This window comes from Penicillium coprophilum, assembly GCF_028826855.1.
Source record: "Penicillium coprophilum strain IBT 35676 chromosome Unknown utg000001l_segment0_segment0, whole genome shotgun sequence".
Classification (NCBI taxonomy): domain Eukaryota; kingdom Fungi; phylum Ascomycota; class Eurotiomycetes; order Eurotiales; family Aspergillaceae; genus Penicillium; species Penicillium coprophilum.
In genome coordinates this window covers 3,255,798-3,522,307 of record NW_026622720.1, presented here as the reverse complement: position 1 = coordinate 3,522,307, position 266,510 = coordinate 3,255,798, and the positions used below count along the sequence as shown (strand labels likewise).

General features: G+C 49.0%; 109 protein-coding genes across 109 annotated transcripts in view; 53 read left to right on the top strand and 56 right to left on the bottom strand.

Annotated features, from left to right (window-relative positions):
* N7500_001353 (TOM complex receptor protein TOM20) overlaps window positions 1-124 on the bottom strand; it is a gene marked incomplete at its 3' end in the record, with an annotated part of 757 nt that extends 633 nt beyond the window's left edge. Inside the window, exons 1-2 of the mRNA XM_056672499.1 lie at window positions 61-124; window positions 1-8 (exon numbers count right to left, since the gene is read on the bottom strand). The exon at window positions 1-8 is cut by the window's left edge and continues 244 nt beyond it. Of these exons, the coding sequence (XP_056538072.1) occupies window positions 1-8; window positions 61-115 (63 nt within the window). The 5' untranslated portion in view covers window positions 116-124. The remainder of the gene's footprint in view (window positions 9-60) is intronic.
* A 103-nt stretch (window positions 125-227) lies between these two features.
* Window positions 228-2,529, top strand: N7500_001352 (exocyst subunit EXO84; the record flags this gene model as incomplete). Its single annotated transcript, XM_056672498.1, has 3 exons — window positions 228-747; window positions 809-2,081; window positions 2,139-2,529. The coding sequence occupies 3 exons, from the start codon at window positions 228-230 to the stop codon at window positions 2,527-2,529; spliced, it is 2,184 nt and encodes a 727-aa protein (XP_056538071.1).
* Window positions 2,530-3,092: 563 nt separating this feature from the next.
* On the top strand, window positions 3,093-6,932 carry N7500_001351 (uncharacterized protein; the record flags this gene model as incomplete). Its single annotated transcript, XM_056672497.1, has 8 exons — window positions 3,093-3,366; window positions 3,436-4,580; window positions 4,622-4,753; window positions 5,222-5,462; window positions 5,517-5,587; window positions 5,640-5,906; window positions 5,967-6,026; window positions 6,081-6,932. The coding sequence occupies 8 exons, from the start codon at window positions 3,093-3,095 to the stop codon at window positions 6,930-6,932; spliced, it is 3,042 nt and encodes a 1,013-aa protein (XP_056538070.1).
* Window positions 6,933-7,446: 514 nt separating this feature from the next.
* N7500_001350 (bifunctional carbamoylphosphate synthetase/aspartate transcarbamylase) lies at window positions 7,447-14,334 on the bottom strand (the record flags this gene model as incomplete). The annotated part of the gene is made up of 3 exons (XM_056672496.1): window positions 7,447-7,503; window positions 7,559-13,551; window positions 13,632-14,334. The coding sequence occupies 3 exons, from the start codon at window positions 14,332-14,334 to the stop codon at window positions 7,447-7,449; spliced, it is 6,753 nt and encodes a 2,250-aa protein (XP_056538069.1).
* A 1,363-nt stretch (window positions 14,335-15,697) lies between these two features.
* N7500_001349 (ion transporter) lies at window positions 15,698-19,085 on the top strand (the record flags this gene model as incomplete). The annotated part of the gene is made up of 3 exons (XM_056672495.1): window positions 15,698-15,947; window positions 16,004-17,004; window positions 17,064-19,085. The coding sequence occupies 3 exons, from the start codon at window positions 15,698-15,700 to the stop codon at window positions 19,083-19,085; spliced, it is 3,273 nt and encodes a 1,090-aa protein (XP_056538068.1).
* A 530-nt stretch (window positions 19,086-19,615) lies between these two features.
* Window positions 19,616-19,933, bottom strand: N7500_001348 (uncharacterized protein; the record flags this gene model as incomplete). Its single annotated transcript, XM_056672494.1, has 2 exons — window positions 19,616-19,832; window positions 19,887-19,933. The coding sequence occupies 2 exons, from the start codon at window positions 19,931-19,933 to the stop codon at window positions 19,616-19,618; spliced, it is 264 nt and encodes an 87-aa protein (XP_056538067.1).
* Window positions 19,934-20,551: 618 nt separating this feature from the next.
* Window positions 20,552-20,854, top strand: N7500_001347 (uncharacterized protein; the record flags this gene model as incomplete). Its single annotated transcript, XM_056672493.1, has 1 exon — window positions 20,552-20,854. One exon carries the CDS (start codon window positions 20,552-20,554, stop codon window positions 20,852-20,854), a length of 303 nt encoding a protein of 100 aa, XP_056538066.1.
* Window positions 20,855-21,766: 912 nt separating this feature from the next.
* Window positions 21,767-24,325, top strand: N7500_001346 (uncharacterized protein; the record flags this gene model as incomplete). Its single annotated transcript, XM_056672492.1, has 1 exon — window positions 21,767-24,325. One exon carries the CDS (start codon window positions 21,767-21,769, stop codon window positions 24,323-24,325), a length of 2,559 nt encoding a protein of 852 aa, XP_056538065.1.
* A 353-nt stretch (window positions 24,326-24,678) lies between these two features.
* N7500_001345 (synaptobrevin family protein) lies at window positions 24,679-25,498 on the top strand (the record flags this gene model as incomplete). The annotated part of the gene is made up of 2 exons (XM_056672491.1): window positions 24,679-24,713; window positions 24,778-25,498. 2 exons carry the CDS (start codon window positions 24,679-24,681, stop codon window positions 25,496-25,498), a joined length of 756 nt encoding a protein of 251 aa, XP_056538064.1.
* A 1,414-nt stretch (window positions 25,499-26,912) lies between these two features.
* N7500_001344 (60S ribosomal protein uL24) lies at window positions 26,913-27,681 on the bottom strand (the record flags this gene model as incomplete). Its single annotated transcript, XM_056672490.1, has 5 exons — window positions 26,913-27,065; window positions 27,121-27,203; window positions 27,269-27,305; window positions 27,437-27,549; window positions 27,663-27,681. The coding sequence occupies 5 exons, from the start codon at window positions 27,679-27,681 to the stop codon at window positions 26,913-26,915; spliced, it is 405 nt and encodes a 134-aa protein (XP_056538063.1).
* A 499-nt stretch (window positions 27,682-28,180) lies between these two features.
* Window positions 28,181-31,477, top strand: N7500_001343 (putative C2H2 finger domain protein; the record flags this gene model as incomplete). The annotated part of the gene is made up of 3 exons (XM_056672489.1): window positions 28,181-30,487; window positions 30,591-31,098; window positions 31,203-31,477. The coding sequence occupies 3 exons, from the start codon at window positions 28,181-28,183 to the stop codon at window positions 31,475-31,477; spliced, it is 3,090 nt and encodes a 1,029-aa protein (XP_056538062.1).
* Window positions 31,478-31,835: 358 nt separating this feature from the next.
* On the bottom strand, window positions 31,836-32,042 carry N7500_001342 (dolichyl-diphosphooligosaccharide--protein glycosyltransferase subunit 4; the record flags this gene model as incomplete). The annotated part of the gene is made up of 1 exon (XM_056672488.1): window positions 31,836-32,042. The coding sequence occupies one exon, from the start codon at window positions 32,040-32,042 to the stop codon at window positions 31,836-31,838; it is 207 nt and encodes a 68-aa protein (XP_056538061.1).
* Window positions 32,043-32,690: 648 nt separating this feature from the next.
* Window positions 32,691-34,382, top strand: N7500_001341 (Zn(II)2Cys6 transcription factor; the record flags this gene model as incomplete). Its single annotated transcript, XM_056672487.1, has 1 exon — window positions 32,691-34,382. One exon carries the CDS (start codon window positions 32,691-32,693, stop codon window positions 34,380-34,382), a length of 1,692 nt encoding a protein of 563 aa, XP_056538060.1.
* Window positions 34,383-35,034: 652 nt separating this feature from the next.
* On the bottom strand, window positions 35,035-35,513 carry N7500_001340 (uncharacterized protein; the record flags this gene model as incomplete). The annotated part of the gene is made up of 3 exons (XM_056672486.1): window positions 35,035-35,222; window positions 35,277-35,399; window positions 35,450-35,513. The coding sequence occupies 3 exons, from the start codon at window positions 35,511-35,513 to the stop codon at window positions 35,035-35,037; spliced, it is 375 nt and encodes a 124-aa protein (XP_056538059.1).
* A 432-nt stretch (window positions 35,514-35,945) lies between these two features.
* Window positions 35,946-36,570, top strand: N7500_001339 (uncharacterized protein; the record flags this gene model as incomplete). The annotated part of the gene is made up of 3 exons (XM_056672485.1): window positions 35,946-36,042; window positions 36,095-36,211; window positions 36,266-36,570. 3 exons carry the CDS (start codon window positions 35,946-35,948, stop codon window positions 36,568-36,570), a joined length of 519 nt encoding a protein of 172 aa, XP_056538058.1.
* Window positions 36,571-37,221: 651 nt separating this feature from the next.
* On the bottom strand, window positions 37,222-40,462 carry N7500_001338 (TBC domain-containing protein; the record flags this gene model as incomplete). Its single annotated transcript, XM_056672484.1, has 2 exons — window positions 37,222-40,243; window positions 40,317-40,462. 2 exons carry the CDS (start codon window positions 40,460-40,462, stop codon window positions 37,222-37,224), a joined length of 3,168 nt encoding a protein of 1,055 aa, XP_056538057.1.
* Window positions 40,463-41,065: 603 nt separating this feature from the next.
* Window positions 41,066-42,240, top strand: N7500_001337 (SDR family NAD(P)-dependent oxidoreductase; the record flags this gene model as incomplete). Its single annotated transcript, XM_056672483.1, has 4 exons — window positions 41,066-41,190; window positions 41,289-41,320; window positions 41,375-41,705; window positions 41,784-42,240. 4 exons carry the CDS (start codon window positions 41,066-41,068, stop codon window positions 42,238-42,240), a joined length of 945 nt encoding a protein of 314 aa, XP_056538056.1.
* Window positions 42,241-42,934: 694 nt separating this feature from the next.
* On the bottom strand, window positions 42,935-45,748 carry N7500_001336 (DENN (AEX-3) domain protein; the record flags this gene model as incomplete). The annotated part of the gene is made up of 2 exons (XM_056672482.1): window positions 42,935-44,284; window positions 44,348-45,748. The coding sequence occupies 2 exons, from the start codon at window positions 45,746-45,748 to the stop codon at window positions 42,935-42,937; spliced, it is 2,751 nt and encodes a 916-aa protein (XP_056538055.1).
* A 1,983-nt stretch (window positions 45,749-47,731) lies between these two features.
* N7500_001335 (ubiquitin-binding serine/threonine protein kinase VPS15) lies at window positions 47,732-52,640 on the bottom strand (the record flags this gene model as incomplete). The annotated part of the gene is made up of 3 exons (XM_056672481.1): window positions 47,732-52,205; window positions 52,257-52,377; window positions 52,427-52,640. 3 exons carry the CDS (start codon window positions 52,638-52,640, stop codon window positions 47,732-47,734), a joined length of 4,809 nt encoding a protein of 1,602 aa, XP_056538054.1.
* A 473-nt stretch (window positions 52,641-53,113) lies between these two features.
* N7500_001334 (uncharacterized protein) lies at window positions 53,114-56,191 on the top strand (the record flags this gene model as incomplete). The annotated part of the gene is made up of 12 exons (XM_056672480.1): window positions 53,114-53,256; window positions 53,309-53,446; window positions 53,510-54,058; window positions 54,114-54,394; window positions 54,483-54,570; window positions 54,627-54,669; window positions 54,831-54,854; window positions 55,268-55,296; window positions 55,479-55,554; window positions 55,616-55,650; window positions 55,723-55,786; window positions 55,850-56,191. The coding sequence occupies 12 exons, from the start codon at window positions 53,114-53,116 to the stop codon at window positions 56,189-56,191; spliced, it is 1,812 nt and encodes a 603-aa protein (XP_056538053.1).
* A 1,259-nt stretch (window positions 56,192-57,450) lies between these two features.
* On the top strand, window positions 57,451-58,651 carry N7500_001333 (uncharacterized protein; the record flags this gene model as incomplete). Its single annotated transcript, XM_056672479.1, has 3 exons — window positions 57,451-58,347; window positions 58,402-58,475; window positions 58,537-58,651. The coding sequence occupies 3 exons, from the start codon at window positions 57,451-57,453 to the stop codon at window positions 58,649-58,651; spliced, it is 1,086 nt and encodes a 361-aa protein (XP_056538052.1).
* A 5,186-nt stretch (window positions 58,652-63,837) lies between these two features.
* On the bottom strand, window positions 63,838-65,542 carry N7500_001332 (putative FAD dependent oxidoreductase; the record flags this gene model as incomplete). Its single annotated transcript, XM_056672478.1, has 5 exons — window positions 63,838-64,638; window positions 64,697-64,843; window positions 64,910-65,174; window positions 65,236-65,361; window positions 65,415-65,542. 5 exons carry the CDS (start codon window positions 65,540-65,542, stop codon window positions 63,838-63,840), a joined length of 1,467 nt encoding a protein of 488 aa, XP_056538051.1.
* A 397-nt stretch (window positions 65,543-65,939) lies between these two features.
* N7500_001331 (TauD/TfdA dioxygenase family protein) lies at window positions 65,940-67,237 on the top strand (the record flags this gene model as incomplete). Its single annotated transcript, XM_056672477.1, has 3 exons — window positions 65,940-66,383; window positions 66,452-66,993; window positions 67,048-67,237. The coding sequence occupies 3 exons, from the start codon at window positions 65,940-65,942 to the stop codon at window positions 67,235-67,237; spliced, it is 1,176 nt and encodes a 391-aa protein (XP_056538050.1).
* A 447-nt stretch (window positions 67,238-67,684) lies between these two features.
* On the top strand, window positions 67,685-68,658 carry idi1 (isopentenyl-diphosphate delta-isomerase IDI1; the record flags this gene model as incomplete). Its single annotated transcript, XM_056672476.1, has 3 exons — window positions 67,685-67,922; window positions 68,022-68,360; window positions 68,423-68,658. 3 exons carry the CDS (start codon window positions 67,685-67,687, stop codon window positions 68,656-68,658), a joined length of 813 nt encoding a protein of 270 aa, XP_056538049.1.
* A 383-nt stretch (window positions 68,659-69,041) lies between these two features.
* Window positions 69,042-69,827, bottom strand: N7500_001329 (DUF202 domain-containing protein; the record flags this gene model as incomplete). The annotated part of the gene is made up of 2 exons (XM_056672475.1): window positions 69,042-69,465; window positions 69,649-69,827. 2 exons carry the CDS (start codon window positions 69,825-69,827, stop codon window positions 69,042-69,044), a joined length of 603 nt encoding a protein of 200 aa, XP_056538048.1.
* A 975-nt stretch (window positions 69,828-70,802) lies between these two features.
* On the top strand, window positions 70,803-72,824 carry N7500_001328 (MATE family efflux transporter; the record flags this gene model as incomplete). Its single annotated transcript, XM_056672474.1, has 2 exons — window positions 70,803-71,966; window positions 72,018-72,824. 2 exons carry the CDS (start codon window positions 70,803-70,805, stop codon window positions 72,822-72,824), a joined length of 1,971 nt encoding a protein of 656 aa, XP_056538047.1.
* Window positions 72,825-73,140: 316 nt separating this feature from the next.
* N7500_001327 (uncharacterized protein) lies at window positions 73,141-74,094 on the bottom strand (the record flags this gene model as incomplete). Its single annotated transcript, XM_056672473.1, has 3 exons — window positions 73,141-73,887; window positions 73,945-74,030; window positions 74,091-74,094. The coding sequence occupies 3 exons, from the start codon at window positions 74,092-74,094 to the stop codon at window positions 73,141-73,143; spliced, it is 837 nt and encodes a 278-aa protein (XP_056538046.1).
* A 744-nt stretch (window positions 74,095-74,838) lies between these two features.
* On the top strand, window positions 74,839-77,574 carry N7500_001326 (ATP-dependent RNA helicase DBP10; the record flags this gene model as incomplete). The annotated part of the gene is made up of 1 exon (XM_056672472.1): window positions 74,839-77,574. The coding sequence occupies one exon, from the start codon at window positions 74,839-74,841 to the stop codon at window positions 77,572-77,574; it is 2,736 nt and encodes a 911-aa protein (XP_056538045.1).
* Window positions 77,575-80,708: 3,134 nt separating this feature from the next.
* On the top strand, window positions 80,709-81,811 carry sclB (uncharacterized protein; the record flags this gene model as incomplete). The annotated part of the gene is made up of 2 exons (XM_056672471.1): window positions 80,709-80,739; window positions 80,787-81,811. The coding sequence occupies 2 exons, from the start codon at window positions 80,709-80,711 to the stop codon at window positions 81,809-81,811; spliced, it is 1,056 nt and encodes a 351-aa protein (XP_056538044.1).
* Window positions 81,812-83,562: 1,751 nt separating this feature from the next.
* N7500_001324 (uncharacterized protein) lies at window positions 83,563-84,324 on the bottom strand (the record flags this gene model as incomplete). Its single annotated transcript, XM_056672470.1, has 1 exon — window positions 83,563-84,324. The coding sequence occupies one exon, from the start codon at window positions 84,322-84,324 to the stop codon at window positions 83,563-83,565; it is 762 nt and encodes a 253-aa protein (XP_056538043.1).
* Window positions 84,325-84,814: 490 nt separating this feature from the next.
* On the bottom strand, window positions 84,815-86,929 carry N7500_001323 (uncharacterized protein; the record flags this gene model as incomplete). The annotated part of the gene is made up of 5 exons (XM_056672469.1): window positions 84,815-85,707; window positions 85,773-86,217; window positions 86,274-86,396; window positions 86,448-86,691; window positions 86,748-86,929. 5 exons carry the CDS (start codon window positions 86,927-86,929, stop codon window positions 84,815-84,817), a joined length of 1,887 nt encoding a protein of 628 aa, XP_056538042.1.
* Window positions 86,930-87,419: 490 nt separating this feature from the next.
* Window positions 87,420-90,737, top strand: N7500_001322 (ATP-binding protein; the record flags this gene model as incomplete). The annotated part of the gene is made up of 8 exons (XM_056672468.1): window positions 87,420-87,516; window positions 87,577-87,863; window positions 87,916-89,163; window positions 89,238-89,547; window positions 89,601-89,825; window positions 89,891-90,094; window positions 90,153-90,437; window positions 90,493-90,737. The coding sequence occupies 8 exons, from the start codon at window positions 87,420-87,422 to the stop codon at window positions 90,735-90,737; spliced, it is 2,901 nt and encodes a 966-aa protein (XP_056538041.1).
* A 296-nt stretch (window positions 90,738-91,033) lies between these two features.
* N7500_001321 (uncharacterized protein) lies at window positions 91,034-91,990 on the top strand (the record flags this gene model as incomplete). Its single annotated transcript, XM_056672467.1, has 1 exon — window positions 91,034-91,990. One exon carries the CDS (start codon window positions 91,034-91,036, stop codon window positions 91,988-91,990), a length of 957 nt encoding a protein of 318 aa, XP_056538040.1.
* Window positions 91,991-92,321: 331 nt separating this feature from the next.
* On the bottom strand, window positions 92,322-93,190 carry N7500_001320 (uncharacterized protein; the record flags this gene model as incomplete). Its single annotated transcript, XM_056672466.1, has 2 exons — window positions 92,322-92,994; window positions 93,030-93,190. The coding sequence occupies 2 exons, from the start codon at window positions 93,188-93,190 to the stop codon at window positions 92,322-92,324; spliced, it is 834 nt and encodes a 277-aa protein (XP_056538039.1).
* A 464-nt stretch (window positions 93,191-93,654) lies between these two features.
* On the bottom strand, window positions 93,655-94,932 carry N7500_001319 (putative extracellular sialidase/neuraminidase; the record flags this gene model as incomplete). The annotated part of the gene is made up of 1 exon (XM_056672465.1): window positions 93,655-94,932. The coding sequence occupies one exon, from the start codon at window positions 94,930-94,932 to the stop codon at window positions 93,655-93,657; it is 1,278 nt and encodes a 425-aa protein (XP_056538038.1).
* Window positions 94,933-96,404: 1,472 nt separating this feature from the next.
* Window positions 96,405-98,110, top strand: N7500_001318 (uncharacterized protein; the record flags this gene model as incomplete). The annotated part of the gene is made up of 4 exons (XM_056672464.1): window positions 96,405-96,488; window positions 96,553-96,621; window positions 96,682-97,118; window positions 97,180-98,110. The coding sequence occupies 4 exons, from the start codon at window positions 96,405-96,407 to the stop codon at window positions 98,108-98,110; spliced, it is 1,521 nt and encodes a 506-aa protein (XP_056538037.1).
* Window positions 98,111-99,376: 1,266 nt separating this feature from the next.
* N7500_001317 (uncharacterized protein) lies at window positions 99,377-99,559 on the bottom strand (the record flags this gene model as incomplete). The annotated part of the gene is made up of 1 exon (XM_056672463.1): window positions 99,377-99,559. The coding sequence occupies one exon, from the start codon at window positions 99,557-99,559 to the stop codon at window positions 99,377-99,379; it is 183 nt and encodes a 60-aa protein (XP_056538036.1).
* An 861-nt stretch (window positions 99,560-100,420) lies between these two features.
* N7500_001316 (DUF4334 domain-containing protein) lies at window positions 100,421-101,001 on the top strand (the record flags this gene model as incomplete). The annotated part of the gene is made up of 3 exons (XM_056672462.1): window positions 100,421-100,428; window positions 100,480-100,753; window positions 100,837-101,001. 3 exons carry the CDS (start codon window positions 100,421-100,423, stop codon window positions 100,999-101,001), a joined length of 447 nt encoding a protein of 148 aa, XP_056538035.1.
* A 205-nt stretch (window positions 101,002-101,206) lies between these two features.
* N7500_001315 (uncharacterized protein) lies at window positions 101,207-101,566 on the bottom strand (the record flags this gene model as incomplete). Its single annotated transcript, XM_056672461.1, has 2 exons — window positions 101,207-101,483; window positions 101,526-101,566. 2 exons carry the CDS (start codon window positions 101,564-101,566, stop codon window positions 101,207-101,209), a joined length of 318 nt encoding a protein of 105 aa, XP_056538034.1.
* A 2,305-nt stretch (window positions 101,567-103,871) lies between these two features.
* Window positions 103,872-104,596, top strand: N7500_001314 (uncharacterized protein; the record flags this gene model as incomplete). The annotated part of the gene is made up of 3 exons (XM_056672460.1): window positions 103,872-104,048; window positions 104,125-104,427; window positions 104,477-104,596. 3 exons carry the CDS (start codon window positions 103,872-103,874, stop codon window positions 104,594-104,596), a joined length of 600 nt encoding a protein of 199 aa, XP_056538033.1.
* Window positions 104,597-105,009: 413 nt separating this feature from the next.
* N7500_001313 (amino acid permease) lies at window positions 105,010-106,839 on the bottom strand (the record flags this gene model as incomplete). The annotated part of the gene is made up of 5 exons (XM_056672459.1): window positions 105,010-105,904; window positions 105,966-106,114; window positions 106,170-106,211; window positions 106,268-106,469; window positions 106,520-106,839. The coding sequence occupies 5 exons, from the start codon at window positions 106,837-106,839 to the stop codon at window positions 105,010-105,012; spliced, it is 1,608 nt and encodes a 535-aa protein (XP_056538032.1).
* Window positions 106,840-107,373: 534 nt separating this feature from the next.
* Window positions 107,374-109,794, bottom strand: dbp4 (RNA-dependent ATPase HCA4; the record flags this gene model as incomplete). Its single annotated transcript, XM_056672458.1, has 1 exon — window positions 107,374-109,794. One exon carries the CDS (start codon window positions 109,792-109,794, stop codon window positions 107,374-107,376), a length of 2,421 nt encoding a protein of 806 aa, XP_056538031.1.
* Window positions 109,795-110,212: 418 nt separating this feature from the next.
* On the top strand, window positions 110,213-110,984 carry N7500_001311 (uncharacterized protein; the record flags this gene model as incomplete). Its single annotated transcript, XM_056672457.1, has 3 exons — window positions 110,213-110,275; window positions 110,330-110,373; window positions 110,450-110,984. The coding sequence occupies 3 exons, from the start codon at window positions 110,213-110,215 to the stop codon at window positions 110,982-110,984; spliced, it is 642 nt and encodes a 213-aa protein (XP_056538030.1).
* A 404-nt stretch (window positions 110,985-111,388) lies between these two features.
* On the top strand, window positions 111,389-112,180 carry N7500_001310 (uncharacterized protein; the record flags this gene model as incomplete). Its single annotated transcript, XM_056672456.1, has 1 exon — window positions 111,389-112,180. One exon carries the CDS (start codon window positions 111,389-111,391, stop codon window positions 112,178-112,180), a length of 792 nt encoding a protein of 263 aa, XP_056538029.1.
* Window positions 112,181-113,018: 838 nt separating this feature from the next.
* Window positions 113,019-115,048, bottom strand: N7500_001309 (uncharacterized protein; the record flags this gene model as incomplete). The annotated part of the gene is made up of 5 exons (XM_056672455.1): window positions 113,019-113,292; window positions 113,350-113,655; window positions 113,720-113,814; window positions 113,873-114,053; window positions 114,105-115,048. 5 exons carry the CDS (start codon window positions 115,046-115,048, stop codon window positions 113,019-113,021), a joined length of 1,800 nt encoding a protein of 599 aa, XP_056538028.1.
* Window positions 115,049-115,895: 847 nt separating this feature from the next.
* N7500_001308 (uncharacterized protein) lies at window positions 115,896-117,155 on the bottom strand (the record flags this gene model as incomplete). The annotated part of the gene is made up of 3 exons (XM_056672454.1): window positions 115,896-116,630; window positions 116,703-116,893; window positions 116,999-117,155. The coding sequence occupies 3 exons, from the start codon at window positions 117,153-117,155 to the stop codon at window positions 115,896-115,898; spliced, it is 1,083 nt and encodes a 360-aa protein (XP_056538027.1).
* Window positions 117,156-117,888: 733 nt separating this feature from the next.
* On the bottom strand, window positions 117,889-126,955 carry N7500_001307 (putative cell morphogenesis protein (PAG1); the record flags this gene model as incomplete). Its single annotated transcript, XM_056672453.1, has 2 exons — window positions 117,889-125,603; window positions 126,919-126,955. 2 exons carry the CDS (start codon window positions 126,953-126,955, stop codon window positions 117,889-117,891), a joined length of 7,752 nt encoding a protein of 2,583 aa, XP_056538026.1.
* A 446-nt stretch (window positions 126,956-127,401) lies between these two features.
* On the top strand, window positions 127,402-129,547 carry cprA (NADPH--hemoprotein reductase cprA; the record flags this gene model as incomplete). The annotated part of the gene is made up of 2 exons (XM_056672452.1): window positions 127,402-129,189; window positions 129,251-129,547. 2 exons carry the CDS (start codon window positions 127,402-127,404, stop codon window positions 129,545-129,547), a joined length of 2,085 nt encoding a protein of 694 aa, XP_056538025.1.
* A 563-nt stretch (window positions 129,548-130,110) lies between these two features.
* On the top strand, window positions 130,111-133,755 carry N7500_001305 (DDB1/RSE1 family protein; the record flags this gene model as incomplete). Its single annotated transcript, XM_056672451.1, has 4 exons — window positions 130,111-130,205; window positions 130,301-132,887; window positions 132,937-133,383; window positions 133,453-133,755. The coding sequence occupies 4 exons, from the start codon at window positions 130,111-130,113 to the stop codon at window positions 133,753-133,755; spliced, it is 3,432 nt and encodes a 1,143-aa protein (XP_056538024.1).
* Window positions 133,756-134,100: 345 nt separating this feature from the next.
* Window positions 134,101-134,673, bottom strand: N7500_001304 (uncharacterized protein; the record flags this gene model as incomplete). The annotated part of the gene is made up of 1 exon (XM_056672450.1): window positions 134,101-134,673. One exon carries the CDS (start codon window positions 134,671-134,673, stop codon window positions 134,101-134,103), a length of 573 nt encoding a protein of 190 aa, XP_056538023.1.
* Window positions 134,674-135,024: 351 nt separating this feature from the next.
* N7500_001303 (CENP-S family protein) lies at window positions 135,025-135,554 on the top strand (the record flags this gene model as incomplete). Its single annotated transcript, XM_056672449.1, has 4 exons — window positions 135,025-135,057; window positions 135,108-135,231; window positions 135,293-135,326; window positions 135,431-135,554. 4 exons carry the CDS (start codon window positions 135,025-135,027, stop codon window positions 135,552-135,554), a joined length of 315 nt encoding a protein of 104 aa, XP_056538022.1.
* Window positions 135,555-136,995: 1,441 nt separating this feature from the next.
* Window positions 136,996-137,848, top strand: N7500_001302 (uncharacterized protein; the record flags this gene model as incomplete). The annotated part of the gene is made up of 2 exons (XM_056672448.1): window positions 136,996-137,441; window positions 137,509-137,848. 2 exons carry the CDS (start codon window positions 136,996-136,998, stop codon window positions 137,846-137,848), a joined length of 786 nt encoding a protein of 261 aa, XP_056538021.1.
* An 836-nt stretch (window positions 137,849-138,684) lies between these two features.
* N7500_001301 (Major facilitator superfamily domain general substrate transporter) lies at window positions 138,685-140,260 on the bottom strand (the record flags this gene model as incomplete). The annotated part of the gene is made up of 4 exons (XM_056672447.1): window positions 138,685-138,776; window positions 138,823-138,996; window positions 139,062-140,117; window positions 140,173-140,260. The coding sequence occupies 4 exons, from the start codon at window positions 140,258-140,260 to the stop codon at window positions 138,685-138,687; spliced, it is 1,410 nt and encodes a 469-aa protein (XP_056538020.1).
* Window positions 140,261-141,639: 1,379 nt separating this feature from the next.
* N7500_001300 (putative extracellular protein) lies at window positions 141,640-142,803 on the bottom strand (the record flags this gene model as incomplete). The annotated part of the gene is made up of 1 exon (XM_056672446.1): window positions 141,640-142,803. The coding sequence occupies one exon, from the start codon at window positions 142,801-142,803 to the stop codon at window positions 141,640-141,642; it is 1,164 nt and encodes a 387-aa protein (XP_056538019.1).
* A 1,146-nt stretch (window positions 142,804-143,949) lies between these two features.
* N7500_001299 (TatD family hydrolase) lies at window positions 143,950-144,914 on the bottom strand (the record flags this gene model as incomplete). The annotated part of the gene is made up of 2 exons (XM_056672445.1): window positions 143,950-144,849; window positions 144,900-144,914. The coding sequence occupies 2 exons, from the start codon at window positions 144,912-144,914 to the stop codon at window positions 143,950-143,952; spliced, it is 915 nt and encodes a 304-aa protein (XP_056538018.1).
* Window positions 144,915-145,248: 334 nt separating this feature from the next.
* On the bottom strand, window positions 145,249-146,950 carry N7500_001298 (hexokinase family protein; the record flags this gene model as incomplete). Its single annotated transcript, XM_056672444.1, has 2 exons — window positions 145,249-146,428; window positions 146,484-146,950. The coding sequence occupies 2 exons, from the start codon at window positions 146,948-146,950 to the stop codon at window positions 145,249-145,251; spliced, it is 1,647 nt and encodes a 548-aa protein (XP_056538017.1).
* A 707-nt stretch (window positions 146,951-147,657) lies between these two features.
* N7500_001297 (MFS transporter) lies at window positions 147,658-149,135 on the top strand (the record flags this gene model as incomplete). The annotated part of the gene is made up of 3 exons (XM_056672443.1): window positions 147,658-147,897; window positions 147,963-148,364; window positions 148,431-149,135. The coding sequence occupies 3 exons, from the start codon at window positions 147,658-147,660 to the stop codon at window positions 149,133-149,135; spliced, it is 1,347 nt and encodes a 448-aa protein (XP_056538016.1).
* Window positions 149,136-149,303: 168 nt separating this feature from the next.
* N7500_001296 (reducing polyketide synthase sphB) lies at window positions 149,304-156,876 on the bottom strand (the record flags this gene model as incomplete). The annotated part of the gene is made up of 5 exons (XM_056672442.1): window positions 149,304-150,675; window positions 150,741-151,156; window positions 151,211-151,495; window positions 151,551-156,279; window positions 156,344-156,876. 5 exons carry the CDS (start codon window positions 156,874-156,876, stop codon window positions 149,304-149,306), a joined length of 7,335 nt encoding a protein of 2,444 aa, XP_056538015.1.
* A 2,158-nt stretch (window positions 156,877-159,034) lies between these two features.
* Window positions 159,035-161,163, top strand: N7500_001295 (UV-endonuclease UVE-1; the record flags this gene model as incomplete). Its single annotated transcript, XM_056672441.1, has 2 exons — window positions 159,035-159,544; window positions 159,610-161,163. 2 exons carry the CDS (start codon window positions 159,035-159,037, stop codon window positions 161,161-161,163), a joined length of 2,064 nt encoding a protein of 687 aa, XP_056538014.1.
* An 864-nt stretch (window positions 161,164-162,027) lies between these two features.
* N7500_001294 (phosphatidate phosphatase App1 family protein) lies at window positions 162,028-164,499 on the top strand (the record flags this gene model as incomplete). Its single annotated transcript, XM_056672440.1, has 1 exon — window positions 162,028-164,499. The coding sequence occupies one exon, from the start codon at window positions 162,028-162,030 to the stop codon at window positions 164,497-164,499; it is 2,472 nt and encodes an 823-aa protein (XP_056538013.1).
* A 575-nt stretch (window positions 164,500-165,074) lies between these two features.
* Window positions 165,075-166,728, top strand: N7500_001293 (acyl-CoA dehydrogenase family protein; the record flags this gene model as incomplete). The annotated part of the gene is made up of 3 exons (XM_056672439.1): window positions 165,075-165,907; window positions 165,964-166,332; window positions 166,392-166,728. The coding sequence occupies 3 exons, from the start codon at window positions 165,075-165,077 to the stop codon at window positions 166,726-166,728; spliced, it is 1,539 nt and encodes a 512-aa protein (XP_056538012.1).
* A 291-nt stretch (window positions 166,729-167,019) lies between these two features.
* N7500_001292 (proteasome inhibitor PI31 family protein) lies at window positions 167,020-168,155 on the top strand (the record flags this gene model as incomplete). The annotated part of the gene is made up of 2 exons (XM_056672438.1): window positions 167,020-167,203; window positions 167,254-168,155. 2 exons carry the CDS (start codon window positions 167,020-167,022, stop codon window positions 168,153-168,155), a joined length of 1,086 nt encoding a protein of 361 aa, XP_056538011.1.
* A 573-nt stretch (window positions 168,156-168,728) lies between these two features.
* N7500_001291 (serine/threonine-protein phosphatase) lies at window positions 168,729-170,014 on the top strand (the record flags this gene model as incomplete). Its single annotated transcript, XM_056672437.1, has 6 exons — window positions 168,729-168,890; window positions 168,956-168,997; window positions 169,060-169,165; window positions 169,230-169,763; window positions 169,816-169,888; window positions 169,942-170,014. The coding sequence occupies 6 exons, from the start codon at window positions 168,729-168,731 to the stop codon at window positions 170,012-170,014; spliced, it is 990 nt and encodes a 329-aa protein (XP_056538010.1).
* Window positions 170,015-170,652: 638 nt separating this feature from the next.
* N7500_001290 (uncharacterized protein) lies at window positions 170,653-171,630 on the bottom strand (the record flags this gene model as incomplete). The annotated part of the gene is made up of 1 exon (XM_056672436.1): window positions 170,653-171,630. The coding sequence occupies one exon, from the start codon at window positions 171,628-171,630 to the stop codon at window positions 170,653-170,655; it is 978 nt and encodes a 325-aa protein (XP_056538009.1).
* A 2,883-nt stretch (window positions 171,631-174,513) lies between these two features.
* Window positions 174,514-176,001, bottom strand: N7500_001289 (MFS transporter; the record flags this gene model as incomplete). The annotated part of the gene is made up of 1 exon (XM_056672435.1): window positions 174,514-176,001. One exon carries the CDS (start codon window positions 175,999-176,001, stop codon window positions 174,514-174,516), a length of 1,488 nt encoding a protein of 495 aa, XP_056538008.1.
* A 475-nt stretch (window positions 176,002-176,476) lies between these two features.
* N7500_001288 (acyl--CoA ligase) lies at window positions 176,477-178,171 on the bottom strand (the record flags this gene model as incomplete). The annotated part of the gene is made up of 1 exon (XM_056672434.1): window positions 176,477-178,171. One exon carries the CDS (start codon window positions 178,169-178,171, stop codon window positions 176,477-176,479), a length of 1,695 nt encoding a protein of 564 aa, XP_056538007.1.
* A 348-nt stretch (window positions 178,172-178,519) lies between these two features.
* Window positions 178,520-179,032, top strand: N7500_001287 (putative dUTP diphosphatase Dut; the record flags this gene model as incomplete). The annotated part of the gene is made up of 1 exon (XM_056672433.1): window positions 178,520-179,032. One exon carries the CDS (start codon window positions 178,520-178,522, stop codon window positions 179,030-179,032), a length of 513 nt encoding a protein of 170 aa, XP_056538006.1.
* Window positions 179,033-179,109: 77 nt separating this feature from the next.
* On the bottom strand, window positions 179,110-179,541 carry N7500_001286 (uncharacterized protein; the record flags this gene model as incomplete). The annotated part of the gene is made up of 1 exon (XM_056672432.1): window positions 179,110-179,541. One exon carries the CDS (start codon window positions 179,539-179,541, stop codon window positions 179,110-179,112), a length of 432 nt encoding a protein of 143 aa, XP_056538005.1.
* Window positions 179,542-180,154: 613 nt separating this feature from the next.
* Window positions 180,155-180,547, bottom strand: N7500_001285 (uncharacterized protein; the record flags this gene model as incomplete). Its single annotated transcript, XM_056672431.1, has 1 exon — window positions 180,155-180,547. One exon carries the CDS (start codon window positions 180,545-180,547, stop codon window positions 180,155-180,157), a length of 393 nt encoding a protein of 130 aa, XP_056538004.1.
* Window positions 180,548-181,155: 608 nt separating this feature from the next.
* N7500_001284 (uncharacterized protein) lies at window positions 181,156-182,133 on the bottom strand (the record flags this gene model as incomplete). The annotated part of the gene is made up of 3 exons (XM_056672430.1): window positions 181,156-181,257; window positions 181,320-181,949; window positions 182,017-182,133. The coding sequence occupies 3 exons, from the start codon at window positions 182,131-182,133 to the stop codon at window positions 181,156-181,158; spliced, it is 849 nt and encodes a 282-aa protein (XP_056538003.1).
* Window positions 182,134-182,270: 137 nt separating this feature from the next.
* Window positions 182,271-183,260, top strand: N7500_001283 (haloacid dehalogenase superfamily protein; the record flags this gene model as incomplete). The annotated part of the gene is made up of 3 exons (XM_056672429.1): window positions 182,271-182,287; window positions 182,349-182,508; window positions 182,562-183,260. 3 exons carry the CDS (start codon window positions 182,271-182,273, stop codon window positions 183,258-183,260), a joined length of 876 nt encoding a protein of 291 aa, XP_056538002.1.
* Window positions 183,261-183,714: 454 nt separating this feature from the next.
* Window positions 183,715-185,188, bottom strand: N7500_001282 (uncharacterized protein; the record flags this gene model as incomplete). Its single annotated transcript, XM_056672428.1, has 4 exons — window positions 183,715-183,920; window positions 183,969-184,834; window positions 184,882-184,944; window positions 185,001-185,188. The coding sequence occupies 4 exons, from the start codon at window positions 185,186-185,188 to the stop codon at window positions 183,715-183,717; spliced, it is 1,323 nt and encodes a 440-aa protein (XP_056538001.1).
* A 448-nt stretch (window positions 185,189-185,636) lies between these two features.
* Window positions 185,637-187,300, top strand: N7500_001281 (nucleoporin FG repeat-containing protein; the record flags this gene model as incomplete). Its single annotated transcript, XM_056672427.1, has 3 exons — window positions 185,637-185,710; window positions 185,895-186,311; window positions 186,367-187,300. The coding sequence occupies 3 exons, from the start codon at window positions 185,637-185,639 to the stop codon at window positions 187,298-187,300; spliced, it is 1,425 nt and encodes a 474-aa protein (XP_056538000.1).
* Window positions 187,301-188,722: 1,422 nt separating this feature from the next.
* Window positions 188,723-189,985, top strand: N7500_001280 (TauD/TfdA dioxygenase family protein; the record flags this gene model as incomplete). Its single annotated transcript, XM_056672426.1, has 2 exons — window positions 188,723-189,184; window positions 189,245-189,985. The coding sequence occupies 2 exons, from the start codon at window positions 188,723-188,725 to the stop codon at window positions 189,983-189,985; spliced, it is 1,203 nt and encodes a 400-aa protein (XP_056537999.1).
* Window positions 189,986-190,282: 297 nt separating this feature from the next.
* Window positions 190,283-192,849, top strand: N7500_001279 (uncharacterized protein; the record flags this gene model as incomplete). The annotated part of the gene is made up of 4 exons (XM_056672425.1): window positions 190,283-191,020; window positions 191,073-191,142; window positions 191,204-191,990; window positions 192,048-192,849. The coding sequence occupies 4 exons, from the start codon at window positions 190,283-190,285 to the stop codon at window positions 192,847-192,849; spliced, it is 2,397 nt and encodes a 798-aa protein (XP_056537998.1).
* A 674-nt stretch (window positions 192,850-193,523) lies between these two features.
* On the bottom strand, window positions 193,524-194,175 carry N7500_001278 (co-chaperone GroES family protein; the record flags this gene model as incomplete). The annotated part of the gene is made up of 4 exons (XM_056672424.1): window positions 193,524-193,548; window positions 193,603-193,661; window positions 193,743-193,967; window positions 194,173-194,175. The coding sequence occupies 4 exons, from the start codon at window positions 194,173-194,175 to the stop codon at window positions 193,524-193,526; spliced, it is 312 nt and encodes a 103-aa protein (XP_056537997.1).
* A 443-nt stretch (window positions 194,176-194,618) lies between these two features.
* Window positions 194,619-195,726, bottom strand: fip1 (cleavage polyadenylation factor subunit FIP1; the record flags this gene model as incomplete). Its single annotated transcript, XM_056672423.1, has 3 exons — window positions 194,619-195,414; window positions 195,463-195,515; window positions 195,574-195,726. 3 exons carry the CDS (start codon window positions 195,724-195,726, stop codon window positions 194,619-194,621), a joined length of 1,002 nt encoding a protein of 333 aa, XP_056537996.1.
* A 366-nt stretch (window positions 195,727-196,092) lies between these two features.
* N7500_001276 (FAM50/XAP5 family protein) lies at window positions 196,093-197,309 on the top strand (the record flags this gene model as incomplete). Its single annotated transcript, XM_056672422.1, has 3 exons — window positions 196,093-196,328; window positions 196,387-196,936; window positions 196,995-197,309. 3 exons carry the CDS (start codon window positions 196,093-196,095, stop codon window positions 197,307-197,309), a joined length of 1,101 nt encoding a protein of 366 aa, XP_056537995.1.
* Window positions 197,310-197,480: 171 nt separating this feature from the next.
* N7500_001275 (uncharacterized protein) lies at window positions 197,481-198,662 on the top strand (the record flags this gene model as incomplete). The annotated part of the gene is made up of 5 exons (XM_056672421.1): window positions 197,481-197,557; window positions 197,608-197,844; window positions 197,906-198,027; window positions 198,079-198,489; window positions 198,544-198,662. 5 exons carry the CDS (start codon window positions 197,481-197,483, stop codon window positions 198,660-198,662), a joined length of 966 nt encoding a protein of 321 aa, XP_056537994.1.
* Window positions 198,663-199,217: 555 nt separating this feature from the next.
* On the top strand, window positions 199,218-200,278 carry N7500_001274 (SET domain-containing protein; the record flags this gene model as incomplete). The annotated part of the gene is made up of 2 exons (XM_056672420.1): window positions 199,218-199,233; window positions 199,290-200,278. 2 exons carry the CDS (start codon window positions 199,218-199,220, stop codon window positions 200,276-200,278), a joined length of 1,005 nt encoding a protein of 334 aa, XP_056537993.1.
* A 1,182-nt stretch (window positions 200,279-201,460) lies between these two features.
* Window positions 201,461-202,763, bottom strand: N7500_001273 (wax synthase family protein; the record flags this gene model as incomplete). The annotated part of the gene is made up of 3 exons (XM_056672419.1): window positions 201,461-201,962; window positions 202,016-202,232; window positions 202,280-202,763. 3 exons carry the CDS (start codon window positions 202,761-202,763, stop codon window positions 201,461-201,463), a joined length of 1,203 nt encoding a protein of 400 aa, XP_056537992.1.
* Window positions 202,764-204,619: 1,856 nt separating this feature from the next.
* Window positions 204,620-206,150, bottom strand: aclA (putative ATP citrate lyase subunit (Acl); the record flags this gene model as incomplete). Its single annotated transcript, XM_056672418.1, has 2 exons — window positions 205,701-206,150; window positions 204,620-205,636 (listed from the first exon to the last, which is right to left on the bottom strand). Exons 1-2 carry the CDS (start codon window positions 206,139-206,141, stop codon window positions 204,620-204,622), a joined length of 1,458 nt encoding a protein of 485 aa, XP_056537991.1. The 5' UTR covers window positions 206,142-206,150.
* Window positions 206,151-207,101: 951 nt separating this feature from the next.
* On the top strand, window positions 207,102-209,176 carry N7500_001271 (uncharacterized protein; the record flags this gene model as incomplete). Its single annotated transcript, XM_056672417.1, has 3 exons — window positions 207,102-207,235; window positions 207,291-207,597; window positions 207,653-209,176. 3 exons carry the CDS (start codon window positions 207,102-207,104, stop codon window positions 209,174-209,176), a joined length of 1,965 nt encoding a protein of 654 aa, XP_056537990.1.
* A 587-nt stretch (window positions 209,177-209,763) lies between these two features.
* On the top strand, window positions 209,764-210,430 carry N7500_001270 (Rpp14/Pop5 family protein; the record flags this gene model as incomplete). Its single annotated transcript, XM_056672416.1, has 2 exons — window positions 209,764-209,998; window positions 210,072-210,430. 2 exons carry the CDS (start codon window positions 209,764-209,766, stop codon window positions 210,428-210,430), a joined length of 594 nt encoding a protein of 197 aa, XP_056537989.1.
* A 165-nt stretch (window positions 210,431-210,595) lies between these two features.
* Window positions 210,596-211,809, bottom strand: N7500_001269 (GTPase GPN2; the record flags this gene model as incomplete). The annotated part of the gene is made up of 3 exons (XM_056672415.1): window positions 210,596-211,294; window positions 211,363-211,463; window positions 211,521-211,809. 3 exons carry the CDS (start codon window positions 211,807-211,809, stop codon window positions 210,596-210,598), a joined length of 1,089 nt encoding a protein of 362 aa, XP_056537988.1.
* Window positions 211,810-212,001: 192 nt separating this feature from the next.
* Window positions 212,002-213,220, top strand: N7500_001268 (WD40 repeat domain-containing protein; the record flags this gene model as incomplete). Its single annotated transcript, XM_056672414.1, has 3 exons — window positions 212,002-212,011; window positions 212,074-212,329; window positions 212,404-213,220. 3 exons carry the CDS (start codon window positions 212,002-212,004, stop codon window positions 213,218-213,220), a joined length of 1,083 nt encoding a protein of 360 aa, XP_056537987.1.
* A 219-nt stretch (window positions 213,221-213,439) lies between these two features.
* N7500_001267 (ribose-5-phosphate isomerase RKI1) lies at window positions 213,440-214,421 on the bottom strand (the record flags this gene model as incomplete). Its single annotated transcript, XM_056672413.1, has 2 exons — window positions 213,440-213,879; window positions 214,046-214,421. 2 exons carry the CDS (start codon window positions 214,419-214,421, stop codon window positions 213,440-213,442), a joined length of 816 nt encoding a protein of 271 aa, XP_056537986.1.
* Window positions 214,422-216,133: 1,712 nt separating this feature from the next.
* On the bottom strand, window positions 216,134-216,391 carry N7500_001266 (uncharacterized protein; the record flags this gene model as incomplete). Its single annotated transcript, XM_056672412.1, has 1 exon — window positions 216,134-216,391. The coding sequence occupies one exon, from the start codon at window positions 216,389-216,391 to the stop codon at window positions 216,134-216,136; it is 258 nt and encodes an 85-aa protein (XP_056537985.1).
* Window positions 216,392-217,014: 623 nt separating this feature from the next.
* N7500_001265 (NEDD8-activating enzyme E1 regulatory subunit) lies at window positions 217,015-218,754 on the top strand (the record flags this gene model as incomplete). Its single annotated transcript, XM_056672411.1, has 2 exons — window positions 217,015-217,389; window positions 217,447-218,754. The coding sequence occupies 2 exons, from the start codon at window positions 217,015-217,017 to the stop codon at window positions 218,752-218,754; spliced, it is 1,683 nt and encodes a 560-aa protein (XP_056537984.1).
* Window positions 218,755-219,327: 573 nt separating this feature from the next.
* Window positions 219,328-220,841, bottom strand: N7500_001264 (tRNA-splicing endonuclease subunit SEN54 family protein; the record flags this gene model as incomplete). Its single annotated transcript, XM_056672410.1, has 3 exons — window positions 219,328-219,779; window positions 219,842-220,683; window positions 220,729-220,841. The coding sequence occupies 3 exons, from the start codon at window positions 220,839-220,841 to the stop codon at window positions 219,328-219,330; spliced, it is 1,407 nt and encodes a 468-aa protein (XP_056537983.1).
* Window positions 220,842-221,101: 260 nt separating this feature from the next.
* N7500_001263 (tryptophan synthase subunit beta) lies at window positions 221,102-222,352 on the bottom strand (the record flags this gene model as incomplete). Its single annotated transcript, XM_056672409.1, has 1 exon — window positions 221,102-222,352. The coding sequence occupies one exon, from the start codon at window positions 222,350-222,352 to the stop codon at window positions 221,102-221,104; it is 1,251 nt and encodes a 416-aa protein (XP_056537982.1).
* Window positions 222,353-222,958: 606 nt separating this feature from the next.
* On the bottom strand, window positions 222,959-225,190 carry N7500_001262 (alpha-galactosidase; the record flags this gene model as incomplete). Its single annotated transcript, XM_056672408.1, has 2 exons — window positions 222,959-225,096; window positions 225,166-225,190. The coding sequence occupies 2 exons, from the start codon at window positions 225,188-225,190 to the stop codon at window positions 222,959-222,961; spliced, it is 2,163 nt and encodes a 720-aa protein (XP_056537981.1).
* A 1,312-nt stretch (window positions 225,191-226,502) lies between these two features.
* On the top strand, window positions 226,503-227,315 carry N7500_001261 (putative C6 transcription factor; the record flags this gene model as incomplete). The annotated part of the gene is made up of 1 exon (XM_056672407.1): window positions 226,503-227,315. One exon carries the CDS (start codon window positions 226,503-226,505, stop codon window positions 227,313-227,315), a length of 813 nt encoding a protein of 270 aa, XP_056537980.1.
* Window positions 227,316-227,534: 219 nt separating this feature from the next.
* On the bottom strand, window positions 227,535-228,269 carry N7500_001260 (uncharacterized protein; the record flags this gene model as incomplete). The annotated part of the gene is made up of 2 exons (XM_056672406.1): window positions 227,535-227,959; window positions 228,056-228,269. The coding sequence occupies 2 exons, from the start codon at window positions 228,267-228,269 to the stop codon at window positions 227,535-227,537; spliced, it is 639 nt and encodes a 212-aa protein (XP_056537979.1).
* Window positions 228,270-230,843: 2,574 nt separating this feature from the next.
* On the bottom strand, window positions 230,844-232,178 carry N7500_001259 (arrestin C-terminal domain-containing protein; the record flags this gene model as incomplete). The annotated part of the gene is made up of 3 exons (XM_056672405.1): window positions 230,844-231,086; window positions 231,140-232,024; window positions 232,101-232,178. 3 exons carry the CDS (start codon window positions 232,176-232,178, stop codon window positions 230,844-230,846), a joined length of 1,206 nt encoding a protein of 401 aa, XP_056537978.1.
* A 690-nt stretch (window positions 232,179-232,868) lies between these two features.
* Window positions 232,869-233,548, top strand: N7500_001258 (putative DNA polymerase delta subunit 4; the record flags this gene model as incomplete). The annotated part of the gene is made up of 3 exons (XM_056672404.1): window positions 232,869-233,208; window positions 233,268-233,335; window positions 233,408-233,548. The coding sequence occupies 3 exons, from the start codon at window positions 232,869-232,871 to the stop codon at window positions 233,546-233,548; spliced, it is 549 nt and encodes a 182-aa protein (XP_056537977.1).
* A 2,363-nt stretch (window positions 233,549-235,911) lies between these two features.
* On the top strand, window positions 235,912-236,640 carry N7500_001257 (CFEM domain-containing protein; the record flags this gene model as incomplete). The annotated part of the gene is made up of 3 exons (XM_056672403.1): window positions 235,912-235,992; window positions 236,055-236,193; window positions 236,252-236,640. The coding sequence occupies 3 exons, from the start codon at window positions 235,912-235,914 to the stop codon at window positions 236,638-236,640; spliced, it is 609 nt and encodes a 202-aa protein (XP_056537976.1).
* Window positions 236,641-237,635: 995 nt separating this feature from the next.
* N7500_001256 (uncharacterized protein) lies at window positions 237,636-238,295 on the bottom strand (the record flags this gene model as incomplete). Its single annotated transcript, XM_056672402.1, has 1 exon — window positions 237,636-238,295. One exon carries the CDS (start codon window positions 238,293-238,295, stop codon window positions 237,636-237,638), a length of 660 nt encoding a protein of 219 aa, XP_056537975.1.
* Window positions 238,296-239,807: 1,512 nt separating this feature from the next.
* On the top strand, window positions 239,808-241,918 carry N7500_001255 (Malic enzyme NAD-binding; the record flags this gene model as incomplete). The annotated part of the gene is made up of 7 exons (XM_056672401.1): window positions 239,808-239,870; window positions 239,920-240,141; window positions 240,200-240,433; window positions 240,479-240,600; window positions 240,687-240,785; window positions 240,838-241,529; window positions 241,587-241,918. 7 exons carry the CDS (start codon window positions 239,808-239,810, stop codon window positions 241,916-241,918), a joined length of 1,764 nt encoding a protein of 587 aa, XP_056537974.1.
* Window positions 241,919-242,649: 731 nt separating this feature from the next.
* N7500_001254 (MFS transporter) lies at window positions 242,650-244,336 on the bottom strand (the record flags this gene model as incomplete). The annotated part of the gene is made up of 3 exons (XM_056672400.1): window positions 242,650-243,207; window positions 243,259-244,193; window positions 244,261-244,336. 3 exons carry the CDS (start codon window positions 244,334-244,336, stop codon window positions 242,650-242,652), a joined length of 1,569 nt encoding a protein of 522 aa, XP_056537973.1.
* Window positions 244,337-245,112: 776 nt separating this feature from the next.
* N7500_001253 (putative ubiquitin-protein ligase (Asi3)) lies at window positions 245,113-248,046 on the bottom strand (the record flags this gene model as incomplete). The annotated part of the gene is made up of 2 exons (XM_056672399.1): window positions 245,113-247,572; window positions 247,621-248,046. The coding sequence occupies 2 exons, from the start codon at window positions 248,044-248,046 to the stop codon at window positions 245,113-245,115; spliced, it is 2,886 nt and encodes a 961-aa protein (XP_056537972.1).
* An 824-nt stretch (window positions 248,047-248,870) lies between these two features.
* N7500_001252 (elongin C) lies at window positions 248,871-249,292 on the bottom strand (the record flags this gene model as incomplete). Its single annotated transcript, XM_056672398.1, has 3 exons — window positions 248,871-249,009; window positions 249,072-249,120; window positions 249,172-249,292. The coding sequence occupies 3 exons, from the start codon at window positions 249,290-249,292 to the stop codon at window positions 248,871-248,873; spliced, it is 309 nt and encodes a 102-aa protein (XP_056537971.1).
* A 1-nt stretch (window position 249,293) lies between these two features.
* Window positions 249,294-250,615, top strand: N7500_001251 (SDR family NAD(P)-dependent oxidoreductase; the record flags this gene model as incomplete). Its single annotated transcript, XM_056672397.1, has 2 exons — window positions 249,294-250,401; window positions 250,458-250,615. The coding sequence occupies 2 exons, from the start codon at window positions 249,294-249,296 to the stop codon at window positions 250,613-250,615; spliced, it is 1,266 nt and encodes a 421-aa protein (XP_056537970.1).
* Window positions 250,616-250,779: 164 nt separating this feature from the next.
* On the bottom strand, window positions 250,780-252,800 carry N7500_001250 (uncharacterized protein; the record flags this gene model as incomplete). Its single annotated transcript, XM_056672396.1, has 2 exons — window positions 250,780-251,831; window positions 251,885-252,800. The coding sequence occupies 2 exons, from the start codon at window positions 252,798-252,800 to the stop codon at window positions 250,780-250,782; spliced, it is 1,968 nt and encodes a 655-aa protein (XP_056537969.1).
* Window positions 252,801-253,403: 603 nt separating this feature from the next.
* Window positions 253,404-255,857, bottom strand: N7500_001249 (E1 ubiquitin-activating protein ubaB; the record flags this gene model as incomplete). The annotated part of the gene is made up of 9 exons (XM_056672395.1): window positions 253,404-254,072; window positions 254,134-254,246; window positions 254,308-254,486; window positions 254,540-254,819; window positions 254,870-254,934; window positions 254,985-255,109; window positions 255,173-255,409; window positions 255,539-255,709; window positions 255,798-255,857. The coding sequence occupies 9 exons, from the start codon at window positions 255,855-255,857 to the stop codon at window positions 253,404-253,406; spliced, it is 1,899 nt and encodes a 632-aa protein (XP_056537968.1).
* Window positions 255,858-256,810: 953 nt separating this feature from the next.
* Window positions 256,811-258,255, top strand: N7500_001248 (queuosine 5'-phosphate N-glycosylase/hydrolase; the record flags this gene model as incomplete). Its single annotated transcript, XM_056672394.1, has 4 exons — window positions 256,811-257,279; window positions 257,343-257,497; window positions 257,548-257,779; window positions 257,837-258,255. 4 exons carry the CDS (start codon window positions 256,811-256,813, stop codon window positions 258,253-258,255), a joined length of 1,275 nt encoding a protein of 424 aa, XP_056537967.1.
* A 244-nt stretch (window positions 258,256-258,499) lies between these two features.
* Window positions 258,500-259,939, bottom strand: N7500_001247 (uncharacterized protein; the record flags this gene model as incomplete). Its single annotated transcript, XM_056672393.1, has 2 exons — window positions 258,500-259,673; window positions 259,755-259,939. The coding sequence occupies 2 exons, from the start codon at window positions 259,937-259,939 to the stop codon at window positions 258,500-258,502; spliced, it is 1,359 nt and encodes a 452-aa protein (XP_056537966.1).
* A 326-nt stretch (window positions 259,940-260,265) lies between these two features.
* Window positions 260,266-260,974, top strand: cyp5 (uncharacterized protein; the record flags this gene model as incomplete). Its single annotated transcript, XM_056672392.1, has 2 exons — window positions 260,266-260,277; window positions 260,360-260,974. The coding sequence occupies 2 exons, from the start codon at window positions 260,266-260,268 to the stop codon at window positions 260,972-260,974; spliced, it is 627 nt and encodes a 208-aa protein (XP_056537965.1).
* Window positions 260,975-261,451: 477 nt separating this feature from the next.
* N7500_001245 (Glycosyl transferase family 1) lies at window positions 261,452-265,351 on the bottom strand (the record flags this gene model as incomplete). The annotated part of the gene is made up of 1 exon (XM_056672391.1): window positions 261,452-265,351. The coding sequence occupies one exon, from the start codon at window positions 265,349-265,351 to the stop codon at window positions 261,452-261,454; it is 3,900 nt and encodes a 1,299-aa protein (XP_056537964.1).
* Window positions 265,352-266,510: the final 1,159 nt, after the last annotated feature.

Below are 266,510 nucleotides of genomic sequence, written 5' to 3'. Positions count from 1 at the left end.
GGCGTAGGCTGGTACGAAGGGTCAGAAATTGAAGAACGCGGCGAGACGAATGTTACATACCGAGAACTCCCGTCAGAATTGTGCCGGCGACGATGGCAGTGTTTCGGAAAGCCATGGTGAGAGTACGAGATATGATGGGATTGAATATATCGAATGTATCCCAACCTAACAGTGTATGGGAACTTGGAGAGGCAATAGTGGTTGAGTGGTGGTTGGGGGTGATAAAAATGTTTCAAAAGGATGTCCAGATGTCCGGAGCCTATGGATTATATAAGCATGGCAGCCCGAGCGTCATCCCCTTGACCTCCCGCGACCATTTCCATTCCTTGATTATTGCTGCGTTGCCAAGTGATATCATTATGGAAGGCCGAGGATTAACTCTGAGAAGCAAGTCTCGTCGGCAGCGCCCTCAGATTAGCGCCCCCAAACCCATCTCTGGTCCTCTACCTCCCAATACCAGGTCTCCCGAATCAGGCCCATCCGCAATCCCCACACGTGAGCGGGCACCACAGAACGATGCGACCTCCGATTTAGTGAAACGACGATACTCGACTCGATTCAATAGCGCACCTGAATTTGATGGTAATGCGCCTCCTGTTCCGGCACTTCCAACTCAGGTGCCTGGGGCACGCGGCGGATTAGCACCAGCAGCTCTCCCGAGGCAACCGTCGCCAGCGGACCCAAACTCACCAGCACCGAAAGTCGACCTCAATGCCCTACGAGATCCCAGTCTTCCAGTTGATCGATGTTCGAGCTCCGTAACCTGCCAATTTGTGTTAATAGCTAACTAGGAGTTTCCGATAATTAGATGTAGCCAGTCTTCTCGCCAACGCGTCCGAGGAAGATATCCAAAAGTACCAAGAAAGTCTACGAAAAGTCAAGAACCGAACTTCGACCGATCTGCAGCAAAATGTCTATCAGAACCGCACTCAATTCATCAAGATCAGCAAAGAGGCCGAGAAGCTCAAGGATGAAATGCGGACCCTCCGTACCCTCATGGCGGAGCTGACAACGGCACTCGGACAAACAAGCGTAGGAAATTCGCCCAATCCCATGTCGCCGATGGAGGACTCTTTCCCCAAACGCAATGCCAATCGTAGCTCGGTCGCCAACCTCGAGAGTATGTGGAGCGTACAGCTACAAACGTTGTGGAAAACAGTGGAAGGGTCACAAAAGTGGCTTCCAGCTGCACCAGGACGGCACATTGTCCTAGAGACTGGTAATTGGGTTGAGCTGGACTCAGCCACCTGGAAACCCAGAAGACCCGTTCACATTGTGCTGTTGAACGATTACTTGCTCGTGGCTGCGAAGAAGCGTAAGCGGGTCGACCAAAGTTACCCCAACCACCGAGGACCTGTTCCAACGAGGCTAGTGGCGGAAGACTGTTGGCTTCTCAACGATATTGATATGATTGATCTTGGAGCTAATTTGGGAACGGGGCAAGCTCGCGAAGAGGCCTTGGATCGTGGCATCGGGAGATCGATCAGCATCCGTGTGGGATCGAAGCCCTTTACATATCGCCATGATGACGTGTCAGCGAAACAGGAACTTCTGGCAACTTTTCGCAAAACAGTCGAGGACCTGCGTCGAACCATGCGCTCGGAGACCGAAGCGGCCAGCAAGCCCCTGGAAGCATATGGATATCTGGCTGGTCGGCAACTTTCCCATTCGAAAAAGTCAGAGGCTTTCGATCTCTCCGATGCCCCAAGGGACAAATCGGATCTCCGCATTGATGTGGATGGAAAACAACAGAACCTCCGTTGGGTTGAAGGGCAGGTGGACGAGCTTGATATCGATATTGCACTTCAGCGATTCGAAGCATCTGTGTTTAGTATTGAGCGACTACGCAAATTGGCCAAGGGTCTCAAGGGTAACACCATTGCACAAGACGTCATCAACTTCAAGGTCGACGGGCGAGCGACTCGGCTTGCTGGCATTCTCTCGCGAGCACTAGTCGACAAACACTCGTTCCCTGCGGCTACCAAGACTCACGTTTCCTGGTTGACTCGGTTAGGGTTTGAGGATCAGGCACGCGAAACATACCTGAAGGCACGTTCGGACGTCATCGGCCAACGCATTCGGTATGTTCTTCATCTTTTCATACAAGCCTATTTTTTCATGCTGACTTTCTTTCCAAGGGCCTGTATCTTTGAAGGTGATCTGCCTCTTTACATCTTCCAGATCTCCTATGTCTATTTTACCCTGATCAAGAACACCGTCGGTATCTATCAACAATGTTTCCCCAGCGTAATGAGCAGCTCTTGCATTCGCTGGGCTAAACATCACCTCGACGGGTTCAATGCTCTACTCGGTCGCCAGCTTAGCAGCGTACAGCGTGGCACATCGGTTTGGCAGAAATGCCTCGACATTGTGCATGATCATGCATCTCTCTTGGTGGAAGTGGGTGTGGATTTCACAGACTTGGTGGCTCGTGGACTGGACGAGAATGGCGAAGGATCATTTGATGGTCCACGCACCGTTCAACCGGGTGAGCTGGCACAAGCACCATCCCCAGGAGTCATACTTTAGTTGATTTATAGTGCAATATTGAATGGTTGAATTAGCGACTTGGATTTGAACTTTACGTGATCGTTCTGATTGTTCCACACCTGAGACGGAGATAAAAAAGATGTTATCCCCGGCTCCCGTATACCTCTTGACTTGACTTTCTCAGGATCTTCATGTTATTCTCATTATTTTGGATCGTCCTACGGAGTACCTCCTAGGTAGATACACTTCAAGGATGCCAGGCTGTAAGGGTTACATAGAAGTCAATGGTTAGAATCGATGTTGGATGCCTTGTTTGTCAGGCCTCAACCGTTTGTTTAGTATTATGCATTCATTTTCTCTTATGATAAATTATCATTTCCACTTGACGATTTAATCTTTACTATATCAATCTTTAATATATGGACGGTCTTGAATCTTTCTTGTGCATAAGTCGAGGGTGTTTTCTCCGCAATCGGCTAAATACCGGGGGAACAGCCCATTCCTGGAATTCCTCACCTCGAACTCCCCCGCGACCTTCAGCCTCTTATGCCTATTGATATTCTGGAGGAAAAAAAAAAAAACAGATTCAAGTCAGATTAAATATGCCGATTCCTTCCCTGCCTCTCTTTGCTGCCGCGGAGCAGCATGCACAGAATCCTGAGAAGATCGCCGTCATCGATACCACCAAACAACAATCCTTCACATTCGTTCAATTATTGGCCGATGCAGCAGCATTAAGGAAGCGCATAATTGAACAGTTAGGACTAACAGGGGATCTAGAAGAACGACGCATTGCCTTCTTAGTCCCAAATGGATATGACTACGTCGCTACGCAATGGGCTGTGTGGGCAGCTGGAGGTGTCTGCGTTCCACTTTGTAGGTGAAAGCGATGCGCAGTAATGTGCAATGTGTAATCTCATATATCTCCATACTAACATTTACTAGGTACAAGTCACCCAGTGAAAGAACTGCTATACACTATTGGAGATTCGGATCCCTCATTGATTATTGTGCATCCACAGTTCGAGAAGATCGCACCCTCGCTGCGCGAAGGATGTGCCGACGATATACCATTGATGGGACTGGAGCCCTTCTCTCGAAACGAGACCCCGACCTTACCTTCTTTCTCCCCACCTTTTGCGCTCACTCGACGAGCCCTGATGATCTATACCTCTGGAACCACATCAAACCCCAAGGGCTGCGTGACAACCCACGAGAATATCACTTTCCAAGCGAGCAGTCTGGTCAAGGCCTGGAAATACTCCCCCTCAGACTGTCTGATTCATGTGCTGCCGCTCCATCACGTCCACGGTATCATCAACGGTCTGGCTGCCAGTTTCCTGAGTGGTACCACGGTGGAGATGCATCCGAAATTTGATCCAAAGGCGATCTGGGAGCGGTGGCAGGACTTCGGCTCTTCGACCTTGTTCATGGCTGTTCCGACCATTTACTCCCGTCTGAATGACTACTTCGATGCTCATATCCGTGGTACGGAACAAGAAGCTGCCGCGCGGGCTGGAGCTCGTGCTTTACGGCTGATCGTCAGTGGATCTGCGGCTCTTCCGACCCCGATCAAAGAAAAGTTCGCCGAAATCACCGGTCAGGTTCTATTAGAGCGGTATGGAATGACCGAGATCGGCATGGCGATCAGTTGTGGGCTGGAGATTGAAAAGCGTATCGATGGCAGTGTGGGGTGGCCGTTGCCCGGTGTCGAGGTCCGACTGACCGAAAAAGAAACCGGTCGGATCGTGGGGGAAGTGGAGGAGGATGGCATGATTGAAGTCAAGGGCGGTAATGTCTTCTGCGAGTACTGGCGGAAACCGGAAGCGACGGCGTCGGAGTTCACAGCCGATGGATGGTTCAAGACCGGCGATGTTGCCAAACGCGATTCAAGCGGTGCCTACTTCATCCAAGGCCGTGCTTCTGTCGACCTGATCAAATCGGGTGGATATAAAATTTCGGCTTTGGAAGTTGAACGCAAAATGCTGGCCATTGATGCGATTCAAGAAGTTGCAGTAGTTGGACTGGCGGACCCAGAATGGGGCCAGCGAGTCGCTGCGGTTGTCAAGTTCCGGGCGGTACGTTTGCATGTTTTCTGAGGAAACGGTCTATCACTAACATCGATCTCTAGACTACACTTGACCTTCCTACTCTACGCGCTGAGCTCAAGAACGAGATGGCATCTTATAAGATTCCAACCGTGATGAAGGTTGTGGATGGGATTGAGCGTAATGCCATGGGTAAAATCAATAAGAAGGTCATTGTACAAAAGTACTGGCCGGATAAGGCATGAAGGGTAAGAGAGTAAATAATAGATTATCGAATATACAGTAGAATTGAATCTCGAACTACTTTCTCTGGAGTGCCTATGAATGTATTTCTAGGTCGGTATCAAGTTATATATAGACAGTCAACCCCTAGATATATTTGCGCATAGACAGTAGAATGGAATATCGAACTAATTAATATCTATGAAGTGCCTATTAATATATGCCTAGATAGGTATCAAGTCAGATACAGTACAAAGCAATATCGAACTAATTAATATCCATGGAGTGCCTATTAATATATGCCTAGAGAGGTATCAGGTCAGATATACAGTCCAGCCCTAAGTCCCTTGCCGATCTTCACGTGTGATCTCGTCATTTCAACCCCAATATTGCTCATTTTCAACGAGTTTCCCTGATATAAAGATCTTCGTAGGAAATATGTTATGTGCTAGATGTACTAGATTTCTTTTCCCCCTTCTCTCCCTTCTATACCATTCAGTATGACTTCGGAAAAGTACAATGCACCCACTGGTACCGAGAGCGATACCAGTTCGAGTAATGGCATCAACGAAAAGGCTTTGTTACGAAAATTGGATTATCGTCTGTTACCACCCCTCACATTACTCTATTTACTCTCCTTTTTGGATCGTAGCAATGTGGGAAATGCCCGCTTAGAAGGAATGACAACCGACATCAACATGTGTATGTTTTGTGTACTTTCATATCGACCGAAACGCTAATTGGGAGATCATCTAGCAGGAGACCAGTATCTGACAGGTCTGACTCTCTACTTTATCGGTTATGTTATTTTTGAGATTCCTTGCAATGTGAGCGATGCCGGTTAATATAGATCATTATATACTGATCAGCTGCATCCAGATCGTCTTGAAGAAAACCACCCCGAGAATATGGCTTCCGACTCTCACTCTTGTCTGGGGAGTAGTGGCTACACTCCTGGGGGTGGTACAGAATTACTCGGGATATCTGTCTTCACGATTCTTTCTGGGTGTTGCAGAGAGTGGATTGTTCCCCGGTGTGGTATTTTACCTGTCCATGTGGTATAAGCGGAACGAGCAACATTATCGTGTGGCTTTGTTTTTCAGTGCTGCCTCCCTGGCAGGTGCCTTTGGTGGTGTACTGGCTTGGGTTGGTGCTTTTTTTTTCTCTCTCTCTTCTGATAAATATCCACAGCTGACAGGATTCTAGGCCATTTCTCACATGAAGGGTGTGGGAAACTTGAATGGTTGGAGGTGGATCTTCATTCTGGTGCGTCCCGATGTCAACTTGATATACACCGACATAAGCTTATAATCAATCTAGGAAGGGCTGTTGACCGTTGTTGCTTCGATCATCGCCTATTTTTGGGTGTATAACTACCCATCAACAGCCGAGTTCCTATCCAAGGAAGAACGGGAGTTCGTGCAATTGCGTCTGAAGAATGACAGCGATGCCACTCGGGATGAAGAATTCACCTGGTCGGCAGTTCTGGATGCATTCAAAGACCCCAAGGTCTGGCTATATGGGCTTGGATTCCACACAATGTCCTTACCACTGTATACATTATCGCTCTTCCTTCCCACAATCATCAAGGAACTTGGATACTCAGCCGCAAAGGCGCAGCTTCTTTCTGTGCCGCCGTACGCGGTGGCGTTCTTCATGACCATTGGGGTTGCGATTGCTTCCGAGAAGACGCGCAGACGCGCCCCATTTATCATGGGATCATCCGCCATTGGATGTATCGGATACATTCTCCTACTATCACAACACCGTGCCGGGGTATCTTATGTCGGAACCATCTTCGCTGCGGCAGGCATTTACCCAGCTGTGGCCATTGTACTGTCTTGGCCCGCCAATAACGTCTCTGGCCAGACGAAACGTTGCATTGCCAACGCCATGCAGATTTCAATTGGCAATCTGGGGGCGGTCCTTGGAACACAACTATACCGCACCGAGAGTAGCCCACGATATTTCCTGGGTCATGGGTTTGCCTTGGGGTATCTGGTTGCCAACATTGTGGTCGTTGGGGTCCTTTGGGAGGTGCTCCGACGGGAAAATGCCGACAAGGAGCGTGTTCGACAAGTGCAGGGACTGAGCCCGTTGATGGGAGATGTGGGTGATGCAGAGGGAGAATTCCAAGGAGACAAAGATCCTCGTTGGGTGTTCCAAACTTGAGCAGTTCGGGCTCAAATGAATTAGTGAATTAGATTGTCAAGAGTATATATAAAGATGCCCAAAGCCGCCAATTCCAATCCCAATCCCAATCCCAATCCCAATTCCAGTTCCAATTCCAATCCCAATCCCAATCCCAATCCCAATCCAAGTCCAAGTCCCAGATGATGCCAAGAAACAAAGAAGAAAAAAAAAAATTCGCCCAAAATGTCCGTAAACTCAAAAATGACCCCAAATGACCCCAAATGACCCCAAAACACGCAAAACACGCAAAACACATAACACGCACATCACACATAACACACACATCACACATAACACATAATATACATAGAACATAAGAGTTATACACACTGAACGGGACCGTCAAATGAAACGGAAATTCATCTAATCTATACAGTTGACTGAGTCGCACTGCTTACGGAGTATCAAAAACAGAACTTTTCAAACAGGAAAACAAAAAGTCTTGAATCCAGGACGATTTCCCTTTCCCACATCATTAGGAAGAGTTTTATATTCATGGCGCCAAGACGAGAGCAAGGAGAGCCATGCGGCAGTAAAGGCCGTAGCGCATCTGGGTCGTGGATTAGTAAATTGGTCACAAAAAGCAGGGGAGGTTCGAAACATACCTGGCGGAAGTAAGCAGCCCGCTGGTCGAAGTCAACTTCCTCGGAGACCTCGGCGTTGCGAGGAAGAGGGTGCATGACCACCATGTGTTCCTTGGCGTGCTTGAGCACGGCGTTGTCGATGATAAAGGTGTTCTTGAGACGCTCATACTCGGAGAGGTCGACAAAGCGCTCCTTTTGCACACGGGTGCAGTAGAGGATGTCAGAGTTGGCCACAATCTCAGGAGTCAGTTCCTCAGACTCAAGAACCAGCTGGCCAGAAGCAACGATCAGCTGGCGAACTTCCTCGGGGAGAGCGAGGGCCTTGGGGGCAACGAGCTGGATGCGGACATCGTAGAACTGGAGCAGCTTGATGAGAGAGTGCACGGGGCGACCGTACTTGAGGTCACCAGTGAAGGTGATGGTCAAGCCAGTGACAGTGCCCAGCTCCTCGCGGATGGTGAACAAGTCCAGGAAAGCCTGGGTGGGGTGCTCAAGGGCGCCATTGCCACCGTTGATGACGGGAACCTGGGAGTATTTGGCCGCGACCTCGGTGCTGCTGGCTTCGGGGTGACGCAGGACAACAGCATCACTGTAGCAGCCGAGGGTACGGATGGTATCCTGGAGGGACTCACCCTTCTGGGTAGAAGAGTGTTCAGTGGCGATCGCGATGGTACGTCCACCGAGGCGCTGCATGGCGGCGTCGAACGAGGCCGAGGTACGGGTGGAGGGCTCGTAGAAGAGGGTGGTCAGAACACGGCCCTTCAGGAGATCAAGCACACCGTGACGCTGAACACCAAGACGCATCTCCTGAGCAACGGTGAAGAGCAGGTGCAGGTCCGCGCGAGAGAACTGGTTCACAGACAAGATGTGCTTTCCACGGAAGGGAGAGCGGGAAAGCATGTCGGCCAGCGAGGGGGAGAGCTGCGAAGAGGCGACGTAAAGGGGAGGACCAAGTTCTCCGATGGTCGAGACCGCGTTGTCCAGGCCCCGCGATCGGCGGCCAGGAGTGCCGGAGATAGACAAGTGTCTATCAAGGGAGCTTTCCGGGCGGGCCATGGGGGTCATGGGCTTCTGCACAGGCGAGGTGGGAGTGATGCGGTGACTGGACATGTCGGCACCCTTGACAGCATCCTTGGTGATCTCGCCATCGAGGCAAGAGGTCTTGCCCTGGAACACAACACGCTGGACGGAGCCACGCATGGTCTTGCCATTGAACGGAGACCAGGCCTGGGGGTTCTGGAAAACGTAAGGGCGGTCAACCTCAACCTCAAGCGAGCTGTCCACCTGGTCGTGCAGCTCGAAGATCTTCTTGGGGTTGTCACAGAGACGAGCAGTGATGTCCTCAACGGTCAGGCGGCCTTCCGAGACAGCGGTGAACAGCAGAGGAATAGACTCAGCGATACCGGACTCGGGAGTGGCCTCCTTGCCAGCAAGCTGGAAGGGAATGCTGCCAATGGAGAAGACATCGATGGTGCTCATGTGCTCCCACAGAGCCTTCTGGTCCTCAGCGGTAGGCAGGGAGCTGCAGGTCGGGAATTCCTCGCGGGAGAGGAAGAGGGAGTAGATGGAAACATCGCAGGTCACCTTCAGGCCCTTCTCCTTGCTCAGAGCAATAAGGCTGATATCCTCCTTGGAGGTAACACTCATGACGTGAATGTTACGGCTGTGAAGACTGGCCAACAACAGAATCGAGGCAAGATCAGTGCTCTTGGCATCAGTGATCAGAGGCTTGCTCGAGGGCCAGGAACTGAAGTGGTTGGTGACAGTAGCTACCTTATTGATGTTGCCCGACAGGTGATTGAAGGGGACGAAGAGAGAGCCAACCTCACTAGCCATCTGGATGATCTGATCCGAGTTGGTGGCAGTGGCAGCAACAGAGATGTTGAAGTCGCAAAGCGACTTGCCCTGGGCGTTCTGCTGGACAATCTTCAGGTCGCGGGACTCGGTGACCGAGCTATCAACACCGACCGGCATCACACGAATCATGCTGAAACCGGCTGCAATCGAAGCCTTTGAAACGGTTTCGAAATCTTTCGAACCAGCAGAAACAAGATTGGGGACGAATGCAGCAATGTTGACCAGACCGGGAAGGACCACAGTGCGGTGGCTGGTCTGGAAATCGGCAGGGATGATGTTGAGAGGGAAGTGGCGAGCAATGGCCTCGATCAGGATCTTCGCGTTCTTGACGTTGGTGACCAGGGGAGTCTGGTAGTCAACAGCCATACGACGAGTACGGTAGCCCTTGGACATGTAGTTGGCTGGGCGACGGAAGCGGTTGTTGGACGGCAAGTTGATGTACAAATCGATAAGGTTGTTAGACAAGTGCTGAGTGAGAGAGTACTCAGACTTCATGTCCTCCTCCTCGTGATCCGGAAGATGCTCAAGGTACTTGACAGGCACTCCGTTCTCCTTGAGGAAATCAGCGGTACCAGCAGTGGCGAAGAGGTTGTAATCGAGATCGTGGAGCTTCTTGATGGAGGGCAGCATCTCAAGCTTCTCCTTGTAGGCACCGATGGAGAACAGGATGTTGCGGCGAGGAAGACGGAACCCAGTGGACAAGAGAGCCTTGAGGTAAGCCTCATACTTGTCACGACCGAACGAAGCAACCTCACCAGTAGAGGCCATCTCGACACCCAAAACAGGGTCGGCACCAGACAGACGTGAGAAAGAGAACTGGGGAACCTTGACACCGACATAATCCTTGGGAACGGACACAGGGGGGTACTCCTGGAATGGAATTCCAATCATGGCCTTAGTGGCCATCTCGATCAGGTCAACACCCATGACCTTGGACACGAATGGGAAGGACCGAGAGGCACGAACGTTGCACTCAATGACCTTGATGTCGTTATCCTTGGCAATAAACTGAATGTTGTAGGGGCCAGTAACGTTCAGGGCATTACCGATCTTCCGGGTAGCCTCCTCAATCCGACGGACGGTTTCCTGGCTCAGATCCTGAGGGGGCAAGATCAGAGTAGCGTCACCAGAGTGAACACCAGCGTTTTCAACGTGCTCGGAGATGAAGTGGCCAACCATAACACCGTTGCGAGCAACAGCGTCCATCTCGATCTCCTTGGCGTTCTCAATGTACTTGGTGATAACAACGGGGTGCTCACGCGAGACATCAACAGCCTGGTTCAAGTAGCTGGCTAGGTCGTGCTCGGAATAGACTGTATTCATAGCAGCACCAGAGAGCACGTATGAGGGGCGGACCAGCACAGGGTAGCCGACCTTCTCACAGAAACCGCGGGCTTCGTCAATGCTAGTCAGCTCCTTCCAGGCGGGCTGATCAACATCGATACGATCCAACATGCGAGAGAACTTGTAACGGTTCTCGGCACCATCGATCATCTCGGGAGAGGTACCAAGGATGTTGACATTGAGGCGGTGAAGAGGCAGAGCGATATTGTTTGGGGTCTGACCACCCATAGACATGATCACACCGCTGGAAGTCTCCAGCTGATAGATATCCAGAACAGTCTCTAGGTTGATGTTCTCGAAATAAAGGCGGTCAGCCTCATCGTAATCGGTACTGACAGTCTCCGGGTTGTAGTTGACCATGATAGTCTTGTGGCCCTGCTCGCGGAGCGTACGGATAGTACGCACGGAGCACCAATCGAACTCGACCGAGGAACCGATACGGTAGACACCAGAGCCTAGAACCATGATACCATGATCGTCGAAAGACAGATCGTGCTGGGAAGCATTGTAGGTAAGGTAAAGGTAGTTGGTGAATGCTGGGAACTCGGCGGCGACGGTATCGATCTGCTTGACAATAGGAGTGATGCCAGCTTCAACACGCATGCGGCGCACGGCAAGCTCGTTGGAGTCCAAGAAGTTGGCGAGCTGACGATCGCAGAAACCGAGCTGTTTGGCTTGGCGAATCATGGACATGGGGACGGAGGTAGCATTGAAGGTGGAGATAGACTTGCCGAAGTCGCTGAGGCCCTTGAGACGGGTGAGGAACCACTTGTCAATGTTGGTGAGCTTCCAGATGTCATCAACCGTGTAACCGGCGGCCATGGCATTGGCAATGGCAAACAGACGCTGGTCAGAGGGGGTCTGGAGCTCGCCCTTGATAGACATCAGGGCATCGGACTCGTTGAATCCAAGATTGTGGAAATCAACCATGCGAATAGCCTTCTGGATAGCTTCCTCGAAGGTCCGGCCAATGCTCATGACTTCACCAACACTCTTCATGGAAGAACCAAGCTGAGTAGACACGCGAGTGAATTTCTTCAGATCCCAACGAGGGATCTTGACCACGCAGTAATCAAGCGAGGGTTCGAAGCAGGCGCAAGTGGACTGGGTGACCGAGTTCTTAATCTCATTCAGGGGGATACCAAGACCCAACTTCGCAGCAATGAAGGCAAGAGGGTATCCGGTGGCCTTGGAGGCTAGAGCAGAGGATCGAGACAGACGAGCGTTGACCTCAATGATACAGTACTCCTTGGAGAAGGGGTTGAGGGCATACTGGATGTTACATTCACCGACAACGCCGAGGTGACGAATGACGTTGACTGCGGTGGTTCGTAGCATGTTGTAGTCCTCATCGGAGAGGGTCTGGGAAGGAGCCACGACAATGGAGTCACCAGTGTGAATACCGAGGGGATCGAAATTCTCCATGTTGCAAACAGTGATGCAGTTGTCCTGGGCATCACGAACAACTTCGTACTCAATCTCCTTCCAGCCCTTCATACTGCGCTCAATCAGAACCTGGGGGCTGACAGCCAAAGCCTTGGTGCACAGCTCCTTCAGCTGATCCATGTTCTCTGCGAAGCCACTGCCTAGACCACCAAGAGCGTACGCGGCACGAACAATGACAGGGAAACCGATGTCCTCAACGACACGCAGAGACTCCTCGATGGTGGATGCAGAAGCAGACTTGGCGCACTTCTCGTTGATGGAATCCATGCTGCGAGCGAACAGCTCACGATCCTCGGTAGTAATGATGGTATCAATAGGGGTACCGAGGACCTTGACGCCAAGCGCTTCGAACTCATCCTTGAGCTGGATGCCCACCGAAAGGGCAGTTTGGCCACCGAAAGTGACGTAGATGGCATCGGGGCGCTCATGCTTGATGACCTTGCGGACAAAGTCGGCGTTGACAGGCAGGAAGTAAACCTTGTCAGCCAGACCCTTGGAGGTCTGAATAGTAGCAATATTAGGGTTGATCAAAATGGTGTAGATACCCTCTTGCTTCAAAGCCTTGATAGCTTGACTGCCAGAGTAGTCGAACTCTCCAGCCTGACCAATGCTGAGACCACCGGAACCAAGAACCAACACCTTCTTGACCGAGACTCTGGGGGCAGCCTGGATGTTTTCGGCCTTGGTGCCACCGGGGAAAGAGACGGGCAGTTTAAGAGCCTCGGGGGAGGCAATGGTAGACTGGATGGTGTTGATGAACACATCGAACAGGTACTCGGTATCCCGTGGGCCGGGTGTGCTCTCGGGGTGGAATTGAACACTGAAGAAGGGGCGGCTGGTGTGACGAATACCTTCGTTACTGCCGTCATTGGCGTTGACAAACAGCTCCTCCCATCCGTTCTGGAGGCTGGAGGAATCCACGGCATAACCATGGTTCTGAGAAGTGATGTGGCACTTGCCAGAAAGCATACTTGTGCAGGGGATGTTGTGACCGCGATTACCGAACTTCATCTTGGTGGTCTGAGCACCGACAGCGCGAGCAATCAACTGATGACCCAGACAGATACCAAAGACGGGAGTACAGGCATCTTCGAACATCTTGGCCAGGTTCTTGGTGGTAACGGTCAGGGTCGCGGGATCACCAGGACCGTTCGACACGAACAGACCGTCGAAATCCTTTCCGGCAAGGGTAGGGAAATCATAGTCCCATGGCACAACCAGAACCTCCACACCGCGGGCAAGCAGGCAACGCAGCTGGTTGTACTTCATACCAACATCAAGACAGAGGACACGGACTCCACGCCCCGATGGGTGTTTCAGGGCGACATCGGCGGGGGGTGTAAAGAGGCGAGGTTCGCGAATTGAGACTGTAAGGAGAAAAAAAAATCAATGTTAGCAAATCAAATCCGTTTGTTTTTCCATTGCATCAGCTTGGTAGATCACTCACCCTCAGCGACAAGGTTCTTTTTGTTTGGGTCTACCCATTCGGTCTCCTCAAAATATGACTTCCAGTCGGCACCGGCAGCACCGGCGACCTCGGGGTTGGCACCAGCCTTTTGCAGCAGCAGCATACGACCCAGCATACTACCGGTCTGACGAAGGTGCTTGGTCAAAGCACGAGTGTCGACACCGTGCATCGCTGGAATGCCCTCGGACTTGAGCCAATCTCCCAAGGAGGACTTGGCCAAGAAGTGCGAGAAGTCCTCACCGGCGTAGGATGCCACCACCAGGGCCGAAATGTGAATTTGACTGGACTCGAAGTGCTTAGGCAAGTCCTTCAGGAGCTCACACATCTCATCGTGTGAAGGGACACCGTAGTTGCCCACGAGTGGGAAAGTGACGACCAGAATCTGGCCGCGGTATGAGGGATCGGTGATGGACTCGGGGTAACCGACCATACCAGTCTGGAAGACCAATTCACCCGAAACACTCTTCTCCGCACCAAAGTTGTAACCCTGGTAGACAGTGCCATCTGCAAGTTCGAGAGTAGCCAACCGGTCTGAGCCACCCCGAACTGGGATGCAGGCTGGCTTAATCACTCCATTGGCAGAAGCCATGTTGGGCAGAGTCTCTGGGTAACCAACTGCACCACCTAGGTGTGGACTGGTGGGCAGGACTGGCTCCTCAAGGAGATTGGCACGCTGAGACATCGGGAATTGGAGATGTGAGGGAACAAGTCCTCTCGAGGGACGATCTAATGCGAGCAGATAACTCTAGTTCATCTGCGAAATGGATTTTTGGGGGGTCAAAGAGAGAGAGAAAAGAAAGACAGGGGAGTATATAATAAAACAGACAGGAAAAGTAAAGTGTTGCTGCAACCAGCTGTGGAGGAGGAAGAGAGGAAAGAGAAGTTCGGCAGAAAATATTTTCATGCCAAAAAGCTTTTTCGGGGTCCCCACTTTTCTTCTGTTTTCGGTCAATCGGTTTCACCGCAGAGATTTTTCCGATCCCCCACTATATCAGATTATTATGCTATTGTATTATTCAATTTTTTTTGATATGTCGAATAGATCATGAAGATCGAAAGGTCAATTGATTGGATTCTCGATTGTTCAAATATTCGCTATAAGAAAACACTCCCATGCTCTATCGACCATGCAGGTCTTACTGCATATGACGCAACGCACGGGCAGTGGGCCGATAACGGTATCTGATATATTGCTGTGGTCCCCGGGGATGTAGATGTATCCAGAGAGAGAAAGAGAGAGCTATACGGAGTATATATAGTTGGATATATATACATACCTCTCTAGTTATTAATACAGATTCCCTCTCAGTACAATTGCCTCTACAGTGGTTTAAACGTGTCTATAACTACATAAACCATCACCATACCCAGACAACAATCGAAATAATATATATTAGATGGGAGGCGAGCAGATATAGCTCGCTGAAAGATCAAGGCAGTTTCTATACTCCTTCATACATACCAACTCAGACATCTCAAATTGTATCTATATCAGATTTCTATACCAAAAAAGGTGTACTGTATCGATACAAGGGTTCATGTCACACATGTGGCAAATATTTCTGACCTGTTGAGTGTTAAATGTACGGAGTATGCACTCCGTTTCGCTGCATATTGTTGAGGATTCGAGAATAACATCCCGTTGAAGTTGGATGAATATAAGAGCATTTCTAAGATATTTAATAGCATGATTAGAACTTTCCCGGCTTTAAAGCAAGAGAAGATACGGGGGTAAATAAATAACCTTATATAACCAACCTCCAGGGGTGAAAAGTACAATGACGTGGTTGTGGGAGCTTAGATTTTCCGAGATCTTTGGACTAAATTAATCGCGCTTGGACATTTTTGCTTGCTTTTTGTTCCTGTGATTTTCTGCTATTGTCTGCTATTTTCTGCCATTTGCCATTTGCTATTTTCGATCTTCGATTTTCTGTTCTGCTCTTGCGCTTTCGTCCCTTCATTTTCTCGCCTTTGCGGACGCAATGCTCCAACATCCAACCTCCCAACCTCAATTATGCCGAATTAGATACTGAACTTTCCTCACCATGTTCCCCTCGTTGCTTCGTCCAAAACTTCAACGTGGGCAGACCGAACAGTCCCCGTTCTCAACTTCCTCCCCGAGGTTTCGCCCACATAACCCGCGACGCGTCCTCCGAGCCAATGAAAGCAGTGATAACGACCCAGAGCTTCGAGAAATCGACGATGAGAATCTGGACCAGGTCTGGGAGGAAGAGGAAGAGGATGGACCGCTTGAATCCACACCTCTACTACCTATGTTCTCTGCTACGCATTTGGGTACGAAGAGATCTCTAGGGTACGATGTATACGGACAATTGACCAACGGTGATTAGATGCGCTGCCTGTCTACAACATAACTCACGCCATTCGTCCCTTGATTGCCTCCCGCTGCGAAACCACCCTAACATGGGACCAATTACGCTCACCGCAAGTCTCCCAATTCCTGATCAAGCCGATCCTGCAGAAGATCATGTCGGCCCACTTTTCGCGCGCGACCCTCTATGCATTGATGGCCAATTGTCTGCAATTTGAGAGAGAAATACATCTAAGTCCCGGGAACAGCGGGGCAAATCAAACGCGCGCGATGGTCAGTGAATTGTTAGCAATAAAATTATTGCGGGAATACTCGACCCGAGAATTGATCGACGCGCTGTCCTACGAGTTCTATCCACTCCAGGGCCAGGATCAATCTACAATACTAGTCACGACCCCTCAGCGAAAACGGGTGGTTGCTGCCCGTGTTTCATGCTTGGAGGTCGCTATTCGCTCACAGGCCAAGCGATTCTTGGCTCATCCGGTCGTGGTGCAACAATTGGAGGCCATCTGGGCGGGGACGGTTGTCTTCCACTCTGCCGCCGACAGTCTCCATCGTCCTGTGAATATGAGTCAACGTAGCAATATGGATTACGGAGCGGCAGTGGATTCCAATGGGGACATTGCGACCGAGTCGCATAACAAGACTCTTCGGCGCTCAGTGACAATCTACAACCCCCGGGACGCATCTCTATTCAAATTATCCCGGCTGAGGGTGCCGCGCTATCGACAATTTCTTTCCACTTTATCATTTGCGGTACTCTTGGGACTGTTCCTGGCTGTACTAGAACAACGTAGCCGCAGGATCACATCCCTTGAAATAGTGTTCTGGTTTTGGAGTGCCGGATTCATGCTTGATGAAGTTGTAGGGTTCAATGAACAAGGCTTTAGTCTTTATCTGATGAGCTTTTGGAATCTCTTCGACGTTGGGATTCTGCTATTGCTTTTCGCCTACTATTGCTTGAGGATATACGGCACATTTCTGACCTACCCGAGAAGTCAATTCATCACCGACCAAGCAGTGAGTCTTGCTATCTTTACGAAGGTAACTTAAGTGCACTATATGCTAATGCAATTCAGTTCGACGTTCTCGCCGCCACAGCTCCTTTGCTATTTCCGAGGTTGTTTTCCATATTGGATCACTATCGCTACTTCTCCCAACTCCTCATTGCTTTTCGGATCATGGCATCGGATCTAATTGCCGTCTTCGTCCTCATTGTAATTTCTTGCTCTGGATTTTTCGTCGCTTTCTTGAACTTTGGAGACAACAAATCCCCCAAAGTGGTGGCTTATGGTTTGTTCCAGATGCTGATGGGATTCACGCCAACAGCATGGGCAATGTGGGATGAATACAACTTTTTAGGGAAGACGATTTTGACTGTCTTCCTGTTCATCTGTCATTTTGTCGTCGTCACTATTTTGATCACGGTTTTGACTAATTCGTTTATGAGGATTGTCCAGAACGCAAACCAAGAACATCAGTTCTTGTTCGCTGTCAATACCATCTCAATGGTCAAGTCTGATGCCCTATTCTCCTATGTGGCACCTACAAACGTCATTGCCTGGCTAGTCACCCCATTCCGATACCTGATGCCGTTCCGTGAATTCATTCGGCTCAACCGGACCATTATAAAGATAACTCACTTACCCATACTGTTCACAATTTGCCTTTATGAGAAGACGATCCTCAGTTCTCGAGTCGTCCAACCGATGGATCTAATTGAACATACCTCGCCGAATGAAAGTCCAGCTCAGCCCAGTCGATTCCGTGGCTTCAGCACTAGGGCATCGGTTTTTAGGCGAGAGCCCTCTGTGGCAACATACCAGAAGGATCGAGCATTAGAGGAAGTGTTTCGACGCCCATACAGTGACGATCGAAACCGAGGGCCACCGAGCACTGTGCATGAACGCCAGACCAATAACGTCATCAAAAACTGGATGCAGGATATTGGCTCTGGACCAGCCAATGGACCCGATGATGGGGATTCTCTAGATGTGGTCCAACATGGGATGCATCCGAAAAGACCGAAGTTTCCATTCCGGGCTAGGTTGGCCAACCAAACTCGAGATTTCACGGAAACGACTCGATCAGTTGCTTCAAATCCCGAGGACCGAACAAGCTGCGCTGCAAGCCCAGTCATTCGGCCTCGGCGCACACGACCCTCCTTCTCGCCGACCCAGAAACGTCAACTTTCCCATCATACAGACATGGAGGGCGACGATGAACTTACCAGCAACGATGGTGACTCAAATGATGACAAATACTTGGCCCAGGGGTCCACGGGCAAAACATCATCTAACTCGGTTGGAGGCGCAGAGAAGCCCTCACCCAAGTTCTATAGCTCTCGCCCATCTACGGCAAGAATGATCTCACGTCGCAACAGCCCTACACGTCGTGTCAGGCATACGCGGAATGCTTCTGGGGTCACCATGTTGTACAATCCCGTTGGATCTCCGAATGAAGAGACGGAAGGCCGGACCACACCTCCACGGCCAGATGCCGACTCGTCGGATGGAGAATCACGCCCTGGCATATCTACCTCAATAGACCAGGGTACCATAAAGCGTCACATTCTAGACATATCTCGTCCTCGGAATCCTCCGATAGGACTGAATCATATGTCTGTTCCAGAGGTGAACAGTATCTACCTATCTGATCGGCCCACAGGGACACGGCCTAGATCATCGCATCTTTTCGACCTGGGATCTGATCTAGGCGATAACAGGGCCGTGGCGGGTGGCTTCGCCGGTGCCATTCCATCCAGTTTCCAGACCCAACTAGGGTTTGCCGCACCTGTCCTTCATCGTGCAGTCCCAGCTCAAACCCAAGACATGCTCAGCAAATTGGTTCTAGCTCGCATGAATAACATCGAAGAAGGATTCCGTGAGGTGATAAAGGAAGTCAAAGATCTCCGCCGCAGCGAGTCTAGTCGCAGTCCAAGCCGACCCGATGAGTCCCGGGGGGCTACACGTGAGAAGAAGAAGCGTGAAAAGAAAGACTCGAAGAAGAAAAGTACCAATTCGCCCGGAAGCCGGGCTGGCAGTGGTGGAAACCCTAGCAAAGGAGATGGGCCCGGTGGAGATACCCTGCCATCTACCTAACTGTTCATTGCATCTGCAGTTTAGTGGTAGTACCATGTAAAAAATCCCTGTAAATTGATTGGGTGGTTCTTTTGCTTTGCGGATATCTATTTTTGATCTGGTGCGTTAGCCTTTTGTTTTGCGGATATCAGATACCATCTCGTTTGGGGTACATAACGGCTTCGAGGTTCAATGTTCATCAGTCCACACATGATTGACATTTTCATATCCGAGCTTCCTATTCAATTCATTGCCGAAATCCAGCTCAGACGAGTGGGATCGTAAAATAGCTGTCTAATTTAGATACGCTATGCTATATACTGTCGACTATCTGTTGTGGTCTTCGCCATCCCAGAGAGATCCATGGTTTTAATGAATGACCTTCGGCGTCCATCTGTCATTTTATTGAATGATAAACGATGAAAAAGTGAACATGACAAGAGCAACGTGGAGGACCGCCCATTGATGATACCAAACGAGTTACCCTTGTCCAGTATCATTTCACTGCTATGTTTCTTGGTATGCTTCATGCTCTCGGGCAGTCATCCCTCTCACACGCTTCCTCTGGGAACTTGATATCCCTTTCGTGGAGGCCGGGCAGTGTGTCCATATGCCTCACCTTGGTCTGTTTGATCTGTGTCGCCACCCCGGTACGCTGCTACCTCCTCCTTGGTGATGATTTTGCCTCGCTGGGGAGCTAGGAAGCGAAACATCAGTAATGTACCACCGATGACCCCAAAGACGCTTAGTAGGGCGATGTAGCGAGATCTAATTTTCACTTGTCAGTATAGACGGACCTCTACCCAGGGGGCAAATACTGACTTCATCGGTTTCCGACTTTGGTGAACGGCTTCTGCCATGCTAGCCATGATGGGTTTATGGATTGGTTTATAGGAGAGACTTTTTGTGATAGCACGACTTTCGTGATTTCAGTTGTTCGGCAGTGAAATAAACTTGCATACTGGATATCTTTAGAGAAAAAAAAAGAATGACATGGATATGAGCACATGGTGAGGTATCCCGCCACTTAGCTCTCTCCCGTCAGTTATGCTTTGGATAGTTACTAAGTCCTGTCCTAGAAGCAAGATGAATTGCCAAAACGGAGGTTTACATTTATGACTCTACTATCTACGAATTCTTTGAGGCTCTTAATCTATGCTGGTTGCATATTTTGATAGATGATACATTATCAAGTGCGGCTGAAGATGAGATTCCTCATTGGACGGGAAGTGACCTAAAGCCTGGACAATGTGATCCTTGATACAACACAAGAGGAATCTACTCTGGTATCGTATCTAGGTACTTCCGGCTAAGATCAAACGACGCAGCGCACCTGAAACCATAGGTATATAGCCATGGTGATTCGTCAGCACGCTTGGCCCCCGGGGCCAAAATAGTCCAGTGCCCGGAAACATCTCTACCGTTTCACAGAATACTTCATATACTCTGCCCCTCTTGGTCTACTCCGCTCAAATGCTCCAATGGAAATGAAGATATCTCTACCCATAGGTCTCACAACTTTCCCCTCGGCCAATGCACCCGCCGAGCAAGTCCGCACCTACATCACCCAACTCCTTGTCAACAAACATGACGTGCCCATCGATGTCGCCGAGAAACATGCCAGTAAATGGGAGATTGGCCGGTTCTCTCAGCTCATGCCAGCCTCTCAAGAGACGTTACAGCGTATCTTCGGGGACAATGTCGGGTGGTGTATTTTTAGTGCGATCCGGGAGGATCGAATCGAGCTCATCAATAAAAAACCATCGGCAATTCTCAGCGGGTGTAGATGACAATCCTCTTATTCTGTTTCAAGGTTTGAGCTGACCATATCTACTCGCAGATGCCGCCGCTGCCTCTTCTTTGGCTCTAGCCTCCGTTTTATTGCTGTTTTTCTTACCGGAGTTAGGATTGCAGGCTATGCATGGTAATATTATCTTCCTCCATTGCTCCCGGGATAACTAGATAACTAGACACCTAGGTGGTTCGGAAAATGACTAATTTCTCTCTATAACAGATCGGATCATGTGGGCTGCATCCCCAGTCTGGTGGTTCTCGTTTGCTGCTTCTTGGGGGTTTTATGCCACTAAACACCCATTCAACGAGGTCACAATGATATTGTCTTTAGTTGGAGGGTTGATTACGATCACGATGGGAATTGCACTCCTTGCATAGAAAATAGGCACATGTCCAGGTCGAAATTAAGCCAATTTGCATTCTAAAGTAGATGAACCCGATGACAAAGATTAAGGCACCCGTGGACCTTGGAAGAGATGACCAATCACTGCCTCAAGCCCTTTTTCATCAAGCATGGCCAATTTCCAAGTGTTGATTATATCTATGAACCCCGGCCTCAATGATCAAGCTGGTAGAGATAATATGATTAGAGAGAATTTGACATGATTGAAATAATACATTGCTATCTCAAGAGAAGACTTGGAAACAACCGGTTTGTTATCAGAGTGTGGACAGATATGTACGGAATACTCCGTACCCGTACGGACCTCCTACATGTGTACTTAGGCAGCAGAGCCTCATTCACTTGCCCCACTCTAGACCAGTACGCTTCCTTCTCGACTTATATTACTCGGGTTGTCTGCATTATCTTTCTCTCAACCTCTTATACTCTTTTTGACTTGAATCTTACTATACATCTACATTCTCATCTCACCTTTTCTTGGTGACATCTTAAAGCTCTACCCAAAATGGAGGTGTCTCCTTCAGGTTGCACACGAGCAATCGAAACCCTTCCGTCCTTCCAGCAAAATAAGCAACAGGAACCGCATATTGACACTGCGAGCGAAACTGACACTACAAACTCTACACACGCCCCAAATACTCCCGCAGTGCTTCTGGCAAGCCCTCCGAATTCTCAATCACGTTCCAACCTTACACCATTGCCACTTCTGCTTCTTCTCCACGGCGCAGATACCCTAGTGTTCATTGACCCTTCTCCGGAGACAATCCGATCAAAGGTGTCTATTTCCGCACAGACAGTTCCCCATCGCATCCACAGTGAGAAGCTATTGGCTACAGGCTCGGCCTACTTCAAACGTCTTTTCAATCCACAAACCCAGATCCGCGTCCGAAAGCGACGCGGCTTGACTGGCAAGCTGCCAGAGGGAATTCAATACGTCCTGGATCTTACACCTCCAACAACGGACGAAGATGCAATTATCTTCTTGACCGAGTTGTCATGCCCGATGAGTATCAGAACGTGGGCCTCGAAACAGGAAATATGGAGCCTGCCATGGCAGTGCGTTGGGGGACAAGATGAATTGGAACCCTTCGAGCAACTTGCGCAATCCCATACATCCCCCGAGCCCCCAGCCGATATCGATGTCGGCCATCTTGAACATCTGAAAAACGAGCAGATGAAACTATCCCCGGAATTACAGGGCAGATCTTTAGCATACCAACCTGAGATAGTGGAAAAGAAGGGCCTGCCGGTGGAATACTCCCCCTCACGCCATCGTGAAGGCATTGAGCACATTCTCCACGCTCTGGAAGGACTAAATCCCAGAATAGACACCCCTTGCAAGTTGTGGACTTTTTTTGCCCTCGCCAAAATATTTGACGTGGCTACGGTGCCAGCCATTTGCGACCCCATCATCTCGTGGTTCTATCAGCTCAACAACACTCGGTTCATTGAACTTCATCCCGAGATAACATATCGAGTGGCGTGTGGTATCAGATCTGCCTGCCTCTATCGAGATGCTTTTGCTGGAATGGTTGGAGACGAAGCCCTGCTGTACCTGATCCGAGCCACACGTTTCAAACCAATCGGATTCATGGAAAGCTTGGTGCGGAGCCAAATTTCCGATGCTCTAGACGACGCGGAGGTGCAGCGTATTGAATACGCTAGCAAGAGTTTTGGTGACTACGTTGTTCGGTGTTTCTTACACTTGACCGGGAGTGAAATGCCCTGGTTGGCACACATTGTTGAGTTCCAGAAGCTTACCCGCCATATTCAACTTTATCCCGCAGATCAGGAAATCGTACATCAACTAGTCATGACGCTAAAGGAACTCGTCCGTGACCGTGTTTACGACGTTTTGGTCAAGACAAGAGACACAAATCGATCATTCCATGTGGCTCCAAACTTGGCAAGATCCGAAAACCCATACCACCGATCGCGCAAAGACAAAGAATTTATCCTTCAGCGATTAATTGGGAAAACATTCTGGAGTGCGCTGGTGTGGTTGGACCTCAGTCCAGGTGAGGTGCTTCGTAAGCAGTCTCATTCTTCGATAGCAGAGATCGGCGATGGCTCGCTGGCCTTTAGTGGTGAAACCGCAGCAAGGATTCGCCATGTTTCGCTTAGGGAAGTCCGCCAGTTGACCCATGCGTTTAACCAAGCGGTTAGAACCAGGTATCAGGCACACCAGGAGGAAGAGGCTCTAGCTGCGGGACATGCGGGGGGTCGCGTTGTGATGGAGATGACCTTTAACGCCCGGCAGTCACAATCGGGCAATGAGGTTGAGAGCGCCTCCGAAAACGGCCCTTTCTTCGATCCCATTCCTGCTCCCACCCCTAACCCATGTCTTCCGCCTGTGTCTCCACCGCCATCAACGACGGACATTTCAGCAGACATCTTCCAAGAAAAGACATTCAAAAATGAGGTTCAAGCTTTCCTGAAGAAGTACGCACTAGAGATGTTACGGGAGCCTGGCCCAACCACAATGCGGCACGAAATCATAGATACCCTAACCTGCCTCAAATACAATGAATTCCAATACCTACCTCTGTGGGCGGGTGGCAATGACGATGAAACTGGCGGTGTTTTCACCGACTTGATCATTCCTGCCACAGACCTCGGTGGGTTCTCAGGTCCTGGGCCCGCCGTGCACACTGGCAGTATCGCCTCAAGCCATGATTCTCTCAGTGTGATCGAGCCTGGTGACACCCAGAGCACAGTTTACGGCGCATCTCACAATGCGACTTACAGTCACGCTTCGGATATCATTTCCGTGGACTCTACCGACTATTCCCAGTTTGAAATCAAGCATGAGAATACCAAGAGCCACGATGAAGCGCAGCGGGATGCTTACATGGAGGTAACCGAGTATGACGATGAGACATCATCCCTGGATTTTGGCCTGACTTCCGACGAGGAATACGAAACACATAGCAACGGCACCGTTACCATGGAAATGGAATCAATGGAGCCTTATTTTGCTAGTAGCTCCGAGGATATCGACATGGACAAGGTGGAGGAAGAAGGTAATGATACTGAGTTCGAATTAGTTGGTGATTCTAAGTAATTTTGAAATACCTCGCATTGAATTTGTTTGTTTTGCTTCGCTTGAAATCGGGCAAGCAGAGTGTTTGCCTAGCAAAAGCATCGCTTAAAATGGAATCCCAAGTTACTTCTGCATCTCCTCGAACTGTCCCCCGGGCCTGGGGGGCGTTGAGGCTGACTCAGCGGCTTTGCGCGAACACCAGTGCAAGGTGCTCCAGATCTCAAAATTTCAAGAGCTTTCAAAATACGTAGTTCCTTTATCTGAGTACTACAAGTGCTTGAAACTCACTGGACCTTCTATCACTTTGACCCTCTCCTGTCTTCTGCTACGGTCTCTTCATTTTGAGGTCCCGCCCACTGACATCACATCACACTATGGCTTCATCTTCCAAGACGAGCTCTTTGCTCTAGTAAGTCTTGACATTTGAGCGACTGAAGAAATTATTCCCAGACTGACAATATACTCGACTTCAGCTCTTGCATCGCCTATCGCACTACTATTCTGGCCGAACACTCCTCGCCAGGCAGTTCATCGACCGCCGCCTCGTCACTAGCCTCCATTATCCTCCCAAAGATCACACATGACAAGCCACAAAAACTCACATTCACCCATGAACGGCTTTTTGTCCACTACATCGCCGACTCGCCAACAGGCAACCAATCCGACGATGGCAACATTGCAGAGCCCAACTCACACGCTCCCCTGAGTTTCGTGGTAGTTGCCTCAGCAGAGCAGGGGCGCCGCATCCCATTTGCCTACTTGTTAGAAATGAAGCGCAAGTTCTTGACCACCTACGAACCATCCACAACCGAGTTCGCCTCACTGCCCGCCTACGGGTGCGCTGCCTTCAACAATGAGCTGCGCTCTCTCCTACAGGCCTACAACACCGCCCCACCAGCCGATTCTCTCGCGTCAGCCCGGCGTGAGATTGACAGCGTCCGCGATATAATGACCGAGAACATTGAGCGGGTCCTGGAGCGTGGTGAGCGCATCGATCTATTGGTTGACAAGACAGATCGGCTTGGCGGGAGTGCGCATGATTTCCGGATTCGTAGCCGTGGACTGCGGAGGCGAATGTGGTGGAAGAATACCAAGTTGATGATCATGGTGGTGGTTGTCGTTATCTTCTTGCTATATCTGTTCATTGGTATGGGGTGTGGACTACCTGCATGGGGGAAGTGTGTTGGGCACTAGCGCAGTTTCGTGGCTATTCGAACATTTCAGCGAGCGTGCTATCTTTCTTCTCAAATATCCAGTTCCTGAGGTTGCGTCGATTTCCGGTTTTCCGATGAGACACGATACGATGTTATTTGCTTTCCTATCTACTTTTTTCTTTCTGAGTTTGGTACGCGCGGTTGTAACTCTTTGGATCACCTTCTTGCTTATGTTGTATATTAAAGCATTTGATTCATTGTTTCCATGTGTATCAAAGTTGGCATACGTTTAAGATCGGGGTGGTGGAGGTGACTTGGTCTTGGAGCTGGTACTGGGTTTGATATGTCTCCAAGTCTCCTTCTGTCGAGACTTTAGCGTAAATAATGAAAATCTTGTTGCTTAGTACGTGCCTGACAGTTTGCTCAATAGGCACTAAATGTTTCAAGGGTTGTCTAGTTGGATTTACTACTGACTCCACTGAAATGACGACGAATATATGTCGCAGCCAGCCCTTGATACACATGCATCTATGAACCAAGTAAGACAAATTTCTACCGGTGGGCAAGGACTATGATCCTGTTGCAGCGCACATGTGGCTAGACAGCAAAGCTGCAAGTGTTAGCGTATTTTGATGGCGACTGTTGGAATCTGCTGGGCTAGATGATATACAGCCAGCCGAGGCGTAAATATATGTACAACACTAATGGGCACTACGCAAGGCATCAGGAGAGATGAGAGGAAATATTGATGGAAAGGATATCAATCAATTGGTGGAAACCATTGGTTACTTCCAACATTGAATATATGTAATCGATTCCTACAGTCTACGGTCTTTATCTATAATCCAACTTGGAGTAAGATATGTCCCTCACCATCAAACCCACTGCGTCCTTGCCCGAAAGCATCAGAGTGAGTCTGCAGGTAAGACAGAAACCACCAGCTTCCCAGTAGCCCTGTACATTGTCTACGCCAAGTGTTTACCTCTTCAACCATAGATTCCGTCCTAAAAGGCGCGGGGTTGACGAGGAGATATATCAGGCGACACTTCTGCTTTCCAACAATGAGGAATTGGATATGGAAGCGAATGGAGAGAGGTCGCTACGAGCTGAGCAAGCGAAGGGAGAAAAGTGCTATACCGGATGAGCTGCAAATCGGACACCGAACGAAATGGGCTGAAGATTGAGCTGTAGCATTCGACGGACGTTCCTATGTGCGCGGGAGACGTAAAAAAAAGCGTCGGCTGCGCAAAGCGAATTGCACTGCGAGCACCGACTCCAGAGTAGAAGAAAAAGGAAATTTTGTTCATTTTTCATTCATCGCAATGCACCTGGTTTCAGAAACTTTACCCTGATCATAGCAGGCTGGAAACTCCGTTTCTCAGAGTCCTTCAATTGAACCCGCGCCGTCAACCACCATTGCAACATGAACCTATACCCCACACGTAAGAAATCCCTTAAGTCGACTTGCTCTTGACAGCCTCACGACCCTTAGCGATGCGCTCAATGATCTGCTCACGATCCTTGTCGAGGTGCAGCTTGGTGATGACGACCTTGGAAGGGTGGAGGGGAATGGGAACGCTCTGGCCGTTGCTCTTGTCGCGGACGATCTAAAACCGCAGTAAGTATCCACCGCAGTAATTGTAATGTGAATTCGAATCGTACCTTCTCGACGAAGATGGAGAACTTGAGACGGTAGACGTTGGTGATCTTGCCCTCGCGGCCCTTCTGCGAGCCTCTGGTAACAACTGCACATAACAGTCAGTTTCAAGATCTCGAAGTTATTCATGTGTTGTTTCAAGAATAAACTCACCGACTTCGTCGTCCTTGCGGATGGGAATGGAGCGGATCTGTCACGGAGTTCTGGTTAGAATTGTCGTTTATTGTTTGATTCTGTTGTCTGTATCGTCCACAGCTTCCAATCGTGAAAACTCTACTCGAACAGACCCAGATTCGATATGGAGGTGAATGTGGTACATACTCCGTACTTCTCCTTGAGTTCCTTGGAGACGGGAGCGCTGAGGATGACACGGCGCTCGCTGGAGGGGGCCTGGAAGTGTGCCTTGCGAGACTTGCTCCGCGAAGAGGCGATACCTGGAGACACTATCAGTATTGAAAGTTGAAGATTGGCGAAAATTCGTATCGATAGGGGTTTCGGGCAGTGGTAAATCAATTCGGCGCAAGGCGATATGCGAGAGAGTACGCACCGTGGGTTCGGACAGCCATCTTAAAGGTCGTGGGGTGTGAAGTGAACGGGTGTCGTTGGCGTTGGTCGAAGAGAGGATCTTTTCTGGTGTAGCCGAATATTCCAAGTTGGATCCGGATTGTGTGCTTACTAATTTCCCGCTAAGCCGTCTCAGGGCTTGCAACTAGACACCCGATCTGTAAGGCATGAACAGCCCTTGGTGTGATTGGCTGCTCGCAGGACCCACCTCCGACGCGCTTCTCAATGCGCCTCGACAACATCTGCCCTAGGCCAGCTTTTTGGCCGCGTTTTTGATTAAGGACAGTGAGAAGTCCCTTTTCTTGACTATCGACTTCCGGTCCCATACTGTGTCCGTGGTTCTCCTCGAGTCTATCTGGTAAACCGGACTTTTCCTGTTTGACCGCAATTCAATCCCCTCCATGCGCAACGCATTGCGCTCAAGTCTTTTTTCTTCGCTCGGCCCTACAGCATCCTCAGCTATGAGATCATAGCAGCCAAATAGCTTCAGCACAATTTGAAATGTCTAACGGAGGCATGGATGGATTCGACTGGCTCCAGAGCTTTCTTCCAGCTGATAGTCACCCCGACTACGACCCCAATTCCAACAATGAAGCTTATCAGGCACATCCGGCATTTCACGATGCGGAGGAGGTAGCTAGAGCGGCCCTTACGCATCAGCAGACACAGTGGTCATATCCATATATCAGGTCAATCAATCCTGGGACGAATCATACCTTGGATCCCCTTCAGGTGTACTCGCAAGCCTCGGTTGGACAGCATCGAGGAAACCAACATCAGGAAAGCAGCAACATTCAATTCAACAATCCTCCTTCTGGACCCGCTACATATGCAACACACCAGTCTCACACCATAAGTCAGCGGCCAGATCCCTCTGTTCCGCCCCAACATCATTTGGCTGCTCAGGTAGATCAGGATGCATATCGCCATGGCCAAACTCGTATGGCTCCCGCTGGTCCCTCGCAGAGACCTCCGAAGTTTATGTCAAACTCCGTAGGGGCTGGAAAAAGTACTCACAGGGCCCGAGAAACTACAAGATCGACACCACCTACAATGAGAACGAACCAACACATGGCAGGAGCTTTGTCCACACCACAAAACCCGTACCAAGGCTTCTCGGTAACCCTTGGTAAGCATTCCCAGATGTTAGGCCAATCGCATATGGGACAGGGAATAACAGTACAAGGTCAGGAAACACACACACCGGCTGCATCGCAGAGCCCATACCAAAGCCACTCTACGACCCCGGTCCAAAGAACCCACCAACTATCTGTTTCAAGTGCCGCGCAAAGACCATGGCCCGTGCTCGCCGTTCAAAATACGCATGGACTGGTGGCAAGGCCTCAAGCATCACAAAGCCCACATCAAAGCCATTCCACAATCTCAACCCAGAATGTTCAAAGATCATCGCACCCCCATGCACCGCTGAAGGAATTCAAAACTTCTGCAGCACACAGCACACTTGACCCACGCCAGTCGATCACACCAACCACAAGCACTCGAGAGAGTTCCAGTCCACAAACACAAAATCCAGTTACCAACTCTGCTAGATCAACCCCAATACCACCTAGGCCTTCATCTCGAAATCATGATCATGTGCAGCCAGCCTTGCCAACTGCGCCTGATAGCGTCCGCAAGCCTGCCACATCCCAGCCTATCAAGTCGCGCAGCCCTTCTGTCTCTATTGTTGCTTCTACTCCCGAGTCTGCATCTGCCCCTATGGCGCCCCCTGTACAGACGACTGCTGTTCCACATCTTTTGGACAAGGGCTGGACTCAGGAGAATGGAGGGACTCAGGATAAAGCAGCACCTACTTCATCATACCAGGCACCAAATCAGACAAGCCAGCACCCTACGATCTCCCAAGCAAATGAGCAGAGTACCCCAACGGTATCCTCAGCCTTTGCATCATCTACTCTTCCTGCAGGCTCCCACCCGGAGCCTTCTTACACATCTCTGTATACTTGGGGACCTCGACGAGGTACCTTCTCTGAGTCAACTCCGGCACAACAGCCTGCGGTGGGGAATCCGCAGTCGCAGAGTTACCCACTGCCAGGACCACTGCAGCATCAAAAAAAGCGGTGGATTCCAACCCAAGGCCATCCGAGTGAACCTATGCCACCCGCAAAGATGCGACGTTTAGGCCATGAGGAAATCCCAATTACCACCAAAAATGCCACGTCAACAGGTAACTCAGTACAAGGGCCCCAAGCTTCCATGGAATATGCTCGGCCTCGAGGCTCTGGTAAAATTCTTAAGAATCGTGACGACCTGGTTCAGCCGATAAGACCGAACGATGCACTACCCAAGAAAACTTATGATCCCACGACTATTGCGCGGGATGTACTAATTGCTGCGGGAAAACACCCGACGGAGAAGGTTCTAAATCATCATCTTGAAGGACTACGCCGTAAATTTACTAAAATCGATTACCTTGCCGACTTGGCAACTTTTCGTTGGGATCTGGTTGATGTGAAGCAGCCTGAGACTAATATTTATCGCATTCCTCCGTTTGCTGCACCCCATATACCCCTACGGCCACCACCTCACCCTCAACCACCACAGGCAGCTTGGCACTCACTTCCACGTGACCCAGATATCATACATGGCCACGTGACTACACGTGACTACGCTCCAACGCCGTCGCGTGACACACCGCCAAACCGCCAAACCGCGATGCCAACACGAATTGACGCGCGTGCCCCTCCTGGTGGTTTGAGCGCTTGGGGTACTTTACCTTTCAAGCCACCGACTTATCACACTCCTCAATCAATTCCTTCTTCAAAGTTGCCTTCTGGACTTCCTAGGGTGAATTCTGTGCCTGAATCCCCGCAGCGCTCATCCCAATCCGTCCCATTCCCGACTCCCCCCACTGCCGCAAGCTCCACCCCAACCCCCACAGCGAAGACAGTCCACAAAAAGCTCAGGTCGCCCCAAAACTGTGCATGCCGTTAAACAATCGACGCTTCAGCCTATATCAAAGCCTAAACCCACAGGGCAGACGGCCAGCGACCGACCTGACTCTGATCCGACCGTGAAATCCCCAGAGGCAAGGCGTCTACCCCAACCACAAGTCGTTATCCCACCTTCACCGCGCAGAATGTCCCAGAAGAGAAGGCCAGGTCGACCTTCTAAGAGTGGAGCGAACCATATTGAAGTTGCGATCCACCGTGAACAGCCTGTGAATTATCAAATTTACCCATGCAAGTGGGAGGGGTGTGCTGGCGAACTCCATAACATTGACTCAGTCCGAGCCCACGTTATCAAAGTTCACATCCCACACTCTCTTGTTTGTAAATGGAAAGATTGTGGCAATAAGACGCCAATGGCTGCAGCAGATATGTTTACGCATATATCGAACGAGCATATTTCTCAAATGGCCTGGCGGCTTGGAGATGGACCAACGGTGCCAGTAACTGGTGAGAATCATAACTAGCTTGCGCTTGATGCTTCTTCAAGAGGCTGATTCACACAATCTTTGTTCTTGATCTGAAGAAACTGTCTAATCGGATGAATGTTCTAGCGGAAAATAACCCACCCTACCCTTCCGTTCTGGGTGATCGAAGTGCCCGCAAAGGGACCATGGTTCTGCCCGTGGATGAACACCAAGTCAAGGCGTTCAGCAAGGCCCATGGGAAATCGACAGAGAAGACGAAAGCCCAAGCACTGCTCGAAGCGGGACGACACTGGAAGCAACAGGTCGGACCCGAGATGGATTGGAGTGACCGCCGTCTGTCAACGCCGACTCGCCAGAGCAGAGTCCATTGCGGAGAATTGGCATTTATTGGGGAGGATTGATACATCAGATCGACTTTTGTGATACCCTTGTTTTTTTCCCCTTTTGATTGGCGTTGAATATCATGATCTGCCATCTTTCCATGACAGATAGTGCTCATCTGGATGATACGTCATGAGGTCCTCCCTTTATCTATTTTGAGATCTATACGGTCCCCGGAACCGCACAATTTCAAATCAAAGAGCATTGATGAATAAAGTCACGACATTGGCAATGACTGCCTTTCTCTCCAACTGATTGGACTGTAGTGTACAATTGGCTTGTGGCTGACCCGCTGGTAAAAGTAAAATCAAATGCTGTAGGCACTGGTATCTTGGTTCCGCTGTTGGATTCTTGTCCTTCCTTCTCTCCCCCGACAACTCAAATTCTATTCCCTTTCTCCGAGATCAACACCCCTCCTGTGGACATCACTGGGACAGTCTCCTCCTTGATTTGGCTTGCTGATTCGACAGACTCGGGTTCCTCCTCGCTGGAATTGACGTCGAGGAAGTGGTATAGTACAATCATCATCATGGCACATGAGCCCAGGAAGATGGCGAGGCGGTAGAGGTCGTCGTCAGAGATCATTGTGAAAGGAAGAAAGGATGTGAACGTTCACACGAGATACAGCGTTAAGGGATGAGTGATATAGTCGGAGAAGACACGTCGGCTGGTATTTCGAGAGATGGTGATTGTGTAATGGTATCCCCAGAGACAAATTAATCTTAAGTGGAGAGGATCAAGAGGTAGATGATGGGGATACACAGGTAGACAGATAGGTAGACAAGTAGACAAGTAGAGAGTAAAGAGGTAGCGATAGAGATGATCAAGTAGAGAAAGCGGTAGGGTCAAGGTGGGAAGCTATGTAATGTAAATGTGGAGTACGATATTACGGTGTAATGTACTCCTTACATACTAAACCATTTGCATGGTGACATTGTCATCTGTGTAATATTGTTTTGTGTTTTCTCTCCTTTTCTTACTTCTCTCTCCCTCTCCCTCTCTCTAGTTATCCCTTTGACCCTCTCACAGACCTCTGAAACTATATATACATACATATATATATATATACAGGTTTCCAGGCTTCCCTCAGAGAGAGAATCCTGATTCAACCCCTTAGTGCGTAACGCGAATTACACCTTGGAACATCTTCAATCCCCTCTTCCGCCCCCCAATTCATCTTATTCTCTACTTTATCGCTTTAGCCCCCATTCCCTATATGCGTCATTTTTCACCATGACCGAATTCCAGACTACTTCTGGATCTAAACCGGGTCCTGCATTACTGGCCTGTCTTCAGTGCCGACACAAACACCTCAAATGCGATGGCAGGACTCCCGTCTGCGGCCGCTGTGAACACGCCCGATCCCCTTGCGAATATACCAAGTCTCGGAGAGGCTACAAGGGCCCCTCGAAAAAGCGTCGCGCCCACTCACCGGATTACTTGCCCATGGATCCCAACCCGGTAGGCATGCTCGATGTTCCCGTGGATTGGGCGTTGCAGACTGGCTTCACTTATTCGCCAACCGTACCATTGCCCTCGTCCGCCTCGACTAGTCCCGGACTACACGGTCTTTCGACACCAATCGTTTCATCCGCTCGCCAAATCAGCGGACCGTTGACCCCGGATTCATCCACTGCTGTGGGCGGGGATGGCTACCTGCTCGATATCTACTATAACTATTTCCACGCCGCTCATCCAATCCTACCACCTCACCGGCTCCTCAGTCGCTACATCTTCCCCGCATACCTGGAGCAGGTGATGAAGTTCATCGGTGCCCATTTCACCCCGGCCGCCTCGAGTGACACGTACCGCCCTACCATCATCGCAATGGTCAAAGAACAAAATCTGTCGGTGGAAAAGGTGCAAGCGCTGCTTCTGCTCGCCATTGTGCTTCACTCGGACAATGAGCGCGCCGAAGCCGGTGCCTGTTTGGCTGCTGCAGTAGATTCGGCCTTTGAGCTCGGCATGCATCAAGGGACGTTTGCGATCCTTGCAAGCCACGGGGATCCAATCCGCGCAGAGACTCTGCGGCGTACCTGGTGGGAACTCTTCGTAATTGAAGGTCTCATGACTGCTCTCGGTGTTCAGCGCGAGTACCGGACCAACCAAGTACCGCTCGAGGTTTCACTTCCATGTGAGGAGCGGATCTATCAGGATGCCCTACCGCCGCCACCGCCCCCGACAATTGCGCAGTTTGACGGACGTGTGTTCGCGGATGAAGATCGCGACTTCTCCTCATACTGCTATCGCATTGAAGCCATACGAATTCTCGGCCGTGTGGTGGCGATGCAGAATATGACCCAAGGCCAGCAGGACCAAGTGGAAGCTCTTGATGCGCGGATTGGTAGTTGGGGCCATCACTTGCCAGAGTCCAAGGAAGAGCTCTTGCGTCCCGACGGGAGCGTGGATGAGATCATGTTCCAGGCGACCATGATGTTGAACGGTGCAGCCATCTACCTCAACTTCCCGCGGTCCGATCTTCTTTCGTCTCCTGCCGTTGCCGCGGAAGTCATCTGTGGCCACCATGGTCCGATCAGTGTGCCTGCATTCTCCCACAACGAGCATGCCATGAAGGCCGCCAAGGCCGCCCGAGAGTTGTCCCGCCTTGCTGCCTTCCGTCTACCCGTGATCAAGCATACTCCATTTTTCATCTGCGCGCTCACTTTAAGCTCCATCGTCCAGCTGGCCACCTGCTCTGTCAAAGCCGGTCAAATGCCAGACCCTAGCCGGGACCGTCTCGCGTTGACGATCGGTGTCTTCAAGTCCCTGGCCCGTACATGGGCTATTTCCCAGTCGATCATGCGGCAGATCAAAGCCGTTGCACGCGATGTGATGGATCTTGGATTGCGTCCGACAATGGACTCACTGGATCTGACGACGGTCTTAGATAACAGTCAATTCTGGGTGGATCAGAGCCCGAGCTGAGACAAGAAGATATCACCTACCTCTTCCCGACCTTTCTAACGTTTCACACCGTCCATATTCGCGACTTCTCCACGATCGTTGAACCAAGTCAAGAGTGAGCTCATCAGCCTTGACAGGGTTTTGCTCACAACCAAACCCGCCAACCCCACCAACCCCACCACATCCCCCTTGTAGGGTTCTGGCCCCTTTTGGGGGGTCTTACAGACCCAAATCCGGTGTATAAAGCTGTACCCGGGGTATCCGGAGGGATTTGGGACGGTTTTCCACGGCTTTGTGTATATCAGATTCGATTTGTACCTTTCTAACTCGTAAAGGTAGTCCCAGATTGAGACTACAAGGCTTTATCTTTATGGATCTACAATATTCACTAGTATTCTGATCGTTGCCCTCACCTTATCCAGTGCACTCGTGTTCATCATTAGGCTATTCTAGGTGGCACTGACAGATGTGTAAGCCACTTCTGTATGAAGACCCCAGTAGAACTCCGATTTCCTGCTCGTACTCTTTCTTGCCTCTACTTCATGTAACCTTATAACACTAAGGAAATTGTCCAGCTTGGGGTCATCGACCCGGAGATAGACGAGGCCAAACACTCACGCCCGAATTCACCCCCTTATCCATGAATCTACCCCAGACCGAGTACCCAAACAGACTATTTGTACTCGCGGAGGTACTTCAGTCGCTTAATAGCCAGAGAAAAGTCCTCATCGGTAGTGACTGTAGTTGCCCGTCTGCCACCAGGGATGGAAGCCATCATCTCCTTGGCTTGTTTCAACTCTGAATTCAGAACTTCTTTGAGATTGAAATGCTCATGATCAATCGTACGCGATTGCAGCGTACCTAAATCAGAGAACTTGATCAGCAACAGTTACAAGATCGAGCGTATAGTCTTACGATCAACTTTAGCAAGGTGCTTGTTGGCCTGGACAATTGCACCCCAGAGAGCGCAGACTTCTGCCACCTTCCCAAAGGTATCGTTACGGATCCAGCCTAGAAGGCCGTTGAGAAGGTCGGCCTCTGATTTATTTTGTTAGACTTGTGGGCTAGAAGAGAAATAGAGCCATTACCTTTGGATTCCCTCGATAGCCTATAGAGAGCAGGTATCTCAGCTGCCAGGCGCTCGTAATTCATTTTCAACCGATAGATCAAAGACAGTATAGAAAGATGAGATGAGGTATCAAAGGGAATCGGGAGGACTTTATAGGTCAAGCAGCATAAAAATGTCAGTAGGGCAACGTGCTTTCGAATTCCAGAGAGGGTTGAATATCTTCAATTCTGAGAAACGTCTTGGAACAAAGCCAAGTCGAAGTATACCTATTTCAAGAACAAAGAATTTGGCCACGCATTCCATATCCCATCGACTTTCTTACGCGTTATGTGACTTTTCAGAGCCTTGAGAGAATACAAAACAAAGAAATTTCTTTCCGGTCTGAATGGTTGAGATAGACCGCGGAAGAACAAAGAGAATGCTAACCCGGCTTGAATCCGACCATCGTAGAAAAAGAGAGAGAAATCTCTTGAATACTCAATATCCTCTGGATCATTATCCTAGATCGACTTGAAATGGCCTCTCAAGATATGCCTCCCCCGGATTTCGTGAATCGCATGGAAAAGATTCCAGCGCCATATCTGAGTGAACAATATAGCTACAGCAAAGATGGTAAGCGGAACATCCTCCTAATCAAAGACAACATGTTGACATTGATTGGCAGGACTGTCCTGTGCAATGATTTCCTGGATGCTGGACCTTGATGTCAGGGCAACAATCAAGAAACGCGAGTTCCAACGCACATATCAGAGACTGTGCCTTTACATCAAGCATATGGAGCGTACGTTTGCGAGAATCTTGGAAGAGCCAGAGAATCGAGACTGATATATAGTAGGCCTCATGGATCAAGCCAACATCAACTACGACCCCTACACTGGCACGGAAGACGGTCGAAGAATGAAAATAGCCAGAGAGTCCTTCAAGCCTCAGTTGAAGGCTAGGTTCATGCCTACAGCACCGTATCCAGTCACGGCTCCTATCAGCACCGATGGAGAGCTCTGCAGAAGTGTCTCGGATGCGCAGACATTTGAATACAAGCTTCACCAGTTGGAAATTATTCGCTATATGGAGAGGGTTGATGGACCGGCATTGGCTGATTTCGAGTCGAGTACAAGACAGCCAAGACCCGAGACAGGGTAAACCGAGTAGCTGTGATATCTGCACATGTTTGATGATCTTTGGTTCGAATAGTTGAGGATATATGGTCAATGCTTCCCTTCGTGGTACTTTTTTGTGGACATATGGGTTTGTTGTTCCACTGCGGAGTACAATACCACCTGTTCTGCTTTTGAATTGTCCCATAGGATTAGTAGTCTTTTTGCGAGAACGAAAGGACTCAAACCAGCTTGCTGTCCCTTGGATAATATTGATCCCGGGTGTAATTTCTGAATTTGTAAGAGAAATTGAGAGTCCTCCAGGATTATAGGAGAGGTGCCCGTGTCCTTCCATTGACTATAATCAGCAAGGTCACAATGATCCGGATAAGAGAATTAACGACAAGAAAAATTGATCTCATTCAAACAAGTCTAACAGTGCTGCCACCCAAGTGTAAAATCCAGGGGTATCTCAAATGCTGGGTTGGTGTATGAGACGAGCAACGAGAACATCGGCTATGTCAACATGCGCTTTCGCAAAACAGAATAATAATGAGGGAAATAGCGCCAGGCAATGAGAAAAATAGAACAGAAAACTCAAAACTCCTTGCCTTATGCTCAGGTCGTATCGGCATTGCGTGAAAAATGTAGGGGGAAATGAATGGAAGATGATGACGAGGAATTCCGTGTCAAACATCTAGATGCCTGCACCGCTGCTCAATTCGCGCATTTCTTGCAGAGCATCAGCACGACGAGTAACAACATCCTCACGGCGGACCACATTACGCAGTGCTTCACTGGCTTGGATCAGCCCGTCGATACTGATGGCGTGGTTGGTCATTTGGTGGTTGATGTATGTATAGAGCGCGGCCGGCGTCAAGCAGGTCGTCAATAACTGCTGCTCGTTGAGCTTGAGAAGTGCGAGAGCAACTTGGAACAGAAATGTACTTCCGCCTCCGCTGCCAGAAGTATGGTTCTCGGCAACCTTGGTAGTCTTGTCATTGCTCTCCTTAGTACCAGAGGCATTTGACCCGGAGCCGTTGACTGCGCTGGTCACATTGAGACATAGAACCACGTCCCATACGCGATACAGTGCCTCCGCAGAGAGACAGTCTGTAAAGACAGAGAGGAACCATTGAAAGGTGAGTGCTTCTAGCTCAATACCTAGTTCCTCCAAGTGGGCTGAGAGTTTGGGGAGCAGCTCTGAGATATACTGGCGCAAGACTACCTGATCGGCACGAGAGGCAAGCAAGCCATGGTCGTAGTAGTGCTGGGGCAAGATAATCTCGATCATCGAGGTCAAAATCCAAAACGCATCCTCGGCAGTGGGCATGATGAGCAGCAAAGAACCTGCAATGAGGTTCATGCCCTGGCAGTAGCCTACTTCTGGGTTACGGCGCGAGTAAGCAAGCAGAACCTCTTTCAGTTTACTGACTCCAGGCCCTTTGCGGAAAAAGACATTATCGGTAAGAGTGCGGCGTATATCCATATCGATTTGTGCGACGACAGAGGGATCGGGGTCCGATCCGCCAACACCATGGACGAGATCATCATAGTAGCCAGGAATTCGCATTGCCGAAGCCCCACTGCATTCAGACCAAATTTTGGCGCGAAGAGCAACTGGGATGCCGCCGAGTACGAGCATCCGGAATTCGCGCCATTTCGCTCGGCCAACTTTGCCTTTGTTGCCTAGACCTGCGATGCCTACAACTTCGCCGTCGGCGAGCGAGACTTCCGGGGTGTCAACAGCAGCGAGAGATCGATCAGAAGTTGCTGCAGCGGCTGCCGCTTCGCCCTCTTTTCGGCGTTCAGCACGCACTTTGCGTAGGAACTCGTTCCATCTCACGGTCCGATCGCGTTGCAAAGTGTCATGGAGATCAGTCAACTGTTCCAATAACATTTTTACGGGCTCCATATCTGCGACAGTGAACCTGGATGCTGTGTCTTTGAGTTGGTCTGATGACAAACCGGCGAATTCGGGGCGGTCGGCTGTGATAGCCGAGGTAGATGCAGATGGTTGTGCGCTGGAGCCAATGGCCAGCGCCCCGTCTTTGTCATATGAAACAGAAGAGCTATGGGAGCGATTTTCTCCTGCCGTTGTTAAAGAGACAATCGGGCCTGCGGAGGGCGTGTGGGACAATAGCTCCGTGGGGCGGGACGGGATCCTCAGGTAGTCCTGCCAGCGACGGATGGCAACAGCTCCACTATCAGGGTCATCTGGCGAGTCAGGCAGGGAACGTGAGCCATCAGAAGGTCCATGCCGAAGTTTTGTGATTTCGGGGTCATCCTCATGATCTGACGCATCACTTCGAAGAGTACCGAGAGTTTCGGTTATACTCAGACGGTGAATGCTGCTCTTGGTAGTGTTGGCTTCTCTCTGACGCTTCTTCCTGTGTTGATCATAAATGAAACCGAATCGGTCAGTGAGAAACTCGCCCGCTTGGGAATTGTTATAGATAGGCGTGAGCGTCGGAGGCTTGGATTCCATGGGCAAAATGGCGTCCATCTCGACAGGTCCAAGATTTGTGGAGCCTCTATCCATAGACTCCGACGCCACGCCTTGAGACACACTACCAGCTGCAGTCCGTCGAGGGGCAGGAGAGTTTATTTTGCTCTGGACGCTTGATCCACTGGCAGATCGTCCAGTAGTAGGCATGCTGGCATTGCTGTTGATCCTCTTCAGTGCGGCCATTGCCGACATTGAACTCTTGGAGTTGCCAGATAGTGTAGACGAAGCACTCTTATCTCCTTCTGGCATTCTGTGTTGGGGTTTATTGTGGGCAGACTCAATATCACTTGCTTCTTTGCTCGACTGGGGATTGCCAGCAAATAACTTAACAGTCCAAGAGCCGAGAGATCGTGAAGATTTGCGAGAATGAATGCTTGCATCATCACAATTTGTGGACGTGCCAGCAACGCGCTTCGCCGGTGTGTTTTGTGCTGGGCCATCTGGGGGCTGGAATAGCTGCTCATCAATCGCTTTGCGTCGCATTGCAGGATTGCTAGGCACTCGGAGACGCTCCGTTTCTTCTTCTCCGAGTTCACCAACACCACTCATGATGCTACTGGCGCGGCTAGTTTTCCGGCTTGTGTTAGCCGATCCAAAAAAGTATTCCTGCCAGCCCCGAATCGAGCTTTGACGCTTCCGGCTGTCAGTGGTCCCGCTGCCTCGGAGATCATTGTCTAAACGCTGGGCTCGAATGGTGGCCTGGGCTTCTGCAGAGTCGCTAGAAGGCCGAGAGCCCACAGTGTCTTCCATAGCTTGAGACATCAATCCGTTTAGGCCAGAGTAGGTTTGACCAGCATGATCGCTGCTATGAGTGCTTTCTGCATCCGAGACACGATCGTTCGGCGGATTCTCCAACTGATATAGACGTCGTTCAATGTCTTGGTTGGACACAGACACGTCTCGTAACATTCTTTTCAGTTCTCGCTCCCTTGCATCGGCGCGTTGGCGGAGGGCCGAGATCTCAGCATCCCGTTGGGCCAGATCGCGGGCGAACTGCCTCACCATCTTCACGGCTCCTGTTCCAGCAACCAGTCGCTCAATGTGCGCATCATCGGCCAAATGTAGGGCACCTGGAATATCATGTGTCGGGACGGAATCGGCGAAGAGGGCAGCTCGGCCTGATTTGTGCGACGGCCCGGTTGTCAAATTTGCGAGCGTAGCCTTCCGCCCCCGGCCAGTGCTACCTCCATTCGATTCCGCTCCATCTTCGCTGGCAAACAATGTGTTTGTCAGTCCACAGGCGAGGGTCGAAGATTTGTCTGGGGGGTGAAAGCGAGGGGAACGAGGTCAAATCGGTTGTTGTGTGGGAGGAGCCTGAGTGCCGTTTCTGCATTTTGGCGCGAGTGATTTTAGCATTTCGACTTCTGCTCGAGGCGCTTGACGCTTGGGAGGAAGAACGCCGCTGGGAATGGACTTCGGAATCTGCCATGACTCAACAACCGGGCAATGGCGTGGACGGTAGAATCGTTGATTAACGGCTTCATGAAGGCTTTTCTGGAAGCTGTCGGATCTGGGTAAATTGGAAATGACGTCCGGGCTAGCAAGCGAAAGAATCAAGTAGTTTATGTAGCTTTCTGATACTTGGCTTGTCTTGTCGGGCGTGCTTGGCGATCCTTGCTGTAGCGATCCGTGGGTGGAATGAAGGGAGATCGACCGTGATTTTCAGGGGCACCCGAATTTTAACCCTAGATAACCTATTTTAGGACCAACAAAGGCATGCGAAAACAAAGACCACAGATTTTGGAGTTATCCTGAAACCCACAAAAGACATCTTTGATACCCTGAGGCACATGACGTGACCGTGCGGCTGTCATGTGACTCGATTGCTTATCTATCGCACGTGATTTCTCTACTATGTTGGCTCCTATGCCCTAGCGTAGCCTTGGAGCCTCGGCTCTCCGCATAACCGACATAGTGGGGAAAGCTGAACTGTTATAACTACGAAGCTACCTCAGCTCAAGCTGTTCCTCTAGTGCGTTCAATTCGTTCTCGTACTATCAGCCCTCTTCAGCCTACTCAGCGATTAACAAATATGTCTGCTGTAGCTAAGCAACGTCTACAGGCTTTGAGCAAGCAGCTCGTTGAGGGCATTCGCTCCGAGGGCAAGTTTGAGGATATCCCCAAGATCCGTCATGTTGCCCCTGATTCAGCAGGACCGTAAGTAGTCTGGAAGCTTATAGCTCTATGCTATTTTATTCAGCTTCTTGCATTGCGTCAGTATCAAGCTAAGGCATAGCTAACAACCGAATCTATAGCCGGGTCAAGGACAAGGTAGTAATCGTGACCGGTATGCACTATTTCTCAACCCCATATCAAAACCTCCGTACCAATTGAAATCCAGGTGCAAACTCTCCTAATGGCATCGGCCGGGCTAGCGCGCACCAATTCGCCAACAATGGCGCCAAAGCAGTCTACATCTGCGACTTCAGTGACACCCATCTGGCAACTCACAAGCGGGAGCTGGAGTCCCTCTACCCAGGCGTAGACATCCACGTGCGGTCATTTGACGCGGCCGATGAAAAAGCTCTGAGTGAAGTAATTGACGAAGCGATCAGCAAATACGGCCGACTAGACGTCTTTTTTGCAAACGCAGGCGTGGTAGGCCAGCCAAAGGTATTCACCGAGATCGACAGTGAGGGATTCCTCAACACAATGCGGGTAAATGCTCTCGGGTACGTACATTTTTCCAGAAATAAAGCAAACATAATTCCCAGAGAATCAAACCAACCTAATCAACCCGGGACAAACAGCGTCTTTCTAGCAGCCAAATACGCGGCACCAGCAATGAAGATAACTTCAGCGTCGAAGCCATATCCAAGCGGTTCGATCATCGGCACAGCGTCGGTAGCAGGCCTCCGCTCTAACGCGGGCTCAACTGACTACTCTGCATCAAAAGCAGCAGTCGTATCGATAGCGCAGACGGTCTCGTACCAGCTCGCTGGGACGGGTATCCGCATGAACGCAATCTGCCCCGGACTGATTGAGACGGGAATGACGCAGACGGTGTTTGACCGGGCGCGGGAGCGCGGCACGGAGCGCAAGGTCGGACAGTTGAACCCATTGCAACGAGGAGCTGTTGCTGATGAGGTTGCGCGCGTTGCACTGTTCCTTGGTAGCGATGAGAGTAGCTACGTTAATGGGCAGGCTTGGGCAGTTTGTGGTGGTTTGAGTGCTGGACATCCTTTTGTGCCGGGGAAGTTGGCTTAAAATGTGATCTAGGCATTGAGTTGCAATTTGAGTGAAGTACATAGTTCATGATTAGCATACGAATCAGACAAGGATGACTCGAATTCTTCCATAAGCCTTCGAAGTTGCTTCGGCTACGACGGGCGTATCACTGGAAAAATTTTCAAATTCACAGAATCCATTTTAAACAGGGAGCTATATATAGACCCTGACAGACGAGACCAATCCAGATCAAGGACTAGGTAATAGGAAATATCCGCAGACAGTGCGGATGGTGGTGGTGCAAAGTGGAGGGCTCTTTGAGATGAGCGTAAATCAAAGCCGTTCCATCCCAGACGGCACGACATAGTAGAAAAACGATTTCCTCAGGAACAACAGGGCAAAAATAAGGAGCAAAAAGAGTAAGGAAAAAGATAACAAGACCCAGGATGGCAAAAATGGCCATAAATTATTGGACAAGAAAACACGACACATGTGTGGTCGGGATATAATGAAGATCAAGAAGAATCGACACGACGAAGAGGAACAGGAGAAATGACAAGTGCGCCAGACAACCAAAGCGTCTGTGTGTATTCAGAATACTACACAGATGAAATAGAGAAGGAAAATGTGCCTCGCCAGACAGAAGGAATGGACAGAGAAGGGGAGAAAAAAAAAGCAGAAGCAGGTTCGTCTCAGTCAAGCGTTGCGTCATCTAACCTGGAGAGCTGATGATCTAAATCACCCGTGCGGTCGAAGGCCGCATGAGATCCTCGCTATTTTGCTTGGACAGAGTACCACGCTCAGTCTGCTGGTCATCAACGTTCTCAGTCTCGTGAGCGTGCTCGTCATCGTCCTCAACAATCCGGGTCGGGATATCGCCGGGGCCATACTGCTGACTTGACCGCTCGGGGAAAGTCGAGCTGCTGACCATGGACATGGACGTACTGGAGCGGTTGTGGACCAGATCCGGGGTCGGGGGGATGCTAGAATGGCGGTTGTCCGGGTGGAGAGAGTTGTTGTCAGCGTCGCTGATCTCGCTAGGAGCGCGGCTGGAACTACCTTCGTAGTCGGAGCCGAGACGGTCGTTCTGGTGGAGCTTGGAAGAGATTGCGGGCTCTTCCTCGTCCTCGGCGTCCTGGGCCAGGTGCAAGCCTTCGACAGCGGCGGCACACTGATCGCTGATGCTGCGGATGATATCTGCGATGGCATCGGTCTTGTCGCGCAGGTAGCGGTCTGCGACATCTGTGATGCTGAGACGAGCAAGGGTCTTGTGATCCTTGCCGAGGTTCAGCAAATGCTGCTCCAACTCGGGCTTCATGTGATTTACCAGAGTATTGTCACCATTGACCTCCTTAGCCGTCTTAACGGACTCCTTCGACCCAGCGACCGACGCATCCTCCTTGAGCTCCTCGGGAGCGTCTTCGTAGCCCTGCTCGACCATTTCAGTAATCTCCGATCTGCTACCGATAGAGCGGACAATGTGCTCCATGTGGTGGCTCTGGCCATTGATGAGGCTGCGCAGGTGCATGACAACACGCTGGGCATCTTCGCGCTCGCGAGCGAGAGTCGCGTTAGTATGTGAAAGAGCGGAAATCTCCTTTTGGTTACGCTTGCGCTCACGCTCGAGCTCTTCGGCAATCTCCTGCTGAAGGACCAGTGCCTCGAGAGCATCGTCGCGCTGCTTCTCAGTACCAGACAAGCGCAGAGTTAGACGAACCACATCGTCCTTCTGTTGATCAATAAGACTAGTGAGACGACGGCTCTCGCGCTTGTGGTTTTCAATCTTGACCTTGAGCTCTGAGGTCTCCTTCGTGAGCTGCTCGGCAAAGGCCTGGAACTTGAGGAACTGTTGCTTCCAGGTCTCGAGTTCCTCAACCAAGAAGTTGTTGCGCTTGGTGACCTTGCTGAGCTCGGTGTCCATTCTGCCCTTGAGGTTGATGAAGTCTTGCCAAGCTTCCATAGCATCCCGAGAGTACTGGTTGCGCTCACGGACAATCTCGTTGAGATGACGCATGGAAACCTTGGTCATAAGGGGCTTTTTGACGGAGCCACCGAAAATGGCTTTCATACCGGTGTTGCGGCCCTAAAAGATGGAATGTTAATTTAAATTACGGTTAGTGACAACTTGAGAGGCGAGCAAACATACCAACTTCTCACACACATGGTCCATGACGCCCATGACAGCATCCTGGTTCCACCATTGGGGCTCTTCGATGCTTTCGACCTCCCCTCTCATAACGATGATCTGGCCAGCCGGGATGAGCTTGCCACCAGCGTAGGCAGTGCGCAGGTGTGGGGGCACACCGGAAGGCGACACATCCCCATTCAGGGACTGGGTCATGCGGTTGATGAACTTGGTGCGCTGCCCCTGGTTCAACACATTAGGCGGGCTGGAGGTAAGGACAAAGTTCCGATCGAGATCGACCACGAGGGCATCAGATGGGGCGTTGAACAGAGTCCGGCATTCGGCAGTGATACCCAGAATGTAGGGACCGGGCTCCTGGACCAGCTCCTTCACGTGGCGGGCGTGAACCACGGGCACGTACAGACCACTCCACTCGTAGACGCGAACGCAGTAACGAATGGTTTCCGCAGCAACAGTCAGCATCGCCGGGTAGTGGCTGACGAAAATGATACGGCGGGTAGGCGAGACAGCAGCCTCAATCACGCCAACGATGTTGGGGATCGACAGACAAGTGAACAATGGCCACATGGCAAAGTTCTGGAACCCGGTGGGCGACGAGGGGAACTGATAGCACAGTGCATAATCCTTCATATCAATCCGGACCAAGTCGTTGAGACGCGGGGCCGGGAAGCTAAGGATGCGGGAGACCTCTTCGGCGTGGAACAGGTTGGTGGCCTTGTTCCAGTGGATCCACATGCCACGGAGGTAGTCACCTAGCAGATCGTAGAGCGGATACCGGGAAAGGAAGCTGAGGCAGTAAGGAATCCAGTAGGTCTCATCGGGATTATCGTAGAAGTCCGGCTCCGTCTTCTTGCGTAGCTCGCGGATGGTCTCGGCGCGCTTCTCATCGGCACGGGACCAAACGCGCAGCGCGATCCCGTACAGAGTGTGAGAAGAGTCCTGCTGCAAGACGAACGCGTGGTGTGCACAGTGAGGCTGGCTTTTGCCGGTGCAGATCTCCACGTCGTGAGGGAAGCATGCTCGCATGGCCGCGTGTAACGCTCGTGCAATCTCGTTATCTTGCTCTAGTCTAGGGCTGCTTCCCAGGATCTCGGGAAGCCAAAATTGACCGACGGCTCCCTTCATGTGGCCAATCTTACCCTGGGCGGGGGCAGGGGCCTTGACCCATTGTGAAGGTTCCCGTCCGACACCACATACCATGTAAGCATGGGTGAGTGTTTTCGGTGTCCGCTGAGCGGGCTTGATGCTAAGTGTTGACGGAATAGGTTGAGTGATGCGCGAGTGCAACGACGACGTACGGCTAGGGACGACCAGCGAATTTTCCCCTTCACCGCGTGTCGTAGGCCGATCCCGGGTGGATGGCCGCACAAAAGACCCATGATCTCGCAGAGAATGGACCATTGCGTTGCAGATTTATATATCGAGTTTGGAGTCAAGTTAGGAGTCAAGTTGGGCGAGTACGGAGTCGCAAATCCGTGATATAGGAAAGCAGAGCAGTTCGAAACGAGTGTTTTTTTTACCGGGGATAGAGAGCGTGTGAGAGAAGTCCGGGTGAAACTTCAATGATCAAGACTCGAGATCACACCCGCCCGTACAGGAAAAAAAAGAAACAGAACCCAAGAATGAGGGTTTAGGGGGAGGGGAGGACAAATAGGAGAAGATTCGAGGGCAAGTAAACTAAGGCCAAAGAGGAGTTCTCTCCACTTTAATTAGCTGTATTTTGTTTACCGGGTATCTTCTGTATTGTTTCATCTTTTTATCTTTTGCAGGTCTTTTTCATCTTTTGCACGTCTTTTTCAAGTCCTACTGTCTTTTATGTTTTCTACAGAATCATCTGTTGTAGTATATCCACTTGATCCAACATCATGAACGTTCGTCGCCTGTTATGATCTCTTCTACTTACAACAGTACTCTGTACTCCATACTCTAGTTTCCCAGTCCTTTCCCGTGATATCTGCAGTACAACATATATTCATACATATGCAAGCTCCTGTGTTTGGCCTGCAGGCAGTTAGGAGCCTTCAACACTTCACATATCCCTCGAACCGTGTCGATCAAAGATCGCGGACCATATCCCGTCTGGTTACCCGTCTCAACAAGGTAAATGATTGACATGATTGGCTCCCCTGGCCCCATGGGTTCGCTTCAACCTTGGTACAAATGTTGCCAATCGGACCTTAGATCTCAAGGATATCAAACATAGATCAGAGGCAAGATGTGTATGTCTCGCCATTTCATGTTTCTTCCGTTTGGTCAAACTCTAGACGGTTGACTCAAGCCGGCAAACTAAGCTAATCCTACCGAGCCACTCAGTCTGGTAGTTTCAGCGGAGATCTCATTTCCCGGACCCCCTCACGACTTTGCAAGGTTCCGGTTCCATGTGGCAAGGATCTCTTTACTACTCCGTACGAAGTACGGAGTATTATATGTATCGACATAGTAGAGATCCCGATCGCATATGGACCGCATGGACCAAGGATATGGTCATGAACACCCTTCATCCTATACGTACCCAGTACGTGGTAACCAAGTGTATGTTATAACTGTTGGGGCTCTTATGTCCGACTCGGAGATTATAGTGCGAATCCATTCGTTCCAAGCTTGTAAGTTTATAATCATATTTTGAAAATCCCTCGTTTTAACCCTTTCCATCGATATAAATAGCTAGGTGCCTGGTACATCAAAAACGAAAAAATGTCATACTGAATTTCACGACTCCTTACGCTCTGGATTCCGTGTACAATATAGTCTGCCCATCCGAAGTCTTTCCAGAGCCTTTCTTGCTCTAGGCCCCATTGGGGTCTCTGGCCTGTCGATCCACTGACCTGATCCACCAGTGTTTCGTCCAAGGACCCACACCACAGCTCTCCCCAGTAAAGTTTTAGTACCAATAGGCGTCGTACCCGGTACCTTAGTTCGTGCAACTGGAACCCGCGTGCGCCGAAGTATCCGGTACACTGTTCCCGGGTACCCAGGCAATCTAGTGGCAGGAGTTAATATCAAATGCACAATATAGCATTGAGTACGGAGTACTCCGTACATAAATGTAGATGTTCGACTATTTTGTTCCTTCGGTGGGCATGGGTATATTGCACAATATATTTTGAGTCATGTGGGGGATCAATAGCTTCGCTGGTGTGACATTTTTGTACGGTTATCCGTGATAGGGGTAGAAGGTATATACGAAGCCATTATGCATTCCGCTACTCCGTACGGAGTACTCCGTATTCCATTTCAAATCAGGGATTGTGCAGAATATCTATAAAAAGACACTGAGGATATTTTTTTTTATTGCACGGGGTATTCCGTAGACAGAGCAGAATTCCAGATCTTGAAGTTTTGTCATAATACCTATCATACAAGGCTTAGAAAGCCTAAGAAATTCTAAGAAAAGATGTATACCATACCAGCACGGTCAACGCTCACAATCATACCATACGGCACACGCAAGACCGCCACGTCTTGAATAATATCCAGATGGCTCTTCAAGAGCATCTGTTGCTGCAGGCTGATGACGGTACTACGCGGTGGCCTGGGGCTGGCTCCCTTCCTTGTCTCTCGAGAAGTGCCAGTGCTGGACGAACTGGGGAGGTGCTCAGTGGTAACCAAGAGACTGGGGCCGGGCTGAGTCTGCTCGTAGTGTGGCTTGCCACTGGCACTACCATCTGAGACGACGTCTAGCCCACTGACTATCGAAGAGAGATCCGGTCGAGCCAGATCCCAGAAGCGGATCTTCCGGTCGCATCCTGCGGAAATGATGTACCCACACTTCGTGTTGGAATCCTTGTCTTCCCCGGGGGCATTGAGGCCGACCGCAAACGCCCAGATGCCGAGTCGATCGCCGGCTGGATGATTGGAAGATGAGGTACCCGACTCAGGGCCATTTGTTGCAAAACGACTCAGCATCCCTTCTGGCCGATCGCCATCGACCCGCCATGCTTCGTAATCACTCGGCACAATAGGTGTCGGGTAGGGGTGAGGGGCGCGGGAAGGGTGATGGGCGCCATTCGGGCCATTGGGGCCGACGCCCAGTGGGGTCGCTCGGTAAATCTCGCGACAGCGAAACTTCTCGATATCCCACACTGTGATTTCATTGCCGTGGCTGCCGCTACTGGATACGCAGACCCAGCGTCCGCGGGCCTTGACGGGATGCAGTTGGATCCGGTTGATAGCACCCCAGCCTGGAAGACCCCATGCCTTCAATCGCACGCGGAAGCGGAGATCCCAGAGGTCGAGGATTCCATGAGTTGTGCCGACCAGTAGCCAGTGGTGCCTGCGGTCGCAACAGAATGTAGTTGGAGTTCCATGGTGAACTGGGTTTTCCAGTGTGTAGATTGGCAGCATAGTTTTCATGTCCAACGCAATGATTCGACAAGTGTTGGTCGCAATGATCAAGGTAGACTGCCCTTCGTCACGGAAATGCTCCATCCAGACTGCGTATTCGGGTGATCCGTCTTTGGCTATGGGAAGCTGATATTCGCGAACAATTTGAAGCTTGCCGTATCGGACTGCCGTCTGACTGACTTTCTGATAGTCGACCCGAACGGCATGAACGCTGCCATCAGTGGCCGCACTGATAAAGGTGTACGTATTCTCAACAAAGGTCAAGGCCTTCACACGCGAGCCTGTTGCATGACGGTGGGTTTGCCGAGATCGAGGGGTCAAATTCCTTTCAAGACGAGTTGTATCCCAGATCTTGACCGTGCTATCATCGGACGCGGTGGCAAAGAATGAGTGATCTGGTGCTACAGCGACACGATTGATTGGCGCACTGTGCTCGCCAAAAGTCGCGACCAGATTCCCCTCCGGCTTCCAAATCTTACTTGGCTCTTGTTCTGTGGCGCTGCGTATCGGTTGGCGAGTATCAACTTCTTTGACATATGGCCCTAGGTCAAATAGGTCTGTCGGATAGTTTTCGTCAAAGACGTTTTCTAGCAGTCGCAGAACGGCAGGGTCGTTGCCCCCATACGAATGGTGAGCACGGTATCTCTGCGACACTATTTGGGTCGCTTTGTGCTCGGTTGAAAGCAAGGGTGTCAATGGTCGCGGTGTACCGCCTCTTTGGACCGGTGCGTCTACCTTTCCAAAGGCGTTTGCGGAGCTTGTACCCGTTTCAGCGTAGGCTTTCGCATTCTCTTTGCGACTCAATAAGCTCATCGCGCTAGACTTTTTATGTACACGATCGGATAAACTTCTGGTGTCTGCGTTAGTTGGTGTTAATGAGCCATCTTCTCCGGGGCTTGCCCGCCGACTAGAAAGCCTTCGATCATTATCAAAGCTCGGAGGAGACAATGGACGAGACGCAGGTCCTCCCGCAGGCGATGAGGCCACTGGAGACGATGATAATGAAGAAGTACCATTTCCGTCCAAGGTAGGAACACCTGAGGCCCGTCTTGTTCCTTTCGAAACTTGACTTTTCGATCGCAAGTGCTTGCGATGGGCACTGGGCATTCGCTCAATGGTTGTAGAGGCGTCAAGCAGGGCATCTGCGATTGTTCTCGGCCTTGTATCCTCGACGTTACCATCGCTTACGTCTGAGGAGATTGCTCGCGACTGATCCTTAATTTCCTTATCAAAGAACACCGTTTGGGGCTTAACGCCATGTTGTGTCAGACTGACAATATCGCTCAATGGTGCGGTTGAATTGACATCGGTTTCTCTCGATTGCCGCAATGAGACCCTCCAAATGTAGTCTTTGAGGGCAAGAAGCTTGGCTTCATCCTCGGGCCCCATCCCGAGGTTTCGTAACCGACTCAGCCATTGTTCGTCCTCGTCGTTTCTTGACTGGGTGGCCATATGAAAGGAAGGATTCCGTTGACCCACACGGGGACTGAAGGATCCAGGCTCAGACAAGCTGAACATGCCATCGCGACTTGGTGACTTCCAGAAAACACCCTTGTCTGATTTGGAAGCCCATAGGAAGGCCATCTCGTATACGCCTCTCGATATTGGCCGTTTGAGTGCGTCGAGCATTTGGGTATCCGAAAACACAACTATTTTGATCTTGAGGAAAGGCTGGATAATGGGTGTCAGGATGGAATGAATGTCCGCTACCGATAGAAACTTGGCGGAATTGACCACGAACTTGACGGCTGCTTCTCGGATCCAGATGTTCGGGTGTCCCAAAAATCCGGCAGTCGTGTTTAGGAGATCCCACGTTGTTGATCGCTGGAATAAGCCCAAGTCAGCCATAGCCGCTAGGGATCGAATCACCCTTTCAACGACAAATTCCTCAGGCTCTGTCATGGACTGAACCATGAGAGGCAATATGTATAGCTCTAGATTTAGGCTTCCCACGTAGGCAGCAACACCGATGACAGCCTCGAAAAAGGCGCATTTCAAAATCCAGTCTGGATCATTCAGGTATGTATTCAAATGACTAAGAACAACCTCGTTTGTTCTGAGATTGCCGAAGAAGACACAGAGGCTGGATACAGAACCCAGAAAGGCCCGCCGAACCGATGCATCTGGGTCTGTAAGCAGCGCTTTTGTATGAACCTCGAAGTATTCTAAAAGGTCAACCCGAGCCACATCATAGAGATTGTGATACGTCGCATCTTCGGTCCACCGAGGCTCAAAGCCGACCGGGATTAATGCAGCCAAACGAGTATCGGAACGCAATGCTTGGATCATGTCCAAAAATCTCAAGGACGACTGGGCCAAAGACGCAATGCATGAGGCATATGCAGCACGTACCATGGCACTTGACTTGCTGTTCGAGGTAGCAACAAATGGCTGGAGCCTTGGGAAGATGTATTCAGAAAACAAGTAGGCATTGACTGGGGAAACCACCTGGACCATTTTCAGTAATTGGGTTAAAGTGCGGATCGCAGCGACCTTGACGGTATCAGTCCGATCAGTCAATAAGATCATGATATACGGAAGAATGCGATCTAATTTAGCTTCATCTGACAACCTTTCTGCAAATGCAAGAAGGATGTCGCAGGCCTTGATTCGAGCCGATGCCTTGGCTGTATTTCGCAAGCTGGATACCACAAGTGTCAGGAAAATCAATACACCGTCGTCTGGCTGTGACTGGGATGCCAAAGTCTTGGCTTCACCATTTGGCAGATCGAGCCTCACAGGAAGAGTGTTGCCTGTCAATTTGGGGGTTGGGACTTTAAATAGAGCCCCAACGCCGCGGGTGCTAGAACCGAGGAAGTAAGATACTTTATCGAAGTCTAGGTAGATTCGCTCGATTCGTTCGTCTGCCTCCCCTCGGTTGGTTGATTCTGCATCCACGTCTGGTCGCCCAGAAGAAGGATCGGTCATGAGGGACATATATTGGTGAAGAAAGCTGTAGAAATATTCCGGAAAGGCCTTACCCTTCCAGAAATTCAGATATTCATCCGCCGAGTACCGAGACTCGGGTTCGAGTTGGATCATATGCAGAATCAACTCCCGAATTTCCGGATCTTCGATTTTTGCTAGTTGACTGTGCTCTGGGCTGTATTCCCCTTTGCGATACTTGTACATTTGGCTCAGGTTGAAAATCGGCGATTCAAGAAAGAGTTCGGCAATAACACAGCCAGCACTGAAGATATCCATTGCCCAGTTGACGCGGTTTTCACTGGGCTCTTCGCCGGCAACACAGAATCGTTCGGGGGCTAAGTAACAGGTTCGCCTCCCGGAAATGTCAAAGAAGAAGGAAAAATCAGCCGGATTATCCTCGGGGAGAAAAGTTGGTTTGAAAGATGACGAGAAGTCAGAAAGATACAGCCAGTTCCAAGCTGTGACCAAAACGTTTTCAGTTTTGATGTCACCATGGTAAATATCCAGTGAGTGGCAATCTCGAAGAGCACACAACAGCTGAAACGCAATCCACTTCTTCTCAATATGCTCTAGAAAAGGCCGCGTGCTATGTTTATGTAAGGCTTTTTCTCACTGGCAACGACTGCAATGGACATACCTCATTCGATCGTAAAGAGAGCTGTGGATGTACTGACGGACAAGGTATCCACTCGTGGCAGTCTCAAGTATCATCTGGTAGCTTAGCGCATTTGGCACATCCGACAACAACTTTCGTTCCCCTGAAGTGGACATTAGAAGCTTGAAATAGGGGAAGGGATCCAAACATACTCGTTATGTTTTTGATATATGGCTCCAGCTCCATGGTTGGGAATGGCTTCATGATAACCTTGACAAACACCAGACCATTTAGTTGTTTTGCACGAATGCTTTTCATAAATCTGCCACCCCCCATCGACTTCTCATAGATCAGATCGGACAGTTCAGGCACATCAATACCCGCCGACCCCGCGGACAGGGTTGTGAGGGAATAGCCTTGTCCCATGGTGTCGACTGCCCCTCATCTCCCTGCTACAGATTCGATGGTTGATCAAAGTCACAGACTGAGTAAATGCGATGGAGATCACAGGTGGAAGCTATGCGATAAGGGACCTTGGAAATTTGACGATGAAGTCACTGGACGCGTCGACACGTGCACAAGGCGGTCAGCAACATATCGACAACTTTCAGCTCACCTTTTTCCCTTGCTATTCTTCTTCTTTCATATTAAATATTGTGGGACTGTTTATCTTCAATATTGACAAAAGATCATTGTTATGGTGTGATTTGTGGCCAACTAAAACCTCCACATTGATCAAACGACATGGACCTTTCATCGATATCTCGTTCTTGATACTTGCAGTTCTGCCCTATCCCCAAGGAGGGATATACTACATAGTAGGGATAAAAAGAATAAACAGCCAAATTTGTTGAAAAAAAAATCTTGGATTCAACGTTAAATATTCAATCAACGTCGGTATGTCTGGTTCCGGCGGGAAACACAGGGGAGACCTGCTAATCAAAGTAGAGCTTCTCCAGATGGATTCACACATGGATCATACAGAAATTCCGGTGATCGAAACCGACGAGCCTCTATTTGATGTTCTTCCCAAGCTATTCAAGTAAGTTTTGTCTGTCTTATTGATTAAACGGAATTAATGAAGCCCCTTCTAGCTTCATTAGCATGGCGGTAGGTGAAATGGCCTACACATTCGAGCAAATGCTGTACGGATCCCAAGGACACCGTCTTAGACAGTTGGTCCACGCTTTAGCAGAGGATACTCATAATCCCTACATCATTGTTGCACTGATGTAAGCTCGCCATAAAGACGACCCTGGAACTATCGAGGTCGGGTAGTTAATTAACAAATACAGGATTTTGAAATGGGACTTCACCACTGCCACCGAAGATGACTGGGGACTCAATGAGAGCCGTGGTGCAGCATGCGAGTTTGTTGCCTGGCAGTTCCTGTGTCATCTGAACCAGCGCGAGACCATTGAGTTTCTATTGGAAGAGCTACCATCACCGCGACGCGGGTCGGCAAATACAGTTGAATTTGAAGGAGGGAACCCTGGCCTGGCATCCATCCAAAGTGACGCAAGCCAGGTGGTAAGTGAGACTACTCCTCTCTTGTCAAATTCCTCTTCTTTCTATCGTCTTTTTGGCGGCAAGAGGGCCGTGGAGACTCAGTTACCTGGAACCTCACAAGATACACACCGACACGAGGAGATCTATGCTGCCCAGCGATACTCCCAATTTTTTGGATTGAATGCACTGGAGATTGCAACAATTGCCCATGCAAAGAGATTTCTGAGCCAACGAGTTGTTCAAAGAGTGGTCGATGGTATTTGGAAGGGCGAAATCGTTTTCTGGGATTCTCTGACAGTCAACTCAACAAAAAAGCCTCATATTTTCAACAATAGGTTAGACACGATGAGCTATAGTCCCACAGGGTTGCTGACTGTCTTCTTTCATTAGAACGGCTGATCCATATTCGCGCCTGAGAGTACCTCTGTACCGGAAGATCTTTGAAGCAGCATTTTTCATGTCTTTCCTCTTTCTCTACTACGCAGTCCTGGTAGAGAGGAGACAAGATGCCATTGGCCTCTTTGAAGCGGTGATGTATGTATGGATCGTCGCTTTTGCGTACGATGAATTGAGTGGAATCATTGATGCGGGGGTCGTTTTCTACCAAATGGGGTTCTGGAGTCTCTGGAACCTGAGCATAATTGGTGTTGGAATGGCATTTGTCATAACAAGTGAGTCACTCGGGTACTCTCAATCTGCCTTGCGGCTCGTTACTTCGCAGTTTATCTGTGGATTTTGCAGTTAATGAGAACGCCACAGGGGTAATCGGGCTGGCGAAGGGCGACAAACCCATTATTGAGCTCTCATTCGACATTCTGTCCCTTGAGGCTCTATTTCTTGTTCCAAGGTATGATCATTCGTGGAATTAATATCCTGGTGACAGGGCTGACACGAGATGATTAGGATCTGTTCTCTTGTGAGCTTGAATTCCTACTTCGGCAGTTTAGTAAGTGGATGCTGCATGTAACGTTCTAGAAAAGGATTGACCGATGACTATGAATAGATCCCGGTATTAAAAGAGATGGTACGATTTGCCCCGAATCCCCTCAAATGACTTTACGACCCAAGGCTGATTGAGTTTTTGTTTCAGACAAAAGCATTCTTCAGGTTTCTTCCGGTGGTGGTAGTATTGTATATTGGTAAGTGTGGCTAAGCAATTCAGCCCTAGGCGAATAGAATCCCTAAATCCCTGCAGGTTTCTTGACAACATTTACCATGCTGGCCCGTGACCGCTTGTCACTTAGTACAATGTCACATCTGCTAGTGAAGGTGTTCTTTGGGTATGGCGGTCAAATAATCCCTGATGTGACCGCTCTTTTTTTTTGACCATTTTACAGATCGAGTGTTCTTGGATTAGTGGGTTTCATAACCCTTTGACCTTTTGAACATTGTGCACTGACCGCTGAATCGATTGGATGATAGGACACCGCGTCTGAAGTAAGTCTGCGCACTAGGCGGCTGTTCTGCAGTTCCAATCGCAATCCCGAAGGATTGGCGAAATGGTTGGCTATCACGTTAAGTTAACTGACACGCTAATTTTTTAGATCTCCCCAATCTTCGGCTATGGCTTGATGTGAGTTCTCTTTTCTTTTCTTTTACACTTAGAAAGTCGCATGCGCCTCTGATCACGTTTCAATATGTGACCGGCTGTTGCTTTAGGACGCTATTAACATACGTTTACAACTTCCACGTTTTCTGATGCAAAATTAAAAAAAAAGAAAATACTAATAATAGGAAACTGACACAAATTTATAGGCTTACGTTCGCCCTGATGACCAATACTCTCATTCTTTCATCCTTGATCAGTTTGATGAGTATGAGCCTTGAAGGGGTAAATGAATACGATCTACTATACGCCGTAGTTGGCAGTTGATTAATTCCACTTCTGATAGGTGATGCGCCATGCCAGAGAAGAATATCTTTTTCAGTAAGTATACATCATGTCTGGCCAAGAAGTTGGCACTGCCCCATAGGAAAAGTCCATTATTAACCCAATCAGGTTGGCCATTTATGTTCTAGAAAGCAGCAATTCTCGACGACTAACATACTTCATGCCACCCCTGGTCCGTTAGAATTTGATTGGATTTGAATATCTTCTGGAATATTTCCAAGCTGACCTTCGGTAGAATCTTATTCCCCTCCTTTGTATCCGCCCCATGCGGCTTTTCCTCTCTGCTGGAACAGTTCGCCGCGTGCGCATTATCTTACTCCGAGCCACTCACCTCCCATTTGTTGCAATGATATGGGCATATGAGTCTAAATGGCAATCAAAACACAGTCAAAGTCCGGCACACAGTCAAGGCCCTGACCGTGTCCGGTGCCAGGACCCACATATAATTGGAACAAATGGGCTCTCTAGAAAAGCCAGTACGGATCAAGCCGCGCGTGAGCTAGTCGGAGTACAACTGGCGGATCTGATCAACACGGTAGAACGACTACGAGCTCAAGTGGAGGCAATTTCCAAGTGACGGCACAAAGTTCAAAGAGGGGGGTTCTCCTGGCGCTTAGGGCCACGCACGCCCCTGCAGGACCAAAGGCGCTAGTCGGTTGGCAGAGAGCCCTGACAACTCCAAACCGTTCGAGATGCTTGTGAACAACCATATCGATGAGCAGCCTAATCGAAACGGGCTTGGTGTGGTTTTTTTTTTTTTTTGATTCGGCGTTCGCCTTTTTTTTAGTTCTCCTATTTTCTTTTCTTTTCCTTTTTTTTAATTTTTTGGGCTTCCCACACCCCCTGTCCATGGCGTTTCAAGAGTACTCCTTTCCACCTTTCCAATCTCATTTATAGGGGAAATAGAGTAATTATAGATGAAGTGAATGAAAGGAATGAACTGAATTTAGATATCTACGGTTTGTCCAGGGACATATACCTGTGGAGTCAATGTGGAGTTTATGGTATGGTATACATGAAGCCAAAAGGGATCTGTTCTCGGAAGGGCCCGCATACTGCTCAAGTCACGATTGTTCGAAATCAATTTTACATACGCCGTATGGTCTCTCGAGATACATGCTTGAGGGCTGTGCTGGTCATCTCGACACCAATGCATCCTCGCCAAGCCGAGATCCAGAGACTCGGGCCCTGCTAATGTTTTTGTATGGCTACTGCCTGCATGGGACACGTCTCGGTTGGGCAGACCAGGCCCAACGGTAGTGAAATAGATTAGCCTTTACCAGACAAACCCAACAGCCGCCGTTATGCATCGTCATGTATATCTTGTATGTACTATGTGTACCATATGTACCACATGTACCCCATGTACTATGTATCAAATGAACTTCAAGGTACAGTCTCCTTAGACTAGGCTGTAAATACAACTGCCCTAAATCTATGCCTATGACATATATGATCCCGGAGCTAAAACCCTGACTTGTATCCATCAGACCTAGACTTACCCGGCCCTTAATGCCCCCCCACCCGATTTTCTCTTCCACCGCAATTACAGACCCTTCCCTCTCCAAATCTGCCTTGTCTGTTACGGCGTCAAGTTGTTGAATCTTCAACAGTTGTCGGTGTCGAATGCGGCACAAGCTCTTCTCCAATGAATTCATACCCTATCCACACTCTTCTCAGCCACCGATGTATGCTGCCGTCAATCACCAACAGCGAAGCTGTTGACTCAAAAGTCTTAGCTATATATACTTGGACTTGTCGCCCTTAATTCACTCCGATATAGACTAGCCTTTGGTTGGTTCGAGACTTCTGACTCTCGGTGCATTCTTCTACAACATGAATCCGACCCAGGATTTACTTCATCGCTCAATCACATCCCCGCGAAGAGAGGACAGACGGTCTCGCGAGACATCGACCTACTCATCTCCTGTGTCTACCTCGTCCCAAGGAGGGGTTTCCCCTATTGGTCTGGGGATCTCCCACTGCGAAATCGAAAATGCCTTTGGACAACTGAAAGTCTTCCCTCCCCCATCTACACTGCCATCACAACTGGTTCCTGGAGCACCAACCACCTTCGCATATGATGACTATACCAGCGGAACATGTTATCCACCAGTTTACAATGGACTCGCCAACAGTGCTTCGGAGACCTCACTAGGGTTCTACAGCCCCACGATGAGCGCCTCCCCCAGTTACAATCCTACTATGGAGGTTGTTCAAAGCCAGCATGTCTACCCCAGTCAACTGACCGACCTTTGGATGCACACACCTTGCTCGGGACCGGCAAAGCCATCGGATGTTACTCTAGGCACTGTAGCGAACGGATCAGGACAATGGGGCCAGAACGTGTTTCCGGATGCGTGTGTTCCCTCCACGATGCCCCTGTTGCCAGTCAACAACGTTCCCTACCTTGGAGCTATGGAGATGGGATACGACAGATCCTCCGGGCAGCACATCAACACAGGACTAGTCGTACCTCCACCACAAGCATCTGCCGATAGGATCGCCGATGGGGCCACAATCTCGAGCAATAGTGAGCGCGGCTCACCAAATGACAGGCTAGTGTCTGCCAGCGGCCTGGAATGCCCGATCTGTGGAGCCAAATTCACCCGACGCTCCAACTGTAAGGAGCACCAAAAGATGCACAACCCCGAATGGAAGAACAACCACCCGTGCAATGACTGTCACAAGACTTTTGGGCGAAGCTCAGATCTCAAAAGACATATGAGCACCGTGAGTGGAGAGACCAAAATGAATCAAGAATAGAGAGACTAATGAGGCTTCCAGGTTCATCTCGGGCTTCGGAGGTACAGCTGTGAGCTTTGCGACCGGCGTTTCAGTCGCCAGGACAGTCTCGCTAGGTAAGATTCCAGAATCTTGGTTGTTGTTGACTGTGTACGTGTGTACTGATGTAAATCATAGACATGATTGTGTTGACAAGCACCGCAACACTGGGAAGTCTACCGGCCACGCTGAGCCGTCTTCGCTTGTGCCCAGTCCGCGGCAACGATCGTCGAACCGACGCTCAGCTAGCTAACCCTAGAGGCTGATCCCACGTCTGCATGTTTGCATGTTTGCATGTTTAAATGAATATCGGAGGGAGGTATCATTCACATTCGCTCTGAGTCTTATGAATTGCATAGTTTTGCTAGTATGGGATCTGCTGGCCAGAGCCTTGCTTTGATTTGTCTCCGCTTTTGTTTTGGTTTTACTCTTGTTTGCTTGGCTTTATGAGATGATTCCTATTTGGATTGACTTATCTCATATGGCATGAAGTCCTATTTGGCATTGCCTGGTTGTTATATGATGCATTTTGGTTGGAATACGTGAATTACGGTGGTCTTTTTTGTTTTAACGTTTCAATGCATTCGCTATATCTTGATATATTACCCTGTACGCCGTACATATAACCCACTTCAAATGTGATATCATTTGCATGAGCTGGCGCGCGGGTAAGAGGAAATACCGTATATTGTACTTCGTCCCCTTTGTACTCTTCATACTCCCCTACTAACATCCAATATCACCTTAACACGTTCACGAGAAGACCAGGATCTCAACTTTAATTTCACGCAAAGGACGTGGAAACTATAGATATCTCTTATTTCCACGAGAAATAGGAACTCCCCAAGGCCCGTTGGACCTCGACTCCACCTAACGCCGAATCACACGCTAACAATCATGAGGGATCTTCAACATTCAATCTTCGAAAAAAGAGAAAAAAAATATCACCCTATTATTCTTGAGCGATACTATGGATCTGCTCACTAAATTTCGAAATTTCTATCTATTTTTAAAAAAAAATAAAGAGACAGAACTTCCAAAGCTCAATGCGAAGGTATCACTAGGTCATGTCTCACTTCCCCAGCCCTGACCTCTTCCTGCAATCCATTAATCCTTGCTCAATCACACGCTATCACATATATAAATATACGGAGTATAACGAATTCATTGTCAGGTTCCTTTCAACGGTCCCATTTTTTGCCCAAAGCTCTTCTCCTCCACTGAAGCTCGTCCCAAGTGGAGACCTAAGGATACTTGGCCATTTGGAAGTCTGCCTCTGCAGCCGCGGAGACATCGCGTCTGTTCGCCTATCTAGAAAATGGGTCCATAAACTATGCCTCTGTATGGGCCGATTCAATAGCCCCTGAGATTTTCTTCTAAGTGGGCCCGAGTCCAGTTCACTTACAGAGTACACTCTTTCCTGTCTGACCTCAAAAGACGTGATAGTCTCAACCGAAAAAATCAGAATACATTCATTATTGAAGGAATTCTTTCGGTTGTACTTCATATTTGCAGATCCCCATGATTCTCATGGAGCTATGGCCCCAAGCTAAAAAAAAAAAAAAAAAAAAAAAAACGTAAAAAAAAGGGAACTGTCCAAGCTCGATAATATTACCTAAAAAGGGTGAATGCCGATCTCTATACTCCGTCCTCCGTCCTCTGTCCTCCGTATCCGCAATAAACTAGGGGGAACAAAGAAATACTTGTCCCACTGTCTTATTGTGTGATGGGCCCAATTTCAAAACGGCCATCACAATCCTGCAACTTGTCACTCTTTCAGATGGGGAATGTGCCCTCTGCACTAGCACCAGCGCCACAAACACGCTGCACTACCAAGACCTTACAGTTGACACGGGTGCCTAGCCTGAGCTATCGTAATATCTATCTGAGCATCTACCCCTGAATCTAGGGATCTGAGAAAACCCTGAGGGTTGCTGCTCCTACTATATATGCTTGCATCGGCCAGACTGAGACAGTCATGATTGTCAGTATCAGTCAACGTCATCCGAAGTCTACTCATCAGGTAGATTTAGTGGGCTTTCGCATCAAGATCCCAAGAGAACTGGAAATTTGATTGGATGATCTTGTGTCATGGATACTGACATGGGTATCGCTCGATCAGCCCATCATACCTACCTACCTACGAGCTACCATGACTCATCACACTAAACAGTTCGTTCACTGGAACAGTTGACTTGTATACAGTAGGCGGGCTATATAAGACTTCTTTTAGAAAAAGTAAATGCTTTAGAGACATGCCCGATGCACCTGTGAAAAGCGGTTGGGAGATTAAAGAACTAATTAATGCTAGGTTTATTAAACTCGCCATCATATGCAGAGTATTGTATACTAACACTATCATCGTACATGGGCTGATCTATCTCAGGGCTTGGTAAACTTTGGTCTCAATTGGATCAATATGGGTCATTGCCAGCAGTTCCGAGGAGCTATATCCCGCCTTCTCTGTCTCGTGAATCTGGCTCCTGATATACTACAACGTAAGTTGGCAGTAGGCACAATCTAAAGGCACGATACACTTCCAAACTACTCACCATTTTCTCGAGTTCTCTCTTTTATGAAAGAAAAAAACACCAACATGAGTACTAGTAATCAAGAGAACGGATAGAATGGTAACGGTAATCAAGCCCTTGCGGTATTCCGGCGCATGGGCCCTGTTGCCCACGACAAGTGACAACCAGGCTTGGAGAACATGAGCCATTATGAAGATGTATGTAAATCGGGCAAACAATAATGACACATGAAGGTAGATTTATAGTCATACATCGACACAAGATCTGCGATGCATCGGGCCAGACCGATGCCAGATCCCGTTAGCCTTCTTTGAAGCTTGATCCCAGCTGCAAATATTTCCTCTTTCGATCTGAATATGTACGAGGTAGGGGATCCGCAATGAAGACAGTTAGGGCCATATTCGAAGCCTTGGAAGAGATCTAGCGAATCTGGCGAGAGTATCTCAGGTTGCAGATGTTCGCAAAGCTCATTATAGCTTTTGAAGCTCTTCCCACAATATTCTTTTTTCGGACAAAGGTAGGATGCCACTTGTGCTTGGATATTAAAGCTTTCGCCTATGGGGGATTAGCGATTTTCACATCATATATCATCTTGGATAAGCCAAAACAAACCTCGCTTATCTGCCCTGCTCTCACACATCCCCCGTCAGAGCACCGTGCTTGTGCGGAGTTTGATAATTTTTCCTGTCGTCGGGTCCTGCAGAACTACTCAGTCAAAATTCATAGCCACTGATTGAATATTTACCGTGGTCTAAATTGCGCATCCTCAAAAAAAGAGGACGAAGCCCATAGAGGCAATGGGGTCTGAAGTTTTACCGCATCATCCTCGGGTATATTTGAGAGCATATCGGAAATAGGGCCATTTGTGACACGACGACCAGCAAATACAGACATGCCAAGTTGCAAACCGGGATAAACACTTAATTGCCAATCCTCGGCTGTAATGAGGATCCAATTCTTTGGCTGGCCTAACACAGGGGTAAATAGCCATATCGATTGCTGCTGGACAGCATTCAAAATCGGGCTGTCTTTGAATGCGTGCTGTAGAAAATCTATAAATCCCTGTCTCACGTTGAAATTTAAGCTTCATCAACTTGACTAGCATAGAGCTATCTGAGATATCAGATTGACTGAAATCTTACCTCGAACATCCCACATACTTCCAACGGCACAGGGTACCTTCTCCCAGTCGCATCTTGGAATCGAATCGGCTTCTGGTCCCAAGGATTCTGAAATACATTGTCTATGTGTAGTTTGAGCTGCTCTGTGCCAGCCTGTAATTGGAGATTCAGGCTTTGCGTTCCATCTCTCATCTGCTGTTGAAGGTGTTGCATATTCTGACTATAATGAGCGACATCAATCAGCAAACCGAATAACACAAATCCTGGCTGAGCGGAATTTGCAAACTAACCTATGTATAGATTGCATAATAAATGTTAAAACTGCCGTGTAGTCTCGAATAGCCTTCCTAAACTGCAGAATCGGCCTCTTGCCGAAGAAGCTCCATGCAACCCGCTGTCTCATACTGACGATTTTCCTCGTTCCATCTTTGTTTGGGGAACTAGTATTATCCATAAATCTCTCCATGTGCCGGTTGAAGTCGTTTATCAGTCGCTCTATCTGAGAGAGCACATCTCTCGTTCTGACGACTTGATCATGAGAAAGTATTGCCCCGTTCGCCGTGGCATGTTGAAATTGAACAACTACACCCGGAAAGGCGTATAATTCAAGTTGACACTCTCAGTATAGCCTCGAGTCCTCTGACGTCTCGCTTAAGGCCTGGGAAAGCTTCCACACCAACGTAGCGACCGCCACAAAGTCGCCAACTCCGAAACCAAAGGCGGGGACCATGATAGCGTAGTATCTTCAGATAGATGGGGAGATCAGACTAGATATTTATTCTTGACGTCGGTTCATCTGGCAGGTTAAGGAGCATCAAGATGTGTCGGGAGTGTTGACCGTTTCTATGACACAGGCTCAAACTCCAGTGATAAGGCACATGTTTGTAAACATATTCTGCTTACATGTATGGGCGCTAAGGCCCGACTTACATCTCTCTTATTGGTTATTTCTATGAGGTAAGGCTGTGCTTTCTATGTAGGTGTTTGCTATTGGTTCTCGGGGATATGACACTGCAGATGACAGCGCGCATAGATAGGAGTAATCCATGAACAATGATACCTCATAGCCTGAAACACCTCGAGCTGCTCTCATTCTTAATCAAGTAGAAGAGCGTTGAATTTCTAACTTCCTAATACATTAGTTCCCTAGCTAAGACCTAGTTGTGACAATAAACACTGATCTGTTAGTATGTTGTATCAGATAGTTCGGAGATTTGTCTCCTTTCCCATACAACTCTCTTCTCCCTGCCGACTTCCAGGGCCTACGTAGTATTTATTACAGGTTACGAGCCCTTGGTTTCCCTTACTATTATTGAAATCATCTAATACTCGGGGGCTTATCTAAAATCTGATGAGTGCTATTGTCATACCACATTGGAAACCTCACCATCCATACTACTCGTTATATACATGGGTTATGGTATGACCACTTGAAATAACGCTATCTATAGGTATATATCCATATTTCAGAAAGACTGAAAGGTGTTCTCTTTTCATTCTCTCTTTATCGAATGCTTTTGGTTCTATCTGTGAGGCAAAAAGAGGAAGAGAGAGAATGTGGACAGGAGTTACTATCTGCCTGGGAGCTTCCAGGGATAGAGCTTAGAATTTTGGACTTTTCGCTTCATCAGAACAAGACTAGTCGCATATGGGGCATATATGCTTGACAATGTAACACTTGGATAATCTGATGTTGGATCGAGATAATGGTAGAGACATTATAAGGAAGATACTCTTCCGATGTCATTTTAAAAATTCTTCTTCCAATATATCTTCCTTCACGTACCTCATGCGGTCACTTCCACCTCCAATGGAGGTTTGAGCGTATCTTCCCGAGAGAGCTGACCTGCCAGAAGTAACTTGAGTCTCTCGCTCAGAGCCGCTCTCTCTTTAATCCAGGTCTCAGTATGACCTTCAATCAAAGGCAAACCACGCTCGATTCTTCCAGTATTAACCCATCCAATCAATTCATCGACATAAACTTGCTCTTGGTCCTTGAGTGAATGGAAACTTCGTCCAAGCCCCTTCTTCTCAACACGATTCTCATATTCCGTCCGGAGACTCGTAGTAGATGGAAGCTGTGCAATACCAGACAAGAAAGCTGTCACGGCAATAGCTTGGAACTCGAATAAAGAGAATGTTGCAGTGTAAAAAGGAATTCCAACAAATGCGAGCGTGGGATCTGGGATGTAGAAGATATCCTGATGTAAGTTGTGGACTTGGGTGCCATCTGTGACAAGCACTCTGTCATTTGCCTCGATGGCAGACATGCTGTAGTCGTTGTAATCGTCGAGGAATGGAAGTGCCATTTGGTATCCTGTGCAAAAAATAATTGTATCTATCTCATGCAGGGACTCCCCGGTTTTAAGATGTACGGTCAAGGGCAAGTGCTCGGTATCTGACGATGTTGTTGATGTTGAACATTCGAATGCTTCGACCTCGGCAATTCTTGACGAGTTTTCTGGAAGTGCACTCTCGGGGAGATCAAAGGCACCATTTCGGGTGCTTTGATACACATGATTTGCGGTTCCACTGATTTCCTTTGCTATATCGAGTGAAGAGACACCGCCACCCAGCAACAGTACATTCTGTAGTTTAGTTAGTCAAAGGCTACTCTTAGAATACTGGGATTGGTTTCACTCCTACCCTCCCTTCAAATCCTTTTGATCTTCGAAAAGACTTTGAATGGAAGATCCTCTCGGGCCATCGAGCTTTTGCTTTGGGTAGACCCCGTATATTTGGGACCAGAGGCGTATGGTAGTGACCTGAGGCAACAATGACCGAGTGAAATGTCTATAACCTAGTCAACACTCACATCTGAAAATGAAAATGTCTGGTATTATAGAGCTTAGCACTTACTGCAGACTCCTCCTTGTCAACGGAATCGTGACCTTCGCTCAAAGTACACCAGTGAACTGTCCATGTTGGCCCGTCCTTATAAACTCGGGTGACTCGGGCGCCATACTTGGTTATATCATCAACACCGGCCTTGTTCGACGTATCTTGGATATAATCCTTGAGCACATGATGTTTCACAAAATGAGCAGTCCCCTCTGGCCATGCATTGAGTTTCGTCTGTAGTAAGGGAGTCGAGACATTATTTGTGAGGCTTTCATAACAAGGGCTGGGAAATAGTGAGCACGACTGCTATATGAGAATGGAAAGATTGCAAAGTTGAAACTCACCCCGGAGGTGCATGAAGTAAGATCTTTCTCTCGTTTCCGGTCCTCTCATCTTTCACGTATTCCTGTGAAGCAGACGGTCTGGGTGATGGATACTGGGCTTCAATCGGAGTACGCTTGTCATAAAGCCTGCAATGTTTCAGTTCATTGTTTCCAGGTGAATGATAGGCGAAACAGATTACCAAACTCCGCCGGCTGCATTGTTTCTCTCAAAAACCGTCACCTGAATCCCAGCAGCCAGAAGATGGCCAGCAGTGACCACTCCACTGATACCAGCTCCAATAACAGCAACTCGAACCGCCTCACTCATGACTTTCACAGAAGTTCAAGAAGAAGAAAGAAGAAAGAAGAAAATAGGTTTATCCGCGTATACGTGGATTGTTCCTGCACTTATGGGATTTTCTGAACGACAACATGGGCTGATATTTCGCAATTGGGTCAAAGTAACTCGGAACAAACGGCATTGGATAGTGATCGTGATTTACATCGTGGATTGTGACATCGCCCTTATGGATTGGACAATATGGAATCAACCTTGAAAGAGGGGTAACATGGTAAGATGGTGATATGGCCGAGTACAAACTTATAGAGAGCGATTGACATTGGCTAAAAGGCGTAATGGATGATGACGATGATGTGCTCAAACCCTAGACCATTTATAAGATATGATGCAACCTTGATAAGAATACATTCCATTATCAATCACCATGGCACCCGCTCCTATTGATTCACGCATCGTCGACGTCGCAGTGCCCAGGAAAGACACCCTCGATCTTCCTGGGCCTGCGCGAGAGCGCTTAGAAAAAGCCGGGGTTGACCTCAGTGACGGCTACCCATACCGACCATCTCGTCCTCTCTATATTGATGATGTTTACAACGTGCGAAACTATGATCGCGTCCATGTAGACCCTGGCAGCCGAGCCGATCCCGAGAAGAAAGCACTTCTGTCCGCAGCCAAGGAAGTAATTTCGTTGACTAGGCATATTGGGACTGAAATCGTCGGGTTGCAACTGAAGGATTTGACGGACCAGCAGAAGGATGAGCTAGGCTTATTGATTGCGGAACGAAGCGTTGTCTTCTTCCGTGATCAGGATATCACCCCTCAGCAACAGAAGGAACTAGGGGAGTGGTTCGGGGAGATTGAGGTTCATGTATGTCCTGTCCAATCCAGCGAAAGTATGTACCAGTCACCAACTCTGTTTCTCTTTTTTTTTCTTAGCCCCAAGTGCCTCATGTTCCTGGCATCCCCGGCGTCAGTGTGATATGGCCAGCATTGCAGGAAACAGAGAGACCAGCGAGTTTCCGTCGACCGGGAGGGGCTTCTCGGTGGCATAGCGACCTCGTACACGAGAGACAGCCCGCCGGAGTGACCCATCTCCACAACGATACTGTACCCACAGTAGGAGGTGATACCCTCTGGGCGAGTGGATATGCAGCATATGAGAAGCTGTCACCATTATTCCGCAAGTTGATCGACGGAAGGACTGCCATCTACCGCTCGGCTCACCCATACCTCGACCGCAAGAACCCAGACGCGGGACCTCAATATGTGGAGCGCGAGCATCCGATTGTCCGTGTTCACCCTGCTACAGGCTGGAAGGCACTGTGGGTGAATCGGGCGATGACAGACCGAATCGTTGGGCTTGATAAGGCCGAAAGTGATGTGATTCTGGGATACCTATACGACGTTTATGAAAAGAATCCTGATATCCAGGTTCGATTTAAGTGGAGCCCACGCACGAGTGCCTTGTGGGATAACCGGTCAGTCAATACTCTGGGGGGATTTCTTGAAATTGAAGCTCATTTTTTCAATAGCATCACGATCCACAATGCAAGCTGGGATTATGAGGGATCCCAGCCTAGACACGGGACACGAGTGACTTCGCTCGCTGAGAAGCCTGTATTCGATCCAACTGCACCAACTCGGCGGGAACAGTTGGGCCTTTTGGGGCCAGAGGAAGTTGTAGAATTGGAGAAGTTGACTAGTCTCCTCGAACTGAAGTGATCAAGGTGCCACCTTGGTGTCCATAATAGGTCGGTAATGTGAATTGGTGCGGTTCCCGATATTCGCACACAGATAGGCTTAGTTGAATGCGATTTTTGATCATTATATAGTCACTTTGTGTAATCTATTGATCCAGCTGAGAATGTCAAGCGCCCAGCACACCCTAAATAATTTTGGGATATTGCATCTGATATTGAATCTAGTGAGGGAAAAAAAAATGTATCCCCCGGGGCGCATCAATACACCGGAGGTGTGTTGGGCGCTTGGCATTCTCAGCTGGACCTTCGGAGCACCTGATTTCCCCCAAGGCAAGGGGGGTACGGGGCCAATTCTGCCGGTCATTGCCGCCTTGAACCCAACGCATATCCTTTTCTGATTTATCTCTGTTAGGATTCATTGCTTTCTTTCATACCATTACTTTATTTTCAACTTTAATATTCAGCCAAAATGAGTGCCACCACAACAATTACCAGTCCGCCTGAGATCACGGTAGACAACGTCGCCACCCTCTTTCCTGAGGTCGATACATCACTTGCCCGTGAAATCCTCCCCACAAGCCAAACAAAGACTGCGCACAGCAGCGAGCTTGAGGGCTACGATGAGGAGCAGGTTCGCCTGATGGATGAAGTTTGCATTGTTTTGGATAACAATGACCGGCCCATCGGAAGTGCCAGCAAGAAGATCTGTATGTTTTGTACCCCATAATCACCTACAGATGTACAGAATGGCGGGGTAGTGACAGGCACAAATTCGAGATAAAATACTGACAGTTGCATCCACATAGGTCATCTGATGAGTAACATCGACAGGGGTCTCCTTCATCGCGCCTTCTCGGTTTTCCTTTTCGATTCCAAGAAGCGTCTTCTGCTCCAACAGCGCGCCACCGAGAAGATTACCTTCCCCGACATGTGGACCAACACCTGTTGCTCTCACCCCCTTGGTATTCCTGGTGAGACTGGAGCTGAGCTGGATGCTGCCATCATGGGCGTGAAGCGTGCTGCACAGCGCAAGCTAGACCATGAACTGGGGATTAAGGCAGAGCAGGTACCCCTGGATAAGTTTGACTTCCTCACAAGAATTCACTACAAGGCCCCCAGTGATGGAAAGTGGGGTGAACATGAAGGTATGCTACATGATACAGTGTATAATTGATTTCTTGAATGAAAACACTGACATTTTTGGTAGTGGACTATATCCTCTTCATCCAGGCTGATGTCGATCTGGAGCCCAGCCCCAACGAGGTCCGAGACACCACCTACGTCTCAGCTGATGAGCTTAAGGCGATGTTCGAGCAGCCTGAACTGAAGTTTACCCCTTGGTTTAAGCTCATCTGCAACTCTGTGCTGTTCGAGTGGTGGGGCCACCTTGATACTCCGGCCTTGGATAAATACAAGAATGAGCAGGAGATCCGTCGCATGTAAAGATTCCGGTGCATAATCTATTGCATATTTCGGTTTCATTTCGGTTTATGTTCTTTTTGCCATTTCTTGCATTCCTCGGAGCAAGCCCTCCTTTACGCGACTCATGGAAATATACCTCTGCACACCAGACGATTCTCACGACATCAATTCAGACATTTCATCCTTTCGGTTTACTTTTTAGGAAATCAAAAACACAATGCTTAGTCAACCGTTCATCCTTTGTTTGGGGAGTATTCCCACAGTACAGCATAGTCCTAGTGAGACCTGGTCGAGACAATAAGTACATGGATGCAATGGATATGACAAGCAGCTAAAATGCCCCAAAGTAATGTCAACGCCAGCGCTAATAAAATGACTTCAAAAATCCAACTGCACCCCGACCATTACTGCGCTGGATCTGTCGACAAAAACAAAATACAACTACCCAAAATCACCGTCCCAACGACCGTAAAGACAACCTGCGTTTTCCAACCACTCTGCACCAAAGCCGCCTTGCGCGCGTACTTCTTGACCGTGCGCGAGTAATTCGCAAACCCATTAGCCAGACAAGTCAAACTGAGAACCCAGAAAATGATCCCGACGGGTAACGCCATGCGTCTCTCTAGGCCGGTGGGTTGATCACGGAAATGAAAGGAGATGATGATGGCCAGCGACACGACGGCTAGATACATGGACAGACGGAGCCATGAAAGAAAGGTGCGCTCGTTGGCGCAATGGTCGCGGGCGTCGGAGGAGGTATTTTCGAAGAGGAGCGCGCCGAAGTAAGGGCGTGAAAGGAAGATGTGCCCATGTTGGGACTCGATATGTCTTCAAAAAATGTCAACCGGGCCGTCACTGTTGGGCAGGAATGTGGGGGTATGTCATGTGGCAAACTATCATCATAGAGCATGCCAGACTTGAATTTGAGGTACGGCATCATGTAAGGGATGAAGGCATCGGACAACGTGTTTTGCTCTCCCGCCAATTCTGCGGAGCCGGTTTGTGACTTACTCTTCCACGAGGACCGGCTTGGCATTTACCGGGTTGATCAAAGGGTTGAAGGGGGAACGAACACCCCCAACTTGTGTCACCGTTTGGGACATGATAAATGGGTTGACGTTCGAAACTCGATTATCCCCAAAATCTGGAGAAAAGCTGGGGACAGCCCTGGAGGGTCTGGGATCAGTCATGTGATGGTCTATACTGTTTTCGGAATGATGTCACGGTCATTTTGTGTTATCATTTCGAATGATCTGATGATCGACAGCCCCAGCGTTCATATGTTGCAGATCGGGATATTGTATGTATGCAGATCTACTCTTTTCATGGGCGGTATCGGGGTTTGATTTTATGTATATATATAGAGATATATATATATAATCGACATGATTGTTGAATATGATATTTTATGAATATATGAAAGTCATACTTGCCAATGAAAAGATCAGTAGAGTTGTAACTAGAAACAAAAATAGATTTACAATTGTAGAATAGGAGGAGGAGAAGAAGAAGAAGAAGAAGATAAAGAAGAAGAAAAAGGAAGACGGCTATACCAAAAAAGAAATACAGAAAAGAAATGCTCACACTCGGAATCGAACCGAGGATCTCATCATTACTAGTGATGCGCTTTACCGCTAAGCCATGCGAGCTGATTGATGCAACTACCCATTAGGTTTGTCTTTATCAAGTAAAAACTTTTGTAAAACTAAGACTGCCCGCATCGAGCTTCCTTCCCGGGCCTTAGTGGGCCGTTGAAAGTAGTGACTAGTGTCTTGGTACACCCCAGAGCTGCATTGAGAAAGGACCTCCCGATGTCGTATGGCAAATCATACACAATAACTTTGAAATACATGACTCACATCCCTTACCGCCCCATGAAGTGTTATCTACATTATCATCTTATGGAAGCTTATTTCTGTACGGAGTACATTACAGAAGATCCTGAATGCCTGAACCCGGTCCAGACGTATTTTTTGGTATTGTTGGTATTACGAATACATCTCCGCATCCAGCTTTAAGCCGTCTTTTTCTTTCCAAGCTTTTCACCTTCTTTAATATCTCGAGAGCTTCAAATACCCGGGGTCTCAACTTGAGATAGCTCAATTTATCTTGCTGTAAATAATGCGGCCGTAAAACACCCATAGCCTCATCTCTCACATCTTATCATGGGCCCCCGAAACATCCGCTCGGTGGATTCCGCCGAGCATCAAAGCTCATTTAGCCGATCCTTTACATCCAGCTCGCCCATCGCCGCTTTCGCAATTGCACGGGATCTTGCAGACTACAGCGATGAGGATCAAACACCTACCGATGAAGCTTCTGACACCTCAACGGCCCGTCCACCCGCCAGCTATACCAACACCAACCCCCACTCTTTAGCTGGTTCATACCGCCGCCCCGGTCACTTCACATCTGTCAGTCATGCGACTATAATTCCGTGGACCGGGGAACAGCAAGCTCTATCTCAAAGTGAGCGTGAGCAAGTCATTGAAGAAGAACGGAATCTACTCAGTGATAATCATGTTATCGCACCCGAGCATGCGTATGGCAAGTCCAACGGGCTACAGCACAAGATGAGCGGCCTGCTATCCGCTGCTGTCAGCCAAGGATCCTCGTCTCGACGACCAAGTGCATCTTCTCGACGTTCTAGAAGCAGGGATCCTGAGACAGACGCGGCAAGCGAAGTCACTGCTCTGCTAGGAGAGAGGCCTGCTGATGCAGAGGGCAGTGAATTGGGCTTGGAAGAGATTGATCGGAGGTGGGAAGAAGCTGTCGCAGCTGGTCTGATCCAGACGACGTGGCAGCGCGAAGCAAAGGTCATTATGAAATATTCTCTGCCGCTTATGGTCACTTTCTTGCTGCAGTATTCCCTGACCGTGGCTAGTATCTTTACTATTGGCCATCTAGGAAAGGAGGAGCTTGGAGCTGTCAGTCTTGCGAGTATGACTGTGACAATTACCGGGAATGCAGTGTACTCGGGTCTGGCGACGAGTCTGGATACGCTTTGCGCGCAGGCCTATGGCTCTGGGAAGAGAAAGCTGGTGGGCCTGCAAATGTTGCGTATGGTGTACTTCCTTTGGCTTATCACCATTCCAATTATGTTTCTCTGGTATTTCTCCGAGCATATCCTTGTCAAGATTATACCAGAGAAAGAGGTCGCTGAGATGGCGGGTCTGTATTTGAAGATTGCTCTCTTGGGAACCCCAGGATTTGCTCTCTTCGAAAGTGGTAAGCGATATCTCCAGGCCCAGGGTGTTTTTTCTGCCTCCCTGTATGTCCTCATTGTCTGCGCGCCACTGAATGCTTTCATGAATTGGTTCTTCGTCTGGGTAAGTACTTTCTAGCCTTTTGATGAAGACAATACTAATTTTGGATATCAGAAACTTCAATGGGGCTTCATTGGTGCTCCGATAGCCGTCGTAATCACAGAAAATCTCCTTCCACTCTGCCTGTTCATCTATGTTTATTTCTTTGTGGGATCCGAGTGTTGGTGCGGATTTAACAAACGAGCATTCCAGAACTGGGGCCCAATGATCCGTCTCGCACTCCCAGGGCTGATCATGGTCGAGGCAGAGTGTCTGGCATTCGAAATTTTGACGTTGGGTTCAAGCTACCTCGGCACGTCCGCACTCGCAGCGCAATCAATTCTCGCAACAATCGCCAGCATTACGTGGCAGATCCCGTTTCCCCTTTCTATTGCAGGCAGCACGCGGATAGCAAATCTGATCGGAGCTACCTTGGTCGACGCCGCGAAGATCTCCGCGAAAGTGAGTTTATGCGGAGCAGCCATCGTTGGCGTGTTCAACATGGTTCTTCTCTCATCTTTGCGTTCGTATATCCCCAGATTATTCAGCTCCGATCCCGAGGTTGTCGAAATTGTAGCGCAGGTGCTTCCGCTCTGCGCAGCTTTCCAGCTCTTCGATGCTGTCGCGGCAAACTGCAACGGTATTCTCCGTGGTCTGGGCCGCCAGGAAGTAGGCGGCTACATCCAACTATTTTGCTACTATGCGATTGCCATGCCTCTTAGTATGGGAACGACGTTTGCTTTAGATTGGGGTGTCATGGGCTTATGGACTGGGGTTGCTCTTGCACTTGGCCTTGTTTCCCTTATCGAGGGCATCTTTATCAGTCGGGCCAATTGGAATCGTTCTGTCCAGGACGCTATAGCAAGGAATGAGCAGACTTGAGATGACCCCTAGTACATAACAAGAGAAGCGTCAACATGCCTCAATTCCCATATGATATAAAATGGTCAAATTGTTCCAACACGTGACTCTTGTGGTGCGTTCTGCATGGGCGGTGGCTTCAGCTGATTTTTGATTCAGGCTGGTTCTCATTTCCAGACCTGTTGTCGATTATGTCTACATCTCTCCCCCCTTTTTTTTCCCCCAAAAGAGCCATTAGGACTCTTATCAGATGTTATACAAGAAAACAAATCATGATATCATTGGAGTCTCAATGCGGCTTTTAACGAACAACACAGAGATGACCACTCACATCTCTCTAGTACTCCAGGATAGCCCATGTCTGCTCATCCATGGTGGAGAAGATCACACCAGCACTGAGAAGTTCCTCACCAGCCCTGGCCACTTCAGTCGCAGGGATGTTCAATTTAGAAGCGATGACCTGCATGTGTAGGCCGGTATCATCCTGAGGCTCAGTCTTGAGTAGGCTATAAATCTTCTTCGCAACAAGCGACATTGAGGCAAGAGCCTTGCTCTGCCCAGCACTGTAGTCATCCGCACCACCCATAACAGCATCAGCACCACCCGAAGCAGCATTTCCGCCAGCAGGAGCGGCACCAGGTGGACCGCGAGTGAAGAACAAATGCACAGCAGTGGCCTCGAGCAGATGAGTATGCAGCTCATTTATATTCGACAAAGGACGGACAGAATGAGCACCAATGTACCGCTTGTTACCAAAGGACTTGATGGAACCAAAGACCCGGGCGTAACCGTTGAGCACGAGCTCAGTTTTCCCATCGCCGGGCGCCTTGCCATCGTCGGTGTCCATGTTGTCAGCAGTGGTCGAGTCAACCCATTTCTTGACTTCGATCTCGCCAGTGCCGTCATCAATCTTGTATGTCACATTGGTGCTTTGAGAGCTGATGTTGCGTACTTGGCCCATAAAGAGGACATTGGCGACGTCGGCACCGTCGATTTGAAATGGGGCTTCGGGGAAAGGCTGCGAGGCGTCGAGCACTTGCTTCACTGTCACGGGACGAAGGGTCTTGTTGTCCCGATCATTGGTCTGTGTTGAGTATTAGCTGCTATTGCTTTGTATAGAAATCTGTAATCATGTCCAGACCTTGCCTCCGGCGGGACTGCTCGCCTCGCCCGGCATGAATCCTCCGCCGCCGCCGCCAAATGAGTTATAATTGTTGTAATTGCCGTCTAACAACATTGTTAAATCATAAATAAATATATATATATTAGACTGGCAGTGATACATACCCATGGTGTGTGTTGTGTTGTAAAGGGAAAAAGTCAATGAACCGTCTCTTCAACACCATTTTACTCAATTGGGAGCGTGTTGCACGCGTCGCGGGGATCGTGTTTTGCCTTTGTGGACCGCCTTCCAAATTGGACTACGCCATCTACCCTCAGTCGCCTGCGTTTTCAACTTGAGCTTCGATACATGGTATATCCTTATTTTATGTAAAGCAATTGCTCCCAAAAACAATTATTTCCTTTTGATAAAGTGTTTCTTGCCTCCAGATTTGCGAAATGGCATGCCCAAAGTGTCTTAATCGAAATGAGCTATGGATTTAGTAGTTGCTGGAAACTTCGACCACAAGTTGCGTACATACTGAGTCTACGTTGAATCCATATCATCTTTTCTCCGTGACTAGTCGAAATTTGAAACATATCAATGTTTCTATGAAGGTGTTTCTACATTTAGCGCAGATTGTATAAATTCTGTTTGTTTGGTTTGCATGCGGGAGATGGTTGATCCGGAGTTCACCGCCCGCGATTCTCTCAACTTTTTTTTTTGCGACAGAAAGACGGCGAGATAAGTGACTCGACTTTTCTTCAGGTGTCTGAAGTTTAAGCAGTCGAGGGTTCGGTTGCGTGATACGATATTTAGTCACTGCAGATCCATTTTTGTTTTGAAATTCCCCCCGGCCATTGAGGAGCCGAACGATATAACGCTTATCACTGTATTTTCATATCAGTCGAGGCTTCACAGCATACCGCAACAATGCCTCGCCGTGCTGCCTCTCCCGCAGAGTCAGAGGTCGAGTTCGACATCACGAAATCCCTTTTTGAAAATGATAGCGATTCCGATGCCGGCCCAAAGCCACCCAAGAAAAAGAACCAGAAGCCGGATACCAACGAAGATCTCGACTTTCTAAACGAAGATGATGGCGATGCGGCCTTCATTGCAAACTCGCAGGCATCCGCCAACCGAAAGGGTGCCAATCTCAAGGGCCGTACTGTGAAGAAGGGAGGTGGTTTCCAGGCAATGGGTCTCAGCATGACTCTGCTGAAAGCCATTACTCGCAAAGGATTTTCCGTTCCTACCCCGATTCAGCGAAAGACTATTCCCGTCATCATGGACGACAAGGATGTGGTTGGTATGGCCCGAACTGGTTCCGGAAAGACTGCCTCATTCGTTATTCCTATGATCGAGAAGTTGAAGAGCCACAGCACCACGTTCGGTGCACGTGCTCTCATCATGTCTCCATCCCGTGAATTGGCTCTGCAAACCATGAAGGTCGTTAAAGAGATGGGCAAGGGAACGAATTTGACATCAGTGCTTCTCATTGGTGGTGACAGTCTGGAAGATCAGTTCGGCATGATGGCCAACAATCCCGATATCATCATTGCGACACCAGGTCGATTCCTGCATTTAAAGGTTGAAATGGATATGGATCTCTCAAGCATCAAGTATGTTGTCTTCGATGAAGCCGACAGACTTTTCGAGATGGGTTTCGCCGCACAGTTGACCGAGATTTTGCACGGCCTGCCCACGAACCGCCAGACTCTTCTCTTCTCTGCTACATTGCCCAAGTCACTTGTTGAATTTGCACGCGCTGGTCTCCAGGAGCCAAGTCTGATTCGTCTGGACACTGAAAACAAAGTTTCTCCTGATCTACAAAATGCCTTCTTTGCTGTCAAGTCATCAGACAAAGAAGGTGCTCTACTACACATTTTGCACGATATTATCAAGATGCCTACCGGTGAGACACATATTGGCGTAAAATTACGCCAAGAGGCCGAGAATCCTACAAGGAAGCGTAAGAGATCGGATGTTCGTCTTCCGAGCGGCTTCAAGGAATCGCCTACCGAGCACTCCACCATCGTGTTCGCTGCAACCAAGCACCATGTCGACTACCTCTACGCCCTTCTCGTTGAGGCAGGGTTTGCCACCTCTTATGCTTACGGCTCCCTGGATCAGACTGCTCGTAATCACCATGTTCAAAACTTCCGATCCGGTATCTCAAACATTTTAGTCGTCACCGACGTGGCCGCCAGAGGTATTGATATTCCTGTTCTTGCCAACGTCATCAACTACGATTTCCCTTCGCAGCCCAAGATCTTCATTCACCGTGTTGGTCGTACTGCACGTGCTGGCCAAAAGGGTTGGAGTTACAGTCTTGTTCGAGACAAAGATGCCCCGTATCTTCTGGATCTTCAGCTGTTCTTAGGACGTAGGCTGGTTCTCGGTCGCCAGTACGGCACTGAACTCAACTTTGCGGAGGATGTTGTCGTTGGAACGCTGCCGAGAGAGCCAGTATCTCGCACTTGCGAATGGGTACAGAAGGTGCTCGACGATGACATAGATATTTACGGACAAAAGCAAGTGGCTCAAAAGGGAGAGAAGCTGTATCTACGCACCCGCAATTCGGCCTCTGCCGAGAGTGCGAAGCGGTCGAAGGAGGTCGTTTCTTCGGATCATTGGGCCGAGATTCACCCGCTCTTCAACGATGCAACCAGTGAAAGGGAAGTTGAGCGAGAGAGTATGCTAGCCCGAATTGGTGGTTACCGGCCCCATGAAACGATTTTCGAGGCGAACAACCGACGAGGCGGCAAAGTGGAAACCAATGAGGCTGTTGACACCATTCGAAGACTTCGCACTAGTGTCGAGAACAAGAGGAAGCGCGCCGATGCTAAAGCAGAGGCCGAGTTGCAAGCACTTGGAATGCCCACTCCCGGCGAGGATGGTGAAGTGGACGAGGATATCCCCGAACAAGCCGGCGAGAACATGTCAGAGGCGTCTGACGATGAACTTGAGGTCACTTTCTCCGCTTACAACTCCAAGCCCAAGCAAGGAGAGAAGAAAGATGAAGCGGCAGCATTCCAGAACCCCGATTATTTCATGGGCTACACACCTCAACACAACGACATGGCTGAAGACAAGGCTTACGGTGTGCACTCCGGTACAAACTCGAACTTTGCCAGCGAGTCTCGCAACGCGACGATGGATCTCAATGGCGACGAAGGTAAGCGCGGTTTCGGTGAAGCGCGCTCCATCATGCGTTGGGACAAGCGACACAAGAAGTACGTTGCCCGCCAAAACGACGAGGACGGCTCCAAGGGCAGTCGACTTGTGCGCGGTGAGAGTGGTGCCAAGATCGCAGCCAGTTTCCGCAGCGGTCGCTACCAAGCCTGGAAGAAGGGTAAGCGTGTGGATCGGATGCCTCGTGTTGGTGAGGCCGAGACGCCTACTATGAACAACATCGACTCCCGCATGAGCAGTGGCCGATTCCGACACAACCAGGACCGGGCGCCTAAGCGTGCTGATCCTCTGCGTCGTGACTACGACCGGATGAAGAAGAAGAACGATGCGGCCCGTGAACGCCAGCACGAGAAGTTGGGAGGTGCGGCATATGGTGGAAAGAGCGAACTTCGGTCTACGGAGGATATTCGCAAGGCACGGAAGCAGGTCCAACAGCGTCGCGATAAGAATGCTCGGCCATCGAAGAGACGTTGAAGTGATTAGGGAAAAGTTTTACTGTAGAATAGATGTCTATATTGCAGAGATACCATTTGTGTTCGGAGAATTTTTTTTTCTTACGCCGTGTTTGAATCCGGGATTGAGGAATTGCCTAGGACACCACATGGGAGAAAAGAAATTGGGTAGCGTAGAGTTTTCCCTCGATCTTACGGAGTAAACGAAGACAGATTGGAAAGTTGACTACCATGAGATTGAAACTTGGCCATGCAGGCCATCACGTTTAAACCCTTATGATTCAGGGCAGAGTGATCACGATGTGATCTCAGCCTAATCACACTAGAGTACGCTAGAGGACCCTAGAGGCCTCGGGCCCCTTACCCGTCAGAGTACATCCTGTCTGACATGAATTGCGAAAGGGTTCAAGACGAGATAGACATTGTAACCGTTGAGACTAGGAGAATTCCGAATAATCTCCGGAACTATTTGACGCTAAAAGACCGGCGAATTTTGATCTGATCGAATAGTCTCCACTTGACAAATTAATAGGGCGACAACATATAGTTTTCGGTACAAAATTGGGTATCGCCAGTGAAGATTTATGATTGGCAGATTCCCAAACCAACTATATAATTGTACAGACTATTTAATCCTGCATGAACGGGGTGACAGACCCCTTGCTGCTCCGCGTGCCGCATGTTCCACACCCCTTTTCCCTAGATGCCGAGTATATCTACAGGTTATCCACGTTATAATGTGCGGTAGCGTATACCGAATGAGTATGATTTGACATACCAGATCATTCCTCTTCGATACCCATGACGTGAGATCGGGGAATCCCTGCCGTTCTTCTCAGCCAGGGATGATCGACAATGCGCACGCGCAGAGGCGAAGGGCAATGTGATCGCCCTCGGCGCCAGAAGGCTGCAGCCACATCTCTATTGGGGTCCCCGGAAAATAAAGTAGACCCCGATCCATTTTTCAGAGCTCTGCTTGAATTGAAATCCATGGCGACCCTTTTCGGCTTGACTCTCATTAGATATCCATCGAAACTAATCAAATCCAAAAAGGTCCGAGTCCGACAGTGCCACATAATCAGAGAACCGCTCCCCCCTTCTGCTCCCTTCTGCTCCCCAAGGGTATTACAAGACTGTGGTTGCGAAACTCAGTATCACATCAATTCCAGAAAATCCTCCAGAAAAAAAGGAGCGAAGGGAAAGGGGACAATTGCGGTGCCTGCAGTTGTCCGACTCAACTGTGAGACTTTTACATCTCTGATCGACTGTAACCGTAACCCCCTAGACGGAGCATAAAAAAGGAACTTGGTCTTACAGATGATCTGCCCGGGTGGGTCGGAGAATAAGGGGATTTTGTAAATGCTTAAAAGGGTTCAAGGGTTTAGGGAGATTGAATGGGAGATTTGGAGATCGGATTGGAAGAGTGTCCTGCTTCAAGGGTCCCGACTGTAACCCTAAAAAATCCAACATAGGTGACTATACGGAGTACTCCATCCCATTTCATGATACTGATTATCGATCTGGTCCCGTATTGTGTATCTAGATAATCATTGTAAATGTACACGCAATAATCCACGCCGAGGTTGACTATTGGCAATGGCTGCGGGCGACGTCGATCAATCTTCCTTGCTTAGGTCCTGATTCGGTATACACTGCCCCTCTCCGGGAAAAATGGAAAAATGGAAAAAAAAAGAGAAAAAAAGAAAGAAAGGGAAAAAAGAAGTGCTCACTGGAATCCAATCCCTTCCTTTTATTTTTCGCCCTCGGAGGGGTCTAACAGGGCTCTGTTGAAATGGAAGTTCCCCCAGTTCCTGAATAGGGGGGGGGTTTCAACAGGGGAGAGAATGAAAACAGATTCTCCTTTTTTTCTCAGTAATAGTATATACTCCATATCAATTAATTAAAAAAAACAAAAAAACAAGAAAACAAAAAAGAAAGGAGTCTAAGGAGGGGCACCGTTAATATCCATTTATTCTCCAATGATCTACCATGACGAAGATCAAGTCTATCATTTACTAGCGCCTGCATGGACCAGATTTGTATTGATATGTGATCAACTGGCTTGGAACTATCGAACGCCGTAGGAACATTCAAGTGGAGTGGTACTTGGAGTTGTTCCATTTGGGCGACATCTTACTACTTTGGGGTATAGTTCACCGTTTCCTCCCCTTAAACAAGTTACCTGGAACGTGGGACGTGTGATCAAGAGGTAAGGCGTGGGGTGCTTTGACATTTTGCTGCACCTTGATCCTAGCTCAATGATCGCCTGCAATAAGTCGCCCTGGGAAGACATGCGTATGAGTAACCCTGTGTCCTGCTGTCATCTAGAAATCTTTCGATGCAGTCTATTTTCTGACTCCTCCAATAGCGGATCTCTCCGTATTGATTATAAGCTTGAGTTCTGGGTATTGGAAGACCTTGATGGACCTTCTTCTCTATCTTCTACACCGCTGCGCTTTCTTTCCTTCGACCTCCATCTACTCAGACATGCTGCACCAAAGTACCGCCAATGCCAGCGGTCTCTGCTTGTGAATTTCAAAGATCGACCTAACAACCAACCGAAAGAAAACCAGGTGGAAAAAAAAAGAAAGAAAAAAAAAAACTAAACTAAAGAAGCAATTGCCCTGTGGGCCTATTCCCTTCTTCGCCCGAGACCCCGATGCAATCACTCGTGCTTCACCCTCCGAGCCTCACTATCTCTCAGTTCGGACAGCCCCGATTCAACCAGGGCCCAGAGCGGCTACCGTTGAATCGATCTTGGTCCCCCAATGCTCGAGGGTGTAGCCCCCGGGCTCCTATACCCTGTCAATCTATGTCTGGATCCCCTCCAGCAAAACCCTCGGAGCCATCCGCAGAGATTAAGCCTCGGGGACATCCTTCTTCGCCCATCCCGGCGGAGCGATCTGTATCTGCATTGGAGCTATCGCAAAGATCGGTTAATGAACCATTGCCACGGGTGGGATATAACGAACAGGGACCGGTATATGCTGGATCTCGACGACCGGGAGCACCGCCATGTCCACCCCAAGCACTGGATCCAACGCAGTCCACAGGTCGCTCACTAGCACAAAAATCAACGAGACGCACAAAAGCTCATGTAGCATCGGCTTGTGTCAATTGCAAAAAAAAACACTTGGGATGTGACCCGGCTCGTCCATGTCGAAGATGTGTACTTGCTGGAAAGGCCGTGAGTTTTCAATCCCCGTGGACTGTGGAATCGCAACTGACAAGCAGGCGGAAAGTCAACATGTGTGGATGTCACACACAAAAAGCGAGGACGACCCCCGTTAAAGGCAGAGGATTCGTCTCTCAGGTCCTATACCACTCATTTGGATAACCCGACAATCCCAGCGGAGGCTCACCCAGCCATGCCCCCGCGGCGGACCACTATGCATCGGGCGACATCTTCACGCGAATTACGGCCCATGACGGATCTACAGGGATTTGCAGATACAAGCTCGGCAAGCGTACGGACACCACATCGGTGGTCTGCTTCGGTCTTTCCTCTGACGCGGCCTATGGACCCTTCCCCTACTGTCCCAGGGGGTATGATTCGACGCCCATTCTCTTCATCTGGACCACCATCTCATTCAGTACCAACACATTCACACGTACCTTCACCATACATGCCGATGACAGGTGGGTTCAATCCAGCCCTAAAAGTCAACACCATGTCTGGCATGGAGCGGCGATTCCCAACGTACGGTATGCCAGCATTACCACCACCAACATCACCTCCCCAACATCAGCCGCCACCAGTTAGTATACCATTTCTACCGTATAATGAGACGCCTGGAAATTCTGTTCGCTCCACAAATGATCCACGAGTGTCGCTATCCCCTCGGGATCCGTATAACATCGAATCACCAGTCCGGCTCCCTCCAATCCATCAAGCTACAGCCGGGCCACCACCTCCCCACCATGTCCATCGCCTGAGCGACCCATACCCAATGAACTGGACTTTTCCAGGTCGAGAAGAAACCCTTCCGGACCCTCGCGCTGTACCTCTCCACAGGTCTGCGGGCCCAGCCTTCAACTACTCCATTCCCCACCAACGCTCCTCCTCCATAACAAGCGCAACCATGGACCCCATACCCCGCCACTTGGGGCCAGTGGAATTGCCATCCCCGATCCAGATAACATCCAGCAGCTCGCCCTCAATGACGAGAACTGCGCCACCCACCACCGAGGCCGAAGGTCATGACAACAGACCTATCAAACGGCGCAGGATGGCTTTGGATGACATGGTCAACGGCTGATTTCGACACCCTGCTCTCACCCCCATCTACAATCCTGATACTGATACCAATCGGAGGCTGGCGTTCCTCCTTGTACTGTATAATCATACTCTTGAAACCCCTGTAGCAGGGTCTACGGGGACTAATCATCGCGTCGTTTGGGGGTTCATTGCCGGTGCAAGCACCGAGGAAATGATTCGATAGACAATCTTGGTTTCGTTTCGTCGGCTTAATCTCGTTTCCCCTGCTCGGTTTGTTTTCTTTTTTGCTTGAAAGTGCAGGACATCAGAAAGTTATGTTCTCATTGCCCGGTGTTTTTCTTTCATTTTTCCCTATGTCTTTTCTGTTAGGATATCCCATCCGCATTGTTACCAGTTTGTGCTTTTTGCTTTTTAACATATCCCATCTCACGACAGGTTTCGGATTTTCTGATCTCTACTCTGCTGGACACAATGGAAGGTGGCTAGTTGGGGGTCTCATTTGTCATCTCCTTTGTCATTGCTATCTTGTCGTATTCTTGCATCTCATTTGTCTATCTTCGGCTGATTCCCCTTCTCGCGAGTACCCCCTATAGTTGATGCGCGATTTTTTGTCCCTAGGACACATGGCCCGGCGTTTGCGCGGCGAACATGGGGGTCGTCTTGCTTTGGTTTTTGCTCTATCTTTTTTCCTGGGTATGAATGTCATTGTCAACTTGGGTTGGCTGTTTACCTTGATATTGTGTCTGTACATGTATACGTATCTATATACTCATAGTAAGAACCAAAAGACCCCCATTGACTTTGGATTTTGTCTTCATACAACGAGTAGAATTGCATTCACTACAAAATCAATAATAATATTAGTGAAGAATGAGAATCAAAAATAGAAAAAAATGCACTAAGAGGGAATCGAACCCCCGGCACAACATAACTTAGTAGTCAGGTGACTACTTGGAAGTGTTATATGTTACCACTACACCATTAGTGCTTGTTATGGAAGACTGACGTATGTTTTATCCTATATTCACCAAATCTCGAATTCTGTAGTGCTAGTTTCTGATAGCATGAGAACACTTGTTAAGTATCTAAAAGAATTGCAATTGCTAGTATCTAAGTTATGGGGCGAGCGACCGTGAACAACACTAATCAGTAGTATTTATGACAAATAGTGGTTGTAAAAGAAAATATATAATTGTCGTTGTTAGGTACTGGGGTTGACGATATATATCACTGACATTGTTACCCTATTGTGACAATTTTTTGCTGAAAAATCCCAAATAAATGCCATTCATAGGAGTGAGCTTCTAGGTAGATACCCAAATATAGGTAAGTAAGCAAAAAAAAAAAAAAAAAAAAAAAACAGTCAATTGTATCCATCGACGCGTTTGAGGTACCGACTTTACGCGACTCTCTTACCGGGGATGTTGAACTACATGCGTTAACTACAATTATTTTGGACATACGGAGTAGATATATACATACGTAATCCCTCAATCTGTGGGTGCTGTCATATGAAATACTTGATTTACCAAAGCCAGGGAAGACTTTAAAACATATAGAACGGGCCTAGGACATGGTGGAGAGTTTTCGGTATCTGATGAATCAGAAAGCTGTTCGATACAATGACTACTGGAGTCGAAAGCAAACACGAGTCAAAAATTAAACGGTAGTACCTCCATTTGACCAACCGACAACGGAATAGCGTAGCAGAGGAGCTTTTATTTGGCTGATTAGCATGTTTTTGCGCAACTCGCTCAAGTAGTGCTCACCGTTCCATCACCCACACCAATTTCACCGAGTGAAACCCGCACCACGTCCCGTGTCCTCTACCAATCGATCACACAGACTGTCCATCTCAGCTTGCATATATGCAGTAGCGCTATCACGAAATTGACTATTCTCAAAATCAATCAGTCGCACGGTATCATCTTGCACAATGAAATTGTATCTATTAACATCGCCATGGAGGATGCCAATATCATGTAACCGCTGAAGAGCAGATTGACAAGACGAGAGATCCTTGATGTTTGCTTCCCGCCCCTGGAGCTTTTCCAGTATGAAGCCGATCACACGACCATGCTCGTGGACATGACCAATGAAACGTGGGGCTAGACCTGTGTTTTCTAAGCTTCTGTAGACAAGGGTCTCCGCTGATAGACGAGGTAGCTCCCACTCAAACCGTGCAACTTTTGCAATAACAAGTGGCGATCTCGTAGCACTTGATGATTCGTCACAAGTGTATATTGCTTCGTACGCGGTAGCAGTTAACTGCCTGACCCTTTTTAACTCAAGACAGTCAATCAACACAGGATGCCACAGATCAGTAATACCGATGAAGGCTTTGTGCTGAAGATCCATGATGATCTCACCGCTCGACGGATCTCGACTGACATACGCCATATTCCAGGTGTCATCTTCAGGAAATTCGGGCAACGAGCTCAGGGGCATAGAAAGTGTGGATCGTTCGAATGTGCCGACGCTGATTGTTAAATATCTGACCTGACTTCCCACCAGAATTCTGTAGTCGCTGTCATCCCTGCTCGAAACATCCATCGAAAGGACCCTAGGAGGTGATAGTATGTGGCTCATCTGGATGGTAGATAGGGGTAAAAAGGCAGTCGGTAAGACACAATTATGTACGGAGTAGGAAGTGTGTATTTTTAAGAGCCAGCCACAACGCCAACGAAACGACGGAAAAGTCGGAATAGCTTGAATCACAAGGGAGGAAAGCGTGGAAAAGCGGGGGAAAAACGTCAAAAGGCAGACGAATTTACCAATAGCTGTGTGTATTGATGTGATAGATTTGATAGATGTGATAGATGTGCTATGGATATGCACAAACATCAGCCAATTACCGATTGGCCTTGCAACAGAGCAATTTAATGGACATCCTGGTCAAGTGCACATAAATAGAAGCCCGCAAGGCCCCACATCGAGCGTAACATAGCTTGTTTCACGCCGTAATCATGGCAGGTTTAACATGATAGCTATCCCAAACCTCTCTCCGGTAGCATGATGTGCAATTCTTGTACATCCTGCGCTGCTACTCAGACATTTGAATATCTCGATACACCAGTCTTCCCTTCATCTGTCGAAACGTGCTGTGAGACATGAGTTTGATTTGCTCATCCACAGTACCATCAAGCACTCTTGACTGCCCCGACGTAGTAAAAAGAATTCGGAAGGGCCAATCGGCATTCCTGGCAAGTGAAAAGAGCAAGTCCACAAACTCCCGACACATTTCCCGTGCGCCTCCTTCGAGAAGGTTGATCCCGGAGATGATGCAGTAGCGCAGGGTAGGCGTATTTTCCAGCAGGTGTTTAAGTAGCATTAAACCCGTTGTCCAGCGCTCCCCTGGCTGCGTGAGTCGATCGAGCATCTCCGGCTGTAGGCATACCCTGTCATCAGGCGGTTGGAATTGCAGAAGCTGACAGATCAAACTATAAACCATCGCCATCATGCCAGCTTTGTCTTCGACGTTGTGCATCTCAGGGATAGTGCCGTACTGGGGTCGTTGACAGATGTACGAGAGAAACTGAGCTCGGGCTCGGATTGCCGTCCAAATAACCCCGAGAGCGGCGAGCTGGGCGCTAGTTCGTGGGCCTGTTTCGAAAGGGCTGACAATCCAAAGTTTGAGAGCATTGCCCGACGTAGCCTGTGCCCAGTTTCCGAGGGGCTGCACAATAGTAGGCTCAGCGACAAGCCGTCCCGTTTGAAGGGCGAGTCTGATTCCATCAGAGCCTCCTATGCGATCAATGTGTGGTTGAAGACGTTGGCAGACCCAGTTGGCCTCGGATCTGCTGAGGCCCCGAGGAATATCAACAATTTCTGCAACCTCTCTTTCGTCTATTGAATTAATCCCTCCTTCTATTGTTCCCCCGGTCTCGTGCTGAGCTTGTAGCTGCATAAATTCGAACCGTTCTTCCCACAGATTCACTAGAAATATTCCTCTGTCAGCGAGGCATTGAGATGGCGCTCAAGCATAGAGAGACGCCACATACTGCGTTCAGTCATCTGTAGCATCAAGGCTGTCATTGTTCCCCCGGCCTCATTTTTCTCTTTTCGAATTTCCTTCACCCATGCAAAGAGCCTCTTTTCAAAGGAGGTGAATGACTGATCAAGCCTATTTAGCTGCCATGCATTCTCGACCAAGGCCTGCTCACGGATGAGTTGAATGGACCGTTTGATCGTTTCTGTCGTGTCCTCGTAGTCCGTCGTAAAATTTGAGTTGAACGAATCGAGCCATTTTGCAGGTTTGGGCTTCAAATACCAAGTGGCTACCTTGATGAAAAATTGGAAGTACTGCGTATAGATATCGGACAGTCGTGCTTGCATGGCCGGGTTGGAATAAAGGTCGAGCCACTGTGTACAAAGAGCGATGCTTTCTGACAGCTCCGCTACGTAGCCCGACAGCCGTTCCGCAATAGTCGAGTAATTGACCGAAGCCTGTTCAATTACCGGTGAGATCAAAAGTCTTGTCAATGACCCGCTGAGAGTCTCACCTGGATGACCATCGTGATGGCACCACACAGAGCGGATGTGTAGGAGGTTTGACTTGGGAAGCACTGAAAGATTTGTTTATGTGCGTCGAACCTTTGGCATATCTTCACGAAGTTCGTCGCCGCCTAATACATTTCAGCTGATTGAGACATTTGCCATCGCCGTACCATATTGACCTTGCTGTTTGACTCTGTCCATTGAGCCTCCACCTCATTGATGATAGAAGTGACTTGGTTCACCGTGAGTTCTCCGCGTTGGCGGATATGATGAGCCAGTTTCTGCTCGGTCGCGTTTCGATGCAACAGTCGGGAGAGTCCTGATTTGCTCTTGTCGGCCTCTGCCTTTGCATCCACAGACTTGAAGAATTCATCGCATTTGGATTGAAGCGTTTGACGCGCTAGTTCAAGCCCTTTCAAAGAACTGGGTATGATGAGCCCTTTGTACTCCAATTCAATATTTCTTCACGGTGCAATTACCTCTCTACTGGCAGTTGACCATGATAAATGCGATCCATCCGCAGTTTCTCTTGCGCATTAATCTCTGTGTCCAAATCCTCTTGGTATAACTTGACCTGAGAGGCTAAATCTGAATCGTCTTTGAGCTCAGAAGTGAACCGACGCACCAAGTCAGGCCGTGAGAATTCTTGTGTTGTACTCATAGCGCTTATCTGTGCCAACGACAGAAACCCAGTGCCAGCTTCTGCCTCCATAGGCCTGAGAATCGGGAAAAGCTTCGGCAGCCTCTAACTATTTATTGCACTAGGTCAGGTATATTTCTCCGAAAGTGGCTCCAGCTGATATACAATTCGACCTAGTTTGGCTAGTATGACATCTGATTCGACATTGGGGTTGGGCTGACGTGCATCTGCAGTAAGCAAAAAGGGGGCCAATAATGTGTTTCTCTGCTGGTTTGGACATATATTAAAACTATCCGCGATACGAAGTTATCCACCTCGAGCGGCATTCTATGCCTGAACGGGGTTTGGCCCCCGGACGTGCGCCTTGTGTCGTCGGCTTAAATACTCCGATACAAGCCATGCCTGCAGAGAAGGCATGGAAAAAGATCTTGAAAATTTTGATCTTTAAGCCCTCAGCACCTGTTTCTGTGTCTGTTTTTGTTATCCCATTCTCCGGCAATTTGTGTGCGCAATGGAAGTCCTCACAGAGCCGAAAACTCACCCTTCTGAACTCAACGCTGAAGTGCAGTCTACAATAGCAGACCGTACACTTGCCAATCTAGAGAAGAGTAAGATTGAGTATAGTAGAGCACTGCTGAGCTTTATTGGCTAACTAGACAACTTGGAAGTAACCCAGAGCGTTACAGATGCAGATAATGCACCGGAAACTTCGAGTGAGACAGTGACTCCCGACGCAAGAGAGACCCCAAGCCTCAAAGGTACCACTGAAACCAAGGCAGAAGTGACTGGGGCTGATGAGAGTGGGAAAAACGAGGCCTGCCGCAGAAACACTGAAGTCGATGGAAGTATTGCCATAGCGACCCCGGAAAGCACGAAGGACCAAGGGAACATTGTTTTCGTTGATCCTTTTGGCACACGCTGGACCTTTCCATACGAGGATTCAAAAACTTGGGAGGTGGGAAATGCTGGATTTCGCTCTTCCGTTCATCTCCGCTGAATCTTTGCAGGGGACCAAGAAACTGGTCAAAGCAGTCTTTGACACATATTCCACTGAATGGCTCGCAGACTATCTCGATGAAGATGACGGTCTTGGTGGAACATTATCCATCACCAAAATCAAACCTGAACATTCAAATGTCCTGCCCAGTCACTGGGAAAGCTTGGTCTCACATGGATGGGAATTCAAGCTTGAATTCAGATTTGATGTGCTCTCCTTGATCCGCAAAGAGAAGAAGCTCACCGAGGAAGAAGCTGCCGAAAAGGCCAATAAAGAGGCCAAAGAGACAGACGCGGAAGTCGAAGAATTGAGTCAGGTGGCGTATGTTGCAACTTATTTGGCCCCGGACAGCGATGGTGATTACCAGCGTCGTAATACTAAGCGACTTAACGACAAGACAATTTTCACCAAGGTTTCCGACGTCCAAATTCCCAAATCGGTGCTCGAGGAGCATAGGGAAGTCTACTGTAGCAATAAATATGCCACTGACCCTGAAGACAACATGTTCGATACAATCAGCAGTCCAGTACTCTATATTCACTCGCCAATCCTTCTCAATGCTCTCAATGCTATCATTGACTGCCAATCACGTCCAGACAGGATTCCTCGGGTTGAATATCGTGTCGAAGGAATTGAAAGTGATCTTGGACAGGGGCGGCTAGTGTACCCTTTCACTGATCTTCATCATTATCGAGGGAGATTGCTCCAGTATCGGGAGGAAGTGGGCGACACTCATGACAGCGAGTACAGCACAACGTGTCAAGAGCATATTGACATTCTGGTTGAATATCTGGATGGTCTCACGTCGATTGGACTGAGAAATGCCGAGCTTCTCTGGAACAGCGAAATTCCAAAGACGACTTTCTCCTCTCTCTGGCTCCTACTAAAACCTGGGACAGACGTTTTTGTTCAGGAGCAAGGTAAGCTGAATGCGTATGTCATCGAATCATTTTCGGGAGGTGTTCCATGGGGTTTCCCGAATGCTCGGTCACGGCCATATGTGGTGAATGTTTGGAATCTCGACTATGATGGGCAAGTGCTGAGCCGTTCCGCTAAGGAAGTCAATATTTCTGTTTTTGACGGCCAGCGTGAGATTACCTCGCTACCTCTGTTTCCAATCAAATTTTATGTGGATGAGGATCCCCAGAATCCTCTACGGCAGCAGTTGGTGGACCGAGGGAAAAGGTTCGTGAAAATGGTGAAGACACCTACGTTTCAGGAATACAGCGGCCCAAGTAGACTGCAAGGTAACCGCACGGTGAGTTAAGCATTCGATAGATTGGTCCTTATAATTTGGTTCCCAGGTGTTCTGCGAATCTCACACACACATAGTTTAACCGAACGCGAGTCGTCGTGGACCACACAAGTCAACCATGGAAACTGGACGAAATTGCCAGTGAAAAGCACGCGCATTGTCCTATTGCAGAGCTATACAATGTCGAGTTAGGCCAGCGGACGAGGGAGCCAAGATGTGTATGCAAAACATGCGAAGCCAACAGTCTGCGCCAACACGGCACCCAACGCCGCATTTTCGATGACTACGACAATATTGATCTGAGTTCAGTTCTTACCCTGACTGACCACCAATATCTACTATGTTGGTCGCATGTATATGCATACGTGTTAAAAGACCGCGTTTGGGGTATGGACCTACACGCTTCTTTTGGTTGGAGCGCCGCTGATTACGAGAAATAGATGTGCTAGAGGTATCCAATCTGAGGGAGCCAACAATCCATAAAGATATCATCGACACGCTTGTACTAAAGCCAGAGAGCAACAAGCAAATGATCAAGGCTGTCTGCGAGATATTTGGTGGAACGTACAAACAGGCTTTCTCTTCGGACTTCATTCAAGGCAAAGGAGAAGGGCAGATCTTGCTACTTCATGGTCCTCCGGGAACAGGAAAGACTCTCACAGCTGGTAAAAAACAGCCCCACACAACGCGGAATCCTGAAATGACCGGTTACTAATTATTATAATACCAGAGTCTGTGGCAGAGTATACCGGTCGACCTCTTCTGAGCATCACTGCGGCTGATTTAGGCCATGAACCAGTGCCACTCGAAAAGAATCTGCTGCGCTTTTTCAGAGACGCAAGACATTGGAACGCAATCGTTCTTCTCGATGAAGCGGATGTTTATCTCGAAACTCGGTCTGCCCAGGATCTTCGACGGAATAGCATTGTTTCTAGTAAGTATCCATGGTACACTAGTCTGGACAGCAGCTAAGCAAGAGTAACTTCTTTCAGTTTTCCTGCGAGCGCTAGACTACTTTCAAGGTATTCTTTTCCTGACTACCAATCGTGTGGGAAGTTTCGATGAAGCAGTCATGTCACGAATTCACGTACAAATCGGATATGACCCACTTGACGAGGACTCAAGAAGACAAATCTGGGACGGTTACTTCAAGAAGCTCTCCAAAAATCACAAAAATGATGGCCAGGAGATCCGTTGCTCATACGACGCCAAAGAATTTATCCGGAAATCGGACGATCTCCGGGCCCTCAAATGGAACGGCCGTGAGATACGAAACGGTAAGTTGTACACACTCATCTCATATTTTGACTTTTGATTCTTACACTCTCCAAGCATTCCAAACTGCTGTGGCTCTTGCATGCTTTCAGGCAAAGCAGGAAGGGAGCGCCATTCCTGAGTTGACAGATGACCATCTTCGTCAAGTCGTGAACATGTCCCAGAATTTCAAGAGCTACGTGAGAGCAGTTCGTGGGAAGGAGGAGGATTACGCTTATGCTGCAGGAGTCAGAAACGACACCACAAGGTCTTCTGGGAGGAGTGATGAACGACTGAAAGGCGTGGATATTCCTAACTTCTGATTCACACTTAGGGGGACTTGATTAAGCAACGGCGCGAGCATCCATGTACTGTCTGTCTACCAAGGTCATTTATGGGAGACTCCGAGATATTAGAAGGCGGAACGTCTCGTAAATATGTATTTCTCCCATTGTCGCCATGAGGAAAAAAACGAGTGCCAAGGTTGCTTAGCCCAGCCTTTCTCGTTTACTGAGTCATTGATGCTTTAGCGTGGGGGCTAATTAAGACCTTTTGAAAAAGACCTAGGACGCAGATCATGGAACTTCTAGACCAAAATCTCTCAGAAAGGAATTTGGACATGGCATCTTTCTTGGATTTACCCACCGAGCTGCGGCAGATAATTATCCGACACGCTCTCTCCAGTCGACGAAAAGCACCAACTCCCTCAAAATCAAAAGGGGCTCCAGTCGAAGATTTCGAACCCGTAGCTGAGAGATGGCAGTTAGGGGGATGTCGTGTCTATTATGAACAAGACGAACAGGTTCCAACTTGTCTACCACTCCTCTTGGTAAATCGGCAAATCTCCACCGAAACCAAAGGTGTTCTCAATTCGATGAAGATCGATTATGCTGTCGAACTATCCATTCTGAACGATTTGGATATCTTCCCAACTTGGATCTCAATTCCCTGCCTCACACAAAATATCAATCATTTGCGCGCAGAGGTCCGCCTTTTTGGACATGTCCTCCCTACGACAGTAGGCCGTCAACAAGGAGGAGATGGCGGGCGCTTGGGAATTCACTTTGCTTTTCACCAAGTCTTACAAAGATTCCTAATGTACGGTCCCGTTGGCGAAAGAAAGGAAAAGGGACAAATTAACGGATATGAAAACAAAAAGATCTCAGTCCGGGTGCTCGACTTGGATGTCACCTCTGCCGAGAACGAACTTCCATTCCCACCGGATGAATTTCAATGGAGCGACTATCTTCACCAGCTTCGTGGCCACGGCAAACTTGAAGATTGTGAGTCTAGGAGAGTGGACGACCATACGTGGGCCAAGTGGAATTTTCAGCCGAAATACAAAACCCGGCCCGAGTGGATGTCTCGTTGGATTCGTGATTGGATTGAACGGATTCTAGGGAGAGATTCTTATGGAAAAGTTTACGGAAAGATGATATATGAGAATGTGGGAACACTGAGGGTCTTGGCTGATGGAAAGCTACTGAAGGAATTTGACCTTTCAGACTGTCCTGAAGACGCGGTAGCTAGGAGAGAAGAGTTGGGATTTCCATTGAGATTCCCAAAGAGCAATTAATCAGAATCGGAGTAGCAATGTGAATGTACTAGAGCCATAGCACATTTAACGATTGGAAATCCCACTATCCATCCTGTTTAGCGCTCCGCAAAGCCCACAAAGCCGACGAATGGGCTGTGGGTTGGGTTTGACTTTGGGTCTGGGGTCCGGGTTTATTCGTGGGCTTTGCGGAGCGCTAGAGGATTGCAGGGTTTTTGTTGGATAGTTTTAAGATGGTTTTAGATATGCTTGACCTACAAACATCATGATAGCAAAGGGACAATTCTTGCGTTCACTGCTAGGAAACAGACACCGGATAATTTTGATATCGGATAATTTCACTCAATCAAAATTACAGCTCTTGCATCTCCCAGACTCCAGCTCCAATTTTCGCAAGCTCCGATTTTTGTAATCGGATATCAATCTCTCGAGGAATGGAAGGAGGTCGTCGGAAGAGCAGATTGAATGGGATGACCAGGGCTTGCTTTGAAACGGTGATATTGTCGCCAGTTTTCTCGATTACACAGGATTGTGTGACATGCGGCCGTTGGGAATTGGAATCCCATTCCCACGTCTGGATTGTGATCATGGGCTTCCGGCGGTTGATTTTGATGGTGATGGCCATGTTTGCTTCCCCCCTGGTAGGATCTACCCACATCCTTGCGTCATTGCGCAATTTCGTTTCAGGTTCTGAAAGACCAGCTTCCAGGACTACCGAGGGCCGGTTCGTGACACCAGGACGTCGCGCAGGACCCCAGCCCCAATCCGGCTGTTTTGTGTTTCCGCCGCCAACATTGATGTCTGCTCCTCCATACCTGAAGATTGCTGTCGTTTCGAAGCCCATGGACTTCAAAGCTCGCATTACTGCATCGTGAAAGTGCCCAGTAATCTCAGAATGCTCGGGCAAAGTCATTCTCAAAATCAAAATGTGAAGCGTCGGGTTATAGAACTGACGGACGCCAACGTTTAGCTTGAGAGAGAAGTCTTTCCTGAACGAGGGGGATCGATGTTTATAACAAAGTATTCTGATATGTCAAGAGATTTATCCAATGGTTCAGACTGGAGATGGCGTAACGATTGTTCTAGGCGGCGATGTTCAAGTCTTGCAATTTCTTCAAACTGCTTCTTCCCTTCGTAGGTATATGTTTTTGTGGACAGAGGTAGGCCACCCAGGAAGTCTTCCACGTCCCTTCCATCATTGACGAGCTTGGACCCAGTCATTGCTTCGAGGTATCCTTGCTTTCCTACTATGATAAGAGTCTCCAGGAAGGAACAGACGACGGTAGATGTGAAAAAGAGCTCGGGGGCCTATGAAGGGAGCTACTCAGAAAATAGCGCAAGTGGTTGTTACCTCATAATGTGTAAATGATGTATGTATACGCACCGGACTTTCCCGCCTTCCTATTCGGGCTAACGCTTTTTAACGATGCTCAGGTTCAAACAGACCACAACGTAAGAGCATTGACCTGAAATTATAATGTTTACGTAGGCTCGGTATCTGATTAATTGGAAGAAAGAGATGAAGTGGGATATACATTGAAGATATGTTCAATTGCCAGTACGCAAGGACTTGGTAGAATACTATATTAAATAGTTCAAGCAACGAAGGTAAACCCATCTGATGGGCACAGCCTAGCAGAACAGAGACATGTAAGATCAGACATGTAAGGGGCAATGGGCACAACTTAGCAAGAAATGCCAATCCAATCTTTGGTCAGAGCAACGAACTGCAGATCGTTGTTCGCAGCCTCGAAGAACAGTCCAAATTTACCATCACCGATAGCAGTGATTGTGGAGTACGACGTGGCAGCGGATCTGAATACTTTGCCAGACGACCAAGTATTTCCATCATCACAAGAGTAACGAATGGTTCCATTCACGCGAGAGGTCTTGCTGTTGGCGTTGGTGAAAAGCAGGACCTTAGCCTCGGCAGAGCCCTCGGCAGCATCGGGATAGACCCGAGTAATAGCACCATTATTCGCAGGATCTGGGAGCTGAGTCTCGCTGCGGGGGGTCCCGTAAGTCTCGCCACCATCATTAGAGAGCGCAATGATTCGGTGTTGACTTCCATCACCGGGGCGCGAGTTCAGCAGCAAGGTACCGTTCGACAGCTCAACAACCTTATTTTCATCCATGCCATTACCAATAGGCTTACCCATCTGCCACGTATCACCTCCATTATCGCTGTAGACGCTGTAGGCTTGGTTGACAATCGAACCATCGGATTGAACGACACTTCCTGTAAATTGCTGTACCAGGCGCCCAGCCTTAGATCCATACCGGAGCTGGATCCCTTCCCCAGATGCGGCAAACATAGCTTTAACACCGCCCACATTGGCGACTCCATTCACGGTACTACCGATAGGCTTAACTGCCTTGGTGAGGAGTGGTGGGGCACCAACGGTGCTAGCGGCAACCGGGGGAAGATTAGGCTGATTTGAAGGATCCGTAGACCAGCTAAGTCCCTTATCGGTTGAGACCGAGACCTCAGAACTGATAACATTGCGATTGGTGTCATCATTGCCAAGGACCCCACCGCGGAAGCCCTGGTCTTTTGAAAACACGTGGAAGTTGAACACCTTTCCAGTCTTCTGGTCGTAGACATAGCTCGGGTCGCTAAAGCCGTACTGGAGAGCCGTGGAACTCTTGATTTGGCCTTGGGCAATGTAGGTGGGCTCGCTCCAGGTCGCGCCATTGTCTGTACTGCGGCGCTGCAGGATTGAGTTTGGAGATGGGGAGTCTCCACCATCGGGGCGGCCATCGTAGGCTGCGAGAATGACGTTGTCGCCTAGATAGGTCAAGGCAACAATTCGATACTGGGCAAAAGGTCCCACGCCCTTGGTGGCGAGGTTAACCTCCGGCACTGCTGCTCTCGCTTGCAATTCCACCGGGCTTGCGACAGACAGAACCGTACACAGGCCAAGAGCCCCCAAGAAGGAGGCGTGCTTCATTTTGTTGAACATGTGAGACTGCTGCAACTGCAAATGTAGACAGGTGGGGAATCAGAGTGGAGGTTTGAAGATACGTCCTGAAGATCAAGATCGCGATGAAGAATGATTTTTCTCTCTTGATAGGAACTACACACAGACTTATATACATCACAAGGTTACATGGAACTTTCGTGCAAGTAGCAAGCATAGGAATCACACAGTATCTGAGCTAATTGGATATACATCATGTCATTCCAAAAACAGAGAAGCTGCATCTCGATCGAGCAGAGTCTATTGAGATGTTCCGCGAAACAGAGAGGTCGAAGACTCCCTAGCATGATAAGCGCATTGATTTGATAGGGCCCATTTCGTATCTCGTGCAGAGGCCATATGAAGCTTGGAAATTCAATCAGATTAGCTTTACCCCGGAATCCTGAACGTTCGCTTATCCCCATATCCACAGATAATCAAAGCAGCCTCTGGTCTCCATTGACGAATACGTCGGATCGAGGCATGCACCCCTTGGTTTCCCGAGCCGATCGCCTCGGCAGAGTAGATCCGATCGGCTGAGGACCAGTGGCAATGGGTTTACAGCCTTTCACACAAGTTAATCAGCAGATGTTTTGAATTAGCGAAAGCTTCACGAACTCAATTTATGGCTGGAGGTTTACGGTTTGTCTTGACGTCTGTCAGGAGCGTTTTTGGACGTCTCTGTCTTTCCCACATTGGCTATGACTTTTTCTGAACATGAAGAGTTACGTACAATTTACTCCCCTGGGGGATATGTAGACATGAGGACTTGTAAAATACCACATACTCCCAGTATCTGCCCCTGGTGGGTGGTATGAGGTTCGACCTGTCTCGCGATTAGATACACCTGAAAATGGCTTGGCCCTATAGCTTAAAGAGACAAATCAACGTAACACAGCCTGGTTGCACTTACAGGCCTGATCTTGAATGCTAATCTTTTGTATCTCCGCACGGAAATAGTGAAACTGATTGGTTGCGTGGATACTAATCGTGTTGATCTTCCAACCGTAAGTAGCATTCTCCTAACCGATAGGCTATACCAAAGCGTGGGAATTAATTGAAATCAAAAAAGAACTCTACGGTCCAATGAAACAGGTCTGTACTCTATCAGGCAACGGTCCAAAGGAAGTTCCGATGCTCGCTTCACGGGACCCCGGACCAGCTTGGATGGAGAACTAGCGCTATGTCCCAATCCGGGGAGTTTAAACTTGGCTAAGCGGCCTACGCGGAAATCAAGGCAACAGATTGGCCGTTTAATTAAATGGACCCAAATATTATCGAGATGTTATCAGGGGCGCTGTGTTATCGGGAGAGGAGTAATTTGTGGGAATATAAGATCCGGGGCATTTCCTTGACAGAGCATCCAACCATCCTACCATACCTCTCTCTTCCAACGTTCTTGCATTCGCAACCAAGTCGCAGGGGGGCGATAGACACTTGATATGGCCGACCAGAATATCAAACCCTTTGGCGAAATGGATTCTCCCAAGGTAGAGATTGATGCATCATCGGCAAAGGAGGTCGTGGAAGGTGTGGTGATCACGGTCACCCAAGAAGAGGTACATTCCACCTGAACACTTCCTAACAGAAGAACATCGCTCATCATGAGACCATGGTTTATAGAATGATCGAATCAAGAAAAAGACTGATCGAGTCATCCTCCTCATCCTCATCTGGGTGTACTTCCTACAGGTAAGACACACCCAGTGATACCCAAGATGTCACAGTTGATTCTCATTGACTGTCTATTAGATTTTGGACAAAGGTGTTTTGGGAACGGCGGCACTGTTCAACCTTCAGTCTGATATGGGTCTCGTGGGGAACCAGTATTCCCTCATTGGAACGATTGCTCCCGCCGCGCAACTAGCGTGGCAGCCATTTTCCGCGTGGATCCTGGTTAATGTCCCCCCCCGTATTCTTATGCCAACTATGATTCTCGGATGGGGTATCGCGGTGGCATGTATGGCTGCTTGCAATACTTTCTCAACCTTCATCGCCGCTCGCTTTTTCATGGGTCTATTCGAGGCCGGATGTATGCCTCTCTTCACCATTCTCACCGGTAGATGGTATCGCCGGATTGAACAGCCAATTCGTATCGCTCTTTGGTACTCTGGCAATGGCACAGGTACTATGGTGGCTGCTTCGTTGGCTTATGGCCTTGGCCATATTAAGTCTGATGTGTTGAAGCCGTGGCAGATGCAAGTTACCCAAGATCGTTTTACTGATAAAACACCACTAACTATTTTATAGTATCTTCCTGTTTGTTGGTCTTATCACTATCGTCACCGCGCCATTCATCTACTGGAAGCTTGACAATGATGTTACTACGGCCCGTTTCCTTACCGAAAACGAGCGACACCAGGCCGTGGAGCGCCTCCGTGCCAACCAGAATAGTTCAACATCCTACGAGTTCAAGTGGAAGCAGGCTCTTGAGGTCTTCTTGGAACCCAAGAGCTGGCTTTTCGTTACGATGGCCCTGCTCCCAAACATGGGTTCGGCCTTGCCTAGTCTCTTTGGTCCTCTTATCGTGACTGGTTTCGGATTCGACAAGTTCCAAGCTGCTCTATTAAACATTCCTTATGGAGCTATTACCACAATTGTGATTATCCTGAGCTGCTGGGCTTCTCACAAAGCGAAGCTCAAGTCTGCCGTTTTGGCTGCTTTCATGCTTCCTGTGGTGGTGGGAATCGCCCTTCTTTACGCACTTCCCCATGGCGTGAAGAAAAACCAGGGACCGCTACTCTTTGCCTACTACTTGACTTCTTTTATCTATGCCGCCAATCCCATTCTTCTGTCTTGGGTGGTTGGAAACACGGCCGGTGCTGCCAAGGTGTCCAGCATGGTTGCACTTTACCAGGCTGGTACTTCCGCGGGTGCCCTCTCGGGTCCCCTCCTGTTCACCGCTGATCAGGCTCCCAATTATCTTCCCGGTACGCGTGCTGTGCTCGGCCTCTTCGTTGCCTTGCTTGGCTGCGTGGGTATTCAATTCCTGAACCTTTGGTTCTTGAACAAGCAGCACAAGAAGCACAGAATCGCCAATGGTAAAGCTGGTGATATCAAGGATACCTCTATGACCGCCGAGGTTGGAGTCGATAGTAATGTTCAGGGGGCACAAGTTGAAGACATGCCCTTTAAGGATATCACGGACAAGGAAAACGATGAGTTTGTGTATATTTATTGATTGGAAGAGTTCTGGAACTCCCAATTTGGGAAGTGAGCCATTGGCGTATCTGAGATAGCCCAATTTCTTCTATAATTGCTATTATATTTCGAGATAAAGAAATTTGGATCATTGATCTGGCAAATGTACTTTCTATATTCCTCGAGCACCAGTCAGGCCTTATCACTCCAACCAACTAGAACCAGTTTCCTGATTTTCAACGTCAGCACTACGTATATCAAGGGCAACACTTCTACCACAGGCTTTATTCTTAGGATGTCTAGAGTCTGAGTATTCGAAACATCACTCTGTCGGTATATTCGTTATAATACAAGTCTTACTGTTTTCTGTCCGACCACCACTAGTCCTAAGCCTCAAGGACCAGAAAGTATCATGACTAAGCCTACAGGCTGGAGGCCGCCATATCCCTGCGTACCTCGTCTACACACCCTGTATACACCCTACGCGTGGTAAGAAATCAAATCGCTTCACAACAACCTTGTACTCTTGGCTCTTGGTTTGAGTATGGACTACGATGACCCCTTTCCTCGGCCATTTCGGTCGGTGATAGTCAAAAAAGTCAAAAAAGCACGAGACAGTGACCAGCAAAGACAAAGGTATGTGTGTATCTGCTACTCATTTCAGTGTGTACGCACTTGAGATTACTGATTAAATCATTTACGTTGAAAGTGTGCTATGGCCTCAGAATGAAACCTTGTCCCCGGAACGCGCAACTCCAGGGGATCAAAATGCATCGTCCTCTCACACACATGGGTCTGCTACCACTTGGCCAAATTTTATGAGCCTCTCCTCAGTGGGGTCGGAATCAAATCAAGGTCAGTTCGACTTGAGCGATTCTTCATTGTTGAAACAAATTGCTGCAATCTCGTCGACAATGATTAACTGACAAAGATACCAGAACTCTCTGTGATCGCCCAGGTCGGCGAAGAGGACAAAATCCCTATGCCGATCCCAGCACTTGGCATGATCTCACAGACAGCAGGGCTGCCTTCGGATACATCGCCTGGAAACATAAGCAACCTCGGCCATTACCAACAGAGTTCTATTGCACCTGGAACTAGTACGCTTGATGCCTCTATCTTTACGGAAAATTCTACTATATTAACTCAAAATTTTGAAGGGCAAGCAGAATCTACAAATGATACCAGCCCTACTTGTGCACAGATATCAAGTAACGAGCACCCCGGCGACAAAAAACGGATTTTCTGTTGCACATTTTGCTCTCACAAGTTTAAAAACAAATATGATTGGGCCCGTCATGAGAAATCACTCCATCTCGACCTCGAGGCTTGGACTTGTGCTCCCCAAAGTGGCATCATGAATGACCCGGTCACGGGGCATGAGATTTGCGCGTATTGCCTCAACCCAGAACCCACGCCAGGACATCTTGAGGTGCACAACCACAGTGCCTGCGTCGGGGTGATGCGTACATTTAATCGCAAGGACCATCTAGTACAACACCTTCGGCTGATTCATCATTTGACAAAAGTTCCATCTCTTCATAGCTGGCGAGGCCAAGCTCCTCCTTTCGTATGCCGTTGTGGCTTTTGTGATCAGCGACTGACTAGTTGGGCAGAGCGGACTGATCATCTGGCAGGGCATTTTCGTAAAGGTACCACAATGCGTGACTGGCAGGGTGAGCATGGATTCACCGCAGAAATCACGGCGCAGGTCAGAAACTCAATCCCACCATACTTGATTGTAGATCAACCGTGATGGCCGCTCTAGCTTTGATGGGCTTTGGGTGAACAAGGGAAAAATACAGCGATCGAAACTGCTTTTGTTTCTCTCATAGTAAGTGGAGCGGCCACATATACACTTCACACCAGAATAAGTAATGGCAGAGAAGATTGCTATGGACTATGAAGACCAAGCCGATATCCAAATTGACTAGAAGCTTTTAATCACACGAAGCAGTATTATAAAGCAGAAAGATCTCATCAATATAGATAGCTAGGGCAACTCTTCAGGGCGCATCGGCAATGTGGGTCTCCAACTACCATAAGCTTCCAGTTGACCCGACTCCGACGTCCCTCGTTGCCAATCTTAAATCCCGATCCGGGATTTGGTTTCGTTCGGAGAAATTTTCTTCTAGAGCATTTTACTTCACTGCCCATGCTTGATGATTAGGAAAGTGTGAACCCCACATGGATTTCCAATGGGAGGGTGATGGCAAATGAAAGCCTCGGAGACTTTCTGTTCGATTAATACTTGTCATTCGTCTTTCCAACTATATATAACATTGAAATGCATCTATCCTCATGAGATATCTTACTTTCTAAACTCCACTACAATACCTTTTTTTCAACAATGTCTAGGTAGGTGCTACACTTTTGAATCGAGTTATATGGAGGTATTGACCTTCACAGTCCCCAAGAAAGATACCTTGCCGCTATTGAGGCCAACCGGAAAGTTAATCCGCAGACGATGGACGATCTCTTCAAACAACTCCCTCCGGCTAAGCCCGAGCAGCTGCTTGGTGACTGGAACGGGGGGTATTTTGATACAGGACATCCAGTTGCCACGCAGTTAGCGGATATCAAATGGGTCGGAAAGTCATTCAGGACCCTTGAAGATGTCGATCCTGTGATTATCGACCAGGGAGGAAAGCGAGTTAGCTGGGGGCAATGGGGATTTGCCAGTGTAGGTCTCCCTTGATGCCACACCTTTTTGTTTTCTTTTGTTTCTGTTTTCGGTTTTAGCTCAAACTAAGTGATCTCGTATAGGTGCGTGAAATGGTGTACGGCGGAACAGCTTCTGCAGCGATGATCTATGACGACCGACCTATCTTTGACCATTTCCGTTATGTCAATGACAACCTTCTCGCCGGCGTGATGGAGGGTAAAGGCTTGGGGCATGATGGCCCATTCTGCTTTTATTTAAAGAGATAGAGTTCTTAAATTCAATGGTTACCTATAATCCAACTTCACATTCTCAGTTGCAAGTAAATTTCAGTAGGCAATTGTACTCGAAACGGAAGATGGCTTATATGTAAAGGCGAAGGTAAAATTGTATTGATGCGACTTGAGATCGGCTCGGCAGGTAGATTCATGCGTGAGATTTAACGTATTCTAGAACTTCACGAATGCCATGAATCTAGGGCAGACCCCGAATTAGCACTCGTGCAGCTTTGAAAACCATAGAACTAATCCCAGCCATCCAAAGCTGCCTTCTGATTGTTCGAAATGCTCGAAACTCGCCGCTGTGGGTCAGGTCAACGCCGACATTCAGGCCGTGTGGGAAGATGACCTTGGCAGCGATGATGTAGGTCAAATCCTCGAGCAGCCAGATGCTGGACACAGGATGGAAGTAGAGTTGTTCACGCGTCTGGGAGAACGAGTGGCCTAGACAGACAAACCAGGCCACCAACGGTCTGGATCAAATACATCGCACTAGAATCCTATCTAACAATCACAGTATAGTACCGATTTGATTCTCCATTGTCGTAAGCGCCATGTTTTGCTATATATCTTCATCGCAATACTCTATTGCCCCTTAAAATAGAATCGAGTACCCGATATCTCGAGTTTGCATCCATGTAGCCGAGCGGCAACGCGGGTCTTATTACTATCAAAAATTTCCTGAACCTGTCTCGGTAACAAGACACCTTTGGTGACAGGGGTCAGCACTACATAGATCGAGGCGGATTACCGCACAAAAAGCTGGCGAAGATCGAATAAATAGATGTTGCGCGCGATCAACGAAGTCTCCTGGCAGCTTTCCAGATCCGGGGACCGGTCAGTGACATAGTCCTCGTGGAATCTTGCAGACATCACAAAAGAAAGAGAGAAAGTGCCGGTTCAAAGGGTATCTTCCTTTCCGGCTTGATTACCGAGTTGCCATATCTATATGGTCGCGGCTTGTTTGCGAATTGAAGAATGAGTGAACTGGTCATCGGCGGTGTGGATCGAAATATTTCCATCTATAGCCGATCTCAGGGGATCAGGCTTTGTGGTGATGATAGCCAAATCGATAGCCGGAGAGGCATTGGTATCTCCGCGACTGCTCCCTTCACTCGGTACAAGATCATGAAGGACACAACAACGGCATCGACGCATTCGCCAATTTGTAAGAACAATGGTGGTAGAATAGACAATAGCTGTAGCTATAACACCGAGACCATAGTATAGAAAAGGGAGGTACTTGTCTTCCATTTTGATGTCAGATTCTGGAGATGGGAGAAAGCTGTTGTTAAATTCTCTGCCCGTCAATATATAGTCATACACCCAATGACGATTTATAGACGTAAGATGACAAGTGTAGACGACTGCTTCTGCGGCCCTATGATGTCTTTCTTCTAGGGCTTTTTAGTGGTTTTTTTAGTGGTCTTTTCAGCAGTCTTTTCAATAGCTTTTTCGGTGGGCTTCCCGGGGTTTCTTGATATCTTTACGGTAGTTTTCCCCTTTCCAGTGTATTCTAGACGGCGGAAAAAGGCGGAAAAAGCAGACTCTGTGCAAGCGACTTTTCTATGTATAACTTCTGATGACTGATGATGTTAGTCAACAACCCTGAATCAAAATTATCCGTAGAAAAGGTTACGCTCTTGGTGTTTTAAAAATGGGTAAAGAAGATACCTTGGTAAGATGCTGTGTTGACAGAGATATATCCCGGCTTCTCCGGTTCTTACTCTCTTGGTTGTCCCGGCTCTCTTCTTCTATAGCTCTCTGCACTCCGCATATCTTAATGTATTGATATTTTATGATACATTTCGATACCTCCTAAATATTTGTGTATATTATATATTCAAAAAGCGCCTTGTTTATCACATCCGTCCGATATGGTGTAGTGGCTAACATCGCCGTCTCTCACACGGCAGCCGGGGGTTCGATTCCCCCTATCGGAGTTTCTTTTTTCTTTTTGTTTCATTTCACATGAAATATTCTTATAAGTTCCAATAGATTCAGTCTACTTGCGGAGTGGATGTTGATGCGTAGATTGGGGCCAAAAGTTAGTTGAACCGTATAGCATTTCTGTTTACTTGAATATTATGTAGTAATAATGTCATTCATCATACTCGAAGTGGCCGCGGCACGTCAATCCTGGAAGGATCCATAGATTGACATAAGCTGCAGCAGGACGTGGGGTTGCTTTCAAGGTTGCCGTTGCGACACAAAGGAAATAATACAAAGGTAAGACTTATAGGAACCATCTTGACGATGACGTCCATTCTAGTGTCGGTGAAGCTTGCGGGATGGGATTACCGGAAGATAAATATAAAGTAATAGTATCGGAGGAATACCAAAGACATGAACACCTGTAGTCCCGAGTCCTACGTTACAGATAGAGGCGAATATATTTTTATTGGACAGACCGGCTCTGGGTGTGCAACTCCCGTGGAAGCTCTAATCTGCTTGACAAGACCCGAGGATTCAAATTGTTGTTTTGAATGGAAGAATTCACACTATATAAACCCTGACATTGAAATAAAAACAGGGATAGTCGTTTCCTCGGCTTGAATTTGACATCAGGATCAACCGTGGAGCATCAACGGTCAGATCAATAGGGATGAAGACTTCGGAATACTATTCAGATATTTGCTTCATACGTACGAGATGGATCTGGATAAGGACCAAAGCACAGCCATGGAAGTGCATTCGTACTGAAGCAAGGGAAAGCCCGCTGTATCAACATAGCCACTTCCCTGTGTCGAGGAATGGCTTGTTATATAAAGCTGCAGTGCGGACCATTTCCTTACTCAACTCTCATCTCATCTGACAAACAACAACTATAGCTTGATCTTTGACCGATTATCCAAACAACCATGAAGGCTTTTGTAGCAATCTCGAGCATTTTGGTCTTCGTCGGCCTTGCAATTTGCCAGACCCAGACCACATGCACTGCAGATGATGTTCTCAACTCGATCACTGCAGTTCAGCATTACGCGGAGAAGATGCAGTCTGTAACCGATTCTTCAAATGAGAACATCGATACTACCGGGGTGAGCCTGAACCTATGCATTAACTCCATGTATCCTACGGAAGGGCTCTGGGAAACTAATTATGCCTCTGGTCCAGGCCATCTACAAAAACTTCGAAGGTCAAACCAGACATTTCAATGAAGATCTGCAGTGTACTTTCAATACGACGGCGGAGGAACAGACGGCTATTTGCAGTGCTTATGAAAAAGTCAGTTCAACCCCGACCTTCTGTGGGGACCAAATGCCTAACATGGGTTCTCTTCTACCCAAACAGTTTGCAACGGCACAGCTAGGCTACCTCCATGTGGCCGATGGACGCGAGTTCTACGAGAAAAATGGACACGGAGAGAACGCTGTGAAAATGCATGGATATATCCTGCAAGCGCAATATGGCTTAGAGGTCATTTAAAACCACATCTTTTTCAGTCATGATCTAACAAGAGACACAGAACTATACAGCCGAAGTCAAAGAAGCGGCTTCATCGTGTGCGAACCGCATTGATACAGCTTACACACCGCTAGGTACACAGCTTCAGGCTCTGCTCGAGGCTTACCCTGGCACGGCTTAGCCGAATAGAAGAGCTGCCATATTTAGGCTGAGGGCTGTGATATCTTGCCCAAGAGGGGGAAGAAGTGGAAGAAACGTCTGATTTTTGATCAATCACTGTTCCGGAATGTCTTCGCTTGTGTCAATTGTTGAAGTTTCCGCTGATCTAGTCATATTATTTGGAGCCGATAATCTCGCAAATTAGCAATCGACTGAACCTTTTACTTGATTATGGTCGTACTGTCAATACAACAGCCTGGAGGTGTAGTCTAATGCTACTTCGAGCTCTGTAAATCAGTGCAGTGCTAAGAACACAGAATAAGAGAATCAAAATGTATAGAAGATAAACATTAAACCATGTTTCACGTATATATAGGGTATGGTACAGCAGGAATAACACATAAGGTATCATAAGGAAATTAACAAAATGCAGGACTAAAAGAACAACCACTGCCCAAACCGCTGAGCTTTACCCCAAACACCTGTCTTCTTCTCGGTCACCAGACCCTCAGCTCCATCCTCCTGAGAAGGATCATAGCGATCCGTTCTCAAATCCATATTAGACTTCCTCACAAATTTAGTTCTCTTGATTAGCTTCCAAGCCAAGAACATGAATATCATGATCGGAATCTCAATGTAGTACGAGACGAAATCGACCCTCTTGAAATGCGGACTGAAGCACTTCCATCCCTGAACAAGGACAAGAACAATATTAAGCCCAACAGCAAAGATCGGGCCATACGGATAAGTCCAATTCTTGAAAGGAAGAAGATGCTCAATACCCTGAGCCCGGATTGCCGAGCGGAATCGCAGAGAAGCAAGACAGATACAAATCCATGAGAGCTGGTTCGAGACGCCGACGATGTTCTGCAGCCAGGACCACAACTTTCCAGCGCCGATATAGCTGGCGCCGAAACAGAGACCGCTGATCACGGATGTTGCAAGGACAGCCACCCACGGCACGCGGAAACGGTTAAGATGGCCGAAGAATTTGGGCGCATACCCATCGACAGCGAGAGTAAACAGAAGGCGAGATCCGGCGAAGAGGGCATGGTTGGCAGCGGAGATGACAGAAGTCATGATAACGGCGTTGATAAAGCTGCCAGCAACTGCGGAACCGGCTTGCTGGAAGACGATTGTGAAAGGACTGGTCTTCGTATCGCCGTTTGAGAGGTCGGGGTAGTCATATGGTACATTCAGGCCGATAAGAAGGATTGAGAGGAGGTAGAAGAGAACAATACGCCAAAAGACATTGCGAACAACTTTCGGCATTGTTTTCGCGGGACTCTGGGTTTCGCCGGCTGTGATGGCGATGGATTCGGTGCCGCCGCTGTTTGATTGTTAGAACCAAGCTCAATTAATTGAAGCATTGATGAGATGGGTTAACATACTATGCGAAGGAGGCTGTGACGAAGACCGATGCAAAGCCGCCGATTCCACCGACGAAGGGTGCCTCGCCTTTGTTCCAATTTGTGCCGCCGATGTATTTGTGGTCGGTATTTCCGCCACAGTTGACAGCGATTCCGAGGATGATGAAGATCTGGAGAGGAAGTTAGCTGGGTGTGCGGGTGGTTTGATAAGCGGATCGCACTTACAATGATGGTGATGACTTTGAGTAAACTCAACCAGTATTCAATCTATAGATCAAAACGGTCAGATCAAGGGCAATCAAGTGGAAATCATCTACACATACCTCGCCATAAACTCTCACAGACATGACGTTTAAGGCAATGACAACAACCAAGAAGATGAGACTGATTGCCCAACCTGGAAAATTGTCTGTCCAATATTGCAACAAGAGCTGTAAAGCAATGATATCTGACGCCGTAGAGACGGCATCATTGAACCAATAATTCCATGTCAATGCGAATCCAAGCGCATCATCCACAAAGCGACTGTAAAATAAGTCAGTAACCATGTCAAACCAAAGTCAGGCCATACTCACCCAGCATAAGTACAGAAAGAACCGGCAACAGGCATAAAGGCAGCCATTTCACCGAGACACAGCATAGTGATAAAGACAATAGCACCACAGATCGCGTATGCAATCAGCATCGAAGCAGGCCCACCCTTGGAGAGGGACGATCCCGTTCCGAGGAACAGACCAGTACCGATGGTACCGCCAATGGCGATCATCTGGACCTGCCGCCCCGACAAGCGACGCGCTAGCTTGTCTGCGTTGACAATGGGGTTTGTTTGGAACTCATAGTCTGTAGTTGGAACCTTAGATGGCTCTGCTGCCGGGTATTTCTCGATGTCGGCCATTGTGTGGAGAGATATAATACAGAGGTATCCTTGACATTATATTAGAGCACTGTAACATGAATACATATCAAAAAAGGGTCTTGTCCCTTACCTGATGTTTCAGCCCTAAGTTGACCCACAACGTTGATAGCCTATCGGATACATCGACTGTTCACAGTCGAGATCAAGATGCCCAGGAATATGAAGGAAATGGAAAAAAAAGGGAAAAACGCGACATGTTGATGAACTGCCCCGATGGCGTGATTGAGGCCATCGATGAGTGGAGGCTGGACCGTCGAAAATGCGTGGGTGTGTCAAGGAAATCGTTGTCTCCACCACGTGCTGATTGGCCTCGGGGCAATTTGATAGGGGTTTAGCCTCTTGAATAGTCGATAGCTCATTTATAGGCACAAGGGCACGTTAACTAGCGGACTTGGAAGAGTTTATTTAGACGATATGATACGGCAATTATTCGCTGATGCTTTTTAAACCCTCCAGAGATTCTGGAGGTACATACGCCAAAGACCTTAACCCATAAAAACATGAAAATGTACATTAACCAAGCAATCCACTGGCCAAAGCCTCCAAATCTCCCAGAGTTTCGATAGACTTGGAAGCCTGGCTCTGCCTGCTCTTGGGCTCGTCGCTGTCCGGCTCGGCGAAAGAAACACGCTGCTTCTTGCTAGGCCGAGGTTCCTCGCGCTCCGAGACGTCTGAATCGGAGCCGGGAATCTCGAAAGGCACATGGGGGAGATGCGAGAAACCACCTTCTTCCTCCGACATCGCGGCCTCGGCCTCGGCACGCTCGCGCGCCTTGCGCTTCTCCTTCTTCTCGCGTCGCTTCTCGCGCATAACCTCCTTGTCCTCGATATCGGCTTGCTGTGTACGGGCAGTCTCGCTCTCGAGGAACTTCTCGCGCTGGGCATTGGCATCGCCGCGGGCGTTGAACATAGCTTCGTCTTCCATTTCGTACACCTCGTGGGCAACACCCTCCTCGTCGTAGACCAATTTCGTACCCTTGCCCTTGAATTTGAGCAGCTTCTTCTTCGACTTGAGCAGCTTCTCGCGTCGCTTCGAGTCGATGATGAGAGGGTCCTGACCGTCCAAGTGCACCATCTTGACACCTCGGGCATCTGTGGTCTTTGGCTCGGCATCGGACTCCTCCGAGTCGGAGGAATCGCTCTTCTCGCCGAGGTCTGCATCGCCGGCGGCGAATCGGCGCTTGACTGAGAGGAAGTCGGCATCCTCGTCGGCCTCGTCGTCGATCTCTGCGCCAGCGTCCTTGGGGGCATCGATAGCCACCATCGTGCCGTCGTCGTTGATAAGCTTTGAGTAGTGCTCCGCCAGCACGCCCTGATTGCGTCGCTCAAACATACGGTCGTACCGGGTCCGCACCTCCTTCTCGTCCTTCTTGTCCTTCTTCTCGGTGTCCGAGTCATCATCACTGGACATATGCGCCATTCTCCAGGATTCGTTCTTGCGCTCCTTCGCGTCGTCACCCTTGATGAACTTGATACGTGGAGCACCGGGAAGACCCAGACTAGCTGCATACTCTTCCAACGGAAGTTCCTTGATCTTAAAGGTCTCCTTGTCCTTTTGCACGTAAATCGACTTGACGTAGGAGATGAAAGCTTTCTGGCCCAGGTACTTCAGCTCGGGGTCCTTGAAACACATGTTCTGAAGCTGGTTCTTGACACTCTGCTGTTTGTTCGATTTGATGTTGATCTTCTCAATGGGTACCTTCTTTTGCTCTAGCTGCTTGAGGAATCCCTTCTCCTCGCTAGGATCTAGGAAGAGCACCGCACGGCCCACACGCTCGTAACGCGCTGTCCGTCCAACACGATGAATGTAGGTGTCGGCATCTTCGGGGCAGTCCATCTGGATAACCCAATCGACAGCGGGGAAGTCCAGACCACGAGCAACAACATCGGTAGCGAAAAGAACGGCGTGTTGAGCTTGAGAGAACTTTGTGGTGATATCAAGTCGTCCTCCCTGCTTCTGCCGTCCGTGCAAGTGGAGCAAAGAAATACCAGGCTGCAATTGTCTTAGTGATTCGTATACGTATCGGACTTGCTTGCCCGATGACAAGAAGACCACCGTTTTAGATTTGAGGTTGCTGCGAATGAAACTCCAAAGGGTATCGAGCTTCTGCGGTAGTGGAGTGACGGTATAGTGTTGTTGGAGAGTGGAGGGAGTGGCGGAGGCGGCTGCTTCGTGGACCGAGACATATTCGGGTTCTTGCAGACTCAAACGAGCCAAATCACCGACCTTCTTGGTCTGTGTGGCACTGAACAGCATAGTCTGGCGCTGTTTGGGGAGATGGTCAAGGATAGCATCCACGGTCTTCTGGAAACCCATATCCATGATGCGATCGGCTTCGTCCAGCACCAGCATCTGCAGATTATTCGTCTCGAACATAGCCGTCTGATCCAAATGTTGCAGCATACGACCGGGTGTGCAAACCAGGATGTTCATACGTCCCAGGCGATCTTGTTCCTCGCGCAGACTCTTTCCACCAATAACCAATCCAGCAGAGAAATTGTGGTATCTTCCGATCTTGCGAAGCACCTCAAAGATCTGAATCGCTAGTTCACGCGTAGGCGAAAGAACGAGTGCGCCAAGACCATCCAACTCTGTCCATTTCTTGCGATAGAGATTCTCGAGAATGGGTATTAGAAAGGCGAGGGTTTTTCCGCTACCGGTTTTCGCGGCACCGAGGATGTCGCGCCCCTTGAATGCATGATTGATAGCACGCGATTGAATATCGGTAAGAGTTTTGAAATGAGAGGCTGCGAGACCTTTGGCTGTTGGTTCGGAGAGTGGGAGATCGGAGAAGTTTTTGATGGGAGCTTTGAGATCGAGGTCCTCCACCTGTTTGATGAGGGTGGCTAAGTTATCCTCACCACGCTTTCGCTTCAAGACCCTCCCTGTGTCCTGGTGAGTCTTTGACTTCCCTTTAACTGCTCGGGGCGCCATGATGTGGTTTGAGTTGAATCTTGAAAGTTAGCGGGCGGTGAAAACATCTTTTTTTTCTTCTTGGGAGCGAAAAATAAAGGCGGTAGGGGAGGCGGTGAGTGACTCGCCAGGTGCATATCGCTAGAGTAAATGTTTTGATGCCTTGAAAAAAGGGATTTCTGTTTTGTTTTATATAAAGAGTGTCTAACATCAATCTGGAGGCCACTAGATGTGATCCATCGAATTTTCAGTTAAGAGAGAGGTATAAGTGAACAATAGTTCTTTGGTGTCGCTGCCACCTGAACCCCCACGAGGTCCTGGCGATTCTGTGATGACTCAGCAGCTGATAAGCCCGCGGCGCTGTCTTATCATACTTGACCAGGTGAATCTTAAGGGCGACAGAAACATGTCTACCTCAAAAGAACCCACAAAAGCCAATATGTCAGACGATGATCAGGATTTCCTCGAATCCCTTGAGAAAGAGGCCACCGAATACAACAAGGTAATTGCCTCTCTGCACAGTGCATATCTATACTCGGACTGACACGCGACACAGGATGTTGAGATCGATCGCATTCGCAAGGCATTTAGCCTCGATTCGTAAGTTCAATCCCCTCTAAGCTCTGAAAACAACGACTGTCCCTCTATATATTCTACAAATATTAACCTACTGCAGCTACGCCGTTCTGGACCTGCAACCCGGAGTGACAGAAAAAGACATTAAAGTCCAATACCGCAAGATTTCACTTCTGATCCATCCCGACAAGACCAAGAACCCCGCTGCTCCAGATGCCTTCGATCGAATTAAAAAAGCACAAACAGCTCTTCTAGATGAGAAGCAGCGCGAATACTTGGATGAATGTATATCCGACGCGCGCCGCCTGTTGATCCGCGAACACAAGTACACACTCGATTCCCCCGAGTTGAAAACCGAAGAGTTCAAGGTCGAGTGGCGGAAGAAGACAGTCCAAGTGCTATTGGAAGAAGAAGCGCGACGCCGGCGACAACTCAAAGCGCGCTTACAGGAGGAAGGTCGTGAGCAACGCAAGGAAGAGGAAGAGCTTGAGGCGCGCAAGCGGAAGCGCGACAATGACAAGAAATGGGAGGATACGCGGGAAGAACGAATTGGCAGCTGGCGCGATTTCCAGAAGGGGCGCAAATCCGGCGGTGATGAGAAGAAGAAAAAGAAGAAGATGAAGGTGTTGGGCTGATTTCGGCTTCCTTTTTCTTTTCCCTTAGCGTTACGGGAGTTTGGGGATCTACCTACATGACTTGTCACCGGCCACGGCCTCAATTAAGCATTTCCTTTTTTCCCTTCCAACGATGTATTCAGTAAATTGTAAGATCGTACATGTCCAGGTTCTCGATACTCCAGATCCATGAGAATCTACCGAATTCCACCGAGAATCCGAGAAATTGCGGGGAGACGGGGGAATTCGAGAAGTTTCCAATCTCTGCACATCTTGCAGAGCCTACGTACACATGTGTATACATGTAGAATACTATCCCGAGGTCTATACATGACAGTTAGATCCCCACAGTGGATTAAGTTGTGTCTCCCCGAGAAACCCACACCCCGCCCCGAACCTCGTCCTGTCAACCTCTCACCAACAAAATGACTGAACCGATTGCGAAGCCCGCGCCGTTCCGGCCGCAAGATCACCTCAAACCATTCCCACCACTATCATCAACATCCCAATTGAAACAAACCTCGAATCAAGAACCCGAGCCGAATGGAACAGCCCACACCAACAAAGACACCGATGAAACCAACGATGAAACCGTCCCTCCTCTCCCCGTCGTGATCGCACGCATCCATGCCCGCGTGCAATCCTTTTTAAACGAATCTCACGCTCCGGACACGCTGCTAGCCTCGGTGCAACGGCAAACGCGGATCTCGCTAGAAGTAGTCAGCACCGCACTCCAGCGATACAAGCTCTCGGAACTATCCGTCTCCTACAACGGCGGCAAAGACTGCTTAGTCCTGTTAATTCTGTTTCTGGCCGGGTTGCATCCAACGCGCGCCCGCAATGAATCTCATCCCTCCGATGCCGAGGCAAATGTAAATGCAAACGACACAAGCCCCTCCGCAGACCTCGACACTGAGGCCCAAATAGCCGCTGCGACGGTTATTCCGGCGATATACGCACTCCCGCCTGATCCCTTCGATGAAGTCGAAGACTTCGTCATCTCATCGGCGGAAGCCTATCACCTCGCTATTACAAAGTATACGACTGCGCCGCCGGCTTCGACGCTCCGCTCTAGCTTTGAGGATTATCTGGCGCGGCACCCTGGGATTCGGGCGATATTTGTTGGTACGCGGCGAACGGATCCGCATGGAGCGCAGCTGACGCACTTCGATCGGACGGATGGGGGTGGCCGGATTTTGTGCGCGTGCATCCCGTGATTGATTGGCATTATGCGGAGATTTGGGCGTTCATCCGGCATCTGGATTTGAGATATTGTTCGCTCTATGATGAGGGATATACCAGTCTTGGCGGCACCTCTGATACTCATCCTAATCCGAGATTGCGGGTTGGCGTGGAGGCGGATGGACAGTATCTGCCTGCTTACCAGCTCACTGAGGATCTGGAGGAGAGACTTGGGCGCAATTGACTTGAATAGTGTGGATTTTCTTGTGTATAGATTGAGATTCATATCTCATGGGCCTTTTCGGATAGATTGCTTTGCACATTACAGCTGTGCTCATGCGCCTTGGATCTTGAATATGGACACTTCCGTGAAGTAGTTTTGGCCTTGAAATAATATCATATTAGACTGCGCAACCCAATAAGGTGCGATAGCGTTCTTTGAACGAAGTCTTTGAAACATGCATCTTGTCTGTCACATATTGCTGAAATCATGCGAAGTCCGTATAACTGCGAAAAGAAAAGAAAAAGAAAAAAGCAGGCCCCATCCTCCCATCAAACTCCATAAAAATGCAAAGTGAACTCCGTAATGATACCGTGTTGGGTTGTATAACAATACTGCAATGAGTCGGAAACAGAAAAACAACCGAATATCATGTCGTGAATCATGAGTCTTGAGTCGTGGGACAATTCTAAAAGAATGCAAGGCGAAGGCATACATCATCGATACATTCTGCGAATGGTAACAAATGCTGCGCATTTAAACACTAAGGAGCACCGTAGACAGGTGCTGGCCAATCTTACTGCGGATGATAAGATGGCGTAAAGCATCCCATGCAAATACAGACATGCATGAGGACATATTGCACAGCAGGCTTAAGTGCACGAGCGAGCCGGAGAGAGAATGATCATGTGAGAAGAAGAAGCAGGGGATACAGATCCCGCTCTGATATTCTCCTTGCGAGAGTCCATGGTCGGCGAGTCCGGCATGACGGTCTTTGAAGAACCACCAGATAGATCAGTGTAAGAGCGACGGCTCAGGGAGAAGGCTCGACTGCGATAGGCGGGCGTGTGATCAAGAGCATTCAGGCTCCGAGACGACAAGGAGCTGCTCCGTGCACTGCTGGATGGGTTTTTCATACGTGGGTGGCTATGAGCTCAATTAGAGTGGGTTGGATTGCAATACAATGTAGATTTTCGGACATACCAAGGAGAAATTGAGGTTGCTGGGGTCCAGTTAGAGCCCACTCCAGCTGGAGATGTATAGCTGACTTGAGAGTTTGGAGTAAGATGAGAGCCGCGTTTCATCCCGGGGGATGGGGTTGATCCCTGCACCACTTCAACCGAGTAGTTGTACTCTCCGGCGCGGTAAGCGCGACGTTCATTGCTCTGTTGCTTTAAAATCTTTTGCGCCTTGGTATCAGCAAAGCGCAGGAGTAGCTTCACCCCATCGTCCTTGGTAACGTTGTGGAATTCCGTCAAGATCTTTTCGGCAACATCACGATTTTCGAAGCTGCGAATTGAGATTTAGTCTTCCGTCTAACAGCTTCTGAGAGTCAGGCAATTGGCTTTGTTACCGTGCAAAGCCCACTTCCTTGCTCACGCCTGTTTTCTCATCGCGACTGATCTTCTCCGAAACAACACGCCATGGCTCGAAATGACGGCGCAGATCCTGACAACCTGATTAGGATTGACTGGAGAAGGAGAAGGGTGGAGTTGATATAACTCACAGCTTCTGTCCAATCGATTGGAATGTTTGTGCAGTATATATTGGTAGAAGACTTGTCCTCCAGATCCTTCAAGCGAGAGTTGCGAGACTTCTGGGCGAAGCTAGCTTGGTAGCCAAGGTAAAAGAAACCACGAATGCAATTCTCGCAGGATTCGAAGCTGTAATACTGAACAAACCCGAACCTACAAAGAATTAGAATAAGACGTGAGAAAAATCGTTCGCAAAGTAGGTACCCTTTGCAAAGACTAGTGTCCAGGTCCACGATGGCCTTGCAACGCTCAATCTTTCCGAAGCGGGCTGCATAAGCATGCAACATCTCATCGCTGGTCTCAGGCAGGAACCCTCGGATGTAGACATTGGTTATACCCTCGCGGTTCTCCAGACATTTGGCGAGTGTCAGCTCAGATGGGTTTGTCCACATGGCAGGCACCGCGCGTGGGATGGCAGGCTCCTGTTGAGTCAGAGCCTCCAGGTCTTGAACGACGTACCCGTTTGGAGTCTTCATCATCTGAAGGGGAAGCGAGAGCGACCCAAGCTGGGATGGAACCATACCCCCATAAGCGTAACCAGCCATGGAACCGCCATCCATTCCAGGAACAAGGGCCGATGAATAGTAATGGACTTGACCAGTGTTATCTCCTTGAGCTCCTTTCTGGGCTTCGGACATATTCCATGCAGCTTGCTTGTTGGTTGTGCCATCCTGCATGTCGTAGTTCATCATGTAGGGCCACGACGAATATCCGCCAGCTACAACAGGGTTGACATTTGAATAAACCCCCGTTGGGAGATAAGAGAATTGACCCATCTGATCAGTCTGACCAGAGATGCCGTTGGGAACAAAGGAAGAGACGGTCGGGACGCCATTGAAAACGGTGGAATTAGGAACCAGGATAAATGGGCTATTGTACGCACGGTTGGTGTTCGACCAGTCCATGTTTGTGTTCACCTGAACGGACGCGTTGCCCTTTGGGCCGTTGAACTTGGGTCGTGAATTTTGCAAATTCAATCCTCTGAAGAGATTGGTCAGGCCTGCAACGCTGCTGTCACGAGAACTCGGATTGGTGGATTGCTGGTACCTGGGACCATAGGGTGTACGAGGCTCGTTTTGGAAGTGTCCAGACTGGGAGCTTGATGTCTGACCAGAGCCAGAGGAACTCGTATGCTGGGAGCTGTGCATAATGGAGGGCGTACACTGGCAGATAGTAGCTATGTCAGCTGGTTCTCCTGGGTTCACAAGCATGCGAAGGAAGAGGCCTTGGTGAACAACTCCTCCGGCCCTAAGTTGACAAAATGTCTAATAGGGTGGGTTCAACTGCACGAAACCTCACCTGGTTTCCTGCACCAAATTATATAGACACTCCTGACAAGAAATGCCGGCTGCTATTCAAGCATGCCAGGGTCAGCCAAAACAAAGACTGGAAGGATCGTCGAGAATGACCAAAAGTGAGTAAAAGGCCTACCTATGGTCAAGGATGTAACCGGTTGTCTGTTCTCTCAGGCTGCAAGGCGTCTGATGATAGCTCGAGGCAACGAGGAGGTAATTGGGAATGAGGTATACGGCAACGAAAGTCTGGATGGTCTTGGAATGGGAAATTGGATAAATGGGTCAGGGCGAGACCTATGACAAAGTAACTTGGGATGGGGATGACAGAATGGAGATGGGATGGGATGAAGATGGGAGGATGAGATGGAGGAAACCTCCCAAGCAGAAAGAATGGCAGACTTGGATAAGGAAAGAGCGTAACAATACGAGAAAGAGCTATGGGGAAGTTTGGATGTTGGGGAAAAAGGAAAGGGAAGTCACATGGGAGACAACTATATGTGTGTACCTCTGATATTGGAATATTGTATATGTTCAGAAGACATAGACATGGAAAATCCCTAGACTCAATTTGAGAAGAATGCTAAATTGCGACATTTTATATCCCAAACATCTATGAAAAAGAGCAGCAGCAACTGAATTGGGGAATCGAGATATCCAAAAGGGAAAATACTCATAAGGAAACTTCACAGATGAAAAGAACCTATTGAGACTTCTCTTGCAACCACTTGTAAACCACCGAGAAATCCTTACCACGGTGCTTCTCTTCAACAGCCTTATACACCTCACGAGCCTGAGCGCCCAGGGCGAGTGGAGTATGAGACTGTTCTGCAGCCGCAAGAGCTAAGCGAAGGTCCTTGTGCATGAGACTCACCCCGAATCCGCCCTCGTATCCACGCGACGCAGGGGCTGTTTCAACGACACCAGGAGCAGGATTGTTAATCTCAGAAGGCCAGCAACGACCAGTCGAGGAATTGATCATATCCGCCAAAGCCTTGGGGTCGAGTCCCCAGCGAACGCCGAGGTTCATAGCCTCAGCAGTGGCGATATTATTTAGAGCCAAAATGTAGTTGTTGGCGAGCTTGCCGGACACCCCAGCACCGGGCTCACCAAGATGCCAGGCTTTCTTGCCCATCAAAGCGAGGACATCGCGAATGCGCTCAAGCTGCTCGTCTGTCTGTAAAGAAGCGCCGAACATGAATGACAACGTTCCCGCGCGAGCACCGACCACACCTCCTGATACGGGGGCATCCACGAAGCGGCCGGTTTGCGTGGTGTGGATGGCGTTTGCAATATCTTTGGATGTGACGGGGTCAATGGTAGATGCGTCAATAAACAGCCGCTCTTGCTCGAGTGGTGGCAGCGCTCCATGTTTAAGGATGGAGTGGAACACTTCAATCACATGCTGAGACTCTGGGAGACTGGTAACCATGACTATCTAAGTAGCAAGACAGAGATAAGCCAAGCTATCGGAAGCCAGGCTGAGCCCACACGGTAGGTAACCACTTACTGATTTCTCGGCGACCTCTCGCGCACTCTGAGCGATCTCAACTTGGCCTTCATTGGCGCCTGCGCCATTGCTTTGTGCAGTCTCTCGGGCCTCCGCCACAAATCGTTTCATGGCATCTTCGTTAACGTCGCGAATAATCAATGTATCGGATGCGGGAATCTTGGCGCGCAGGTTTTTGGCCATATGATAGCCTGGGACAGTCAGCCAATGCGAACGCAATACAAACAGCCTATAGTCCATTGCATAGCCGAATTTCCTCGGGTCCTCGGGTCCCGGCCGCAGATCTCACAACGTACCCATTTGCCCCAATCCGACAAAGCCCCACGTCGCATCACGGTGCATGGTTGTGGAGAAAGCTCGGGCCTTGCTGGACGGCCAGCGTCGGGGATCCACTGCGGACGCATGGAAGCAAGTCGCCCTCCGTGGCAGGGACATAGCTGTTCGGAGACTCATTTTTCGATAAATGTGATGCGTCGGCTAACGCCCAAGAGAGATGGTAAGTGCTAAATAATAAGTATGAATGTAGCCAGTGACGATTGACGGGCAACAATGCCGAGCACAGGGGGAAGAGCAATGGATTGTTTGAATTATGGAAAGATGAAATGGGGAGAGGGAGTATTTAAACCAAGAACTCCCACCTCCCCGCAGGTTTCACCGTGGTTTTCCGAGATGCGAGGGAGTCAGGATGGATTATGTACTCCGTCCAGTAAAGTATGCGGGGAAGACCGGATTAGGAAAGCCGTGGGGAAGCGCATCACGTGCTGTGGGGTATACTTATTTGGTCTGATCTATATAGATGTTGGACCCTGGATGAAGGGCAATCTCTAGAGAAGGATACAGAAATAACTCCCAAGTCAGATTGCAACAATGGTAGGGGTAAGCTTGAACTTTGACACAGGTACAAATATGTAGACTTTGATATTGGAATGCAAAACACCTAGTATGTAAGCCTATCCATCAACTCCAAGGATATGACTACATGGACTGTACAGGGTGTGGAGGTGTGGATCAACGCTAGAAAGACAAAATCAATCGTGAAATAGATGGACGAGTAAAGGGTATGTATGTAAAGTGATCCAAACTCCCGAGAAATGCCCCAGGCAGCCTGGAAAATGGTTGACAACATCAAAGAAAAAGCAAGACCATAAAGCAAAGATATGATGGAGGGAGAAAGATGCAGGCAGCTTCACCTCGGCGATGTCGGATGACTGTTAGATGCTGAGAGATATTCCTCAGGCACCTTTGGAACACGGGGTGAGTTAGCAGTCTGCACCATGGCACGGTGTTGTGCACGGAGGAGGTCTCGCTGGCGTTCCTTTTCTCTGCTGGCTGCGCCACCAGTCAGCCTCCGCATGCCGCTGCGAATCATCGACTCCAGGGAGTGTGGCCCGTCAGTTACACTCCGGGTCATAGGTGTAGGTGGATGCATCATCTTCTTTGTCACAGGGCGTTCCTCTAGATCCGAATGCACCTCGTCAGGATCCTCATCGGAGAAAAAAGCGGAATCACCAAATCCAACAGGTTGTGTGGAATTAGGTGTATGAGAAGCGGTGTGGACATAGAGATTATTGGCAGGGGAGGTGACAGAGCGGGTATGAGAGCCAGACCGTAGTAGTGAGGTGTTTGGAGGCATCGCCGTTACCGGCGAGTAAACACCAGGACCATCGAAGCGGAAATTGGGAGGGCGAGACTCGGCGAGACCGTTATGGAAAGATGATGTAGAGCCTGTACGAGCGAGGGATTTCCGCAAAATTGGCGCGGTCTGCTGGTCGTACAGATGTGCGTTTGTATCCACGTAGTTACCAGTAAATCCCCGCATCATCGGAGCTACAGGGTTCAGCACAGGAGTGATTGTATCAGTCTCCTCAAAGAAGTCATCTAGGCTGTCCAGCTTCTGTACGATATCTCCCATATTACCATCGATTTGCGTATCGACTGATTTCATAGTATCAGCTCTTATTGGGAAGAATGAGTCGCTGTAGTCGTCCGCGTGGAAGGCCACACTGGGTGTCATGACATCTTCCTCTCGCCGGTCTTCGGCCTCAACACATGTGTAGAATACAGCGTGAACGTTGTGACGGGTCATGCTAGACTGGGTTGCAGGCATAGGAACTGACCATCCCGTCGGTTCGGGAATTCCGTACAGACTCTGGATTCGTTCGTACTCTTTGCGGATGGCGCGAGAGGAGGCTGCTGATGCCATACTCATCCGAAGGTGTTGACGCTCCATTGGGTTCCCCGAGACCGTAATAATATGGTCCAGGACCTCCAGAGCCTGAGGGCAGAGATCAGTTTGCAGAAGCCGGAGCAGTGGGGAGATTAGATCTGGGCCATGGCAGGTGACCTCATTGCGCCTCATGTCCACCTCGGGAATCAAAACACAGAGGATCCTCATTGTTTTGATGCGGAACCAATCCGTGGTGTTAGTGAGAAGGCCCATGAGAAAGATGAGACACTGGAAGTCTAGTTGGGGGAAGTAGTAAGACTTGATCTCAGTGATGATATGATCGAGGAAGACCCCCGCGGTTTTGTACTGCTGGTTGGCAAACCCAAACAATGATGCTGCAAGACGAGGGCATCTTTCGTTCTCAGCCACGCGCGCAAGTATACTGGCACGAGCGATGGGTTTAGGATCACTAAACCCTTGCTCGAAGCATTGAAGGAAATGGGGTAAGTTAGCCAACACGGTGAACAGATGTCGTGTTCCATCTCCAATGAGATCGTTGTTTGGAAGACCACTGAGAATGTGAAGTAGATCGAGTGTACGATCAAAAGACTCGGACGATTTCATTCCCTTGAAGACAAGGTCTTGGATACCATCGAAGCCGCCTTCCCAGTTTGGTGGTTGGCCCTCGATAAGGTTGGCCACCACAACCGGATCACTGAGATCGACCCGGTGGAGGAATTTCTCAAGCATGCCAATACTTTCGATAAATTCGGTCTCGTGGATTGTATTGAGACAAGCACATGTCGTCCAAAATAGCTGAGGATAATCCAAAAGGTCGGACGGCGCTAAAGAGCTAATGATGATCTTCAACGTAGTAAGGATCTCCATCGAGAAAGTCTGGTAATCTGTTTCCTCGTCTGCAATGGTGTTTGAAAGCCGGGCAAGCATGTCAGCTAGCATTCTCGAGTCTAGCGCAGTCGAGATACAGCGGAAGATCTGGAACGAGCGGCATGCTAGATGTCGCACTGGACATGAGGTCGCCCAGTTTAACGCCTCCTTGGCCCACAAGTCGCCAATGCCCTCGTAAGCAAAGCTAAAAAATTTGACGACGTCACGAGTGACAGAAGCCATAGATTCAGGCACACGGCGATCATCGTTCTCTTCATCTTTACCGTGATTCTCTTCGTATTCCCAAACGACCGCGGGGTTGCTCCTGCGTATTGATTCCACAAAGTCTTCGACAGATTGACGGGTGCCCGCCACGTCATCGTCCTCAAGCTTGGCAGCTATCAATTCATGGATAAGATGTACCAGCATCTCGCGAGCTTGCTCTTGCACGGTGATTGTATAATGGTCCCAGAGAATGAGAACGGTGTGGATCAGCTTGACAACGTCACTCGGGGCGAGGGTCACTGGGGCGACCATCAGATCAACGAGGAATATCAGGGCAACCTGTCCAAGGGATAGACCAGCCTGTTTGTTTCCGACAGGGAGCACTGTCCCAAGGTCTGCAACGTATGGTAGGTTTTTGGTGTCAGGGGGAGGTGGAGTGAGTTCTTTGCGCTCTTGTACCATGTTCTTTGGCACAATCTGCAACAAGAAAAATTCAATGACCTTGGATCCTGCTGGAGTCCCAGACAAAAACACGACCATTTGCTTAGCATACTCCACAAAATTTTGTTCTTTGCGTTCCAAACAGATGCTGATGACAAAGTCGAGGACCAACTGGACATTACCCCCGTGAGGGCCTGTTGCCAAGGCCTGCCACAGTGCTTGCACTTGATTAGGCAGGATTGTACTCCCACGAATCGTTATCTCAAAGAGGTTTGCGAGCAACATGTATGACTTGGCCGTAGGGCCGCCATTTGGGTCAACCTGTAGCTCCATCGTCTGAACCCATGGCAAAATGGCAGCAACCATGTTTCGCTGGCTATCGGCTTGAAGATTGCGGAAATGCAAAGAGAACTCCGAAAAGATAGTGAATGCCAGGTTAGAGTGTTGACTAGCTAATCTTTTGGAGATTTCGAACTGGGCAAGCTTGTACACCGCAGTAGTTTTGTCCGAGATACTAATGTCAAAGTCTTGGATCCTGGAATTCTTCTGCTGGCGTTCCTCAAGTTTCCGAAGAAGTTTAGCTGACTTCATTCGGATCTCGCGCTTTTCGTTGCCCAGTGTCACCAAGACTGCCCCTAGTACTCGCCAGAATTCGAGCGGATAGTCTGGATATTCGAAAAGCACCTGCGTCACTACCTCGAAGTAGCTCTCAATGGTCTTGAGATGCTTAGTAATGTAGCACATCTCAATTGAGCGCTCCATCAGGTAGGAATGTTCTTGGTTATGAATGATGAGGTTTTTAAGAGCTCGGCGACCGATGGCATGCCATTTATCACTGACAGTGTTGAAGATCGTTGCAATCCATGAAAGCATGCGAGTGACATCGAATTGGAGGACAGAACCGCTTTCAGTGGTGATGCTGATGGGACCAGCACAAAGGAAAGCCATTGCACTCAAGGCTGCCGCGTGTAGATTCTTCTTTTCAATCTCCATAGCAGCAGCGGTGTTTCTCATTTCACCGATCTCGTGTGGCCGGGTCATGTAAAATTTGCGCATATTCTCCTCCCGCTCAGAGATTTGAGATTGGTTTGGGGAGTTACCACACCAGTCCTCCATCAGAGAGAAAGCAGATTTTCGCGACTCAAAGGGCATCCAGCGGGAAGGATCCTTGGTCCGATTGATTCCTTCAAAGATCTCCTCCATCAGTCCGCAGAAATGGAATCGTAAGCGTTGGAATTCCCAGTCGTTCTGAACTTCGGCATCACTAAGGAAAATTCGAATATCTTTTGCGTATGTGACGAGGTTATTGACGATCCAATCGTCATTGTAAACCTCGGGTTCTTGAAGGAAGTGAGACGTGAGTTTGTAAACGTTCGTGACCTCGGTGCGCAAGCGATCGGTCTTCCTGTTCCGACGGGGACTGCTGGGACTGCGGTAGTGGTTGCCAATTCTCATCTTCGCCTCCTCGTTGCAGGTAGTGACGGCGTACTGCAAAGACTCCAGAAGTGTGCGGTAGAGATTTTTATGGATAGATCCCAAGGCAACAACAATAGCACTGCGAATGGAATCCCGTTCAGCAGAAAGAAGAGGAATGACAAATGCAAACAGGCTTCGAGCGGAGCTGATTTTGTCTTGAGACTGATGGGCTCCCTTAGAAGCTTTGCGCGCATGCTGGGCATTTGCCAGCTGGCTTTGCGATTGTGCCCCAACACTCGTGACGGTGGTACAGGCCATGACCAAGTAAAGCTTCCATTGCTCGACTAGGATCTCAGACGTCAGATTGTTTCGTCCAATGGGCCGACTCTGGTACGCATCCATGGGGGCATATTGTGGGAATCTTGTACTCTCAGCGAGGGATGTGATGATCTTGTGCATCTGAACAAGACGTGCACATACGATCTCCCTTCCTAGGGTTACGGCGAACGGGCAAGTCTCAAAGCTGACGCGGATGATGTTGGGAAAGACCTTAGCCCACAATGTTGAATCATATGAGACTTCACTGCTACACAGTTCGATAAGAGTATTTTGGGAGGCGCTTCTTCTTTTACCCTTTTGTATTCGGCTCCGCTCTGCCACAGTCAGATGCTCATCATTCACATCTAGAATTTGCTGAGAATCAGCCTCAAGAATCCGGATTATTCTTGTGTTTTCCTTTCCAAGCGCGCTGTCGAATTCGGTGATCAAGCGCAAGACAGTGATGGCAAAGGCTCGGACACGTCGTGATTGAGAACACATGAAAAAGAGGCCATGGGACTCAATCTCTTCCACATGGGCGAGGATACTTGATAAATCGAGGTGCAAGGCTCGGCTACCAGAAATGGATCTCTCCAGCTGATTTATCGCTGCCGCGCCTTTCGTTTTTTGTTTAATCTCGGCAATCCAGATCTGCAGTAACTCGACATAGAGTCTCAAAGTGGACTCGATATGGCCTGGTCCAAGCATTCCTTCGTCTGACATGGTGGAATAGCGCTCGTCAAAATTGAAGATGAACCTAGCAAAGCCAATTGTAACTTGTTGGGCGTGTGATTGACGCGCGATTGCCTTCAATGACTGGGCAGAGGAAGTGGCGATATTTGACTGGACGTGGGCAGTTCCCGTGCAAAGAAGATTGATGAGCGAGTTGAATGGGATGTGGTCGGAGAGACAGCGAGGGAGTGCTTGGACTGCCACATGGAGCAGATCGTAGAATCCTTGCTTCTGGTCTAGCGTTGTGACATGGTCATCACCACGACGACCGAAGCTGAAAGCTTCTGATATTGGAGTTTTGGGAGTTGTTCCACCGAACTTCTCGTCCAGAACTGCCTGCCCGCCGAATGTATTATCACAGAGCAAAGTGATCTTGCCTAAGACTTCACAAAAGCAGAAATAGTATTCCTTCACATTCTCACTCAGTCTCGCGGTATTGACAGGTTGCCATGAAGCTGGGTCTTGCTTCTCAGAAGGAATAGGTACTTTGTACTCTCTAAGCAGCTGTGGTCGATGGGAATACACGGGAGTTGAGACGTCGGTAAAAGGATTTGGGAGCGAGCCAGTCGGAATCGGAGGGCACAGTTGGTCACTTGTCTCCAGATCAGACATTGTAGCCAAGAAAGCGCGAATTCCGATGACCATTTTCTCCGGCTCCATCTGTTCTATCTTCAACTCTCTGCCAGATAGGAACAGATCTGAGTTGATCAAAGGAAAAATAATGCTACGGAAACAGACATCGGGATGCTTGAAGCCGATGATTTGAATTAGCTGGATCAACGGATCGGCAAAGACCGGCTCTGCGCTCATGTACGTTCTCCTGCCGGTCGGCAGGGCAATCTTTGCCACTTCTTCAACCTTGCGAAGGGTGGTTGTGGGGGAGTCGGAGAAGCGGAAGAAATAGGTCCAGACCAGACGGCAGATGGCGTGCAGGGCGGGTGCACGAGTCGGGCGGTCCTTCAGACGTGCCGGCAGGCTTGAGATCATTGAGAGCCATTGCGATGAGAAAGTCTCTTTGCTGGAAATGCAAAGCAGCAACACATTCAGCGAGAAGGAAGACGTCCAATGACGAGGTTTGATAAGAAGCTGTGTCAAGCGCGGCTGGATCAGGTCCACAAACTCCTTCCACCGCGGTAGTGAAAGATCACAGCTCGGGTTGGCAGCGACAGGGAGAAGAAGTTTTTCAATCACATAACAGTATGCTTGTTTGATACGCTGCCCGTGTGCATTGACAAATAATCGTGCCAACGATCGCATAAAATCGCAAGACTTGGGCCATCCTTCTGAAGTCATAGGTAAACGCAGATATCGCATGCAGAGGATCAACAATTCTGACTTCGAGTCGCCCTCGCGGGATGGCCCCCGGGCAACTTCCTCTTTCTGATAACGCTCCAGTTCCGTCAAGTAACGACCAGCGACGCCGGAGAAATTAGTTTCACTCATAATACCGAGCAACTGGCCATAGATCCTCCAATTAGCCATCCGCAGAGGGGAGGCCGAGATCTGATCCGGGTCAGAGGTCTTTACCTGGCCAAACACGATGTCTTCTAGGCGATCGGCCATGTCGAAAGTGATTGAAGCCAGGGTACTCTGGTTGAAGATCTCAATCAAAACTCTACAGACTAAGTATACTGAAACGGTTGCTCGTCGCTCTATTAGAGCGACGTCATCCGGACGACTGATGAAGGGCTCAGCAGGCTGGGTCGGCTCGGTATTGCGGCGCAAGAGGGGTGCACCATTCTCTGTGGCGGCGGGCGAGGGTCTTTGCTCATTCAACATTTGTCTCGCTGTGATAGCGGCATCTCCTTTAGCCTTGCGCCAGAACATGATTGTATCAATCAGAGGTTTGGGTTTCTGCCGAGCGATGTGTCCCAAAGCCGATATCAATTGATCAAACGTCGGATCTGCTCCTGGACCGCAAACCTCCTCCACGGGGGCATCGGATTCCCCCAATTTCATGATGGCCTGATTGATTTTGTTGTCTGCCTGTCCAACAAAGGAGTTGAATAGATGATGCAGCGCATATTCCCCGACAGTCTTTGATTCCGAGTGATGTTTGGACTGTGAACGACTATCTGACCGCTCGCGTCTTGGTTTTGATCCCGAGTTCATTCTACCGTGCAGTCGAGCGGCCGGGCTGACATCCCTCAGTGCTGTGTCATTGTCTTGTATCGTACTTAATGTTGGCGGCAACCCATGACTAACGGATATCCCGGATGGTGTCGAATAACCCGAGTGTGTGTCGACAGGGTCGAATTTTGCAGGAAGGGTCGCCTCGTCAAACGCACCGCGACCGAGGGAGGCAATGAGCTCCGGACTTAAAGGGCTAGTAGAAGCGGCTGATCCGGCCATGCTCGTATTTCGCGAATGCTGCATCCCGTGAACGATGGAGGTCTGCCGGTGGTGACCATACGAGTTGGAGGGCCTTCTTTCTAATCCCACGTCATATCCTGGAGGGCGTCCGCCCGATACGTCGGGACTTTTGGAACCGGAGTGACCGCGCCTGGGTTGGATAGGGGCGAGAGTGGAGGGATCAACTGGTCTTCCTCGGACGGTAGAGGATTCGCGACTGTGCAAAGGAGTTGACTGAGCGGTCCTGGTCCCTCGGCGGTCCGATGGAGATGCGAGGTTATGGTGTGATGGAGACTTCAAGTCGTCAGGAATGAGGGGCAGGATGGTATGGCCTGAGCCAGCTTTGGCAGGGTGTGAAGCCACTGGAGATTCAAATGTCAATGTCAGACCCTAGTCCGTTTGCTCCGATAGCGATGTTTGCACGTACTTTTGGATATTATAAGAACCTCATTGCTCAAAGCTGTAAGAGGCCGTGTCAAGAATTAAAGGCACATTGCACATAGCCAATTCAAGAAGCCAAGGGGTGTGAAGACTGCTGAGAGCTTGATGTTTTTATCGGGCGCACGGGTACATCTGGGGATTATTATTATTAAGCCTCATCTTTTATGATTATGTCTTGATATTTATGTCTATGTATTCAAATCAGTTTAAATCTGAAGATCTCTACGAAGTATAGGGTATTCTAGTTTTATAGCTGGATGTTCTCCTCTTATTTATGTATTTCCTCTGCTTCCCTCAAGATCCCGTCGGGCACCGCCAGCGTCTTGGCTTTGACATTTCCCCAGAGCCTCACTGTCTATTACCTGGCCTATTTTTTTTTTACGCCGTTTTTGCTCTCTGGAGATTCGAATCGAGAAAATTATTTTTATTGTATATCTTTTGTAGACATCATATATCACATGTTTCTCGAGAGCTACAAATGACGTAAGACTCAGGGGAGGGTCTGATTGAATCAAGTGCCGGTTTAGATATTTGAAACATCTACGGAGTACGGAGTACTCCTTGGAGAACGCGTGGAGAGAAGCTAAAAGACGTAAATGTGTAGTGGACTAGTCTCCGGGGCTGGCCGCCTTGATGATATATATCCGTATCTATGCATCACGTCTTTCGATGCCAAGTATCCAATTCTGAGCCTGCTATTTGCCAAATCGCCTCGTACTAAGTCCATACAATTATTGTATTTTGAATATCTCAAATGGTTATGCTAGTGTAACCCAAAGCTTATAAAAGTCTGTACATGATATTCCGTACATACTACGGAGTACATATTTGGAATACATCTATACATATTTCGGAGTATACGCATATTTCAATAACACATCCAGTTGTGTACGGAGTACTCCGTATGGAGTATTATAATGGTTACAATGTTCGGAGTGCACATAGGTACATATAACGGACAGTGGTACTCCGTACTCCCTACAACATAGGCGATCTTCCCCACATGTCTAGGAACGCCGGCATCCGAGATCCCAGAAAGGCAAGTTGCCACGGCCAGTATTTCAAAGGTCTAAACATCAACAGTAGAGCGGAACTGATTCCGCATGTCCATGAAGAACCCCAAAAGGTGAACGGCCCTTTGTTATCTCCCGAGCGGCCTTGCCGCTCTCTTCTTATCCGAGCTCCGCCTTTCCAGTTGGTTGACCTTTTTGGGAGGGAAAACTACCGTGAATGGACAGGCGCCGATATGTTTTCCGATCTTGCCCTCGGCCATATTTTTTTTTTTATATAATTCGGAGAAGTGGGTTGAAAGATTTTTTTTTCTGATTTGCTGATTTTCTGATTCTCTTTCTTTCTACTTCAATTTGTTTCCCGTATACTTGTGTATACTTATATATATATACTTGTATACTCCGTACTCCCTTGATGTATAGGCAGATCGACACATAAACAGACAGCGGTGAGGATTTGCCTGTGAAGATCCACATCTCTCGGACGCCGCTCAGGGTGGGGATCAGACCACCTGTTGGCTTCTCTGGTCTTCTCTCCCTGTACAACTCTCATTTAGGGCTCTTTATTTGGGGCTTACTGCTCACCTGCCAAAAAGGTTGGTCTTTCATCTTTCTTGATTTTGTTCTTTCGGCCTTGGAACACATCTCGTTTTCCCTTCCCGGCGGGAATTCGCGCCACAACAAACCTCCTTGTTCCCCGAGACGCATAATGGCGCAACTGGATACACTCGATCTGGTCGTCTTGGTGGCACTCTTGGTGGGTAGCATTGCCTACTTCACCAAGGGTAGCTACTGGGCCGTCCCCAAAGACCCATATGCCTCGGCCGCCACCCTGAATGGAGCCGCTAAGAGCGGCAAAACCCGTGATATCGTGGAGAAGATGGAGGAGACAAACAAGAACTGTGTCATCTTCTACGGCTCCCAGACTGGTACGGCAGAGGATTACGCATCTCGATTGGCCAAGGAAGGATCTCAGCGCTTCGGTCTGAAGACCATGGTCGCCGATATTGAGGACTATGACTACGAGAATCTGGACAAATTCCCCGAAGATAAGGTCGCATTCTTCGTGCTGGCGACATACGGCGAGGGTGAGCCCACCGACAACGCCGTGGAGTTCTACCAGTTTTTCACCGGTGAGGACGTCGCCTTTGAGAGCGGCGCCTCCGCCGAAGACAAGCCATTGTCCTCGATGAAGTATGTCGCATTCGGTCTGGGTAACAATACTTATGAGCACTACAACGCCATGGTCCGTCAGGTCGATACCGCCCTGACTAAACTTGGTGCGCAGCGCATTGGAACTGCTGGTGAAGGCGACGATGGCGCCGGCACCATGGAAGAAGATTTCCTGGCCTGGAAGGAGCCCATGTGGGCTGCTCTGTCCGAGGCCATGGATCTCCAGGAACGTGAAGCTGTCTACGAAGCCGTCTTCTCCGTTGTTGAGGATGATGAGAAATCCCCCGAGGAGGAGTCCGTCTATCTGGGTGAGCCCACTGCGTCCCACCGTGAAGGTAGCGCCAAAGGTCCCTTCTCCGCGCACAACCCCTACATTGCCCCGATTGTCGAATCCTCGGAACTTTTCACTGTCAAGGACCGTAACTGCCTGCATATGGAAATCAACATCGCTGGTAGCAATCTCAGCTACCAGACTGGTGATCACGTCGCTATCTGGCCCACCAACGCTGGCGCCGAGGTCGATCGCTTCCTTGAAGTCTTTGGCATCCAAGAAAAGCGTCATTCGGTGATCAACGTCAAGGGTATCGATGTCACAGCCAAAGTTCCTATCCCGACCCCGACCACCTATGATGCCGCTGTCCGCTACTACATGGAAGTTTGCGCCCCCGTCTCTCGTCAGTTTGTCTCGACCCTCGCTCCTTTCGCTCCCGATGAGGAGAGCAAAGCCGAGATTGTCCGCTTGGGCAACGACAAGGATTACTTCCACGAGAAAATCACCAACCAATGCTTCACCATTGCTCAGGCGCTCCAAAGCATTACTTCCAAGCCGTTCACTGCCGTTCCTTTCTCGCTGCTTATTGAAGGTATCAACAAGCTCCAGCCCCGGTACTATTCCATCTCTTCGTCATCTCTGGTTCAAAAGGATAAGATCAGCATTACTGCTGTTGTCGAGTCTGTTCGCCTGCCGGGTGCCACGCACATCGTCAAGGGTGTCACCACCAACTACCTCTTGGCCCTTAAACAGAAGCAGAACGGCGACCCGTCCCCCGATCCCCACGGCCTGACTTACTCGATCAAAGGACCTCGCAACAAGTACGATGGTATCCACGTGCCTGTCCACGTCCGCCACTCTAACTTCAAGCTGCCTTCCGACCCGTCCAAGCCTATCATCATGGTTGGCCCCGGTACTGGTGTTGCCCCCTTCCGTGGTTTCATTCAGGAACGCGCTGCTCTTGCTGCCAAGGGAGAGAAGGTTGGCACAACGCTTCTGTTCTTTGGATGCCGCAAGAGTGATGAGGACTTCATCTACAAGGACGAATTCAAGGTATGAAAACAATTCCCTTATACTCAGCGTTAGAATTTTCACACTGACATGATTCCCTCAGACCTTCCAAGATCAAATGGGCGACTCCCTGAAGATTATTACGGCCTTCTCCCGCGAGGGGTCCGAGAAGGTTTACGTCCAGCACCGTCTGAAGGAGAACGCCGAGCTTGTCAGCGAGCTGCTCAAGCAAAAGGCCAACTTCTACGTCTGCGGTGATGCTGCCAACATGGCCCGTGAGGTCAATCTGGTCCTTGGCCATATCATTGCCGACCAGCGGGGGTTGCCTGCTGAAAAGGGCGAGGAAATGGTTAAGCACATGCGTAGCAGCGGCAGCTACCAGGAGGACGTCTGGTCATGATCTCATGATTGATGAACACTTCTTTGCACTTGCACCATGCCTAGATGCTCGCGCCTATATATTATCATTTCGCTCGATACGATACGCCTCTTGTTTCATTTGCCTTGCATGTTTTCCTAGCGTCGGCCTCATGTTGAGGACCTTGACCTTGTTAGCTATGGACTGCCGCCTGGGCGGGGTATGATTTTAGACTTGTGATTTTAAAAAGGAATTTAATTGTTTCTCTTCCTCTTCTAATTGAAATAAATCTCATGGCCATGCATGTATGTAATTGGAAGTACGCAGGCTGTTCTGGATGTTTTCGGTCGTAAGCGCGGACTTGAGACGTCATTTGCACGGAAACCTCGACGTCTCATAATACCCCCACACCGACCGAGCAATCCCTGCCTTAACAGAGTTGATTTAGAGATATGTGCAGACCATAATTCAGCGCCACCAATTCTCGCCATATCAATCTCCTGTACCTCCTACTCTCCGACATATTCCATCCCCGCAGGGTGGTGCGCCGAACCGCAAGCCCAACCACCTCCGCGCTGTCAGATACCCCGGGTTGTTGAATTACGATGGCCTATGTCGTGCCCATTCATCGTGCGAGTAGCATTCGTCATGCAGTGAAGTTAAATTTCTTCGCTCCAGAAGAAGACTGCCTAGTCGCAGCGTGAGTGCCATCCTCCCGCGAAGCTACGGAACTCCAAACCAACCTCTCACCTGATGACGACGAGCACGGTAGCTGACCCTCTCATGAACCCACAGAAAAGCTAGTCGTCTGGAGTTCTACACACTCACCCCGGATGGAATCGTCCTGACCGCGACTCGCGCTCTAAATGCGCGGGTCACTATGCTCGCCCGCCTGCCAGCACCAACAAATTCACCAACGGACCACCTCTTCGTCGGCACAGACCAATACAACTATTTTACGATAACATGGGACCGCGAATCAAACGAGATCAGAACAGCGCGAACCTGCGTCGATATCGCCGAGCCCTCGTCTCGGGAGTCCCAATGCGCACCACGATGCCTGATCGATCCCACGGGGCGGTTCATGACGCTAGAAGTATACGAGGGTGTGATAGTTGTCGTGCCGATCGTGCAGCCTACGAAGAAACGTGGCCGGATGTCGATGGCAGGTACTCAGGCCGACCAGCCGCTGCAGGTGGGAGAGCTTGATAAGCCGACTACATCTCGCATCGACGAGCTTTTTGTTCGATCCTCGGCATTTTTACATTCTGAATCTAATCCTTGGCTGGCACTACTCTACGAAGACAACCAGCAGAAGGTGCGGCTTCGAATCCGCGAGTTGGATTTTACCCCGGGTACTTCGGGGACTTCAGCAGATGCTACCTTCAAGGAGGTACAGAAGTTGGAGGGAGGTGAATTTGGACAGGAGCTTGATCTTGGATCCTCTCATATTATCCCGATCCCGGCTCCGTTAGGCGGTCTCATTGTACTCGGGGAGACATCCATCAAGTACATTGACGATAATGCCAATGATGTGATTACGCGAAATCTCGACGAAGCGACAGTATTCGTAGCCTGGGAGAAAGTTGATAGTCAGCGGTGGTTGTTGGCTGATGACTATGGGAGGCTATTCTTCCTGTCTTTCATTCTGAACAATTTGGGAGGAATCGATGACTGGAAGCTCGAGTATCTGGGGAAGACGGCTCGCGCATCAGTCCTGGTATATCTCGGCGGAGGTATGTTGTTTGTCGGCTCGCATCACGGCGATTCACAGGTCCTCCGGCTTGATGGAAGCTCGTTTGAGGTTATACAGACATTGTCTAACATCGCACCGATTCTTGATTTCACTATCATGGATCTTGGGAACCGCTCAAATGAGAGTCAAACACACGAGTTTTCATCCGGCCAGGCTCGAATTGTGACAGGGTCTGGTGCATTTGATGACGGGACGTTACGCAGTGTGCGTAGTGGTGTTGGCATGGAAGAATTAGGTGTGTTGGGAGAAATGGAGCACATCAATGACCTCTGGGGACTGCAAACCCGAAGCAAAGATGGCTTCCTGGATACGCTTATTGTTACATTTGTTGACGAAACGCGTGTGTTCCAATTTAGCCCTGACGGTGAGGTTGAAGAGTTGGATGACTTCCTGGGGCTCTCACTCACGGAATGTACTCTTCTCGCCACAAGGCTCCAGGGTGGCCGGATTCTCCAGGTCACAGAACAACGAGTGCTGGTGGCTGACCTAGAAAGCGGAATGGTGACATTTGAATGGGCACCTCAGGACCAGAAGCTGATCACTGCTGCGTCTGCCAATGAGGACAATCTGGTTCTCGCTATCGGTGGCCAAATTGTGGCTTCCTTTGATATCAGAGACAATGTCCAGCTCATAACGCAGGAAGATCTCGGCGCCGACCAGCAAATCTCTGGCCTGACTGTCCCATCAACGCCAACGGGGGTTTTCATCGCAGGGTTCCCCCAATCAGCGAAAGTGTCAATTATGGCTATCAAGGACCTCGCTGTTCTGCAAACGAAATCCCTAGGCCCTACTGGGGAGAGCTTCCCTAGATCAGTTCTTGTAGCTGAGGTGCTCGCAAACAGCGAGCCTACCCTCTTCATCTCCATGGCTGATGGCTGCGTCATTACCTTCTCACTAAACCCGCAAGATTACTCACTCAGCCAGATGAAAAAGCTGATCCTCGGTTCGGAACAACCCACATTCAAAAAGCTCCCCAAGGGTGATGGGCTTTACAATGTATTCGCTACCTGCGAGAATCCCAGCCTGATCTACGGCTCCGAGGGCCGCATCATCTACTCTGCAGTGAACTCCGAGGGCGCGTCACGGATATGCCATTTGAACGCAGAGGCATACCCAGATTCCATCGCTGTGGCAACCGAGAAAGAGCTGAAGATAGCGCTGGTTGACAGAGAGCGCACAACGCAAATACAAACGTTACCAATGGGCTCAACTGTCCGTCGTGTGGCCTATTCCCCTTCCGAAAAGGCATTTGGAATCGGCACGATTGATCGCAAGCTCGAAAATGGTGCCGAGGTCGTCAAGAGCCACTTTGTCCTTGCTGATGAGATCATGTTCCGGCGTCTTGATGCGTTAGAACTCGGCCCAGACGAGCTGGTGGAGAGTGTCGTTCGTGCAGAGCTCCCGGCGGGAAAAGACGAAAATGGAAAAGAGATCATGAAGGATCGGTTTGTAGTCGGCACGGCATTTGCAGATGAAGACCAGGAGGAATCGATCCGCGGGCGGATCCTCATTTTGGAAGTCGATCACGGCCGCAAGCTGAGTCAAGTCGCTGAGCTCCCGGTTATGGGCGCCTGTCGTGCTCTCGCTATGATGGGCGATTGTGTAGTTGCGGCACTCGTCAAAACCGTGAGTCCTCCTCAATTGTATGATTGAAGCTTTTGTTAACAATCTCCAGGTCGTTGTGTATAGAGTCAAAGTCAATAACGTTGGGCCAATGAAGCTCGAGAAGCTCGCTGCATATCGGACCTCCACTGCGCCAGTTGACGTAACAGTCGTCGACAACCTAATCGCGGTGGCAGATCTCATGAAGAGCCTTTGCCTTGTGAGGTATACTCCAGGTCACGCTGGGGAGCCTGCCACGCTGACCGAAGTCGGTCGTCACTACCAGACCGTCTGGAGCACAGCAATTGCTTGCGTTGGCGATGAGACATTCCTCCAGAGCGACGCTGAAGGAAACCTCATCGTTCTCTCGCGGAATATGAATGGAGTCACCGCCCAGGACAAGCACAGGCTCGTCCCTACTAGTGAAATTTCACTAGGGGAGATGGTCAATCGTATTCGACCAGTTAATATTGCACAGCTTACCAGCGTGACAGTGACACCGCGGGCGTTCATGGCAACAGTAAGTTGACTACAGTTAACCGGGTTGACCGGTATCAAAGGCCTATTTACTGACTCATTTCATTCAAAGGTTGAGGGCTCCATCTTCCTCTTTGCCGTGATTAACCCTGAGCATCAAGACTTCCTCATGACCCTGCAGGCTGCTCTTTCCACCAAAATCAAATCATTGGGTGACTTGTCGTTCGACAAGTTCCGTGGCTTGAGAACGATGGTGCGCAGCGCCGATGCACCATATCGGTTCGTGGACGGCGAGCTTATTGAGCAGTTCTTGAACTGCACACCAAGCATGCAAGAAGAGATTGTGCAGGAGATCGGCTCCTCCGATGTCGAGGAGGTCAAAAGAATGATTGAGGCATTGCGGAGGCTTCACTGATCTCCTGCGGAACTATTTTTTCGGGCCATTGGCGACATATTACGAACTGTTCATGAACACAGATAAGATGTGGGGATGGCTGGTTTCTAGAAGAGCTCAGAATAAAAGTTCTGGCTCGAATATGATTGGATTGTATGCATGTTTTAAATGCAAGTAGTAGATTTATGACTTCTCAATAAGGCAGCGATTTTACTAATAGTGGACGCTAGAGTGTTCAGAAAACTCACTTAAAAGCGAAACGGGCCCAGGAGGGCCCTATTAAATTGGAATCTACTAATTAAAAGTACAAGAAGCAAAAACCCCATCGACCATGCAATGCACACAAGCCTTAAGAGGACTCAAATCTCAAAGATCCTTCTTGACTTTCTCATCCACTTCCTCCTCCTCACTCCACTCCAACAATTCCATAATCTGATCACGACTCAAATCCTCAGCGCGCTGATCCTTCTTCACACGCTTGATGTAATTCTTCTGACGCTTGCGGGCCATGTCATTCCACTCAGGAACACCACTAGCAGCAGCCAAAAGATCCTCCTCATCTTCAAGCTCATCATCCGTGTTGTCGACCTCTCCAAGGACCTTTCCCTTGCCAGCGTCGCCACCAGCGCGCAGAGAATTCGGCGACACCTTGACCTTGCCGAAATTGGCCTTTTCCTTATCGCGCTTCTCCTTTTCCTTTTTCTGGTCACGATCATGCATCCACTTGAACGCCTTCTCGATGTAAGGTCGGATAATTAGGTAAAAGACCACGCTGCCGATGACTTTCGTCCAGCGCTTTCCGCTCATTTGGGCGATGGAGGCGTATCCATTTTTGAAGAAGCGAGTGACGATCGTTTCGAAGAAGACGTAAAGCTGGGCGAAAAAGTCCTCGGCGGCGGCGGCGGCTCTGTCGCTCAGATCTGCCTGAGGTGTGGACATGGTGGATTGGGGGGTTTTTTTTTTGGTTGAGGGGTCGGAGGGGATGGGTGCACGTTGGCTACCCGCGGAGTGGAATGATATTATAGAGGAGCGCAACCAGATGTAGATGAGGGTAAAGTAGAAAGGGTTGTCAAAAGATAAGGATTGAGGGATTAATTGACGAGATCTGCGATTGCTTTGCGCTTCTTCGATATTCCGCGGCTCCCGCAACGAGAATGATGCCTTTTTGGGATTAGTGTGGTCTGCGTGCCGGATTAGCCGTTAATCCGCGGACGCGTCGTCGGCCAATCAGATGTCGTTGGTTTTATATGGGGACGCGCTCGGCTTGTTGTCTTGCACTATCTCAGCACCATGGAGCAGACTGAAGAGGCTAGTCTGGAGGAGGTCAGTTTCAGGAAAACTTCGTCACATACTTGGCTAATACCCTCTGCTAGCGTTTGAAATCCGCGCTGTGGTTGTCCATAGGCAAGATCGTGGATGAGGAGACCATCAAGCTAGGCGTCAATGCCACTCCGCAGTTTATTGGTGCGTTGACAGAGATGGTTTGGGCCCAGATAGGTATGCTTCATTGGTTTGATGTCAATTTCCAAGCTTTGCGCTTGTGACTGACCATTCGCAGAGACAATCAGCCAGGATCTAGAATCCTTTGCGAAGTAAGTAGGCACCATTGCTGCGATCGAGAAGGAAATCGTTGCTGTTCTTTTGGTGGGATATTTCATTCAGAAAGAAAAGGTATTGACTTCATCGTGTGATCTAGACACGCCGGGAGATCTACTGTCAATGTGTCTGACGTGATGCTACTTGCTCGCCGCAACGAAGGACTGGATTCGATTCTCCGTGCTTTTGTTGAACAAGAAAAGCAACGCCAGCAAGACTCCTGAAGGGTGGGCTATTAGCCAGTCTCGATAAGAAGACACCATCCACTACCATGCAGTCTCACAGCCCACTGCCGAGCATTGTGTCGCTTTTAGTCTGGGATTCCCCAATGAAGTAAAATGTGAGTTGACATGGAGTCTAATAGGGACCATGTTGAATGACATCCCTGGATGTCGACAGGGGCAGCATCTTGCCTTGATGGTCATATTTCTGACGTTTCTGCAAGAAGCTTGCTCGTTGTGGAGCCTTCTAGGCAGCAGGCATCAACCAAGCCCAAGCGTCTGGACTGCGCCAGTGATGCCATTTTACAACCTATATTGGTGGGATATGTTCACCACCGCTCTCCTTGTCCGGGTCTAAACCAGGCTTCTTGATTCACTCCACATCGGGATCACTCGTGGACGAATGTACTTGTGACTAAAGCTGTGCTTTGTCCGGCCAGCAGCACTATGTCTTCGAAATTATTGACGTGAAACGGATAACCCGGAGTTATGCCGGAATCACATGCAGGACTGGGCAGATGTTTGTTTCAATCTCTCTCATCTCTGCTGGACCGCACCTCGCTCTGATTATCCCCCGCAAACTTCATCAGCTGCAGTTTTAATATCACCCCTATCCCCCATTACCTATGTTTGTATTGTTTGTAAACGGCAAGTGGACGTGGCGCAGAAGACCCAGACTGAGTGGGTACAAACGTCATTTTTTAAGGGTTCGTACAATGGGCCCTGGCCCTAAAAATACATCGATGTTCAGTACAATACAGCCACCTACATAGAGCCAATGACACATCGGCTTCATGGGCACATTGCAGGTCCACCGGTGTTGGTGAACGAGATAATACCAGTAACGGTATATTTGGGTCATGCATGAAAGGATATTAAACTACAACCCATTATTGTTCGAGCTGCGCTAGTTTCAGTTTATTGTAACTCTTTCTGACTTTATTTTCTCACCTGAAAACCACGGATCGTGCTGGGGAACTCAAGGACCAATGATGTACGGTGCAGAATCGATCAAAAATAGGCAGCAATGATATCCCAGACGAGAAGATACCCTATAGATAGTATAGAGTGTAAGGGTCATTATAGAAGGGCGTCCATACTGGCAGTGTGGCAGTGTGTGTGGCTGGGGCAATCTTCTGAATCTTTTTCACATGGTACGGTGGCAAATTCGCTAACCAAAGACAGTAAGGTGGGACTCACCCACCCATGGAATTGACATCATTGAGTGGGTCATCTGGGGTCAGTTAGAGTGTGGCGCAGGTTGTATCGGCCATTAAGGGAAGAGCTTCTCTCCTGGATCGCCGTACAATAGTACCACCCACTGATCGTCAACTGTCTTAATAACTCGCTCAAATCCTGTTGCCTTTCTGTCAAATATTTTCCCTTCGACCTTGCGGTCACTATAGCCACCTTTTCGACACAAGAATCATACACCTTATACAATATGGGAGTCGGCGGGGTGATACTTCGGTTTTTCAACCTCGGACTGCGTGTTTTGCAGTTCCTTGATGCTGCCGTCATACTTGGCATTTTCTCCTACTTCCTGGCCGTCTTAGCCAGGAATGACCAACACATTGCAACATGGATCAAGGCCGTTGAAGGCTTAGCAGGCGCAGCAACCGCCTACAGCCTGCTAGGCATCGTTTTCACCTGCTGTTTGGGTGGTGTCGCCTTCTTTGCATTCCTAGGCGTTGCTCTCGATGTGTGCTTTGTGGGTGCAATGGTCGCTATAGCCATCCTTACCCGCGATGGTGTTGGCCAATGCACTGGAACATTGGACACACCCATGGGCAAAGGCAACGCCGAAGATGAGACTGCCTCCAAGGGGTTGAAATTCAGCATGGCATGCAAGTTGGAAAAGGTCGTCTTCGCAGTGGCGATTATCGGAATGTGAGCCAACCTTAGATTGCTGATACGCTCTGTAATATTCTGATGATCATGCTAACTTATCGACCAGCTTCTTCTTCTTAATCTCCATTATCTTCCAAGTCCTTCTTGCCCGCCACCACAAGCGCGAGAAGCGTTTCGGTCCCTCCCCTACCAACGGCTATACCAGTGGTAGCCGCAAGGCATTCTGGCGCCGTAACAAGAACAACCCCGAGACCAACGTCGGTGGTGCTGATGCCTTGCCCGGTCATCCCACCCCCCATGACCTAGAAATGAATGGCGAGACCAAGACAGAGAAGGGCTGGTTCGGCTCTTGGGGCAAAAACAAGAACACCGCCAATGCGCCAGTTCCTACCACGGCTTCTGGTGCCTACGGCTACGGTAACTCGGCGTATACTGGCAACATCTAGGTTGCTGGTGTAAGGTACATGCTACTCAGAGTATCTTTATCTGAGTGGACTGGTGCTCATGCACTGGTCAATGATTCTATGACCCTTTTTGTGTTATTTGAGAGCCAAGATACCACTGCTATGTTTGTGATTAGATTGGATTGTACAATATGATGGAGGATATCTGGCAAGGATACTTGGGTCTTTCGAGATTAGCCGGTTAGCCGGTCACGTTTAATAATAATCAACACACTTCCATATTTATTCGTTTTTCACATCCAGCAACCCAATCAGGGGTCGATTTTGAGTTTCGTGTTCCTGGGCGAAATGCGACAATAACATTCAGTCTCACTTTCCGCATGCGTCGATATATGGCCACATACCGGATTCGATGATGTGGGGAACAATAGGCTATCCTTTATATTGGGCAATGGTGACGCTCTTTGCCATGGACCAAACTCATTGGAGACGGTTACGCTGATATTAGGCCCGAGTAAGCTACGCCCGCACGGCAGCGCCTATTTTCCCTGCAATACGGGTTGTCTCGTTTAGAACTACGACACGATGGATATGATATGGGCCATCTGGGCAGTAAGAATATCTTCTGAAGACTCTAGAAGCACAACTTAGAATGACAGCCAAAAGCAAAAGCACTCATCTTCGCATTTGAGATCATTGTGAATAGAGACAAACCAGAGGGGCGGGCAATAACTTCTTCTGTATTCTATATGATGTATATGAAAGGAAGTTTATATGAAAGGCAATGGACAGAATGATACATAATGCTGCATATAAAATCGGAGAAATTGGCTAAGAAAACATTGAAGCAACACAAAATGGGCTGACACCGAACAGTTCTAGCAGTCTCCATCATCAGCAGGCATGTTATTGGGATCCTCGGAGCCTAGGGAACATATTGCAAGCGCAGCAAGGAGGAGATAAAGCAGACCTGTTGTGATTAGCAAGATGGCAAGGAAAAGGGACTACTTACTTACTCCAAGTCAAATTCATGTAGTCGTAACCAAAGAGTTCCTTCAGCGAACCACCCATAATCGGACCAATTGTCATCCCGATAGAAGCTGCAACCTCCATCATGGCAAACGCCGGGGATAGCCCTCCCTCAGGCCCAAATATACCTGGGGTCTGTTCTTGGTGTGCCTTGACAGCAGCTGCGACGAACAATTAGAAAGATACACAGAATGTGTTAACTTCATTAACAGGAATCAACACCCACCGGTCAACTCAATAGGTCCTAAGCCTGCGATAAAAGGACGCAATGTGCCCATAGCCACGATACATGTTATATACAGTGTCCCGCCCTTGTTCTGAGGACTTGCCCAAGTGATTCGCTCATTTCCAGCGATACCCAATAGTACTAGCACTACCGCCTGAAGAACTAACGAAATTGCGGCAGGATATCGTGTTCCAACACGGTCTCGAATCCAGCCTGCGAGGGGACCGACTAGGAGACTGGGCAAGATCAAGCAGGAGAACAGGAATCCAATCTTACTAGGACCCCATCCGAAGGTTTCCTGTACATATATTGGAATAGTCGCGTTGAAACATGTTCCCACTGCTATACTCAATATCTGAATGAGCAGAACGGTCAATACGCGCACATCACATAACATGATACGCCAGAAGCCGGCTGCCTCAGTGGTTAGGTCTTCAGGATGGTCATGCGAGATCAGTAGACCCATAGTCTCTGTTGCATCTGCTGTCTCTGTCGTCTTTGTAATTGTAGAATTTATATCAGCAGAGACACCCTTCGACGGAGTCTCAATCATCAAAAGGCGCGCGATCAGATCAATGACCAAAATGAGGAGTGGTGTCATCCAGGTTATCCCATATCCCGCCACTTCCAGTAATAACCCGGATGCAGCAGGGCCGCCGATGACTCCCAGATTGACGAAGGACATTGCAATCCCCATTATCGTACCGAGCCTCGCCTGATCCGCAGTATCTGCGATGGTTGCATAGCCGATGATCCAAACTGCAGATGCGGCAACTGCCTGGAACACGCGGCGTAATAAAAGGATCGGAACCGAATGGGTGCTGGCGATCATGAGGGTGCCTATTATACATGTGATAAGAGAAAGCAATAATGGTGTCTTGCGGTTTGGAGTTTTATCGGCGAAATGGCCGATAATGGGCCCGGCGATGACAGAGATAGCACCATGAAGACCGAGTACTGTAGAGGTTATCTTCTGGGTTTCGGAGCGATCGATGTGCAAGCGAGTCCGTAGCATGTAGTCTAAAATAGGGACTATGAATGCATACAGGAAGGTTTCTAACAACATGTAGGGTCAGCGATAATTTAATATGCAGATTGCAGACAGACATACCACCAAACAAGGCAAGAGTGACAGTAGAAATGATAAACCATCTGGAAGAGCGCCATTTGTAGCCAAAGGGCTTCTGTTGAAGGCCCATAGTGATGTGCATTATCTGGGAGAAGATCGAAGCTGCCCGGGACCTCGGGGTTATGGCTGTCTAGAGTCACGAGAAATCAAATCAACTTCAAGTCATCATGCCCGGAGAATGAGCCCTTGCAGGTTTCAATTTGGACTAAGGATGTACGGAGTAGATCGGTTTCTATATTTGCTTTTTGTGGTAGAGACATTATTGAAAGACATACGGCGCGAGGAACATGATTGGCTCCGGTTGAGCACGAAAAAGATTAGTTCCCTGAAATAATAATATCACAGCTCACTCCGAACTAGTACTTCGGAGGCGTTCTGTGGGGCTGAGCCGAAGGGTCATACCTGGTGTATTTCAGCTGAAGAAACAGCATGAACTGCACTACATGAACCACATGAGCTGGATTGATGACTACTTCTGGCATGTACGGAGTACTACCTACCAATCTAAGCTTTATTTTTAGGATGTGTTTGATGAGCATAATTGTACATAGCCAAGTGGATTGTAAGGTAGTATGCATATCCTCGTGATCTTACCTTTTGAGGGTGTCCTGATAATGAGAAATAGTCAATCCTTGGAATTATCTGCAAACTCCGTAGTTTCTGGTAGATCATCGCTTGGATGGGATACTATCACTGTAAATGTCCTGATAGGAGCAAGTCGGTGATTGCAAAGGTCTCGAGGTGAAGTGAATAAACCATTACTTTTAAGGAGCATCAAATCCTAATGCCAGTGGCTTTCCAGTGAGCCGAGTCCGTATAAGTGAGCAACAGAGTCCTCATCGGTGGCCAGTTCCATAAACAGCTTTGATTTTGTACTAGATATTATCAGTTAAAGCTAAACTGTCCTCTGTGCTATCTCCGAGCCCAGTGCTTCTCTCATTCTTCCGTTAGGAAGAATCGAAGCCAATGAAATTGGGGTATCATTGCGCGGCAGTGATTGTCTCAGAAGAGAGAGAGAGAGAGTACGAAATTTGAGTTGGACATTCGAGCCAAAACCTAGCGCTTGATAGTTCCATATTCTAATGATCAAGTGCACATACTGTAGGAGAAAATTATCATTCGCCGCGGACTGCGAAAAGAAATAGTTTATAGCATAATCAAGGTCCAAAACGTAGATTAACACACCGATTCATTACATAGTGTGCATGACAATATCGTCAGCATGGGGACATCAACAGGCTCAGCGCTTAACAGGCCATTAGAAAAACAATACAGAGCGCCCAAAAGCTGGACTGAAAGAAAAATCAACAGTCATAGTCCAAAGACCAGACTGTGGCAAACGAAGCCCGTTCGACTGATGCAGTGTACGGACTGCTGTAACTAAAAATCCACTAGGGTGTATCCAAAAAGTATCGCCAAAAGAAATGAAAAGTAGAAAAACAGACTCCTTTACTGGCGAGCAGTAATAACGCCCGAGCGACAGATAGTACCGGCAGCAACAGAGCCCATGAAGATGGGTTTGCCATTACTGCACATGGCAAAGGAGAGTCCGTCGGGGGCACAGATAATGTCCCCAGAGTGGCAAGACCATTCGACCACGTACTTGCTAAATTGGTTCTTGGCTGAACCTTCGGTGGAGGCCTCACGAACATGATCGTCGGCAGCGGCCGTTTCGAAGGCCTGGGAGACCTGAGAGGCGGCTTTAGCGGCAGTGGTGGTGCTAGTGGTATTGGGCTTCTTCTCAGACTTGGCAGCGCTGGTAAGGGTGGTCGCGGGCTTCTTCTCCGACTTAGTGGTGGTTTCGGTGGTCGCGGGCTTCGTCTCGGACTTGGAGTCGGTGTCGAGGAATGGAGCATGGTCGGAGCACTTGTAGCCAGGACCTTCGGCCTTACCAATAAGCTTGGGGCCGGGCTTGGGGAAGTGAACGGCCTGACCCTCAATGGTCACACACTTGCCAGCCTGGTTCACGTTGGCAACGAAGAGCTCAGGGAGGCTACTAAAGCTGCTCTTTGCATTTTTGGTTTGGTTATCGGCATGGTTGTTGGGCCCCTTCTCGGTGGGCTTCTCGTTGAGCTTGTGCATTGGGCCCTTGTTGGCCTCTTGATCCATAGAGTCGACAGCAGCACTGCGCTTGTTGGAGCCACCAATGGTGATCATAGCACAATTCATGTACATCTCGCGGTTGCCGACCTTGTTAAACCAGGTCCAGGCGAAGAGAGCATCGCCACTTGGTGCGTCTGAGGGGACCTCAAATTGGTACTTCTTAGCGATAGGGCAGTCACCCTCGATTGACTCAATGACCTTAAAGGTCTTACCCTTGTCGTAGGTCAAGGAGAGCTGACATGAGCCACCGTCATGCACGGCACTGCCTTCTAATGTCATTTCTTGTGAGGAGCCTGGTTGCCACGTAGCGACAGCTTCAAATTTATCATTGGCGTATCCTTTGCATGGGTAGTCGCTACCGGAGCTGGAGAGCGGGTTGGTGTAAGAGTAGTCCTTTTCCCCCTTGCTATCCTTGTTAAGGGGACTGCGAATGGGGTACGGCTTGCTAAGCTGCATATGAGCCGAGGCGACAGTGGCCAACAGGCCGGAGAGGATCAATGTGCCCTTCATTGTGATTGTACTTTGCTTGTTAGTCTCAAAACTGCTGATGGCAACATCGAATGGCAAGGGGAAGGAACGAAGCAATCGCCACCATTTTACTTACGATGTCTTGGGAGAACTTTGGATGTATAGAACTTTGATCAAAGTTCAAGTACCTGAGTCAACAAGGTCAAGTTCAAGGGTATCAGGGCTTGAGAAGTGGAAATACACTTAGGGTTGTCGACAATAAGTAGTATAAATACATTTCAGTAGTCAACAACATTCCACATAACTCTACAGAGGAATGGCCAATGCTAACATGTTGTCGCCTTTGCCCATGTACCGAGGGTTTGGCGATGACCCTCGCAACGGAAAGAATGTCAACAAGGCGTAGCCCTCACCTCCATCAACCTCGAGATGATACCGAGGATACCACGCCGTCATGTATGGTCATCATTGCATGAACCCTAGAGGACAAATCATTGACAATTCAACAGAATCAATAGGTATGTATTACACCTTGAATTACAAAATTCACGCAGATTCTATACCGACCTTGTTGGAACCCTGAGATACCTGGATCATCAACAAAGCAATTGTTTAGTGGCGACTAGCTACTCGAGGGGGCAGTTGAATTGTAGACCTCATGGGCGATGAAGGATTTAATGTGAAAAGAGGGCATCATGCATGACTTCCTTCATTCCAACTTGTATTAATATCCGGGGGCTAAGTTCTATTCGAGAATCTCGACATAATCTCATAGAGACCAAAGAAAGGACGCGTCCCAGTTATTTATCAATGCTGTCCGGCAACCAGGTTCCGGGATCAACATTAAGCCCAGGGCAAGCCCTAAGGGGCGATCGAAACCCCTGTCTTCCTCCCCCTAGATAGATATCCAGGGCACCAATCATGATTTCCTAAGCCGGGAGCTTTGTTTACGTCTACGCCGATCTATCAAGATTTCTTTTCACTGTGTATGTTCATGCGGGCAAACGCTCGTTGCTGTGGTATCTATTCTGTGAACTTTGAAGTACATACGATGAATTGCTCTACGCTTTGAATAACTCCGAATATCAATGGATCCAATGATCCAATAGAACTAACTCACAGAGAAGAATATCCTTTCATGTCCTATTTATTGAAAGCTTTATATACCTAGGCTCAAATAATATAGGTTCACAACCAAAACATTCGACTACTATTATTCCAAGCAGCCTCAACAACTTCTTCCATAGCAATGCCCTTCAAACCCGCCACAACTAATGCCACATGCTCCATATAACAACTTTCATTGCGTGTCTTGACCATTTGACCACGTATAAACTTGTTATGCTTCCGACTCGCCGGCAGAGGTCTCGCAGTTTCCAGGTAAGCTGCGATTTTGGGATCATTAGACAAGACCTCGCACCACGGTGCATCAGTCTCTAGTTGCAGCTTGTCTAATGGAATATGTCTAACCATTTCCAACTGCTCATCCGTCCGGAACGAGATACCGTTGACACTAATTTCAAGACCCAGTTCCACGAGCTGAAGCATCTCCCCCTTCGTCCCCGCAAAAGAATGCACCAGTCCACCACGCGGCAGTCTTGGCAAAAAAGGTTTAATGATGGAAATAAAGTCCTCGGCTGATTCACGAACATGCAAGAAGAGCGGTAATTGAAATTGCACAGCAAGCTCCAATTGCTCGCGGAATGCGCGTTGCTGCGTTCCCTTATCGGCCCGATTCAGGTACTCGTAATCCAAGCCAATTTCACCAAACGCAGCGAGGGGCGAGGGATTTTCGGCTAAGAGTTTTTCACCCAGTTCACGGAGCTCGTTGAGATATTGTGATTCTGGCTTTTCATAGATCTCGGCCGCATGGTACGGGTGCACACCCAAGGTCATCTTGCACATGGCAGGGAACTCCCGCACTGCCTGCAAGTTCTGCTTTGCGCCTTCCAGAGTGATTGTGGTGAGCATGGTCTTTTCACATCCATGGTCTTGGGCTCTTTTCAGGACTTCTGCAAAATCTGGTTCGTGATATTGCTTTCCTCGATAGATCCCTTGGAATTGGTCTGCGGTGTATGTGACGGCAACCTGTCTCCAGTGTTAGTCAAATCTACGAGAACAATAATAAGTTTGCTCACATCAAAGAATTTCATTGTGATTATTCGTATTTGGGGTAATGGTAAGAAAAGGAAAAGTCTTCCGATGTTCTTGGCGGGTTCCAAACAAATAGGGCGGAGATATATCGACACAAGACTTGAGGCTCGCCAACGAAATGCTGATAGCGGGCCCTATACAACTGTTGAGATATATATTTGATTGAAATACCAATGATCAGTTCTTCAACTGATAGAACGGCATGGAAATGTACCGATGTCGGGTTCCTGCGGCTAAAGTGGGGCTTCTTCTTGCGCTGCTGAAGCCCCAAGGAAGATGCGAGATATATTCTTTAAAAGTGTCTGACTATCAATTGAGGTAAATTGATTTGAGCTAGTTGTTAGTAGCCTTGATTTCCCCGATTTCCCCCGACGCTGTTCCTGCCAGGACTCCAGTTCCAATGATTCCGCCATCACTGGCCTCCCGCAAGAAGACACTCTTTCCGCCTGCTTGAGGACCAGCTCGCAGTAGCAGTCGATCAATATATCTCTGTACAGTGTCTTTATAGTGAGGATAGTGTTGAATCACTCCACCTGAGTAGGCGACGGCGAGCTCCTCGGGCCCGCTATTCCAGCCTGGCGTCGATGATGAGGAGTTCGTTTGTTCAGAAACTCCAGCTTCCGTGACTTTTTCTCCACTGTTGCACTCAGGTGCCGTGCTACCCAATTGGAGTTCATTGGTGCAGCCCAAGAGACCAACAACTGCAGATGCCACCAAAGACGCCGCTCGATCCTGCACAGCCGAGGCAATGGCCCGAATAGCACGGACATATTCAGGTGACCAGACCCAATCACTCCCAAGAGGTGGCGACAGTGTTTTGGACAACTCGCTTGCTAAGCGCTCGTCCGACAGAGAAGAGGCAACAACCAGGGAGAGGTAATCTGTTGAAAGGGAATACTCTTGAACCAATTTCAGCGGCAGCTTGGAGTGTTCTATTCCCAAAACTTCATGGAACCAATCATAACAGACGATGCGGATGAGCTCGCCAGTATATCCACCGCCGACCATATATTCCATCGGCTGAAAACCAGGTCTTTTGCAATTTTTATCCAGCTCAAGATCCCATTTTGTCCGAATACCAAGCTCATCAAATGAAGCAGCCGCCGTGGACAGAGTCCATTCAGTGGAGATGAGCGTTTCCTGTGCGTCGGGGTGTTTTTCAAGAATGATTTTAGTTTTGGATTCATGCAAGTTGGCAAGTTTCATGGGAACAGTCGTGTTACACCCCGCGCCCACGATCAGACCCATGACAACACGAGTGTTGGGCAAAGAAGGAATGGAATACGCCAATGAAGCAAGAGTCGCTGTCGTATCATTGATCATGGCAGCAATTTTCAGTTTAGGAAGTGAGAACAGCCTGCGGCGTTTGGCAGGCATGTTCGTTTCATCGCCATGAGTTGAATATGTGTGGCGTTCATATCCATTCAGCAAGGCTTGGCGGAGATTGAGGTCTGAATTTAGAGAGAAGCCTTTCCCTGTTGGCATCAAGATAGCTTCATCGAGAGAATCTTGTCTACACTATATTAGTCGAAGAAACATCCAGCAGAGTCTGGGCGGAGGGACTATACTTGATAGGTAGACAGAAGGAAATGCCCGTCGTTATTTGGTCAATTCGCTTCTCACTTGGATTGGCCAGTCTGTCTGCCACCACCTCGGCGATACAGTCCCCAATCCATGTGAAGAGGTCAACACTATGATCTTTTCGCAAATGATCTTCAATAGGCCATGCCTTCTCTAATGTGCGCCGAACACGTGCATGTCCCTCGACATGTTGATCTCCTAAGAGGTCGATGAAGGCCACACGAAGGTAAGACAGACCAAAATAGACGCCAAGATAGCGTCCTGTTTCATGGCCCGTTGGAAGACGGGTAAGAGCCGATGGAATAAAGTGTTCTGTAGACTCCGCGGCTAACTTTTTATAAGACAATGATAGCCGGCAAGACAAATCATACAAGGTCTCAAGTTCAACCCGGAGGGGTTGAAGGAACTCCTTTATATCAGTCTTGATTGGGGATAGCTGCGGAGGTTTAGCCATTTCCACTCGAAACGGCTTCAGTGACGTGGCTTTTTCCCAAGATGGAAAGGATTTGAAGACTTGGAGACCATCGGGGAAACACGCGATAGCTTCGGAGAATAGCACGTGACCGGCTTTGAAGTATATCCTCGTCTATTCTTTGTGTTTGTTTCCTCTTGAAGCATTAATGGATGTTCCTTGGCTTTTGCTTCTTGTTTTATGATCTAATGAACGTCCACGGGTGTGTATGCGAGGGCTTTGTGGCAAGTCAATCAGTGGCTTTCACATAACTAGTCAACATTTAGGTCGGATATGCATGCGAACCATTTACCTTTGGCAGTTGCAGGGCTTCATGGTATCCATAGATATGCTACTATGTCAATCTTAGTGTCCCCTAATAGCTTTCCGTATCATCATTTTACGGGCTCTCTAGTTATATGTGTTAGCTCCGAACGCTGTCGAAGCGTCTCTACTAACTTGGGGTTCTGAATAGATGTGAAGGTAGCTTTGATAGACTATAAATAGAAGGAATAAGACTGCAACAGGATAGAAAACATAAGTCCCCTTTATTAAGGGGGTTTCTACCTACAAACGCCATACATATATGATATAGGACAGGATGTGCTTACATTCACCAGTTGTCTGTCCCCCGCATTACATGTCTCATCCACCCCCACAATCTTACAATCTTCTCCCAAAGTCTCACATTCGACCTTTCAACACCAGAAATGAGTACTAGAAGTCCAAGCTTGACCTGGTCTTGGTCGCCAACACTAGATGAAGCTACCGAAGGCCAATCTACGCCCGAAGCTACATCAGAGACCGATGAAACTCCACCGTTGCATGCAGTAAACGTCGCACCAAGATGGAACGAGTCGAAAACCACAATATGGAAAGTGACTGCCACATTCTGGTGTGCATTTGTGATGGGATCGAATGATGCTGCATATGGAGCGATTATTCCCTATGTTTGTGCCACCGGCTTACCCGACCTACGTCTAGGATCACTGACTAAATTATTTGAACTTTCCAGTTGGAGATTTACTATCAAAAAAGCTATACAGTCGTTTCTCTGGTATTCCTTTCGCCTTTTGTGGGATATACCGTATCCGCTATCTTGAGCAATCTAGTTCACCAGACTTTCGGCAGACGAGGAATCACGATAATTGCTCCGATTTGCCATGCGACTGCATTTGCAGTCATCTCTGTCCATCCACCCTTCCCAATTTTGGTGATTATGTATATGCTGGTTGGCTTGGGGAGCGGATTTCACAATGCGGCATGGAACGTATGGATTGGGAACATGGCAAACTCACATGAAGTGCTCGGTTTCTTCCATGGATTCTATGGCATCGGGGCCACAATAAGCCCCCTCGTTGCTACAAGTCTGATTATCAAAGCTGGGTGGGAATGGTACTCTTATTACTACCTGATGGTATCTCACTCCTTGCTATCTCACTCTGAAACCCGTGTAGACAGACAAACTGACAATCAAATATAGACCGGAGCTGCTGCTATTGCGCTAATTTATTCCGCCGGCGCTTTCTGGGATGAAACTGGGAGCAAATATCGACAAGAGAACCCCAGCTTCCCAGGCAGAGGAGGGGCATTATCCCAAACACGTCTTGCCCTCACATATAAGGTCACCTGGATATGCGCAGTCTTCCTTTTCCTCTATGGAGGAATTGAGGTAGCAATCGGTGGGTGGATTGTTGTCTTTATGACCAACGTCCGACACGGCGACCCATTTGAATCCGGAATGGCAGAGACGGGCTTCTGGCTCGGAATCACAGTTGGTCGATTTGTGCTAGGGTTTGTATCCCCACGGATTGGGGAAAAGTTGTCCATCGCTATATATCTCTTGCTTGCAATTGCTCTTGAGCTTATATTCTGGCTCGTGCCTGAGTTTATTGTGTCCGCCGTTGCAGTTGCATTTGTTGGATTCTTCATGGGGACTATCTTCCCAGGAGTTGTGATTGTGGCGACGCGATTGCTACCGAAGAATCTTCACGTTGCTGCTATTGGATTTGCAGCTGCCTTTTCTATGGGTGGTGGTGCTGTTTTTCCGTTCATGATTGGCGCTATTGCTCAGGCTAAGGGGGTAACTGTGCTGCAGCCGATCTTGCTCGCCATGCTGGCCGTGTCATTGGGAATTTGGGCAACGATATTCCGACTCCCTCAGCAAGAGGTGTCACATCATGTTTAAACGGTGCAGATTGACAAGCTATATCTTTCAATAGATCATATTCATGGATTTTAAGGGATCATAAAGTGTATAAATAGCGATATCTCGCCGTTATATCTCATTGCTATTATTTCTACGATGATTATATCCAGGTCGATCATATTCAAGTCAGTTACAACCACACATTGGTCAAACAGCCTGCTCCTGTATACCATGGAACAGTTCAAGCATGCCACGAGCAGCGTGCTCTCCGAGGATATCGAGTGTGCCCATTGCCATCAATTCGAGGACACTGATTTCGAACCCGAATGTCGCCTTCCACCACTGTTTTATTTCAATTGCCACGAGAGAGTCCATTCCTAGCTCAGACAAGGAGCAAGATGTTACCAGGTCTTCTTCCGGCTTTAGTAAGAAGTCAAAGATCTTCTTTCCAATCGCCATTGCGAGCATTTGAGCAGAGTCAGGGTGGCTGAGTAGTGCGGCATCACCCTTGGCCCGTGTGATAAAAATCTCCAGACCACTGCCTGAGGAAGACTCCTCGATAGTACTGGCTGCTGCAGTGTTGTGATATACCGACATTCGGATGTCTTTCTTCCAGATCAAACGCTCTCCTGGATCGTCCATGGGCATATTGGAGTGAGCTCCCAGGATGAAATGGCTTGCTTCTGGTCTTGAACTACTCGGCATGGGTTTTATCGCTGCCTCTATTGCTCTCAGAAGCTGACCCTCTGGTATTACTCGACCTAGGCTGGCACGAACTCTGAGCTTTTTCAAAACTTGCTCATTATCGGCAGCATAACCGACTCCATCGACGATACCGATATCGATGGCGCAAGCCGGTAGTCCCAATCCCAACCGGTATTGAGAAAAGGCATCTAGGAAAGTGTTGGCACCGGCATAATTGGTCTGCCCAGGAACTCCAAAGACGCCAGCCATCGAACTGAAAAGAACGAAAAAGTCAAGTTCTGCGTTGGCAGATACCGAAGCATTATGAAGATTCAATGTCCCCTTGACCTTCGGATCAACAACCGTATTCCACTCTTCTAGTGTCATGCGTGAAAGACTCCGATCACAGAGAACCATGCACATTTGCAAAATACCCCGAAGTTGGCCTTGAGCCAACGTGATAGCATTCTGCACATCCTGGAGACTAGTAACGCTACCCTGAACGAAGTCGACTCGACATCCCATGCTGCCAAGCTCTTGGGCGAAATCCCGGTGGATTTCATGCAAACCCGCAGATCGGGAAAGATATATGAGATGGCGAGCTCCATGCTGAGCCATCCACGTAGATATCGCCCGGCCCAGACCTCCAAGGCCACCTGCCAGCAGGTATGCACCAGAGCTGTTGAGTTGGAAGGGCTTTTTTTGTTGTTGGATATTGTGTACTACTCTGGCCTGGCCCGAAGTATCACGCAGAGAAACGACAATCTTTCCTAAATGAATGCCTTGCTGCATGTAGCGGAAGGCGTCGTGTATGTCATCGGAACTGAAGACTTTGATGGGTCTGATAGGAGATATGTGGCGCTTTTCGAGTAGGGCCACGGTTTTGATCAGCAACCTCCATGATATGTCAGTGATCGAATGTCATGAACTGAGATCCCTTTGGTAATTGGTGATACATACTTCTTTGAAAGGGTCGGCCTCTGGGGCCAAATTTGATTTATGTCGACACAGCAATAGCTCCGGTTGTCGAGGAAAGGAGTCATATCAAGTTTTCCTGAACCAATCAAGTCTCGCTTGCCAATCTCTATCATCTTTCCAAACGATGCAATGCATTTCCAGGTAGCATGTAGTAGCTCACCAGACAAAGAGTTCAATGCCAAATCCACACCCTGTCCATCTGTCTCCCGCATGATATCCTCGACGAATGAGGTATTACGGGAGTTGAAAATCCTACTCCGACAAAGGCCAAACGTACTGATAAGGTACCTGACCTTCTCTTCGCTACTGACGGTTGCATAAATTTCGGCACCAACCATTTGAGCGAGCTGGATGGTCGCAATACCGATTCCACCGCAGGCACTGTGGATTAGAATGGACTACAAAATACGTCAAAGTGAGACCCAAAAAGCCAGAATGTTGGGGTCACAGACCTGTCCCTTTTTCAGGTTTCCAATGTCGAAGATGGAGTATATCGCCGTACTGAACACGGAAGGCATGCTCGCTGCATCATTGAAGCTCAAGCTATCCGGTATCTTCACGCATAGGTTCTCGGGCACAACTAATTGCGCTCCAAATAAGCCGCTCCCGACGGCCATAACACGATCACCGGCTTTCAGACTTTGAACATCGATACCGACGCGACGGACTATACCGGCCCCTTCGTGCCCAAATCCATTGTCGTTGGCCTCAACAATGCCCATGGCACCCAAGATATCCTGTGAATTTGTATCAATGTGTGATATTCTGTCCACCTGTTGCGTCAAGACCTACCTTGAAATTTAAACCGGTTGCGTAATTGTCAATTTCTACCTCATCTCCCTGCAGAGACTTTATACCCTGATGAGCCCAGTGTAGCGCAGCCAAGCGGCCGGGCTTACTAGTTCGAAGAGTTGTGCTGCCATCCGAACCCAACGTTTGTTGTTCATCTTGGATGGAAAAAGGATAGTACCGGCCAACTTGGACAGTATTGTCCACAATAGCGTATTCAAATTCAGGCTTGAGGGTCTCATCCTCTTGGCGGACCCCAAAGCGCTCATATATGTCCACGAGCTTTTCTAGTGAGCTGTCAAGATTGTCGACCTCGCAAGTAGCAAAGTCGACAAGCGATTCATTTCGAATTGCCCTTGCTATGCCGTGGATCTGACCAAATCTTGGATCTTGACATCTAACTCCTGATAGATGAGTCACCCAGAAAATGCCACACTCCTGTGCGGTCTCCACCAATTTTTTCAAAGATTCAAAGCGGTGATTGTCCATGTTTCCAAGGAATGGAGCTTCTTCATCAAGCAAGGCAATCACATCTTGTCCATCAGGTAAGGGCTCTTCTCCAAACTGACAATGATGAACGGAGTATCCCCTGTTCTCCAGCACCTGAAGCAAAGAGCCGGCAGATTTTGATTCAGAGAGGGTCAATAGCGTGACGCATTTCTTAGGTGTGATGTCAATTTCGGGTCTAGCCACGATCGCGGTGTTTACTTGATGTGGGTGATCCGAATCTGGAATTGCGGCATCGGGAGTACGAAATCCAGCATCCTTGAGTTCTTTTGTCCAGCGTTCAATGCCTACGTACGGACTGTCCGGCCGGCCGTCGGCATTGCCATACCACCAACCTGCCAGAGTTCCAAATATATAGTCGATCCATTTGAATGTGGGTGTCAATTCATTAAGCAAGAGCCATCCGTTGGGAGAAAGAAGTTTGCGAACATTGCTGAGACTGTCGTTCAAAGACGCAGTGGCATGGATGACATTGGTCGCCAGAATAAGGTCATATTTGCGACCGTCAAAACCCTGAGCGAAGGGATCTTTACTGATGTCGAGAGTGGCGTATTCGATGTTTGGGTAATTGGCAAAGCGATCCTTTGCAGCAACAAAGAATCCAGAGGAAATATCCGTGAAGGCGTACTTCGTGTATAGGGTCCTGTTCCCAGGTGTCAACAGCTCCAGGAGCTTCGCTGTAGATCCGCCGGTTCCAGCGCCTACTTCAAGGATGTGCAAGTTAGGCTTGCTGTGACTCAAATTTCTGATGAATTCGGAAATATCGCACTGATCTATAGCGTGGTAGACTTTGGCCAATATGCCATCGGCTAGAAGGAGATCTAGAGCCTCGGCCTCCCCGGTGAAAATCTGCTGGATGTTATTGAACACAATCTCAATACCAAGAGCGAGAGGCGCGCCGTTGGTTTGCAATATCTGGTGGATGAGTTCTTTCACTCGCTGCTGAATGACAGCATTGTCAAGATCATGGAGCCTCTGCAGATCTACAGAAAGCAGGTAGTGATCAATCCATGAGCGATACTTGTGCATGTGACTGATTGAAGTATTCAGCTCCGCAATGACACGCTGTGTGTAAACCATACATAGATGGGATAGCTCCGTCAAACCGGGCATATATTCACTGCGGTCAGTGGTTGGCTTGAAAAGAGTGTTGATATCTAGGAAATTGATATGGGGAGCCCATTCTACACGAGCAGTCGCGCTTTCCGCTTTTTCATGGTCTTGATAATCCAGAACAGACATCTTCACTCCATAGCTGCGTAAAGCAACCTTTCCATCTTTGGTAATACACTGGCCGCTACCAACGACAGAGCCGTTCGGGGTGTAGGATGCCGAAGCTTGGACTTGGAAATTCTCATAACAGCGGTAGATGGACATTTCCTGAATGTGCGTGGGAACCATTGTGCGGGCAGTGTGTTCGGCATATCCCTTGGAAGCAGCCACTATAAGCAGCTGCAGCGAGGCATCGATGGCTGTAGGATGTAGATGATAGTCCTCCCCATCGGTCTCTTTTGCAACAAGTTCGGACGTGGCATTCTGCGTAACAGTACCCGACCGAACATGATCAAGACGTTGAAATGATGGCCCGAAGTTGAGACCAGACATTGCCATGATCTTGTAACAGCGATGCGTGCTGACCTTGCGCACAAGAGGGTCTTTTTTGCTTACAGCTTTAGGATGTTTGCTATGCGATCTAGCCTCACCCGAGCAGTGCTTGGTCCAATTGGTTCCGTTGTACGAACTGATAGTAAATTCCGACCACTCACTATCGAGGGAATCTGTCAACCGAAGGGGATGTAGTGTTGTCGTGATCTCAACTGGCGGGCCCTCATGCAGAATCAGGGCAGTGCTAATAATAACGTTGCGCAGTTTGAACCCTTCACTGGTTTCAGTGAGCTGTCTGACAGCCTCGCCAATCATCGCAGCGTAGCCAGCGAAAGGGAAGACGATATCATCGCCGACTTTGTGGTCACGAATCCACGGGGCATTTTCCAAGTGAAAGAGATTTCGGAAAATGACATGAGAGTCAGGACTTTCTGCTACCCGCACACCCAAAAGATCGTGATATTTGTGCTTACGATGTCTCCACTCCTTGCTCAACCGAGACTCATACCAGAATCTTTTTGAGTGATCCCATGGGTACCTTGGAAGATCTGGGAGAGTAGAGCCCACGCTAATGACCTTACTTAATTTTGGACCAGCATTGAGAACATGCAGATGCCCAATCGCAGTCAGGAAGGACTCTGTACTGTCTTTCTTGCGAATCAAGGTAGGAACATAAGGAGAAGAAGTGGAAAGATGACTCTGGATCTGTCGCAATGGGCCCGCAAGAGCAGAGTGTGGCCCAATCTCAAGCAGCACCATGTTCTTCGCAATATGGTGCTTGAATATAGATAAAACAGCTGAATGGAAGAGCACCGGGGACTGCAGGTTCATCTGCCAGTATTTGGGGCCAAAGTCCTGGGCTTCGGTGAGTTGTTTGTTCTCGACACTGCTGAAGAACAACTTATTTGGAGCCTTAGCGCACACTTGATGTTCAATCAAGGCATGGTACTCGTCGCCTATCTCAGCCATATGATGAGAGTGGTACGCCTTGTCGACTTTCAACTGCCTGGCTAGGACATCGGGGTGCGCCGTCTTGATCACGGCAACTGCATTTTCAATAGCATGTGTATCACCAGCCAAGGTCACACTGTCAGGCGAGTTCTCACAAGCAACGATTATACCACCCTGTAGATATTCCTGGACTTCGTCGGCGCCCATGCCGATAGCTGCCATGGCTCCAGGTCTGGTTTGTAGCTTGGTGACACGACCGCGATAAAACGCAATCGTAATGGCTTCGTTGGCCGTAATGGCACCGGCGGCGTATGCAGCAGCCACCTCGCCACTGGAGTGGCCCACAACAGCCGCAGGATGAATTCCAATAGAAGCGAAAGTGTCGACCAGAGCCACTTGAATGGCCGTGCAGAGAGGCTGCGAAAACTCGGATGAACCTAGGCTGCTAGTATCCGGACCTTTCAAGAGCTCTTTTTCAATACTCCATGGTGGAGCGTGTGTGAGGGTCTGTAAATGTGAATCAAGATTTTGAATACTTCTCTTGAACGTGGGATAGACGGGGTTGTGGATCATCGAGCCACCCATTTGGGGCCACTGAGCGCCCTGGCCAGTGAAAACCATGACGATGTTTGGTGCATCGCCAATTTTTGAGGGCCCCGAAGTCTTGAGTGGACCTAAAAGGCTATACACAGAGAATGCCCGATGAGACAGATGTTCCCTTTTGTTCCCCAAGGTGAACGCCAGATCCGCAACCCTCGCTGGGTTCTTATGTACATAGGCTGTGTACTTGGAAATCATCTGTTTTAGTGACTCCACATTTTTTGCGGAATATACAAGTAGCTGTGGCCGAATGGTACGCTGGGTGGCAATGGGTGAGATACCAAAGCTCTGCGCTGAATCCAGAATTACATGAGCGTTGGTACCTCCAATTCCAAAGGAGTTCACACTAATTCGCTCGCTCCGAAATTCAGGCCATTGCATCACTTCTGTGGGAATAGAGAGTCCATATTCATCCCACTGAATGTTGGGGTTAGGCTCATCAAACTTGATGTTTGGGGGAATTATACGATTTTCCAGGGCCAGTACCGATTTGATCAGGGATGTAATCCCTGAGGCTCCTTCAGAGTGACCAAGATTAGGCTTGACAGACCCAATGAGGACCCCACCAGAAGGACCAAAGACCCGACCCACTGCCTGGGTTTCGATTCGATCTCCAACTTGAGTGCCAGTACCATGACACTCGACAAACGCGGTCTGGGAGTAATCTGCAATGCCTGCAACCTCATACGCACGCCGGATCATGGTCTCCTGCGAAATATCATTAGGAACATAGGTGCCAATTCCGGCACCCCTTCCGTCACTGTTAGATGACGTTGACCGGATGACCGCTCGAATTGGATTTCCATCTCGGACGGCATCAGCCAGAGGCTTGATGAAGATGGCAGATATTGCTTCTGCTCGCGCATACCCGTCGGCATCGGCAGAGAAGCTCTTGCAAGATCCCTCGGGTGAAAGCACACCTTGTTCCGTCATGGAGGTTGTCATGCCTGGTGCCATTATCAAGTTAGCACCTCCAACAATGGCGCCCTCGCAATCACCCCTCGAGATTGCCAAACATGCTTCGTGCAATGCAACAAGGCCTGATGAGCACGCAGTACGTACGACCATGCTTTGTTTTGTTTCCACTTAGCAATTTGCATCATATTTGAAGAGAATAACATGGATCAACTAACCTTGGCCCCGTCAGGTCCATCTCGTATGAGACTCGGTTGGGTAGCATGTAGTCTCCGTATCCGCTGATTCGATACAGACCATACTGCTGGGCTTCTTTGGCATATATCTCAAGCCAATCTTCACCAAAGCTACCCAAATAGCAGCCGATTGGTCGTCCTTTCCAATTTGTTTCCCCAGCGTCTTCCATGCACTCTCTGGTAACTTCAAGCATCTGCCGTTGATGCGGGTCCATTCGCTCTGCTTCCAGCTTGCCCATCGTGAAGAAAGATGTATCTATTGAAGCAATATCAATGCTTTCATCCAGAAAGTATCCATATTCGGTCTTGATGCTGCCAGGCCTTTGCGTCTCGGAGTAATATGCGGAGGCATTATATCTGGACTTTGGTACCTGGCCACGGGCATCTCCTTTGGCAACTAAGAAGTCCCACAGCTGTTGGGGGGTGTGCAGACCTCCGGGGAGGCGTACAGACATCCCACAGATGGCGATGGGGGGTGGGGGAGCCACATTCGGTTCGATTACCTCGGGAGTCATTGTAGAAACTGTTGCTGTCCTGTGATATGGATAATACTGCAATGGAAAAAAAAAAGGCTCTTTGGGTTTGGGGAATGGACAGGGTCGCGAACAACGAGCCTTTAAAGGTGCTCACACGGGTTCCAAGTCCGAAATAACTCGTCCCTCCCTTGTTTTGGCATCTTACCTTTTGTGGCTGCAATTATGAGTCTAACTTACTGCGTTAATCTATCATGAAGATCTCTTGAATGCGTTGTCCGTGCCTCAGTGGCTATCCAGCATATCTACCAACGTAAGTTATATAGAAGAGCTCACGGTGTCACACTTGATTAAATTCCATTGGATCTCATTAAATTTCTAGCTCCGGAGTTGGCACGCTGCAGAGCGAGTGCATAGATCTTCACTATTCGGAGTATTTCATATACACCCTAAACTACCTAAATCTTAGCCCAAGCTTATGTCACTACACAAATGGGTTAGTTTCTCACCTTTTGGCCTTGCCAATGAACACTTGATGCCTGCTGTGCCTTTAATTCAAACCGTCCGTTGTCTCAAACACACTGGATCCTCGAGTTCCTAGCCTCCTACCTCGATTGGCCGATTACTTGCATCTGATGTATACTCTCTGGTATTTTTGTTCAAGAATTGAGGATTCGCATCAGATTTTGAATCCTTGAGGGAGCGATTGACCTCATGGGGGGTAAGTTAGTACCAGCCAAAGGTTAATAGTCTCAGGTAGTTGATCGACGTGAGTTTTGAATGTAGACGTGTACATCGCTGAAGGTCAAGTGGGTCAACAGCTCCTAGTACCCAAGAACGTCGTACACGTGTGGTACCTTCGACGCTCTAGATACCTAGGTATGTTCAAATAGGACAGACTCGTCAATGCACGTGTCTGTACAATGTCAATGTTGCACAAGCATAACCCCAGTAAACTATGTGCGATGGTCGACTTGGGGTTTCACCAGGTGGTTACGGGGACACAGCATTTGGACTTAGTAACACAGACCTGCGCTAATGCCCATGGTCATCTTTCCTGGCCTTGATTTACTATAGTGTTATTGTAATTTTCTAGTGATAGTTAAAAAAATACTTCAGAAATATCAAGCCAATTTACATAGGGGAAAGGTGATGGACGATAGCGCTCCGCAAAGCCCACAAGGCCCACAACCCAGCCCTAACCGGCAAATGGGCTGAGCTTCGGGCCCATGCTTCGGGCCCATCGGTGGGCTATAGGGAAGTGAAAGTCCACTAGCCCCTTAACAGGGGTTTGTTAGAGCCCCCAAAGCACACCATATGATACAAATATTCTAGAAAACGTGATTTCTTTTTAATCACCATATATATAGAGACCCCGTTTCTAGCCTTCTAAGGATCATTCATATCTTATCATTAGTTTAGATATAGTAAATGAATACAGGTTAACGTTTCAAAGCAGGAGAAAAAGTGTCATTTGGAGAATTTATAACATGTAGAGGTTCACTAAGAAAGTGGTAGTACTCCCGTATAGATCTAAAGTACTGTATGTCTACATTTGTATTAATACTTGCGTGACATCTCGACCTCTGTCCGTCGGGGTTTATTCAAACTCGAAAGAGATACGCATAGAGTTATCAATATTATGAACTCCAAAGATTTAGAAACTATGTAATAAGGGGAAGGCGTAGAATGCAGCGGTTATAAGATGTTAGTTGAGCCCCCTCAATAGGCTGTACAATATACTAGGGGCCTACAAGGCCCTACGGATGGGCTGTGGGTTGGGCTTCGAAGTCTAAGCCCATCGCGTACGAGGGATTAGGCTTGGGGCCTGGGATCCAGGCTAATTTATGGGCTTTGCGATTCACTAGTCCGTTTCTTCAACGACTATACAATGAGAACCCAGATGGGAACAGGTGCTATATTCGGCTAGGTTCAATGTTCCAATTTTTGTCGGTGACGAGACTCATTAATTCAAAGCGGATAATCCAGAGAAGTCAAAGCAAGGGTTCATTTATTACAATATCGCATGTTACAGATCACAACTGGATTTTGAGCAAGCCCGAGAGAAATCGGTGGGTTGATAATAGCCCTGGAGGTTTGATGTCGCGCTGAACCGCGGTGAGTCGCGTCGCATTATGGAACATCCCGCCCTTACGAACTCCCAATCCCCAACACTTATTGAGCTCCAAAAGTCCGCTGAATGTGTCGGTCTTTTGCTCGTCTCCTGCAGGGTCTGTCTTTCCATGTCAATTCCTTGGAAGCTAGCCAACAAGGTCGACATACGTCATTGAGCATCCCTGAATCCGTTCCTGTGGCGAGAACCTCGCTCGCCCCAATCCACAATGCCTATCATGCTGCTCACTGCGCCCTGCATTTCTCAATCCTCTCCCGAAAAGGCCGTACGCATCCCCTAAAAACATCGAGATCTGCCTCATCGCGTGCATATTCGCAGCATCTTGGCCCAGAATCAAGATATTTGGATCCACAAGCTATGGTTACTGCAACTGAGACATCTGGGCTAGAGGCGAAGCCGGCGGATGTCCTCAATGGCGACATACCTTTGGCTGCGGGTCAGGCAGAGGCCTCACTGGATCCAGAATCAGATGAAGACGTCCCCATTGATGCGGAAGAGCTAAAAGAGGCGCTTGGCCGGCCGCCTCCGGTGAACAGCAGCTACCTTCCCCTTCCCTGGAAAGGCCGATTAGGATATGTGAGTTGCCCGTACTGCGCACGACATGGCCCCCCGCTGATGGTCCTGGAATCTGATTTGGATAGGCTTGTCTGAATACCTACCTCCGCTATTCAACACCCTCCGTATTCTGTTCTCGGACCTGTCGAATCGCCTCTATACTCGAAAATCGACATCCACTCCAAAATCCCGACCAACCCGCACACACGGTCAAGAATCGTCCAGACCGCAACCAACCTTCCGAAGTTGCACGCGGGCAAGCCTTCGTCGAGGGGCTCGCCTTGGCGAATGTACGCGATTTGGCCAAAATCATTCGTTGGAACGATAGGTATGGCATCAAGTTCATGCGAATCAGCAGTGAGATGTTCCCATTTGCCAGTCACAAGGAATATGGCTATAAGCTGGCGCCATTTGCCTCGGAGGCGCTAGCAGACGTAGGACGTGTCGTTGCGGAACTCGGACACCGGGTGTCGGTGCACCCTGGTCAATTCACTCAATTTGGATCACCAAGGAAAGAAGTGGTCGAGAATTCTATTCGTGACCTCGAATATCACTCGGAGATGCTTCAGCTACTCAAGCTTCCTCCACAACAGGACCGTGATGCCGTCATGATCCTACACATGGGTGGAGTATTTGGTGATAAGGCTGCTACACTGGACCGGTTCCGAGAGAACTACGCCGCGTTGTCACAGGACATCAAAAATCGGCTGGTTCTGGAGAATGATGACGTTAGCTGGTCTGTTCATGATCTATTGCCCATTTGCGAGGAGCTCAACATTCCTCTTGTCCTCGACTATCACCACCATAATATCATTTTTGACGCCAGCGAGGTCCGCGAAGGCACCGAGGACATCATACCACTCTACGATCGTATATCAGCAACATGGTCTCGGAAGAATATCACCCAGAAGATGCATTATTCCGAACAAACTAGCGGCGCCATCACACCACGCCAACGGCGAAAACACAGTGACCGCGTCACTACCTTGCCCCCTTGTGCGCCTACCATGGACCTTATGATTGAGGCCAAGGACAAAGAACAAGCCGTCTTTGAGTTGATGAGAAACTTCAAACTACCCGGTTACAATCTTGTGAACGATATAATACCCTTTATGCGGCCTGACGAAAACCAACCACACAAACCACCTAAAAAGTCCAAGAAAAATGGGGCCTTTGTGGACCTAGAAGGCTCAATGCCACCGCCGCGCACCATCCCAGACGAAGAAGTCGGAATGGGTGGACCGGATGGCAGAGTCTACTGGCCCGAGGGCATGGAAGAATGGCTCCGACCGGCCAAAAAAATTGTGAAGCCCAAAGCCACACCAAGCCCTAAGAAAGGCGCCCCCAAAAAGGCTAAGATTGAGCCCATTGCAGACGATGTTCCCCAAGATATACCCATCAAAATTGAAACACCAGTCAAAAAGCCCGCGAGACGGATGCGTCCGTCGACCAAGGCTCGCAACAAGCGGAAGGCTTCAGAGATTGAATCTACCCCAGAGCCTGAAGAGGTTGAAGTGACTGAAAATACAGGAGAGACTGAAGAGGCATCGGCGGAATTGGACAATGCTCCAGCTTCTATATCACCTTCTCGACGAAGTTCACGCGCGAAGAAAGTGAACTACGCCGAGGACAGTGCATGATTGGGTAATTCCTCTATATTAGTGAGCAGGACCTAATTAGCAATAGGCTTCATGGCTCTATCATAGATCAATAATACAGCCCATCATGGCATATGGGTACTCTGCTTCTGCTTCTGTATGGGCCTCACACGAGGCAAGGGCATGCCCTCGATAACCACTATGTCATAGGTTATATATAAATAGAAAAAAACCGGTAGATCATCGTAATTATTCAATTAATCGAACAGGTTTCCATATGAAAAAAAACCAACTAGATATAAAATATTTCTAGCCAGAATGTTCGGTTGCAACGCGGTGAGAACATCCGAATAATCATCGTCATGGCCGATCTCTTCCCCCGGAATCAACTTTCTACGTACAGCCTTACTGAACTTGGCTATTCTCTTTCAAAAAAAAACTATTTATTGATACATTATACACGATACCCTGGCGCCTAAATCACCTTTCCGTTGGCCAATACTTCGGTCGAGGCCCTCTCTCTTCAGACGCCCGCCTACCACCCTTTTCCCTTCCTTCCCTCGTGAGCCTCGACCCAGCAGGCTCTCAAACATACTTCGTCTGATAGTTGGCACACACGCAACCAGACGTGCACACTCCCGTCTCTGGGGCATCCGGCACGAGGCCCTCCCCGCGCTCCGACACCGAGCCCAATCGCGGGTCTATCGAGCGATCGTCCAGCGACAAGCGCGACTCGCTACGCGCGATAGCAGACTTGGCGGTCGCCTTGTAACTTATCTTCTCGGAACCCGGCGACAGCCAAGACCGTGGAAATCTACTGCAGTTGCTGGTAGAAGCCCAGCTGCAGGGCACCCGAAGTCGAACGGAGAACCCCGCCACGGACCGAAGGTCACAACGATAGACCCGATGGCACAGTCTGGACTTTCATCAACATGGGGGCCAGGGAATGGTGATGGTTCTGCTGCCTCTGGTAGCCGCCGAAAGAAGGTTTACGACTATCTCAAAGCGGCCAATGAGCTACGCCAGGCCTACACCTCACAATGGTCTGGGCAGAGGAATGAACACGATGAGGACTACTACAGTACCCCTGGTGCCTTCCCGGATGTGGAAATTTCGCGGTCGGGCGACGAGGAGATGGTGGTTTTTCCCAGTTATGCTAGGAAATTAACAGAGAAGAAGACCTCCGATAATAGCACACGTTCGCGACGGGCGTCATGGTCAGAAACTATCGATGAATACAGGGGTACAGCTCATGAGGACGATGAACCACCCACACCTATATGGGATGCAACAGAGACTGAAGATGCAGTCGTGGCCGTTGACGTGCGTGGCTGGATTTACTCTCCTGGCCGGGGCCCGATGAGCCGGAAACACCGGTTGATGATTGCACTAGCCAGGAAGCTGAGCGGGATCTCTGCACCAAGCGCAAATGGAAATGCAAATAATGAAAGTGACGACAAGGTTTCTGGAAAGGGAGATGATGAATACATCGATAAGGAGATGCAAACATTAGTCGCACATGCTGAGAAGGAAGCAGACCCGGCTTGGAAAGGCTCGCATGCGGAGCAAACACAACATCATGCTGCACCATTGAGTAAAGACCAACTATCTATTGCAAATGCCCATCTGATGGAAAGACTTCGTCCGTTCTTGACGAATCCAGTTGGGAGCATGCCAGTGACAGCGTTCTTTTTCAACGACGATGAGAGCAAGTCTCGAAATCTCACGACAGATGAATCAGGTCATTTTACTCTGCGTGCTACACTGCCTTTTGTGCCAACTCATATTCGGGTGCTGGCATCTGAAGACCTCTCCGTCGTCAGGCCGATTGAGGTCATTGATCCGGTTGGAATCAGTTTGATCAGCGACATTGATGACACAGTTAAGCACTCAGCCATTGCAAGTGGAGCAAAAGAAATGTTCCGAAACACCTTCGTCCGTGAATTAAATGAACTTACAGTCGAGGGAGTCAGCGATTGGTACTGCAAACTCGCCGATCAGGGTGTGAAAATTCACTATGTGTCAAATGCTCCCTGGCAGTTGTATCCCCTACTTGAACGATATTTCAAAATGGTAGGATTGCCTCCGGGCTCCTTCCATCTCAAACAGTACTCGGGCATGCTTCAAGGAATCTTCGAGCCCACTGCAGAGAGGAAACGGGGGTCATTAGAACAGATTCTGCGCGACTTCCCAGAACGAAAATTCATCCTTGTCGGTGACAGTGGTGAAGCTGATCTGGAGGTTTACACCGATATTGTCTTGGCAAACCCTGGCCGTATCCTAGGCATCTTCATTCGTGATGTTACAACCTCGGAAACCCAAAAGTTCTTCGACAAATCTGTCGGCCATCTTGATCAGTCTAAACGCAGTCGCAGTTCACCAAATGTGGTGGATCACTCGGACGCTGTTACCAACAGACCGGCGCTGCCGCCTCGAGGTGGCACTACTGCTGCTGACTCTACGGTGCCCATAGTCCATCATGATCCAGATCCAACCAATCTTGACCTTGAGGACCTGATTGATCTCACCGATCTCATTATCGGCGATCAGCCACCTCCATCGGGCCTTACACACCCCGCCACTCCAAGGCCACGTCCAGCGAAACCAATCAAACCATCTGCACTACGCATGGTTTCTACGCCAGCTGACCTGGCGAAGAACTCCAGACCGTCCTCTCTGCGCAACGTTGCTATGCAGTCTGATGTGCCAGAAAAAGACTCCAAACCGACGCCAGTCCAGGAGCCCCCCAAGCGCAAACCAGTCCCGCCTGTGCCGCCCAGACGTGCAGTGCCCAAGACAGGTTCATTGATTGATCTGGATTCCTCGCCTTCAGCTTCTCAGAGTAGCATTAGAACGTCCACGAATGAAGACCCTTCTTCTTGGCTCAAAGGCCTCGATGATGGTTCTGCGGGCTCTCGAAATCAATCGCAAGCTACACGCACCAAGGCACTACCGCCTCAGCCCCCTCCGCGTCGCGTAAACACCGAGTCGTCGACCTCCAGTTCAAATTCCTCCAGTTCGTCAACTACGCCGCCTCGGACTACAGGTGGCATTCAATCGTACCCAGCGGCAGCTGCCCAGGCTGCATACCAAGGGTTACAATATGCCAGCGACCGACTGAACCTTTCGGGGTCCTCATCTAATCAATCACTTGGAAGAGCAGGGGCCAATGGCGAGTCGGGTGTACCACCTGTGCCCCTACCTAATAAGCGCGAGGAACTATGGCGACGTCGCTGGGATCGCGCAAGCGAGGTGCTTGAACAGCACGGCGTTACGCTAGGCAGTTGGCGGGTCGGAAGCGATGCGCAGCCTGTTTGTGCGTGGTTAATCGATGAGGCAATGAAAGATATCAAGGCTGGTCGTTCGAAGCGGGACTAATGATGGCGTACAAGCATACGAAATGTCAAGATGTACATATCAATACGTTTCAATTATTCAATTATCCCTATCACTTCGCTTGTAATCCCCATAGACGGACTTCCCAGTAATTCAAGATATATTTTAGCAACCAGGTTGGCGTCAATGATCCGACCAACCGTTATGATAACCTCCCATGCATAACAGGCTCTCGACTCTCTATTATTCTCCCTTGCCTAGATTGATATACTAACACAACATATGTTCTGTGTAGCTCCAGACTAGAAGCCCAAACTGAAACGTGTCGATCGCATGTCCACGGGCGGGGTGTGGCCTATGAACGCCCTCGCTGGTTATAATTCAACAACCTATCGGCGAAAACATGATGCATCGTATGTTGATCACTAATCAGAAGCTGCTCCAATGCCTTGGTACTCTCAAGCCTGTTGGGGTTGCAGCCAGGATATCCGACCGAGACATCAGGTGTTTTCGGGCCTCGGCTCAATTTGAATCAGCGGCGGCATGATTGGCGACTTATAATCTGGGGTATTTACTAGTAGCACCCCCTTCTTCTCCTCTTTTTTTTATACTCAAATATGCCGGAAATTCTCACACGGGCAGAAGTTGCGAAGCACAACACCGAGGATTCCCTCTGGTGCATCATCGACCACCAGGTCTATGATTTGACCGACTTTGTCGACGCCCACCCCGGTGGTGCCGTCGTACTTGCTCAGGTTGCTGGCCGAGACGCAACATCCGAGTTTTACAACCTGCACCGCCAGGAGGTTCTGGAGAAATATCGTGACCAACTTTGCATTGGTGTCATCGAAGGTGAAAAACCTGAGGTTATCGTGCCCGTTCCTGGAGGCTTGAGCCCTGTGCCCTACGCTGAACCCCAGTGGCTGCGACCCCAGTTCAAGTCCCCTTACTACAAGGAGAGCCACCGACGCCTACAAAAGGCTGTCAGGGAGTTTACGGATAAATATGTGACGCCCGAAGCGCAAGAGAAGGAGCAGGATGGTACCTATATCAGCCAAGAGTTAATCAACCGCATGGCTGAGACGAACATTCTGGCTATGCGACTGGGCCCTGGAAAGCACCTACACAACCGTACCTTGCTCGGTGGCGTTGTGGATGGAAAGGAGTTTGATTACCTCCACGACATGATTGTTGTACAAGAGTTAGTCCGTGCCAATGCCAGAGGCTTCCAGGATGGAAACATGGCCGGTATGGCTATTAGCTTGACAGCTGTTCAGCAATGGCTGAATGATCCTGTACTGAAGGAGCGCCTCAATGCCGAGGTCTTGTCGGGTCAGAAGAAGATGTGCTTGGCTATCACAGAGGCCTTTGCTGGTTCCGACGTGGCGGGTCTGAAGACTACCGCAGAGAAGACTCCTGATGGGAAGCATTATATCGTGAACGGAACAAAGTTAGTCGGATCACACCTGCTGGTCCTTTTCAGAGATTTGCGCTAACAATGCCTAGGAAGTGGATCACAAACGGCATGTTCGCCGACTACTTTGTCACCGGCTGCCGTACCGAAAAGGGATTCTCAGTGCTCTTGATCCCTCGCGGCGAAGGTGTTGAGACCAAGCAAATAAAGACCTCATACTCGACTGCCGCTGCCACTGCTTTTGTACAATTTGAAAACGTCAAGGTTCCGGTTCAAAATCTCCTAGGCGAGGAACACAAGGGTTTCATCGTTATCATGAGCAACTTCAACCACGAGCGCTTTATGATGGTGGCTGCCGTAGTCCGCATGTCTATGATGGTTGTGGAAGAGACATTGAAGTGGTCCAACCAGCGCATCGTCTTTGGCAAGAAGCTGATTGAACAACCAGTTATTCGTCAAAAGTGAGTCTTTGATCTCCTGTGTTATTCCTTGCCGATACATCTCTTCTAACATTCAATAGGATTGCCCGCATGATTTCCCTCGCTGAGTCCAACCAGGCATGGCTTGAATCCATCGCCTACCAGATGTGCAACATGACATATGCCCAGCAAGCGAAGCATTTGGGTGGACCTATTGGACTGCTCAAATCACACTGTACCCAAGCCGCTGGTGAAATTGCCAGTATCGCTACGAACATCTTTGGTGGTCGTGGTATCACTCAGTCAGGAATGGGTAAGTTCATTGAGATGTTCCATCGCACATACAAGTTTGATGCCATCTTGGGTGGAACTGAGGAAATTTTGGCCGATCTGGGAGTGCGGCAGGCAATGAAGGATTTCCCGAAGTCAATGTTATAGAGGGGCAGCTTCTCAAGTGAATCTTCCAATCAAATTATTCCATTCATCAACATAACAGAGCTTGTATGTTTTGTATGCAGCTCTCGGCCTGGCCAAAAATAGAAAAGATAAGTGGGGCTGATAGCTAGAGCGGGAAATCTTTGTTCCGACGCCACAGCTTCCCAAGACGGCTAGCTCCAAGTGAGGTCACTTTGGGCATCAACGAGCCGCATCATCACCACACCTTGTAAGATATTGCAGATTATCTGCCATCCAGTATTGCACATCTGAGATATACAAAATCTGTCAGAAATGGCTCCAGTGGATGCACTTCGCCAGGATCATATTCTTGACCTTGCCGTGAAAGCTATCCAGCCCGCGGGCGATGGACAGCCGAGTCTTAAGACACCATATGAGGCTGTGGCTCTGATTGGCCATGCATGCATGGTTGCAGTAGACTTCAGACTGGTCGGTCTCAGCGAAGACCATAACTTAGGTATATCAAATCTGTTTCGATTTCGTCGGTATCACTACTAACTCCTACAGAAGCATCCACAGATACACCATCCCTCCCCGCAGAATGGAACACTAACGATACATTTGCCTTTCGGTACGCACACTCGCAGTCTTCGATGCAGTATCTACTCAAAGTGAGTCGGTTGGGAAATAATGCAGTGATTTTTGCACTGGCGTTGGGCGATGACCGGACCAGCTCGTTTGACATCCCCACCAAAGACTACATCTCCGCCACTGCGCTCCCTCTCTCGTCCTCGGAGAATATAACCGCATCCCTGCGAGATGTTTTCATCTCGCCAGCCCGACTAGGCGATTTGGTTGGTCTATTTAAGATAAACGTCATCCAGAAGCTTGCGCCCGGTTTGTACAAGGAGGGGTATGAAGATCCAAGCCAACCGCCCAGAGCAAGGCTACAGGAAGAAAGACAACCGGATATCCTCCAGGACGGTTCCCTTCCCCAGCCTGCCCGTCCACGCCCATTCGATGACCCCCTAGCGGCTGCTCCCCGCCGCTCCAACCCACCAGACTTTGCCCCACCCGGGTTTGAAGATGAACTTGACATCAATCGGCCCCCACGGGGATATCCAGGAGGTTATCCAGGGGCGCTTGGAGGCCGAAGCCCGTACAATATTGGGGAACGAGACCTCTACCCAGCAGGACTTGGTCCCCATGATCCTCTGCGTGGGTCTATGGGCCCTGGCTTTGGTCCAGGTGGCGGGGGTATGCATCCTACCTTTGATGACCCTCTCTTCGGTGGACGTGGAGCTGGTAATGGTGGATATGACCCCCGTGCACCTCCTGGCGCAAGATATGACCCTGTAGGACCTGGTGAGCCACCTGTCGGTCGTAATCGGGGACCCTATGGTAATAATGGACGAGGTGGGGGTGGTTTTGGTGGCTTTGGTGGTGGCTTCGGCGGAGATATTATCTAACGAGTGACAGAAAAGTGAAACTACCACAAAAAAGCAGCTTCTTTGTTCCTAAATGACCCAGATCCATTTCAACATTGAACATGAATAACAAGAAGCTATGGTCATGTCTCAATGGCCCACTTTGACATGTTTTCTTCTGTATCTTGTGGGCGCAATGTGTGGAACATCTTTCAAGATACTCAATTTATTGTCTGGCTAGAGGTTTAAACATAAACCACCTGAGATATAAACCCCATCGTTCTCTTCCATAGTCCTCCTGTAGTTGATAATTACGTCGACAACACTGGAGAAAGCGGTGTGTGGCTGAAGTGTGGCGCTTCTGTTCACCACTCTCAACTTGACCTTCCCGAACTCCCATCTCTTCTCCCTTTCTCGCGTTCCCGATCCATCCCCTTATCCCTTGAATCAATCTTGGGAAGTTGTCTTTTAATTGAATCTTCATCTGGAGCGTATTTATCCCACATATTTTCCAAACCCCACGATACCTGCGCCCATCCACGAAATCCGTTTTCTCACGAGACCGCCCCTCCCCAGCTGGCCCCTCCTTTTCAGCCAGCTGAGCACACCGACGCAATGGATAACAACATGGAAATCGATACTGCGCGGTCCCCTGAGCCACACCACCTGTCGCCAACAAGCGACCCCGGGTCCATACCGACTTTGGACGGCTGGATCGAGAGTTTGATGACTTGCAAGCAATTAGCGGAGGAAGATGTGCGGCGGCTATGCGATCGGGTGGGTTCCTTGTTTTGACAGATTGATGAGAATGAGCTCAAGTTGATCATTCATGTGTCTTCCAGGCAAGAGAGGTATTGCAGGAGGAATCCAATGTGCAGCCAGTGGTATGTTGTTTCTCGGTCGGGTTGTTATCTTCCCCGTCCAGCCCACTGACTCTACCCGACAGAAATGCCCAGTGACAGTCTGCGGTGATATACACGGCCAGTTCCATGACTTAATGGAGCTTTTCCGCATTGGCGGTCCTAACCCGGATACAAACTACCTCTTCATGGGTGAGTGGACAACGGTCGGATGAACGCGTTGTGGGGTAACGTTTTCTGATTTTTCTTGATATAGGTGACTACGTCGACCGTGGGTACTACTCAGTTGAGACAGTGACCCTCCTGGTCTCTCTGAAGATTCGTTATCCAAACCGTATTACCATCCTTCGTGGAAACCACGAGTCCCGACAGATCACACAGGTGTACGGATTCTATGACGAATGTCTCCGCAAATATGGCAATGCCAACGTGTGGAAATACTTCACCGACCTTTTCGACTACCTTCCCCTCACTGCTCTCATCGAAAACCAGATTTTCTGTCTTCACGGTGGACTGAGTCCGTCCATTGACACTCTTGACAACATTCGGTCTCTTGATCGTATCCAAGAAGTTCCCCACGAAGGTCCTATGTGTGACTTGCTCTGGAGTGATCCCGATGACCGATGCGGATGGGGAATCTCCCCCCGAGGTGCTGGATACACGTTCGGACAGGACATTTCCGAGGCCTTCAACCATAACAATGGCTTGACTCTGGTGGCACGTGCCCATCAATTGGTGATGGAAGGATATAACTGGTCGCAGGACCGGAATGTGGTCACTATTTTCTCAGGTATGACTTTCGTCGCTAGATTTGACGAACCCAAACACTAACCGGACTACAGCACCAAATTACTGTTACCGCTGCGGCAACCAGGCCGCAATTATGGAGATTGACGAGCATTTGAAATACACATTGTGAGTACTATGGCAGCTTATCATTTCTTGGATATCCTTCTGACATTATGCAGCCTACAATTCGATCCTTGCCCCCGAGCGGGAGAACCTATGGTATCGAGGCGCACGCCCGACTATTTCCTTTGATAGATTTCATTTTTGTCCCTCGAGAGGCAATTGGACTGGCGGAGAAAGAATGGGGTTGCAATCGAACAGGGCTCTCGCCTACTTAATTTTGTATGGTTCGATGCCTGGCCACTTGTTGATACCAATCATGAAAATAAAAGACCATTTGCGCAAGACCCAGTTCCATGAGGCTACAGGAACACCCTGTGGTCAGGCTATATCCCGGATTGTGGATTAATACCTTTCTCTGGTCAATTGAGGTAACAGGGCCCTCTCATTGGTATCAATAAGAACTGAGATATACGCATAAATGGCTAGATTTCAATATTATTCCCTTGTTAATAAATCTTATTAAATGGTTGATCGTCGCCCACAGCTTCGTAATCGTCGGTGTTCCACCGAGATCAGACGCCTCATCGCGGCCAGTACAGGCCCTCTGATCATTGTTTGGTGTCTTTGGAGCAAGCGTTCCTGACACTACTTGGGATGAAGAGATACCATGTAACCAAGGTACGTAGCAGTGGAGCACTAGCCTCCAGCCTACAATGCTTAATTCGGGGCTTCATAGATTAAACATTAGGTATTTTATACATATAAAATATATGGCTCCATGTGGTAGCATTGGCACACCCTTGGAGCTCAGATGTAGTTCTCCTAGATTATTTTGTTTCTTCAATCAGGCCCTCGGACACGCTACTACTCTTGATATCCCATTCATCATCGCACAGAGGAGAACCTCCATTCTGTGCAGCTTGTGTGTTCTTCTCAACACCCTCATCACGTCGGTAGTGACGCACCTTCGAGCTTCCATTCGGAACCCAGAATCGCTGGTCAACACGGCCGACAAAGAAGATAGCCACGACCAAAATATCAATGGTGAAGTTAAAGATATAGAAGCAGGCCTTGCTGTGATACCAGGCTGGCGATGTGACAGGCCGAGGTGTCATCCAAGAGGTAGCAGCACGGAACGACGCGCCGAGACAAAGCAATGAGCTGACAAGTACGACGATAAAGACTTTGACGACCCAACTACCAGAGCCAACCTGCTGAACTCGCTTTCTGTTTGGAGACAGAAGGACAAGTAAGACAAGAGGAAGTGGTAGGAACGAGATGATGGAGAAGTAGGTTTGACCGTAGATCAGGATATCGCGGTCGATGCGAAGTGTGTTTGAGTTGAGAGTATATGAACTCTGAACAACAGAAGTGATGACCATAATGATCGTCACCACGACGAGAGCATACAGTGATTTGAAGGCCCAGGATAGTGTTCGGGACCACCCTGGGGCTGGATAGACAGCTCGGAACATACGCTGTGCGTATAACAAGTTCAAAATGAATAGCAACAACACGCCCGCTGCAACGAAGATCTGTGCTGCGATTGCAATGCTAATGTTCGTCGGGTGACAGGCCCAGACGATGCGCATGATATTTGCGATAATACGTGACATGCAAAAACCAAATGTGGCGCCCGATGGAATGAACTTGTGGCCTTTTGCGAGGTTGCGACGGAACAGGGCCATGTGGCAGGCGGCACCGGCGATGAAAAGGGCGAGGAAGACGGCGCATATTGGGACATCGAGGGAAATCGTTGGTCGACCACCCATGGAGGCCGTTTTAGGCATATAGGGTCCTCCCATTTTCTAGAGGATTGTTAGAGTTGACTTGAGGGGAGAGGGCTGGAGTGCGAACTTGGATATGTTGATATTTATTTCCTTGCTTTGATCAAGAATGTCAGGATGTCTAGATCGAGCCTACACATCAAATCAAGGGGGAAATGGTAGGCTAACGTATGACATACCGAGTACACATCCCCCCCCAAGTCTTATACTTGTGTTCAAGCACCACGCTTATAAATAATGATAGCCAAGACATCGCAGGTCGGAGTGTATCTGAAGCGACAAATCTACAATTTCCCCGTCTTCAGCCAAATTCCTCGCTCCTGGCACCAGCACGGAGGCCCGAAACGCCGACCACCGACTTGAGGGATTCGACACTTTCGAAAAACCTGAACAACAATGTGTGATCAGGTCGAACGTAATAATCATCAAAAAGGTTCTCGTCATAGTATATTTTCCTTTGTATTTTATGTTGGAAGAGTCAACACACATCTATGCGCACCTGGGCAGGTGTATATGATAAGGATGAACCTTGGAACCTTATCGGGCAGAGCCGCTTAACCTTAATATAGACTTCGGCCTCTATACCTCCCAGCGACAAAGTATTCACCATCTAAGCAACCTAACTTTTGGAGATTGATGCATGCAAATGCCTAAGGGTGTGTATACCGAGCTAGGGGAATATGTCAAGTAGTGCAATAATAGCCAACCAACCAAATCAAGTAGGCTGTTGACTATCCAAAGGCTTTGCTTTCTTAAACAGCGGCAATGTCGCCAAGTCAATTTCGTTTGGCGAAAGTAAAGTAGTACCTCGTTGATGTTTCAAGACGGCATGTAGTTGTTTGTCACCATCTGGCTTGATGATCTCAAAGATAGGAACGTGCAGGGCAATTGTCACAATTAATGTCCAATGGGCCAGCCAATGTAGATTGAGTAGACGATGAGCGCGGAAACGTGAATAAGTAAGATAGATATGGCATTTTTCCTATAATTGCCGGCTGCATTTTCTAGCTGTTGTACACCCATTGACTGCATTTGTACCCGATGATGCCCTCGCATATGCTGTGTTTATTACATCTTGTGTTGAAAACAAATTGTGTAACACTGTGCATGACGGTGGATATAAACGTTATACCTCGGTCTTTTGTGTACAGGCTACTTTCTAGGCACTTTGTATATATATGACCCCTATATAGTTGATTTACTTGGTTAATTAACCACCACGCTGCTATAGATGTTGAACGTCCTAGGGCCCCCAGGGCCAGGTGGCCCCGGTTGTGCCTATTACATAGTTAGCCACTTTTCTGCTAGTCAAGATTAGGCTTGGATGGCACGATGGCTTCTAAAGCCTGCAGTGGCTGTGCTTTATTGCTTATATCTCTCAATAAATTTATATTCCCGTCTCGTGGGTTAGTTCTTATTTAATTCAATCTCGATTAATCAAGCCAAACGCCACAAAACAAGTTGGTATTTGCTCAGATAGAATACTTTAATACCCGCGCTAAAAAGTATTAGGGAAAAAACATATTGATTCGCCTTCTTGGCATATGAAGAGAAATTGTCTACCAAGGTATCCTACATCTTAGGCTCATGTTCGTGCTTATGATCGCTGTTCCACCCATAATCGGTCATTCCAAAGGCACGGAAAGTCTCGAACATGGATGCAATCGATGCCTGAGATATCTGCTTTACTAGTGGTGCACTATCAGGGGCTTCTTTGAATTCATTATAGAGAACTCCATGGGAGACCACTGTGGGGAGTGTCGGCATTCACTCATATTTGATTGAAACGGGATAATCTTGCTACCACTAATACATTAACAAGACATATGAGAGATAACATCCCATCGAAGAGACAGAGTGATGAAATCAGCAATAGGTGCGGTCAGATTACGAGAATTGGCCGTGGGGACGCAAACTGACTTTGTTTCTATTTTGTGCAGCTAGGTGAGACTGTGATCATCCAACCTGGTAAGTGGTATCCGTTTCAGTGCCAATCTCCCAGCCGACCCTCGCGTAGATACATCCTCGTCTGGGGCACATAATTCGAGCTCTCTGAGCTGGGACCCCTTGGCGCCAATGATCTCGCAGATGTGAGAGACCCCTTGAATCCTATTACTCAACATGAGATGGTTTTAGAGCCATGAGAGATTATCTACAATATTGGCGGCAAGTTCTTCCAGAGTACCCAGAACCACAGCGCATATGATGTCGTAGCTTGGCATAAAAACTATGCAAGTTTTCGTTTTTGGTGTTAATATCGAACCTCAATTAATATTGTTTAGGTCCCCTATAAATAGGACTCGACCAAGATAGTCAATTCGGCTTCACCTTGGTGAATCACATCGATCCGTCTATCTTCTGAATGTCGAGTGGGTATCAACAACAGCTCCATCGAACTAGTGCAGGGGCTCGGTTTTTTCGAACCGTGCCGGCACACAGGTATATCTTACACATAGGAACGTCACGCTTGATGTCCTTTAATGTGGCATTCGGGGCTAGGTGTTGGATTTCAGGAGTCGCCAGTGTAGATATTGAGAGCAATAGAATCGGGTCAGCATGGAAAAAAACCAGATTGGAGAATCTCGGGCGACTTGGATGGCATGGCTTCCGGGGACACGGCTGATATTCTTCCGAGCAAATATCGAGTCTATATTAGCCCAGGCCTCCAGGGAACACTTGTGTGGAATGAGAGATACTTGAACTACCTCCTCTCATTTTGATAATCCCGTAAAAGGGATAACAGTGCACATGTGATACGATCCATTATGGTGTTGGAGATTATGTTGAGCATACCAAAGTATGAAGGTTGATGTGCCTGCCAACTCAGGCAAGGATATATTAGGATATGTACACAGAGATTGTGAAGTATCTGTACAGGTAGATCTCTGGGGGTTTATCGACTCATGGGCCAGGTGCGGCATTCGTCACTTGGACTTCATCTTCTGACTTGGCCGGTTTTCCCAAGATCCAGCCTCCAACGAACAGCAGGACTGGGATAGATGATATGCCAGTTATCAATGCTAATGCCCATCCCATCGTCCCCCAGCCAGCCTCTTGACGAATAAATCCCGCAAAGAATGGCCCGATCAAACTTCCAGCCGCGAACCCCATATTAGACAGCCCAAAAGCTAGAGCCATCGCACCCCCACGACCGAAGATATCAGGAGTTTCATCTTCTTTTTCTTGCACGGCGAGGGAGACCTCCACAATGAGCGGCGGCATAGCCACTGCAACGCACAGTCCAACACAAGCAAGGAGAGCACATAGGAGGATCTTCTGCTGCATCGAGTTATGCGTGACGAAACGTAGAAGCACCAGAACCGGAACGGAAGCGAGGAATGCTGCTGTGGTGATGTAACGACATGATTTGGGGAAAGTGTCGATAATGTACCCCGTCAGCGGGTCTAGAAGGTGTGGTACCATGAGCGGGATGAAGACTAAACCCTGGCCAGTTTGCTGCCACCGGAATGTATCTTGCACGAAGAGCGGAAGGACACTGTCAAATGAAGTCAGGACAAGTGACAGAATAAAGTATCCCCAGACCGAGACAACGAGACGGGGCGAGCTCAACAGAATGGCGACACGCTCGAACGCAGTCCGTGAGGGCGCAGAAGGCGTTTGGGATTCACGGGGCTCAGAGCCAATGGTCGGCGACCTGGGATGGTCTAGAGTTTCCCCGGATTTTTTTTCCGTGTATTTAGTTCCATGTACCGAGAGCGGTGTCATCTCCGGCGAAAGCCATTTGATAGCATGTCTTCTCTCGATCAACATCAATCGTAAGACGATATCGAGGGCGATGAAAGCGAAAGCAAGACCGAAAACGGCATAATATCCGCCATGCTCATAGACAACTCCCCCGAGAAGAGGTCCAGCTAGTGTTCCAACACTAATAGCCATGGAAACATAGCCAATAGCCTGGCCGAGGTCGTCTTTCCCGACAGTGTCTACCATCAGTGCCAAGCCGGCCGTCCATACCACCGCAGCGGCAGCACCTTGAAACAAGCGACCAACAATCCACAACCCGATATGAGTGCCAACACATAGTAGGGCTGTCGCAGCGGCCAGGGCAATGAGACCAACCAGCAAAGGCCACCGACGGGACTCGGCTCGATCAGCGATGTACCCGACAACGGGCGCAAAGGCCAACAAAGCAGCGGAGTACAAGGCGAGAAGAATCGACGTCCAGCTCTGAACATCTCCCTCTGCGATGCCGACTCTGTCTTTCAATGCAGTTGGCGTGACCGGTACGATAAGGCCGTACATGAAGATATCCGTTCCCGTAGCGAAGGCGACGACGAACATGATAAACCATTTTGACGACCTTAACTCGACAAACTTGGGTCGCTTTGCTTCTTTCTCAGATGAGAGGGGCCATTTCCATAATGCCATCGCAAGTCAAAGTGTGAGGATACAAATCGCAATCAACGTAAGACCAGATCGACCCCACAGGAGAAAAGTGAGCTCTCGCGATATTAAAAGTTAAGGTAATGAAAGAATGAAAGAAGATATGTCCAATGTCCGAACTTGATTTAAGACGATCATCTCCATCTGATAAAAGAAGATGAAAATGGACTCTGGCTTCTCTCAAAGGTTAAAGTCCCCGTAAATGGTCGATCGGAACCCGCGGGCCCCGAGTGCAAATCTCCCGTGATTCCACATTCTGACGTTACCTTATAGGAGACATGTACACAGTACTTCACCGAGAAAATTAGATTGGTTGCACCATGTAGGGACATCTCAATCTGTCAAGTCATACAGTATTCGGAATACGCAGGAATAAGCCAATTTCTAATTGGCCGGTTTGAATTGGTACTCTACGATCTATACACGTGCAGGCTATTAACATGGAGTTTTGAGCATTCAATCACAGACGAGCTTTGGGCGCTTGACTCTTCAGCAAATCCCTCAGCTCTCTGCGCAGAATCTTTCCACTGGGTGACTTGGGAATTTGCGACAAGACTTGAATACCTCCACGCAGACGCTTGTAGTTGGAAACGCGCTCATTCAGCCAAGCGTGGATCCCATCAAGGACAGCCTTCTGATCCTTGTCTTTGGCTTGGCGACTCAAAACCACAAAGCCAACCGGCAGCTCAGTGGCCTTGTCCTCCACCCACATTCCAGTCACAGCCGCATCCTCCACGTCAGGGTGATCAACGAGCTTTCCCTCCAGCTCGCTAGGGATGACCTGCAGTCCCTTGTACTTGATCATTTCCTTAATGCGATCCAGGATGGCGACATACCCATCTTTATCGATGGTACCGATATCGCCCGTGCGGAACCACCTCTTTCCATCCTCGTCCACGTGGTACGACTCTTTCGTGGCTTTGTCGTTGTTGTAATAACCGCTCACCACATTCGGACCCCGGCACCAGATTTCCCCAGGCTCTGTGGATCCATCAGCTTTGACGGCTGCGTCTTTCATCGACTCGGGGTCCACAAAGCGGAACTGCATGTTCGGCGCAATGCAACCCACGCCCGCGTTTCGCTTATCCATGCGGTCATTGGGCAAGGTAGTCGCCAGTGGTGAGGTCTCTGTCAAACCCCATGACTGGGTACAGAACACCTCTTTCTTGGCAATGGCTGAGAGCCTGGCTTCGAGGGCAGAAGCTAATTCAATTGTCAGGGGCGCAGCGGCGGACATGATCTTGCGCACGCTGCTTAGGTCATACTTGACGACCCGTGGATCTTTGACCAACATCAGAGCAATGGGTGGGACCAACGATAACTCGTCTGGTCGGTATTTCTGGATGCAACTGAGGTACAAGTCGAGGTCAAACTTTGGCATGATGGCCACTGTTGTGCCCCACATCAGACACTGACACATGAACAGGTTGAGGCCGTAGATATGGCTGAAGGGTAGGAATGCAACGGCGGATTTTCTGGCGGACCGCTGGGAGGGAAGACCACTATCTAGATAGTGGCGCGATTGCTGGAGGTTTGATGAGATGTTCTTGTGTGTTATAATGACACCCTTGGCAGCACCTGATGTTCCAGAGGAAAAGCAGATGAATATGGGTTGGTGATCTGCCTCGGCCGGATTAATAGCTAGGAAATCAGCGGGGGCAAATGTGCTGGCGAGATGATTGCATGTAGGTTGACCATTGACCGGTGTTTGGCCATCTATCAACACAATCTTCTCGATGGATGTCCCGTTTGCTGCTTTTTGAGCAGTCTCCAGCAACGATGAATGGACGACGATGAACCTGGCCCCACTGGTCTTGAGTTGAGCGTTCAGCTCAAGTGCTGTCAAAGCTGCACTGGTCGGAGAAACGATAGCCTTGGAGCCGATAATTGCGTGGCATACTATAGGATAATCGATTGTGTTGGGGCTGAGCAATGCCACGACATCATTGGGCTTCAGGCCTATACTTTGCCGAAGCCCGTTGGACAAAGAACGTGTACGCTGGATCACATCTCCGAAGGTATATTGCTCTCCTGAAATAGCGTTGATGTACAAAGGGTGATCCAGGGGTGTATTGAAAGGATTCGAGAACAGATAGGAAACCAAATCGACTGACTTAATATCGAGGTCTGGATATGGGGAACGGTAAATTGACATCTTGAATATAGTGCACTATTTCGAGGCGATATCCAAAGCTACAGGTTACATAGAAGTACATATACATATATCCCAATACATTTCGGGAATCGAATTCGGCATTGAAGACACCATAGGGACCAAGTGTGGGCCTCGGTCTGTCCTGTTGTGTCCACCTAGGCATTCTCATTGGATTAGTCAACTTGGGCTTCTCCAGGATTCGGCCCTTCCTCGGTTGGGCCACTCCAATTCGCCGTTTCCCCATATCCCAACCTCGGAAGCAGGTACAGAGTACCTAGGTACATCTTAGCTGATTTGCTTGATTTGCTTGATTTGCTTTGTTTGCTTTGTAAATCGAAGACTCTCATCATGATCCTCCCTGGGCGCTCTCTCATCGCCCGCTCCATCATCCGCAATGTCAAATATCCCACACTGCAATCCCAACCGTGTGGTGTAGATCTCACATTGAAACGCGTTCTCAAATGGACCTCGCCTGGAATCATCGACTTGAATAACAAATTTCGCCAGCCGGCCTCGATGGAAGAGATACCCTTCTCTCCATCCGAGGGAAACACAACCCCATACTTGGATCTCACACAGGGCTCTTACCTTGTGGAATTCAACGAGACCGTATCCGTGCCTTTGGATGTGATGGGCGAAATATTTGTTCGCAGTTCATTGTTTAGGTCTGGGGTGACGATACATGCTGGAGTTATGGACAGCGGGTACGAGGGGGCTGTCGGGGCATTGATGCAGGTCGTCAATCCCACGGGATTGCGACTGTATCCTGCTGCACGACTGGCACAGTTTGTGTTCCACAACATGAGCGAGAAGGTCGAAGGTTACAATGGAATTTATCAAGGGATGGAATCTTTGCAATAGACGAAGTACTGATGCCAGTCATATCTCGCCGGTTTGATTATCTACATACCTGGCCTAACGCAACTCACAGCTACCAGCTAAAAGTCTTCAGAGAGGGGTGGGATGCAAAGTACGGAGTCAAGAGGCGTAAAAATCCCATTCTCAAGGGCTGTCTTCCAAACCAACAACCACCACCGCCTTTGCAATTCCGTCAAACGTGCAGGCACCATGGGACCATCGCTATTTGCAAAGTCGAGCAGTTCACGTAGTGACTCAATCGCTGAAATGCAGATTTCGTGAACCTGTGGCACCTCCGCTTCCTCAATAGTCGCGATCTTGTGTAGTTTGGACTCGGACTTAAGTTTGCAGCTGAGCCGACCTATACATTGCGTTATCCCACTCTGATCACTATCCAAGAAGTGCATCCAGCTCATCCGAACAAACCCTCTCCAGAAGGGCATGTCAAGTTCAATGTAAAAATCCCAGCCCCAGCGTCCATTCTCTGTGGTGGTATAGACATGTAAAGCCATGATGTATAATCTTAGCCTTGCGCAATGGACAGTGTGAGTTGGAGGAAAATGGATAGGATTTGTGACCTTATATAGCTTACTACCATGAAAGAACTCACTATTGCAAGACATGATACTGTGATATTGTAGGAAATGTTAAGACAATGAAAGGATCTATGTATGATAAGGCACTGTCTTGAGAGACACAGAATCTGGCTCAGGGAATAACATGTTTGCTACAATGCTACAAGATTAGAAAGGAGATGAAAGGGGAAGAAAAAGAAACCGAAACCTATTACTTGATAAAGAATACATCCTAGACAAGCGTCCTGGCTCCAATTGCATACTCCAAAGAATCATCTCTTTTCAATCTTTCCTACATACCTAACCATTATTTAGCTGTCTGAGCACTCTATTGTGTTACTCATCTATATGGCACTCTGAAGAACGGTCGCTTAAGACATAAAATTCCAGGCAAAATTGACTAATTCCAATGCCATCGAGATACCAATAGAGGAGTCTACACTGTAAGCATCATGTCGGATATGGTGTTTTTGAACCCATAAGCTATTTGTTGAGTTAGCATCACATTATCTCTCCAAAGGCTCACCAAATCAAAGAAAGAACTAACCCATCACAGAGGCTTAAAGATCCCCTTTCTAACAGCCATCTCCTCGACATCCTTCAGCCACTCGGTGCAGCGGTAGAGTGGAGTGTCAGGATACAGTCGTGTTCCCTTGAGCGTTACCTGAGCCCGCGGGGGAAGAACTGCTAGGCAGCATTCCTCTCGGAACCTCTCCAGATCTTCTTCCTCAATGGTCCCAATCTGCTTCTTCGAGCCTGGCACATGTTCTGGCAATACCTCCGGGTTAGGTGTTTGCCTGGGGGTATAATCCATGCCGTTCAGGATTGTTCCGGTGACATGATGCAGCCAACCCCTGTCTTCGCTTGGGTCGGTTTCGATGTAGATGGCAATGTGGTTTCTCTGCGCACCAATCGATTCAGTGGTGAATACTTTAAGAGCCATGGCGATGTACGATGTTGTGTTTTTGGGATAATTTTTTGGGTGCGAAGCCTGGACTTTTAAGGTCTAATGGGATGGATCGGGGATTTGTTGTGTCATGCAGCGGCTTGACTGGATATATTTCAGTCTTGCCTGACCTCAAAGGCAACCACACTCCTATGATCTTAATTATACAGATCTTGCTAGACATGTTTCATGCCTCCTAAAAGCATGCATACAAATAAAATGGGGGAAATGTCATCAGTTGGCCACGAAAATAAATATTGTCCAAACTAATCATTAGATGCGACCCTTCTAGGCTGGCAAATTCTGTCTACGACTGTAAAAATTCTTAGTATCCAAAGGAACAGTGCATATGAGACTATGATAGGTACAATATGGACTCTTGCACATGATATGCTGCATGCTCCACAATGAAGAGATGAAGAGATTAAAGCAGTCTAACTGTCAAAATATGTATTGTTAAAATAAGATAAAGAATGTACCAAAAGTCAGAACGCCTTTGTGGCTTCCTGCCAGGTATGCAATTATGCCGAAACAAATCCAATTCAGGGCTCGCATGTTCCGTCGTACAAAGAATAGATGATTCCATCATGTCTACCTGAATCTGATCAAGATTGGAAGTTCATGCTGTAGCCACCTGTCTTCGGGTCCTGGACGAACTTGAAGTTGTCAGTGGACAGACCAAATGGACTCAAGATCCCATTACCAAGCTATCCGATATTAGTATTACACTATCATCTTAAGATGAATATAATTAGGGGAAAGTACTCACGTCTTTTAGCTTGCCCATCATATCGCCCATCTCCTTCTCCCGCGCCTTATTAATGCGCTCAGGGAGTTCCCGTAATGCCCGCTGAACGACTCTTTTATCATCTGCCGGTAGGCTTTCAATGGCAGCAAGAGCCTGATAGTCCTCTGCGGCACCTTGCAGACTACCCCAGCCACCAATTTGGGTCTTCGCCTTTGCGCGTCTCATGAGGACTTTGGCTCGAAGTCGCATCACCTTGCTCCTCTGCTCATCCTCTTCTTGCAATCGTTGCAGTTCCTTCAACTCGGCTTCCTCGTCATCTCCAGATAGTTCAACCACTGCATCTGTGTGTTTATTGTCGGGTTTTGGTGCTTGTTTCCCCTTCGAGTCATCGCCCTTATCCTCTGGTGTAGGCGGAATAATCTTGTTGAGCCGTTCGATGGAGACAGTCGCGGAGTCTACTGCGGCCTTCCAGTCTTCCAATTTTAGATGGCATGCAGCGATATTACTGTGGATTATGGCGACATCGTAGTCAAGGTAGATCGGGCAGGAAGCGAGAGCTCGGTCGTAACAGGAAATGGCTTGGTCATAACTTTTTGCGATAAACAGCTGATTTGCCTCGGCTTTGATTTCGTGGGCTTCTTTTAGGAGTTGCTAACGCAAAAGAGATCGAAGTTAATATGCGGCTCCGGTTATCAGCTTGAACACCGTTACGACTCACGGCTTCTTCCTCGGCGGGGAAGTGGGCATCGTGGAAGACATCCTCATCACCACTATCATCGGTATCATCGGGGACACCTTTGCCGTCGCGCTCAGGCGCATTAGAGGATTTGCTCATTTTGTGAGCAGATCGTCGTCGGGCGAGAACATGAGATGTTGCCAAGGGCTCAATCACGGGACTGATAACGTTGATTCCCCACGTCTTATCAGAACCTTGTCAACATCCCACTCTGACATTGATAGACAGATACAGCCATGGCTTCCACTAATGAGTGAGTAGAAAGTGGTGGTGGATCGTTGTCACAGTTAAACATCAATTGACTCGATTGACAGCCTCCCCCGCATCCGAGCATGCCTCTTCGACATGGACGGCTTGTTGATTGACTCAGAGGATTTGTACACCATAGTCACCAATGAAATCCTCCAGAAGTACGGCAGACCCCTGCTCCCCTGGTCAGTCAAGGCGCAGCTTCAGGGTCGCCCCCAGCCGGAGGTTCGTCTCATACTATTTACCGCTATGTACCCGCGTACTTACTCTATATCTAGGCCGGGAAGATCTTCAACGACTTTGCCCAGCTCCCTATTAGCGAGGAGCAGCTGAACGAAGAGCGATCAGCTCTTCAGCTACACTACTTCCCAAAGTCACAACCGCTCCCCGGTGTGCCGACTCTGTTGTCCAACCTTGTGTCGACGCAGTCAACCGACGAGCCCGTGTATATCGCTCTAGCAACATCATCGCACAGAGGCAACTACAAATTAAAGACCGATCATCTGACAGAGCTGTTCTCAGCGTTCCCCGAACCTAACAAGGTTCTTGGTGATGATCCACGCATCGGCAAGGGCCGAGGCAAGCCTCTTCCTGATATTTACTTGCTTGCGCTGGAGACCATCAACATTGAGCTGCGCAGCAAGGGGAAGACAGAGATCAAGCCTGAGGAGTGTCTCGTGTTTGAAGACGCGGTTCCGGGCGTCGAAGCTGGTCGTCGTGCCGGCATGCAGGTTGCCTGGTGCCCTCACCCCGGTCTCCTAGGAGCCTTCAAGGGCCGGGAGGAAGAGGTGCTCGCTGGAGCCACTGGGTCCCACAAGGAGGAAGAGAAGACTGATGCTGAGAAAGAGGCAGAGGAGCTCCAGGCATGGCGTGTGCAAGGATCCGGAACGCCTGGGAAGATCGGTGACGGGTTTGGTCAGCTCTATTCTACCCTGGAAGACTTCCCGTATGCGAAGTATGGCATTAGAATTCCTTGAATTCCCGATATGATTGCCTGAGGGAGTACATACGTGGTATTGATGTTGCTTTAGATGTCAATACGGGTTACAGTGGACTGGGTAGAGCATCTAGCTAGAAAATAGTTTACATTCACGCAGTGATTTAATACGCTTTTCTGAATATACAAAATTTCACAGGTTGATCAAAATACTCATGATAATCAGTACATATATCAGGTGGGTATGATTGTTTTAGTTCTTTATGGGTAATGAAACCAACCTGGAACTGCCGCTAAGACATTTCAGTTTTAAGTGTCAAGAGGCAAGCGCACTCACTTTACGATAGTCTTACTAGAGACTCCGACTTTGAAAAAAGCCTCTTTCTGGAGCGGCGGAAGAAATATCGGAGACAACCGCGGTAGAATTGCAGGGATACTATTTTACAGTCACCTCTCTTCCATTTTCTGGGTGTGTCATTGGATCCCTTTGGCCCTCAAGCTGCGGGCTCCGAGTCGTAATTCATCTTGTTTTCTGACAACAGAAATGGCATTGACCAGACCTTGAGGCTGTTATCTGCCTGCTTAGTGTTCGCCGCTGGAATGTCTTCATCAGAGGAATCATCCGAAACAAAATGGCGCTGCCCAGAGCAGGTTGCAACAACACTCCCCATGGGGTGGAATATTGTACTCGTCACGGCATCTGTCATACATCAGCACTGAGCATCTTGGGCGTTGTCAAAAGACTTACCATCATGCACCTGAAACTCCCAATCGGGGTCCTTCCCTCCTGCACAGTGCTCTGGGTTCCTCCAAACCCTCATAAACCCATCGGTACCGCCAGCCCAAATCTCGTGAGAGCCATTAGGACCAGATGAAACAACATCGATTTTCATGCGTTGATTCGTGTAAGCCTTGCGCCCGCGCAAGTGCCCAAGCAGTTGCCCCGTAACCCGAACATCATAAACTAAAATGCCATCACTCTTGCGTTCAGCGACATATAAGTACCTGCCACAAGGGCTCCAGACTAGCTGTGTAACCCCACGACCCCCAATCTCACGGTTTGCGCTGGTCCTAGCCACGCTGAAAGTCCCGAGGAGCTCACCCGAGCCATTTGAGCTGTACAGTCCAATGTGTCTGGTGAAAGTTCCTGCAGCAAGAATACCATCCCCGCTGGGATTAAGGGCCAGAGCTGAAACAATCCCCTTCATGCCAATACCTCCGCCAACAATCTGCTTGCGTTTGCTGGGGATAGTCGGCATTGAAGATACTGGGCCTTGTGCTCCTGTCCGGGACACGTCGAAGAGACAGATGAGGCTATCTGACCCGGTGAGAAAATGGGTCCCACCTAGCGTGGATGGATATATCATCGAGTGTGGTGTGATAAATGCTTCTGTCATTGGGTTTACCAGGGAGTAGCTCGCCACTGATGCAGGAGCAAGGGCTGATGATAACCGAATTGGATGATCACGGACAGATGAGAGGAATAAGGTGGTAGATGGATCTTGAAGGTTGTAGAAGGGATATACTGCGGTAGCATAAGTCGGCTCCGCTGAGGGTAGAGTTGAGTATGGGGATAGCTGGTGGGTGGGCCTGTCCTCTAGTAGATCCGGTGGCCTGACTATGTGAGTAAAAGAATCAATAGCAGAACATGGCCAACTTACAGAATCCATGTTCTGATAGAATGATCCGCTGAATCTGTCAACAGGGTCGTTCCATCCGGGGTCCTGTATACCATAAGGTCAATAAATATTGATCATAGGTCGCTGAGCTAGAGACTTACCATTCTGCACTCTTGAAATAGTCAAGGTCGGTAGTGGATGTATCACTAGAGACATCGGCAGATTGACTTTGGACTATTGACGGTGAAACCGAAGAGAGTCGCGACGAATTGATTGATAACTCTCTTTTGTGTCGTCTTGTTGATGCCACGCATACTGGCGTCCACTCTTTGACATTCTCATCAGCCATAATGACAGATACCGCCCAGGAAACTAGACAGTTGTCTCCGGTGAAATTTCTAGATGGTAACAATTTAATCAAAGGGTTATTTGACCCCCAAGTTCTGAGTAAGACCGGATTCCAAACGAGAAAGAATAGGTCGAGCAGGACATGGGTCAAAAGTCCGCGAGCTACATATATATTTCAGCGGTCACAGGGATGACATCTCGGCGAGGTTCACGATGGAATACAAATTAAGCTATGTAGTTTCCAAGTATCGAACAAAGAACATACAAATGAAGTATAAAAATGAGTAGACGGCCTTGGCTAAGGAAATATCGGGTCGGATAAATAAAGTACCGAGAAGCTTCGCGCATTCCGGAAATCACATTTGCGCAGCTTCGTTCTTATTATTGAGGGGGCCCATTAACAGGTTCCATTTTCATTCAAGCATTGAAGCCTATTGTCATATTCAAATATGTTTGCTCCCAAGGCAGCAGCGCCTGCCGCAGGTGGACTTTCTCTAAACACAAACTCCACCACTTCTTTGTTGTCAGTACTCCCTCTCATGTTTGTCTCTGATTACACCTATCAGACCTATCGCTCGATCCCTTGCTCTGATTCGCTTCACTTTCTCTCCCAAACTCTTGTTAGTCGCGGCTCCCAGGCTGCGATCACATTGACATTACGCAGAAGAGAAACGGAAAAAAAGCTAACCGCAACATCTCATCAACAGTGGCGGTAACACAGCCACATCCACAGCTACTTCTGGCGCAACTACTACCAGCAGCCTCTTCGGGAACACCGCGAGTTCGACAGCGCCTAAACCAGCAGGAGGATTATTCGGCGCTCCGGCGGCAGGGACCACACAAGCACAACCGACTGGATCCAACATGTTTGGGGGTCAACAGCAGAGCGGTACTACCGGCAGCAATCTGTTCGGAGGTACAACTACCACTACACAGCCTTCTGGGACCAGCAGTTTGTTCGGTGGGCCGACTGCTGGCGCTGGCACCGGCACGACTCAAGCAACAACAGGCGGTCTTTTCGGCGGTGGTACATCCACAGCCCAAGCTCAGACAAAGCCGGCCTTTGCAGGACTCGGCGGTGGACTTGGTGGAGGATTAACAGGAGGAGCCACGGGAAGCATGTTGTAAGTGCCCGTACTTTTGCTCTCGTCTTATAGCTTATATTCTAATGGTCTACAGTGGTGGCGGCCAGAGCACAGCCCAACAACAACAACCTCAAAAGCCTACCCTCTCTCTCTTCGGCCAGCCCGCACCTACACAGACCACACAACCACTACAACAGAGCACCGCTACCAGCACGGTAATTCCAGGCGTGAAAGTTGACGTCAGCAATCTCCTGCCGACCACCAAGTTTGAGAGCTGTGCGGATGAGATCCGTAACCAAATCGAAGCTATCGACAAGCACATTTTGAACCAGATGAAGATGTGTCATGAGGTCGGAGACTTACTCCCGACCATCGAGCAGCAGGGTGCCACAATTCCTAACGATGTCGAATTTGTACAAGGCAAACTGGAAACCATGCAACATGCGCTTGAGAACGATGCTAGTGACATTGATGCGCTGCGCAGCCTAGTTACACGGGATGCGGCCGAGGCCCAAGTTGCGTTCCGAGCAATTGATACGCTGAAGCTCCCTCTACAATACCAGTCCTCTGGCGGTGGGTGGTGGTCTGTGCAGGATCAACAGATTCCGGAGCGATCTATGCGCTCCAGTCGCAAAAACACACTTGCTCTTCCCGACGGTGTGGAGGGTGACGCATCAACTGATGTCAATGGAGTTCCCGTCAATCTGGTCGACTACTTCTCTCATCGCTCGAAGGAGATGAAGGAAGTTCTTACAAGATATACTGGCAACCTCAAAGAGATCGAGGACCATCTCCACGGTGTGGAGGCTACACTCAACCGTCAAATCAGCGATTTTGTGAGCTCCAAGTCTCGAGAGGGAGCTGCGGGGACACCCCGGTCTACCATCAGCGAGCTTTCGGGTGTTCTCTCAGATGTTGAGGCTGGAATTATGGGTGTTGCCACTCGTTTGAGCAATGTATCGGAACAAGTACAAGATTTGTCGATTGGGCAGCAGTCCCTTGGCGATGGTCGGCTTCATCTGGGATAGAGAAGAGAACTTAGCGAGATTTTGATCTGTATTATTATGGGAGCTGATCTTCAGCATGCGAAACATGACATCCAGCAGTTTATCTGTTAACTCCGAACTCTGATTGGTCTGACCCTTGTAGAATTATGCTATGGCTAACTACAAAGACCGTACGATGACTTCTGCAGTTACCGGACCAAGAGGCGCTGCCACAGACTTGTAATCAGTTCCCAGCCAGGCGCACCCGGTCGAAATTTGCATGATTCTGTTTTAACAGATGCCTCTGAAACTCCCAAGTGTTGAAATTTCACAGCTATTTAGGTGTGATTCCATGTGAACTCTCTATGTTCTCCCATAATATCGATTTAGAAATCCCTCACGTTAACCTATACTCCGTATCAAAATGTCGAAACTAGTCTTCACAAGCGAGGCTGCTTGTGCTTGGCAATGACCTTGTCCTTTGTCAAATCCCCACTGTCCACGAGCGCCTTGCTCTTTTCCATCTCCTACAGGGCTTTCTCTCACTTTCCGCGAGGCAAATTCCCCAAGCTCTCTTGATTTGTCGAGTTCCATCCCACGTCTTACCCACGCAGTTGCCCCTAGATATACACGAAACTGGGTAAAAGGAAAGCTATGTTCGTCATTGAAACCAGATAAGAGAAGCACTGACTTTTATCAATTGGTGTTATAAGAGCCTCTTAATCTACCCTCTCCAATGCTATTCAGATGCCATTCCAAACGTCGATATTAACAGAGAGTGTAAGGATAGTACTGTACTCTAGCATAAGCTTGACATTCCAGGGTTTGAATGATCCCTCATTATTTCAGGCAAATGTATATCATATGTAGTTTCATAGCATGCTACATATAGAGATGGTACGTACTCTGCCCCGGTGTAGTACTAGTGAGGCTGAGTAACCCGTCCAAATCCGCCACTCTTGCGTGATCGCCTCCTTAGCGCCATTTCTAATCTCAACCTCCACACTGCACACCTATACCTCGAGTGAACTCGCATCGAAATACCTTCACCTGAAACAGCGGTGAGAACTAGGTGGTATATCAACAGAAACGATTTCCATGTTCATTCGGTGAAGATTGCAAATCTCGCCATCAACGTCAGCACAATTGCGTGATCACCCTGAATATCCTGGGGAGAGGAAGCGGGTCTCATTGTCGATGTCTATCAACCAATCATCTCCTTCCCGTCTTCCTATTGTTTTCGCCTGAGGTGATTCATCTGAGAGATTGCGCCATCTCCGTGAACTCCGGGGCATGCGAGATCCATAATCCAGAATGGCGTTATCCGGGGTTGACTCACTTGGTCTCAATTGCTTGTTAGCTGGTATATAAATAGTTTCTTCCCTCTCTATCCAAACTTACTTTTAACTTTGATACGTCTTATTGCACTGATACATCTGCACTTTCTATACACTTGGATTGGAGATGGCCCCATCGTTAGAAGAGTCCGTGGTGACTGTGGCCCCAACGGTGGCCAAGTTCACCGTTCCGGTTCTCGCAAAAGATCTCGCGGGCGACAACAAGTTTGGCTATCAGCCCGGCCGAACCCCAGTTACTCGGCACGACAACTATGCACATGAAGATTTTTTGCCCTCATTTCCAAACATCCATTGGCCTCCGCTTGAATATACTCCCTACCAGGACAAGGGATTACGGGGCGACCCCAAGTTCCGCAATCTACTGAGGGACGCCACAGCAGTCTTCGATCACAACCCCAAGATCGGAACCGAAATCCATGGCGTGGATCTATCAAAACTCGACGATGCACAGCGGGATGACCTTGCCAGACTAATTGCGTACCGAGGTGTTGTCTTCTTCCGCTCCCAGAAGAACTTCGATATCGAGGCTCAACGTCAATTGGGCCAATATTGGGGCAAGCTACACAAGGTAAGGCATCTCAGATGGCTTGAGTTTATTCATGTGAGTATATATACTAACTATAGACAGCACGCTACTACATCCGTTCCTCGAAAGCCAGGTCTCGAGGACGTCCATGTCGTCTACACTGGCGACAACTCCGGTGACAACCGTGCCCTCTTCACGCCAAGTTTCTTATGGCACTCGGATGTCACCTATGAAATTCAACCTCCATCCTACACATCACTTAAACTTCTCTCCGGTCCACCCCGAGGAGGTGGCGGTGACACTTTATGGTCCTCGCAATACGCCGCCTACGATGTGCTCTCTTCACACATGCAAAGCTACCTCAAAGGCCTCACCGCACTCCACTCAGCCGATATGCAAGCCAACGACTCTCGGGCACTAGGCCGGCCCGTGCGCCGGGACCCCGTCACCACCGAACACCCACTCATTCGGACGAACCCAGTCACCGGCTGGAACGGACTTTTCTTTAACCCAGGTTTTGTGAAGAAGATCGTCGGTATTCCGGCCGCAGAAAGCGACGCTATCATTCGGTTCCTCACTGATGTGATCGCTACGACCCAAGAAATGCATGCCCGCTTCTCATGGAACGAGGACGACGTCGCACTCTGGGATAATAGATCTACCAACCACAGTGCGTCTTATGGTTTTACACCGCACCGTCGCCATGCTGTGCGTGTTGCGGTCCATGCCGAGAAGCCTGTGTTTGAGGAGTCTGGGAAATCTCAAGAGAATGAACTTCATGCTTTGTATGGACTGCCGGCAGTCAACAAAGATGGATCTCGCCAATCGAACTATAACGATTAGGTTGGCCATATAATGTTCATGGACTTTATTCTTTCTCCCATAGTAATTAGCGACATATCAGAATCAGCGAAATATCATAATTCATCTTTTACATATTCCTGTTCGCACAAGGACCTTGGCCGAAGCTCTCCAGGTGTGTTTGGTGTGTATCTGCTGTGTATCTCGTACCTGCCTCATGTTGTTTTGTCCCTCGTACCTTCCCAATTCAGACCCTCTATCACCCCAAACTCTTCCCACCTCTCTTCTTCTTTTCTCGTAAACAAATCTCTCGCGTCCTTCTTCCTCTCATTCGCCATAATGGCTTCCAACCCACCAACCCTTCTTGAGTACGCCAGGTTTTACAATATCGCGGAGGACTCGACTCGATATTGTCCAAGCACTTATGCAGACGAGACTTGTGAGCTAGCAATCCCTACTCCCCCTGTTGAGGGTCTCAACCCCGAACACCCGGAAGAACGTCTCAAAGAAATCGACCGACGCTTCTGCACTGAGCTCATGATGGAGAGACTCGCGACTAAGCCTGAGGATATGGAGTTCCTGAGTGGATGTCTCCAGCTTCAACCGTTCAACGGAAATATCTGGCGTGGCATCCTGCCTGAAGTGACAACATCTGAGCTTAAAGGCGAGCCTCTTCTCCTCACAACCCAAGATGAGAGAATGTTCACTTCGTCTGAATTTCATACGAATTTCGCGCAGAGTCCCACTCTATCGTCCCCTAGCCCTTCGGTTCATCTGCTTGTTCCTAGTGGTCCTGATGTTCCGGCTGTCCCTATCAACACGCGTGATGTCTTTGAGTTCTACAATTCGGCAATAGCCTCCCAGTCCAAGGGCCTTGAATGTTTTACTACGCCTGACAATGTGGCTGGGGAATCCTCCAATATTACCACAATCTCCCATCTTACAGGAGATGTTGTGCCCCCGATCGTGGGACCCTCGGGGACCGTGCATCAGTTTGTCAGTATTGAGTCCGACCCTGTTCCCTCTATCCCAGATCAGGGGAGTGAAGCTTGCGCTCCAAGTGCAATCAGCTCTGAGGTAAGTGCTTGTCAGATGATTATTGGCGGTAAAAGTAGCTGATCAAACTAAGTACCCCACCGAAAGTGAGTTCAGTGCATTTGCTTTTGATAACACCGCATCTCCACGATTGTCCGATGTCAGTCCATACAACAAAACACAAACCCCATCCTCCATTGTTTCTCTGATTCTGACCAAGAAAAGGGTTCTCCGTTGGCGGGATTGACAGCCAGAAAGCGCAAGCACCCAGGAATTTGAAGAGAGAGGAAGAGATGGAGGCTCCTTCGAGGTCTGTGGCGGATACAGGCATGTCTTGTGACCGGAAGGGAATTGTGGCCGCTTCTCTGAGTACAATTCATGAGGACACGCAGTCTGTGTCAGATGGCATCTATTTGAGTTCCGCAATAACTCGACCATCAAACGATCAGAATAGCCCTCAGCTAGCACGAGCTTCACAGAATGCAAACGATAACCATGTTTCCCTCCAAACTGCTTACGAGCAGAACCCCGATTTCATGCCCAATCATATCTCGTCCACGGACAAGAGAAACTCTTGCGCTGCTCAAGCGGAGCAGTTTCGGTCAAAGCTTGGCTACAATTCACATCCCACTGGATTGAGAAAGGTCCCTTTCAAGCCTTCATATGACGTTTCCTCCATAGAGCGTACAGTGACCCCGAAATTATCCCAAGCAGTATTTGGTGGCCTTGGATCATTGTCCTTGTTCATGCGGACCAGGGGCAGTGATGGAGGATATGTCAGCTCATCGCATGATCCATCGTCCCTTTCCCTGTCAGAATCGACAAGAAGTGGACAAGGCGAGCTCTCAAACGACCCTCCATCTGGCGACAGTCCCCCAGACAATGATAAGGATTCATCGGATCCTTTCGCCTTGCCCGGCCCTGCCTTCTCCATGCAGGAAATGGTGACCCGATCCGCGTTCAACCCACCACCAATGTTCTTCTTGTCTACCACCCTTCTAAGAACTCACCTGTCAGTGATCAGAGATATGGAGGGATGGCCAGGTAATCCACCTAAACTAATCTACAGGGAGTATGGGGACACACTCTCGGATCCCCGATACTATTGTGACGCAGAAGTCATTCTGGCACCTGATACTGGCCTCATTCTGACGACGCCTCATGAGCTGACCCAGCGGTATCTTCCAGGACATGGGCCAAGGAATGAAAGGCTCAATGGAGTCTGGGGAATCAACTCCCCATTCCGGGAAAAGGTTTTCCGCCTCATGCATCGCTATGCTTTTCTGGTCATTCTCATCTGCGAGTCTAGCGACGCAGACGTCAGCATGGCTGCAAATGTCTCCACGTTAAGGGAAATCGGTTCGCTTGCTCAATTTTGTAGCAGCCATCAGGAACTGTGCAAGACATTATCAATGCCGATCCCAAACCACTCGGCGTCCATTGTATTATGGTGTTTCGGTATGGGAAGGCTCCGCTATGACACATTTCCCCCTGAAGTGATGGAGAACATCACTGAAGAAGAGTCGGAATACGAAGTCGCTCTCCGCGACCTGGGGATTAATCCTTTCGCAGGTCGCCTCATCTTAGATAACATTCGCGTTGGTGGTTTTAACCAATTTCCTGGCTTCGACCTATATCCCCTCCCCCTGCCCTCTCATGAGACAGTTGCCAACACGAGCACAGATTCAAGAGCTTTCGATGTATTCATAAGTATGACTCCCTTGGAGCGGGATATGGAATACGGGTCTTTTGTGGGCGAAGGTGTGATGAACAGGGTGTCGGAAACGATCGAATCAACGGCGCACTTGGCCTCCAATGAGAATGAGACTCACGGTGAAGATATTTATAGCACTCAGATCAGCCTCAAATAGTTGTCTGGGGACATGGGTTTTTATTATTACGATGTCCAGATGGGAAGAAACAGATGTCATGTTGCATGCCGAGAACCTGTATTGATAATGAGATTCAGTCCATCCAAGTCTTACCTTCACTGCACAATTGACTTCCAAGGTTTATATAGAAAGACCATACTGACGGCACCCAAAGAATTTGGAATATATGCCAAAAGGAATAGAGAGGAGATGATCAAGTCTGCAATTACCGACTACCCACCCCGGCAGAACCACCGGGATGAAGTTAAGTCGCAGTTTAATTTAAAAATACAGTGGACAAAGACATGCAAGACCCAAGGCCAATCCAGCGCTTCAAAAACTCATGCATGCAAAATAGAAAGACAGGCCAAGATAGGAGTCAGAACTGACATGATACTTAAACAATCAAATGTCAAATATCACCCAGTGACAGCATCCCGATTTGCTATTATTTTTTGTTTTTTTTTTTTGTTCTTTTTTTCTTGGTCAGTGTTCTTGAGATCGTTGAGAAAGGTCAAGCTCGTGACGTCGCGTCGGTATGATACACGTCAGGGGTCTTCCAATATCCCCGTCGCGATTTTACAGCGAAACGGGGAGTTGGTGTCGACATGACAGAGAGGGGGTTGGATGGCGGCGAAACAAAATCGTGTAAGAATAGTGGCTTGGAGACTAATTTACTCCTTGATCTTGGCCAAGATACTAGTTGGGATGTTAGTGTTGTTCTCGAAAGTCAAGGGATGGGAAGGAACATACTCGTGATCACGGAAGAGGGTGTACTCCTCCTCGCCGACCTTGATGGCGTTACCACCGAACTGAAAGATGGGTTAGCATGTATCATCCAAATACTCGCAAACACCGAATGTGAATTGCGAGGAAAGTGTTGGACCACATACCTGGGGGATGAGGACCTTGTCACCGGCGCTGACACCCATGGGGATACGCTTTCCGTCGCGATCAAGGAGACCGGGGCCAACAGCGAGGACCTGGGCCTCGTTCTGCTCCTTCACGGCAGCCTCGGGGAGGAAGATACCGGAAGCAGTCTTGGCCTCGGGTTTGATGCGCTGGACCAGGACGCGGTCCAGGAGGGGAGCGAGGGACTTGATGTTGCGGAGGACAGACTGAAAAGGGGTTATATTAGCAATAGTTTTCTTCAATAGAGCAGCCGACTTGAATTGGGCATCGCGCGCTTGTTGCGCGGGTTTTCGGGTATCCGGGATCGGCTTGAGGGAAGAAAAAGTTGGGTGTGGAGGAGCTTGTAGCTCTCCGGGAGGTGAGGAAATTGGGAATTTCGTATTATGCAATCAATCAGAATATATCACGTACCATTGTGAAAGAGAAGGAGATTCCTAGGGAGATCGTAAAGTTGAAGATGGGATGGAGAAGGGAAGAAGATGGAACTGGTCCGGGGGAAGAAGATCTGGACTGGAGAAATTTCCAGAATGCCAAGACCGAACCATTGAGCTTCTTCCGAACAGCCTTGTCCATGCTCTCATTCTCTATAGAATTGATAGTGATGTACAATATTCTATTTGTTGTTTACTCACTGTCACTTTTAGTGATATGTCTAGTATAGCTGTCCATCTAGGTACGTTGTTGTACACCCCTTCCCTAACCTACACTTTTACTTCTGCACTCTGTACGGAAGCTTGAACTTGTAAATTGTTCATTGTCATTGTCATTCCCTTTGTATGCATGAAACGCCATGAGATCCCATTATTCCAAGGGTGAAACCAAAGCTACCATCACAGTAATACGAATTCCATATCAAACTACCATCTTCGGCCCCGTCCTCGGCCCCCGTAACCCCCACGTTGATCGTATCCGCCGTAGCCCATTTGACCCTGACCACCTTGGTTAAATCCTTGACCCTGGGGCTGGCCCCCAAATCCAGGTTGATTCTGCTGGCCACCAGGAGGCATCATCGACTGAGCGTGTTGCATGAAAGCCATAGGATCCATGTTGGACGGGTCCAAGCCTTGAGACATCATGCTGGCTAGCATGTTCTGCATCATATCTGGGTTCATATCCGGCATGCCGGGCATACCGGCCATGGGCGGCGCGGCACTAGCTGGAGCAGCGGGGCCCGGTGCACCAGGCATCGGGGGCATTCCCATGCCCATGAAGGCCTGCATATCGTCCATCTGTCTCTTCTGGCTACCAACTTCCTGTCTCAAGCCCTGTTGCTTGAGACAGTATCCTGCCCATGTGAACTCGTCAAAACCGTAGTTGAAGTAGTCGGAGAGATCTGACCCGGGTCGGCGCCAGGGCTTGTCGTCGGATGGGAAATCGGCATCCATGTCGGTGGACATGATCGGTTTCCCTGTCATGGGGTGGATGGGGTTTGCATTGACATCGATGGTGGAGCTGTGAATAGCTGGATAGGCGGAACCTGGCTTCTCGGAGGAGGGTCTTGCAGCTGCGGCTGCGGCTGGGTGTCCAGGAATCGGAGTCGCGGTTTCATATCGAGGAGTTGCGGATGGCGTCGCAGATTGTGTTACTCCGGCTGAATCTGCAGAAGATGGCCGTTGTGATTCTTGTCGCAAGGTTGTATGGCGCGGGTGGGAGCTAGAAATATCAGTAAGAGTGCAAGGAGCATGATGGCAGCTAACTCACGCTTCGGGAGCTGGTGCGCCTTCGGGTGCTTCTGTGATAATATTGAAGTCATCCTGCAGGTAAAATCAGTAAGAAAAACAACTTTCAGGTAGGCGTTAGAGTGGTGCATACATCATCCTCTTCTTCCTCTTCTACCTCGTCGTCGTCTTCCATATAATTGCTGTCCTGCTGTTGGCCTGGAGCTGCATTTTGGGTGTGGTTGAGCGATTGCGTTGTCGGAACCGCATCGACGGGATCATAGAAGTCATCTTCTTCTTCGTCCATGGTTTCTGAAATTCAATTCAACGGGTAAATGCTGCAGAAAGTTGTATCAAAGAGGATCGAGATCGAAGGTCGCGCGCATGGGAGCCGAGTTTGTCTTGTTTGCAGCGGTGTGCCTTTGCGCGATTTCAAAGTTGGAACTTGCGATAGAGATTGTTGGAATTGAGACAACCAGTCAGCTTGGTAGATAGGGAATTGCGCATATACTGTGCTGCCTTGAATGTCAAGGCTTTTTATAAACTAGTCATCATGTAAAATTTACTTCAAACGCTTCATAGTAGAAATTCAGAATCACGTGATAATCACAAGACGTCACTGTCTCGACTCTCTCATCTCAACAGTCAAATCTAAGCTGAATATCTCGCGAAAATGGCAGAAGAGGAGAGTAACACATCCACTCCACGGTCCTTCGCCGGCCAAAGCGTCTCCGCTGAGGAGATGCTGAAAGAACAAACCGTCGGTCTTGTTCATCTGTCCGACTTTCGCAAGCGGCGCGCGGAAGTTCTCGAGCAAAAGGAGCGCGAGGCGCATGACAAGTCTCTGGGGCTACTGGCATCTGGTAATTCAAGAAGTGCAACCCCCTCTACAGGCGATGTAACTGACGGGTGAGTCAAGAGTCTCGACTTTTCTTTCCGTTCATTTGAGCTGATCACAGCGCAACAGATCAACACCTCCCCGGAGTGATGGTCCCGCGAAAAAGAAGAAAAAGAAGGCTCTTGCGAAAAGCAAGTTGTCATTTGGGGATGACCAGGACGAAACGGGGGAGGACTCCGCGGTAACTACACGCGACTCAAGCGTATCACGGTCAGGTTCGAAAACACCCGCCGAGGATAGCGCTACGCGACGCATGAAAGCAAATCCCAACGCACCCCCTCCGCCCAAAGCCGTGACAAAGGCATCCTTGGAAGCTGAAGCGCTGGCTCGCGACACTCTCCGCAAGGAGTTCTTGATCATGCAGGAGGCTGTGAAGAATACCGACATCCTCATTCCCTTTGTCTTCTACGATGGAACGAGTATACCGGCCGGGGCTGTCAAAGTCAAGAAAGGCGACCATGTTTGGTTATTCTTGGATCGATGCCGGAAGGTTGGTGCTGAGATGGGTGTACGCGGTGCCAGCGGTGCATCCCAGGCGAAGAAAGATAATCGCCGAGAGTGGGCACGAGTCAGTGTCGACGACTTGATGCTTGTCAAGGGCGATATCATCGTTCCGCATGTAAGTTTATTCTAAGCTGCACTAGTCGAGGGCGATATCTTATCTGACATTCACACAGCACTATGAATTCTACTACTTCATCGCCAACCGAGTGCCCAGTCTTTCTCGAACTGGTGGTTTGTTGTTTGATTATTCTAACAAACCCCCGGTTGCTGATCCCACCAATAACCCGCTGTCGCAACCTATTGACGATCAATTAGAGGGCGCAGATAAGGATTCCTCAGATACCAAGGTCGTAGATCGACGGTGGTACGAGAAAAACAAGCACATTTACCCGGCCAGTCTGTGGCATGAATATGAGCCCGGGAAAGAGTTTGAAGAGAAGATGACTTCAACACGGCGCGATGCTCAGGGAAATACATTCTTTTTCTAGCTCGCTGAAAACATATAATGATTCAATAGACAAATACCGAATATCTTCTGTCCAAGTTGTTGCTTCATTACAAAATTTGCTTTTGAGGTTGACTAAATTAACACCTCCCGAGACTAACCTGTGATCTTCACTTCTTGCTCTCTCCGCCCACGTCCCATCTCCAGCGACACCATGGATTTTTCTCTCAGATGCAATTCTCTCAAGTGTCGGGCAGAGTTGAAAGAGAAGGCAGTGGTGACGACCTGCTCGTGAGTTGCTCCGCGATGGTATAGCTTAAGTCAGAGCCTGATGTTTCCAGGCACGTCTTCTGCCACGCATGCGCAGAAAGCCTTGGACTATCTCGTCCTACCACCAGTAGTCGACACTGTCCTGCGTGTCAGACCGTACTTCTGAATCCAGATGATGCTGTCTCAACAATCTTAAATCCAACGGAGGACTACAAAACAAGCGTGTTGAGTGGGTTAGATCCAAACACAATTATGGAATGTGCTGGTCGTGCACTTGCATTTTGGGCATATCAAAGCACACAGGAGATGTTTGTCCTACTTCCTCGGCATCAAATGGCACCATGGGAACATCCAAACTGACTCGAGCAGATTCTACCAGGAGTACCGGGCGAAGACACTCACGGAGAAGTATGCCAACCTAAACACGCAGATGGACAAGGTCATCCACAATGCCAATACAGAGATCTTGTCCCTGCAGAACAAGCTATCCGGTCGGTGCAATCGAGGCTTCACTTTGATATCCGACTAACGTCTGTATGCAGACATGCAATCAACTCAAGAAGACCTCCAAAAGAAAAATCAAGAATTGAATGATATGTACCGAGATAAGAACAACAAACTCGCTCAAATGACCAATCTCTACAACCTTCTCAAAGCTCGTGCCATGCGGTCTCGGATGCAGACCGCAGCCTCAGACACAGTGTCCCAAGCTCTCTCATCTCTCAATGCTCCTCCGCCTGTCTCCGTTTCTCGACCTGATGTCCCGGCGCGGCCCTCTGCCCAGGTCACACGGCACCCTAAGACACCCACTTTTCCCGTCAACCCAGATGGAGTCGAGCAGCTTCATCGGTACCAACGAAGCGGCACTGGTAGTTCCAAGAGGGCAAGGACAAGGACACCTCGCGAAGCCCCAATGCCTCCCCCTGTACGGCCCAACTGGGATGGGCGGAACAGTATGTATTGACCCACAGTCCCCAAGGCTTACCAGCTAATCTGCTTTTGACTAGGTAGAGGTCCAGATCTTACTCTCCAACATCGTACTCGACTTCCTCGTATTTCTCGGCCTCCGGCTGTCTCATCTGAGTTTCCTCCTGGTGATGCCATTATGCAGCGATTTGGGAGTTAATCGTTTACTTGTTAGGTGGAGTATCTGTATGGATATGGAGCGGTTACTTTCACCGATTTGTTGACCGGGACGTTGATGTTGTACGTTGAAGCTCTCAAAACTTGGTATCATTCGATTCACGGTCACCAAGTGGAAGGCCATACTTTTGCCTACGAAGTACTTGCATGAGGAACCAACTCTTATGTCAAACTTGTGATCTATATCCAACAAGCGTTGTTAGTCTCTCCTAGAGAGAAATGGGCAGGGGAAATATTAGCTTCTCATGGGAACAAGTCTGATATCTCCAAGGCCATGCAGGTCAGTAGGTAACAAACGGAGAGCATGGGGAGTCAAGAGTCAACTCCTTGAGTCTCTGGTTGTTGACTTCCTCCATATGTGTTGTTCTTGTTAGATCTGCAAACAACCAGCGTCTCTTCTATCCGCGACTCTCTTTGCTTTCCTCTTCTTTTCCTTGCTCTGTCTCTTCTCTTCTCTCGCCTCCTTGCCTCGCCTCAATTCTCCCCAGCAGCGGTCACCATCTCCATCTCCATATCCATCACCTTTACGATCACCACCATGTCTACGGGCCATCGTACATTACCCTCTTTAGTTTCTTGAGATCCTGTCTAACTTTGTATCCTCTCTTAGCATACCACAGCCTCCTACTGCCTCGCAATGCATTATTCGAGTTAAAACCTTCACCAGGCAAAGGATGGGGCGCTTTCGCAACAAAACACATTAAACGAGGATCTCTAATCTTGAGGGAAAAGGCCCTCTTCTTTATTCCGGAGTCGCATGTTGATATCATGGAATGCAACATTTTTACGGCCTTTATGCAACTGTCGCCCAGCCAGAAAGAGCAGGTTTTACTGCTTCGAGATAATGGGTCAGAGAAATTTCAATCATTCGTTGATATTCTATCCGAAAACTCTTTCGCTGTTGGGGCAGAGTATCCCGGCCGAGGACTGTTTACCATTGGATCACGATTCAACCATTCGTGTTTACCCAACGCCAGGGCTCCAATCACGCCAGGACCGTTCATTGAATTCTATGCCATCAAGGACATCGAGGCTGGCGAAGAGATCTACTTCTGCTATAATGCAGAGCTCAAAGCCAAGACCAAAGATGAGCGTCGGGAAGCCTTGGGTTTTACGTGCGATTGCAAAGCGTGTGTGCCTGGAACTCCCTTCCAAGAGCTCAGTGACTTGCGCCGGCGACTGATTCGCGGAATACTGTACATTATTCGAGGAGTGGACTTGGACGGACGAATGCAATCCTCACGGTCACCAGTGATTGTGAACCCCGAATTGAAAGCTGCCGCTGAGAAGCACAACATTCCTCTGTCCTCTAAGTTGGTTCTTCGACTTTTGTCAATCGTCTTGCTTGAAGAAGAGGGTCTTCTGGACGACTGGGCGGTTGAAATAGTCGAGACGAGCATGGTGGAACCGGTGGCTTTGTTCAAGTCAGAAGAGAACCAGCGGATTTCCCAGGCTGCTCTGGCTCAGGATACGTGGTTAAAGAAATTCCAAGGGATGCTCCAATTGTACGGACGAGAAGACCCTGCGGATCTTTTCGTCAGAATGCTGCAACGGCCGGGTCAAGTGTACGGCGGAGGAGCTATGTCACTCTGGCCCTGATTCTTGTCTCCAAGGGGGTTCTGTTTTTCTCTGCTTTACGGCATTTGAGGTCTATGTTTTCATGTTGGAGTTGGTATTGCCCAGGCGGTGTTGCTATGAGCGGGATGTATGTAAAGCAGATGCTCCACGGCAGAGCCGCATTCCCGTAATCAAGTCTGATTTCTTTCGATCTTCAATTCTATCCTCTTGTAACTTTCAAGTTTGTAAGTAATCTTGCTATATGCAATATAGCAAGCTCCACAAAGTAGAAGCAGATCAAGGTCGCCAACACGCTGCAAGCTATCCTCACCCGTCTCATATGGCGTTCGTGGAGCTGCAGAACCGGGGCATTTCTAAGCATCTAATCAGTCAGAAATACGATGGACTTCATATATTCATTTGATAGAAGAAGTGGCAACCCTACTCTGACCAGTGCTGATCTCTTTGCAAAAGACATGATCTCCGGACTAGACGGGAACAGCAACCATGAGCACTCGAAAGATTGCAAGAATATATGAGAGGTAGACCGATTTTGAAGCACTCTCCTTGTTAATATCGACCAGACCTCGCCTTTTCGACGTACGAGAAATGTGACGATCACGGCACAGGCCGCAACTACGCCCGTTGCGGGGGAATCTGACTAGACAGCATTACAGCATTATCAACTTTGACCAACTTTCCGCTCGAGACTTAGACCTCGGCAGGGAAAATGCCCGAAACGCCGAGTTTTCCCTTGTCCCAAGTACCTCGATGACCCTCGCTCCAGGAGTCCAGCCAACGGGATCCCTGAGGTTGTCGGCGAGAAAAAAGGGGCGAAGCTTACTATGTGTAATCACCAGAAAATACCCATCGATTGTCCCTGCGAGTTTCGCGTACTTGCCGAGGCAGATACTCTGGTATTGAGGTAATGGAGAAGTTTGGCCCGCCAATGACGACGTCTTGTGGTCAATGAAACGCAGGAAGAGGATCAACAACGGCGCCAGTCTCACACAACGGATGGCATCAGCTGACATCTTAACCAGCGAGCTACAGGCTGCTTTATGATGTTGCATTTGCTATTAGGTGTGAAGTGGTTTGACATACTCAAAGCCGAGAAATCTCCCTATGGTCTTTAGATACATTTGGTCCTTTCGGGACTTCAAAGAAAATCGAGGTCTGACTGGAGACACTTGGGCAAATCCAACTTTTCCACATCCTGTCCTTTCAAATCTCTCCCTCGAATACAATCTTCAACACAAGACCACCACCGATAACTACACTCTTCAGCACGGGAAGGCTAATAAACCCAGCAACACTGAACGGAACCAAAACCATCTGTTCCTCCGGCTTTTGCATCGCCAACCTAAAGAACCAAGGCGACGTAATCCCCAGCCATGTGATAACCCAACAAAAGCCAAGGGCCCTTTGCCACCAGGCCGGTAAGCCATTATTCTGGGAGCCCCGTGTTCGTTTCCAGAGAGCCAGAACACCATCTTCAATCATATAGCCGACAACGAAAGAGAGAAAAAAGGACATAGTCCCAAGTTCCTTTGGTGACACGTTCCGCACACTATCGATTACTACGTGGACTAAGCCGGAAAGGAAGAACACGATGAAAACGTTGACGTATCGTTCCAACGACGATCGAGGCAGACCGAGGACATCGCGGGCGAGAAAATTGCTAGTCGACGTGAGGGGCAGTCGTAGCATTTGATGCCAGAATTTTCTAAACCACAAAAATGAGATCGAATCAAGTCGACAGATATAAGGACGACTCACCCCCAAAAGTTTCGAAGTGTATACATATCTGCCATTCTCCCTATGATCGGCGGGCTGTTCGAGGGAGAATCACCCAGGCTCACGGAGACGATCGAAGCGACGCGGTAGTAAAAGCTGATCACGATTCGAGACACAACGAACCAAGCCATGAGAGTCTGAAACAACTGTTCTCTCCATTTTTGTCCGGGGAAATTCCCTGGGGGCCCGAGGAAATGGACTGTTCTTCATCTTGGTTATTCAAGGCTTGTTTCAAGGCCAAAACACTGAGTGTATCGAGCGTTATAAATTGCCAGATAGCAATAGCGGTCTCTCTAACCAAGAATCGATCTCGCGGGATCACCTTGGGATCTCTCTTGGTATAGTAATTTGGGAATGGTGGGACATTCTTCGCTTGACGAGGTGTGTTGATTGCCCGCGTGTATGTGAGTAATTTGAAAGCCTGGAATAGACGGGATAAAAACTTCTTGTCTCCTTCGGTGTCGACAAAGTCGCGCCCGGCTTGAGGGTGGATCAGGAGCAGGTCCAGAGCTGTCAAGACGAAGATTGAAGAATTTCCGATCAGGTTGGTCGATGTGTAGCCTGGGTTTTGAGTGGGATACATCACCTGGAGCACGATCCATATCATACATGGTATAGACAGGTAACGTAGAGGAGAGTGTGTAGGTGTTGTGATCAGGACAACAGTGGGGATGAGACCTTGAAGAATGGTGAAAGCGAGCAGCCGCCCGTGTGACTGATACTGAATCATGGCTGGGATAGATCAAGCGAATCACTCATTTGTACTCCGTATAGAGCAAAACTACACCTGTATAGGGTAGGTTGGTATTTTCCAGTAGGGAAGTGAAGGGAATTTTCGATGTCTCGACTGTTTATAAAGTGAAACCTACAGTTACCCCACTTCTCTATAGAGAATGCCTATTTGTGAATCAGAAAATAACATTTGAGTCCATGCAGAAGCAAAATGGTTGTGATACAGGTTTTTTGTAGAGGCCTCATTTGGTGGGCTCGTATGCATCTCGAATTAGGGTCCTCACGATGAGCTTTTTTTTTTAATGTCCTGTAGGTGAAATTCATAAACATTTGCTAGTATCTTGACTGTTTATTCCCTGATCGTATAATGTTTGTTGTTCTCGAGACTTGTACACATCTACAACAGAAAACCTCCAGGGTTGAGCCAGATGTCGAGCATTCTAGACCACATTTGGACTAACCCAAATCGGTCTATACATATACGCCTCGGCTTAAACCGATGAAATCCACTGCCCCGTTTAGTGTTTCCACTGCTTATGGAGTGGAGTTGATATGTAGCCGATTTTATTCTTGTGGCTGCCTTTTATAATTGCCTTGTGACACAATTCAAATGTGTAGGGATACAAATGGGACATACCCTACATTTTTTATAATAGCGTTGATCTAGATCTACAATCTTTATATCTCTGAGGATCCGATCCTAGGCTATATATTTACGAGCCCCTACAGAGCAAACTTAGATCTAGTCCTAACGCCCTTTCAAATCTATTGAACGTTTATTCCTTTTTTGTAATACACCGCATGTAAGCTCGCATAGCTCTGCCACTTCCATCTAGGACCCGACTTCTTTACGAGCGGACGTGAAAACATATTGTCTGTCAGTATAGAAAGCGTTTCCAATTTTCCACAATGAAGAAACCCGCCTCTGCCAGGTATATCATGGAGCTAAGAACGTAGTCCTTCGATAATCTTATGTTAGTACTCATACTTCTGTCCCTCTATAACCACAGCTTGCAAGCTTTGAGCTTATATTACACACGCATGTTGTACTATGCAAGGTCGTCCTACCCACAGCTACCTACAACAAAGAGTCACCTACTCCGGACATTGAAGAACATTGCATAGTACGTTCCCACCCCAAGGAAGCAGAATAGACACTAAACCCATCTTGTTATAAGTCTCAAGTTAGCCCCCGCTCGTCCGATGCTTATCTTGCCCTAATCTCGGGGCAGCGGAAGTCGCCACCTCGGTATGCTCCAACGCTGGCACGGTCCCTGGATGATACCTGATGGGACCTGATCTTCCTGTAAATCCGGGGTGCAGAGGGAGCTTGTGTGGAGTCTGCGGGAGCTTGTCTTTATTTCCAGGATTTGAGCTTATTCAAAATTACATACGGTACATATCCATGTATTAATTACATCGGTATTTTTCGGCGGTTTCTTTTTCTTCACCAACACACATTGGAACTGAACATACGACTTACTCTACAGATACACATGTATCCGCCTATATTTACTTAGGGAACAATTCTGGGACAATAAATGCCTCGTATCATTGATATTATCCGACGGGACATCACATCTAAATCCGCCGGGAGGGAACATAAAATGAAATCTATTCAACGGAGAATCATGTACGTCGGCACCAGAAGGACCGGGTCTTTTCGCCCGGGCGGGAAGTAACGCCATACCCTCAGCAAAATAGGACAGACGCCGGGGGTGACATCCACATATCCGCAGATCTCCCCCGGAATCCCGCAAAAAAAAAAACAAGTCATATCATGCCATGCATTATACCACAAACCGATGCAACGGACACACGCTGCAAACAAACATCAAATAAGGATTAAACAATTTAGGCGCCGAATTCCTTGACGTCGCTCTTCTTGCCCTGGAGGGCAAGGGGAACGATGCCGCTGACGTGCATCTCGGGTCCGTAGACGTGCATGTCCAGGCCAAGCTCGATACCGACAGACTTGATGTTCTTGAGACCCTCCTGGTAGTTGGGACCGGCACGGCGGACCCAGATCTGAACCTTGTGCTCGTTGAGGACGGTGGCGACCTCACGGATGGCGCGGATGACACCCTTGAAGGTGCTGGCCACGTTGGTGAAGTTGGCAATACCACCTCCAATGAAGAGAACCTTACCCTCGGGGTGAGTGGGGGCACGCAGCATCAGGTCCAGCACGGTGCGGGCGTAGTTGAAAGTCTGGGTCTCGGTGGGGGCACCGGAGTACTCGCCGTAGTTGGCAAGCTCGCTGACGAAACCAGCGGAGGCAATGGCATCGGCGTAAACGACGGAAGCACCACCACCGGCGACGAGGGTCCACACACGGCCGCTGGGGTTGAGGACAGTCAGCTTGAGGGAGGCACCGGTCTTGGCGTCCATGTCGGAGATGAACTTCTCCTCCTTGCTCAGCTCACGACCGAAGGGGGCGGGGAACTCCATTGGTGGGCCAGCGTCAATGCTGACCTTGCCATCAGCGGAGGCGAGGATAGGGGAGCCCAGGGCAGCGGGGCTGCGAGCAACGGCCCACTTGGTACCGCACTCGAACTCAGCAGTCTGGTCGAGCTTGGCGGCCAAATCCAAGAAGTGAACCTCGGCGGAGGTGGCGTCAGCGTTGGGGATGACAACCAAGGGGTTAATCTCGAGATAAGTGAACTGGCAGTCAACGTAGACGGCGTAGAGGCGAGAGATGAAGTCAACCAGGACATTGTGAACACCCTTGGGAACCTTGCTCAACAGGGTCGCGGCGATCTCCTCGTTGGAGGGGTATTGCTTGAGGTTGACGGGGATCAAGAGCTTCTCGGCCTTCGCATCGACATCACCGACGTCCACACCACCCTCGTGAGTGAAGAGGATCCAGTCACCCTAAAATTGGACCATTAGCTTCCATACCCTTCCAATTGTGGTCAAAACTGCGGGGAAAGCTTACCTCACGGACGGAGTTGATGTTGATGTAGTATTCAGTCTCCTGGGGGTGAGGCACGAAGGGCTCAACCAGGAATTGGCGGAGAACACCAGTGACGGTCTCAACCTGAACATCCTTGGTGGCACGAGCCTCAATCCAGTCGCGGGCCTCAGTCCAAGTCTTGTTCAAGGCCAGCAGACCGCTCTTACCCCGACGCTTGATCAATTGATCGGGTTTGGCGACGAACTTAGCACCGGGGGTCAGGAGCCAAGGGTAGGAGATTTCAGCCTGGTCGAGGACATCCTTGACGGCCTTGTCATCGGGGAAGTGAAGGGAGGCGAGGCGGGCAGGAGGATTATGTGTTGCGGAGGCAGGAAGAGGAGTAGGCTTGATCACTGGGGCGCGAGTGAGGTGGTAATTGAGGATGGCCTTGCCGTCGGCCTCAAGAATAGATTTGGCGGACATGATGTGATGTGATGTGGTTTCAGAAAAGATGTGTGAGAGGAAGAGAGGAGAGGAAGGGAAAACGAGGTGGGATATTTTGAGCTGAAGGGAATAGGGAAAAAGGTGGGAATTGGGAATTCTGTGTACTGTAGTGTACAGCGTACAAAAAAAAAAAAAAAAAGAATTGTGCTGAATATTACAGCGTACAACTCGGCAGGTCCCACCTGTTGAGGGAGAGACGATCCTACGGTGGGGGGAGAAGAAAGATGGCTTCGTTGGGATTCTCCACAGATAGTACGGAGTACTTACGGCTACTTCTGATCGCGCCACTGATTGTACCTATTTTGAGGTACTGGTTGGTTCCCCGATACCGCTTTTTAGTTGTTGAGATCGACCGGGATTCGGGGATTTATTACAATCCCCCGAGGACTATCTATACACCGGCTATTTTATAAGGTATTTGCAGATTGGACATCTGTGTAAAGTCAAGAGAAAGATACATTTCATGTATTTTAAGAAATATTTGAATCTATCTATATAGATATTGTAGCTATATCTATGGAGTACCTCTATATATATACAACCCCATAGTAATACCAGTGGATACAGTATCGTCAGTACCCGGTACTTTGGGGACTGCCAAGTGTTGAGCTGTTCTGCGGATCCGGCGGTCTGGGACGAGCTGTACGGTGTATCTGCGAGTACTCCGAGTATCACACCCCGCGCACTTTTTTCTCAACAGCTTCTTCTGCCCCCTTCTCTTCTGTACACTTCCTGTTTTTTTCCTTTTCTCTATTTCCTCTCTAATTTCACAGCGGCTTGTTTAACACATCAAGTGAGTGATCTTTTTTTTTTTCTTCCTTTCAATTGCTCTTCCGCATATCCACTATCCTTCAAAATTCACCTTGACGGCAATTGCCTGGACTGTTGCACAATTGCTTCGAAAATATCCAATTCGCATGCTAATTACCTAGATTCATCATGCCCTCTACTCTCTCCGCCGGCAACGGCGTGCAGTCTGCCAACGACAACATCACCCGTTTCGCCCCTCCTAGCCGTGTCCTCTCGCCCCTCCAACACAGCCTTTTCCACAACAAGACACGATGCTTCGTGTAGTAAGTGAAATATTGCTCCTACAACCTCGAAAGGAGAGACTAACGAAGAAACCAGCGGTATGCAACCCCGAGCCGTGCAGGGCATGCTCGACTTCGATTTCATCTGCAAGCGCTCGACTCCTTCCGTAGCCGGTATCATCTACACCTTCGGTGGTCAGTTCGTCAGCAAGATGTACTGGGGTACCAGTGAGACTCTCCTTCCCGTCTACCAGGATGTCGAGAAGGCCATGGCCAAGCACCCCGACGTTGACACCGTTGTCAACTTTGCCTCTTCCCGCTCCGTCTACACCTCCACTATGGAGTTGATGGAGTACCCCCAGATCCGCTCCATCGCCATTATTGCCGAGGGTGTTCCCGAGCGTGTAAGTCTTGTGTATCTTTCAAGCATTTCGGATACAGTGCTAACGATTACCAAAGCGCGCTCGTGAGATTATGGTCACTGCCAAGGAGAAGGGCATCACCATTATTGGCCCTGCCACCGTTGGTGGTATCAAGCCCGGTGCTTACAAGATCGGTAACACTGGTGGTATGATGGACAACATTGTCGCCTCCAAGCTGTACCGCAAGGGTTCCGTCGGATACGTCTCTAAGTCCGGTGGTATGTCCAACGAGTTGAACAACATTATCTCCCAGAACACCGATGGTGTGTTCGAGGGTGTTGCCATTGGTGGTGATCGTTACCCCGGTACCACCTTCATTGATCACCTGCTCCGCTACCAGGCTGAACCCGAGTGCAAGATTCTTGTGCTGCTCGGCGAGGTCGGTGGTGTTGAGGAGTACCGTGTGATTGAGGCCATCAAGAACGGCACCATCACTAAGCCCATCGTTGCCTGGGCCATCGGAACCTGCGCTAGCTTGTTCAAGACTGAGGTCCAGTTCGGCCACGCCGGTGCCTCCGCCAACTCTGATCTCGAGACTGCCGTCACCAAGAACAAGGCCATGCGTGAAGCTGGCATCTACGTCCCCGACACCTTCGAGGACCTCCCCCAGATCCTCAAGCAGGTCTATGAGCTCGAGCTCCAGAAGGGCAACATCGTCCCCGCCCCCGAGCCCGTTGTGCCTAAGATCCCCATTGACTACTCCTGGGCCCAGGAGCTCGGCCTCGTCCGTAAGCCTGCTGCTTTCATCTCCACCATTTCCGACGACCGTGGCCAGGAGCTGCTCTACGCCGGTATGCCCATCTCCGATGTCTTCAGAGAGGATATTGGCATTGGTGGTGTCATGTCTCTTCTGTGGTTCCGTCGCCGCCTGCCTCCCTACGCCAGCAAGTTCCTCGAGATGGTTCTCATGCTGACTGCCGATCACGGTCCCGCCGTCTCCGGTGCCATGAACACCATCATCACCACCCGTGCTGGCAAGGATCTCATCAGTGCTCTCGTCTCCGGTCTGTTGACCATCGGTTCGCGTTTCGGTGGTGCCCTGGATGGCGCCGCTGAAGAGTTCACCAAGGCCTTCGACAAGGGTCTGAGCCCTCGTGACTTCGTCGACAGCATGCGCAAGGAGAACAAGCTTATCCCCGGTATTGGCCACAAGGTCAAGTCTCGCAACAACCCCGATCTCCGTGTCGAGCTTGTCAAGGAGTTCGTCAAGAAGCACTTCCCCAGCACCAAGCTGCTCGACTATGCTATCGCCGTTGAGACCGTCACCACCTCCAAGAAGGACAACTTGATCCTCAACGTCGACGGCTGTGTCGCTGTCTGCTTTGTCGACCTGCTCCGCAACTGCGGTGCCTTCTCCCCCGAGGAGTGCGAGGACTACATGCGCATGGGTGTCCTCAACGGTCTGTTCGTGCTCGGCCGCTCCATCGGTCTCATTGCCCACTACCTCGACCAGAAGCGCCTGCGCACCGGTCTCTACCGCCACCCCTGGGATGATATCACCTACCTCCTCCCCACCCTGCAGAAGGGTGGTGCCGAGGGCCGTGTCGAGGTCAACCTCTGATTTTGTTTATGACGTTTTGCAGCGCCGTCCGCTGGCATATAGTCCGTCCGTTCAGGGCGGTGGAGTTCGGATGGTTCATCCCTTGGTTTTTCTTTTTTTATGTTTTCTGAGCAGTCATGTGTATCGATGTACTGCGTTCATGTGGCATGACCAAGTTGACGGGTTGACACTCAAGAAGGGTGCAACCCGGCTACAGATCTGATTTAATTCGTTTTGCAGTAGATGACTAGACCTCTTTGGGAAATAATGAATGTGCCTTTGCCGCATGATCTGCTTTCAGTGTAGTCTGTAGTATACGTGATAGTTGACCTCGGGAAATATTCAGCGTCGAGCCATGCTGTGGCTGTGGTCGTCCCGAGGGTCTTGTCCAGATAGGCCGCCCGATTAGGAAATATCCTTATCGCTTATCGATCGCAATCTTTTCTAGCCCCAACTCAAGCTTCAAGATTCACCCACCTTACATTCTGTACCCAGCAAACTACGTCTACACCTAGCTCTCGTGGAATCCACAAGAGCCGTACGCACCCTTTCCATACTGCTTTCAAGGCCTCGCCGCCTCTCAGTCTCAGTCTCAACTCGAAACCACCATGGTCCGCCTCAAAAACCGCTACCTCCTCGTGGACATCCTCTACCCAGATCCAAAAACCTGGCCTACAGCCCCAACAACAAAACCACACAACCCCCAACTAGCAATCCACTCTCCAACCTCCGACGCCCTGACCCAAGGCTTCCTCGCCAAGATGATCCGCGAGTCCGTAGCAGAGCTATACGGCGACTGGGGGGTCGGCAAGCTAGGCGGTGCCTCCGCTGGCGGAATAACGAGTGAGTTCTCATTTTTACCACATCAAACCACTCCATCCAACTCCAAAAAAACAACCTACTAAACAAACTATAGTAAAATACCTCTCACCAGCAACATCCACCGCAATAGTGCGTTGTCCACGCGCCTCCTTCCGTCTCGTCTGGTCAGCGCTTACGTATATGTCTGGCGTGCCGGAGCCGGCGAATGGACCGAAACGCGCGGGGACGGGACGTGAACGTGGGTGTGTTTTCCGCGTGGTTCGAGTTTCGGGGACGATGCGAAAGGCTGAGGAGGAGGCCATTCGGAGGGCTAGGAAGGAGATTGTTAGGGTCAAGGATGCGGAGGAGAGGGGGTTCTTGGGGATCTGGTTGGTGGGGGGTCTAGTGTTGTTGAATGTGTTATGGATGAGAGTGAGGATGAGGGGATGGTTGGGGATGATTGAAGTTGGATGAAGATGAGGATTTGGTGGGTAGGTGTTGTATTGTACGCTTTCTTTCACTTTTAATGAGATACCCCAGTTTTTGGTGCGTTAGGTTATTCATGGTTGTTTTTGGCTATCGTACATTTATCGTATTATATTTGACGTTTGGCATGGCTGGGAAGTCGTTGGAATGGAATTACTTGCGGCGCACCCGCACGCCATTGTCTGGCATATCCTTCTTCCACTTCTCCAGTTCCTCGTCAAAGTCATGTCCGTCATCCTTGTCATAGTCATCCTCATCGTCTCCGCCATCCGCCGCACCCGTCTTCTCAACCTGACTCGCCGCATTGCGCAAGCGAACTTCCTCCTCCAAATCTTTATCTTCCTGCTCATCGTATGCATCTTTAGCATCCAGCCAACGCTCCTGCACATCCCGCACGTCTGTGACACCCATGCCCTCCCGAACAGCCACTTGCCAGACAGTATCATTGGCACCCTCGGCAGGACCGAAAGCATACCCGGACGCACGGTCGATGGTGTGCAAAAGACTCATCATACTCTTTTTGTCCTCGACGGCCAGCGTCTCGAAGGAAACGAGTCCGAATTCCTCGACCAGGTCGATGATGGTCTGGTTCAGCTTGCCGAATTTCTCGTGCGAGAATCGCGAGGACTCGCTTTCCAGCTCGGGTAGTAGATATGAGAGGTCTTGCACTTCAGTGTAGAAGTCTAAGTTAAAAGGAAGTGGGGCGTAGTTAGAGAGGTTGTCGATTTTGGTGAGGACGTTTAGGTGCGGGAGGTCGAGTTGGAGCATGGCGCGGAGGGAGAGGAGGAGGGCGGAGATGTACATTGAAGGGAGGGTGAGAGTATAAGAGTCGATGAGATGAATGACGATCAACTGTTGTGTACAGAACCTGGTTAGTTAGGTCTCCTTTGTGTTGCGCTTGAAATTTTGCTGCGACTAACCCGAATGCCCATCTTCTGGATTTTGTAGAAGATGTTGCGTAATGAGGAGTGGTGTGTAAATAGCTCGACTTGACCGGGACAGTCAAAAAGAATATAATCATCTAAGAATTCAACAAACCAATTAGTAGAAGTATTTGGCCAGGGCAAATCAGACATACCGCCAAGCTCCTTCAGCCCGTTCTCCAGCCATTCGAAGTTGTTTTCGAGCTCTTCGAGAGCATATAAGACACCACCATTCGGACCCAACTTGTCCTCTTCCATGATATCTTCTAGAGTAACTAGATCACGTACGTCCAGCGCGCATGGGTAAGAGGTCTTGTCGTTGGCGGGGTCAAGGTTAACGACAGAGCATTTCCGGCCGATTGCGCCCAGGAATTGATGCATGCCATTGCAGTAGGTGGACTTGCCAGCGCCTGGCGGACCAATCACCAGCTGGGCAAATGGCATCTTGTCAATGTCACAAAGATGTGAGGAGTTTTGTTCTTGCCGAAGACAAATGATGTCAAGGCGTTTGGTCTTTTTTTCCTTATCGATGTAGCGCGGGGAATCAGAGGGCGGTGACGATGGCAGAAAAGGACACGGCCAAAGGCCCCGGGGAGCTTGGGGCTTGATCTTCTACAACTCTGCAGCTTGCCCAATATGACTTCTCGTGAGTACTTATTTTGTTATTATACTCCGTCAGAGTTGAACCATGTCTAATTTTTGTTGCAGATCAATTCATTGTGGCATCCCCACCTACGGATGCTATTTCGGCCTTGAAGTTCTCCCCAGACCCAAATTCCGCGCGGATCGCCGTTTCGTCATGGGATAAGAACGTATACCTGTATGACTTGCGGGATGAGAACGGAAAGATTGGAGAGGGGAAGCTATTGCAGAAGTTCGAGCACCGTGCCCCTGTACTGGACGTCTGCTTTGGTGAGAACGAGAACGAGATATACACAGCTGGACTGGATTGGGACGTGAGGAAGTGAGTTATTCGCATTGGGTCCTGCTACTACTATCAGCAAACGTGGTCTATGGGCTGTACTAATTACTGATTAGGATCGACCTCAATACCTCTGAACAGACCGTGCTCAGCAGCCACGAAGCTGGTGTGCGCCATGTCCTGTACAGCCGCGAGCACAAAATCGTCATCTCCGCTTCGTGGGATTCAACACTGCACATCCACCTACCCGATGCTGGCGCAAACCCCGACTCCCTTCCGATTATCGTTCCCCTTCCGTCGAAGCCATTCTCCATCTCCGCAACCGCCACGAAGCTGGTCGTCGCGATGGCATCGCGCGCATTGCACATCTACGACCTCAAAGCGTTGGCTCTCCTCACCGCACAAGCAGACGGCACAACCCCAGGCGCTAATCGAGTGGAAGTTGAGCCCTGGCAACGCCGTGAAAGCAGCTTGAAGTTCATGACCCGCGCGGTTGCTTGCATGCCTGATGACGCTGGGTATGCCTCATCTAGCATCGAGGGTCGAGTTGCGGTGGAGTGGTTCGACCCGTCGCCTGAATCTCAGGCCCGCAAATACGCTTTCAAGTGTCACCGCCAGACTGCCGAGGATGGCGTGGATGTCGTCTACCCTGTCAACGCATTGGCTTTCCACCCAGTTTTTGGCACCTTTGCATCCGGCGGCGGTGACGGTGTTGTTGCTCTCTGGGATGGAATCTCTAAACGCCGTATCCGTCAATATCAGAAATATCAAAACAGCGTCTCGTCTGTCGCATTCAGTGCGAGCGGCCAGCACCTGGCCATTGCAGTCAGCCCTGGATTCGAAGACGGCCACGACGAGGTTCCCGAAGGCTCAGTGAAGATTTACGTACGGGAGTTGGGCGAGACGGAGGCCAAGGGCAAGGGCGCAAAATAGGTATTTCCCTTGATTCTATACCGAAATGAAGCGTCTGTCCAATGTTGATACCACACATGAAATCTAATTTAGAAAAACAATTCAAAACACAATCGCATTCCCCAATTCAATTCCAATTATAGCATATTTTCCAAGATTTAACAACGAAGCGAAATCTTTGTATCTAAGTTATTTACGTAGTCTCCTAGTTGTCACTCCAAATGTCCAATCACTACACATCTACTGAGCCTTGCGAACAGCGACTGTCCCATCAGCCATACCGAAGTAGGCCGCGACAGGTCGTTGACCACCAATGCCACCGGCAGCAGTAGCCTGCGGGCCGGTCTGGCCGTGGAAAATACCGACCTCAAGCACACCGGTGATCTCCTTGATCTTGTCAGCCAACACGTTAACTGCCCAGACACCATCCTTGCCGCTACCATCATGGCCAGCTTCGATATCAGCCTTGATCAGCATGGGCTTGAAGGGAGCATCGACAATGAAGAAGCCCTGATCGGTCTTGAGGGGACCTTCCTTGGAGCTGGCGGACGCCCGGATGGTGGGGTTGATACTGCCGAGTTCCCTCAGCTTGAGGAGAACGCGGTGGGCGGCGATCGGGGCGACCTCGATGGGAATTGCTTTCCAGTTTGTGAGGAGACGGGGCTGGAGTTTGCGGTAGTCTGCGATTGCGAGCGTGAGTTAGTTGAGAAATAGTATTGAAATAGCAAACAATTCCGAAAAAGACGAAGAAAATTATAGTCGGCTCTACTTCCGAGTCATCACCTAACGCAAACCCCATAACTACAATGCAGAATGAGGATCATATTATATCGGATCGCAACTCACCGGCAACGCAGATAAACTCCTTCGCTTGCAGAGCGACGATCTTCTCCTGGAATAAGCATGCACCGCCGCCCTTGATGCAGTTCAGATCCTCGTCAACCTCGTCCGCACCATCGAACGCGACGTCGAGGACAGTGCCCAGCGGAACGGAATCGTACTCGGCAGCAGCCAATCCGGCGCTGATAATCAGCTGCTTGGATTGGTAGCCGGTCGGAACGTACTTTGTGTTCGAGGTGTCGACACCGAGGGCTTTGATGGCCTCGACGACGTACACAATCGTCGTACCACTACCGATACCAACCCAGCGGGCATCCTTAGGGTAGTGGTTTCCGACAGCGACCTTGGCGGCGGCGCGCTTGGATTCTTCGACGGCGGACATGGTGTGGAATCTGGGAGTGCGAAAGACTGCGGGGATGGTGGGGAGAGTAAGTCTACGGCAGAAAAGGGAGAAGGCGGATTGGATCATGGGAATCGTCTTGGAAGTTTCGCGGGGCAAAATAGAAATCTATGGAGATCCTACAAGTCAATGGCGTCACGTTATGCGGCCTTTCAGCCATTTCTGTTCTATAAATCCACGTTCAGGGTTCTTTTACATCATGAAATATTCAAGACATGAATATGTCCAAATCCTATTATTATGCTCAGATTGCAGTAAACATGATCAGATATCCGTATGGCATATTAAATACCCTACTGTTGTATATATACAATCGAAGACCAAGGTTGCATAATTGATTGACATTTTATTCTTAGATGATAAAAATAGAGGAATTAAATGTCTGAAACCATTTGTCAATAGCATAGCTGTCTCTGCCACCATCGCATTTCCTCCGAGAAGAACTTTGGAGGTTTCCATTCAGTCCACATAGACAGGGACTAAGCTTGGCAAATCTCCTTAACGGCAGGCAAAAACACCTCTATATAATCCATTAGCTTGAGCGTTCTCTTATATTCAATCACCGTACTCTGAACAAAACTTGCGCCACATTTCTCTTCCACGCAGTTTGCGCCAGCCTGTTGAATCACATCTTGGGCCAAGCAGATACAATCCCAGTCATTCTCTATGCAGCTAGTTCCCTTCATTATTGTGTCCAAGCAGGGAAGGGCACAGCCAGGAAGCTCCTTTTCTAGGGCATGTGCAAGCCTAGCAAAGGCGAGGACAACAATGGCCAATTTCATCTTGGAGGATTTGGTTCGGGGAAATAGCTTAATTGATATAGGGATGAGGAAAATTGATACATGGTGAAATTGGGGCAAGGAATGTTATAAATATTCTAGGGACTAGGTACTATAAAGTCTTGGCCGAGGAGTTCTTTCATCTCTGCCTTTGAGATATCTATCAATGTACAATGTAGTGTGCCTTACTATTGTCCTTGCGCAAAAGAATCATGTTGATATCTCGTTTCGAGTGCCTCCATGTGTTGTACATATAAAGCATGTGCTGTTAGAGCAATTTCTCAGCCTCAATCTCTATCATTGCCATAAGAGTTGAACAAGACGAAATAAGTTCAATGCTCAGTACCCAGGTGACTGCAGATCTTACGAGTAATTTTAAACAAAGAAATAGTCATCGGCCTGGGCCATGGTATAAAGTCGCGACAGCCTTTTTACTAGGATTGTCAAAGAACTCGCTCTTGTTGCCATTAGAATCTCGAAAACTCCAAAACTACCAATTAATCTGTAATCCGAAAATGAGAACACATTATTGCTTAGCGAACTACATGTAGAATACCGAACCCTATGCTTAGAGATCTTTGAAGGCTTATATCAGCCTAGATTACCACCTGGGCAGGCCATCATATATGCTCACTGAAAACGGCCGCACCACTTCATCTTTTGAGGAACCTGCAGAGTGAGAAGCAAACACTGTTAATTGTTCATCAGTAAAAGCAGCGTGCTTCTTTTTTTCCAAGGCTGATTTCGATCTTACACAAGATCGGTTAGCAAGTTATACATGAGAAGAGAGCATCACCTGAATACTCTCAAAGCACTAGAATAAGCAGTATGGGCACATGTAGGCGAAGTTCAAGCGTACCTCCATCTACGCATAGCAAATATATATTTTACAGTCTTTCTATCGTACATTGATCCTCACCAACCGGAAGCTTCGGCGAAAGATTTAATCGTCGTAATCGACAAGAAACCGCAGATATCCAAGGCATTCTCAGGAGGTATTGTCAAACGACCTGTTTTGAACATCACCCGAGTTATGGCAGAAGCAAACGCATGTTTTTGTGGCTCTCCTTCTGGGGTCACTTGATTTGTCGTCTTCTCTTTATCGCTCGATGTAACGACCTGCATCACAGAGCGTCCTGAGAACTTGCTTCTGTCGACAAAATGCATGGCCATGTTAGCATTCCAGCTCGCAACCTTGGTCCAGAGTTCATACGGCTGGAATGGCCTTATTTCTCGGCGAAAGGTGCACGCAACAGCGCTGACGATCAAATTACAATGCACCGAGCCTGTAATCTTCTGGAAAATAGGTGCAAATAGAAACCCGCTAAGATGCGCCCTTGAAGCATCAAGCTTAGGTCGAATTCGATTTCTAAGATTAAAGTCACACTCGGTCAGGGGAGACCGTGATCTGGTCACTATAGGAAAAAAGACGTGGTGGTATTTTAGCGTATAGTTTGGCGTATTGCGGGAGAGGAAGCCCATTATGAGGGCATCAAAAACATCGAAACTAGCAAGTTAAAATCATCATATTGCCTGGCGAATTACATGTAGAACATCAACATCCCTAAAGAAGGCTTGTCTACGGATGTTTGCCTGGATTATCAGGCCATAATGTGCGCTTACTAAAAACAGTCGCGCATCAACAAGTTAACATCCACGACTTCATGACTTGAGGAACTTGCAAAGTGAGAAGCAAATACTGTGAGCAACACGAGTAGTATCACATAAAGATAAGCAGGCAATGATTAAAACCCAAAACAAAGCTCCATCTCTTTCCACTCTGCCTGATATCCACCATGACGGATGCCTTCCCCGCCGCCCTGACAGGGCCAACCTCCAAGGAGCGCAAATATGATCGCCAGCTCCGGCTCTGGGCAGCAACTGGCCAGCAAGCACTCGAGGATTCTCATGTTCTCTTAGTGAATTCTGATGGGCCTCTTGGCCAATACAACACCGGCGTCTCCGGCGTTGCAGGCGTTGAAACCCTCAAGAATCTTGTACTGCCAGGAATTGGTGGTTTCACTATCGTCGACCCAGCAATAGTTACCGAGTCCGATCTAGGCGTGAACTTCTTCCTGGAGGAAGAGTCACTGGGCAAGTCCCGTGCCGAGGAAACCTGCCGACTGCTGAAAGAATTAAATCCAGATGTGCAAGGACATTACTATCTCAAGGTATGATTTTCCATGTCTCCAGGAGTAGATGATTGCGTTGACTGACTTCAAAACCAGCGCGTTGGGGAGCTTCTCAAAGATCCTGAATTCTTACCCCAGTACAAACTGGTGATTATTTCGGGTCCAATGAGACGCTCGACATTGGTACCTCTGATTCAGGAAGCAAAGCAACTGGGTATTCCACTACTGTACCTGCACTCGGTCGGATTTTTCTCCGTTTTCTCCGTGCAATTGCCGGCTGAATTCCCCATTGTTGAGACACATCCGGACCCGGAATCAACCCAGGACCTCCGTCTGCTTAATCCCTGGCCTGAGCTTGTCGCCGCAGCGGCCAAGTTGGACAATCTGGATACCCTGGATGACCATCAACATGGCCATGTGCCCTATATACTGCTCCTGCTTCACTTCCTAGAGCAATGGAAACAGTCTCACGAAGGCAACACACCAAGTAACTACAAAGAGAAAACCGAGTTTAGGGAGTTTGTGCGGTCTCAGACACGCACCTCTAACCCAGAGGGCGGGGAAGAGAATTTCGATGAAGCAGTAGCTGCTGTACTGAAGACAGTCTCACCATTCAGCCTACGCAGCACGATCCGCGAGATCTTCGAGATGAAGGAGTGTCAACAGCTGTCCGCAACATCCCAAGATTTCTGGTTTATAGCCTCAGCCATCAAAACCTTCCACGCATCTCACGGCGTCCTCCCCCTCCCAGGCTCCCTACCAGACATGAAAGCCCAGTCAGCAGACTACGTGTCACTACAGAATATCTACAAGGCGAAAGCGCGACAAGATATCGAAGAAGTGACAGCAACAGTACGCCAGCTCGAATCCCAACTCAATCGCCAAGCCCCCGCAATCCCAGACCGAGAAATCGAAGTATTCTGCAAGAACGCCGCACACATCAAAGTCGTGCTCGGCCGCGACATCCCGCAGATAAGCATCGATAGCGACGCATCAACACTGAAGACCGTCCGCAACGCGCTAAGTGACCCGGACACCCTGATCCCCATATTCATTGCGATGCAGGTCCTGGACTCGGTCGTGGACGAGATTCAGTCGAGCAGCCGTGAAGAGGAACGCTCTGTTGACGATGACGCGCTGTGGAATAGTCATACGGAACGCATCTTGGCTCTGCTAACTGCGGCGGATGGATCAGCTGTCTCTCAAGAGGCGCGCACGCAGATTGCCAGTGCGATTAAAGAACTGCGTCGGGCGGAGGGCGGCGAGTTGCATAATATCTCTTCGTTGACCGGCGGCTTGGTCGCGCAAGAGGCACTGAAGGTTATTACGAGGCAGTATGGCCCGCTTGATAATACTTGTGTCTTTGATGGGGCTCGGAGTAAGAGCGAGATGTATCGGCTCTAAGTGGAGAATGGGTGTGTTATCGACGTGCTGGATGACTGCAATGCATTACGCAAGTCTCCAGGTACTTGTCAAATTCTCGGAAATGTTACTCAGCGCGATTCTATGATTTATGATTCAGCGATATTCTGGTTTCTAGATCTCAATGAGTAGTACCCAACTATGTACTTGATGCTTAGATGGCTCAAATATATGTACAAAATGGTGAGCCTGGGTCGTTCTTTTAGGAGGAATACTGAAACATTTTCATGTCGTAGTATGGGGTATGTAGGTCTTTGCTCCAATGTCTGCAGCCAGACCAGGCCCAAACGAGACGGGTGTATCCGTTGAAATACGGTGACGAATGTAGGAGATCTTTGCAAGAGTTCCAACAACCGCGGAGAGCATTTCCAGCTTTCGGCGTGATCCACCACCGAGCAGAGACAATGTGAGATGGATATATGAACCGGATCCATAGTCTGTGCACTGTCCTCATGCACACACGAGTTTCCCGTTCGGCCATTGGCGTTTTCACATTTTCATACAAGCTCCAGCGAGCTGGTATAGGCCAGGGCATAAGTTCATGACCTGAGTTCCTCAACGTTTTCTCGGCTTCTGATTACGATTCCACTTAGGGCCCTGAGGTCCACCCTTGTTCTCATAAAGCTTTTCCTTCCCGAACGCCGAATCAGCAACTCGCAAATAACTGACCACGCCCTGATCAACGACAGCCATGACAACATTGCGGTATCCATGTCGCAGTCTCATGTACATCATACGGTCCATTTTCTCTCCGCGCGGCGGGTCGAGCGGCGTGCTTTCGAGCAGAGCGCCGAGTTGTGTCATAGTAGGCATGGTGGTTTGGTCGCGTGTGCTGACGACCGCGACACGGAAGTCTGGGGCTGGAGGCGCGGATTTTTTGAAGGGAGTTGAGGGCTTGAAAACGTGGAACACGACGCGGAAGGGTGGCGTGGTATCAGCGGGATGTATTTCGGGTGCGGTAACTGGGTCGTACCAGGGGATGATAGCGAGCTTGCGGTACACATCCACTAACAAGCATGTCAGTAAGAAGAGCTAAGATATAGACCGCAGAGTGAATGGTGTGACTTACTGTAATGACGATGGATGCCAGTACCGATGATAGGGCCAGTTGCCGTAGAGGCCGTTGAGCGAGGGTCATGGATCCAATTAAAAAGTGACCCAAGTATACCAGCCAGGCCAGGGCCATGAAGCTTGGGTGGTGTTTCGATAACATTTGAGGCGTCCGCATCCGGTTTCTCGATATCATCGCACCATCCAGGAGCTCGAAGGAGCGCATAACCTAGACGCCTGAGACCAGTATAAACGGAGTAGCGCTCAAGCGTCAGACCACCGCGACCCATGAAGCATGCATATGCAGCCTGCAGACTCATAGGGATAGAGAGGTCTTCTTCTCCAGGTCCCGCGGGGGGCCCAGATGAGCTGGGCCATCTAATATCCATACTTCCTCGCTCAATGAGATATAAGGCTTCCTCTGGCAACAACCACACACGGCTTAACGAGTCTGCTTGGCCCATTGTCTTAAAGAACTGACCCTTTGGATTGGGCACGTAGACACATGCGTCGGGAGATATTCTGGCGGAATTGGGCAAAGGCCTCTCGGGTTTCGGTGTAGACTCTGAGCTCTTTCCATCTTCTTCGCCAGATTTCGATGTCGCACGATCAGCTTTAACGGGAGGAACATATCCGTCGGGTGCGTAGAAAGCTATGACACGAGTTTTGGTATTGTGGAGACGGGGGTATGAGAGCGCATTGTGCATGGCCCCTCGCGAAGCGGAGAGCACATCGGCTTGAAGTTCTGTCGGATTGGGCTCAAAGTCCTTTTCGCCGCGGCGCGGGATGCTGGGGGATGCATCGGCGAAGCTGCAGAAAGTTCGGAGGTAAGCAGTGGCAATTGAAAAGGTGATCAGGACACTGGAGATTGGGTTCCCCGAGTGTCAGAGTAGGCCGTGCTCATACAAATTCAAGTGGTTCAAGAAGCGGAAATCCTGCGTCTCGTCGGACAGGTCGACATCAGCTTCTGTCGAGGCATTTGCAGGGGCCTTGATGACATCCTCGTCTACATCTGCCATGTTGGATATTTGGAGAATAAATTAGAGACAATTTCGGAGTCAAGAGTCGGGATCAGAAAAGGTGCGCTTATCGATAAGCGGGCCTTTTTGGCAGAATAATATCTCTATGGAGGTCGAAGGCTGCTTGTGTTTGTCACTTGCATGTCGTGAGACGGTATCATGAAGGGCTATTGAGGCTCAGGAGTATATAGGAATTTCTTGTTTGTAGGATCTCAAGTGTTTGAATGTAATTGCCACATATATATAATGGAAATGTTATCTCACATGCCGCCATTATGAACTGTTGACTGCCCATGTCCACTGTAGTTCTCAAGTACGTAATCTACATCCTTGTCGCCGCGCCCCGAGAGATTGACTAGGATTCGCTCTGATGAAGGGCGCTGCGACGCCAGTCGGATCGCAAACGCCAATGCATGTGCGCTTTCTAGTGCAGGAATGATACCTTCAGATTTTGACATCTGGAAGAATGCATTGACAGCTTCCTTATCTGAAACTCCTGCGATTGATAGCCGACCGGTCTCATGAAGCATCGCTATCTCCGGGCCAACGCCAGGGTATGCAAGCCCCGATGCTACAGACGAGACACTGGCAGGTGTACCGTCATCTTGCTGAATCACAATCGATCGAGCACCATGCAATGTACCCGGTCTTCCATATGATAGCGTTGCCGCGTGTTGGCCTTGTTGGCCTCGCTCATTAGATGTGCCAAGAGGTTCCACTGCATGTAGAACAACGGCCGGATCACGGAGAAAGCCCGTGTATATCCCCATCGCATTGGAACCACCGGCAACGCAGGCAACCACATGCTCGGGCAGGTTCCCATTCATGGAAATGAATTGCTCGCGCGCTTCTCGGCCAACCACACCCTGGAAGTCTCGAACAATCATTGGGAATGGGTGTGGGCCGATAGCCGAGCCAATCGCATAGAGCGCGTGTTCGTGCTGTTCGACGTACGCGTTGAATGCTGAATCACTGGCGTCTTTTAGGGCAGACTGGCCGGTCGCTACTGACACCACCCGCGCGCCGAGTAGCTGCATCTTACCAACATTCGAGCTCTGTTTGCCGACATCAACTTCTCCCATGTGGACTTCGCATTCGAGTCCAAAATAGGCAGCTGCAGTTGCCAGTGCGACGCCATGCTGGCCGGCCCCCGTCTCAGCAATAAGTTTCTTCTTACCCATTCGTCTGGCGAGTAGTGCGAATCCAACACAGTGGTTGATCTTGTGTGCACCTGTGTGGTTCAAATCTTCCCTTTTGATGAAAATTTGAGCGCCTCCGACCTGGTTTGAAACATGCTCGAGGTAATGTATTGGGGTCGGCCGCCCTTGAAGTCCCACCCGCACCTTGTTCAGAGTGTCATTGAATTCCGGTGATTGACGAAGCTCCTCATAGCTGGTTGCCAATTCCAAAAGTGCAGACCGAAGTTCTTCGGGATAGTGGTTGCCGCCAAACCGACCAAAATATCCTTCAGCGTCGGGGCTGCTCTGGAACTGAGAGCTCATATCGGACATCTTGGCTAACCCTCGGCCCAAAGCACCAGAAAACACTAGCTCGTATTGGATGGAATTGATCAGGTGCAGGCTATCGCTATCGGACGGAATTGGACGTTGGAAATCACACTTGAACTTGACGGGGTATCAGTATTGAGATCTATATTGACCACTTCAAGAGCAATTGTGAGTAGACAATGCTTACGAGATCTAGCAAGGCCTGACAAACGAGTGCAAATAGAAGTTTGTATAGCAATCCTCAAGAGCCTGAGATATGGGGCTACGTATATCTTGTACCTTCTCCGGCCCCCGACGACCCCCCGGGGGCCATTTTGGGTCGTTGTCATCTCCGACCCGACCTCCCGACCCGCTTTCGGTCCGATCCGCTCGAAGTCCCAGAACCTTTGTATGAGCCGTTTCAGTTCTCCGTTTGACCCATTTGGGAGACGTCTGAGGTTATGGTCGTATCTTCGCTTTCGCCTATGTCTTGAATATCATATGCCGGTCCCGGGGACAATGTCCATCATTCGACTGTTTATATTTAATTGTTGACCTATGTAATTATTTGAAAGAGTATGGCTGCTGCCTCTGCCTCTCAAACACGACTAGCCTATATACCACAGCTCTCTATTGCTTTTCCAACACCACAACTCGACTGCCATAATCACCTTTGAAGGGGAATTGCAGACCAATATTCATCAGCGTTCCACCAGAGTAAACTATACCCTCGTCAATCTTATAGGAAGCCTGCGCATCCAATCCCTGCAATCTGACACGCGGCCATGAATGATCAATGTTCGGGGAGAGCTGGAAGACAAACAACACAGCCTTCTGCCCATCCTCGGAGATGAACAAAACAGCAGGCCAATTCGAGTCCTCTGGAAGGCTCAACCGCCACATATCACCAGTCAGGACAATGGGGTTCACCTTCTCAGCGAGAGCAATGAGCCCGGGCAGTGCCGCCTTCTCCTCAGCGGGCATATCAGCCGGATTGAGTTCCAAGCCAAACGAGCCGCCCATCATCGCCACATGTCCGCGGAAGCTTACGGGGACTGTGCGGCCTGTCTGTTGGTTCGGCACTTCGGACAGATGAGCACCCATTGCGCTGGGTGGGTAGACGAGCGAAGTACCCAGTTGAATGGAGATACGATCGACAGCGTCTGTGTTGTCCGAAGTCCAGATCTGAGGGAAGTACTGCAGAACACCTGGGTCGAAACGACCGCCGCCCGAGGCACAACCCTCCCAGAGAACATCGGGGAACTGGGTTGTCAGTTCATCAAAAACGCGGTACATGCCGAGCATGTAGGCGTGGTTTGTGGATGGAGAAGGCATCTCATGAATGCCCCTGTTATTATCCCACTTGACATAAGTGATATCTGCACTCTTGAGAATGTCCGAGACGGACTTGATGATGAAGTCTTGGACTTCAGGAAGAGCGAGGTTTAGCACGAGCTGGCTGCGTCTTTCGGTGCGAGGGTAGGGTCCTGCGTGCAGAGCCCAGTCTGGGTGCTCGTTATACAAAGTCGAGTTCGGACTGACCATTTCCGGCTCGAACCAAAGACCGAAGCGCATGTTCGTTGAAGAGTTCGCGGATTTCAGGTCAGTGATGTTCTTCACAAGCGGCCCCAGACCGTTGGGGAACCGGTCAGGGTTTGCAATCCAGTCGCCCAGTGCGGTTGTGTCGGACAGACGTGGATATTCCTTGCCGAACCAACCGTCGTCCAGAACGAACAGCTTGGCACCTACGTCGGCGGCTTCCTTTGCCAGCTCATAGATGGTGCTCTGGTTGTAATCGAAGACCAGTCCTTCCCAACTGTTCAGCAATGTAGGACGATCACTAGTGGCAAACTTGCTCTTGATGAGATGATTGCGGTACAAGCGATGCAAGGACCGTGACATTCCACCTAAGCCATCCTTGGAGTATACCGAGACACACTCCGGGGAGGTGAGACTCTCCCCGGGTGGCAGAGTCCACGAGAGTTGGCCAGGGTTAAAGCCCAGAAGGGCTCGTGTGAAGCCCTGTGAGCCTTTCTCGACGCTCACAGAGAATGAACCCGTGTACACAAGCGAAAATCCCCATACCTCTCCGTGAGACTCAGTGGCGGAGGGCTCCGCCAAGGCTAGGAAAGGATTATGCTGGTGAGAAGAGTAGCCAGAGGAGCTTCCAAAGCTTTGGATGCCGTACGTGATCCTTTTCCTCTCGCGGTGCGCTTCTCTTGCCCAATCTCCACGAAGGTTGATCATGTCCAACTCTTCGAACGGCAAATCCACACTCAGACTGGCCAGAGACTCGATTGTGATATTTTCTTTTCCATGATTCGTAACATTCACGCTGCGGACAATGGCATCATGCTTGGGGAAAATTGAGTATGAGAGGTCGGCAGCCACGTCGCTGTACTTATCGTACAGACTAATGACCAAAGTGCTAACATCTTCTTCTGTGCCAAACGTGCTTGGCAACCCAGACAGAGCAGGCTTGCCTGGAATAAGCTTGTGCGATTTGTATTGGAATTCAGACACAGTATACCCTGCTGACTGACGAATGCGAATGGCAGGAATGCGGAAATCCCCTCGGCCTTGGTCTGGGAACTCACGGCGTACACGTCCGATGTGACTATCCCAGCCATTGACCTCACCTACAGTTTCCAAGGGGATAACATCTCCGACGGGGCCACCGAAGTGGTCTCCCAGAAGATCACCAGTGGTGTTGTCCACATGGATGCGGTACGAAACATTTTCTCCATTGAGAGCAAAGAACGTACCATCTGCCAAAATTGCTATATGGTATATTATGATCAGATTTCGGAATTAGAAAAGAACGAATGCAAACTCACGCTTTACGCTTGATTCCTTGGCCATGACGGCGGAAGAATATGCAAGGAGACTTAGACCTGTGGCCACGACACTCCTTTGTAAGTGGACCATTTTAGCTGTGTTCTTATATCAAGTTCAAGAATCCGGGAAAGACGTACCTTTTTATATCTTTTTATGCCCGGTAGGGAGGTTGCACCAAAGGGGCACTGGCGATGTAGATCCCCAAAAAAAGAGTATAGGCCCCCTAATAGACTTCTACCAGTCTTTGGTCTATAAGTGAATTGCCGATCAACAAAAACTTCGGCGATACTTCATTTATATGTCTAAGCTGGGGTTTTATACTGTGGAGTCGAAATGCGGAGGAAACCCCGGGGAAACTCCGTGTCTGCGCCGTGTCGTAGGCGGGTTTGAACGTCGCTCATTGGCTTTGGACTTTTCAATTCCGACGCAGTCTATATTAACATCATCTCGAGATCAAATGACCTTCCACAAGAAGAATGAGACTAGCAAAAGCCTGTTCAATATGCCGGTGAGTACTTCATCCTCCCCCACAGGCCCCGTACTCATTCGCTCAAGTGAACGTCGACGAAAATGTGACATTCCGGCACCCGGCCGCTCGTGTGTCTATTGCTCTGCCCGGAATCTAGTATGTACTCGGAAACGCCTCTCCGAGCCGAAAGAATCTCCTATACCAGAAACATCTCTCGGGACTGAGTCTTTACCCGAGAAATGCAATTTACCAGATCAACAACTCTGCACTGAACTGGTGGGGCTGTACTTTGATTATGTGCATGATAAATTTCATTCTCTCTTTCATCGACCAAGTCTGATGGAGGACATACATCGGGGTCAAGCGCCCGAGAATTTAATATACGGGATACTCGCATTGTCGGCACGGTATGCCTCTTTTATTCGGCCCGAGTGAAATTGAATCTAACTCGGTTAGATTTTCAAATCACTCTTTCTTTGCTGGGATAGATCCCCGAGAAAGAGGAAAAGTCTATGCCAAAAGATGCGAGCAATTACTCAACTTGAATGATGTTTCTTTGACAACAATCCAAGTTTGTGTGTTGCTCGGCGCCGTTGCTGTGGTAGATGGAAGAAACCCTGCCTCGGAGACCATCTACTACTCAATTGCATGTCGGATTGCCCAACTCCTTGATCTCCCGAACTGCGATGCTGCAAGTCGTGTCGAAAAAGAAGTAAATATAAGAGGTTCGTTTGGAAACACTTGAAAATACCTCTCACTCTAACACCCAACATAGTATGGTGGACACTTTGCATGATAGACGTCTGGTCCTCAGCAGGAGTTCGACTCCCACGATTGATGGCCCCTCAACCAAACGTTCCCCTTCCAATGAACGAAGCAGCCTTCCTTGCCATGACCCGCACCGAAGGCTTTACAGTATCAATCTCAGCCGACCGCACCTCATCACTCCTAGCTCAAATGGTCCTCCTAAACCGAATTCTCTCAGAAATAAATGACTTCAACACCAAGGCTGCCACAACAACTTTAACCGAAGAATATATAACAACAACTATCTCGACTCTCTCCACAGATCTCTCCACCTGGCTCAAGAATCTACCCGCTCACATGCACGATACACCCTCTAACCTCCAATCCTATGCCTCCCAAGGCGAAGGCCACCTCTTCGTAACTCTCTATCTGGGCTACTATAACTATGGCCAAATGCTCTTCTACCGCTTCCTCCATGAAGACATCCGAGGGTATACACCACGTACGCATTTCTACGCCCAGCAATGCAAAGAGCACGCCGTTCGACTCTGCGAGATGATCTACCGCTCCGAGGAAGTACCCGGATGCGCAGTTCTGTACAACATGGTCGGACATGTGCTTGTCATTGCGTCGACAGTGCAGATCCATACGTTGCTCTTCGGGGATGAAGAGAGCGTTGTGAGAGCGCGGGCAAGGCTCGAGAGGAATTTTGTCATTCTGACAAAACTGCGTGCGCTGTGGCCTACGCTTGATGTTTGTATGGAGCGATTACAGGCTTTTCATCGGGCTTGTAGGAGCTCGGTTGATACTAGTTTCTGTATGGATGGGTGGATGGTGAGGTTTTTGGTTGAATTTGCCAATCCGGTTAAGGATAAGAATGGGGGTGCGAGTGTGGAAGTGCCTTGGGCTTTGGAGGAGATAGGGATCTATTAGCTGTCAGTATAGTATATAGATTTAGCTGTATGTACCGGATTTTACGCCGATGCGGATTTTCCAAGCGAAGTGTCTCAGCTCCCTGTCGTTTCGTGGCAATCAGCAATTTCCTACACCTGCTTGCCCTTATGAGGTCAGGCTTGACAGGGAAAGCTCTTAGCTTCAAGGTTTATTTCGATGTCACTAGTCTACGGAGCAGGATTTAGTGATTTCACGCTTTTAATTTCGCAGAAGCTCTCTGATCCCGTCGGCAAAGAGTAGCTTAGAGTACAAGACATGGAACCAAATAAACCAACCCGGCAGAGGTTTTCCACCGTTTGCAGGATTGCTTCTTACATGGGAGAAAGTAAGCTGAATCACATCCTCGCTGCCTTTGAGCTCCCGGTTGACCTCGAAACGATGTGACGCAGCAAGGCTGAGGGACTTTGTACGTCCGGCGTATTCTGCAAAGGCGAAGTTGGGTCGAGGGATATCTTGTGATTCTGGGAATACGGATATGCGATGAGCTTCAGTGCAAGCGCTGGTATCGAATAAAGTAAGAAGGCCGAACAGGGTACTCCCTAATGGCGGAAGAGTGTTCCTGGAGAGCGACTCCAACTTCCAGATAGAATGCCCTGGTAGAGCCGGATCACTGCTCGAAGTGACTATATTCAACCCCAGCATTTGAGTCAGTATATGAACAAAGTCATGATCAGAATACAGATTGCTCACCTTCACTGTCAATCAAGTATTGCGCAAACGGTGCCATCCACCTCTCAGGAGCGAATATCCGCCCCCGAAAACGCCCTTGGAGAATCTGGCTAGAACTTCCTCATCGGTAATCCCGTGTGGAAGGTTCTTCGCCGGGATACGAAGGCTGTAGCTTTCCTGATCTATCGGATAATTCTTGGGGTTCAGCTCGCTTAAGGGGAAGGACTTGGAATGGCCAGGAGTTGCCTGCCAAGTAAACTCCATATTTCGACAAGGATATAGTAGACATTGTAAGTAAACCGCACCCCCACCCAAAGCGACTGTAAATAAACGAAATCGGGTGATAAAAGCCATGGCGTATTCGAGAAAAGGCAGACTCGATGTAATTTGTGTTGAAGGGTTTTATGAACATTTATGCTATAAACACACTCTCTAGTTACTCCCGGGGAACCGTCAGATTCCAATCTGGATTGAGGTAGATTAATTCGATCTTGGCGTTGGATGTTTTTCCCTAACTCCGAGTCCAAGTCCTAAGTCCATTTACTATGTACTCCCCGATTCCCACCAAATCAACCGCTTGTTTTTTTCTCTACTTCGCTGAAGAAAGAATGGGCTGAACTTTTTGAGTATACATTCTCTGTCACACTTTGATCCATTAACTGGTCTTATTTAGGGCACTGCGCCAAGTTGGGTGTTGGCACAAAGGAAACCATAGATTCTAAATTACCATATTCATTCATATTGGGAAATGAAATACTCCATATAGTCCTACAACATGCGTATCTTGCTTGTGGCCTGTTTCTTAATTGGGAATTGTGGAATTAATTTGCATTCACTCCGCTTCCGGCAGCTCCTTCAAGCTTTGAACATGCTGGATGACCAACTGGAGGGAAGGACCTGGCTATGCGGAGACAGGTTCTCCGCAGCTGATGCTCACTTGTACGGCTTGATGAAAATGAAGTTGATGAAAGTATGCGAATGATTGTTGTTGCCTGGACGAGAGAACTTCCTCGCATACTGGAAGAGATTGGATGAACGAGAGGCTTCCCCAAAGGCTTTGCAGAACTTCCCTGCCAAAGTGGGTTTGTGAATAATTATGCAACTTCGCTGAGGGGTCAGAATTAATGAAATCATCCGACTATAACGTTGTCCTCAATTTGCAATAAAACAGCAATCGTGGCTGCGTTTGAATTCTCAAAACAATTAGGGCCACGCTATCTCATTAATCAGCGATTCATCATACCTAGGGTAGTCGCCCAGCAAGCGCCGGAATGCACAAAAACAAGCCTTTGTCCAGTCTAGAGTACATATTCAGCGAGGCTCTCAATCACTGTAGTATAATCGATAATATATAGTTCTAGTAGACACGTATTCATGAGTCACAGAAGGGGTGAGGACTTGTGTTTAAGCTCATTTAAAGTATCCATGGATCTCTAAACTTTCTCTTTTAGTGCGGAACTCTACCTACCTAGGTAGCTCCTGAGTTTCTAGAATGATAACACAGGCACCATATAAATCTTATCTAAACAATCCACACACTGAATACTCAGCTTGACTCAAACAATGGCAGGGCATGAGAAAGCGGAGGAAAGCCAAGTCGCGCGACCTTACATCCGGTATATGTATAAATGTACTCTGTAAGAGATGTTGAGATTGTTGTATAGATGGAACTAGGCGGTGACGAGAGCGGTCAATCAAATATATATCGTTGGATCCATGATATAGGTGCCCCTGATATATTCAACTGAATCACCGATTTTCAAAACACCAAGTATATTTGTTACTGGATACTATCATATGGATGAAAGAAACCAAAATATCGTGGATTATAATGAAACTCTACGCAAGGTATATATCACACAATACAACCCCCAAATGCAGAAAATAACCAAAAGATAGATATCAAACAGCCTGGAGAATGCCCTTAAGACCTTTGGATCCTCCTCAAGGCAATACCAAACCATACTTGAGATGTTGAAGGAATGTCTCCGGGATATTGAGAAGGAAAGCCAAAAGCAAAGCAAAGCCCAGGTGGTTGACACAGACATGCTAAGCATTGCCATGGGATTTTTAGAAATCGGGAAATAAGCTGCTGCAACTATACATATGTAATATAATAAACACGAAGATAGTGAGCGAGTGAAAAGACCTCGGGTCGAAAAGAGAAGTGATAAAAGCATGTATATATAAGATCACAAAAAGGAACCCCTACGGTCCGTCTAATGCAAGAGGTACGTCCGTCACAAAGGGGGTGGAATACACTTGTCATTTGACCTGCTGATTATATTCAAACGATATATTTCATTGGGCATGGTTGAAGGGGTTACATTCCAAACGATAATATGCATAGGCACGAGGATAGATGATTTCGGATTCTTAAATCCACAGATCGGTACATATGGATACAAGTTGTATCACCATTGGGTATATGCATGGCTGAACCAATGTGCGGACATAATCACCAAATATCCAAGCAGGACCAAATACACGTATGCAGTGGGAAGACACCGGTCAGAAGTCAAAGGTCAGGGCAACACTCGACTCCCCCAGATCTTTAAACAGGTAGCCCAAAACACCCCATCCCCGTTCTGTCCAGAGACAAATAAACAGCCGCCCTTCCAGGAATGCCATGCAACCAACTCCAAAATATATGCAATCGTAAGACATGTCATGAGATAGCGTGGTTGCGGAGGAGAGCCTCCAACCTCCGCACCCGCCGGGGCATCAAAAGTAACGGCAGCCGTCCCCGTTTGTGGGATTGAGCTCCAGTATCAAGACGGGGATTTATTAAATAAGTTCATCATTGTCACCGTGAAGAGGTTGGATCACCCCCCCCTATCAGTCGATCAACGGTTTCTTCTGGTTGCCGACAATAGCGGCGCCTATATGGCTGAGGGCGTTGTGGTCGCTTGGCCGTACAATTACCGGAAGAGGTAGCATAGGGTTGTCCGGGTTGACATGGGCAGCATCTCGTGCGGCCTGCTCAATCGCCTCCATTTCTTCTTTGCAGCCAGCGTGGTCGAGAGGGCAGACCACGATTGGTTGTCGAATGGTAATGTCTCTTGCGGAGGTTAAGTGGGCCTGCTGTGTGTGAGTTTGGAGAAGATAAACTATGAAGCTAGGGAAGAACGAACTCGAACTGTGAGGTAGTACTCGATTTTATATAGACTTGCTGTGGTTGTGAAGCCGCTCACACCGTACGTAGGAAATGCCGTCCTACTTCTCGGCAAGATACCTTCTGCGTCGCGGAGGTCCTTGGCGGGGAATACCAGCCCCAGGTTTGTTAAATAGCCCGATTGGGGTAGTTTAACGCCGATATTCTCCGTTTTTTTGGCTAGAACTTTGACTTTGCGCTGGGGCTCATCGCCTTCGTGGTTGTAGACGATTTCCTCGTCGATGCCGATGGTGATCTTGCTGATGGTCACTTTGCGCGCCTTGCCCATCCAGCTCTCGTTCGGTGACAATTTGACATAAACACTGACGGGGTCGAGAGGACCGTAAGACCACCGTGGTAGTGAGATGGCTAATGTGACCAGATGATCTGACACGCGCTCCGCCGACTCTGGACGATTGTACATGCCGAATGTGGAGAGTGTGTCGTAACGCGCGATGGGGACAGGGAAGGTATATTTGTGCTGTTGTTGCTGCCCTTGTTGGACCGTCACCACCATCTCGTAGTATGTTTCAGCGGTGCGACTCGGGAGCTGTACACTAGCTGGGGGGACGCGGCGAGAGGCATCGCGGCCCCCACGACCGAATGGAATGAAGAGGACGAAGGGCAGATCCATCGATATTACTTCTTCATATTCTCGACCGGCCGGACATCGAAAAAGGAGCATCTCCTTGCCGACCAGGTCGGTGATCTCTTTTCGCGGCGGAGCCAGGCGCTTCTTTGTGAGGGAGTCGGCCGAAGGGTGAATTGTCTCGCGACGGACGAGGGAAATAGTGACGAGCGAGACATTGACTGGAGCTGTAATACCGAGGCATGGTCTGATTTCAACTTTACCCTCAATTCGTGGCTGGGATGGTCAGTCAATGGGGCCGCGTTGAGCAGGGGGCCAGATCGGCTTGTCGCATGTATCGCAGAGCGCTTACCATGGTCGCAGAAATCCCAGGGTATCCGATCAGAAAATTGCCATTCGCTGGGCCTGATACGCGCACAAAGGCGGCCATCTCGAGTCAGCCGTGCCTGTCGCACCATAGATATGCGGAGGTTGGTCGAGTTGTGGGGAATCTGCGAGTGACCGGATCGTTTGGCACAGTTCATAAGGGTTCGACAGTGGGTTGAGTAGAGCGTGTAAACATTTAGATGCCTTGAGGTCGGAGGCTGAGAGAAATCGGGAAGTGCGCAAAGGTCTAGATGTTCCAAATGTGCCAGATAGGGAGAAGTGAAGGAGCTGAGCTTCCCAAAGGTAGTGGGGAAAGGTGAACTAAGCCCCCCCCAACAGCCACAATTAACTTGAGCCTCTGGATTTATAGGGCTCTTTTGGATTTGACATATTAAATGATCTATTATATAATAGATCACCTATATAGCAGGATCCTATAGGTCTCAGATCTCTACCCTAGACGTAATGATGCCTTATCGCGTGAGCAATATACCCGTAGACGCCCAGTTTCCAATGTCCATGTCATCATCGTCATCACACATAAATTCATAGAACAGAATACATCTTAATACACAGTATATTTGTTGTAAGCCGCGATCAAATATATAGATCAAAATATCCCAATGCTCCAATGAGAACCATGGACGAAATTCCCAAATGTCTAAGGTTTGGTTGCCAGTGCAACCATGACATCGCCTCCTGCTCCACCCAACTTCTACACATATCCACACATTTGACTACATCATTCAGCAATATGCCTCGTCGCGCAACAAATACCAGGTCGCAGCCGACACTGTCCTTTGGAGGGGGCCGGGTCACCAAACCAGTCACCACACCATCTCATAAAGCCAAGGCCCTCGATTCAACTCCATTGTCCGACAATTCTACACCTGCCACCCCGGAGCCTCAGCAGCTATCTGTCACTCCAAACGAACCATCCAAGCCCCATGTTGCAGAGCTAGCGGTACGACAGCAGGCTGCAGTCGAACACCAAGCTCCACCATCGGAAGAGGACAAGCGGGCACTGAAGTTGAACAAGCAGGATATCTGGCGATACTGGCAGGCGCAAGAGCAGACTCGCATAGCACCCACGGGTAAGTCGAGCTTGTTGGGGGTATTAGTATGAATCAAGGGGCTAACTCCAAGTCGATAGCCCACCAGCAAGGCATGGATGTAGAGGAAAAAATTCTCCGTCATTTTGATCTTTCCAGCCAATATGGGGTATGTTGTCTGGGTGTCCTAGAATTCTCCTTTATACGGAATTTGTCTAACATGATGGCTTTTTCTCGTTAGCCCTGCGTTGGGATTGCTCGAGTCAAGCGCTGGAGACGGGCTAATCAGCTGAAGCTCAACCCGCCGATCGAAGTCCTTGCGGTTCTTCTCAAGGGGAAGAACACAAAGGAACGAGCATATATTGATGAATTGCTATCCTGATGATATATCGGGATTTGAATTGGCGTTGATAGTCTTGCATGGATTGGGCGTTGGGATTAATGCGATACGAATGACATATGGATAAGCTGTATTCCGAGGCTTCAAGAGATTGTAAATGGAAGAGTAACTGTCACTTTCAGACAAAATCTTCGAGACTTCCATGTGAGCCGACCGAGGCAGGACTCCATTGTCTCAGGCAAATTGAATCCAGGTAATTTCCGCTTATAAGCCGTATACGTCTATACGATAGAGAATGCCCGATCCTGGAGGCGTCGTTGATCCTCATTTTAAGCTGCCATCTGTAGGGTCCGGGGTCAGAATGTCTATATTCATCTGAAATTAGAGATTCACGTCCATGTGAAATCTCTTCGGATCTTGGCCAGTTGTTATCCCCGGATTTAGAGAATGGTCTGTCCGGGGACCCCGCGATATAGAACACTGGCGATATTTGCTTTTTATCAACTTGGCTTCTTCTCCACGAAGTATATTACTATAAAGAAGTTATAAAGAAGTACATGATTTTTGTGTTCACTGGGGAGTTTCCAACTTTTCCAACTACAATATAGCCATTCATAGTCCCTCTAGGGGAATGAAGTCTAAGCCTAATTGAGATGTCTCACCCGGCCAGGGCGCCTTTTTTCCCTCAGCATAGTGTCGAGCCCAGAGCCTTTGGTCAGTATGGAGATACCTTTGATAGGAAGATATGAGTGTGATATTTCAATAGCTCATATAAGATTGTGTCCGATGCACATATATTTTAATCTAGCGTACAACATCCCCTGTTAAATCACCGGCCAAGGTGGTCAATGTCACTATCAATTGGATTGGACACAAGCAGATTCATCCCAGTCCCATAATCGATGTCAGGTAGCCAACGAGATCCGTAGAATCTCGCCAAAATCCTGATACTTTTCCATGTGAGCGGTGCTTTTTGTTCCTGATTTTCCTGATTTCCCTGGCCATTGACTCCCAATACACTAGTGTACTTGGCGCTGTGTTGAGAAAGGACAAAGCATTCTTTTGACTGGGCCCACCCCCGCTAAATGTCTCACTTGCCTGGACCCTCTGCAAAGTTCTCATATGTCGGTCCGGCTATCCTAATGGTGAATAATCGCAAGAATTGACTCACGTCCTTTTGCCACTGGAAATGATCGCCGTATGCAGGTACAATATCTCAGCTATATCTCTCAGCCAATATCTAAAATTAGGCTGTTTCTCAGATATCAAACTCTTATATCCAGTGAAACCCTGAAAGTGTACAGCCTTTCAAGGCCTTTGTCCGAGAGACAACCTTGTACGAAGTACTCCAGACATCAGCCTTATACAGGGTAGCCTGAATCTGGGCATCTTTAATGGAAGCCCTGTGTTAGTGTTACCCCAAGCAATTTCAATCTCTGATATCGTATTATTAGTATGATAAGTGTTCGAAATAATATATTAGTGTTATATTAATGCAGACATTTCGGAGCAAGCCCTAATGCGGTATAGTTCGATACTACGTTGGCTCTCGGGCCCTGCCGGGGGCCAATCTTCCCCGGATTTTCCGCAATACATGGGGTTTGCCACTTTTCGCTCTTTTTTTTTCTGTTTTGCGTAGTAGTTGTTGACATCTTTGTTGAAATATCAGTTGACATCTTTGTTGGCACAAGGTTATGTGCAGAGGCGCAATGGAGACGCTGCACAACTAATGCTACATGTACTGCGTATACTGCGTGTCCTCCGTGCTGCATGTACTGCAACCTATACTTTGTACACCGTACCGTACCCATCGAGGGTACCAAGAGTCTAGCCTGACATAGCCTGACACAGTGGAAATTAAAGTCAGTAACTGTCGGCCGTGTGACTGGCAAACGGATGAAATACTAACATTGCCACTGGCCCAGCCTTTCCGGTGGCTTCCTCGTTCGTCCTGCTCTAGTCTCGACTTGGCAATGCGGGCATACGTACACCGTGCGAGAGAATAGCACCAACCCCAGTCCATACTCGCTCCAATAATCAGTCGGCTGCGGGAACCCAGGATCCGGCGTAAGCCTCCAGGCTTGGCCGTGCAATGAGCGTCCGGGCTTTCAATTCGTGGTAATTACGATCTCATTCAACCGCGGCCTTGACCTGCTTCTCGGTGGATTGCCTCCCATTAAGCATGCGGAGACATGTGATGGTCCCACGCAGCCCTTTAGTGCAACCCTGCGAGTTTCTCCATGGAACTTGGGGTTGAGGAGACTGGCAAAGCTTATAAAAAGGGCTTCACCCATCCAAGTCCAGACCTGCTTCTCAACTCATCCGCACTCGCTATAAATACTTGACTGTCTTTTCCGGCACGCCTTTAATATCTTTTATTTTTTAGTCCCAACTATCTCATCAAGATGAAGTTCTCCACCACTCTGATTGCCTTCGCTGCCGCCGGCCTCGCCAGCGCCCAGCTGCCCGATGTGCCTGCCTGCTCGGTACGAACGACATTGATGCTCCAAACTTCACAAAGATATGTCTACTAACACTTCACCTTTAGCTGACCTGCTTCCTCTCTGCCCTGGGTGGCGATGGTTGCTCCGAGCTGCTCGACTTCAAGTGCCACTGCAAGAAGACCGAGCTCGTGAGCAACATCACCCCCTGTGTTGAGAAGGCTTGCGAGTACGAGGACCGTATCTGTATGTTACCACCTTACTATGCTTCCCCTTGATCCTAGTCACTGACTCACACATCCAGCCGTCTCCAACGCCGTCGTCAACCAGTGCTCTTCCGCCGGTGTCCCCATCTCGATTGCTCCCATCGAGACCGGTGCTGAGACCACCACCGCTGCTGAGCCCACCAAGGCCTCCAGCACCCCCGCGCCCACCACCGCCAAGCCCACCGAGTCCGCCGGTGAGAGCTCCAGCGCCGCTGAGAGCTCCAGCGCTGTTGAGACCTCCAGCTCCACCGCCACTACCACCGTCATTGGCTCCTCTTCCGGTGTTGCCACCTCCACCCCTCTGGTGACCAAGACCGGCTCTGCCCCTGCCTCTTCCTCCTCGCCCGCTTTCAACGGCGCTGGCAGTGTCAAGGGCAACATGGCTGGTGTCGCTGCTCTCGCCGCCGCTGCCGCTTACGTCCTGTAAATATATCTATACCTAATCTGAGGCTGTTGTTGGTGTTTGCAACTAGCTCGTGTTGGCAGGTGGGATTCGCTTCCTTTTCTGCTGGCTGGGTTGGTCGTTCGAGACGCCTGAATAGGTCACCTCCCTGTATAGTTTGATAGTTTGACATGTTTAATACAATGCACGCCTTGGTTTTCTCTCTTGGGTCAAATTGATCTTTAATATTTGATCGTTACTTTTTTTTTTTTGCTCCAGCCCCGTAGGTATATATATATAGATACAACAAAGCGCATACTAATTGGAAAGATAAAGAATGGAGTTGAAAGGCATCACTACAAACCCTATGTCCACCGGTGTACTTTCAACAAGCGAGTTTATTAAAGCACATATGTTTCGACTTGTCACTTGGCGAAGGACTTTCTGGGGCTTGTGGACCTCCCTCTATTTTCTCGTTGAGATCTATATTTCTCTTACATCCAACTATGATGCACTACCTGGAAACACCGCGCAAGGCGACGAATACAATGTGAGGAATTTTATCAAAAGAACGATGACCAAGTGCGATATCTGTAACCCCAGAACTACGGAATACAGAAGGGATGTGTTTGATTGTCTAAGTGCAAAACATAGGCGAATCTAAGGGTAGATAGAGATATGGTGATGGTGGCCTGCAGGGATTTGAGTATAGTCTGCATATGTAGGCCAGTTAGAAATGTGATATTTACAGTATAAGCGCTGTCGTGTATCGTGCATGATTCAGGGATCCTAAATCTCAAAGCATATAAAACCCAAGGAGAAGAAAAATTGGAGACTCGTGAAGTGTGCATTTCGCATGTGCTATGAATGTCGAGAAGCTCGATCTACTGTGTCCCAATCTCTACACGATAGCACCGGAACACTTACATCGAGATAATGGGAGCATCTCTGCAAGTCCTACGAATCTGGTGACCAGTTTGCAAACTTTGAAATGGGCTGATAGCATTCTTGTCTGGCCTTAAAATAAACACTGGAAATCATTACAAGAGGGCAGCAACTGCAGCAGCGACCATAGGAGCAGCTGTAATAAGAGCACCCGCGTGTCCAGCGGCACCGCCGGTCGACTGGGTTGTTTGGGCAGTGGTAGAAGCAGTTGACCCAGAGGTTGTCGAGCGAGGCGAAAACGTAAGCGAATCCAGTCCCCCGGTTACTGTCAACTGGTAATAATCAGACATTGGTGCTGTGGTGTAGGTCGCCTTGGTGGAGGTAGAAGACTCGTATTTTGCTCCGTCCAAGGATCCACCCATACCCACGCTCATAGTGCAGCTAGCCGACTCAGTTGAAGCTTTCAGAGAACACTGGTAGGATTGGGTAACAGTGATATCGTAGCTGGTCACGTCGCCCGAGGTGGATGCGATATATTTCCCGGTCAAGCTCATTGTCTCCGGGCCCTGGATGAGCGTCCATGAAGCGGGATAGTTGCAGTCTGTCTTGGGAGCGTCCTTTTCACAGCCGACATGGTATGTGGCGACATCCTTATTCATGTCAACGAGACTGGCGGCAGTGCTTTTCCAACCACCGTACTCGAGCATGGTGACATCCCAAGAAGGGACGTAACGTCCCACGACGACGCTGCTGGTGTCGTCAGCTTGGGCACCGAGTGCAGCGATGGTTGCAGCGAGGAAAAAAGAGGTGCGCATTTTGGCGGTTTTTGGTCAGACGTGAAGTGAAAATTTTGAGAGGAAGGCACCGAGAGGAGTTAAATAGTAGGCTCCAGTGAGTTTTACAAACTTCCCTTCCCCCTTCTCGCCCCTCTACACCATTGGATGGAACTCTGCGCTAGCCATTGGCTGTATCACTAGCGCAATGCAGGAACGGTGAGCCTGATCAAAGCGGAAAATAGCCGAAATGATAGATATCATGATTGCTTGTATGAATTATATGTATGCTAGTCGACTTTTTGTAGTCGCGGCTTTGGGGGAGTCAAGAGACATGGGGTAGCTGCTTAGGATTCGCTTGTCAATCGCCTGTGTTGACCTTGAGCGGGCTAAGGTATATTTGCCACCTATTTCTTGGAAATCAAGGGGACCAGGTCTTATTTTCGTGGTTGGTACGCGACTCGGTCAGAGGATCGGAATGATACTGAAGGGAATGACGAGGGAGGGCAGCCACCATCAGCAACCACATGATAATCAGGAGTTCGACTTTGAGCTCATGGGTTTGAAGACTCAAACCCCGGTGAAAAGTTTCCGGTTGCCCAAAAGACAGGGCTAATCAGGACAATCGTTCTGGCGACTCTCTGAACAGTTTGCCGGGATTGTCGAGAGATGCGTCGAAGAACACATATTTGCGAGACTGTCAATATTTTTTGGAGTGGGGCAATAACATGCTCTTCCAGTACTAGACATCTTTAGCTCCAAGGGGGCTGAGACAAAACTATAGCCGGTCACAAGTAAGCTGCGCTAGCCACTTGTGGGGGCCAAATTACGAGCATGGACTGTTGATATCCAGAAATGACCGTATACTGAAGAGTCAATGAACAGTGATACTCTCCAACAGATGTGATAGAAAAGACTGCTCGTTGGCTTAGATGTTAAATATGAAAAGGCGAACGGGGAAATCCCGAATCGGGGGTGGCAATTGAGGGAGATAGCTGAGCGTGTTCGTTTAATCCGCTGGACTGAGCACTAATCATGCCAAGCACAGTACCTGCCGAGGTGCCCATAGTGGTTAGGGGTTGGGGCTCTGAGACTCTAGGGCTTCGGGACTGTCCGCTTCAACAGATTACCTAAGGTCCCATGATTAGGTAGACAACTGGCGAGTATCTCGGAACTTGCCGGAAGCCAAGTTGGCCAAACTGGTGCACTTGTCATCCTTCTCTACTCCGGTGCCAGGTATACCAGCGAGAACCGTGAAAGGCTTGGTCAAGACTTGGAGTTCTCTACTCTGACGGTAGACGATTACCTCTCGATAATATTTGGATTAACCCACACTTCAAGGACAATAGCTGATAATCTAATTAAAAATCATTTCATGAATTACTCGATAGTTCAATAAAAGATTTGGGGTATTCAAAGAGTGGTTGATATGAAGATTGTACTTTTACTTGACGGATGACGAAGACCAGTGGCGCAAACAGGTTGGCACAACCTCGGATCTTCCTTTCCTGTCTCTTCCCTTTCTCCTTCATCTAACACGCGATATTCAAAGAGATGGCAACCTCCAAATTCCACGATCTACCCCGCGTCGCAGGCCCATTGACCTGCCCGTACAAGGTAAATTAATCATCTTCTCGAATGAAAACTCCGATGTTCACACCACTAGGGAACATCGCTCCTCAAATCATCTCAATTTAACAAAGGATCCGCCTTTCCAGAACATGAGAGAACAAAGTTCAAGCTCCACAGTCTGCTCCCGCCAAACATCCAGACACTGGATGAGCAGGTCCAGCGCGCTTATCAGCAGTATCAAAGCAGAGCAGATGATCTAGCCAAAAACACCTTCCTGGCGAGTATGAAGGCGCAGAATGAAGTGCTGTACTACAAGGTCCTGACATCCCGACTAAGCCATATCAGCAGGTGCACGAAAGCTAACCAGTGAATAGCTCGTGCAAACCCATCTCAAGGAGATGTTCAGTGTGATCTATACACCTACGGAAGGAGATGCGATTGAGAATTACTCGCGATTATTTAGGAAGCCGGAGGGGTGCTTTTTGAATATCAATGATCAAGATCACTTTGACGAGTATCTCGCTGGGTTTGGGACTAAGGAGGATGTGGATTACATTGTTGTCAGTGATGGGGAAGAGGTACATACATCACTGCTGGAGGTTGAATTAGTGCGTGGTCTTGCTTACCATTCATTCTTTTCTTGCAGATATTAGGCATTGGAGACCAAGGTGTGGGCGCTATTCTCATATCGGTTGCGAAACTGGTTATTACCACGCTCTGTGCTGGAATCCATCCTTCGCGACAGCTCCCGGTTGTACTGGATTGCGGGACAGATGTACGTACTCCCTACCCCGTGCTTAATCTACATTTGCTGACATCGCACACAGAACGAAGAGCTGCTCAATGACAAGCTATATCTAGGCCTCCGACAGCGTCGGGTCAGGGGGAGAAATACGACGAATTTGTGGATAAGTTCGTCAAGGCTGCTCGCAAACAATTTCCCAAGGCTTATATTCACTTGTATGAGAGCCCCTGCCTTCTCTACTGCGCGAAACACAGCTAACAAGACCAGCGAGGACTTCGGGCTCAATAATGCACGGAGAATACTCGATAGGTATCAGTCACAGATACCTTGTTTCAATGACGACATCCAGGGCACAGGGTGTGTTACGCTCGCCGCCATGTTGGCTGCACTTCAAGTCAGCCAAGTTAAATTGGAAGATGTGCGAGTAGTGATCTTCGGCTCAGGAACGGCTGGTATTGGCATTGCCGACCAAATTTCAGATACCATCGCCACAGAGACACGAAAGTCAAAAGACGAAGCCTCTAAGCAGATATGGTACGTGACAATGAGTGATATGGAAGATGAAATCCCCACTCACAGTGTTCATTCATCCAGGTGCATCGACAAGCCCGGTCTCCTTGTAAAGTCCCTTGGTGATAAGTTGACCGAAGGCCAAAAATCTTTCGCGCGAAATGACGACCAGTGGTCGGACAATGATCGAGATCTTCTGTCGGTCGTCAAAAAAGTCCATCCTCATGTGCTTATCGGGACCTCTACCAAGCCCGGAGCATTCACCGAAGACATCATCCGTGAGATGGCCGACCATGTAAAACGACCAATCATCTTCCCCTTGAGCAATCCGACACGACTCCACGAGGCGAAGCCCGCTGATCTCTATGAATGGACTGACGGACGAGCCCTCGTTGCCACGGGGAGTCCATTCCCGCCAGTCACCCATAACGGCACAGACTATGAAATTGGTATGATTCAAGCATCTCTTCAAACATTGACTGCTCAGTGTATTAATGATATTTCAGCGGAATGCAACAACTCCACTTGCTTCCCAGGCATCGGTCTGGGAGCAGTCCTCTCGCAATGTCGTCTCATGTCTAAGAAGATGCTAGTTGCTGCCGTGGAAGCACTCAAAGCGCGGTCACCAGCCCTGAAAGACTCTGCTAAGCCGTTGCTGCCCGATGTGGAAGATGTGCGTGAAATCAGTGTTGATATTGCCGCGGCTGTGATCTCGTGTGCTGTGGAGGAGGGGCTGGCACAGGCTAAAGGCATCCCTACCGATGAATCGGAGCTGCGAGAGTGGATTCGAATCCAGATGTGGGAGGCTGAGTACCGGCCTCTAGTCTATGAGAATTAATAATTAGGTTATGTTGGCATTCCCTGGGATTCCGGCTGTGAGATACTTTGCTATGTTACCTGTTTATGGGAACCATTGATTCATTCTCCAGTTTCCATCCAATCACAACTACCTACACAATCACCAAGAAATTGAGCACTTAGAGCCAAATATCAAAAGGCGTATCTCAGGGGTGGAACCGATGCTAGCCAGCCACACTAGCATGGCTGAAAGGCTTTGGATACACTAGAAAATACAAAAGGCCCATAGCTAGAAGACTCAAATGACTCGAACGAGTTGGACTTGGTGATTGAGAAGCAGTTCCTCGACGGAGCAGCCATGGACCTAGGCAGCAATGGGGAGGTGTGTTGAACTTGGAGGGCCTACAGGACTGCATTGGTCATGAGTCTTCTTCTGGTGGTTCAAATCGACGGCTATGCCTGAAATAGCGCTCACTAAAGCCCACAACGCCTATTGCTCAGCCCAACCCGCAAGTAGGTCAGGCTTTGGGTCCTATCTTTGAGCCCACCGGTGGGCTGTGGGCCCGGGTGAAAGCTCACTGGGCTTGAATATGGACCTATATTATTTATATACGTCAGTTCTAACCAGGGAGAGGTGGCTATTCTTGATTTTACTGAATAGGGCAACTCATAGCCATAGATAGATTTTAGAAGGAGGAGTAAGATCTATTAGGACTTGAACTACTATGTAATCTAATATTGAAGATCAGTTTAACTAGATTATAAATTATATCAATAGGGCGCCAACTTTCGTCTTCGAAAATCTTTAAGTAGAAAGATCAAAGCGAGAAGAGTGCCGAATGCCGTCAACCCGACAGAAAACCAGAGAGTGCCCCGGTAACCATGAAGCAAGTCTGCCTTGGTGTGTCCGCCATTGTTGATCTGGAGCTCAATGGTACCAGCGAAGCCAAGGCCCAGCGATATACTGTAGACAACAATCGTCATGATTACACTAGATCCCATACCCTGGTACTGTCGGGGCACTGCGTTCGAGAAGATGATCGTGGCAGCAGGCAACGATGAATCCATTGCAAAGGTGGCGATGATAGTAGCGAAAAAAAAGTAGGTCCAGTACGTCGAGTGTACGGGTCGCAACGCCATGAGAAGGGAAGTGAGGAAGTAGCAAAGCATTGCAAACAGCATGATAGACGCGGCTGGGACCTGGTTGATTATCTTTCCAACGACCAATGCTGTTGCTATGCCGGTGACGAGGATAGGAGAAAGCCATGCAGCCAGTTGAATGGGAGTTTGACCACCAATATTGAGGCATATCCGGATGACATAGAAAAGCTAGACAGCTTGTTAGTTGGACATACTTTTGGGGCAAAGATCAGTACTTGCCCAGATGCCAAATGTGGACCAGCCCGCTGCTGTACAACCAATGACGAAGGCAATGTCGGAAGTGAGGACAGCGACTGGTAGGATTGGATGGCGAGCTACGCGAAGTTCGATGTAAAAGAAAGCCGCTAGGAACAAGAAACTAAGAATGAGGCATACATAGACATAGGGTTCGTCCCAAGTAGTGACCAGGCTCTGATTCCAGGCGAAGTTGAACAGAACCAGAGCTGTCACACCGTTTGCACCTCCTAGGAAATCAAGGCGGTCCAAAGTTTCGCGCATCGTTCGTCGCTGCTTGTGCTCACTCTCGACAGGCATGTTTGGAATTGCAAAAAAAGCGAGGATAAAGAGAAAGGCAACCCCCAAAGCCTGACTCCAGTAGATCCATGGCCACCAAGCCATTGCAAAGAGCGGCCCAAAGAGAAGACCTGCCATGGCACCGACTGGGGCTGATGCGGCAAACCATGCGAATCCCATGTTTCGAGGGCCCTGGGAGAAGCATTTGCCCATGATGGCGAGGGCATTAGGTACAGTTAAGGCGGGACCAATGCCTTGCAGGACACGAGCAAGGATGTAGACGGGGTAGCTGGAGTAGACAGAGGCTCCTGCCATCATGCTTGTCAAAGCAAGCCAGCCCATACCAGTAATGAAGATTGCCTTGTTGCCAAACTCGTCACCCAAACGTCCTCCAATCAAGACAAATGTGCCTAGAGTCAAGCCGTAGCCAGAGATTGTCCACGAGAGTTTACCAGGATTGGTGACTCCAAAGGACTTTCCGATTATTTCGAGCGTCGTGAGGCTGTTGCATAGGCCCAACTGATTGGTGAACATGGATGAACACACCGTGATGATGAGGACGATCTGCCGAATGAAGCTGTAGCTATCGGCAATGTAGACGTATTCATCTTTCGCGGTCTGCGCAGAACGTATATCTGGGTCTGTATAGGTTAGTCAACGCGCTCAAATGCATATAGCTGTTGCAAGACATATTTGAGAGCTTCTTACCATCAGCATGTCTCGATGGCCGAAATTTGGAATGATACAATGCTGCTTCCTGCCCTTCTAGAGATGAGGTGGTCATTATGAATAGGAGTGAATACTACTTGGCTGTGGTGATGGGCGAAGAGGTTTGCGAAGAAAAAGAGAACTAAATTTATGGAAGATGAAGAGTGAGAACTACAGACGGCGCGGTAATCCCACTTGTCTAGAAGCGCAATGCGATATCTTTTGATGCTGTCTAGATGTCGATTTGTCAGTATCTATTTTCGGAGTAATAACACCGTTCACAGTAGGTCAAAAGTCTCCGTTATTCCGCCGATCCCTCACATAAACCATCTATAACTCAAGTGATCGGTCGTCCAAGCGGCCCATCTATAGTGGACCAAAAGTCTCCGTTAAGGACAAAGAGAATAGAAAGACTGGTTGAAGCCTGGTATAGATTAGACTGAGGTAGCCTGTCGCACTACCCACGTTAAGGTCGAGACATCCAAATCAGACCCAACCTAGGACCTAGACTAGGGCCCTATTAAGGCTTGAGAAGACCGCTGAAAACACTCTAAAGACCCATGTGGGATATCAGAGGGCCGCATAAATGGCCGTCTACTCCCGTGAGAGTAACCCGGGAAAGATCTCATAGATGTGCGGCAGCAAACAGGGAATTATCAACATAAAAACTGCCGGACGAAGCAACGCAACTCTCGATGAGCTTTGGGTGTGATATATCTCACTGAAAGCCTGAAATCACCATGCAAAGGTAATATATTACATTACAAAGTATTCAATAATATGAAACCTATGTGAGCCAAAGATATAAAAAAAAATCAAAGCTAAAAAACCGAACGATCGAAACAGATTGACTTAAGGAACCCATAAACGCATGAATCCTACGACTTCTTGACGACAAGTCACGCAGCTACCAAAGTTGTTCATGGCAAGGCTGACGCGACAGTCCTCACAAATACATAGACAGCGACAAGGCCAGGTGATGATAGCCCGTGGGCTTGTCTGACAGACCACACAGGGTGGGCCATTAGGGCCGAGGCCTGTTGCACCCGATTCCCATGTATGGCCGTCGGAACTGCCGGAGGTTTCCGAGCGACGGGAAAGGATGAGCTTTTCGAGAAGTTCAGCTTCCTCTTCGGGGGTAGGTTTCCGGCATTCTGATCCTGAATGCATCGCGTTGAGCTGCTGGAGACGGGATGAGAAGATGATCCGGGATCTCTCCTGTTCAACTTGTTTTTGGTAGCGACTGCGCGTCATGATCTGTGGATTGTCTTGGTCTGTTTTAAGATGGGCAGCTAAAATCCTGGCTTCTTCTCTACTTTCGCGATCGCGCGGGTGCAGAAGGCGGGCGAGTGTGCTCATGTCGATCAGGGGGTCTTGGGGTGGTGGGCTTGCTCTATCTGCATACGGTTCGAGTTGAGTGGGAGTCCGACGACCATCTTCCGATGGGTAATCCTCCCATTCCGACCCTGAGGCATTGGTAGACATAGACAGCACGCTCGTGGTGTCAAAGTCATCCGAGGGCGGGGAATAATCAGAAGTTTGATCCTGGTTTCCCCATGCACCGCCAATTTTCCACCAGCTGTACAGTCTGTCGTCTAACCGGCTTTCATCCGAGCTCATCCAGTCTGGCCGATTCGCGCGCTCTCGTTTTCTCATCTCGATCTCGACGTCAAAGTCATGATCATCGGGGAGCTCAAGCTCTCCATTTTCTGAGAGAATCCAGAAATCTAATGGCTGTGATGGGTTCACCTTGCCGTCATTGGACTTTTGCCCACGGTGGCCCACAATGCGTTTTAGCCACATTGGCCGAGCGCTTATTCTCAGTCGATCAAGTACATTATTGAGCCCATAGGCAAGCCAACGAAGTACTATGAGGGAGATTGCCCGGAAGAACGAGAGTGCATGCCATAATCTGATAGATACTCGCACTGCGCCAACACCCCCAAGCTCCGCCCGAGATTGAACGGCTCGAGCACCGTTCTTGGGTTTCTCAACCTTCTTTTCGCGGTTGTAGCCACTCTCCCAAGCAGATGGTTCCGGCATATCGAAACTCGAGAAACCCATAGCCTCAATAGGCCGACTGCTGGAATCGCTTGGTTCGCTCCGCCAATTGCCATATGATGAAGACTTCCGCCTCGAAGCTTCAATCTCCGAAAGCCGATCCTCTTCTAACCATGTCATTCGCCGTGCGACGACTGATTTTCCTTCATTCAAGAACACAGCCTCACTTGCTGCGGTGAGCGCGACGTAGCCGATTCGAAGCAACGTCGTATAAAAGTCTTCGTGTCTGTTTATACGGATGCTCCTTATCTGGTTTGATCCTTGCATATTCTCGTGGGCCATCAAGAAACGGTCATAGAGTGAAACAGGTCGATCTTCCGAGGGCAATGAAACAGCGGTGATGGTGAGTGCCAAGGTGTATATTGAGAGACAGATCACAATGCCGCCCAATAGGAAGATATGAGGGATAAATCCCACAATGCAAACAGTTGGGAACCTGAGCACGCCGGTTTCCAGGCTGACGGGCGGACCGCCATCTAACCCCCACAACATGGCTATCATGAAGCAGGCGCCCCAAAAGGCGGTGTTGAAAAGCCGATATTTGCTCTGCTTCCCAAAAACTTCTAGTATGTGGGAGGTGGCACTGTTGCAGCACGAGATCAATGCGATGAGTAACAGTTCGGGTGTGACATTCATGCGCTCCAAGACTTGCGACCTTGTGAGTAGTTCAAAGACAGAAGTTGAGCTGTCATCAGACCCACCCGAAAGCGCACTGAGAGGGCTTTGTTTGGGAAGGCCGAACAGGCCAAGTCCGATGGACTTACTGATCATGGACTCGGCTTCTGCGAAGGCAATAGAGTGCTCGAAGATGGACATCCCCGTCTCGGTCATCACCGGCCTGCCTTGTAGTGCGCATGAGAGTGTTTCAATAAAGTGACTCAAACAAAGGAGCATGAATGTTGGCCAGAGTAGGGAGAATGATCCATATGGGATACCGGGATTGGTTCCGCGCGCCATCTTCACAGCACTGCACGACTGTTCCTCAGACTCCCACCCCAGAAGTGTCGAGCTAATCGAGTAAAGAGCACCCCCATCACTGGAATAGTCGAACGCTAGTTGTTTTCCGGGGTACCCGTAGCGCATTGTAGAAAAAGACGGCGATGTCTGACATCGGATTCCGCGGAGAAGGCTGAGGATTTGGGAGACAAACAAAACGATTGGCACCAATCGGAGAGCCGCACGCCTTTCCCAGCCTAGTCGAAGGTGTCGCCGCGTGGACGCATAGATAGTAATTCGGTTGAGGATAAGCGCCTAGATCCATCAGCATGGTGAGTATACTAGTCGAAAGCGGGAACTCACTTCTACCAGACAGGCAAATGACCAAAGGCTTGTCAAATATCCAAAGAATCCACCGAGCTTCTTCATCGCACCCAAAAACTCAGCAATGTAGTAGCCACTCTCCTGACCGGCTACATCCGCTAACTCGTTTCCAGCCATATCTGCTGCATGTGTTGCGGCCGCACCGCTGGCTCCAGCCGCTGAACCAGCCCCGCTCCAGATATTCCGGCCCAGGGCTTGAATTCCGGTTATTCTAGCGATAGTTTGGGGAACTGTTCGGAGGGCAAAGGTCTCGGCGTGTTGAAAGGCGCGAAGGGGGGAGGTCAAGAGTTGATGCGGTAAAGAGGACAAAGAAGAAGTTTCTGGCGACAAGGTGGTATTCAAATGCTGCAACAAAGCCTTGCTAGATGTGGTTGGTATTGTGGAGGGTTCCACGACGCCTGACATGATGAGAGTCGGTGTTGATGCGCCTCTGCGGGTGAGCCTTATCAGTGATCCGGGGCAGATGCAATCAACACGGAGGGCCCCCAGTGCGTCCAACTAGAGGCACAGGCAAATAGAATGACTAAAAGTCGAAATATGTGACTAGACTGAAGACCACAGTGAGCAATGCTCCTGTGAACTGCATCCCGCAAACTCAATGTATGCAAGAATGATCTTCACAATGGCGGGCACTTCCTTGGAAGTTGGCCACTGGTGGAGCCAGACCCGCCAATGCTTGCTGACTCAGCCATCAAAATCTCCAGGACTCCCCAGCCTCCAGCTTCAATTGATACACTTGATGGAATATTTCTTGATTATAAGTTTCCTTGATACGGATAGAATTACAAAGTACTTCATGCAATTTGTCTCCAATGATCCAAACCCTTTGCCAGTAGTAGTCTAGGCAAGCGTGTTATCATGGGAAGTGTTGATCTACCATCATCTTTAGACAAATTCGGCCATAGAGGTATCGACCGTTTGCATATGCTCAGATGGGATAAGAGGTCTTCGGCAGAGTCGAGAATACTGCGAGAGCAGAAAAAAGAATATGTATTTGCATAAAGTTCCAAATATTCTATCCCGTAGAATACGTATCATGACATAACGCCATGATCAAGCCTGTATAAGCCAGTCCGGAACTCCCCATGATATCGTCGTAAAAGTCGAATGTCCTATGTCATCGCGCCGTAAACCATTGCAAAAGCGAGGTGAGCTGAAACAAGAATGACCAATACCTGAGGTCTCAGAAAGATGATAAGAAACCGAAGGCCAAAGGTGCCACATGCAAATCAAGTATCCAAGAAATCGGCGGCCATCAGGAGTTCCAGGCACAACTCAGGTGGAATATCCATGTCCGGTACGTTGACTTGGTCCTTGTGTTTTTCATTGTAGCAAAAGTATTCGCAGATTTTTTCGACAACGATGCCACTGCAGAACCAAAAATCGTTAGCAATGGCTACCAAAAAAAAAGACATGGGCGAGAGACATACGAGAATTCCTCCAACACACAGCGACCGGTGAGACCCTCAGGGAATTTGCCTGTAGGGGATCAGTATAGTCCGTGTAGCAATGGATATCATGTCCACGTACTCGAAGGGTCCAGCATGCGCCGGATGGTACCTGAGACGCAAGCTGCGCTGCGAGGGATAATGAATTCAAATCCGTCATTTGAGACTATAGTCACAAACTCGGAATCTGTAGATGGCGCCATCATGAAAGACGCGTCGCGTAGTTGTAAGAAAGTGACCGCTGTGGAGCGAAAGAGCCTTTTTGAGGTTGGCGCGTTGGTCCGTGCTGAAGCTGCTCCCGATGACGCACCCAATTCTCCCCATATCGCGTTCTGTTTGGAGTTCGGACAAGTTAAAAACAATATGGGTAGTCTGAGAGCTCCTCTAATTCGCTTGCGAGTGCCAACTCTATCCATCCGAGACTCCCCAAGGGCGATCAATTTAAGCAATGCAGGCTACGTCAACAACCGAGTATCAAGTCCTATAGGATATACAAAGCGATCATACTCATCTCAACCTGATGAAGATAACCAGACTTCACTCCGGTCTGGAGACCGACTTACCGGCCGCAAATGCATGGTCACTGGTGGGACATCCGGCATCGGCTTCGCCATTGCCGAACGATTTCTACAAGAAGGTGCATCGACGGTAGTGCTCGTTGGCCGATCTCAAACACGCCTAGAGGAAGCAGCGGCAAAGCTTGGGTCTCTCGCAGTCGCAGAAACAGATCTTGGTGAAATCAACGCTGAAATAGCAACTCGGACACCAGAAGAAGACAACCAGCAAGTCACGCAAGGAAAGATCCGCCTACTTGTCGGGGATGTCTCAAACGCTAGGCCATGGATGCGGGAACTTGAGAATGAATTGGTAAGCTATCTCGTCCCTGTCAACGAATCTTCCCCTCATAACCATGACACAGGCAAATGTAGACATCCTAGTCAACGCAGCAGGAATTTCGATATCAAACATTCTGCCAAGGACCGAGGTGGAAGATATCTCCTCCATCCTACGTACCAATCTCGAAGGCGCAATCCTCACTTCGCGCGCATTAATGCGTGCCTCCATCCGGGGCCGCATACGGAATCGGGGGATCCAGCTAGGGCGACCAAGCCCCCCTCAAAATGCATAATTAACGTCTCCTCTTTACTCGCAGTCAAGGGTGGAACTGGCGCAGTTCCCTACGCTGCTTCCAAGGCTGGTCTGCTCGGTCTGACACGGTCACTTGCTGTTGAAGCATCAGCCTCAATGAAAGATATTGTCATTCGGTCAAATGCTATCGTGCCGGGTTATATTGATACACCCATGGTTGCAGGTATATTAAGTTGAAAATTCTATATTTTTCCATGCGTTGACTGACTTTGATACTAGACTTCACACCCGGGGAAACGAGCAGGCTGAAGGATCTTATTCCTCTTCATCGATTCGGCGATCCACGTGAGATTGCTGATGCAGCTGTGTTCTTGGCGCAGAATGAATATGCCAACAATTGTGTGCTAAACCTCGATGGTGGATTGAGTGCCGTTTGATTTTGATCCTGGCGGGACATGTAATACTAATAAAGCAAGTGTATTTGTACCGAGTTCCTATACTACAATATCACGAGGGGATTGATTCATCAAAACTGATTTGCATGTTATAAACTAGACGTTGCTGTCATGCAATCGGCTAGATATATTATATGTCACAACAGTCAAACAGCCGTCACAAATATATCGTCGATTATCAAACCAGTCGATCCTCCATTGACCTTAACAAACGCCGTGGTAACTTTGTCACTTTGCGTCACAGAACCCACAGTGACAGACTCACCGTCCACAGTAGCGGTTGACGCACTATCCGAGAAAGCAACTTCCAGAATTTGCCATTCTCCTTGTCTGTAGGGTGTACCAGCAGCAAACTTCACAGTAGCTGTTTTAGAAATTCCCTGGATCTCCACCGATGGGGATGTGCCAGTACCAACTGGAGCCCAAATTCTCAAATTTAGGCGGAATGGAGCAGTGAGAGAGAGAGGTCTAGTCACTGAAACACCAGAAGCGAGCGAAAGAGATTTACCTAACCCACCAGATGGGTCTGCGACAATGGAGGCAGTTCCCGTGACGGTCCAGCCGGATAGGCTCGAGTCATCGAAGCGACTGATCCATGCTGGAACCTTTCTTCCAGCACCAGAGTAAAATCCCCGATTTGCATGCGCACTTGTCGGGTTATTGAAGAAATCCACGTCCGCGTCACCTTGTACAGCTGTTGCAGAATTCAAGGTGGGATAGCCGGTCAAGAGTTGATACGCTTTGGGATCCCTCAATCCAGGAGCGGCCAGACCTGGGGCCTCAGTGAGCGAATTGGTAGCCTTGGAGTAAGTGTCGATGGAGCCGTAGAAGGCATTGTTGTTGACAGTAAAGCTGGTATCACTCAGCCCCCATTTAGCCGCACCAGAGCCATCTTTTTTGAAGATGTTGTTGGTAAGTTGGACATCGAGGGCCGCGGCTGTGGCTTCTGTGACGATATAGGGCGAGAGACCATCTCCAATGTAGATGGTGTTTTTGTAGATCTTTCCACCAACGAGACCCCCGTCGCAAACCTGGAAGATTCTTGCACGGTCATTGACAGACAGGTTGTATCTGATCGTGAAGTTTTGGGTTGGTTTATCGTAAGGGCAGAACAAGAAAAATCCACCTTCATTGTCGTGGGATACATTGTACTCGAAAAGAGTACCCGAGGTCGAATGGTCCACATCATAAGCCATCCCTAAACCACGAGTTAGCCTGGCCCAGTCAATGAATGAGGCTCAGAGCACATACCATCAAGTGTCGACTTGCCACCTGATACAGTGTTATACCGGAAGACAGACCCAACACTGTTCGCTGTCCATAGTCCCGCGTTGTAGGATTCGGAGCGCCGATTGAAACCAACCAGAGTGTTTTTTAGTACCTCGGCATCATCGTTTCCCGTGATCACGATTCCATCTCCGCCGATATCGTACAGACGATTTCGTTGGATCACCAATCCAGAGGAAGCCGCCCATGGCTTGAGGCACAGGGTGTTCCAGAAAGCAGCAAGCTCCTCTCTCTGGCACCAATTACTCCATGTATAGATTCCCTGCCGGTCTACCGAGCGGATCTCATTATCTTGGATGAGGAGGCCATCGAAATATGTTGGAGTTTTTGAGCCAGCGGCCTCAATCACAATGCCACCGGAAGCGTTTGCGTACTTCCCCGTAGCAATGCCAGTAGTTGTCGTTGAGGGCATCCAGCCTCGTACATCATGAATGTAGAGACGTTGTAGTGTAATGTCCTGGACTCGGCCGGCATCGGCCGCATACACATACACACCACGGCGGGGTGTTTTGTTGTCTCCTGGATTGGTGATATCAAGATCCTGAACAGTGACAAAGGAAGCCCCTTGAAGCAGAACTGAATTCAAGGTAGAACCTGCGCCAACAATCGGTTTCGACTGCCCGACATCTCCATAGGCACCAACTGTGATAACTGATCCCGGGGATCCACTCTTGTTAAGCAACAGGGGCCCGACGAAAGAGGTGCCTCGTTTGAGAAGAATGTTGTCGCCAGGAGAGAGTGACAGATTGGGGATCGAAGCCAAGGTATTATATGGACTAGATTGAGTGCCATCTCCATTGCTGCTAGCAGAGCCATCAAAATAATAGCTGCTGCTTGCTAGGCAAAGCGGAAGAAGTGCGAGATATTGGACGAGCTTCATGTCGAATACACTCAAACTTGGATATTCAACTAGATTCAGGCATAGGATTCAATTTCCACTTAAATAGACTACATTGAAATGACGAGATACGAAGGGAAGATTGCGCTTTTCATTGGGTTCCCAATGTATATTGTGTAGATCAATGTATCATCTATTAGACTTCCATCGAGACGATATCCGGCTCTCCACGTGTTTCTCCGCAAATGTTCCTGGATTGACGGGCCATTGCATAGATGACGTGCTCTCGGATCTCGCTTCGAGTTAAGCGAGCCGATCTGCAGAGTCATTGGAGTAGTATGGAGTATTCCCCTAATACTGTTGAGTTCAGTCATATTCTACTAATCTATCAGCGCTAGCAGTTGGAAAATCCTGATAATGCATCATCATGTCCATATCCAAGGCATGTCCTGAGATGTTAAACCTTCCATGGTTCACTGAAAACATTCGCCTTTATGCCGTATGATACAGAAGGTTTGAAGGGGGAAAAGGAACAAATGAAAAAATGGGGATGTATGAAAAGATATGAATAGCAAGCCAAACACCTGTAAAGGTTGCGAGTGATACCTTGAAGTAATCACGTGAAACGAAGTCTGTTTCTATCATTCAATCATCGATCATGATGGCACCTCCCTCATCATCGTCAAGAACAATAGCTTCAATGCCCTTTGAGTCAGGAATTGATGCACTAGCGAGCCGTTTGGCATCGTGGCTGCTGTCGTCATTCGAGCCCTCACGCTTGCGTTTCCCAGTCACGGTTACATCATCGGTTGCTGGAGCATCAGGAGAAGGCTTCACAGGCTCCGCAGGCTCCGCGGGCTTCAATGGTATCTCAACCGGCTTCTGCAGGGTCGCAGGCTTTGAGTCCTTGGGAGATGGCCCCTTTCTGCGGATCAATTGGTTAATATTGCCCAGCACTCTTGAAAGGACGGGGGCGTACCGTGCCACGATCATCAGCTCGATATCAACTCGCGTGTCTTCCTCATCTTTTACTCTTATGAAGCTCTCATTCTTGATGCCTAGGTCAGATAACTTTGTCTTCAAATCGTCGGTGAAATCGGGATCATAAATCATTAGACTGCCAACAGCAAGGGAAACCCCTCCGTCATAACCAAGCTCCATCTGAAGAACATCGTGGATGAGGTGTTCAAGCGTTGCTAGCTCAGAGTCAATTTCGACACGAGCTATCACAGGGGAACAGACAGAGCAATTGGGATTTGGGGCTTTCAATGACTCTGAATTGATCACACGGGCACCGGATCTCTCTAGGAAGACCTTCCAAAGCGATAGCTTGTTAGCTTTAGTAGTAGTGGGGACGCTTGTGTTAAGCACTTACCATTTTGGCATGCATCAAGTTGTTTTGAAACACCTTTAATGACTGAAGAACACATAGCCCAGCTGTCATGGCATTGGTGGTTGCAATGGCAGGAATGATATTGCCCGCCATCTCTGTATTTACTTTGTCAATAATCATCATCGTGAAATGTAAACCATAATTTGATAAACTCACGTTTGACATCAAACTTGGATTTGAGTTCAAGGTGGAAATTAGCAGCTCGAAGATTAGCCGCCGCGGTAACGAAGTCCAAAGTGTCCACATCATCTTTGTCGAATGTCAAAATGGGGGGTTCTTGATCTGGGAGATGTTTTTCTTGAAGTTGCTTCAGACGATGGGTAAGCCGGTTCAGGCTGTAGCGTGTTAGTTTATAGAACCAATGCTGTCGGCGGCAGGAAGGTCCTACCTATCTTTGAAAACGCTAAAATTCTCCCCCAACGTCCACACTTTCTGGTCATTGGTGGAGATGGTCGGGGCAATGGAATTGGATTCTTCTTGGAGTTGAGCAAAGTTAAGGGCCTCCGGGGGCTCCGTTTCCTTCCACATTTCCTTCATGTCCTGTGATCTTATTATGTCCAATCGAAAAACTTTATCGAAGACCTTCTGGTAGGCTTCCTCGGTGCCAATGGATTGTCGCAACTCTTTGAGCTCAAGGGCTTCCTTGCGCAGTTCCGCAATTTCGTTTGCTAGCCGGATGTCAGTTTCAGCGTCGAGTCATAGATGAAATTGAACCAACCATTATCTGCGTTTTCTGTCTTATCGATCTCCGGTGTCTCATCTTCACTATCGCCGAAAAGTTCCCTATTGAGAGGTGAGCGTTTAAAGCCGTCAGCTTGGGAGCCAGATCTTACGGCAAAAGGAAGCTCTTCGCCCAAACAATGCAATGAATCGGCTGAGTAGGGTTGCTGCGGATCGTACACACGGGGAATGACTTGGGGGTTTGTTTCGGGGTGCAATCATAGCACTCGGTTTGGGACTGGTAAAATACGTAGTTAGTAAACGCCCAATCCTAGAGCTAGACATCCTTCTTGCTACATACCTTCTGAATGACTTGAACTTGGCCATTGAAGCCTGTAGTTCCACTTTCGATCAAGGGTACGTTGGCTACTAGGCACATCTTGTTCACATGTCGTCTCGCGGCGATGTTGTCCAGCGCATTAAACGCGACATTGAAGGACTCGAACCACGAGATGTTGAATTGGGCATCCATAATGTTCGCATGGTAGGCCTCGAGCTTTGTGTCAGGCCGGAACTTTTGCGCAACTTCCTTGGCAACCTAGAGTGAAGCATCCATATCTTAGTACTTCATATTTCTTATCGCTAAACAGTTCCCACAACGCCGATGCGCGACGCTTAACTCGCAAGGGAGCGGCGCAAGTGCGCAGGGTGGGTCGGTTGGACGTACTAAGGCCTTTGATTTCTTGATATGTTCATGTCGAAAAAGGAACTGACGATTAAGATTGCTCAAATCAATGGTATCAAGGTCGATAATGTGGATTTCGCCGAACCCGGTGAGGACGAGGTTTTTCAGTAGCTCACAGCCGATGCCGCCTGCGCCGACGAGAAGAACGCGTGACTATACGTGACGAAAGGACTGTCAGAATATGTTTTCAGGCTAGCGTCACTTGGATGTCAGGATTGCACGCCAGCAGAGCTGTCCTTACCTCTTTGAGGGAGCGGGTGAGGTCCACCCCGAGAGAGCGCTTAAGAGAGCTATCCCGCATGGCGGGCAGTGAATGATGATCGCGGGAGTGTGGTGATGCGGTGATGTGGTAATGGTGTAGTGTGTATGTTCTGTGGATGAATTGCCAAGGGGGAAAAGGTCAAAGAAGGGGGTTAAATGTAAAGCAAAGGAAGTTGAGCCGGAAACAGTGGCCGTTGGCGATGACGGCACTTCCAAGGTAGCTAGGAGCCTCACACGTGGGTTTCCACTTACTTTCGCTCGACTTTCCACTTTCTACTCCTTTTATATTGGTCTTTTGGGGGTGAAAGAATAGTCCATACATTGATCTAGAGTGTAATTGACTGTTTTCTTATCTTTTCTGTGATTGTCTTTATTTTTCATACGGCAATACGCAAGGCGCATATGCACGCTAATCGTCTTCTACAACACCAAGTGAACTTGAGGTTATTTGGAAATGAGAGAGCTGCACATATAGTTCCATAGTGACGATACTATCTATATATATTCTTTCAAGATACCAGGTAGTCCAGACATGCAGAGCCTCTGGTACTGTAAACCATAATGCCCGGAGCTTTTTTGTGGCTAAAAGGAACATCATTACCAGATAACAGTCAATCTCACTGGTCTATACTAGCCCAGCGCATATCTGAGAGCTTTTCAGATATATTAGGGGTGTACCTGAAAGGCTCCAGCGAGTGTACCTGCTTACATAACCGGTGACTCTATCCATCCAGAGGCTATCGGGTCAAAATCTCGGTGTGGCGAGAAAAAAAGCCACGGATATCTCCAAGTACTAATTTGATATCACACGTTCGCTTGCAGCTTCAAAACGTTCGAATATCCAGGTGGGGTGGAATATCTACCGGGTCTCTATCTGCCGGGGCTAGCTTCTCACCGCAGGAGTCATATATCAAAGAAGACACCCCTGACTCCATATCTAACCATTTGTCTATTTGGTTTCAATCAAGATCAAATCAAAAGAAAGAAATCATCATGCCATCATTGGACCCAATTCCGGCCCAGAGAAATGATCAGGTCGAGGCAAATTCCGACGATGAAGCCGACCCTGAGTTGGTAGAGCTTCTTCGCCAGCATTTTGGCATGGGTGAAAGGCCAAAGGACGCCCCACCAGAGACCAAAGTGCTCGAGGGGGCTCAGTTTGTCTTCGACAATGCCATTGATATTGCTGTCAGCCTTGTTCACACTAAAGAGGCCGCCGAAACTATATGGCGTATGATGCAGAAGAAGGAATATTCCACACACACCTGGTCAGAGCACGAACTGCATCCAAAGACCAAAGACGAGAGTACAGTCGATTTTATCTTTACAATGGACTTGCTGAACTTTAGTTTCTGGTCTGAGGAGGAGGAAGAGCCAAAGCGTTTCTGTATTGAGTATCGTGGCAAGCTGTGGACTGGTTATTGGAGTCTAGTTGCTGCATTACAAAGAGCTCTCGACGAAGGTCAGTTCCCTGATTTATATCTACATCCAGAAGAGTGAATACCAATGCTAACCCCAAATTCAGATATCCCTATAACAACCCCCGACTTTTGGGTGGATGAAGAAAGATGCACGGAAGAGCTACTCAGACATGTATTCCGATCTGCAACAGATGGAGAGATTCCGATGTTCAACGAACGAGTGCAGTGTCTACGTGAAGCAGGCGAAGTCCTTTGCGAGGTATTATTCCTTACCACCTTGGCCATGTGAGTTAGACTAACCGGATATAGGAATTCGGGGGCAGTTTCGTCAACTGCATTGACAGTGCCAACCTCTCCGCTGCAGGACTAGTCAATATATTGACAGAGAGCTTTGCCTGCTTCCGCGACGAGACAATCTTCCACGGAAAGAGAGTGCGACTCTACAAACGTGCTCAGATCCTAGTCGCCGATCTATGGGCTTGTTTCAATGGCGAAGACTTTGGTGAATTCCACGATATTGACAAGATCACCATGTTTGCAGGTACGACTCTTGTAATTCTCCCTACTTACTCAAGCCCATACTAAAGATATACCCCAGACTACCGGATTCCGCAGATGCTACACCAGCTGAACTGTCTTCGCTACGCACCCAAATTGGAAAACCACATCCGCGACCTGAAACTCATCGAGCCGGGCTCAAACTGGGAAATCGAGCTTCGTGGAACGAGTATCTGGTGTGTTGAGTTGATCAAGCGAGAGATCGAAAAGCAACACCCTGAGGTGAGAATGAACCGGCTCAAGCCTCCTTCCAAGGAAATTGGGGGCAAAAATGAGAACCGCGAAACCGAAAGTTCGGATGAGTTGGATCAGAGTATGAAGATTGTAGAGAAACCGCGAAAGACATATGGCATCAATGCCATCCTCATCGACTTTTTCTTGTACGACACGATGAAGAACCTGGAGGCAGAGAAAAATGAGTCCATTCCTCATCACCGCACGAGGAGCATTTGGTATTGATATGAATGGTTATTTGTTTTGGCGTCATTGATGGCGCATGGAGTTGGTCTGCCACAATGGTGACCTGGGACATTGGGTTGATCTGGAGCAAAGGAAGATACAATCAGAACATAGACATGGTGAAACTGATTTTTCGCTTATCAAGAATAAATATAGAAATTACATGTTGATTCATATCTGAGGGTATCAATTAAACTAGCAGGCTGCGTCCCCTTTCGAGTAATCTCTCATCGTACGACGGCGATCAAGCAGCTGCGCCTTCAATGCGAGCCATAATATCCGCTTTCCAATTCACAAAGTCTTCTTGACGATCGTCACTCAGCCAGTCAACTCGATCTTGCATCATTGTTCCCAGGCCAGGCAAAAGGCCGCCTCGCAGGGCAGGATCTGACTCCGAGACACGAGTCCCACTCCCGGCTGTTGAACGCTTGGGCGGCCTAACACCCCTAAGTGTTGCATCTTCTTCATCCAGGTCTTGATAAGACCTGCCTTCCTCGTCTTCGCCATAGAGCTGTCCAGCAAAGGGAATATTCTCGAACCATTCCTGGCCGTTGGCCCAACCTTGCTCCATGATAAGAGTGATCCATTGGTCAACATCATCGCGATGTCTCCGATCATTAGCCTTCAACCCAAGGCTGTTCAATGCCGTCTGACGCATTTCGATAAAAGTCTTCTTGTCCATCTTTTGCGCTTCGATATCTGCCTCTGCATCTGGCCCAGGGTTACGCCGACGGGCGAGTACAAGGAAGTATACAGCCACGGCCATAGCGTAGACCAGCTCCTTGAAATCATCATCCGTATCAGAGCCATTGATAGACACAATAGGCTCCAGGAAATCCAAGCTCTCCCGGTCCCATCCCGGTTCGTCATTGGACATGCTCGATGTAAGATAGAGGACGGACGACACGCCGGAAAAGATATGCGGAGGCAGGGTCCTTGAGATTGGAGGCCTGGACCAAGTATTTGTGCGCGGGGCAGGCGTCGAGAGAATCTTGCATACAGTTCGAATGGCCGTCATTACCCAAGCCGGGGCATCTGGAATGATAGTCGACCCAGTGATATCCTTCGTTCGCGGGCCTGTAGCCTTTCTTGCCGATTTTGAGGGACTATCGAGCCGATTCGTCGTGCTCATACTTCGTTTCAAGGGTGTAGACTTCGAAGGTGTATTTTGTAGTCCTCTTGGTGTTGGTGCTACTGCCTTCGAAGGAGTGTTCCTGGCTGTCGCGCCTTTCGTCGGTGTGGTCTGCGCTGAACCGGCGCGTGAGGGTGTTCCAGGAACCGACCCACTTGCTGAGCGTTTCAGCCCAGCCGATCTTGCTGCCAGAGATCGGTCGAGGTACGAATAAAGCTTTTTGTATATGCGCGGAGGACATGGCGGATGTCCGAGCAGCGGAGGAAGTTTGAGAGTTCGCGTTAATCTGTGAAAACCAGACACAAGTAATTAGCATATAAGAATAAAATGGGTCATAGAGGCAGCTCATTCGGGACCTGCGGCACACCTTTTGCAAGCGATTTCCGCGCAGGCATACGGTCGAGCAATTTCCTCTTCCGGCTTTAGACTGCTCGAGAAGCTCCGGGATTGTGCCACTAGCGACAATGCATAACTGAGGAGTTCTTGTGGGAGGTCATTGGCATGAGTCGGCACCAATGTGCTCAATGCCTGTTCCACCGGCCGATTGTTCATTGTTCTTAATGTTGTGGATCAAGTCAGTCTTGCCTGAGGAAGGAACCAGGTAGGATCTGGCTGTGCTAAAGCAGCACAATAGTTGTTGAGAAGACAAAGGAGAAAGATAGTCCCTAAAAACCTTGTAGCGTATTTAGATTTCAAATTGAGCCAACTGCATCTGAATTGAAGGGATCGGTCTCACAACCAAACATCTGCAATCGCCTGGCGCATCGATAAGAAATTGATGACTAAGCTCTATATCATCAGGTGTCCGGGCACGGGGAACCTGAACGCCGCATCTGGTCCTCTTGCACTGTTGTATCACCTCACAGAATACCCTCAATATGTCTGTTACAGTAAGTCTACTCATAAATAAAGCTATAAGATCTCTCTGCAGCTCTTCTCTGTATGGCATGATGCTAATCAAGATTCCCACAGTTACATACCACCCAAGGCGACCTTAAAGTCGAGCTTTTTTGCGAAGCAGTACCTCAAACTACGGAGAACTTCCTCGCCCTCTGCGCGTGCGGCGCATACAATGATACCCCATTCCATCGTCTTATTCCAGGATTCATGGTACAGGGCGGAGACATCTCTCTCGGCCCGGCTGCGCACCAAACAAGCACGAAACCAATGCTTGATTTCGAGATCCCCAAAGGTGGCACATCGATCTATCACCCGGCAGCGATGAACCAGGAGATCCACCTCCCTTCGCTGCGACACAACGCGCGCGGCATTCTGTCTATGGCATCTCGCCCAGTGAAGGACAGGACGGTGCCTGGCTCTCAGGGCGCAACGGGCGCAACGATCAACGGGAGTCAATTCTTCATCTCGTTCGTGCCGGCGCCACACCTCGATGGCGCCAGTACTGTGTTTGGAAAGGTGTTGAATCTGACACCGCAGGATGAAGGTGGTGATGTTCTTACCAATCTCGAGAAGGCGAATGTTAAGGTCGACAAGAAGGGGCGAGTTTCTCAGCCCAAGGAGGGTGATGACTTTGAGCCATTTAAAATCAACAACGTTACTATCCATGCGAACCCATTCGCGAAGTGAATCTTTCACAGCTGAACTGTCTCATGAAAGCTGGATGATATCCCATCATCGAGCTCCGAGAGCCATGCTCAGGATCAACACAGCTACTAGCTTAAGCTGGAAAGGCCCCCGCGATTCTATCACATGAAGCCCAAAACCACCACTCCCTGGCCCTCGGAGCCTCTCTCTGCCGGACTTGTCGGTCTGTCTTGCCAGCAACATGATGTGGCACCGCAAAATACGGCAGACTCAGATCGGGTTTCCTCCCCGGAAGTGCACCGAGAATATGGATCCACATATTTTGAAAACAACGCTTCCTGGCAAACGCTGGATGCGCTTATATGTACTCGACGGATCATAAGGACGCAAAGAGATGAAATGGGAATATAAATCGAGGTATCAAACATATCCAAAAGTGCCAATTATTACCATAACTCCTGAATTAGATCACCAAGATCCGAAAGAATATCTAAGTACAAAGTAACTATTGATTACTATTTATAACCCTCTCACTCCATCCAATTGCGCCCAGCCCTCTCCAAGGCGAAATAAATCCTGCAAAATATTTACCTGCAGTTCTACTTTTGTCTGATCTGACTGCGCCGCATAATTCAAGAATGACAGAGCCGAACATGACATCATGAATCGAAGGATTTGGATATTTGCTGGCGCAGCTGCATTCCCGAGATATGCCTCCACAAAGTTGGTTGTGCTCTCCTGCATCTCCTGTCGGGTAAGACCATACTGTTCGCCTGTTCGTCGCAGCATATGCACAAAATGACCCAGGTCTCGTTCCGGTACCCCAACGGGCTCACCATTCTCGTCCAGAGAACAGTGTAACGTCGTCGTGTCGATCATCGTGACATGGCCCGTCGTGCGGTCATAAAAGAAATTCCCAGGATGAGCATCCCCGTGGACGACAGTGGTACGCGGACGACGGGCAATAACCCCTTTGCAGTCGGCAATAAGTTGGTCCATTTTCTCAGGGAGCTCGTCGACTTCGAGTCCTGCGGAACGAATAACGTCTTCATGCAGCAATGCTTGTTGGACTCGTTTTGTTGCCGCGTTAAAATACCACTCGAGATACTCTGTGCCTGGACGTCCTTCGACGCTATGAGTGTGTAACCTTGCCAAGGTACGTGCAACTGCCTGCACGCCGGCAGTGAAGATTGATAGCATCTCTCTCCTCGCAGGCCCCGGCACTAGGCGGCCTATCTGCATCATGAGCTGATAAAGGGATACTCCGGGTGCAACTTGATATGTGACCACACCGGCTGGTTTGGTATCCCAAGTCATCCGCCCAACGGCCAACGGGGCGGCAGTCTTGATGTCACCCTTTGTCTGCAAAAGAAGCCATTCAAGGCTTGACAACTCCTCCGTGATTCCGTTGTCTAAGCCGTGGACGAACAATTTGATTACAGCAACCACGCGGTCTTGGGGGTCTTTTGATGTCACCGATATATGTCCGTTGGCAAACTCATCGTTGGCATAAGCAAAGAAAATGATAGCACCAGAAAAGCCTCCAGGGTGAGTGGGATCCAAACTCCGCAAGTTGACAGGGTAGCCCATGGCAGCAGAGACATGCTCTTCTAGCGCCGAGATTGTCGGGGCTATCTCTGGAAGACTTTGCATGACGTCCTCGGCCTGCTTCAAGGCTGGCTTTCCACTACGGTTTCGCGTTCGTGCGGCCCGGCGCATCGAAGAGACCACGCTCATCCCAAGCGATGGGCGAGGCCATGATGAATATGCCGGTGCAATACTACCATGAGCCATTTGCACTGTATCCCCCTCGCCTTCCATCGCGGAGCGAAGCAGCGCCTTAGCGGCATGTTTCCATGAATAACCTCGCATGATCCGTTGCAGCGAGCGAGCATGCCGTCTCGTTTGCTCCGGATAACATCTCACCTGGTCAATCCGATGAGCCCAGACAGCCACGCGCTGGCTTGTCGGTGAAGGAACAATTCCATATGTGCTCTCATCCATCACCACACAGGCGTGACCAAGATCCGGTGGAATGCGACTGCGATCAAGCGCAAGCTGGCCCGCGCCACTTTCCTGTGTCACCAGGATCGGAACACCCAACCCGGCGACTTCGGTAAAGATCATCCCGAATCCCTCGTGCATTGAGGGCATGATTACCAAATCCGCGTTACAGTAAAACCGCGAGACTGCGTTAGGGTCATCGGAGAAAGGGTGCAACCTGACGAGGTCTGGCATGCCGGTCATCTCGTCAACGACCTTTTGCCAGCGCTCCACGTCTTCTGCCGGGAGTCCCAGTACATCCAGGGAGATATCATTGCCAGAGAGTGCGATCTTGCGCACAGCATAGACAGCGTCATCTAGACCTTTAGCGGGATCATCTGCTCGGCCGGCGAGGAGGACCCGAAACAAGTCGTTCGGCTGTCGTTGTTGCGTGCAGGCATCACCCGTGCGCACGCCTGGAACCAATTCATGGAAGCGAGGTCCCATCATGTTGGATCGTGGCCGATTGCATTGGCCCATCCATTCGCGTTCTCGTGCTTCAGTCGTGAGTACAGGCCCGACCCCAACGGCCAAATCTGCTTTAGGGAGAATCCTCTCATCAAGCATTGCCAGCCGAGCGGCTTCAACATACCCTAGCTCGCGTGTCTGTCCGTACCACTTCCATGCGACGTCTGACTTGCGCAGGGCACTGGTATGTGTGATGAGCGCGAGCTTGGCTGTGGGATACCATCTCTCGCGGATTAAGGAAGCAGCGGTGCTAGAGTATCGCGAATGACCAATGATGAGATTAAATGGGGACGGATACTGGTCGTCTGGAATTGGCAGATCGTAATCTGCTGGCTGGTGTACCTTTGCCACGTGGTAGAGCAAGGCACTCGGGTCGTCTCCTCTAGAGGGAATGCAAACCACTTTAGCCCGACCATGCCCCAGCGATGCCAACGTGTTCTTGACTTCATTCTCGGGTTCTACCATGAACAGAGTAACTGATGCACTGGGAATTTCCGACATGGCTTTGACTAGTTCTTGATTCAACAAAGGTAGACCTCCTTTACCAGGCCCGCTGGCATTCGCGACAACGAGCACTCTCCAGGGTTGGATCCTTTCGGGCGAGATACTGACAAGACGTTCCCATTCAAATTTAACTTTTTCACTGAGGTGGACAGCCTTATGTTCATCGCGCGATGTATTTTGCTTATCCACGGCAGACCATAGTCGAGATAGTTGCGTGCGTGTTTTGAACAACCGGGCAAGCCCTTCGTTGATTGGTATCCCCTGCGCTTGGTATGCTTTCCAGAATTCACCCTGAACCTGGCCAATATCGGTTTCACTCATTCCGAAGTCCCCGGCGTATTTTCGCAGCCGCTCGTGAAACCCAGCTGCATCCATTTCTGCCGGCCCAATAGGTCGGCCGCTCGCATCCATCGACCGAGCCAGTCCTCCGTAGTCGATCATGGTGATTCCCTGAATGGGGTCCCAGAAGAAATTTCCTGGCGAGGCATCACCGTGCAGTAGTGACGCTACACCTTCTTTCCGCGAATAATCAATCGCCCGGTCTACCAATGATGCCAGTTGCTGTATTTGTTCAGATCCGATCGCGCGTTCATACTGTGGTCGTGATGGACCCTGGATCTCTTGGACCCAACCTTGTAGCTTATTCCGGAGCCTGTCAACAACAGACTCGCTGGCGCTGCTCCACTCGGATTTCTCCCGGTGCAGCTTGGCCAGTGTTGATGCCACCCCTTTGACGGCAGAAATCAAGTCGGCCATCAATCCATTGAACTGACAGTCCAAAAGGTCGGTGGTGGTGATGTTGGATGAATGGGTTTGATGTGGTTTGTGACTGTTTGAGATCCCATGGAGTGCGCCGCGAATAATATCATTCATCATTTCTTTTGTTTCGTCGGGACAAGGTTGCTTTGCGATCAGCCGGAGGGTGGAGACTCGACCAATGTCCCGAATGATTGTGTTGATTGCCTTACCTGCTGCGAGCTGGTAGACAATCACTCCCATAAGCTCTGCAGTGTTCTCATCGCGCGTCCTTCCCACCCCAAGCGGCCGAGCAGCAGACGGTGGATCAGAAAGAGAGAGCAACCTCCGGTATGCCACGAGTTCTTCGAAGAAGTCTTTATGACATGCGGGCGGATAGACCTTTGCGACAGCGACTGTTGTTTCTGGGTGGGTACTGTTGCGAACAAAATAGATAGAACAGCCAGATTGGCCCTCTGCTCCAGATGCTTGAAGACGGTGCAGCTGGACGGTGTGGCCAAGGACAGATTCAACGATTGCAGTGACGGAGCCGGTCTCGGGTAGTGCAGTTAATGTGAAGTCGCCGTCGTTTTCCTGTCGAATAGTGAGCTTGTCGAGAGTAGTTGGCAAGACTCCATCATCGAGTCTAGCGCACTCCAAGGCGGCCATTCTATTGGAGTAGAAATTTTGAATGGAAAGACAGGACACAGGGGGACAAAAGAGAATAACAATGTATTATTCAGTCTCATTCGACTGTAATCGGCGAAAAAGGATAACTCTCAACTCCAGCTCAAAACGCGCGGACCAGACTGCGAGGATCGACATAATACCAGGCAGGATCTTTCCTCAGCCGTGCCACCACCTTATGCAACATACGGTGGATCTCGGTGTGACTGAGCCGAGCTTCAGCAGAAAGGGCATGCTGCCTGCATCGTGCCTTCGCACTCGGGTGGGGGGCCATCACATAGTTTGCATCTATGAGGTTCACACTCCGTACTCAGTACATACCAACCATGTACGGAGTACGGAGTACCTAGTATTGAGCTAGCAGCACGCCCCACATCTTTGTGGCTAAATATATAGGTTCATGCGGGTAAGTCCGTCTTTCCATAGCTCCAATGCGGGCTTGATCTGTTGCAAGCAATAGCTGAGTGGCTGAAGACATGATCAACATAAAGAACTACGGCTCAGGCATCGGGGTCTGACGTTATTGGGAGTCCAAATGGCCAATTTACAGGGATAAATAACTAAAAGGTATCGAGTACGTAATACTCAGCCCCTATAAGTACACCTACAGTATCAACTCAGCGTCGATCCAGCTAGCCACAGAATGATAGGACATGTTGGCATGCGCCTGAGCAGTGAACACGCCATAAGCTCTTGTACTTAGATATTCCTCCATACGGATTCATTTGGTGGCAAGCTGATATATAATTGATCAGTAGCGTGAAGCTTATAAGTTACCATTCGTATTAAAGAACTGCAGAGTCCAAGGAGCAAATCAGGTTCAATGTGCATGAACCGATATGGTTAGAGCCAAAAACCTTAGGGTAGACCCACACCCAGCCATGGTTCTTCCCGCCTTGCTTATTGAACTTCAAGTCATCCAATCACCTGGGTATGTACCTAGGTACCTAGGTAGCCCTGAAGGTACATGGATAGATCTGCAAGCTCAATTCAATATGCGCATGGGATTTGACAAGTTGTGGGGTATCTATTTCTGGGTATGGACTATGTTGGGAGTAAAACATGATAAATTATCATGTCACAAGTACTCCGTATGTGTCCACCATTCAACTTATCTGAGCTCACTGTATAATAATTACAC